Here is a 271,677-nt window from a genome sequence, read left to right on the forward strand (position 1 = left end):
CAGACATCAATTAGGCCCAATTCTGTACATATGTGATTCATGAATTTTGTTACATGTTTTTTGTTTCTTTTATGGCTTGTAGTATCCAGGTCATGATTAAGCACTATGTTTAGGTCCCCTCCACATATACCAACCCCCTCCATCTCCTCCGCCACAATATCAAAAAGTACTTTGAAATATTGTTTATTGCTTTCCGGTGGGGCATAAACATTTATCAAAGTTACCATGGTATTATTAATTGTTCCTTTAACAATAACATATCTCCCTTCTTTATCCTTTACTTCTTTGTGACAATCAAAGTTAACACCTTTTGGAATTAAGATAATGACCCCTCTCTTACGATGGTTTGGACATGAACTATAAAATATATTTTTAAAACCCATTTTTTTCAGTTTTTCATGTTCCTCATTCGATAAATGTGTTCCTTGGAGAAAATAAATATGTTTCTTTTCCTTTTTCAATTTGGCTATAACTTTAGCTCTTTTGACTGGGTTCCCTAGTCCATTAACATTCAAAGACATTATCTCAATGTCTCTCTCCTGCATTCAACTATCTCTATAACAATCACTGTATAATGATAACCCCACTGGCAAACATTTGAACAAATACAAACTACTAAACAACTTTTACATAAACCAAAACATTAGATTAACTGAAAAGATATCAACTGACCTCCAGATGGGTATGTTTACCCATAACTTAGGGTTTTGAGTCACTGTCTCCATAGAGAGGGAAAGCCTCGGCTGAACTGAGGGCCCCCTTCTAGATATGAGATGCAGTCTGTAAGATGTTTTTGCACCCATACTAGATATATTTTCTTCATTGTCCATGTCTCCCCTAAGTCAATGCATGTTCACAAACGCCTCTCACTGTATTATTGAATTGTTCTAAATTACGGTCATCGCGCAACATTATTTCCCATTAACCCCTTATGTATTAGTCCCTTGTTCACGTCGTCATATAGAGGGTTTCTTACTAATTCACCGTGTTTGTTCGCCGAAAATCCTCCAGCCGTTTCCGTGCTCTTCTGCTTGTCTCCGCTCTCCGTTCTCTGCCGACCCGTTGCCATGCTAAACTTTTCCGTGCCTCGAGTCGTTCCAGTAACGTTATTGGCCCGGCTGCATCTTCGGAATCCGTCACTTTATATCCTCTATCACGCAAGTCTTTCTCCACTTCTCCCGCTTCATTGTATGTTTTTACTCCATTATCCCAATGAACTCTCATCTTTGTAAATGGAGTCTGAAATCGAATCCCCTCTTCTTTCAAGATTTTCTTGGCTTTAACATACGACTTGCGTTGCTGCACCACAGCCGAGGGGTAATCATGGTCGAAGAAAATCCTCCGCTCTCCAAGTGTGATTATTTTCTTTTCCCATGCTCTTCTCAGGACTTTCTCCTTCGTATTATACTGTAGGAAATTCACCACGATGGCCCTCGGTGGTTGATCTGTTTTAGGTTTCGGCGCCAGAGCCCTGTGCGCGCACTGAATTTGACAGTCGTTTTCAATGTCAAGTTTACTCCGGATAATTTCTTCGACGAACTGAGTAACAGACCCTTTCTCGGCCTCTTCTGGCACTCCGAAAATCCGCAGGTTATTTCTTCTGGACCGCGACTCGAGGTCCGTACATTTTTCCATCATCTTTTTGTGTTCTTGTATGAAGTCGTGTAGTAGACCATCAGTCTCGGTGCTCCAGCACTCCATTTCTTCAACCCGCGACAAGGTGGCCTCAGCTTTTGCATTTTGTTCCTTTATTTCTTCTGTTGTTGCCACGATTTTTTTATTTATGTCCTCTTTAAACTCATCTAGCTCGCGTTTCATCTGGGTTTTGAGTTCATCTTTAAATGACCCAAGCTCCGCTTTCAGCTCGCTGCGAAATTCCTGTATCTGCTTACTAATAGCATTTAAGCCCGCGCGCAGAGCGTCTGAAGTTTCTCGGTCGCCATTTTCTCCTTTTTCTTGCATGCTGTCTGTCTCTGTTCGTTTGGGGTCTTTACCTTGCTTTTCGAGGTTTCTTTTAGCTTTAGATTTGTTGCCTCCGCTCATCTCTCAGCACACGAAGATTCTCAACAAATATATATCGAGTTTAGCGGAGTTTTTAAACTGACTTAAGGGAGCTCACAGCTTAACCTGCCATCGTGCTTCACTGCCCAACCGGAAGTATCTGTGTGTTATTTTTAAATTATCTGTTTTATGTGGTGGACAATATTGGAACGTGACATTGGAAATATTTATTTTATTTTTACTATTTAATTTATTTTAGTATTTATTTTGTTTGGCTTTTATTTATTTCATGCAGTTGCACTTATTTAATTTATATTAATTTATAGTATGAGTCCCTGATTATATGTTGCATGTTCTCTTGTTGTTGTTTTTTTAGACAAAAAAATTATGGATTTATAGCGTTTTGAAAAAAAAAATACAATTAACTTTGAATTTATCATCAACAATATTGTTGTTTGATTTAATAATAATTTTTCATGATGGTGATGGTCTCGATCTCCAGAGAAGTGTCTCCTCTTTGCCGTCTTCCGTGTGTCCATGACGTAAATGAGGGTGTGGGGGAAGCGGATACTTGAATATATAGGGGCGTGTTATTCTAATGACGATCATTTTCAGACGCGGCATTTATCAAGGGCAGGTATTGCGTACACCTGGATTTCAAAGGTACGCACAGCTTCATAAATCAGGTGGTGAGAGGAGTGTAAGCATAATCTTACGCCAACATATACGTCCGTTTCTACGCAAGAATGATAAATGAGGGCCAGTGACATCATGCAAGGCCAAAGGTTGGAGCTTGCAAAATTCCCTCCATCATACATTTTTTTAAAACTTCATAGGAAGAGTGCAGCGAGAGGCGGAGTACAAGAACACAGGTATTTGCTTCTGGGAAGATCCTGTCGCCCTCATGAAGGAACTGAATTTGTGGACGGTGTGGAAATCCCATTGGAGGCACTGTTGAGGCTCCAGATGTAAACTCCAGTACTTTCTCTAGGGTGACTGGACTGCATTCTCCTTCTGCAACAAGAAAGTGTTGAGAAACAGTAATTTGGACCCCTTAAAACGCGTTCATTTTATTTTTAGGCCATGTCGCCCAGCCCTAATCTTTTGTAGGTATACTTGGAGCAATTTGGAAGTTGCATACTGACATCAAGGACTTTTTGTGGTAAATATTAGGGCTGGGTATTGTTAGGAATTTCATAATTCGATTCGATTTCGATTCTTGAGGCTTCGATTCGATTCGACATTGATTTATTAGCTTCAATATCGATTCAAAAATTAGAAAATACACAAGTAATTAAGGCTACCTGAGTATATTTTTACATAATCTGTGCAGTATTACCAATGTTTAAGAACAAATTAACTCCAGCATGTTTCATAGGATTTGATGAATCGATATTGAATTGAGAAACAAATAATTGCAATACATTGATGAATCGATATTTTTACCCAGCCCTAGTAAATATCAACCACAAAAGCCTCAGTCAAGCACTATTTTGGTAAACTATTACAACAACATGAACAAGTTTAAGGGAGCTACCAATGTTCACACAACCAGACTTCAACTATGGCATTATTAGCATTTATTTTTCTGCCAACCAGGACAACAAAATGACCACTAATAGTTGTGCTACATAACTTGTACAATTACTAGTATACCTTCAATATCAATTAACCAGTCACGCCAAAAGCATACTGTCATGTTTTCACGGTCTCTCCTGTTGCTGCCCTGCACAGAGAAGTCTACGTCAAATAAAGTGCTTAGGTCCTTCGCCTGTAGTGGAATCTCCTCACTGACAAACATGTTGTAGAACACTGCCGGATTCTTCCTCAGCTCCTCTAGTAAACCAAGGGGTTTTAACCCCTCAGCAAACCTATAAAAACATGTGACAATGTGTGAATCGTCCTGTCCAATGACGGTTTCATTTTTTGGACAAATAAGACAGGTGAGGCACTTACTGGTCCAAGGCAGTCGCCAATCTTCCATTGACGAAGAAGTCTGCAGCTGACTGGACAAGGGAGTCCTTCTCCTCCAGACTGGACACATGTCTCAAGGCACCTATGATGCTGAGACTATCTGCTGCCTCTGCAATTACACTGTTCGCCTCTCAGACTGTTGCTGCTTCCTGTATCTAAAAGGAAAGAAAGAAAGAAAGAAAGACAAAGATAGTGAGTGAGTCAGGGAGCGAGTGCAAAATTGGCTTGTAAGGATACCTTCCCTATATAAATTAGATGTTTAATCAATATAGCGCTCGTGTTTATGAGGATGCTCGTGGATATCCTCACAGCTGTGGTTCGTCCGCAGCCACAAGGCAGAAGGCTGAGTGACGCAGGTAACCTGCTTTTATACAGCACTTCCACTTGCATCTGAACACGTTTGAAGCGACTCATAAATAGAAAGTTAATAGAAAATAGGGCTGTCACAGTACTGTACATTCAAAGTATAACGCCTTTCACCTGCTTACTTTTATTAACTGTTCCCTGAAAGCATGGTCACCAACTTCATCCACCGTGGCCGGGGGTGTTGGTATCCCACAGATTTGATGGAAAAGTCTTCCAGAAAAGAAGTGTGGACCAACTCCTCCATGGACTACACACACAGCAATCATTTTTGCCACCCACGTGTAAAGTTTAGTCTGCAAAGCTAAAATTAAAAACGTAACAGTAAGGTATTAAGAAGCATTACATTAAGAAGCATTACAGCAGAGCAATATTTTAAAGCTATGATTAATATTAGTGCTACTACAAATAATAACTTTATTGCACCTTTCAAAACATGTAAAAAGTTGTTTCAGTACATTAAAAGACAAAGAATCATGGAAGAATCCCAACCAAGAATTAACAAATCAAGGCAAAATTATTAAACAAATAAAAGACGATAGACAGACAATAACACAGGATGACACCTGCCAACATATAAAAACCAAACAGAATAAACAATAAATCAGACTGGAGAAATAAGGAGGCAAGCATTTTTAAACGGGTTATACATTTCTAGAAAAAATCTGCCAGTTGAATGACGACAGTCCTAAGAATTTGGGCTTCCCTACCTTGAGTATCAAGAGACAACTGCCGGTCTTTCTCATGTCCCTCAAAGATATTTGACTGGTGGACAGCCCTCATCAACAGCCTTAGGTATTCTCTTGTCGGGCCGCCTTCGTCAACTGCCCCTTCACCATTGTTATCTTCATCCACAAACACAACATCCAATTTTGCTTCAGGGTTGAAGAACCTACGCTTGAACGCCCGCAGGCTACACAGTAAAACATTATCCCTGCACACATTTATTTGGTTGCTTGTTTGACAGAAGCTTCCATCAACTTTGCTGACCATTTTTTTCAATATGGTCAAGTCAAGTCAAGTCAAATATATTTATATAGCGCTTTTCACAATACAGATTGTATCAAAGCTGCTTCACAGTATCAATCAAAACAACTTAATGTTTGTTTATTACTGGAAAAAAGACATCCAAGTTTGGTAGAGCTGATCAATGGTATGATTGGTTAATTAATTTGAATATGGTCTGTAGATCAATCCTGCAACCAAAGAAGTTCATGCATTTTATTTTAACCACCTGATTAAATGTAACAGGATAAAGAAATAGAAAAATCTACATGCACAGAAAAAAAAAAGGCAAGTTAATGAGAAAAACATACTCATCCACAGGTCCTCCGAGGTGATGTGTTGATACAGGAGACTGATTTTGTGAAACAGTCTCATCTTGTTCATCAAGAATAATGATTGGTTCCTGGGCAGATGAAGGAGGGAGTGAAGGTTCATCATGAAGAGTCAGGATTTCTTGTGGTTGTGAGAACAGATTGAGCAGTGAGCGGGTGGAGGGCTCAGACAGCAGTGAGCGGGTGGAGGGCACAAAGAGACTTGGCTGGGTGGAGGGCTCAGACAGCAGTGAGCGGGGGGAGGGCTCAGACAGCAGTGAGCGGGTGGAGGGCTCGGACAGCAGTGAACGGGTGGAGGGCTCAGATAGCAGTGAGCGGGGGGAGGGCTCAGACAGCAGTGAGCGGGGGGAGGGCTCAGACAGCAGTGAACGGGTGGAGGGCTCGGACAGCAGTGAACGGGTGGAGGGCTCGGACAGCAGTGAACGGGTGGAGGGCTCGGACAGCAGTGAACGGGTGGAGGGCTCGGACAGCAGTGAACGGGTGGAGGGCTCGGACAGCAGTGAACGGGTGGAGGGCTCGGACAGCAGTGAACGGGTGGAGGGCTCAGACAGCATTGAACGGGTGGAGGGCTCGGACAGCAGTGAACGGGTGGAGGGCTCGGACAGCAGTGAACGGGTGGAGGGCTCGGACAGCAGTGAACGGGTGGAGGGTTCAGACAGCAGTGAGCGGGTGGAGGGCTCAGACAGCAGTGAGCGGGGGGAGGGCTCAGACAGCAGTGAACGGGTGGAGGGCTCAGACAGCAGTGAGCGGGGGGAGGCCTCAGACAGCAGTGAGCGGGTGGAGGGATCGGACAGCAGTGAGCGGAGGGAGGGCTCGGGCAGCAGTGAACGGGTGGAGGGCTCAGACAGCAGTGAGCGGGGGGAGGGCTCAGACAGCAGTGAGCGGGGGGAGGGCTCAGACAGCAGTGAGCGGGGGGGGCTCGGACAGCAGTGAACGGGTGGAGGGCTCGGACAGCAGGGCTCGGACAGCAGTGAACGGGTGGAGGGCTCGGACAGCAGGGCTCAGACAGCAGTGAGCGGGGGGAGGGCTCAGACAGCAGTGAACGGGTGGAGGGCTCAGACAGCAGTGAGCAGGTGGAGGGCTCAGACAGCAGTGAGCGGGTGGAGGGCTCAGACAGCAGTGAGCGGGTGGAGGGCTCAGACAGCAGTGAGCGGGGGGAGGGCTCGGACAGCAGTGAGCGGGTGGAGGGCTCGGACAGCAGTGAACGGGTGGAGGGCTCGGACAGCAGTGAACGGGTGGAGGGCTCGGACAGCAGTGAACGGGTGGAGGGCTCAGACAGCAGTGAGCGGGGGGAGGGCTCAGACAGCAGTGAGCGGGGGGAGGGCTCGGACAGCAGTGAACGGGTGGAGGGCTCGGACAGCAGTGAACGGGTGGAGGGCTCGGACAGCAGTGAACGGGTGGAGGGCTCAGACATCAGGGAACGGGTGGAGGGCTCGGACAGCAGTGAACGGGTGGAGGGCTCGGACAGCAGTGAACGGGTGGAGGGCTCTGACAGCAGTGAACGGGTGGAGGGCTCAGACAGCAGTGAACGGGTGGAGGGCTCAGACAGCAGTGAACGGGTGGAGGGCTCGGACAGCAGTGAACGGGTGGAGGGCTCAGACAGCAGTGAACGGGTGGAGGGCTCAGACAGCAGTGAACGGGTGGAGGGCTGGGTGGAGGTCTCGGACAGTGATGACTGACCATAAGATGTATGGTGTAGGGCATAAGCTCCATTTTGTTGATCTGAGAGAATTTCCTGAAGACAAACATGCACAATACATGTGCTTCCACAAACAAAACGCACTCCGTTTTCATTTGAGACTGGAAATAAATGTAACACATTTACCTGTACATGCTGTTTTGAAAACCAAAGCACATATAGAGTTGAGGATGCTTTTATGCCATGATCCATCATTGACCCGGAAGAACTGCTCTCAACTGATCTTGATGATATGGCTTCTTGCACCACAAAGATTTCACTGGCAATATCATCTTGCCCCACAAAGTCAAACAAGATCTAAAAAGGATGAGAAATAGTGTTACACCAGTCAAGTTTTACAACTCACTGAACCACTGAGAAGACACTTGATATTTTCTTAAGCTGAACACACATCACCTGGATTGGCTCCGACAAGCTGAATTTCCTCATATTGATGTTTCCATTTGGGTATTTAAATTTGATCAACACCCCATCTGATGGTTCCTCACATGCAGACATTCGCTGACGTCTTGCCTCAATAGCCTGAAATGGGATCTCTCATTAAAAAAAAAAAAAAAACTTCAGCTAGTTTATCAAACTAATATACCATAAACACAAACCTTTTGACGTCTTTCCTCACAGGCCTGATTTCAGGCCCGTTTCTTCCTCTCCTATTAAAAGACCACATTAAAAGTATGTATGCATTCTGTAAAAGAATGTAAATCGTACATAAATCGAACTTGAAAGTATTACCTTCTCCTGATCCACCAACAAACTTGTATTATACTCATGGTCTTGCTGGGCACGTATTGCTCGCCATTCTTGAAGAGCCTAAGCATTAATAAAAAATAAATTAAAAAAGCCATTTCTCACAAATCACCATAAAAATAGTACACACATAAAATGCATAAATGCTTTAAAAAAATAGATCCTATACAGTGTCAGAATTGGTTACCTGATTTGCAGCCACACTTTGAGAGTGGTGGGAATGAATTCATGGATATGGCAGAGGATGTGGATGCCACCTGGTAGTACACAGAAAATCCAAATGATTTCTCCTTCAGCAAGTGAACACACTCGTAGTGGAAACAATACATTTGAAAAATGACAAAAACTTATCGTAGGGAATGTAACTGCTCAGACATCACACAGAATAAATAGATGCATCTTAATATGGGGTGAGAATTGTTCCATTATTCCAAATAAATAGATTATGATCCACAAATAAATGTAAAGAAATTCACAAAAATATATCAAATTCACAAATAAATAAAATGAGATTTGCAAATAAAAAAAATATATATATACACAAATGTGTTTTATGCCACAAACACAACTCTGCCTGGCATTTATCTGTGAAACGCTTTCTGTGCATTTGTAAATTTTGAAACACTTCTAGTGTCTACGTGCAGACAAATCCACAAATAAGTGGACTCCACCCACCGTTTACCTAAGCCAATCAGATAACGGCCACATTGAGCTGATCAATTGTAGCACGTTCTCACTACAACCAATCATGTTATGCTTTACACTCAGGGCGAGAACTGGATCTGATTAATTTTGCAGATATTTGCACCCCTGAAAGCAGCTGTAATGGCAGCTTCATTCAAATTAGCTGTTTGTGTGGTTAAAACACCCCGTTTCCAAAAGATTGTTGGAGTTTAAGGCTTGTTTATATTTATTATTCTTTATTAGTAACTCAGGATTACACACAAATTATGATCACAGATCCCGAGCCTCATAACACCCTTTCCACCGGACTCAAGCGGTGCGTCAAAAGCAAATAGCCCATTATCTTCCCTGCTGCCGTAGCAGTTTTAAATCATGTAAAACTAACATGTTTGCAATGTTAACAATTTTGCCCATGACGTCTGTTTTCTTCCCTGAAGATATATGACGTATAATCTTCTTTATGCTGGCTATATGAAAATTCATAATTCGTGATAGTGTCTCCTGGATGCGGCGCGTGTTTCAAAATCCACAAATTCGTGAGGGGATTTACAAATGCACAGAAAGCGGTTCACAAATAAATGCCAGGCAGAGTTGTGTTAGTGGCATGAAACGCATTTGTAAATATATATTTTTATTTGCAAATCTCATTTTATTTATTTGTGAGTTTTAAAATTTGTGAAACTCTTTACATTTATTTGTGGATCTTAATCTATTCATTTGGAATAATGGAACAATTATCACCCCATATCATAATACATATTAGAAAAAGACAATAAAAACAGAGTTTACATTTGTATTTTCCTCATCACTACAAAGTGCATAATGGACATTAAAATTATGGACCTGATCTAAAACCACTTGTGAGGTCTCATCTACTGAATTCTGGGACATGGCAGAGGGTGGTGATGTTACCTGATGGTAGAGAGGGTAACTTCAGTTATAGGCATAGACATTACAGAGAACACATTTATATGATTGTAGTATGATACAAATCCCTGTGTATAATTTCAAACCTGCAAGACAGTGGCTCATGGCACGATGTAAAGTCTGCTTTTGCCAACAACTGCTTTTAGTTCCTACACAGAACTAACTTGTAATTTCTGGATCTTGCGTCCTTTGCCTGTCCTTGCCAATTCAAAGCCAACCAAATTTAAACTGATGAGAGGGTAGCTTTGGCAAACAAAGTTGTTCAATTCAGATAAACTCCAGTTTAATTCAATCTTTGAGTTTGTGCGTCCGGCCTCCGTTGACTCATGCACAGGTTTTCCTAAAAATGGAAATGTAAACATCAGTATAATCGGTTCCTAGGGGCAAAGTAAGGGTGTACTCACACTAGGCACGGTTGCCATGAACCGGGCCCGAGTACGATTGTCCCCCCTCCCCCCTCCCCCCTCCCCCTCTGGCCTGCACTCACATAGGGTTTCAGCATTCGTGCCGGAGCACGCTTACGTCATTATGGTGCGACGGTTTCGGGATAAACAAGAATAGCGGCGCTCTCTGAACACAATGGAGTCCATCGCTCTGTTTTCTTTGTGGATAATTTTGTGTCGTTTGGTCCACGGTGGTCCACAGCCCTCTCACAGCCTGTTGTTAAACAGATGTGTCGCCTTAGTGGCGCGAAAATTTTCACGTAATCGGGCTGCTCGTATAAGGAGGTTTGCAAGGTACCAGCTGAAGTGCAGCAAGGACTTTGCAGCTTTGATTACGGACTACAGTTCCCGTACATCGACAAGGTAAGAATAATATACTGAAATGTCATTAAATACAATTGAAAAGTGTATTGTGAAATTTGAAATACAATATGTGTATAATGTTTTTTTTTGTAATTATGACAGTAGCGTTCTAAAGCTAATAATCATGTAACTTAATATCATTTGCTGGTTAATATTAGCTACATTCTTGTATTAAGACACCTGTATTCAACGGGACACATAACTGTTATGTATGCACTGGAGTAGTAGTTTGTTGTTTATTAATTACACTTCAAAGTGCTGTAAGGTAATTGTGTATGCATAAACTATATACAGTTAACAATATTTCTCCATTCTGCTGCAGGACCATATGGATTCGGCAGAGATCTGGTGTGTGGTGGCAGCATGTTCTCAGCAGCTGGACAGACTGTGAGTGGAAGGCTAATTTCAGAATGAGAAGGGCATCATTCTTGCTGTTGTGCAACAGCCTGCAGCCGCACCTTCAAAGACGGACCACTTCATTCAGAAAACCAGTGCCCGTGGACCAACGTGTTGCAATATGCATATGGAGACTGGCCACAAATGTAGAGTTCAGAACCATCTCCCATTTATTTGGGATTGGTCAATCAACTGCTGTTAGCATTACCAACCATGTAGCCTCTGCAATTGTGAAAAATTTGCTTTCCCTTTTCATCAGAACACCATCTGAACAGGAATTTGAAAGCATAATTCAGGGATTCAGAGACAGGTGGGGCTTCCCACAATGTGGAGGAGCTATTGATGGCACTCACATTGGGATTTTGGCTCCACCTGTTAGCTCTGCAGACTACTACAACCGGAAAGGTTTTTACTCTGTTATTCTGCAAGGTGTGGTTGACAACCGACTTATGTTCTGGGACATTAATGTGGGATGGCCGGGCAAGGTTCATGATGCAAGAGTTTTTGCCAATTCATCCTTGTTTGAGAGGGGTCAGAGTAATACACTGTTCCCTCGGATAACAGAGAGGTTTGAAGGAGTAGATGTGCCAGTGGTGATTTTGGGGGATGCTGCATATCCATTACTGCCATGGTTGATGAAACCATATCCAGAAAATCAACAAACAACCCCTGCACAGGCCACCTTCAACAACCGCCTCAGCAAGGCACGGATGACTGTGGAAAGGGCATTTGGCCTCCTGAAAGGAAGGTGGAGATGCTTAATGAAGAGGTGTGATTGCCGCATAGACAACATAAACACTATTATCAGCGCATGTTGCGTTCTGCACAATTTTTGTCAAGTAAATGGTGAGGAATGTGAGGAGATTGCCACAGAAGAGGAAAATGTGAACAGTCAATGGAATCCTCATAATACAGCCACTAGTTCAAATGCCACCAGAGATGCATTGTGTTCATATTTCTCAAATTTGTAGAGAGATAGTGTATATTTCAGGAGGATGGTTTTCATTACATACTTCTGTGTCATGCCGCTACTACATTCAGTGCATGTATATTTATTATACTTATTGGTTTACTATGACTTATTTTTGTGCTGTTGTCAATAAAGTCATATTGTTCATTTCAAGAACAGTGCAGGAGTCATTTGCGAATAACACACAAAACATAAGATGATGCCGAAAAAAGTTAATCATAAACTCAGGAGCATTTCTCACAGGAAAAAAAAAAAAACAGTACTTCACAGAACACGACCATGTGCAGTGGTGAAACAAAATAGGCTACCTAGTGTGTGTGGTGTATAATTTATGGAAGTGTGTGGTATATATTGTAGAGGTTCGAGGTAGAATTATAAAGTGTAGAGGTTTGAGGTAGTGCATAGTGTTAGGTTAAAGTGCATAGTAAATATATGCTACAGGAAATTAAACGACTTTTGGTCATATTTACCTATTACAAACATGTTATTAATTAGAAAAACAAGATAAAACTTAAATAACCCTTATAATGAAAGGCAACGTCCAAATACAATAACAACATAAAAACATGGACGTAAACATCTGTGCCTTTACAGGCTGCGATAAACATGTGTAGAGTTATCAAGCTCAGAGTAGGATGATGATGTCTCAGCATGGTAGGGATACTGCAGATGAGGAGGAAGAGTAGGAGGAGGAGTAGCAGCAGGAGGAGGTGTAGGAGGAGGAGCATGAGGAGAGGGATGGTGAGGAGAGTGTGAGGGAATCATGGCATCAAACAGTCTGTTCATGGTTTGCAGGAACATCATGTTGGTTTCTTGGCGTTCCTCCCTCTGCTGTTGCAGTCGACGCTCCTCCATCTGTACTTGAGCCTTCATCCAGTTATCAAGCATTTCTTTTTCTTGCTGGTAACGCAAGTGCTCCCCTTGCATGAATTCTTCATGCTGTTTTTTCTGCATATCTAGAAAGGCAGTCATCGTGTCACTCACTTCTACCTTTCTCTTTCTCTTTTTGCCTTGTTCTGAAGGTATTGTCTCAGTGTTATCTGATGTGTCCTGTGTCTCATCACCAGTGTTTGAAGCGATTGTTGAGTCTGAATTGACCGATGTAACTACAGAAATAAAAGCAAAATAAACAAAAAAGGTAATCGTTTTAATAATAACATTAAACAAATTTTGTAGTAAAACCCAGTTTTAACAGCATACCCATGGTAAGTTTGTGTAAACCAAGATTTTACTACAGTAACCATGGTTTCTTGGTTGGATTCGTAGTAAAACCTTGCGTAATTTACTTTAGGGACATGCACATACTGATTTAACAGAATAGCTATCAAATGGAACTGGTATGTATGTTAACGTTACTCACAGCTCTGTGATCTCTCCAGTCCTGTGTTCTCCGTATCAGATGACATAGAATCCAGCGATCTTCGTGGATGGGACTCCAGCACATTCGGTTGGCTAGAAGGTTTGCTGCCAATTATACTGTCGACAGCGTCATACCAATGAAAAATTTCCTTTTCTTCTGCAGAGCTGCCCGATTTACGGAGTGCATCCTGTACCCTTAAATACTGTGCCCGCAGTTTTTTTACCTTGTCTCTACACTGCTCGGTAGTTCTTTGATATCCATGACGAAGAAGATAGTCACGGATTTTCTAAATATATCTGAGTTTTTATGCGTTTTGTCCAGCTGTTCTTGTATGCTCTCATCTGCCCAAATTTCCAACAAGCATTGCACCTCTGCCGTAGACCAAAGCGACCCTTTCCCCGCCATGTTGGTTTTGGAGCGTCGCAAAACCATGACGTCACGCATCCTGTTCCGTGCTCCAGCACGGTTAGCGCTCACACTGCATGCGAGCCGCGCCCGAGTCCAACTGAACCTCTTCCAAGCGGGCCAGGGCCGGCTAATCGAGCCGCGCCCGGGCACGGTTCGGAGCACTCCACTAGTCAAACGAACCGCGCTTTGGTGGTCAAACGCACTCGGGCACGGTTCAAACTGGCTAGTGTGAGTACACCCTAACGCATTCATTAGTTAAAAAAATAAATAAAAAGTAAGGTAGGTAATATAAAAGGTATATAAATATAAAAGGTAATATAATTTATATTAATAAACATTAACTTGTACAAAAATGGCATTATATGACCCCAAAAGACCTGTTTAATATAACAAGTGCAGTGTCCATTCTCGGAGCATAAGCCCTGCTCGCGTGATGCGCACCGCTTTCTTTATTTAAATCTACCCTACTTTGTCAGTAATTTGTTAGTGAGAAGACTGACTGTTTCCATCGACTGTAGCAGGTCTTAAACACCGACTGAACGCGCGTTTGGGCATGATCAGTCATAACATAATTATCAATTTACATTCATAACTGGCCTTAGTAAGCGTGTCCCGCCTTTATGCAGTTATGAGAGAGAGAGAGAGAGAGAGAGAGAGAGAGAGAGAGAGAGGTTGCAATAATGAGACAGAAAAGCATGCACATCAATATTATTATAGGCTATTTATTAATTAAATAATTAAATTCGTTTTAATTAATTTGTTCTTGTTTTCTATAATTGACAGTAGATAACCTAATAAATTAAACACTAAGCCCTTTAATAACTAGGCCTATCAATAATTATTTATTTGTTATATTATCCGGAATAATTACGAAAACCCGTGCAGCAGGACTATCAATTTATTTTATATATTCAGTTTAATTTTCTATATACTTTTTTAAAATTGAACTCTGTGTCTTTTGATTGTGAAGTTAGACATCGAAAATTGCAGATCAAGCGAATGGGGCTGCATGTTTTTTCTTGCTATGAATTGGATCCTATTTTCCGTTATTACAGTCAACTATGCGCAGTGATATGGAGCTGTAATGCGGTCAAACCTGCCTGAAACTACTTTAGCCGTGTGTTTCCCTGAAAATAATTGCACACCTTAGAATGTTCTCAACCAATCAGAATCAAGCATTCAACAGCCCTGTAGAATAACTTCAGATAGCTGATGCAAAAGGATTCATTGGGAGGTATTCCTGGACACTTTCAAAGTGATGCCTTGGCATGATAAAGTGTTGCATAGGTGTAACTATTAAAAATGGCTACATGGAAACTGTTATGGAAAAGCATCGGAGTAAACTTTTATAGTATTTCTTTAAAACAAATGTTAAATGTATTTTAACAGTCAAATTTTTACCAATATAACAACAGTATAACAAATGGTACCATACAGTCTCAAGCTAACATCAAATTCAAAGCAGCTCATTTCATAGCTTTCTGTGCAAGAAGGTTAGATAAAAAGGTGTAAAAGTAAGTAACACTCAATTCTTATGTGCTTTAATCTCATATTTACCTAATCCATGTTTAGCCAGTTCCTCAAGTTCTATTGTGGGGGCAGAAAACCATTATCTGGCCCTGGAAGGAGGAAAAGTTTTGCTTGCCAAATAGGGTTTTCCCTTCGGCCACCAGATCCTCCTGTAAACACAAATGCATAACTGTGTCAGCAGTAATTCTTGGCTAAAATGTTCCCATGTTTCCAGCATGACACAAATATAGCGACCCTAGCGAACCCATTAAAAAAGGCATTTGACCCTAAGAGTACATTCACAAAATGACCCTAATGCATTTTGACTAATGCATTCTGGCACCCGTTTTGCTTTAAGTTTGAATATATTTAAACAGCTAATGTTACTCCCAGGGTTTCTGCACACTTTTTAAAGTCAAATTTAAGGCTTTAAGACCTTTAAAGGCCCGAAGAAATAAAAATGAATACCTTACATTAGGGGTGCGCAATATTGACAAAATATGTCTCGATATTTTCAAAGTTTTGTTGATAATTATGATATTTCACTGATTGTGTTTGTGTACTGGTAGGTGGCTGGTTGAGGCCTGTTGTTTTAGATATTCATATTTTTCATATTCTATGCAGTGGTCAGTTCACAGCAGTTACAGAAATAAACTTTTTAATTAACAGGCAATATTTGCAACCTTAAATTGATTCGCAGGGTCATTTTCACCTAAATATGAAGATTTTTTTTGGTATGCATCACATTTGTCAAATTCTAACATTCAAATTAAATTATATTAGAATAATAACAATAATACCACTGTTACTTTAAATGTGAAACTAAAACTGCCAGTAGGTGGCGGCAAGTCACTGTCTTAGCCGTATGAACAAATCGGTTGAATGAATGACTCCCTGATTCATTCGGGAAAACAAGTGATTGTTCATTGAATCGTTAGAATGATTCGATCAAAACAGATTTCAGGCACACACACAGAAAAATCACTGTCTGTTGCATTGAGACTGCTACGGTTTCATTTTAAAATTCTCGTCGGCAAAATACAGGGAAAACAAACAATATTGAAAATATAGTTTATAAAATGTAACTGACGATGTTTATTGTTCGTTTAACTTAACTGTTATATAAAATAAATCACATTTTGCTATTGTGCACGGGAAAATGGCCCTCTAGCTGATGTGATATTGTATGAGAACAACATAATATGGTATAAATATAAGACAGAAACTAATTTAGGGCCCAAACCTATAACTGCACTGACACATCACGCAGTGAAAGCAAGCATGAGAGACAAATGCGATGTCAGCTCGCAGTGCCTCGTACATAGTTAAAAGTAAAACAATGATTACCATATCATAATAGACAATGCACATCGCACACCACTACGCACATAAAGAATGAACTTGCAAATGAACTGACATTTACGAACTTTCTTCTTCTCTCCTGCTGTTCCGCGTGCAGGAGACAGACGTAACTTAATGCTGCCGCGAATGTGATGCGAATTGTCACGTGAACAACCAAATCCACAAAGAAAGAATAAATTAAAAAGTATGCTAATTAGATCGTTTTAATTCGGAAAACATTTAGATGTCTCAAGGTGACGATATACACAAGGCAACTTTTTGAGCAATCTTGCCGAGCGATTGTTGCTTGGGCACTTCATTTCTATCTGGTCGGTCGGGCCCTGTGCCTCAGCTGGTTGACCGTTGATGGCAACATACATTGCCATCGAAAATGTAAGACCGTTCAGAAGTAAAAATAAGACTTTTCATGGCCTTAAATTTTAATCTAATCTAATTATCTAATTTAAGACTTTTTAAGGATCCGCAGAAACCCTGTAACGTTACTACGAACTTCTGCTAACGTTAGCACATAAAGCAATTCTGATGTTTAAAAAAGAAAACTTACCCCGAACTCGATTAACTTGTCGGCGAAATAGTCGTCTTGTTGTGGAAAGTAACACTGCACCATCATTTCTCACTGCCAGCTCCTGTCTTGCACGGGCTGCAGCATTAAAAAGACGATTAAAAACTCCTTCTGGCTGCTCTGACATAGTGCTAATCAGTGCTGCTAATTGCAAGTTAACGGTTAACAGGTGCTATGCGATTTGAACAACAACACGCTCTGCTCCCGCCTAAAGTGTGATGTGGGTCTAATTTGCATACAGATATCTGCAACGTCATTTCGCCTAGGCCACCGGTAAAATCAAATAAATTACTCACAGTGAATGTAATTTGGACAATGGCTGAGACATCTGGTGGATCTTTTGTATCGTTAAACCTAGATAACATGCTTGATGAAGGTGAAATGTTTTGGGATGAGGTTGTTAATGGCAACAAGCAGAAGGTACGACAAAGGTCAGAGAGTGAAGCGGATTCCATAGAATCAGTAGTTATGGCGAAAAAGACCAAAACAGATGGTAACAGGTCCTTGAGGCCTCAGGTTGATTTTTGGAAAGTTATTTTGGTATTTGATCAAAAGGGAGGACCAGATTTACATCCAATACATATCACGAAAGCAATAGAGAAGGAAATAGGCAAGATTAATCACGCACGTTTCATGGGTAATGGGAGAATGCTGATCTTAGCAAATTCTAAGGAACAACAAAGTAATATTCTCAAGAAAACCACACTCAACAAACTCAAAGTAACGTCACATATTCCGGGTGCAACATCTAAGGTCAGAGGAGTAATATCTGGAATCCCAACTTCAGTTTCAATAGAGGAGATCATGGAAAGTTTAAAAGATTATGATTTAATTGAAGCTAAGCGGTTGACAAAAGGTAAAGATAAAATAGAAAGCATGTCTATTTTATTAGGCTTCAAGAAAGAACTACCTAGCAGGGTTCAAATGGGATACATGTCATACTCAGTGAGAGAATATATCCCGCCGCCGTTAAGATGTTTTAATTGCCAACGGTATGGTCATGCTGCTAGCCAATGTCGAGGAAAAATTAGATGTGCGAAATGTGGAGGAGAACACGAGTATGGTGAATGTGAGCAAGATGCTGTATTAAAATGTTGTAATTGTGGTGGCAATCATAGTGCAGCTTATGGAGGTTGTGAGAAGCACAAAGAGGCAAAAGAAGTCCAGAAATGCAAAATGATTCATAAAGTTTCCTATGCTGAGGCGGTTAAGAAAATTGAAATGGAAAAGAAAGGTGCTAGCTTAATTGTTCCCCAGTATACACCAGAGCAAGCTCGGGAAACAAATGCTAGCAACCCAATAAGCAGAGTAAACCACAGGAGCCATCATAATGAGAGAGTCCAACAGGTCAGTAGGCCTAAATATAACTCTCAACAGTCAGAATACTGTGAATTCAAAAAGAAAATGTCAGAAGAAATAATGTTGGTCAAGAAAAATGACTTCCTTGCCTTCATTTGCGCAGTGATCAGTAAAGCAACTGAACCTCATCAGGGAAGTAATAAGGTAAAATCAATTGTGGATATTGCAAATGACTTTTTAGGATTTAGCTCACAAGCTAGTAAAATTCAAGAGATACTGAATTGTAAATATGAGGGTCAAAATAGTGATTAAAAGCCTTATGGTATTTTTCATTCTTCAATGGAATAACAGAAGTCTAATAACAAATGGTCAAGAATTTAAGAGATATATACACAATTTGAAAGAAAAACCTGAGGTCATATGCATTCAAGAAACATGGTTAAAACCACACCTTGATTTTGTATTGAAAGGATATAATGGGATTAGATGTGATAGAGAAAAAGGCAGAGGAGGAGGGTGTATGACATTTGTTAAATTAGGAATACCATATAGGTGTATTAATTCCAAGGCCCACGAATGTGTGGTAACTGAAATATTTAACAAAGGTAGTGGTAATTTTACTATCATTAATTATTATAATCCATGTGAAGCATTAAATAGTGAGTTATTGAAAAGTATTGTTAAGAGAAGTCACAGAGAGATTTGGTTTGGGGACTTCAATGCTCACAACAGTTTATGGGGCAGTAAACAGACAAATCTGAATGGTGAGGCAGTGGAAGAAATGATGAATGATAGAATGTTAGTGTGTTTAAATAATGGTTATGGTACTAGAATTAATGTTTATAAAAATGAAACTTCTTGTATAGATTTAACTATAGTTGATAGGAAAATTGCCAGTAGATGTGAATGGGAAATAGATCAAAGCACAAGCATGGGTAGTGATCACTTCCCAATTACATGTGCAGTTGATATTGAATTTATGATTGAACAGAGTTATGTGCCCAAAGATGGAATTTTAAAAAAGCAGATTGGGAGAAATTTGTAGAAAGCTGTGGGAATGGGGAAAGTATATTAATTAATAATGATCAGACAGTTGATGAAATGAATAGTATTGTCAGTTCTTTTATATTGGTTGCTGCCAGCCAAAGTGTTCCTGTTAGTCAAAATCAAAAGAAGCAAATCAATGTTCCATGGTGGAATGACAAGTGTTCAGAGGCTATCAAGGACAGGAATAGAGCGTTTAAGAACTTGCGTAGAACATTAACAATGGACAATCTTATTAACTACCAAAGGAAGAAGGCATTAGCCAGGAAGGTTATTAAAGAGGCTAAGAGAGATTCATGGAGACAGTTTTGCTCAACAATAGGAAGAGAGACCACGTTAAATAAAGTATGGATGATGATTAAGAAGATGATAGGCAAATTTAAGCCTCCTCAGGTTGCTGTTTTAATTAAAGATGGGACCCATGCAATCTCAGATTTGGAAAAAGCCAATATGCTTGCTAGAGCTTTTGCAGACATACACAAGGGTAGCCACCTGGAGGAGCGGTATATGAAAAGGAAAGAAGAGGTATTGGAAATAAATAGGAATATCTTAAATACCAAAGAGTCAAATATGTCTATTATGGATGCTGAAATTAATATGTCAGAACTTAAAAGGGCATTGAGTAATTCTGCATACTCTGCACCAGGGACGGACAACCTGTGTTATGCTATGTTTAGAAAACTACCTGATAATATATTGGAGAAAGTTCTTAAGCTGTTTAACAAAGTATGGAATGAAGGTAAATTACCAAGCATGTGGAAAGTGGCAAGAATTCTTCCATTTCCTAAACCAGGTAAAGACTCAAGTGATCCAGGAAACTATAGGCCTATTGCACTCACTTCACACTTTGGAAAATTAATGGAAAAAATTATAGTTGGACGTTTAAATTATTTTCTAGAATACATAAATCCAATTAAAGGGTATCAAACTGGATTTAGGTGGGGTAAGTCAACAACTGATGCTCTGGTAAAAGTATGCAATGAAATTGAAAATACTTTAATAATGAAAGAAGTAATGGCGGCAGTTTTTCTGGATATTGAGAAAGCCTATGATACTATGGGGAGAGAAGGTTTGTTGATTAAATTAGGAAAATTGGGAATTAATGGGAAAATGTATAATTATATACTTGATTTTCTTTCTAAACGTTCCATTAGGGTCAAAGTGGGAGATGCAGTGTCTGATGAGTTTATTGTTGAAAATGGAATTCCTCAGGGGAGTGTTATCAGTCCTATATTGTTCAACATAATGATTAATGACATATATGAAAAACTGGGAGATAGTAACGAAGGTCTATTATATGCAGATGATGCTGTCATTTGGAGAAGAGAACGTAACATTGCATATGTTAATGGTAAGATTCAAAAGGACATTCATGTACTTGAACAGTGGGGAGTTGATTGGGGTTTTAAATTTTCTATCTCAAAGTCACAGGTTGTTTATTTTACTAGGGAAAAAGTCCCTGAAACTTATAAAATTATGCTTTATAATCAGCAACTTGAAAGAAGTGAAAAATATAAGTACCTAGGAATATGGTTGGATGCCAAACTTACATGGAAATTTCACATAAAATATGTTGAAACAAAGTGTAAAAAGGTAATTAACCTTATGAGAATGGTCACTGGGCATAATTGGGGAGCTGACAGGCTGTCTCTGATGAACATATATAAAGCATTGATAAGATCAAATATTGATTATGGCTGTATAATGTATAGCTCAGCTTGTAAGACATCCCTCAAGAAAATTGAAAGAATGCAATTTAAGGCTTTGAGGATTGCCCTTGGTGTTTATAAAACAACTCATACAAGTGCTTTATTAGTTGAATCTAAGGAAACCCCTATTAATTTAAGGTATGAGAAATTATCACTAACTTATTGGGTAAGGTTAAAAGGAAGTTTCAACAACCCAGCTCTGTCAGTACTTAGTGATTGTTGGGAATATTGTAAAAAGTCCAATGGGTTTGGTTGGAATATTGGCAATTTAGTAAACCATTATGGATTAAAAGAGTTGAAGTATGGCCCAGCATTAGCGTTAAGTTGTGTTCCTACATGGCTGCTTCCTGTACCAGAGGTAAATATTAATTTATTAGCGGGAAAAGGTGAGCATCACACTAAGCAAAGTTTTACTGAAGCCTGCTTAAGTTATTTAAAAACGTCATATTATGGATATTTGGAAATATTTACAGATGGCTCTAAAGAATCCAAGGGTCATTGTGGTATTGGAATTTACATTCCAGAATTTGGAAAAAGATATGGGTATAGAGTGAGTGACCATTTATCAGTATATTCAATAGAGATGACTGCAATAATTACTGCCCTTAGGTGGGTTGAAGAGACTAAACCTCTGAGATCTGTTATATGTACTGACTCTATGGCAGTATTACAAAGTTTTATAACAGATAATGCAATACGTGAAGATTTAGTATTAGAAGTAAAGCATCTTCTTTTAAATCTTATAAGCCTTGGGTTAGTGGTACAGTTCTGTTGGATTCCAGGACATTATGGAATTGATGGCAATGAAATTGCTGATAAGTTAGCTAAAAAAGCTCTGGAATTAGACCAAGTACAAATTCACATTCCATTGGGTAAAGGAGATGCTAAAGCTTTGATTAAATCACAGATTACACTAAAGTGGCAAGATGAATGGGAGTTAGAGAAGAATGCCAGACATTATCATAGGAACCAGAACTGTGTTGGAGGGAAAAGAATCACCTCATTGGGTCTTAATAGGCATGAAGAAGGTATGATGACCAGATTGAGGTTGGGTCACACAGGCCTTAATTCCACTTTATCCTTAATAGGTAAAAGTAATGGCATATGCTCTGAATGTAAAGTATTGGAGGATGTCACCCATGTTTTATTTAAATGTAAGAAATTTGACAAATTTAGACAGAAATGGAAAGACGCTGATGCAGAAAATGATATTCATAATATTTTACAGGAACAAGGAATGCAGGGACAAAGAAGCAAATATTTAATTATATATCTTAATGATACTGGTTTAAGTAGAAGAATTTAGTGGGTTTTTTTTATTTATTTTTTATGATTTGATGTATCATTTGCCAACGTCCTTTTTACACACTCCTGTGTAGTAGTCCAGTAGGTGGCGGTATATATCGTAAAGATATGATCCGCCATTAATCAGAAGAAGAAGAAGAAGAAGTCATTTCGCCTAGTCAAAACTCTAATTCAAGATATCTGTAATTACATTTTGACTAAGCAGAATGAAAGTTACAGATATCTCAAATTTCAGATATCTCCAATCAAAATTCATTTCAAGATATCTATAAATTGATAATAGATATCTACAATTAAATTATGACTATCCCTAACTCCAGTTTGAGATATCTACAACGTTATTTTGACTAGTCATAATTCCAGTTACAGATATCTATAACATAATTTCGCCTAGTCAAAACTTAATTTAAGATATCTGAAAAGGAAAATGTAGATATCTTGAATTGAGGTGAATTAAAGATATCTTGAACTGGAGTTATGACTAGTCAGAATCAAATTGTAGATATCTCAAACTGGAATTACAGATATCTACAATTCAGTTGCAGATATCCGTAAGTCACATAGTGGATATCTGCAACTGAATTGTAGATATCTGTAACGATAAACCCCATACAAATGAATGGTAAAAGTGACGTCATTTGTCCTAGGAAGAATGTCTTTGTGGATATCTGAAATGACAATTATGGATAGGAAGAATGTAGTTGGGGATATCTGAAATGTTCTTTTTGACTAGGCAAAACTGAATTACAGATATCTGCAACACATATCCAGTCTAGCTGTTAAATGTTAAAATGGCTTGCCATAGGGAACCACATGTTAATTTTCACGTATTTGAGGCGTGGTTTACGAATCCCCAGAGCCGTTTATTGGGTGCTACGAATATCTATCAAATGCGTCTGTACGTAGCTCATAGCCAATCGTTTCAATTATACCAGATGACGTATGTAGAGCGACAGAAATTATCCGACGAAGAAGACGATGGATCAGAGATTTAACTAAACTTCTTAGTACAATATCTAAGGCTGCATCGAAAGGTAACCTTGCGTCTGCTGCCATGCTGGATCCATAGGTATGAACAAACTGCTTCGGTGTGTCGCATAGACGTCGTCATCATCTTGCTGCTCCCTCCCCGTTCTGTGATTGGTCCTCTCGCTGAGGCGAAAATCTGGTCCATGGAATCCAGACTGCCTAGCAGCGTGAATTAAATCGCGTTGCGCGTAAGGCAGCATGGGGAAACCCAGGCTAGGTGTCATCTGCATAAAAGTGAAAACTGAGACCACCACCGCTGCACTCGTGCTGTTGAAACACCAGCACCAGAAGACACTTCCAGAAGAAGCACAGAGACACTCGCTCGATGAAAACACTCAACACTCTTCTGAGACATCGACATCGATCAGCTCCGAAGTATTCAGTATTTATAACCGCGCTGCGGGGTGGAGCGCGAGATGCAAATGTTGCACATCAATGTGCATTGGCTCATTTTATCAATACTAGAAGATGAATCCAATCAGTACAGTACATCCGACTCGTGTCCGAACTGAAAGGGAACCGAATCTTTCCACACTGCTTTTTCTGAGTTTAACTCACATTCACTGAGTGAGCAATAGTTAAAATCACTTGTTAGCCAAACATTTTATTAATACAGAGGTCACTGTATTCCTAATATCAAAGACCATATCGGGGTTACGTAATCAGATTACTTATTTTCAAGTAACACATAACTTTTAATTAATTTACAACAAAATATACGAGTTACTTTTTCAAATAAGTAACACAAGTTACTTTGTTTTCCCATGTTGACTGACAGCTCTCCCGTCCCCACGTTGAGAGAATCGTAAATGCAGAGATGTATTAAATACTTTATGTATTTAATCTCTCTGTATTAACCAATGTCTTTGCTGCTGACCTTCGAAGATCCAAATCAACCATACTAATAAGCAAAAATGACTTTAGATAAACATCACATTTGAGTAATAGTTTTTATTGTTATTATTGCTAAAGTAAGAGTGTTAAACTTTCTTCTCCTGCGTCCTGTTCTTCTGAGGTCCAGAATGGCAGAACCGCTGAGATGTTTGTTTGAGCGGCAGGGCTGTGCAGCTGTGAATTTGCGTTTCCTTCATTCTGAGGCTTATTCACTTCCCCATTTGCTGCCAAAAAATATAACTTTCTTTCTTATTAAAAAACAAACAAGCCAAAAAAAAAAAGTAATGCAAAAGTAACAGTGCATTACTTTCCATAAAGAGCAACAAACAAAAAAATAACTAAAACTTTTAGGAAGTAACACAGTATTCAGGAATTCATTACTTATAAAAAGTAACTTTCCCTAACACTGACCATTATCAAATATATAACCTCAAGAGAGATCTACTAATTCAGAAAAAAATTAAGAGAACTGAAAAAAGCATGTATTTAAAACTGGTGAGGAAAATGTACACAAGCCGATTCCAGACCCAACATTCTGATCTAAACACAAGAAATGGTTTTCCAGCAGGTTACGATCAGGGTTGAAATATATTTGGTATACTGGGAATCAGTGACCCAGGAAAATGTGCATTTCATTCTGATAAAGAAAAAGTAGCCAACAAATGGACTAGAAACAATGCATCAAACAATGAACAGCTAGACCAAATAAATAAATAATCCTCTACGTTTAAACTTGAATAGAATCAAAGTATAGCATGATGATGTGAAGGTAAGAGACTGTATTTCATGAATCAAACAATCAAACCAATGTGGAATCTGAATAATTATAAAAAAGGTTAAAAGCATTCTACTGAAATAATTCAAATGACAAAATAAAAATCAGTCTTGTAGAATGTAGTGTTTCCGCTTTCTTCATGCCTTTCCAGCATTTCCATTTTGTTTATTAACTTTGATAAAAAGAAAGAAATTGGTTCAAGACAAAACAATTTTGAAATAAGCAGCTAAAACTAAAGAAATATGATCAGCACAGTTGCATTCAGCGATAGTCATAGTTTTTCATCCCGATATGTTTGTAATAAAGGGAGAAAGCCAGACAAGGCGACGGAATGGCCATTAGTTTTAGGGTGTATGTCCAATATGTGCATCTCCTCTCTCCTCATCTCCTGAAGGATCTTCTGCATCCCTCCTTTGATTGGCTGCTCTGTAAGAGGAAGGAAGTCTCATGAATTATACATTTACATTCAAACATTGACAAAATACAGAAACCGGCACAGGAATATAAAACTTGGAGGTCACAAAATCCCAATTAAATATACAGAAGTAATAGTGACACAGGGCACTGTTTTAAATGTGGTACATCTACGCTTTACCAGATGCACACTTTTATCAGATTTTATAATCTAGATGTTGATTTGTGGGTGCCACATCCCCGCATGAAGCCGGTATTATACAAGTCATGGATTCATGTGGAGAACCAGGACAGACTTATCGGATTGTCAATCCTGTGGACTCTGATGAGATAATAGTATGCAGTCTTATACACTGCCTGTGTCTCCTCTGTTGCCAAGCCGTTCTGGCTCCCAGCCAAAATCCTCTTCTCTGGAGTGGGAAGTATCTCTGGTGTTCCCCAGGATCTGGAGGGGAAGTTCTGAGTACATCATTTGAGAGACTAAAATTTGGGACCTCAGTATTTCTAAAAGCCTGCATCCGGCCCCGGCCAAGGCCACATCCACTGTAACTGTTGTCAATCCCTCCACAGTTAGTATGCAACCAAATAATGTTCAGCTATTGGTATATTGTCAACAAACCACGGCTATTTACAATCAGCATTAAGGACCCGTTTATTATTTAAAATAGTAATTTATAACAGTACCTGGCAGTTACTGAAATAACACATCATTTCAAATCCCTTACCTTAGTCTCAAATCAGGAATCTGAAAAACAGAGCGGAGAAAAGAAGTTATTCATTTTAAATCACTGTTCTTTTGCTATATCATACACCTGCGTGTCACGACTGTCAGTGGCTGTGAGACTAGGAGAGCTGTCTTTCCCTGCCTTCAATAATCAAAATGTATATGTCAGTTCTGCAATCATGATGATGTGTTGACAGTTTCGAAAGTATGTCATAATATAGTAATGTGTTATAGTTGCCATAAAGTATATCTCCATACAGAAGCTTTAGGTCATGCCCATCCTGTGATAGAACATGTCAGCCCTTATCTAAAACTTTGCTTTCCCAAGGGCGTCTTGATTTCAACCAGTGGTTTCTGATGAGATTGTTACCGTTGGTTGCTTGCTACACAGGGGTGTGAAGTAACGAATTACAAATACTCACGTTACTGTAATTAAGTAGTTTTTTTCAGAAATTGTACTTTTTTGAGTAGTTTAAAAATTTTGTAATTTTACTTTTACTTGAGTACATTTTAAGTGATGTATCGGTACTTTTTCTCCGCTATTTTCCTTCTGTTTGTGGTCGTTACTCGTTACATATGCTTGTTTTAGCCTAATTTCATTTTATTTTTATCCATCAACGTGATTGGATTGAGTAAGCGGTCTCGTGACTGTCATCAAATCAGATTAAGCATAGAACAACTTTAACCGCCTATTCCTGCTGTTACTCGTGACTGCTGTGGAAGTGCATTCTTCACGCATCAATTCAATCCAGATATCAGCGCCTTCCTCTAATATGCTAAGGTACATTTCACATTTCTGCTTAATATGATATTTATTTAGGCTGGCCTGTCTAAATGGACTAACATTTGGTCTGAGGTTGGGGGTATTGCGTGACGAGTTCATAATGCGGTGAATTCCCGCTCCAGTTTACTTCACAATCACATTATACAGAGACGCGCGTCACGATCTGTGCACTGCCGCGTCTCGCGCTCGCCATGCCGCCAGATTCAGAATCAGTGCACTCTATCAACCATGGCGTTAACTTGAACTGCATTTATTCTGTCAGTCTGTGACTAACGTTACAGCTCGTTAATAAACAACGTTTTTTGATTGATCCATTATACAATCCGTCTTCATTTGGCAAGTGCACTCGCGCAAAAACATTTTTCATGTTGAACTTTTGTTTTTTTGTGTGTGGATGCTGCTGATAAAACAGCTTCGCCGAGACTACAAAGAGACATGCGTGTGTGTGTGTTTGTTTGTTTCTTTTGTAAAAGTTTCCTGGATATAACTTCCCTATTTAATGCACAATTTTCCTTACAAATTATATTATCAGCATTACAATGTGAGTAAATGTAGCCGTGTAAAATGTAAGGGATGATGCCACCCTTCTAGAACAATGTGCTTTTACGTTTAAATTCTAACATATTTAATAGCATGGAATTAAAGTGTGTAATTAGTGTTAGCTCACTATCTTAGCCTTTTTCAGTGCATTAGGTGAGGTAATCTGATAATATTACTGATTCTCATTTATCAAAACACTAACATTATACCGTTTTGGAGAGAAATTGGGTATTTTTTAATCTCTCTATTTAACCCATCTCATGGTGTGTGATGCTGAACTATCATATGAGTTTCTAAAGGTTTTTGAATTCTTTGCACAGTTATGAATATTTATATTTTATGTGCAACAATAGCATGCTCAGGCCCAGTTTTTTTCGCCTAATTTTAAATGCTTTTTCCCCCCAAATAATATGATTTAAATGGTGATGAGTGTACTGATTTGATGCATTTTAAAAAGATGGATGATATATATTCTTCAATCCTTCTGACAAAGAAGAAAATATAATGTGAATTACAGTATGTGCAATTTTTTTTTATTTATAAATTGTAGTGCACAGTGTTTATTATAAGGGGTAGAATCCGCAGCTCAGTACTCACTACTCACTACTCATGAGTACTTTTAAATAAGCTACTTTTTTACTCTTACTCAAGTAGTTTTTTGGACAAGTACTTTTTACTCTACTCACACTACATTTTTTGGAATGTAATGGTACTTTTACTTGAGTATGTTTTTTCAGTACTCTTTCCACCACTGTTGCTACACTTACATTTGTCCATTCAGCAGATGCTTTTATGAAAACTGACTTACAAACACAGGCAGATGTGTTTGATTAAACACTGCAGGTCAGTGAATCTCCAGGACCAGAGTTGCACCTCTCTCTTTTGAGCCAACATTATTTCTTAGTCCCACAATGCCAGGTTTCAGGAGTAACTAGTTGTGCAGGATAATCTGCCACTGACTTAAATATTTGTCAGGAAGCGCAGAAGGATGGATAACTGTAGATGAACAGGTGAGAAACAACAGCAGTCAGTAGCCAAATTTCCACCGGAATTACCAGGAACAATTTGTCCCAGGAACTTTTCCCCCCAAGACCTGTTGCTTTCTGCGTTTCTACCACAGTCTAAAGTACCGTGAAAATGTAGGACTGCATGCACCGCAACAGATTTTTAAAAATGGTGGTTGAAATAAAATGCTGCGTGGTGTCAACGAATCAAAATGCGGCATGAACTCCACCAATCAGCATGTTCAGTGCCCAAGTCCCACCCCCGAAAGTTCCTGAACTTTGGTTATCGCAAGCAGGGACTTTCTGAGGGGGAAATATTTACCCAGAACTTCATTTAGACCCTGGATCCTGTGGTCGAAACACACCGAGTACCACCCCAAAGTCCCTAGTTCCTGGGGGAAGTTCATGCGGTGGAAACGGGCTAATGAATGAATCCAGCAATGGATGGTATTACCAGAAAGCTGAAATCGTCTATGCCTTCACCTAGTCCTCGATCTTAAGGACTTAGTGACTAAAACAACCACCACTTAGACTGCAAAGCAAATCTCTTTGACCACCTGCTTTCACAGTTTGATCAATGTCCTTTAACATTACAACACATTGACTGTCAAATATGTCTGCTACAATTCCATATCTGAAATGTGATTTGTTCTTGCATTCCTGTAGCTTATACATTGAATGCAATGTAAGTTGCTTTGGATAAAAGCATATGCCACATGTGTAAAAGTATTATAAATATACTTATCTTAGTTAACTAGCCCAAACCTCTTCATGCATTATTACTGTTTTTTTTTCTTTCAGTAAGGCTTCATTGAAATAATGTGTGATGTGAGAAGCTTGACTCACCAGTGGTCTGGGCTCCAGCAGAGCTCCAGGTGCCGGTGCTGGTCCGCTGGCCAACAGCGGGGCGAGGGACATTGGCGCGACCCCGTCCTGCTCCATCTGATCCAGGTCGCTCAGCTGCTGTGTGATGGAGTCCATTTCCTCCTGAAGCTTCTCCGTGTGGACACTGATCTCAGAGATCTTCTCGGCGGCCTGGGCAGTGAGGAAAGCCTCCTTCAGATCCACCAGGTGTAGGACACGCCACTCCTCCAGCCGAACCAGCCGGTGCAGCTCGTCAAACTGATCGTTCACAAACCGCTCCAGCTCTTCCACACCCATCTACGAACAGCCAAGCAGTAGAGGTTTGCTATAGAGTTTATTGATTTATGCGAGTAAACGGTTCAATTTTGTTCAATTTATGATAATTTGGTGTAGTAACAAGTCTAATTACTATTGTGCAAAGACAACTACAGGATTGATGCTTTCTCCCATGGAATATTGTTCAGCTATGAAACTGTCTGTTCCTGATTCAGACAAGCTTGTTCATGCATTCATAACCACAAGACTAGATCATTATATTTACAACTGGATGGATGTAGTCTCCATAAACACACTGCAGTTTGTTTAAAACACAGCAGCTGAGGTACGGAGATTTAGAGGTAAAGTCTTTTCCTAAATGACTCCTAAATATCTCTGTCCATATCATTTGCTTTCCCTCCTTCTACCACCAGTAGCAGCAGTTGGTTGTATTGCATTCACCTGCCATATTTTTCAATTATGAAACATGCTTTCTGTTCCTGATATAAAAAATGCTAGGACATATATTGACCTCAAGACTATTACTATAACCGTCCTATTGTTTGGTTACAAATCCAGCAGCTAGTGTCTTTACCTGATCCAGAAGATTTGATTTGTTATTGACACATTGGCTACATGTTATTCTTCGATTATGAAATACTGCTACTTTCTCCATTCACACTGACCCCTTATTTGCACTGCACACGTCTGCGGTTAATCTGTGCTCCACACGGTGCCAACACACACCAGGAGCGTTTCAGAAGCGAAGCGACTGGATGCGCAAGACCACATGATTTGCATGTCCTATGTAGTTTTTCTTCATTTTTCGAGTTTTTTTCTTGATTTTTGGGGTTTTACCATGGGTAAGTTATTATCAATTAAATGCAATTATAATTGTAATTATAAGCCCTTATCTTGTATCTATATTTCACATACAGTGCCTGTGAGCAGGAGGAGAACACTGGCTTTTGGACGTGGTATAGACTAGGCGCTAGAGGTTGCACACGACGGCAGTCCAGAGGCATCCGATTCAGAGTCTCTGAAATGCTCTTTTAATGATGGAATTCATCTGGACTAAAGAGATGCATAAATAAGTCGCATTTCATGACACATCTATATTTTTTTTGCTCAATACTTCCTTGTGTGCAAGCATGTGAGGAAGTTTAAGGCAATAATGTGATGAGCGTGACTCACGTCTGGGCTGATCCACTTGTTCTTGATCCTCTCTGATATTTCCTGCGTGCGCTCCAGCAGATCGATGCCTTCTCTGCTCTGAAACACACACAAACCATGAACATGTCGACACTGCTGTCCACTATCTCTCTGATGACGTCACACACAAACCATGAACATGTCGACACTGCTGTCCACTGTCTCTCTGATGACGTCACAAACAAACCATGAACATGTCAACACTGCTGTCCACTGTCTCTCTGAAACACACACAAACCATGAACATGTCAACACTGCTGTCCACTGTCTCTCTGAAACACACACAAACCATGAACATGTCAACACTGCTGTCCACTCTCTCTCTGAAACACACACAAACCATGAACATGTCAACACTGCTGTCCACTGTCTCTCTGAAACACACACAAACCATGAACATGTCAACACTGTTGTCCACTGTCTCTCTGAAACACACACAAACCATGAACATGTCAACACTGCTGTCCACTGTCTCTCTGAAACACACACAAACCATGAACATGTCAACACTGCTGTCCACTCTCTCTCTGAAACACACACAAACCATGAACATGTCAACACTGTTGTCCACTGTCTCTCTGAAACACACACAAACCATGAACATGTCAACACTGCTGTCCACTGTCTCTCTGAAACACACACAAACCATGAACATGTCAACACTGCTGTCCACTGTCTCTCTGAAACACACAAACCATGAACATGTCAACACTGCTGTCCAATGTCTCTCTGAAACACACACAAACCATGAACATGTCAATACTGCTGTCCACTGTCTCTCTGAAACACACACAAACCATGAACATGTCAATACTGCTGTCCAATGTCTCTCTGAAACACACACAAACCATGAACATGTCAATACTGCTGTCCAATGTCTCTCTGAAACACAAACAAACCATGAACATGTCAATACTGCTGTCCACTGTCTCTCTGAAACACAAACAAACCATGAACATGTCAATACTGCTGTCCACTGTCTCTCTGAAACACACAAACCATGAACATGTCAATACTGCTGTCCACTGTCTCTCTGAAACACAAACAAACCATGAACATGTCAATACTGCTGTCCAATGTCTCTCTGAAACACACACAAACCATGAACATGTCAATACTGCTGTCCAATGTCTCTCTGAAACACAAACAAACCATGAACATGTCAATACTGCTGTCCAATGTCTCTCTGAAACACACAAACCATGAACATGTCAACACTGCTGTCCACTGTCTCTCTGAAACACACACAAACCATGAACATGTCAACACTGCTGTCCACTGTCTCTCTGATGGCGTCACAAACAAACCATGAACATGTCAACACTGTTGTCCACTCTCTCTCTGATGACGTCACACACAAACCATGAACATGTCAACACTGTTGTCCACTCTCTCTCTGATGACGTCACACACAAACCATGAACATGTCAACACTGTTGTCCACTCTCTCTCTGATGACGTCACACACAAACCATGAACATGTCAACACTGTTGTCCACTGTCTCTCTGATGACGTCACACACAAACCATGAACATGTCAACACTGTTGTCCACTCTCTCTCTGATGACGTCACACACAAACCATGAACATGTCAACACTGTTGTCCACTGTCTCTCTGATGACGTCACACACAAACCATGAACATGTCAACACTGTTGTCCACTGTCTCTCTGATGACGTCACACACAAACCATGAACAAGTCAACACTGCTGTCCACTGTCTCTCTGATGGCGTCACAAACAAACCATGAACATGTCAACACTGTTGTCCACTCTCTCTCTGATGACGTCACACACAAACCATGAACATGTCAACACTGTTGTCCACTCTCTCTCTGATGACGTCACACACAAACCATGAACATGTCAACACTGTTGTCCACTCTCTCTCTGATGACGTCACACACAAACCATGAACATGTCAACACTGTTGTCCACTGTCTCTCTGATGACGTCACACACAAACCATGAACATGTCAACACTGTTGTCCACTCTCTCTCTGATGACGTCACACACAAACCATGAACATGTCAACACTGTTGTCCACTGTCTCTCTGATGACGTCACACACAAACCATGAACATGTCAACACTGTTGTCCACTGTCTCTCTGATGACGTCACACACAAACCATGAACATGTCAACACTGTTGTCCACTCTCTCTCTGATGACGTCACACACAAACCATGAACATGTCAACACTGTTGTCCACTGTCTCTCTGATGACGTCACACACAAACCATGAACATGTCAACACTGTTGTCCACTGTCTCTCTGATGACGTCACAAACAAACCATGAACATGTCAACACTGCTGTCCACTGTCTCTCTGAAACACACACAAACCATGAACATGTCAACACTGTTGTCCACTGTCTCTCTGAAACACACACAAACCATGAACATGTCAACACTGTTGTCCACTGTCTCTCTGAAACACAAACAAACCATGAACATGTCAACACTGTTGTCCACTGTCTCTCTGAAACACACACAAACCATGAACATGTCAACACTGCTGTCCACTGTCTCTCTGAAACACACAAACCATGAACATGTCAACACTGCTGTCCAATGTCTCTCTGAAACACACACAAACCATGAACATGTCAATACTGCTGTCCACTGTCTCTCTGAAACACACACAAACCATGAACATGTCAACACTGCTGTCCACTGTCTCTCTGAAACACACACAAACCATGAACATGTCAACACTGTTGTCCACTGTCTCTCTGAAACACACACAAACCATGAACAAGTCAACACTGCTGTCCACTGTCTCTCTGATGGCGTCACAAACAAACCATGAACATGTCAACACTGTTGTCCACTGTCTCTCTGAAACACACACAAACCATGAACATGTCAACACTGTTGTCCACTGTCTCTCTGAAACACACACAAACCATGAACATGTCAACACTGTTGTCCACTGTCTCTCTGATGACGTCACAAACAAACCATGAACATGTCAACACTGTTGTCCACTCTCTCTCTGATGACGTCACACACAAACCATGAACATGTCAACACTGTTGTCCACTGTCTCTCTGATGACGTCACACACAAACCATGAACATGTCAACACTGTTGTCCACTGTCTCTCTGATGACGTCACAAACAAACCATGAACATGTCAACACTGCTGTCCACTGTCTCTCTGAAACACACACAAACCATGAACATGTCAACACTGTTGTCCACTGTCTCTCTGAAACACACACAAACCATGAACATGTCAACACTGTTGTCCACTGTCTCTCTGATGGCGTCACAAACAAACCATGAACAAGTCAAGATCAGTTTCACCAAAGACGAACTACTGGACATTAGGAAACACACACCAGAAACCTTTTCTACAGTTTTTGATTATTCGGCCGTTTTGCAGGACATTCTCGTCGGAGGGGCAGCGGTGTTGTTCAAACGCGCGGTCAGACGCAAACGCAGGAAGCGCGCCGGCGCGCTGGTTAAACTCCGTGAGCGCGGCCTGCGCACTGCACTCCCCAGTATTCATCTCGCGAATCTCAGATCCCTTCCTAACAAAACGGATGAACTTCTTCTCCTCACCCGCACTAACAAGGACTTTTTAAACTCTGCTGCTTTGTGCTTCACTGAAACCTGGCTGAGTGAAGCCATACCGGACAACGCAATACATCTGCCGGGCTTCCAGCTGTTCCGAGCGGATCGCATCGCGGAGCTAACGGGGAAAACAAGAGGTGGTGGATTGTGTTTCTACATTAACGAAAGTTGGTGTTCAGATGTAACATCACTGAAGAAGATGTGCTCTCCTAATTTAGAGGCACATTTCATAAACTGTAAACCCTTCTACTCGCCTCGGGAGTTTTCCTCTTTCATTCTCGTGAATGTTTACATCCCTCCAGACGCGTGTGTGAGCGCGGCGCTACAACAGCTGGCTGAACAAATATCTGAAACAGAACAAAGGTATCCTGACTCTCTTTTAATCATTCTTGGGGATTTTAATAAAGCAAATCTTTCCCGTGAACTACCAAAATACAGACAGCACGTTACATGTCCCACAAGAGACAGTAATATACTGGACCACTGTTACACCACAATAAAAAATGCGTATCACTCCGTCCCACGGGCAGTTTTGGGGCTATCTGATCACTGTTTGGTTCATCTCATACCGACCTACAGGCAGAAACTGAAATCAGCTAAACCTGGAATACGGACTGTAAAAAGATGGACTAATGAAGCAGAGCAGAATCTACAGGCCTGCTTTGATTTCACTGATTGGACTGTTTTTGAAGCTGCTACCAACGATCTGGATGAGCTCACAGATACTGTAATATCATATATAAGTTTCTGTGAGGATACATGCATTCCTACCAAGACATTCTTATCATTTACTAATGATAAACCATGGGAGTTACTGGGAAACTCAAACATCTTCGTCATGCCAAAGAGGATGCCTACAGAAGTGGGGATAAAATCTTGTATAACCAGGCCAGAAACAGACTGACAAAGGAGATCAGAGTTGCTAAAAGAAGCTACTCTGATAAACTGAAAAAACAGTTTTCTGCCAACGACCCATCATCAGTCTGGAATGGCCTGAGGAACATCACCAACTACAAGTCACCATCCCCTCGATCTGTGGACAATCAACACCTGGCTGACGATTTAAATTCATTTTACTGCAGGTTTGAAAAGCCCTCATTCACACCACACACCGGCTCTAACCTGCACTTCACACATTCACCATCACCTCCTGCACTCCCACTCCCCCCTCCTGCCATCCAACCTGAGCTTAAGGTCTGTGTGGAGGACGTGAGCAGAGTCTTCAAAAAACAGAAGACTAGGAAAGCCTCAGGCCCAGACGGCATCTCATCTGCTTGTTTAAAAGCCTGCGCTGACCAACTGGCCCCGGTCTTCACGCAGATCTTCAATAGATCATTGGAGCAGTGTGAAGTTCCCTGCTGCTTCAAACGCTCCACTATCATTCCGGTCCCCAAAAAACCCAACATCACTGGACTTAATGACTACAGACCTGTAAGGTGCGTTCTCTCCCCACTGCTCTTCTCCCTGTACACTAATGACTGCACTTCTAAAGACCCCACTGTCAAGCTCCTGAAATTTGCAGACGACACCACTCTCATCGGTCTCATCCAAAACGGTGACGAGTCTGCTTACAGACTGGAGGTTGAACAGCTGGCTGTCTGGTGCAGTTATAACAACCTTGAGCTGAACACGCTCAAAACAGTGGAGATGATCGTGGACTTCAGGAGGAACAGCTCAGCACTCCTCCCACTCACCATCATGAACAGCACTGTGGAAGCAGTGGAGTCATTCAGGTTCCTGGGCACTATCATCTCTCAGGACCTGAAGTGGGATAATCACATTGACTCCGTTGTGAAAAAAGCCCAGCAGAGACTGTACTTCCTTCGCCAGCTGAGGAAGTTCAACTTGCCACAGGATCTGCTGATTCAGTTCTACTCAGCCGTCATTGAGTCTGTCTTGTGCACTTCCATCACTGTCTGGTTTGGTTCAGCTACCAAATCAGACATCAGGAGACTACAACGGACAGTCCGGACTGTGTAGAGGATTACTGGTGCCCCCCTGCCGAGCCTCCAGGACCTGTACTCTTCCAGAGTGAGGAAGAGAGCAGGTAAAATCATTACAGACTCCGCTCACCCTGGACACCACCTATTTGAACTGTTACCATCAAGACGGCGACTCAGATCACTGGCCACAAGAACATCTCGGCACAGGAACAGTTTCTTCCCACAGGCCATTTCCCTCCTGAACAGTTAACACTCCTCCCAAGGCATATGCTTTAAGTGCAATACTCCCACTGTTTAGTGCAATACCCTACAACTCAGGTGATACTTATATGTAGATTTATTTATTTATAATATTCAAAACACTGTAAATATGTTCATAATCTGTAAATCTGCAAATGTCGACTATTCTGACTAAACCCAACTGTGATACTTTTATTCTCATATATTTCTATTTCTATTTTTTATTCTTATAATTTGTAGTATTATGTTTCATGTTGTATCTGTATATGTCCACTGGAAGCCTCAGTACCAAAACAAATTCCTTGTGTGTGCAAGCACACTTGGCAATAAAGCTCTTTCTGATTCTGATTCTGATTCTGATGATGTCACAAACAAACCATGAACATGTCAACACTGCTGTCCACTGTCTCTCTGATGACGTCACACACAAACCATGAACATGTCAACACTGCTGTCCACTGTCTCTCTGATGGCTTCCGGCTCCCTCTGCTGGTCTGTCCTCAACACTGACTCATTCCCTGCACACTTGTGTTCGGCTTCTTCAATAAACAAACCAGTCTACAATTTGAGGATTTTTTAAAATTTTTTGTTTGTTTTTGTTTTGCATGAATACATTAATTTAAGCACAAAAGTCAGATTTGGACACTGACAGTCTGAACGTAGCCAGAATTTTGGAACTAACTTTTGGTGATCTAACCCGATGTGTCCTAAATGACAGCATTATAACCAGTGCTGTGTGTGTGTGTGCGTGTGTGTGTGTGTGTGATTTATGAGGACAGAAATTTGTATAATGACACTCTGGAATGGCTTTAAAAACATTCTAAAAAGTGTTTTATTAAAATGTAAAAATGCATAAAGTTTTCTGTGATGGGTAGGTTTAGTGTGTGTGTGTGTGTGTGATGGGCAAGGTTAATTTAGGGGGATAGAATATACAGTTTGTACATCATAAAAACCATTACGCCTATGGAATGTCCTCACGAGTTTGTGTGTGTGTGTGTGTGTGTTCACTGACCTTCTGCCACAGGTAGGCCTCTCTGAGAGTGATAATCTCATGTTCTCTGTGATCTCCCTGCACGGCACACACAACACAGATGACCCGCTGGTCTTGTTTACAGTAGAGCGAACCCTCCTGATCATGTTCTTTACATTTCAGCCTCTCCACTGTCACAGTTTCTCTTTTCCCTGCTCCGGTGTGGGTCTGAAGCTCACGCGGTGCGGCGGCTCCCTGTGCTGCGCTGTCGGCCGGCGGGCACACACACTCCGGCTGCGGCTCGGGTGTGCGGTACGCCTGCAGCGGGTGAGCAGTACTCAGGGAGTGCTGGTCTGCATGGCTGCTGCAGAAGGCGAAGCGACAGCGAGTGCAAACCCACACCGCCGGCTGAGGCTCGTCCGGCTCGCACGCATCGCATGTGCCGTCCATCTGCGGCAGGTCCTCCTCCTTCAGACAGCTCCGGATTCCTCCTGAGGCATCCATGACCGTCAGGGGGGGGCGCTAACACGATGATGACAGGGAGTTTCTGGGTGGAAGCCTAAAAGTTTGAAAAGGACAATTGCATTTAAATGATTGGCATTAATGCCAAGTTTACACTGCACGATTTTCAAACTCGTCAGGTCACTGTTCCTTCCACAGTGCACGACTATCTGGGGTAGCATTCAGTCGCTGCTGTGTTCACACTGAACGAGAGATCGGCGACAGGAGGTTTCACACTGCATGACTTTACAGTAGGAAGAATCGCCAACAACTCTGTCTGGTCCGCAAACTACGTTTCAACAACCAAACACACACGAGAAGTGATACGGATATAAGCAAGATCAAGTGTGTGTGAGACTAGAATTGTTATTAAAAATGATAGCCTGCAAGAAGCTTGCGATCCAAATTGTCTGTGCTCTGAAAACGACAAAAAGAAAAGAGATTATGCAGGAGGAAATGCTTGGGGAGACGTGGGGAGAAAGCATTGTGTTCTGCAAAGACAGTTGGGGGTAAATAAATAATGTTGCTACTGGTCAAACAAATGTTTGTGCTTTGTTTCTGTTTGATATAATTGTACAAAATACTGCTATTCTGGTCTATAACTCCTCCCTGAACATCCCGCTGCCCTGTTTCTTGCTCTTTCATTGACTTTAGGTCATCGCAGATGTAGTTTTCAGTCAGAAAACTTTCACACAGCAGGATTGTGAATCGCCGACAGGTCCAGATATTTAGCATGCCAAACATCTCACAGGCGTCGGCAATTCTCCCAGATCGCGTCTTTTAACACCGATTTGCCTCCGATTTTGGGCATTTGTCTGCGATTGAAAATCGGACCGAAAATCATGCAGTGTGAACACGGCATAACAGTAATGTGTGTATGGTTCAGTCACCTAAAAGTGTATAGCAATAATGCATTGTAATTAGTTTGCTAATATAAAATTTTGGGCCATTTGCCATCAATCTTCTTCTTGCAGCTGTTTTATATGGAGGTTTTCCACTTGTACCCATGAGTGGGTTTTCGCAGGTTTCCGTGAGCTCACAAAGTTATGTACAGTACAGAGTAATATATGTTTATTGTAAGCAAGATCATCCAGTCATTGTCCCGTCTCGGAAAACAAACATTTACCTTTCATTTCTCTTTAAAGGGGATGAAAAAAGACTCAAAAAAGACTGGCTATTGGGCCTGGAGCGTCAACAGTTTGGAGTTTATGTCATTAGCCATTTTGCATTGTAAAATCTTGAAAGGAACCAGGCTGATTTTAGTGGGCAGTATTACAGATTTAGTTCAGTGCTTACTGCACTTTTCCGTACAATCCTGACACTGTAACCTTACAGGTCAATCACTTTAGTAACATATCTAATTCATTCTCTGGGTTTTGTTAGTTTTCTCCATTATCATTAAAAGGAGTTTTTTTTTGTGTCCCGCCTCTGTCACCTTTGCACGTACTTTTGGGTATGTGACAAAAAACTGACCTTTTTATGCAAATTAAGATCTGTCTACAAACCCTTAATAAATCCTCATTCGTTTTTATTAATATCAAAATATGAATGACTAATTTTTAATTAATTATATTTGTGTATTTCTAATTATATTAATTATAATAAATATACTGTATAAAAATATATAAAATAAGCTTACAGATTATCATTATGTTGTTAGAATAAAATAATATTATGTTATCATAAAAGCCTTTAAAATTACAAAATATGTGTTGTTGTGGACCTAGCCTATACAAATGACAAACTATTCCAGTTCACTTGCATTGACTCTTGCAGAGATGTGAATATCTCATATTCACAAGTTTGGCTGTCGCTGTAAACATCACACTTTCATGTGCACATGTTGTTTCTAAAGCAATCATAACCTCAGGACAAAACCTTGAGTTGCTTGAGATGGTTCATGGCAAGTGTTGAGAGAATGTTGAATTGCAAGTGCTTGGATCTGTTTGGTTTTGTCAGCTCAGAACTAACCCTGTCAGACAGACTTCAGAAAACAACAACACTGCAGGTTAGCCATGTAGCATACACTACTGCTCAAACATCTGTGGTCAGCAAGCCTTTTTTATAAACAAACTACTGCTTTTATTCAGCACAATAGCTGTTAGGACGTTGTATTTTGTTAGGCAAGGTAATAAAGTCCAAGTCCTAGCTGTAGTCATTTAGCAGATGCTATTATCCAAAGCAATTTCTACCTGAGGACAGTAGAGTCTTGCTGAAACACACAATGAGGAAGTTCAGGAGTTACAACCAGCAAACAACCTTCCTGATCCTCACACAGAGAATTACACAAAAGGCTTCCCGCTCCTAACATGTAGCTTCAGCGAGTCTTCTGTCCAGCTCACAGCATGAGAAGGAAAGCTATTGTCTTGTGTTTTCTTCATGTATCCTCAGTCTTACCTCTGTCTTTCTGAAGTGGACACTTTCTTTGTCTCTGTGCTGCAGACGTATGACTCGCTGTGATGCTGCTGATGATTCTTTCTCTTCCCCCCTTTTTGTTAATTTTACTTGTATTCTTTCTGACTGCCCTGTTTTCACAGAGCTGTAACACAATACATGATGATCTCAGACTTCTGCTGCTACTCACACTGCCTGCACTTCCTTGTTTTGGTTTGGGGGTGTTTTTTCACTACTTCCTGTTTCTGCAAAACCAGCTGAAAGACAGTGACCAGCAACAGCAGACGGAGGAGGAGGACAAAAACATGGAAGGATACTCGGCTCTCTAAATATTTGTTGTTATTTAGTTGATTTAATGTTGGATTAATGTTGTTTAAATTACAAAATGGTTGCTTGGTTCTCTCTCTCTCTCTCTCTCTCTCTCTCTCTCTCTCTCTCTCTCTCTCTCTCTCTGTGACTGCTGGGAGTAGGCGGGGCATTGTGAGTGTGAGCCGTCAGTTGCTTCACTTGTACAACATGCTGTTGTGCTTTCAAGTCACCATGACATCAAAATGGTGAATTCTAGTTTTTTCGTTTTTTTTTTTTTTTTTTTCATGGAATATTGCAGTATTTCTTATAAATGATTTAAATTCATGTTTCTGGTTATCTTGAATCAGAATAAACTTCCCCTCCCCCAGAAGTGTTCCACTCATTTATAAGGCACAACAGGGAAGACATTTATTTTCACTCTTAAGCTAACCACTCTTGGTGGAATCAACATTAGTACAACACTTTGTTCCAATCATTCATTTCAGTTCAAGTTCTCATGGTTTTGATGTCTTCAGAATTAAAATTGATGGTTAAATTAAATGTTAGCAATCAAATAGAATGTCTAATTAATTGAAATAATGAAACTTATGCAATTCAACTTCAATTTATTAAAATCCTGTTTTATTTTCACAAATTCATTTTTTTTTTTACGGGCCCTATGGAATATTTACAAATGTGATATGTCACAAACACAACTGGCAGCCGTTTGAGAATCGCTTTCTGTGCATTTGTTGATCTTCGGACGCATGTGTATGTTTTGAAACACTTCTAGTGTCAGGAAGTGCTGACAAATTTACAAATAAGTGGACTGAAACCGTAGCACAATCATAGCTCGCTACAACCTCGCTACAACATGTTTGGCTTTACACTTGGGGCGGGAGCAGATTCATTTTGTATGGAAAGCCAGGAAGCTCAAAATCTCAAAAAAGCTCAAAAAGTGACTTTTAACACGTAAACAACATGTGAACAATGCGTCAACTATGTGTTGTCTGCGCGACAATGCGTGATCGCATGCGTCAATTCGCATACTTTTGATCCATCTGGCCACTTCAGTTGGAATGGGTGAGTGTGATGAGTTCCCGTTGGCTGCTGAGCACTAGGGTTAAACTATTTGTGAGCTTACAGGGGTTGCCTGACTCTATATTAGGATTGCAGTTTTCTGATTAACAGATAAAACACCCTTAATTTAAAACAAATTAATAAATATTTAAAAATAAATTAAATATGTGATAGGTGAAAAATTGGAAATCAGTGCAAAAATAGATAGAAATACAGCTGGAACCGCTTGTCTGATCATCATATTAGCTATGCTTCCATCCAAATATTTTTATGTGCATTTTGGGATATCGCATAAAAAAATGCTGGAATGAAACGCCAAGATAAAATCTAAAATAAAATCATAAAATCCAAAAATGTGCATAAAAAAACATGCGCTCAACTGAGTCGGATACATTTTTTATCCGATAAGAAAACATGTGCATAAACTACGAAACGTGCGAAACACATTTACAGAATAAATTCCACGAAGCACATCAAAAAAGACCTGAGACTTTGCTATGGGACGGCACAGTGGACCGATTTCTTTGCACCGCATCTGATATGCCGCTTAGGTTGTTCTTAAACACCTCAGCAAATCTGTCAACAAAGTGGTTCAGTATAATTACCTGAGAACTGTCTTACACGACTGCGTTCCCAAACAGCATCTGCCTCCGAAATCAAGATAACACGAAAACACGTTCATTGTGTTTTGTCTGCATGCTTTGAGACGCAAGTAATTTATAATATACGAAAACTATTATATACAGTGGCATCTCTTACTTTTCTCAGTATTATTTATCACAAGTTTATCAGGAAGTGACGATTTTGTTCTTTTAGACTCACTGGATAAAAACGATGCTTTATTCGAAAATGGTTTATGCAATATTCAAATTTTGTGTAGAAGTTATGTTCGCAACTTTTGGATGGAAACTAGCTATTGATGGCCTGTGAGATGAAGGGAGGGGACAGGGGCGATTCTAGGATTACAATATTAGGGTCTAATGAGGGTATGATTTAATAAACTTAATATATTGTTTGTATACCAGGGTAGCCCAGGTGAAAAAGACGTACTGTTAAATGTATTAAAAATGCATTAAAGTATATTTGTATTGTACTAAAAACATAATCAAGTACATTTTTAATACATTTAATAGTACGTCTTTTTTCCTGGGAGGCATTAACAATACAGTAGGTTCTAAACAACCCATCAAGTCAGTCCCTAAAAATTTAATTAATGTCTAATCATTTTAAATAACCAGCTAATATGTATTAATTACATTAATAATATAGACAAACCCCATATCACTGTAAATGTCTAGATTGGCAATATGTGGTTAAAATATTTTTGGGAACTACATTTGAGCAGTAAAATTAACTTTAAACAGGGTATCTGCACACTTTTTAAAGTTAAATTTAAGGTGTTTTAAGACCCTTTTAAGACCCGAAGAAATCAAAATTAATACCTTACATTAGGGGTCCGCAATATTGACAGAAATATGTCTCAATATTTTCAAAGTTTTGTTGATGATAATTAGATGATATTTTACTGATTGTGTTTGTGTACTGGTACCATGGCTGGTTTAGGCCTATTGTTGAATGATGAGCTGACTCACAAAGATATTCATATTTTTCATATTCTATGCAGTGGTCAGTTCACAGCAGTGACAGAAATTATTATTTTTTTATTGATAAGCAATATTTGCAAGCTTAAATTTATTTCCAGGGACATTAATCTTTTTTTTTTTTTTTACATAGAGATATACATAACCTTTTATGTCAAACTCTAACATTCAAATTAAATTATATTAGAATAATAACAATACCACTGTTACCAGTTAAGTTAAATCATTACATCAAAATCCATCTTTGCAGTGCAGAAATGACAAAGAAGTGGCATCAGAACTGGCATTAATATATTTACAATTGCATAAATAAAGCTATGAGACAGTTTTTTTTAATTCAATATTTAAATATGAACTGATTTCTAATTGTAACATTTTAATTAAAGGGTGCTTTAAATGTGAAACTAAACCCGCCAGTAGGCGGCGGCAAGTCACGGTCTTAGTGAGTCATTCATTCAACCGATTTGTTCAAATGGTTCATTCAAGAAAAATTGTTCATTGAATCGTTAAAACGATTTTTAAACGATTAAATAATTAAAACGATTCGTTCAAAACGCATATTTCAGTAAAAAAAATAATCGCTGTCTGTTGCATTGAGACTCTGCTACGAGTTCATTTTTAAATTCTCGTCTGTGAAATACATGGAAAACAAACAATATTGTTTTATGCAACTCACAATGTTCATTTATTGTTCATGATTTAACTGTTATATAAAATAAATATCACATTTGCTATTGTTCACGGGAAAACGGCCCTCTTGCTGATGTGATATTGTATGATAACAACATAATATGATATAAATATGAGACAAAAACTCATTTAGGGACAAACCTATAGCCTAAAGGCCCGTACACACCGGGACGAATATCGGCGCGCATTATTCGCACGCGTTTTTCAATGCGTTTTTTGTGTTCATACCCAAGCGATTTTCGCTGACGATGAGCCGAGTTTACATGCAAATTCATTCCCTGACATTAGATGGCGCTTAATGTAAAACAGAAATACCCCAGAAATAACAGAAAATGTTGGAAAAAGTTACAAGCCTATGTACATGAAAGACAATTAAACTCACCATCAAGGCCCATTTGCTCTGCAATACCACTCCATAACAGTTCTCTTTTATCAATATTTGTGTAGTCGCTGTCGCGTTTGTCATACAGTTCCTTTTGTTCCGACACCAACGAGACCAGCAGCTCTACATTTATCTCGGCTTGCATCTTCCTCGTCTTCTTCCCGCCGGCAGTGTGTAGACGCCATAGATGTCTATGGTAGACGCCACTTGGCGTATATCTTCTTCGCCGTTATGTATGTGTTCTCGGCAAGACCGTTTTGTGTTTGAGCGTCCCCAAGTTGTGTTTACTGTAACTTCAGAAGCTCCAGACACGTGAGCAAAAGCGCCGATCTCATTGGTCGGATAGTTTTTGACGGGGCGCGTCAAACCAAAAAAACAACCCCGAGGCGTTTTTTAAAAAATTACGCTTTTACACGTGGCGTTTTTCGCGTCGGTGTGCACACTCACATTGGCGCCCTTTGTTTAATCACGCGGCGTTATTCGCGCGCGAAAGTCGTCCCAGTGTGAACAGGCCTTAACTGCACACATCACGCAGTGAAAGCAAGCATGAGAGACAAATGCGACGTCACCTCGCAGTGCCAATGATCACAGTATCATAATAGACAATACACATCGCACACCACTACGCACATAAAAAAAATGAACTTACAATTGAACTGAAATTAACCAGCTTTCTTCTCCTCTCCTCCTGCTGTTCGCGTGTAGGAGACAGACGTAGTGCTGGCGCGAATGTGACGAGAAATGTCACGTGAACAAGCAAATCCACAAAGAACAAAAAATAAATAAAAAAGTACGCTAATTAGATAGTTTTAATTTGGAAAAAATTTCAAATTACCATCGAAAATTTAACATTTCATTAGTAAAAATAAGACTTTTTATGGCCTTAAATTTAAAAAATCTAATTTAAGACTTTTAAGACTTTTTAAGGATCCGCTGGGAACCTGTTAAAGAAGATCTAGCCTAAATTTCTCATTACATTCATGGAGATAACACAGGAAATGTGCCATGCTTTAGTCGAGGATTTCTGTCCCCTTGTGGAAAACAAACTCTTCTAACGTGAAAATGGCATGACATTAATCACTATAGCCAGTAGATGGCAGCAGTGGACCACTCATTAGCTCATTTGCCATTACCACTTCCTTTTATAGTGCTTTTTGCATGTTTTGCTTTTGGATTTATTATAAAATGGATATTATAGTTCTAATATAACACATTTGGGCAATTTTATTGCACTGAATTAAGAATTCAGTTTTATTGCACTGAATGAAGTATTATTGCACTGTGTAAAAGTTCTTTAAAATTATATTTGCCTTGCACACCTAGGGCCTCATTAATAGAATTTTGCATATAAACTGTCCTACATTTGATCCAAGATCATTTCTCAAATGTGTGTCATTAGTTGCATAGAAATTCCCGTCGAAAGTTTGTTTACCATCAGCCTGGCCACTCTGACCAATGTGGCACGTCTGCCGCGTCAACAGTGTTGCTCTTGGTGTTGGAAACATTGGAAACACAAGGCAAGGCAAGTTTATTTATATAGCGCATTTCATACACTATGGCAATTCAAAGTGATTTACATAGAAATTAATAAAAATAAAAGCAAAATAAAGCAAGGAAAATGAAAACAGTTATTCAAAATACTTTACGTAGAAAGGAATGGCAATTCAAAGTGCTTTGCATAGAAAATAAATACAAAATAAAAGCATCAGAATTTAAAACAGTTATAAAAGGAATTAAAAGAGATAAATGATACAGTTATAAAATTAATTGGAGTAAAATTAAAGTAGTAAAAAGATGATACATAGAATCCACTTCTCATCTGGTAAAACACCGGTGTATCTTATTTTGCATATAGTTTTACTCCTACACTGTGTATGTGGTGTTTATTCGACGCGCCTAAGAATTGAATAGAATAGAACTGTTTAGTACACAGTCCCTCACAAATAAATCTTCCTTCATACAAGACCACATCATCGACAATGAATTAGACTTGTGCATAAAAGAAACATGGCACCAGCCAGAGGTCTACTCAGCACTAGAAGTCTGTCTCCCCGGTTACAGCCAGGCTTGGGAGGGTGACTTTAAAAATGTATTCCATTACAGTTACAAATTACTTCATAAAAAAAGTATTCAGTAACGTAATCCAAGTACCACAATATGAAAGTAATGTAACTGATTACTTTTGGATTACTTCAAGGACAGATATTATTTAAAAAAAAACAACTTTTAATTTATTACGAATGTCACAGCCCTGAATAAATATTTATGTAAAGGACTATACAGACATTTAGTGGCTACAGTATGGTATTACAGTTTATTTTGTTTTATTTTTAACTTGACATGTACAAGGAAAAAATAAAATGGAAATGTTTCGTCAACAGGAAAATAGAGAATATATATTAATTTAAAGGGCTATACAGACATCTAGTGGCTACAGTACATATTACAGATTATTTTGTTGTATTTTTAACTAACATGTCGGCTACAAGGAAATAATAAAAACACAACATTTAAAACTTCTACACAATCTACATATTAGTTTATTTTAAAATAGGCCTACATGATGACTAAAGCCGTGATCTTTCTTAATTTGCCTGACTGAACTTGGGCCGTTGGCAGTGGGAGTTCCCCTACGTTACCTAGCAGCGAACATCGCGTTAAGTGAGACTGAGAAGAGATTATGAAAGGACATTTTAGGTACTAAAAAAGCTACTCCTAATTTCCAAGAAATGAAAGCATTTTTACCCGTGGGCAGCATCGTTTCTAGCAGCAGTGATTCAATCTGTGTCTGAGGAGATTGTTGTAGAGAGCTGTTATTTTGCGCATGCACCAGCGGGTGGCACACGTGACTCGTGTCGTGGGTCATTAATCAAGCAATGCTTAATATAGTGTTATTATGCCAAAATATAGATTTATTTAGTTTCAAATGAAACCATTGTAATCCTGAAAGTTTCCCCTTTTTTCAAAGGTAACTATAATCTGATTACTATGTTTTTTGACGTAACTGTAACAAATTACAGTTACTGGATTTTTGTATCCTGATTACATAACACTGTTACATGTATTCCGTTACTCCCCAACCTGGTTACAGCTATGTGGAGAAAGCACAACAATACTCCTCATCTATCGGCCCCCCAGACCAAACTCAGAGATGCATGACCTTCTTACAACACTCTGAACCACCTCTGCCAACATTATAATACTGTAGATTCTAATATTCATGTAGACACCCTAGTTTCTGCAACTACTGGACTCCCTCAACCTCCAACAACATGTTGATGTCCCCACACACTCCAGGGGGCACACACTGGACCTGGTCATCTCAAACTCCGCCCCCATTTGCAACATTTTTGTGAATGATCTGGGTGTCTGACACAAGGTCATCTCGAAGGAGTTGCCACTCCCCTTTTCCCACACCAGAACGGTCACCTTCTCCTGCACAGCCCTGTGGTACACTTGCAAACTGTGGAAGATGAAGACAGCTGGGTGAGTCCTTGAGTGGCGCCTCGGGGTCTCAGGACTGACTGTTCACAGGCAAGCCTACAGAGAGCATCCGAAGGCCTATGCAAGGTCCTTGTGGGACGCACGGTCACAGTTCTACTCCAATATCATCAACAATAGCCCTGGCAACTTTAAGAAACTTTTCTCTACTATAAATCACATCCACAAACCGCAAACTCACTCTCATTCAGAAGCCACAGAGAAGAGGTGCAACAACTTTCTCACTTTTTTCAGGAAAAAAGTAGACACTATCCGCTCCCTCCTATCCAGCTTCTCCACCGTGCCTGTCCAGACTGTCGACCCACAGCCTGGGACTTCCCAACCTCTCTGCTGTTTCTCTGACATCTCACAACAAGAGGTTGAGGACATCATCAGAAAGATGAAACTCTAACTCTACCTCAGGACCAACTCAACCCCCTCTGCTGCTGCCATCATCTACTTTGACCACCTGCCTGGAGAAGATAAAGGTGTGTTTGAAGCAACACTTCTAACAAAGCTAAAGAGCTCCAAGACTGAAGCCATCCTACTTGGCACCCCACACCAGGTCCGGACATCTGTCATTACCAGCATTACCTTCTATGGCCAGGATATTCCACTTTCAACATAAGCCACCAACCTGGGTGTTAGAATGGATTCTAATCTGACCTTTGAGGCTCACATCAAACATTTGTCCACGGGCTTTCTGTCTCACTCAGGATTGAGTACAGGGTCTCCCTCCTCACCCGCCAGTGCATCCATGGTGATAGCACTTCATTACATTTTACATTTACATTTATTCATTTAGCAGACGCTTTTATCCAAAGCGACTTACAAATGAGAACAATAGAAGCAGTTAAACTAACAGTAGGACAACAATACTCAAGTGCTATAACCCCTCTCAGTTTAACTTTAGTGCAATATTTTTTTAGTTTTTTTTTTTTAATAGAATAGAAGAGAAGAGAAAGTGTTAGTACTACTGAATCAAGTGCTGCCGAAAAAGATACGTCTTCAGCAGTTTCTTGAAAGTGGCGACTGACTCAGAAGCTCTGGTTGGGTTTGGCAGATCATTCCACCAACAGGGAACAGTCATGGTAAAGGTCCGAGAAAGAGATTTTGTGCCTCTTTGAGATGGTACCACAAGACGACGTCCGCTTGCAGAGCGCAAGTTTCTGGATGGCACATAAGTCTGAAGTAATGAGTTTACGTAAGAGGGAGCAGTGCCAGTGGATGTTCTGTAGGCAAACGTCAGTGCCTTGAATTTAATGCGAGCGGCCAGTGCAATTTAGTGAGGAGAGGAGTGACGTGGGCTTTCTTCGGCTCATTAAAGAACACTCTGGCTGCAGCATTCTGGATCAATTGTAGAGGTTTGACAGAGCAAGCTGGAAGACCAGCCAGGAGAGCATAGTCTTCAAAGTCTATGTATTTAAAGTCAAAGTATGGTAATGCCCCACGGAAGAGAGCTAGAGCATAAAAGAGCAACAGTTACAATGATCTTTTATCCCTTCCTTGACCATGCGACCGAAACCCAAATGTGAGACGTTCTCAAATGCGAAAGTTCCCCCATTGTACTAAAGGTGTGACAATTCATAGACCCCCGAAATACACACATCTTGGCCTACAGGCCTTGATCGCTATCAGCACCTCTGTGCCTTTAGGAGCTCCAGATGTTCCTTGGGGTAAGAGATAGGGGGGTTGAAAACAGTAAAGCAAATGTCTTTGTTCATTTTCACATTAATTTTTTTTTTTAAAACAATAGCATTTATATTTCTGTTTTTTTATTTTTATTTTTATTTTATTTTTTATGTTAGTAAGTCGTGTTAAAAAAATTCTCTGTGCATGATAAGCATTATGGTGTGATGGGCTGCTTCTTTTTAGTCCTGGTCAAATGAAAGCGCACAGACCAACTGCAGGTTGTTAAATCTGACACAGAGACACTGAGGGATCATAAACCCTAAATCCAGCATAGAGGGGTTCAGTGAAAGTGGTGTTGAATGTGTCTATGTGTGTGAGTGTGTTTGTGTCAGAGATGCTGTAGAAGGACAGAGTGCCGGATGGCCAGTCCAGATACACTCCAACTCTGTTAGACGACGATGAGGGTGAAGAAATGTTATTGCTCATATTATTTTGCCAGACAGTAAATCCATTTGTAGTGTAGTACAGACTCCAGGATTTGTCACTGTATCCAAACCAACAGTCATTCCCTCCTTTCCTGCTAATTCCTTTATATGCCACGGCTATACCAGCCCCCTTCCCGCTCCATTCAGCCTCCCAGTAACAGCGTTTAGTCAAACTCTCCCCACACAGAACCTGCTCATAATTTTCAAATCTCTCTGGATGATTGGGATATGACTCTGGGTCTTTGATGTATGTCACCTTTTTCTTCTCCTCAGATAGAGAGAGTTTAACATGTGCTGTGTTTGGATCCAGTATGAGATCACAAGCATCTGAACACAAGAAACACAAGAAGAAGATTAGAAGTTGTGTGAAGTTGATAGTTTTAGAGCAGTGTGTGTGTGTGTGTGTGTGTGTGTGTGTGTGTGTGTGTGTGTGTGTGTGTGTGTGTGTGTGTGTGTGTGTGTGTGTGTGTGCTCAACAAAAAAGAAAAAGAAAAGACAAACTAAACAAGTTTCATAAACATATGATGAACAGAAATGGAATAATAGGACCCTGATCGTGGGGAGGATATATCAAAAGTAGCACTCAGTATCCATTATATAACAAACTCGTACTTTTATGAGAATAAGTTTACTATAAATCTGAAAGTCTTTTGGGGAGGGGTCTACATACCAACTTATCACATTCATTAAACTGGTTGAGGTCAAGAAAACAATAGAACAGAAAACTGATTTTCTTAGCAGAGATATATTATGGGGTATAAGATATATTATATATTATATTATATATTATTTAATTACACTATTAAAAAACAACAATAGTGAAGTGCACAATAATAAACCCTAGCAAATTAGCATACCATAAACCAATAGTACAAAAGAGTCCAAAAAATATATATAAATACAAAATGAATAGTCATAATATGAGCGTGTAATGTCAGACACAATGAATGTGGTGATACATATATGCCACAGTCCATAGGTGAAAGAAGAACCCTTCTAGACAATGTAGATGTACATAGTTTTTCAACCTTGGTAACAATCCAGAACAAATTCAATACTCCACACCGTAATTCCAGACACAAGCAGAAAACAGTTCTTATCCTCTTGATTAACATCCCGTTTCGATGACCCAAGGCATTGTGATATGAGATATAATGCAGGTACATTAGTCCTTTCTATTCCTAACATGTACCATGCAGTAGCAACTGCACCATTGGTACAACTAAAGAGGGTAGGTAAAAGGAGTCCTTGAACAAACAAGGAATTAAACATTAGTATAAACCTCAACAACAGTGGAATACAGTTTATACAGCCATCACTGAATATGAAAAAAAGAACTTTACTTTAATTGAACATAAAACGATAAGTTTCCCAATCAGGACATCAGTAAAGGTAAGGTTACCAGAGAGAAGCCATGCTTTCCTCTTACCAAACCGCTCTGTTTGTAACTGTAACAGTTAAATGTTACTTATGGTGCTATTCTACTGCCCACTATTAGGGGACACTGTTGTTTCTTTATGCTAAGTTTAAATACAGGTAGGGAGTAGAAAAAGAGAGAACTGTTTGGTAAGAGGAAGGGTTATTCTTTCACCTTTGGACTGTGGCATATAAGTATCACCACATTCATTGCATCCGACATTACACGCTCAGTCACTACATGGAGCTGCTGTGTTTAACATACCAGTTTACCATTTAAAAGTGGCTATTGGCAAATGGAGATGGAAGCAGATAGTATCCAGAAAACAGAATTTGTGAGGTCCTCAGGGCTATTTGAATTCTTAAGCCTTCCTTTTGGATTGAAAAACTCTGCTGCTTCATTCCAAAGACTGATGGAACACGTACTCAGAGATTTAAGAGGAAAATGTTGTCTGGTATACATAGACGTGGTGGTGTATTCTTGGAACGAAATGGAGCATCTTCAACATTTACTCAATCTTACTCACTCTCAATCTAAACAAATGCAACTTAGTTGCTAGTGAGATTGGATTGGGGGCTTTATTAACCCAGGAAACAGAAGGAGAGGAACATGTGGTAGCCTATGCTTCTAGGCTATTAAGAGGAGCAGAAAAAGCTTATTCGGTTTCAGATAAAGAGTGTTTGGCTGTCGTTTGGGCTGTTGAGAAATGGAGACAATACTTGGAGGGGCAACCTTTTGAAGTCGTCACAGATCATGCAGCTCTCACATGGGTTTTTCAGCATCCTAAACCAAACTCTCGTCTCACACGTGGACTATACGTCTGCAAGGCTTTCAATTCACAGTTAAATACAGAAAAGATATAGGTAATGTTGTAGCCGATGTGTTGTCCAGAAACCAAGAACACCCAGGATCATTAGAGCTGCTGGCAGTAGTCAAAGCTACCAAGTCGACTGCTTTTCAAACAAATTTACCTGTAGATCTTAATCAAATCACTACAGTACAACAAAATGATTTGGAAATCCAGGAGCTATGTAAAAAGGCTGGCTCATAAACTTTTCAGGACCTTTCAAGAGTACTTTACTTACTTGAGAATGTAGTACTGTTTCACAGCTTACCTGATGGAAATAAGGGACTGAAACTACAGCTTGTCATTCCAATGTGTTTTCGTAAAGAGTTCTTGCAATATGTACATGATAACCCATTGAGCGGTCATCTTGGAATATTAAAAACCCTTCTTCGACTTCTGGACATAGCCTATTGGCCAAATGTGAGAACTGATGTGTGGAAGTATTGTAAAGATTGTCAAACATGTCAAAAGTATAAGCTTGTGTTAACCAAGTTGTCTGGATATCTACAGCCTACACCAGTGGTCGAACCCGGTTACATGCTTGAGGTTGATCTGATGGGTTCCTTCACATCCTATCACCCCCAAACAAATATGAAAGAACGGATCAATTGCAACCTAAAGACAATGATTGCTTCGTACGTGGGAGATCAACATTGCCAATGGGATCAATGGTTGCCCGAATTTAGGTTTGCAATCAATACTACTTTCCAAGAGAGCACAGGATTCACGCCAGCCAAAGTAGCTCTGGGACAGAAATTAAAGGGACTGTTAGAGAGGGCCTTACATTGACCTCCAGCTACTTGTAGTCCTGCCTATAGTGTGTTGGAAAGACAAGAACACTTCATTGACATTGTGAAGAAAAATGTGGAACGAGCTCAACATTGACAAAAATACAACTATGACCTGCGGCACAAGTACAGTCAATTTCAGGTGGGAGTTGTAGTCTGGGTCCAGTCTCACCCTTTTTCCAGAGCTGAAGAAGGCTTTATCTCTAAATTAGCCGCAAAGAGGAAAGGTCGGGCTAAGATTGTCAATTGATTTGGTCCTGTCAACTATTCTGTTTCTTTCCTTAATTATCCTGAAAATGTTGAGACTTCTTATGTGCAGAATTTGAAAACTTGTTATGGTGATGACATGTCTCTTTCTGATCAGGGGTTATGTAACAGTTAAATGTTACTTATGGTGCTATTCTACTACCCACCATTAGGGGACACTATTTTTCCTTTATGCTAAGCTTAAATACCGGTAGGGAGTAGAAGAAGAGAGAGCTGCTTGGGCTGCGTTCCAGTCCACTTTTAGACACGCACTTGCAAACTTCCCTAAGCACTTCCCCTCAGGGGAATCCCTGCCGCCATTTTGAAGTGCGTTCCACTTCGTGAAGTGGACGAGGGAAGTTTATATGGACAGACCCTCGTTCCCTCGATTTTGACAGAGCGAGTCTACTTCAGATGTACACTTCAGGCAGTTTCATATTCCACAATGCAACACGATTGTGACGTCACCGCAGATCTCGTCTAATCACCACCACTACAAACAACTCTATGATATATTAATTATAATTTTTTAAAATTTAAAACAACCCAAACACACCTATATACATTTGAATGCTGCATTAAACTTAAAAAAGGGAAAAAAAATATCAACTCCATAGCTGATTCCAAGTGATCAAGGGCTTAGGACTTTCCAGTTCCGCCCATTGCAGTTTCCACCAGTAGTGGGCACTCGTGCAACGTGAGCAATGACGCACATCCGAGTGAACGAGACGGAGGGAAGTTAGCGAGTGAAGGGCATGTCAATTTTGGACTTTTGGACTGAAAGCATGTCTTCTCTCTGGTAACCTTACCTTTACTGATGTCCTGATTGGGAAACATATCTTTTATGCTCAATCAAAGTAAGTTTCTTTTTTTTAATATTCAATGATGGCTGTATAAATTATATTCCACTGTTGTTGAGGTTTATACTAATGTTTAATATTTTGTTTGTATAAGGACTCCTTTTACCTACTCTCTTTAGTTGTACCAATGGTGCAGTTGCTACTGCATGGTACATGTTAGGAATAGAAAGGACTAATGTACCTGCATTATATCTCATATCACATTGCCTTGGGTCATCGAAACGGGATATTAATCAATAGGATAAGAACTGTTTTCTGCTTGTGTCTGGAATTACGGTGTGGAGTATTGAATTTGTTCTGGATTGTTACCAAGGTTGAAGAACTATGTAAATCTACATTGTCTAGAAGGGTTCTTCTTTCACCTATGGACTGTGGCATATAGTATCACCACATTTATTGCATCAGACATTGCACGCTCATATTATGACTATTCATTTTGTATTTATATATATATATATATATATATATATATATATATATATATATATATATATATATATATATATATATATATATGGAGTCATTTACACTATCGGTTTATGGTATGTTAATTTGCTTGGGTTTATTATTGTGCACTTAACTATTGTTGTTTTTTCACCATAATATATCTCTGCTAAGAAAATCGGTTTTCTGTTCTATTGTTTTCTTGACCTAAACCAGTTTAATGAATGTGATAAATTGGTATGTAGATCCCTCCCCAAAAGACTTTCAGATTTATAGTAAACTTTTAATCATAGAAGTACGAGTTTGTAATATCCAGTAGCTGCTTTAAGCCCTACAGAGCATAATGGACTGCAGCAAATTGGCCAGTTCCATTGACCATGGGCATCTTTCTTTTGATGTTTTTCAGAGTAAGGGGAAAGGTTTCTTTAAAGTGACTGGAACTGTGACAATTTTTGGTCCCACTTTATATTAAGTGCCTTTAACTACTATGTACTTACATCGAAAAATAAGTACAATGTACTTATTGTCTTCATGTTGTATTGTAAAACACTTTTGCTGCTATTGAGGTGTAATACGGGTAAGGTTAGGGTCAGGTGTGTGTGGTATGGATAGGTTTAAGGGTGGGTTAAGGTGTAAGGGAAGGGTCAACAGTGTAATTACAAATGTAATTACATACATTAATTACAGCTGTAATTACATGCAGGTATTTTTAAATTACAAGTACAATGTAAAAACATGTATATACACAATAAGTCCATTGTATCAAATTATTAATTTCAATGTTAGTACATAGTAGTTAAAGCCACTTAATATAAAGTGGGACCCAATTTTTTTCTGCCTGTAAACCATTAGTGTTTTGAAGTTTTGTGCGATAATTGTTTATGTTTAATTGAAAAAGCATGAAAAACATTGTTTAAATCCTTTCCAATAAAGATCTGAAGGCTTATTTGGATTTTACTAAATTATCTTTAAAACAAAGTTTTTTGTTGTTGTTTTATATATACCTTTATAATATATTATATGTATGTTCATCTTTTCTATTTAAAGAGCTTTACAAAGGTTTCTGCAAGGGTTATGTTTAGAGGTAGGGGTTGAAAAAACGATAGAAGTTAAACAATTGAAATGAGATGTCTTCAATAATATAATCATTAACACGTGTGTGTGTGTGTGTGTGTGTGTGTGTGTGTGTGTGTGTGTGTGTGTGTGTGTGTGTGTGTGTGTGTGTGTGTGTGTGTGTGTGTGTGTGTGTGTGTGTGTGTGTGTGAAAGTGAAAAAAGTCCTGCTTTTCTCAGTCCTTGTTGAATTCTGAAATGTTCTCCATGATCCAAACTAGAAAGAGACATCAAATGTTAGTGAGAACTTCAAATAAATAAGTATTTCTCAAAATAAGGCATTCAAAAATGGAGCCAAATACAGAATTATTTTGGACACAGTCCACTGAACTTAGCAATCTAATAGTTACAGATCATCTTACAAAACCAACAGCATCCATAATGCAGTGACAATGAATTCAAGACCAAGTGACTAAACACACAGCTAAATAAATTTTGAATACAGAAAATCACTCACACTGTACAAACAGAACCCAAACGCTGAGTGGAATTAAATTGTTTATTTAGTCCACAGTGAAAACAATCACAACAGTACTGGAAGATGAAAATAAATAAATACAAAATAAATAAATACAAATCACTGTTGATGAGGCCAGCTAGAGTTAGATAATGAACTGGAACAGGAATAAATCAGTTGGACAGTCCAATCTGTATAATCCAGGCTGGTTTGTGATCGACAGGGAACACAATGTGGCATGAGATCGAAGCACAAAGAGACAGGGGACAAAAACAATAAACTCTAGTGTCACACGGGTGGTTGTATCAACAGACACAAAGATGAAGACAAAGGCAAATAGGTAATATTTAATAAACCCAACAAGTAATACAACTCAAACAGAGCCACATACAACATAACCATAAACTGACAACAATGAACTGAAACAGAACCAAACTATAAACTGGTGATAATGATGATGATAATGAGTGAACAGCTGAATATAATTAGTGTCCGTGACCATGACAACAAATGAGTGACGAAGGCAGACGATGACGAAACACAAAGAGTCCAAAGGCTAGTTCGACTTGACTTGAGCAGACGGCTCTCTAATCGACTTTGATGTCCTAAACCGATCGGCCTGTGCAGCGCCGTGTGGGACTGAGTGTCCCTAGTTGTACTTCTTTTTACAATTGAAGAACTGAATAAATTCAGGACCACCATGTATTTGTCTGGATGTGCCCCTTTAAGGCTGTTGGATGTTGATTGCTAGTCGTTGTTTTCTTGTGTTGTTTTTTGGTTTGTTTTTTATGTTTTGTTTTTTTTGTTTGTTTAAAGTGAAATTGTCTGCTCCCTGACTTTTTTGGTAAATTAATTTCCTAGCCAGTTCTGTGTGTGGTTTTTCTTTGTTTAATGGTTTTGTTTAATGTATTGGTTGGTTTGTGGCTGGCTAGTGGAATTGTTTATTTATTTGTTTTAGTTTTCTTTTTTTCTTTAAATGGTGTATTTAATTTAAGGGGCTTTTCACCCTTGTTTAAGCAGCTGGGGTAGTTTTGTGGTCAGTGGAGAACTGGGAGTAGAATTTAATAGAGCCCTTACAGGTTTTGTGGGTTGATTTCTGTGGTCGCTAATTGTGAATGTGTATCACATAATCCTGTCTGTATTGAAGGGCTTGTAGGGGTTTGCTGTGGTTTCACAGAATGCCGTGAAGTGTCCCCTGTATAGGTAGGTTAGTTTCTTTGTTCCCAGTTGGACAATCTGAGAAATTGCTGCCCCTGTCAGCTTACTTGGCTCAGGGTTAATGTCCTGAATAATTGTATGGTCCTTTTCAATAAAGACTTACGTATCTTTCTACAACTTATTGACTTATGTGACAGATTCGTTTCTTTTCCCTTTTTTGGGCCCTATCGGGTGTCACACAAACAGACTTGTGATTGTGATCATGCAGGTGCTCAGCCTGAGAAGTGTCTGTCTGGCCATTATCCAGGTGCGTTGACACCTTTGGACAAATGCGTGAAAAGAGGGGGCCACAGCCTTGATTTCCAGTCATGAAAATAATGATGGTTGGAACCCTAAACTGCACTCAAATGGTGATAGAATTATAGACGACACTGGCAATGATTTATGCACGTTCCCTTGAGAGCTGCTGACTCCAGAAGCGGGTTCTGTGAAGCAAGACACTGCAATGTGCGCTCCAAGACTTGGTTGGCCCGCTCTGTTGGACCATTGTTCTGTGGATGGAAACCAGAGGAAAGACTAACAGTTGCCCCTAGCAACCAACAAAACTCCTTCCAAAATTAGAAATAAATTGGGGTCCCTTTTCAGAGACCACGTGGTCATGTGGCCACAGGAGGCCATGAATGCGAAAGACATGATCAATAAACTCGGTCCTAATGACAGGCATCGTATTTACTGGACACGAAGATACTAAGTGTCCCTAAGCACTGCAGTAGAGTCCTCATTCTAGTTGCAGTCAGCTGCCAGAGTTACTGAACACTCACCTTGACGAAAATGTGACAGAATGCGAGCTGCTTCTCGGTCGTAACCAGTGTGGTCAAACATCCTTTTCATCTCCTCAGAATCTTTCTGATATGATTCACAGCGTGGTTGTCCTCGCTCCTACTCAGCAGTACTCCACTGGCCCACTCGACCAGCAGAGTGATAACCAAAGCTACTTTACTGGATTCCAAAGGACATTTTGATAAAAAGGTTCTACCGAGATTCAGCTCACCCAAATCTGTTGCTGGAGGAGGAAAGCGAGGCTTGAACTGATGATTAACGACTGCCTCATTAGAGGGCTGGACTGGTGGACTAAAGGCCACCGGAGAAGATGGAGAGGTAAAATCAGATCTGAAATGTTGAAACTGTGTGGTGAGCACCGATACGTCAGTGACCAATGCCTGAACAGCTCGTTCAACTGTGAGAATTTGCCCTTCCTGATGAGCCATTCGGGCTGTGCTGCTGGTAACAAACTTGCTGAATTCTGTGCTCGCTGGGTTTATCTATGGTCAGTTTGTTCTGTCATACTGTAAACAGAGTTTATTTAGTCCACAGTGAAAACAATCACAACAGTCCTGAAGGATGATATATAAAAAGAAATCACAGAAAACCACAGGCTGATCGATAGATAATCCAACGTGGAATGAAATTGAAGCACAAAGAGACAGGGGAAACAACAGTAAACTCTAGATGAGACAACAACTAATGAAAATAATAGATATTACAGTTACAGACCTGAACCAGAAAATTTCACAAGTACACATTAGCTTCTACGGACTTCTTCTTGTCTTGTTCCAAATTAGTCTGCTCTCTCTGGTGCCCCTTGCTTTAAGCCTGAAGCAGCTTATGACACAATAGCCCTGTTCAGACATAATTCTCTATTTAGTAATTGTTTCTCATAAAGACATAAGGTATTACACGCATTGATGTAAATTAGAGCTTGCGCGACTAATCATTTAACTAGTTGACCAAGTAGCTGGGACAAGTGTTATCTTATATGAAGGAGCTAGTCACCGCGAGAAAACAATCACCATCTGATTTGGGCAATAAGATAATTAAAATAATTATTAAAAGTCCTATCTCAACTAATTCAAGTTTTTTAAAGGAAAATGTATTTACATAAAAGAAAAAAATAATTATAAAAAAAGTCAAAATCCAACATAAATATAATTTACTAATCATTTTATATCTATAGAAAGAGTTAGTTCTTAAATTGAACAAAATTATAAACGCAACACTTTTCTTTTTGCCACCATTTTTTATGAGCTGAACTCAAAGATCAAAGACTTTTTCTATGTACACAAAGGCCTATTTCTCTCATATATTGTTCACAAATCTGTCTAAATCTGTGTTAGTGCGCACTTTTATGCGCACTTTTATGTGCAGTGTGATAAAATGTGCAGTTTTATCACACAGCACAATGCCACAGAAGTCGCAAGTTTTGAGGGAGCGTGCGATTGGCATGCTGACTGCAGGAATGTCCACCAGAGCTGTTGCCGTGAATTGAATGTTCATTTCTCTACCATAAGCCGTTTCCAAAGGCGTTTCAAAGAATTTGGCAGTACATCAAACCGGCCTCACAACCACAGACCACGTGTAACCACACCAGCCCAGGACCTCCACATCCAGCATCTTCTAGATCATCTGAGACCAGCCACCCAGACAGCTGCTGCACCAATCGGTTTGCATAACCAAAGAATTTCTGCACAAACTGTCAGAAACCGTCTCAGGGAAGCTCGTCTGCATGTTTGTCATCCTCATCGGGGTCTCGACCTGACTGCAGTTCGTCTTGAGTGGGCAAATGCTCACATTCTATGGCGTCTGGCACTTTGGAGAGGTGTTCTCTTCATGGATGAATCCCGGTTTTCGCTGTACAGGACAGATGGCAGACAGCGTGTATGGCGTCGTGTGGGTGAGCGGTTTGCTGATGTCAACGTTGTGGATCGAGTGGGCCATGGTGGCGGTGAGGTTATGGTATGGGATGGCGTATGTTATGGATAACGAACACAGGTGCATTTTATTGATGGCATTTTGAATGCACAGAGATACCGTGACGAGATCCTGAGGCCCATCGTTGTGCCATTCATCCACGACCATCACCTCATGTTGCAGCATGATAATGCACGGTTGGAGGATCAGTACACAATTCCTGGAAGCTGAAAACATCAGTAGCACCTCATTGCAGTACACGAGATCCGGGGGGCGGAGTTGGATCCAGATCTAAGGGGTGGAGATGGGTAGGATTAGGGGTGGGTTTAGGGATCAGGGGGTGGAGATGGGTAGGATTAGGGGTGGGTTTAGGGATCAGGGGGTGGAGATGGGTAGGTTTAGGTATATATAAGGTGAGAGGAGTTGGATCTTGATCCAACTCCTCCCCCTGGATTTCGTGTTCTGCAGTGAAGACCATCTCGAAAACATCCCAGTTCTTGCATGGCCAGCATACTCACCGGACTTGTCACTCATCGAGCATATTTGGGAAGCTCTGGATCAGGTCTTTAGGACAGTGTGTTCCAGGTCCTGCCAATATCCAGCAACTTCACACAGAGGAGTGGATCAACATTCCACAGGCCACAATCAACAACCTGATCAACTCTATGCGAAGGAGAGGTGCAATGCGTGAGGCAAATGGTGGTCACATCAGATACTGACTGGTTTTCGGACCACCCCCGGACCCCCCAATACAGTAAAACTGCACATTTTAGAGTGGCCTTTTATTTTGGCCAACCTATGGCACACATGTGCAATAATCATGCTGTCTAATCTGCATCTTGATATGCCACACCTGTGAGGTGGATGGATTATCTCGGCAAAGGAGAAGGTATCACTGACACAGATTTAGACAGATTTGTGAACAATATTTGAGAGAAATAGGCCTTTTGTGTACATAGAAAAAGTCTTATATCTTTGAGTTCAGCTCATGAAAAATGGGGGCGAAAACAAAAGTGTTGCGTTTATAATTTTGTTCAGTGTATTTAGGTATATGGCTTGAGGAAAAAAAAAGGCTTTAAATCTACATATTGATAACCAATTCTTTTTTATTTATTTTTTCTCATAAAAATATTTCCGTTCACTTTCAGAAAAAAAAGGTACAAAAGCTGTCACTGTGGGGCGGTACCCTTTCAAAAGGTACCCTTTTGTACCTAAAGAATGCATACAAGTACCTCAAATATGCATATCGGTACCAATAAATGGTACAAATTAGAACCTTTTTGAAAGGGTACCACCTCAGTGACCACCTCTTTTGTACTATTTTGTCTGAGTGTTATGGGGCTAGAATGTAAAATAGTAGAGAGTATCTTTCTATCTATAATTGTTTATGGTGATATATGTATATATGCATTCAGTTGCATTTTTCTTAAATGTGTTTATTAATTGTCAAGCATTACAAACATAACCTAAAATCGAACATGAGAACAACACAGAGAAATACAAATAAAAAATATTATGGCTCACCACTCCAGTAAATCAATCATATTTACACTTGAAAATACCTTACATTTTAACCTCATTAAACAAACCCTCTAGTAAGAATAGAGGATACATTTAAATCCATATATATCAAGACTGGATCCCACCTCCTGTGAAATATGACATCTTTGCAATAAGAAGCACAGGCAAAGTAATCTAAAGATACATATTCAAGTATACAGTAACCTTGTGTCATAGTGCCATCGAAGGGGCGTTATCCAACAACCAGTACAGAAGAATACATTTTCTTGCGCAGAATATTAGAAACTTGCAACGTGTCTTTTTTGTTTTTCTGCAATAATGCCATCATATATCCATCATATATTTTGGATCACATCACAGCCAATGTTAATAGACAGAATAACATTAAGTTCTTGTAACCCAAAAGTTCTTAATATCCCTACAAAACCAAAACATGGATAAGATCTTCCTCACCTGTTTTACATTTTGGGCACATTGGGGAGCAGTCATCTTTAAACTTGTGCCTACCCGAGGGAGAAATGTGAGCTCTGTGCAATATTTTAAACTACATTGCTTTTACTTTATTACATATACTTAAGGTCTCTGCATTCTTCCATCCTTCCTCCCATTTGTCATCTGTGATTTGTATATTAAGTATCCTTTCCCATGTCTCTTTGAGGAAGTTTGTATTTGAAGAGCCACAATCCTTAAGTTCCTTGTAAAAATAACTTGTAGCATTGTTCATATGTGAGAAAAGTTGTCTCTCAACAGCTGAAATATCTTGATTTGTGAGCAAAGTAGTGTCTTTTTTCACAAAGTCTCCTAGTTGTAAATAACGAAACAAATCCTGTCATAGGATACTGTACTCGTCTACTGTCAAATAGTTGGTCAAATGACATTAAAATGTGCCCATCAAATACATCGTGCAATGTGATGAGACCTTTGTATGGCAAGTCTCGAAAGCTTAGGTCTACAGTCCCCGACAGGAAGTCATAATTATCACAAATAGGAGTAAATCTTAAGGCGAGTTAGGCTCTACCCTCCAAACGTCTAATAAACTGCCATGTCTTCATTGTACAAATTGTGATAGGGTTACTACAAGCAAATTTCAAGCATTTAAACCTCTTAAGAAAAAGCAAATTTACTAAAGGAAGTTTACTGAGTGAACTTTCAATATCAAACCACACTGTTCTGGACCCTTTATGTATCCAATCAGAGATGAGACGTAAATGAACACTTAACTGATATCTCTGAATATCTGGAAGGTCAAGACCTCCCACTGAAGATGAAAGCATTAAGCCTGGCTCACACTACAGGAGTTTTAGGCCGATTTATGCCCGATTTCCCCCTCCCTAGAATCAGAGAAAATATCTTGTCGAGGACCTCAATCGGTTCCGATGTTCGGCGCAGATTATCAGGTAATGTGAGGCGTTCACAGATCGAATCTTGCACCTCCCGATCTGCTCTCACACAAATCGGGCTCGCCCCGATCATATCAAAAATGTTTGATATTTATCTGGACTAGCAAGATTGTGATTACGTCAGTACTGTCACAATAGCCAATAAGAAACAAGTAGGGCTGTGGTGAAGGAATTTCCATTGAGGTAATTTTGAGTGACTCAACAGCGTGATATGCGGTATTATCTTTATTTATTGCTAAATAAATAAGTGTTATGCTGTTGTCAGCAGGCACGAAGACTAGTACATGTTCAGTAATGAAACCGAAGATGTCAAAATAAGGGTCCACATAATATAATAACAGAACATAAACCTGACAATAAGCTTGTTAGATCAAGTTCCGATCCTTGAATCTCACCTAACGAGAGGCTTTCTGCTGATATTTCACCAGTATCATAGCTCGTCTCTGCGTGTTATAGACTCAGTCCAGTTACACTGTTACGACACTAGGTAGCGGCAAGGCACTGCCTTTGAGTGAGTCATTAAACTGTTCATTCTGTAATGTGGAGAGAAGGATGACCCAAGAGCGAGATGCAGCAATACAATCTTTAATTAACAGATAAAGTACTGTACGAACAGAATACGAACAGAAATCCTCAGCAGATGGTGTAGGACTGGTAGTGGACGGGTACTCTGTAACAAGCACAACTTAGTCTCAAATGCAGAGAGGTAAAATAATCACCAGAGATGCACAGGACATGACAAGACAATATAAGACAGGAACGAGAGGTCAGTACTCTGTAGTCTGATACGCATTACACTTGAAATAATCTGGCAACGAGATAGGGAAAAACAGGGCTACAAGAAGCAGAAATAATTAGAGAAAGAGGTGAGGAAAGGGTGACTAGGTAACGAGTAGAGAGTTGAAAGAGCTGGGGGTGATGAGAGAGATGTGTGTGTGTAATGAATGAGAGAGATGTGGCAATCAGCGAGTGTGTATGTGTATGTGCGTGTCCAAAAGGGGGAGACAGAGTAAAAGGAGAAAGACATTTACATTTACATTTAGTCATTTAGCAGACGCTTTTATCCAAAGCGACTTACATTTGAGGATTAAACCAAGCGAGTCATCGTGGAGAGGCAAAAACAATGCAAGAAGTGCTCAGAATACAAAGTTCAAACATTGCTCAGAGTAGCATAAACCAGACAAGCGAAGATTTCAAGAAAAAGGTTTTTTTTTTTTTTTTTTTTTTTCTATGTTAAGTGCTCACGGAAGAGATGAGTTTTCAGTTGTCTTTTGAATGCTGTCAGGGATTCTGCATTACGGACGAGGGTGGGTAGGTCGTTCCACCAGCATGGAACCGTGAATGAGAATGTTCTGGACAGTGATTTTGTGCCTCGCTGTGAAGGCACCACGAGCCGTCGCTCCTTGGCCGATCGTAGGCTTCTGGTAGGGATGTAGACCCGTAGGAGCGAGTGAAAGTAGGAGGGAGCTGAGCCGGTGGACAATCTGTAAGAAAGTGTCAGCGCCTTGAACTTGATTCGAGCAGCGAGTGGTAGCCAATGCAGGGAGAGGAACAGCGGAGTGACGTGGGCCCTTTTGGGCTCGTTGAAGACAAGACGAGCAGCAGCATTCTGGATCAATTGTAAGGGTTTAGTTGCACATGATGGAAGACCAGCTAGAAGAGCATTGCAGTAATCAAGCCTAGAAATAACCAGGGCCTGGACAAGAAGTTGTGTTGCATGCTCAGTTAGGAAAGGCCTGATCTTCCTGATGTTGTGCATTGCAAACCTGCATGATCGAGCTGTCTTTGAAATGTGGTCTGTGAAGGTTAGCTGGTCATCAAAGATTACTCCAAGATTTCTGACTGACCTTGATGGGGTGATTGAGGATGAGTCTAACTGGATAGTGAAGTCGTGCTGTAGAGACGGATTGGCAGGGAGAACGAGAAGCTCAGTCTTTGCCAGATTGAGCTGCAGGTGATGTTCCTTCATCCATGCCGAGATGTCCGCCAGACAGCTAGAGATACGTGCAGCTACTGTGTGATCGTCTGGTTGAAATGAGAGGTAGAGCTGGGTGTCATCAGCATAGCAATGGTAAGAGAAACCATGTGCCTGTATGATGGGTGCCAGTGATGTGGTGTAAATGGAGAAGAGGAGGGGTCCAAGGACTGACCCCTGGGGAACCCCTGTGGTCAGTCGATGTGCTTTGGATACCTCGCCTCTCCATGCGACCCTGAATGACCTACCTGTGAGATAGGACTCAAACCAGTGGAGGGAAGATCCAGTGATGCCCAGTGATGAGAGGGTGGACAGAAGGATCTGATGATTCACAGTGTCGAAGGCAGCAGACAGGTCTAGGAGAATGAGAACTGATGATTTGGAAGCAGCTTTGGCGATCCGCAGGGCTTCTGTGACTGAAAGTAATGCGGTCTCGGTCGAATGCCCTTTCTTGAAGCCAGATTGGTTAACATCCAGCTGGTTATTCAGAGACAGGAAAGATGATACTTGGTTGAAAGCAACTCGTTCAAGTGTTTTTGCAATGAAAGGTAGGAGGGAGACAGGTCTGTAATTCTCTAGAAGTGATGAGTTTAAAGTTGTTTTTTTTAAGCAGTGGGGTTACCCGAGCCTGCTTAAATGCTGTAGGAAAAATGCCAGTATGGAGGGATGAGTTGATGATGTGTGTGAGTGCTGGTAGAAGTGTGGGAGAGATGGCTTGAAGAAGGTGTGAGGGGATGGGGTATAGAGGGCAGGTGGTAGGATGACTGGAGAGGAGAAGTTTAGATACTTCTTCCTCGGTTAGAGGAGAGAAGGAGGAGAGAAGGTTATTGGCTGTGGGAGAGGTTGGACTAGGTTCCTAGAGCCAGAGAGCCAGAATCATGACACATTCAACGGAAATGAATAAAAATTCGGATTCATTCTAAGATGTAATGAAACAAGCTGTTAATTATTTTAATATTTAATTTTAACTTTGAGCTCCACTTTATAAGGCTCAGCTGAGCAGAAATCCTGCGCATGGGTAACGCTGAAGCTGATGCGTCACTTCATATAGATCAATGGCATTGATTCATTGTATTGACCAGAGCTGACCCCATTCATTAGAAATATCCTTAAATGTTAAAAGGATGATTTTTTTAAAAAGATTTTGCTTTCCTTGGTCAAGGCAACATTTTCACGAATATGACTTGACATGAAGGACATATATTTAGTTTACATCCACTTTTCCGCTTCTGATCTGTTGCGTGGTGGGAATCATATCAAGGTGCATCCTCTGGCACGATAATTTTAATAACATTGTGTAGTGTGTGATGCGCCGCGATTTTCAAATCTTGTAGTGTGAGCATGTTTAAGATTTGAGGGAACAAAATCTGCAAAGATTCTCCTTTAGTGTGTGCTGCAACCAGATTTCAAAATCGGTTAGGATTTTAAAACTCCTGTACTGTGAGCCAGGCATTAGAGTTGAAATTTGAATACATGCTTTTTTTAGCCCATAAAACGGATCTAAACCAACGATTCAATTTCCTGATGGTTTTGTGTGTGAAATTTATTGGAATTATTTGAATGGGGCAAAGAATATTCATCTTCAGAAGGGAGATCCGACCCAGCCAAGAAATAGGAAGGACATTCCACCTTTGCAAAACCATCCAAATGTGGCCACCAGGGGTCTTTTAGCGCTTCCTTCAAACTACTACAATATAGATCAAAAACTCATAATTGAGAAATAGTCAGTTCAAAAGAACTACCTGGTTTCACGCAAGCCACCCTTATTAAAGGACGCAGATGGAAGCTGGTGTGTCAAAAAATATACATTTATTTCACAGTAATTCAATAATAAACAATTTTTAAAAAAGAGGACAAATGTATTCTCATGAAACTTCCCTCAATTAAAAACACAGAAGGGTTCAGAGCATGTGCTAAGTTTCCCTCCAGAGATGTGCCAGTGTTTAAATCACACCACACGTCACTCTTAATAAATAAAGTTTAAGAAGAATACAACTGGTAAATATAATCCAGTTAAATCTAGTACACGTGATTCACAGCAATATTCCCCCTCCACTCTACACAGGCGTTTGTCTCTTTGGGAAACTATACGTTACCCAATAAGTGTTTCAATGAAAAGAACCCCACAGAGTGTACATAAGGTTATCAAGAGGACTCAAAACAAAACAAAACAAAAATACAATATAAAACAAACAAACCCCTCTCTCTCTCTTTTCACATGCCCACAGGGCATTCGGTAAACATAACGCTAAAAATTATGGTAGGCAGATTGTATATCTAAAATTACTAGGAAAAACAGTGACTGGACATGTTCCCTATAACAATAACAAAATGTCATGAGATATTTCTTTCATACTAGCATAGTAGCATACAGTCAATATTCATAGACATATTCATACTTGAATAGCGAACAAAATGTTTACACGATGTATCCTCAAAACTCAAAGCATCTCAAACTGTGTTACTGTGACAAAAAATAGAGAATCAGTATACCAAGCCTTTACGGTCATTTAAAACATACTTAACATTTCATAATCTAACTTGGTACTTGCAACAGTTTGCCTAGAACAATCGACTTGTCCACTGGCCAATCTCCAGCCTCAAGAAACAACAGCACTGGTTTGAACCCACGATCCTGGTTCTTTCCCCACGATCCTGGTTCTTTCATCCCCCACGCTATACAGACACACTGTGCTGCAACGCTAGCTTTACTTGTCGCGTTGCAACTACGTCACACTAAATAGCCAGCTGAGCAATGAAGCGCTTGAAGGTGGCGTCTACTGGGTCCTAGTGTCCTACCTGTTACATTCACCCCCTCGTAAAATGTCACCGTCCCGGTGACAGAAACAAAATAAGGTCAACACCAGGGTCTAAACACAACATGTAATGAATTGACTGTAGGGTGAGTTGTAACCTCCTCCCCACTATCCCCATTTCTTACGGCCGCACAAGGGAGATGGAACCGATTAGAGTGCTGGCCTGCTGTTAGCCGTGCGGTCCGTCGCATTATTTGAATTGATGCTTGTTCTTCTTCCTCCGATCTACCACGCTCAAGGTCTTGACTCATTTCCATGGAATTGGAAATTGGACTAGCCGGTTGTTCATATAGCTGCCTGGATACCAACGGGGCTGCACCACATTTTTGTCTTTCTGAATCATGTGGATTAGACAGTACACACACCCCCAAGTCAAATTCCTCGTCTGTACTAGGGTCAGGACTGAGTGCCACGTCACATCTCTAGATAACTCCACATCAATCGCACATGGGTGAGGGGAGCCTAAATCCATTGGCAATGGGCGCAATTCTTGTCGATGGATATTCCGCTCTGGGCCCGACTGACCCTTCGGCTTGATCTTGTATAATACCCAACCTCATCCAGGCATCGTACTACTTCATATACAACAGACTCCCACTGGTCTTGGATTTTATGGCGACCAGGGGGATGACTTCGCCTGTACACACATGAACCAATAGGCAAAATTGGCAAAGGGACAGAGCGATGTTGTGCTCGAGAAGCGGCTGCAGCTTCCAATTGAGTTTGTGCTTTAAGATATGTTGAGGTTAAATGCGTCTGATGTTCTCAAACCCAATCTTCTGCTGTCCCCCCGTTGTCATCTCCTCAGTTAGTCCCAGAAGTGAATCTATAGGAAGAAGAGGCTTTCTCCCAGACATCAACTCATAAGGAGAAAATCCTGTAGAGCTATGCACTGAGGTGTTATAAGCAAACAATAACTGCGGCAAATGTTGAGGCCATCTCTTTTTCTGTTCTGGGGGTAAAGTGCGCAACAAATCGTGCAATGTCCGGTTGAAGCGTTAACATTGCCCATTACCTTCTGGGTGGTAAGGGTTAGTACGTGACTTCGCAATTCCATACAACTGGCAAAGGCGTTTCAGTAGCTCTCCCTCAAAGTTTCGTCCTTGATCTGAATGGTTCCGATTTGGGACACCATAGGTATAAAACCATCGTTCCGTAAGAATTCGAACGACCGTCCCAGCTCTCTGGTCTGATGTAGGATATGCCTGTGCAAACTTAGAAAACACGTCCGTCACAACGAGGTTCTCTCTACCATCACTAGCTCGTTCCAGCGTGGTAAAGTTAATGGCCACAATCTCTAGGGGTCTAGAAGCAAGCAGACTGCCCATAAAAGTTCTCAACTTTGGCTGTACAGCTTTGGCTGCCAGGCATCTAGTACACTATTGACACCAACGTTCAATATCTTGACGCATAAAGGGCCAGTAACAGCGTTGACGTACAAGGGTGGTAGTACGTTCCACCCCTTGATGACCGTGATGGTCATGGAGATTAGTAAGCACTTCACTTCTCAGCCTCTGTGGTAACAGCAGCTGTAACACTTCCTCGCTACCCCCAGGGACATGACTCCGCCGATACAAGACTCCCTGCTGTTCTTGGATTCTATTCCACTGGCGAACCATTTCCAAGACTGCTGGAGATTCCTTTGTCCGCTCCAAAGCTGAGGGGACCCCACCACGTTTCCAATACACCAGGAAAACCTGTATCTCTAGATCTTCTGCCTGTAACACTTGTAGGTCAGGTTTACCTCTTGCTGGAGCTGCCTCAATAATGGATGTAACAGCGGACAACTGCTGATGGTTTTTAGTGCAAGCTCGTTCCACATCTTTGGGAACCGTGATACCAGGAGCAACTTCTCCCATAGAACTAGGCAGCGGGGAAGGAGGCAGACGAGAGAGTGCATCTGCATTTTTATTAGATGTCCCAGGTCTGTACATCAGGTTAAAATCAAAGAGTGCCAAATGCGATGCCCAACGTTGTTCTACGGCACCCAATTTAGCAGTACGGAGGTAACAAAGAGGGTTGTTGTCTGTGAAGACTGTAAATTTAAAGCCAAGAAGATAATCTCTAAATTTTTCTGTTACCACCCATTTGAGTGCAAGCAATTCCAGTTTCATAAATGAATAATTTGTCATATTCCTCTCGGTAGGTCTGAGCCCACGACTTGCATATGCAAGTGGCCGACGCTGCCCTCCTTCCTGTTCCTGGAACAGGACTGCACCCAGCCTCAGATTACTGGCATCCACCTCTAGGACAAACGGTCTAGTACAATCTGCATACCCCAATACTGGGGCCCCAATCAGCTTCTCCTTAAGAGTATGGAATGCCTGATCGCAACTCCAGTCCCAGTGATCACCCCAGGAACTGTTTGATCTGGGCCTAGCTCTTTTACTGGAAGGCTGTAACTTTGCTACTAGTTTGTGGAGAGGGGCGGCATACTTTGCAAAATCTTCCACAAACCTCCTGTAGTAAGAGGCAAAACCCAAGAAGGACCGTAGTTCTACGACAGTAGATGGAGTCTTCCACTCTTTAACAGCACTGATCTTTTCGGGGTCAGTGGCGACACCAGATGCGGAGATGACATGCCCAAGGTACTTTACCTCTGGCTGGAAGGTACTTTACCTTCTAAGCTTAAGTTTCAAGCCATTCTGTTGCAACCGGTGTAATACTAGCTCCAACTGCTCCAGATGATTCTGAAAGGATGATGAAAAAACAACCACATCATCCAAATATAGGAGGAGTGAGTGAAATCGTTCATCTCCAAAGATGTACTCCATCAATCTCTGGAATGTCTCTGGTGCGTTACAAAGGCCAAAAGGCATCCGCTGGAATTCAAACAGACCAAACGGTGTACAGAATGCAGTCTTGGCTTGATCCTTCTCAGCTACGGGGACCTGGTTGTAACCACTCGCCAAATCCAGTGTAGAAAACATGCAAGCACCAGTCAAGGCATCCACAGACTCCTCAATGCGAGGAAAGGGGAACGCATCCTTCCTAGTTTTTGCATTTAATTGGCGATAATCAACACACAGGCGAATTGACCCGTCCTTCTTCTTGAGAAGTCGTTCAAAAAAGTACAAAAAAGTATGGGGTCTTAACCACCTGTCCTGAGTACCTATATTAACCAAGGGTACATAGACAGTTCCCTCACCAATAGTTACCAGGGAGCATGGAATCAGGAGGTCTACAGGTAGTTGCCGGTCACCTATACCTGGGGGTTCTAAAAATACAGCAGGAATAAGTGAACCAACTCCCTGTCTGCACAAGGCTGGGCTTAAATGACCCAGAGGAAACACAGATGGAGGGACCTGGGGGAGTAGAGACACAACCAATAAATTCAGAATCAGTTAAACGTTCAAAAATCTGACATTCAGACATAGCGTTCTTCAGCACATCAGGTAAAGCTACAGCTGGTGGGGAATGAAATAATGCGGTGCCATGCTGACTTAACAGCTCTTGGTTACAACTTTGCAGAATATTCATTCCTAACAGGCCGGGAACATTACGTTTTCTTGTCTGTGTCTGTACATCAGGGGGATCTCGCAAAACCAAAATACCCATTCGAGACAAAGTTCTACCGAGTACTTCCACATCCAACTCTAAATATCCTTTATACGGGATATCTAGTCCATTGGCAGCCTTCAACTGTAGCCAGCCACATGACTGCAAAATACCCTGAACCTGGGGTTGGAAATGTTCTGTAAAGAAGCCCTTCGTGTACCTCTTACACGAAGGCGTTCGAAAAGTGAGAAAAAGTGTCACCGAGCCACGGAAATTTACCTTGTGAAGAGCAGGGTAGATTTGCCTGTATTCCACACAGAGGGATTTTAGGCGTTTCTTGACTTCGTCAAACATCTTACGCTTGTGAAGAATGGAAGCAGCATTTAACACCCATTGTTTGTCTGAAGTTATGAAATCTCACCAAAATAGGTTGCGGCCGCGGCCCTTGCGTAGAGGAGGGTTTAGGAGCGAGTGAGTGGTGCGCTCTCTCTAGCTTTATACGGTCCACTTTCAAAGCAATGCAAAGAGTCTTAGGAAGCCATGACTCGAAGAACCATGTAGGGTTCACACCCTCAGGTACGAGGCAGATTTTCTTCATTCTCCTTGTTTTCTCGGATCCATCTTTTCGTCAATGAACTTAGAGATATTGACTGTAATCTCTGCAACCGTGTCAGACAGGGGTAAATTACCTTCTTATATTTCTTATCATTTAAGCTCTTTAACCACTTTTAAATATATTTTACAAAATGATTTAAATGAGACATTTAATTAGTTTTTATTGATTTGACTTTATATGTGTATTTGTAGTACTGTTATCTTATGATCTTTTTGTGAAACTTTATGTGCTGCCAATATTTTTTAAACAGACATAAATTATTATTATTTGGTCATCCTCATCCTCATTTATATAGCGCTTTTAACAATGTAGATTGTTTCAAAGCAGCTTTACAGAGATAAACATATAATTTAAGGTAACAGAGATTGGTTTGGTTTTATAGTGGTTTTTTCCAGCTAAAGTTAGTTTTGATTAATTCACTTCCGTCTAATTGATTATTTGTTATTGAATTAGGGGCCGCTAAGACGACACCGTTCTCTCTAAACAGACTTTAAACGTGAACCTGTGATAGACGCTGATGGCGTTCACATGCGCATTAAGAATTGATTCTATAGTTATGTGCGTTTGAATATATGTGCGCAGGTTTGTAATTCCTTAAAACCATGCCAAAACAAACTACTTGTCTTGTCTATAAATTTTGATGCAGAATTTTTATTTTATCTTATCACTTTGGGTAGGTACGCAAACCGAAAAATTCCACAACGCTTTATCTGTAGAGTGGTATAGGGATCCTCCATAGGGAGAGGCTAGTTGGCACTTCAGCACTGCATTGTCATCAGGTCCAGGCGAAAGTCCTTCGTCAGATCTGGAAACGGCCTGGATCCAGCAGGATGCGGGAAAACCTCGGGATAAACAAAGACACTAAAATTAGCGTAGATGCCATTCGGTCAATTTGTTTTTGTGATTTGTGTGTGTGTGTGTGTGTGTGTGTGTGTGTGTGTGTGTGTGTGTGTGTGTTTGTGTGTGTGTGTGTGTGTGTGCGTGCGTGCGTGCGTGCGTGCGTGTGTGTGTGTGTGTGTGTGTGTGTGTTTGTGTGTGTGTGTGCGTGCTCATGTGGCACATACTGAAAGCATAATTTGTAAATTAAATTTACAGGAATGGTAAATCCTACCATTGTACAGTATAAAAATCATTACGTCTATAGAAAGTCCCCCATAAAACATGACAACGCAACATGTGTGTGTGTATACAATAAAAAGCCGTAAGCACAATTAAATGCTTCACAAAATAAAGTTTTTACATTATATATTTTAATACTTATTTTAAGTAATCTTTTGTTTGAGTATGCCAGTAGGAAATATCAGTTTAGATTTCCAAACATTTTATTTAGGTATATTGTAATAATCCAGAGAAATTTTTGTATGAACAAGTTTGACAACTGTATGGTCTGGTCCACACAGAGATCTGATCTCACCATTATTGAATCAGATTGGTTTGATTACTTGAAGAGAGAAAAACAATAGAGACAAAAAATAAATCCATAAGAACTGTGGCAACTTATCCAAGATGCTTAAACAACCTTGAAAACTGTGTACCTGGGAGAACTTGTGCTGTTTTAAATAGAAAGGATGGTCAAACCAAATATTGATTTGATTTGATTTGATCTAATGTTAAATAATAAATATTTAATGTCTTCACAGAAACTTGTGCTCACTTTTGCTCATTGCAGCTCAGATCCAGCTCTCTCAGGTGTGAGGGGTTTGAACTCAGAGCTGAAGACACATAACCACAGCCTTCCTCTGTCATCATACACCCAGACAACCTACAGACAACACAAGTCAGATAATCTTAAACAGAATTGAAGTGAAGACTCAAAAGCAATACATAGACTTGATTGGACCTGGCTTGACATACTGATATTTTATTTAGAAAAGCTGGCAAAACTTGAGGAGTGCGGGTCTGCTGTGTGTAGACGTGCTGCCATCTTACATCACTGTCATACCATGTCATAAGTGTATGGCATGTCGACACTGCGAGGGACACTGTGAGGGATAACTGTCGAAGGTTATCCCTCACAAACTGCTTCAAAAACTCAGCAACCTGGACTTAGGCACTTCACTGTGCGCATGGATTTTAGTTTTCCTGAGCAACAGATCCCAAAACGTCAGGAAGGGAGATTACACATCATCACCTGATGACTGGCACAACACAGGGTTGTGTCCGCTTCTCTACTCCTTCATTACCCATGACTGCTCCCCTGTTTATCCTACCAACACAATCATCAAATTTGCTGATGATAAGATTTGGCACAACTTTATTGTCAGACAAAATCCGAAATTTTTCATTTATTACAATAAGTTCATTCACACTTACAAAACCATATCACATAGACAAGACCTTTACAATCACACAAAAAATAGCCCAGGTATAGGTTTAATTTTCATGTAGCTTGTCCAACTCTAATACAGCTTTATAATTCGATTATATATCGGGACCTTGTACCGCTGATTGGATGGTAAAAGTACAAATTCATTAGACAACACGTTTTAGTTTTGGACAACACGTTTTGGATTGCTCTTGTTCGATTGCTCCTGTCTGCCTTGCTGCCGGTTTGAGTCTGTAGCTTCGTATATCTTTCTGTTTTTAATCATTATTTACTACATTTCCCTGTTGTTTATACTGTTAAATACAACTCACTCAACATCACATATTAACCTGACATCGCTAGCTTCAATCTTAATCGTTGCCAGCACAACAAGTTACTAATTCGCTAGCCTGTTAGCGTGCCATCCGTGCGCTCTTTATTTATTTATTTAGCTCGCGCCTTTCACAAATCCATCAAAGCTGTGGTAAGTAGAATCAGTCAACAAACACGGTGAGTCATGTCATCTTCTCCTCTTATTGTCACTTGCACTTCATGTAACATGCATAGTATAGCCTTCTCCGTCTGCATAGGATTTACATGTGATAAATGCAGGGAGATAGTCAGGCTGACGGAGAAGATATCAGAACTAGATACACGCATCCAAACTTTAATTGAGGTTAATAGTAAGAGTGCAAGGGCTTTAGATACTACTTTGGATGCGATTAGCTTAGAGAACACTGTACATTGTTCTGTTCCGGCTGTAGTAGAGCCCGTGCATCAGGGCAATTGGGTGACTGTGAGGCACTGTAGTCGCAGGACAAAACACCGCTCTTCCGTTCTGATTTCAACATCAAACAGATTCTCCCAATGTGGCCTAGTTATTGGCGATTCTATTACACGGAACGTGAAAATAGAGACACCAGCCAACATAGTCACATGTTTGCCGGGAGCCAGAGTGCCTGACATCAAACAAATTTAAAAGTGCTGGCTAATGCTAATCGTAAATTCTCTAAGATTATTATTCACGTCGGCACAAATGATGTTCGACTTCGCCAGTCGGAGATCACTAAAATTAATGTTAAAGAGGTGTGTGAACTCGCAAGTACGATGTCAGGCACTGTAATTTGCTCTGGCCCCCTTCCTGTTCGCAGGAGTGATGAGATAGTTAGCAGATTGTCATCACTCAATGGCTGGTTGTCTAAGTGGTGTCCGCAAAATGATATAGAATTCATAGACAATTGGAAAAAATTTTGGGGCAAACCTGACCTGTTGAAAATAGATGGTATTCATCCCTCCTGGGATGGTGCTGGTCTTCTCTCTAGTAATATGGCACATACTCTTAGAGCTGAAACATGACAATCTGGGGCTCAGGTCAGGAAGCAGACAAACTGGCTAAACCAAACGTCTGCTAGCTGTCTCACGTCACCAAGGTCAGATAAATCCCATCACATAGAGCCTCTTTCACCTAGATATCATCATATAGAGACTGTGTCTGTTCCCCAAATTAGGAAATACAAAAAACTTCCAAACCCATCGAAGGGTAAACATTTAATTGATGTTCAACAAATAAAAAACAGAAATAATACAAATGAACAAATGATAAAGCTTGTGTTGCTGAATAATCAATCCCTTACTTCAAAAGCACTTATTGTTAATGATATGATTACAGACTACAACCTAGATGTGCTGTGTATGACAGAAACCTGGCTAAAACCAAACAATTACATTATTTTAAATGAGTCCACCCCGCAAGATTACTGTTATAAACATGAACCTCGTCCGAAAGGCAAAGGGGAGGTGTTGCTGTAATTTATAGTTATATTTTCAAAATTACTAAGAAGTCTAGTTTCAAATATAATTCTTTTGAAGTGTTGGTGCTTAATGTAACAATAGTGCAAATGATAAATCACGTTTACGATTTGTGCTGGCTACTGTTTACAGGCCACCAGGGAACCATACAGACTTTATCAAAGAATTTGCTGACTTTCTATCAGAGTTAGTACTGGCTGCAAATAAAGTCCTAATTGTTGGTGATTTTAATATACATGTAGATAATGAAAAGGATGTATTGGGATTGGCATTTAAAGACATTCTTAAATCCAACACCCTGATGAAGGCCAGTGGGCCGATACGCGTTGGTGTTTTTTAATGGTTTAGCCCTCGATCTAACAATAATAAAGGCTTTTTTACTTTTGTAACCTACTGAGTGCCTGGACTTGGATTTTTTTTCCAATTTTTATGAACATTCTTAACTCTATTGGAGTTATACAACACATGTCAGTACCTACTCATTGTCGTAATCATACTCTAGATCTAATATTATCACATGGAATCAATGTCGATGCTGTTGAAATTCTGCAGCAGAGCGACGACATCTCAGATCATTATCTAGTCTCATGTAAACTTCATTTAGCCAAGTCTGCAAAGCCGACTCCGTGTTACAAATATGTTAGACCTATCACTTATGCCACAAAAGAATGCTTTATTAATAATCTTCCTGATCAGTGTCATCATCTCAGCATCCCAGATAGCGTAGAAGAACTCGATATTGTGACAGAAACTTTTAACTCTCTCTTTTCTAGCACTAGACACAGTTGCTCCGTTGCGCTTAAAGAAGATAAAAGAAAATAGTCCAACGCCGTGGTACAACGAGCACACTCAGGCCCTAAAGAGAGCAGCCAGGAAAATGGAGCGAAACTGGAAGAAAACAAAACTAGAGGTATTTCGCATTTCATGGAAGGAGAGCTCGATTGCATACAGAGAGGCCTTAAAAACGGCTAGATCTGCTTATTTTTCAACCCTATTGGAAGAAAATAAACAAAACCTACTCGGTTACTAACGTAACCTCGGTTCTCTCTAGAGAGGGAACGAGTACTGCATAATATCTTACGCTATGGGGAAAACCTCTTTTCCACGAGATATTGAAGCCAAAAATTATCCTTAATTTTGAATTAATGTAAAACGCTCTTTATAAATAAATAAAGAGCACACGGATGGCACGCTAACATGCTAGCGAATTAGTAACTTGTTGTGCTAGCAACGATTAAGATTGAAGCTAGCGATGTCGGCTTAATATGTGATGTTGAGTAAGTTGTATTTAACAGTATAAAAAACAGGGAAGTAAGCATCATTCTCCAAAAATAGCATCCTACAGGAGCTAATCATGTTAATAGTGTACCACGCAGTCACGGTGAACAGCGTTCAGCCTGAACTGGGTAGCAGTACGGGTCTTTCAACACCTATGGAGCTGTTCTATCGATCAGTGAACGATGCACAAGCAAAATTCAGCCTTCTGAGCCGGAGCAAGGGGGCAGACAGAGCTTATTACTAGACCGACAGAAGCTTAGCCTGTAAGGCGGGAACCTCCAGGTTATAAAACCTTATAAATCTAGACGGCGAGGCCCAGCCTGCCGCCGTACAAATATCCTGCAAGGTAATCTCGCTAGACCACGCCCACGATGAGGCCACGCCTCTCGTGTAAGCTCTGACACCCAAAGGACACTGCAGGCCCTTAGAAGTGTAAGCCAGCGCTATGGCCTCGACTATCCGTCTGGATAGGCTCTGTTTTGACGCGGCTAGTCCCTTAGAACGCCGGCTAAACAAAACAGAGCTGCTCAGTCTGTCTGAAAGCAGACGAGCGGGACACATAAGTTCTCAGTGCCTTGACAAGGCATAGGAGACTCGTATCCTCCTCCTCATCATGAAACGGAAGGTTGGACAGGGAAATCACCTGGGCCCTGAACAGTGTGTTGAGGGATTTGGGCACGTACCCGTGCCTCGGTTTGAGTATGACTTTCGAGTCATTAGGCCCGGATTCCATACATGTCGTGCTCACCGAGAGCGCTTGTAAATCCCCAATGCGCTTCACCGAAGCGAGAGCCACAAGAAACACTGTTTTGAAAGACAAATGTTTCATGTCTGACAAATGGATTGGCTCGAATGGGGCACCTTTCATGGCTTCCAAAACCGTAGAAAGGTCCCACACAGGGACTGAAGGAGGTCTGGGAGGGTTCAGCCTCCTAGATCCTTTGAGGAATCGTACGACCAGGTCGTTCCTCACCAGTGACTGGCCAGACGCCGGTTTAGTAAACGCTGCTATGGCCGCCACATAAACTTTGAGTGTGGATGGGGTTCTGCCCTTATCCAGTAGCTCTTGAAGGAAGGAGAGAACTTCCGTAACCCCGCAGTCAAGGGGTGAAAAGCCCTGACCTTGACACCAGCCAGAGAACACAGACCATTTTGAGAAATAGAGCTGTCTAGTAGACGGGGCTCTAGCCTGTGTGATCGTGTTTTTACACTCCCTCCAGGAGGTTAGCGGGTACCCGTTGATGGCCCATGCATGCAGGGAGCATAGCAGGGACGTGCAGAGAGTTCCTCAGGGGCAGGGTCTCAAATGTAAAAAAAAAGGGCATATGGCATCACATAAATAAATAAATTATATCAAATAGTATATTAAAATAAAAATACATTTTTTTAATAAATTTTTTACATTTTTTAATACATTTTTTTCTATATTTTTTATCAAATAAATGCAGGCTTGATGCACACAAGGGACTTAAAAAAAAAAAAGTAATGTGTGTGCAAATGTTTGACCAGTAGTACTGTACTATTATACTATTGCTGCAAAATTATCAAAAATGTTAAAATAATAAAGTCACCATTTTGCGTGTTGTTGTCAGCCTACACTTCACATAATAGGCCTGTACGCCTGGGCTTCATTTAACAAACTATGATAGTTTCATCAAATGGTAAACGATGTATCAATATAGACTAAATACAAGTGACTTGAATACTATACTTACCATTAATACTACTTTTAGTGCTGGTTTTGTGCAGTGATTTGTAGTGAATTAACACCCATTAGTTCAACGACAAAGATTCAGATCGCTTCATAAACATAAATTCGTCTGTCCATGTAATTTTAAAACGATTTATTTATAAATGACCAGAAAATTACGCTCCACTTCACATTGTCCGATGAAATTTGAACTTGTTGTGACAGATGATGATTGGTCGGTGTATTATACATGACAAACAGGCTTCAACTAATTATGTAATATTTTAAAATATGGGATTTGGATTTTTAATTGAATCGACACAAAACCTTTTATTATTGTGAAGAAAAAAAAGTTGAAAAATTGTTTGGTTTATTTTGTTTCCTGCCGTCGAGCCATATTTGGCTCTAGAGTATCTGTTCTCGAGCATACTGCGTTTTAAAAACGCATAGCTTTTGCTAAGGTTATGCCTGCCGTCCACACACACATTACTCCGGGGTTTCAGACCCTCGAAAACGGAGACTGACCCCGTCAGTCAAGACCTTATTTTTTTACAGTCTATGTTCATGTCAAGACCGAAGCATGAAGACACGCGCAAGGCGCAACTTGACGCAAGTGACGCAACCCATAGCAACGCGTTATAGCAACGACAACTCAGACTGACAGAAACGTCAAATAAACGTGAATTTAGGCTACTTTCGTTTCTTGCACATTGTCATGTTAATTATAATCAAATGCATTTTGTTTTATTGACCAAAACAATATCATTGATATTTGTTTGAGAAGGGCACTTTTGATTAATTTTGAAATAGGGCAGGGGCTCGAGCACCCAAAGACCTGCGCTCTGCCGAATGTCTCCCACAGCAGTCTGATCCTCAGCGGGTGCAGCGACCATTCTCCTGCTGGAACATTGTTTCTGGACAGTCGGTCTGGTCCCAGATTCAGGTGACCAGGCACATGTTCTGCTTTCAACGAAAGCTGGTTGTGCTGAGCCCAGACCAGGAGGCGTTCCTTCAGCCTGTAAAGGTTTCGGGACCTGATGCCGCCCTGTTGATTTATATAGGCCACTACTGACATGTTGTCCGATCGGACCAGGACGTGGTGACCTTTTATTTGGGGACAAAAACGCCTCAGCGTGTTGTCGACTGCTATCATTTCCAGACAGTTTATGTGTAGAAGCTTTTCCCGTTCTGACCACTGGCCAAAGAACGGTCTGCCCTCGAGCAGCGCTCCCCATCCCGAGGTGGATGGGTCCGTGGACACCACCTTCACACTCGAGAGAGTCCCCAGATTCACGCCTGACTGATACCAGTCGATCGCCTTCCAAGGTTCCAGAGCTGAGACGCATTTCAGATCGACCTTGAGGCGAAACAGGATGCCCATGCCCGAAGTGGAACTCGCGCTTTCAGCCATGACTGCAGTGGGCACATGCGAAGCAGACCCAGCTGGAGTACCGAAGATGCTGAGGCCATAAGGCCAAGCATTTTCTGAAACCTTTTGAGCGGGACTATAGTGCCGCGGCGGAAGGATTTTGCGGCGCGCTGTACGTTCAGTCCACGCTCCGGCGACAGGCGCGCTTGTCATAGACAGCGAGTCCAGTACTGTGCCCAGAAAATAAATTTTCTGACTGGGAGACAGCGAACTTTTTGCCCAATTCAATTCAATTCAATTCAAATTTATTTGTATAGCGCTTTTCACAATACACATTGTCTCAAAGCAGCTTTACAGAAAGTGCATTTCGGAAATGTACATAGAAAAATACAGTTAGTTAATCATGTATTCATTTATGGCATAACATATCGCCGGCTTTGAGTCGTCTCTTCACAGGCGTTGGGGCATCTGAATTCTCCGTGAGAGGCTGGATACAAACTGGAGCTGACGAACGCTATTTACCTCGGGACTAGCGTCCCAGATAACAGCAGAAAGGCAGATGGGAAATAAATAGCATAGCTGATGTTCATAATGTTAATGCATTCGAACTGATTCAGCAGTAGTATTAAAGGTTAAGCATTAAGTGAATGCTTTGTTAAAGAGATGCGTCTTTAATCTAGTTTTAAACTGGGACAGCGAGTCTGAGTCTCGAACAATATCAGGAAGGCTATTCCAGAGTTTAGGAGCTAAATGCGAGAACGCCCTCCCTCCTTTAGTGGACTTAGATATCCTAGGAATGACCAGAAGCCTCGAATTTAGTGATCTTAAAGAGCGCGATGGATTGTATGGCGATAGAAGGTCTGTTAAATACACAGGAGCTAAACCATTTAGGGCTTTATAGGTCAGTAGGAATACTTTGTAATTGATACGTAACTTAATAGGTAACCAGTGTAGAGATGATAAAATAGGTGTTATATGATCATATTTTCTTGATCTAGTAAGAACTCTAGCGGCTGCATTTTGCACTAACTGTAGCTTGTTTATTGAGGATGCAGGACAACCAGCTAATAAAGCATTACAGTAATCTAGTCTCGAGGTCATGAATGCCTGAACTAACTTTTCTGCATCAGAAACAGATGTTACGTAGCTTAGCAATGTTTCTAAGGTGGAAAAAGGCTGTTCTTGTAATATATGAAATATGATTGTAGTAGATGAAATGTTCAGACAAAGGGAAGGAAGAGGACAGGGTCGGCTTCAGATGACTGTGGGTCTTTTATTTAAATCAAAATTCGCAAACAGAAACGAAAGATGCGCACCACGCGCTGGACAAAACAGACGCTACTCAGGGTTTCAAAGTCACCCGCTCTCAGCGTTCTCCTCTCACTCTCTCTCCGTCTCAGTCCAGTACACCCACGAGTCCTTGCCGGTCTCTCTCTCCCATTCTCTTGTTTCCTCATGGCTTTTATCCGTCTCCTCACGCCAATTACCGAAACAAGACACAGGTGTTTGTCATTCACACTTAACCCACTTACGCCGCACCTGTCTCCCGATCCTCTCTCCCGTCACAGACTTCGCTGAACCACGCCCCCCCCGCCACATACCCCCACCGCCCGACTCAGGCCGGGGAGCCGTCCGGCCTGCAGCCTCCCTCCTCCAGGAGCTTGTAGTAGCGGCCCCCAACATAGAGCAGCCTTTACCTGGGTGAAAGCCTGCTGGCACTGCTCCGTCCACTGAATCGGATCTGGTGACTCCTTTTTAGTGAGATCAGTCAGCGGGCTGGCAAGGTCCGAATAATTAGGCACAAACCTTCTATAATATCCCGCCAGCCCCAGGAACTGTCTCACCTCCTTTTTGGTCTTGGGTCTCGTGCATGTTGCAACGGCTGCTGTCTTATCAATTTGGGGACGCACTTGCCCGTGACCCAAGTGGAATCCCAGATACCTAACCTCTACCCGCCCAACCGCACACTTCTTTGGGTTGGCCGTTAGCCCAGCCAGTCTCAGCGCTCCCAGAACCGCGCGCACATGCTCCATATGGCGCTGCCAGTCATTACTATAAATGATGATATCATCCAGATAGGCAGCGGCATATGCAGCATGTGGCCGGAGTATCCTGTCCATGAGACGCTGGAAGGTGGCTGGAGCCCCGAACAACCCAAACGGAAGCGTAACGAATTGGTGTAATCCGAACGGCGTCGTAAAGGCTGGTTTTTTTTTTAGATATAGGCGATAAGGGGATCTGCCAATATCCTTTAGTTAAATCCAGCGTCGAATAAAAACGAGCAGTGCCGAGCCGATCAAGCAGTTCGTCAATTCCGGGGCATTGGATAAGCATCGAATTTCGATACGGCATTAACCCTGCGGTAATCCACGCAAAACCGAACTGAGCCGTCCGTTTTAGGTACTAAAACTATCGGGCTCGCCCAATTACTGTGGGATTCTTCTATTACCCCCATCTCGAGCATCGCCTCTAATTCAGACTGAACCACCTTTTTCTTGTGTTCAGGTAATCGATATGGCCGGGTGCGCACCACCACGCCCGGCTCGGTCTCAATATGGTGCTGAATGAGGTTGGTTCGACCGGGTAGGAACGAGAACACGTCGGTAAATTCTGCTTGCAACCTGGCAACGTCAGTAAGCTGGGACGGCGAAAGATGATCTCCGCCTGGAGCCAGTGCGAGAGATGGAGATTTGATATTCGCTTCAGGCCCGAGATCCTCTTCCGCCCCAATCACCGTCGCCAGCATTACTGACTCCGCCTCGCTCCATTTTTTTAGGAGGTTGAGGTGGTAAATTTGACGTGCCCCATTCCTATCCGTTCGAAGAACCTCATAATTGAGATCCCCGACTCGCTGTGTGACCTCAAAGGGTCCTTGCCACTTCGCGAGTAATTTGGAACTCGAGGTGGGAAGCAATTGAAGGACTTTATCTCCCGGTGAAAATTCTCTTAGTTTCGTTCCCCTATTGTATAACTGGGTCTGTCTGTCCTGAGCCTGTAACAAATTCTCCATTGAGAGCCGCCCCAAAGTGTGGAGTTTTGTTCTCAGGTCCAGGACATACTGAATTTCATTTCGACTCTCCGAGGGTCTCTCCTCCCAAGTCTCCTTCAGCACGTCTAGCACCCCGCGGGGCTGACGACCATAAAGGAGCTCGAAGGGGGAAAACCCCGTGGAGGCTTGCGGGACCTCGCGCACAGCGAACAATAGGGGTTCTAACCATTTATCCCAATTTTTGGCGTCTTCGTGAACGAATTTACGAATCATTGTCTTTAATGTGCGATTAAATCGTTCCACCAAGCCGTCCGTTTGTGGGTGAAAGACGCTGGTGCGAATCGATTTAATGCCCAATAACTCGTAAAGTTCGCGTAACGTACGTGACATAAACGCCGTGCCCTGATCAGTGAGGATCTCTTTCGGGATCCCCACTCGGGAGATTAGACGAAACAGGGCATCCGCTACACTTTTAGCGGAGATGTTGCGGAGTGCCACTGCCTCAGGATATCGCGTTGCATAGTCCACTATGACTAATGCAAAGCGATGTCCCCGTGCTGACCGTTCTAATGGCCCGATGAGGTCCATCGCAATTCGTTGGAAGGGGACCTCGATCAACGGAAGGGGGCGCAATGGCGCTTTCGGGGCGGCCGGCGGATTTACCAGCTGACATTCACGACAAGCCGCGTACCACCTACGCACATTCTCGTGAATGCCCGGCCAAAAGAATCGGGCCATGAGACGGTTAAGTGTTGTTATTTGCTCTAAGTGTCAAGCCATGGGATTTGAATGAGCCGCCTGGAAAAGCATTTCCCGACGGCACTTTGGTACCAACAACTGGGTTGTAGTTTCTTTTGTTTGAGTGTCTTGTATCACTCTATACAACCGGTCTTTCAGAATTGCAAAATATGGATAAGTGAGCGGTCGAGCGGGCTGGAGAGGCTGACCGTCGATGGTACGGACCTGCTCAAAAGCATGTTTTAATGACTCATCCTGAGACTGCTCCAGGGGAAAATCATCACGCTCTGGGAGAATCTGTCTCACAATTACGCTCAGATCCCCTGGATCCAGTCCCGGAGGTCCCAGTTCAGCCTCTCCCAACCGCACGACCGCTCCCCTCTCCTGCTTCCTTTTTCCACAAGAGACATCCGCACACAACAACCCCAATAATTCCGTAAAAGCCGGCCAATTAGTTCCCAAAATCAGCGGATGCCTGAGGTGCGGGTTAACTGCGACCTCCACACTATGGTTTTGCCCCCTAAATTTGATCAGAGCAGACATGAGAGGATACTTCACCACATCCCCGTGCACACACCTTACCCGAACCATGCGGCTCATATCCAATGCCTCAGGTTGAATCAGGCTTTGGTGGATCGAGGTTTGGTTACATCCTGAATCCACCAGAGCCTGATAGGTACCCCCCTTTATACTCACAGGTATTTGGTACCGGCCAGCCTGATCGTGGGCAGCCTGCGGGGCATCCGGGACCCGGATCATTGTCCCCACTTCCATCACCGGACACCTGTCTATGAAATGGTCCGGGTCCCCGCAACGTCCGGGAGGACGGGACCTGGGAAGGGGAACAGGTCTAGGGGAAGAGGTAGGAGAGGGGGAAGGAGAAGAAAAAGAAGATGAGAGAGAGACTGTTGGAAGGCTTTCGCCGACCCTGGAGCTCGCCACGAGCTGGTCCTCCGCCAACTGAATGGCCAAGTCCAGCGACACCGGTCGGTGGCACTGGACCCACTCCGCGGTCTTCCGCGGCAAACGGCTGATGAATTGCTCCAGCACCACACGGTCGATGATCTCCCGGACGTCGCTTCCCTCAGCCAACAGCCACTTGCGGCAGGAGTCCCGGAACTGTTGAGCCAACACGAAGGGCCGGCCGCTCTCGCCCAGATCCAGGGAACGGAACCGCTGGCGATGTTGCTCTGGACTCCGGCCGACCCGCTGTAAGATGGCTCTTTTCAGGTCGTTGAAAACCAGGAGATTCTGGACGGGTAGCTGTTGGGCCGCCGCTTGCGCCTCTCCGGTCAGCAAAGGGATGAGGCGCACCGGCCATTGCTCTCTTGGCCACCCACCTGCCTCCGCTGATCTCTCGAAGAGGTCCAGGAATGCCTCAGGGTCGTCCTGCGGACCCATTTTATTCAGGGGCAGGTGGGGGCGCTCGACCGGTGGCGGCGTTGAACCCGGCCGAACCTCCTGGTCCATCCAGCTCCGGAACCTCTGACGATCCTCTTGTTGGCCTTGGATGAGGAACTGGAACCGCCCTTCCAGATCGGTCCTCATCTCTAACAGGGCCCGATGTTGCTCTTGGTGGAGGACCGCGAGGGAAGCAACCACGTCCGCAAGTGGCGATGCGGGCGGTGACTGCATGCTGGCGGCGGCTTCCGTCTTCCTTCCCGGGTTTCGGCACCAGTGTAGTAGATGAAATGTTCAGACAAAGGGAAGGAAGAGGACAGGGTCGGCTTCAGATGACTGTGGGTCTTTTATTTAAATCAAAACTCGCAAACAGAAACAAAAGATGCGCACCACGCGCTGGACAAAACAGACGCTACTCAGGGTTTCAAAGTCACTCGCTCTCAGCGTTCTCCTCTCACTCTCTCTCCGTCTCAGTCCAGTACACCCACCAGTCCTTGCCGGTCTCTCTCTCCCATTCTCTTGTTTCCTCATGGCTTTTATCCGTCTCCTCACGCCAATTACTGAAACAAGACACAGGTGTTTGTCATTCACACTTAACCCACTTACGCCGCACCTGTCTCCCGATCCTCTCTCCCGTCACAGACTTCGCTGAACCACGCCCCCCTTGCCACAATGATTTTCGAAGGTCAAGTTGCGGTCTAGTATAACACCCAGGTATTTTACTGTAGTGGATAAAGTAACAGGACATCCTTCTAAATTAAAGTTGTATTGTAAGGGATTTTGTGGGTAGTTTTTTTGACCAATAAGTAGTACCTCCGTTTTATCTGAATTTAATAGCAGGAAATTACACGTCATCCAGCATTTTATATCATTTAGACACTCTGTCAATTTAGATAAGTTAGTGTTTTCATCTGGTCGTGATGAGATATATAATTGAGTGTCATCAGCATAACAGTGGAAATTAATTCCATGTTTTCTTATAATATTACCAAGTGGCAGCATGTATATTGAGAATAGCAGAGGGCCTAACACCGATCCTTGCGGCACTCCATAGTCTACTGGCGTTATCTTTGATTTTTTCCCCATTTAAACAGACAAAATGGTAACGGTCTGATAAGTACGATCTAAACCAGCTTAATGCCTGTCCCTGAACACCAGTGTAGTTTTGTAGTCGATCCAAGAGTATTTTATGATCGATAGTGTCGAACGCAGCGCTAAGATCGAGTAGAACTAGTATTGAGATACAGCCTTGGTCAGAGGCTAAAAGTAAATCATTTGTAATTTTAACTAGCGCAGTTTCTGTCCAACTTTGCGGTCTGAATCCCGACTGGAATTTTTCAAAGATATCATTTTCTTGCAAGAAAGAGCACAATTGAGCGGACACAACCTTTTCTAGTATTTTAGACATAAATGGAAGATTTGAGATGGGTCTGTAATTTGCTAAGTTATTTGGATCTAATTGCGGTTTCTTAATGAGAGGTTGAATTACTGCCAGCTTGAATATTTTTGGAACATGACCTAAAGATAAAGACGAGTTAATAATATTAAGAAGAGGCTCTTCCACTACAGGTAACACTTCTTTCAGTAGTTTAGTGGGTATTGGATCTAATAAACATGTTGTTGGTTTAGATGCAATGATAAGTTTATTTAGCTCTTCCTGTCCTATAGTTGTAAAGCGTACACCGCTTGTAAAGCGGTGTAGTTGTTCTAGAGGGGCCATAATTGAGGCTGAATCATAAGACATTATAGAGGATTGTATATTTAAAAAACCTTGGATTATTTTGGTTATTTTCTATTAGTTTGCGGAGATGCTCAGTCCTGGCTGCTTTTAGAGGCTTTTTATAACGTGACATACTGTCTTTCCACGCGATTCTAAAGACCTCTAAATTAGTTTGTTTCCATTTACGCTCTAAGTTACGGGTTTCTCTCTTGATTGCATGCGTAGCACTGTTGTACCATGGTGCTTTAGTTTTCTCTCTAACCTTTTTTAATCTAATTGGTGCAACAATATCTAGTGTACTAGAGAACATGGTGCTCAAACTGCTAGTCATTTCCTCTAGTTCATCTGTTTGTTTGGGTGCACTGAGCAACATGACGCAACATGACAAATTTCAGCAGTACGTATTACGCAAGATACCATGTAATGATCAGTGAGATCATCACTTTGCGGTATAATATTTATATCAGCTGGATTGGTTCCATATGATATAATTAAATCTAGTGTATGATTTAGACGATGAGTGGGACCACTGACGTTTTGTGTGACCCCAAAGGAGTTTAATAAATCTGTAAACGCAGTCCCTAACGCATCATTTGTATTGTCTACGTGTATGTTAAAGTCTCCAACAATTATTGCTTTATCGACATTGACCAATAGATCTGAGAGAAAGTATGCAAACTCTTTTAGGAAGTCAGCATAGGGCCCTGGAGGTCTATATAGGGTAGCCAAGGCTAGAGATAATATGGATTTGTTTCTTAAATCTAAGAGCGTAACATTAAGCACAAGTACTTCAAACGAATTAAACCTGTGACCTGTTTTCTGAGTAACATTAAGAATATCTCTATAGATTGTTGCAACACCGCCGCCACGACCGATCAGACGGGGCTCATGCTTATAACAGTATCCTGGTGGAGTAGACTCATTTAGACCGAAATAATCATTTGGTTTAAGCCAGGTTTCAGTAAGGCAAAGTACATCGAAACTATTATCTGTGACCATTTCATTTACAATAACCGCCTTAGATGTGAGCGATCTAATGTTTAGAAGACCTAGCTTTAGAAATTGTTTTTGTTCACTGATATTTAGATTTTCTGGTTTAATTACAATAAGATTTTTGCTAGATCCTACACTAGATTTATTGTTTGGCCTCACTAAGCGAGGAATAGACACAGTTTCTATATAATGTTCTACACTACTTATATCAATTAAGTTGGGACAGCAAAGACTGTGATTTGGACTTTGACTTACTAGTCATATGGTGTGTAACGTCTTGGAGATGTTGTCCGACAGAACAGCCGCTCCGATTCTGCTGGGGTGCAGGCCATCAGCGCGGTAGAGCCTAGGTCGCTCCCAGAACAGATTCCAATTATTTACAAAGAGCAGTTTCTGTTCATTACACCATGACATTAACCATTCATTTAGAGCAAATAATCTACTGAACCTTTCTTGTCCTAGTCGGTACGTGGGAAGCGGTCCAGACACGATGATCGTTGCTTCAGGCGATGTGCTGCGAACCGTCTCGATCAGGCTTCTGTAGTCCTTCTTCAGAACCTCCGTCTGCCGCAGCCTGATGTCGTCGTTCAATTGACTGTGAGACCCAGGTTCTCGAGATGCTCGAGTAATATGTTTCTGTGTTCTATGAGCTCTGAGCGTGATCGAGCTAGAATCAGCCAATCGTCCAAGTAGTTCAAAACTCGCATGCCCCGAAGTCTCAGGGGTGCGAGAGCCGCGTCCATGCACTTCGTAAATGTACGTGTTGCCAGGGACAGGCCGAACGGCAGGACTGTGTATTGCTATGCCTGGCCCTCGAAGACGAATCTTAAGAAACGCCTGTGACGTGAGGCTATTTGTATTTGGAAATAAGCGTCTTTCAGATCTATTGACATAAACCAGTCGTCCTGGCGAACTTGCGCGAGGATTTTCCTGGTTGTAAGCATTCTGAACTGGCGCTTCAGAAGCACTCTGTTCAGTTGCCGCAGATCTAGAATGGGTCTGAGACTCCCGTCTTTTTGGTACCATAAAATATCTGCTGTATACACCCCCTTCGCTCTGAACCTGAGATAAAGGTTATATGGCCCCTTTGCTCAGTAGTTTCGCTATTTCGGCTCGAAGTAGATGAGCTACTTTGTTTTTTAACGTAGTTTCGACACGCGACTCCTGGATGGAGAAGGCTCGGGGACCCGTTGAGTGTGGCGCTTTATATGGCGCGGCACTATAGCGGGTGGAAGTGCAGACTCGGAGAGAAAAATGCCAGGCGAGTCCTCAGAGTCGCCATGGCAATAGCTCGCAATGATGGCAGCCGCCGTCAGCGAGCGCGAGAGCTGCATGATCCTCACCCAGGCAGGAAACGCAGATGACATGGTGGTCCCCGTCACTGAGTGCGGCGCGGCACGAGCTACAGGAATGAGGCATCTTTAAAAATACGCTTGCTCTTTTAGATAAGAGAGAGAGAGTGTGAGTCGCGGCGGCGAACACACACTCGGCAGAGTAAAAGGATATATACGCCGGAAAGCGTAGCAGGTACGGCGACTGAAGGCGGCTTGATGAAGGCCAGCGGCTTCAGATGCAAAAGCTCGTCCTGCATAAGGCTCTTTCTCAGACGGCGCGGCTTCTCACTCTGGATACAGCGATGCGTGAGCTTCGCTGAAGAGATGAAAAATCAGTTTGTATAAGCCTGTCAAGCTATATTTATAGGTCAAGGCCACGCCTATTTCGGCGGGACGTGATGTAGTGGCGCGAAGCGCCCCCATCGGATATGGCATCACGCAGGGCCTCTCTCGATAGGCTGCTGCTGAGCCTGCAGGTCAGTCAATAGGCACGCAAGCCGTCTTGCCTATGTCTGCATGCTGCTGCAACGCGTTTTACATTAATTCAAAATTAAGGATAATTTTTGGCTTCAATATTTTGTGTAAAAGAGGTTTTCCCCATAGCGTAAGATATTACGTAGTACGAGAGAAACTCTCGTAAGAGAACCCAAGGCACTTATTCGAAACAGTTGCTAAACTGACAAAAAATAAAGTTTCAAGACCAGAAATTTGCAAGCAGCACAACAGTAACGACTTTATGACCTTCTTCATTTATAAGATTGATAATATCAGGGAGAAAATTATAACTATGCAACCGTCTACTACAGTATTGCATCAAACAGTGCAGTGTAGTCTCACTGACGAAAAATTCGATTCATTTATTGCTATAGGAGAGGAAGAATTTTCTAAACTTGTTAAATCATCTAAATCGACAACATGTATGTTAGACCCTATACCGACTAAACTATTGAAAGAGATGCTTCCAGAGGTCATAGATCCTCTTCTTAATATCATTAATTAATCTTTGTCATTAGGATACGTACCAAAAACTTTTAAGCTGGCTATGATTAAACCGCTTGTTAAAAGAACGCAACTTGATCCCACAGAATTAGTCAATTACAGGCCAATCTCGAATCTACCTTTTCTTTCAAACATACTAGAAAGGGCAGTATCCTCACAACTGTTCCTTTTTAGAAAGAAATGGTATCAGCGAGGATTTCCAGTCAGGATTTAGACCGTATCATAGTACTGAGACAGCTCTCATTAGAGTCACAAATGATTTGCTCTTATCATCCGATCGTGGTTGTATCTCTCTATTAGTGCTACTCGATCTTAGTGCTGCATTTGACACTATCGACCACAACATTCTTTTAAATAGACTCGAAAATTATGTTGGCATTAGTGGAATTGCACTAGCATGGTTTTAATCATACTTATCTGACCGTCATCAGTTTGTAGTAGTAAATGAACAGATGTCTTATCGGTCAAAAGTTCGGTATGGTGTACCACAAGGCTCAGTACTAGGACCGTTGCTGTTCACTCTGTACATGCTACCCTTAGGAGATATTATTAGGAAGCATGGAATTAGTTTTCACTGTTATGCTGATGATACTCAGCTCTATATTTCTTCACGCCCTGACGAAACTTACCAATCCACAAAATTAACGGAATGCATAGCTGATATAAAAAACTGGATGACCTACTACTAAATTCAGAAAAAACAGAGATTCTAATTATCGGACAAAAAACTTCCTCACGTAATAACCCAGAATACTGTCTAACACTTGATGGCTGCTCTGTCAAGTCCTCGTCATCGGTTAGGAACCTGGGTGTGCTCTTTGATACCAATCTTTCATTTGAAAGTCACGTGTCTAGTATCTGTAAAACTGCATTTTTCATCTTAAAAATATCTAAATTACGTCATATGCTCTCAATGAAAAATGCGGAACATCTGGTTCATGTGTTCATGACATCAAGGCTATATTATTGTAATGCTCTACTGGGTGGTTGCCCTGCACGTTTAATACATAAACTACAGTTGGTCCAAAATGCAGCTGCTAGAGTTCTTACCAGAACCAGGAAGTATGACCATATTAGCCCGGTTCTGTCAACACTGCAGTGGCTCCCTATTAAACATCGTATAAATTTTAAATTATTGCTGATTACTTACAAAGCACTAAATGGTTTAGCTCCCCAGTACTTGAGTGAGCTCTTAACGCATTATAGTCCTTCACGTCTATTGCAATCTCAAAATTCTAGCCAGTTGATAATACCTAGAATATCTAAATCGACTGCTGGTGGTAGATCCTTTTCCTATTTAGCACCAAAACTTTGGAACAATCTTCCTAGCATTGTCCGGGAAGCAGACACAGTCTGCCAGTTCAAATCTAGACTAAAAACACATCTCTTTGGCTTAGCATACACATAACACATTATAGACTTCTATAATTCAATTTTAGGCTGCATAGTTTAGATCAGCCGGAACCGGGAACACTTCCCATAAATCCTGATGTACTTTGTACATCAAAAGAAGGATGGCGTCTACGCTAATATTAGTCTCTCTGTTTACCCCGAGGTCTACCGCAAACAAATACCGCAAACTGAAGTGCCAGCCTCATCAACCCTGTGACGGCCTCATGGATACCTCAACAAACTCGTCTCCATACCGGCGTGATGACTCCAACCCCAACCAGATGAACTGGATAAATATTGTGAAAGTTCTGATCTCATCTGACTTCTGACCTGATTATGCCTGAATCATAATCATACACTGTTCGTTCATTGGCCAAAGGAGGACTGGCCCCCTGACTGAGCCTGGGTTCTCCCAAGGTTTTATTCTCCATTCTGTCACTGATGGAGTTTTGGTTCCTTGCCACTGTTGCATTATCGCCTTTCTTCGCCTTTGTTGCCATTGGCTTTCGGCTTGCTTAGTTGGGGACATATCATTTTGTATTTAACAATACTATTACAACATTATGTTCCTGTTATCTCTGTAAAGCTGCTTTGAAACAATCTGTATTGTAAAAGCGCTATATAAATAAAGGTGACTTGACTTGACTTGGTTCCGAGCCAATATTATTGTCCAACCTTACTATGTTTTTATAACACAACACATACTTTCAGTAGCTGACCCACAATCTTATAACACATTTTAATTGCTTTAACAACCACCATGGTAGGACTGATATCGGACAACAAGACAGCCTACAGGGAGGATATTCAGCATCTGATTTAATGGTATTCTGTCAATAACTTGGACTTAAACATTACAAAATGATAGTAGACCTTCAGAAAATCCAAGCGCCCTGAGCACTCTGCCCTCTGCATACACAGGGAAGAGATAGGGAGGATAGAGAGCTAACCTCACTTGGACTGTACACATCTCTCATCAGGTGGGGAAGATCCAACAGAAACTTTACTTCCTCACAAAGTTAAATCACGATCATCCCTTACTTACTTTCCTGACAAGCATGACTGACGGACTGCAAGCAGAGAATTTACAGTATACCTAATTTTTGCTCGCCTTGAGCAGAAATAGACTCTCACTTTTTTAGAACATTTGCAGTACATTCACAGCAAATAGACGCAAGTGACATTATGTGCTGACACTTTGGAAACAAAACCAAAGGTTAAAAAAACGAAATATTAAAATGAGAGGAGCAATGGTATGAACTTCAGCGTCATCATTACCAAACAAAAGGAGTAAAGAGATAGAAACAATAGATTGTGAACACAATCCAGTGGGGTCAGGGGGAGCAATCAAACTCAGGTTCAGACCAGGCAATTGATCAAGTGAGAAAGCACCTTTAAACACTACAAAATCTTTAGACTCATGTTAGCTTCCATTGTAGCTAATGTTCTTCCTTATTAAAGAAATCTTTATATCTGTCTATCAACTGGACATTGATTTATCTATTAATCTTAGATCATGGATAGGCAACTCCAGTCTTTGAGGGTCACTGTCCTGCAAAGTTTAACACAAACCCTAATAAAACACTCCTGAATCAATTAATCAGAGTATTACTTGAAAGCTACAGACAGGTGATCAGTTTTTATCCGGGTTAGAGCTAAACTCTGTAGGACAGTGCCCCTCAAGGACTGAAACTGCCCATTCCAGGGTTAGATACTGGAGTTAGTTCTGGAGGGTGGTGGAGCGGAGGTGGTCCTGGGGGAGGGACGGAGGGCCAGGTGGACCTGGGCCTCGGAACGTGGACTGAGCAGGACCATGGGATGTGGGCAGGACAGGCGACCAGGGCGGAGCAGGCGACCAGGGTGTACTAGGTAGTTCAGGCGGCCACGGCGGAGAAGACCCTTCGGGCGGCCACTGCGGAGAAGACCCCTCGGGCAGCCACGGCGGAGAAGACCCCTCGGGCGGCCATGGCGGTGAGGACCCTTTGGGTGGCCATGGAGGTGGCCTACTGCCCCCCCCCCCCCCCCCCCCCCAAAAAAAATACTTGGGGAGAGTGACTGGGTCAGGACAGTGTTCTGGACTGGACGGAAACAGCGGTGAGGGAGTCTCTGGGCTTGACGGGACCAGCGGTGAGGGAGTCTCTGGGCTGGACGGGACCAGCGGCGAAGGCACTGTGCTGGACGGGACCAGCGGCGAAAGCACTGTGCTGGACGGGACCAGCGGCGGAGTCTCTGGGCTGGACGGGACCAGCGGTGAGGGAGTCTCTGGGCTGGACGGAACCAGCGGCTAAGGCACTGTGCTGGACGGGACCAGCGGCGAAGGCACTGTGATGGACGGGACCAGCGGTGAAGGCAGTGTGCTGGACGGGACCAACGGCGAAGGCACTTTGCTGGACGGGACCAGCGGCGAAGGCTCTGGGCTAGATGGGAGCAGCGGCGAAGGGACTGGGCTGGACGGGACCAGCTACTGCTGTGGAAGCTCTAGTGGAAGCTCTAGGTCGGACAAGACCAGCGATGAGGGCTCTGGGGGTACTGTGGGCTTGTGGGGTGTCTCTGCAGCCAAGCTCACAGTAAATGATGAACCGCTCCAGAAGAGGGCCAGGTTGACATATCTCTCTAGGGTTCAGCCGGTACAGTCATCCGGCATCAACTGGGAAACGTCCTCGTCCAACCCGCTCCAAAACAAGTCCATGAGCTCGAGGTCATCTAAAGCCCCCAGTCGACAGCACGACATAAAGTCCCTCACGTACCTCTCAATGGATTGGCCCTCCTGAAATATCGAGGCAAGGAAACTTCTGAGGTCCTGGTTGCTGACAACTGCTGGATCCATTTTTGGGGAGTTCTTCTGTAATGATGGTGGTTGAAGCAAGGAAGAAGCAGGGTCCACTTGCAGCACACACTTTATTTAACAGTCTAAACTTGACGAGGACTCAGACAGGGAACAGGACTCAGGAACAGATCAACCAACATCAATGCTACAACATCACGCATTCACATACATTCAAGAACTCACAAAACTGGACTGAAACACAGGGCTTAAATACAAGGGCAAATGAGCTGAACAAGATAACAAGGGGGTTAATCAGGGACACCTGGGAAGACTAATAGTGATAATGGGGAACTACTAAACAAGAAACGAGAGTTTAGAGTCACTGAACTCGCCTGAGACCAGGTGGTTAAACAGAAAGTCATGTGAGAAATAACCATAGAATACATAAACATCTTAGCTGCTTCTAATGACATGTTATCTCTAGTAAGCTTAAAATTAAAGAGATTATACTTAACCTGCTTACAAACCTTTTTTACGTGAGCTTTAAATGTATGTTATTTAATAACATGCTTTTATTCCAAACTCACTTCATCACGACACTTGAGCCTCCTTCAGTCAGATGATGTGGCTTCTTACACAGAATAAGGCAGTCGTGTGTTTATTAGTCATGTTTAATCAAAGCGTTTCAATCTTCTGTTTATTCAGCAACAGCAATGATGCCAATAGGAATGATGTGTGTTATCGTTCTTCAGCAGAGGGGTATATTTGGCATATCTGCATGAGACGACCTCTGGTGTTCAGATGGAGCATTTACTACTGATCAGCCGCACTGCACTGACAAGCTGTGCATAAAATAATCACAGCCTTTGCCAAATCATGTGCAGTTTCATTGCAATTATTCATGCAGCCCTAATTCACTGTATAGCTGGAATGCACTGTAGATTTAAATTGATTAAATTACAAATAAGTAATACAACAATGAATCAATGACATGAAGGGTCTGTTTCACAGACAGTACTTAGACAAAGACAGGATTAGGCCTTAGCTCAATTAGTGCAGTGGTTCTCAATCATATAATGAATCGTACACTTATTCTACTACTTGATATGATTATTTAAATGTTTTAAACCTCATTGGATATGATGCAGGAATGAATGGATTAAGTATGACAGCATGATCGCAAATCAAACAGTGCATTGCCATCTCTGCGTGTCTCAATGTCTCTCAGAAACCAAACCTGCTCTAGTAGCCTATAATCAACTAAGATGCATATACAATTTCTACTACTTGATATGTCTATTTAAATGTTTTCAACTTTGTATGATATTATAAGCTACAATATATTTTGTCGCACTCTCTCTCGGCATTTATGCAGGTATATTCTTTTAGAATTTGTTCAGCTTTGCATTTTTTAATTTAATTTATCATTTAGTATTATTGTTTTAATTTGATCTTATTTAAGGTAATTAAATTCTCAAACTCGAACTAATGTTGCCCGAAGCATAACCGCATACTACACCTCAATTTCACTGCATTGCACTGCCTATTCGAGGCTAAGGTTAGAAGATTTTTAAATTCTTTTTTCAATCGTAATACAAATATTTTATCAGTTATACAAAGCATATTTGTTCAGTGATAACAACAAAGAAAACAGATAGGCTGTAAAACCATAGACATAACGGTCTTCTCAATAATTGTACAAGCTTCCGGGTGAAGCCCCGCCTACTTCTGTTTTTATCCGAATACAGATACGAATAATTTTGCGATTTGTTACAGATACAGATATTTTCTGTATACAGCCCTAAGCTCAAACATGCATTTTAGTCTGGGACTATCTTAAACCTTGTCTGTGAAACCTGGGGGAAAAGTCATATAAGAAATGTTATAAGAATAGAGAATAGTTGTGAGATGAAAAGAAAAAAGTGAAACATACACACAGTTGATAGGTGATTAGTTTACATAAATCTTGCAGAATCTGCAAAATGTTAATGTTTAACCCCTTAAAAGATCACAGACGGCCCCAGATTATTGTTGTTCAACATTCACTACCCGTTAAAACATCACACTCTTACTTGATCTGGACAAATTGAGCATCATTAGGAAGATTTAAGACTCTGTTTGTGATAAAACTGGTTTACAGTGACATTAATTTCTTAATTTATGTCAGGAGTGCAAAATAATTAATCTATAACGTTCGTTATTTTGAATAGAATATCACAGTACATTAAAGAGAAGATCAAAGATGGGTATGGACTCCCCACTGAAAGATCCATCAATCTGTTCCTCTGTCTGCTGGAAATGATAGATCAGACTCTGTTCAGAGAGATTCAGGAGTTTATGAAATCAGACAAACACTCAGAGAATAAACTCTCTCCTGCTCACTGCTCAACAATCGCCTACATGCTTCAGATGTCATAGGATGTGCTGGATGAGCTGAACCTCAAGAAATACAACACATCAGATGAGGGAAGAAGAAGGCTGATACATTTTTTTAGGTCCAAAAAGAGGACATGTCCGGGAAAAAGAGGACCCAAGTTCAGGTGAGGGACTAGGACAGCCATGGCAGTAGCTTTTTTTTGTGCTCAGCGACACATTTTTGAGTTGATTTTGATGTTTGAATTTTCTCTGGGCTCGCTCAGAGAATATGCCTGCACATAAAACGTGTTCATCTGATAATTAACACATTGTCTCGTGCAATCACGCCAGTGATTAACTTAAGTACGTAGCGAGATCAACTGCTAAATTCAAAGCTGAACAAAGATTTGGGGGGGAATCTAAGTTAAGGGGGCAAAATGCCCCAGTAAAATTATGTTAAATCTATTATGGCTGTCACGAATGAAGTGATGTGAAATTAATGAAAAGTGCAATAGAGCATCTGCAATAGAGTTTAGCTTCAACCCTAATCAAACACACCTGAAACACACCTGAAGCTAATCAAGGTCTTCAGGATTACAAAAGTTACAGGCAGGTGAGTGTTTTTTTTTTCATGGTTAGGCCTAAACTCTGCAGGACAATGGCCCTCCAGGATCAATGTTCACCACTGCTGCTTTAACTGAACAGCGATGCATTTCCGAAAAGCATTGTTAGCCAATTACGGTTGCAAGTTTTGTTGATTTGTTGGCTGCGGAAAATGCACCCCAGTTTGTTGTTAGTCGCCACCTGTTCAGGATGTTTCCCTGTCTTCAGTATTGGGATATGTGTGTGTTTTCAGCACTTCCATTACTATGTATAGTATAAGCAGTATGGAAGATGGAATGGATGGATTGATGTTTATTAAAGACAAAATCTGCCATCAAGTTTAATAATTACTAATTTGTAATTTGTTTTTCAGATGACAGTACTTCTGGTGTGGGTACTCTCCCCATGACTCCAAAGACCTTCCTTCGGTGGGTGACAGGACTGGGACACATTCCTATTCTGTCTCAAGAAAAGACGCATTTCAAAATCACAGTGCAATTCAACCATAACTGTGAAGCAAAATATAATGAGCATAGTATATTTTATCCAACTGTGGCAGCATGCAGCAATACAATTATGCTACCTGTTAAACACTTGTTAAACTATGAAGACTTCAAAACTGTGTTGATGGAGGGTTTCTTTCTTGGCCAGGAATTTATGAAGGTTTAGCTGTACAAGCTTTTCAATTTAACATGGAAATTTATTAAGTTTAGAAACGATGGACACAATTTCTTTGCCAGTAATTTATTGCTTGTATGACATTACAATTTCAAGTTGATAAATGTTAGTATAAAGAGTTTAAGCTGTCATACGGTAAGCATTCCACAAACACTGTTCAGCACCACATAATTCTTTGTGACAATCACTACAGTTTTAATTTAGGGTGACACCCTAAAAGAGAGTGATATTGAATCTTACAATAAGTTCACTCTATTTGAATATTTTTTTTGATGTTCAATAAAGTGTAATTGGAAAATACATGTTTCCATCTCAAGTAGATTTGAACAAGCAAAGGACAATAGATTAAGCGTATTCACAATTTGTCAGTGAAAAATATCAAAGCACTGAATATAGATGTCTCTACCATTCGAGTGTGATGTCACTGTAGGCTCAACAGCAGCTTGGAGGCTTCTCATTTCTTGTTCATTTAGAGGGTGGAGGAGTTCTGGAACCACAACTCCAAATACGGTTAATGGTTCCTCATGGAAAATGGCACTTTCACAGTCTATGTCACAGTTCTCTACATCCTAGGGAAATGTAATCATTAAAATTCTTAGTCAAATAAGCAACCTCTAAGAAACATTTATTTGTGTTAGAGAAATAAAACTCATTCATCCCTCTAAATTTTCAATCTCACTGATGCTATTCTGCATAAGTCCCACCTCCCACAACATGTGGGGTCAATATGTGGGGTCATATTTCCCTCGGTGCGGAGAGGGTGATGGTTCCAGCCCTCAGCAAATGCCTGCAAGTCTTTGCGGAGACGGGGAAGAAACACAAAAGTGGGCAAGGAAAATGTGTAGTGTGTTTGAGATGTCCAGCAAGCCATCTTCTTCAAGACCATGGAGGTTATTGTAATATGTGGTGGTCACAGAGCCGCTCGATTCTGTAACAGGAAGAATTATTACTATCTGATACTTAAGAACACAAATGGAGCTAAATATTATGTAAAATAGCTTGACAAGTCTAATCATGACTATAATTTAAAAAAAAAGTATATTCTACATTTAAATATGGCATGGCTACAGAAAATTAAACAAATTTAATCGAACATCTTATCCTACAACCTGCGTTTTCTTACTTTACCTTTGGTTATGTACGCTTTTCCCAGAAATGAAACTTGCTCTGTCTGTTCCCCTTACAGTGAACATGAAGAGTGCAATGTTGAGGTTCCCAACTCCTTGATCACCCCTAACCCTTTGCATGAATGTTAAAGATTAGTCAATCGGTTTAACAGTTTAGCCAATAAGTTAATTTTTCATTTGTATTGTTCCAAACCTGCATGACTTACTTTCTTCTATGTAACACATAAGGACATGTTAGTCTCAGTATTGTGTTAGTCTCTCAGTATGATAGCCCAGGTGAAACAAGTGCATTTCTATAATGTACTTAAAGTGCTCTATTTACTAAAAATGCTTCTTTAGTACTTCTTAAGATAATTTTAAGAACATCTAAGTGTACTCAACTGTGCTATTTTGAGACACCATTAAATATGAACTAAAATGTGCTTTTAAAATGCGCCTGTGGCGAACAGGACGGCCGAGGGACGTGAGAGATGCGAGACCGGTGTGCTCACAGGTGTTGCTCATTATCAATCGCACCACCGGCCTCGCGCCATTCTCTCACGTCCCTCGGCCGTCCTGTTCGCCACAGCGCCCTTTTCCCAGACATTTCTATCATATTCACTGGACATATTTAACAGTTTTGTCAAAGACTCTATGCAAGAAATAGTCTATGGAGACATGTCAGAAACTGCCCTCAGAAGTCTGTTGAGGTGGAGACTAAAGCTGGGCGAAAACGGATCCACATTGACCTACCAAAAGGTGATACAGTTCATGAAGCTGTTCGGAAGATTGTTTGTGAAATGAATCACAATGACATTTCTTTAATTGTAAGGAGTGAAAGAGACATCCTTAGTCTTGGCGAGTCAATGTACAATGGCAGGAAACCAAATGAGAAAAAAAATGATTACATACGTCAAAAAATGAGGGAGATGGCAAGACTCTTGATAACTGCAAGAGCTACAACAACTTTGAAGAGCACTGAAGACCTTGTTATGCCCAGTCATTTTCCCCACGTGATACAAGCAGTGAGATCTGTTGCTGGTTATGACTTGGATAGCAACTCATATAAAATCCCATCATTGGCTTTAAAATTGAGTCACAGTTTGGCAAAGGTTGCAGGCATTGTTCAATGCAATGCCATCATTGCAAAACGCAATGCTGTCGCAGAGTCTGTCAAGCAATTCGCCACTGTGTTTGAGAAAAGATGGGTGGAATCCATTTCAGGTGCTGCACTGGGTACACTTCAACAAGCCAAATGGAATAAACCACATGTTTTGCCCTTTACACAGGATGTGTCCCTGCTGCACAAGTTTCTTGCTACTGAGTGTGCTAGGTGCATGAAGGACCTTGAGGAAGAACCCAACATCAAAAGCTTTGGGAATCTTGCACAAGTGACTTTGACGCAGGTGGTACTATTTCACAGAAGAAGGCAAGGAGAAGTTTCAAAAATCGAACTCCAGGCTTTCACATCCAGAAATCATACACAGTTGAATCCTGACATTATGATGGGCCTTACTGAGTTTGAGAGGAAGGTTGTAAAGTACTTTGACTTAGTTGAGATTCGAGGTAAAAGGTCACGAATGGTGCCCGTGCTTCTCACACCTGACATGATCACTACAATGGACCTCCCCATTAAAAACAGGAATGAGTGTCAAGTCCACACAGAGAATGTGTGCTTGTTTGCATGCCCATGTGTGCTTTCCCATTACAGAGGCTCTGACTGCTTCAAGTATTCAACACGATGTGGTGCAAAAAACCCAGAGTCACTCACCTCAACAAGATTGAGGAAACAAGTTGCCATTTTGTCAACAGTACTAACCTTAAAAGAAAATGGAATGGATCAACTTGCTACCTTTCTAGGACATGATATACGGGTCCCCAGGGAATTCTATCGGCTTCCAGAGAGTACCCTGCAGCTTGCAAAAGTCAGTCCCTCCAGAAAAACGCGATTATGCGATCGCATGATTCAATGCATAATCAGCCAAAGTCATTTTTATTTAACAAGTTAAAGTTCATTTTTACAGAAGTTGTAGCATATTCCTGTTGTAAAGCTACAGAACTTGTTTGACTCATCAATGTTTTGTAAGTTTGAGCCATGTGTTTATTAAGGTCTGAAATAAAACAAGATGAGAACTTAAATATTCCAGCACTTTCTGTGATGCGTTATGCTTGCTTATCATAGGAAGTAATAAGAAATGACTCTTTACATCAAGGTAGTAGCCTAGTGAGAACAGGGTGTTGGGGGAATCATTTTTTTTTTCTTTTTCATCAAACCGCAGTTTTTGCAAGTTCCCGCAATTTCATAGCATAAAATTGCATAAATATCCCACATATTCCATCGCATTTTTTAAGAAAACGTGCCTAATAATCACAAAAAAGCTCTGCATTTTTCTGGAAGGACTGAAAAGTTAGCAAACCATTGATAGCAATGTAAAAAGGAAGACTGTCTGACCTGCAAGGCATGGAGGATCAACATGAGATGACTTTGAGATCAATCCTGAAGGTGAAATTCAGTTTTAAATCTAGTTTATAAATACTTCTTATATCACATTTATATCATTTATAGTATTTAGTCTTTGATTTAAATACTTGGTCCAAACTGTTTTTTTTTTTACCCAACCAGATGAAGTAGGCATGATGATGATGATTCCAATGAAGAAACCATTGCTGACCTACATCAACATGAAGGTATACTCAGGGGTGTGATTCTTCCAGATAAATCCGGAAATCCGGCTTTTCCCACCTGAAAATGATGCTCTCGTAAATCATGTAAATCAAGCACTCTAGAATATTTGGTTCTTACCATGATTTTTATTTCTATGAGAAAATAACATGGGATGCAGCGTTTTTCCTGCATTGAAATTTTTTGGCGGCCGCCAAAGCAAGTTTTTATCCTGCCAAAGCCTTGATCGGAGAGTGATGACTGCTGCACTTGTGACAGGGCGCATGTTACTGAAAGATCGAGCAGAGAGAGAGAGAGAGACCCTCCTCCGGCCGCACTCGCTCTCACCGTCTCCAAACTGTCTTGCTCTCCCTCCCTCTTGCATATTAATCAAAATCAATTGAGTATTAACACGATGGTAAAAGGTCGGAAGGCCGAAGTTTCACGTAGTACCGCTGGTTGTGAATTGTACTAAATAACGTTGCCTTATCTTAAGCGTTCCGCATATTCAGTAAACCACACTTTCAATAACCAAAAAAACCTATCCAGTGAAGAAATGTTTTCTGTGTTGACACAAATGTTGTGAGATGTCCTAAAGTGCCGGGATAATAATCACACAATGCGTACACATCCTCTAATAACACGTCCGATTTGAGAACTAATGACTCGTTTGAACCGATCATATATACCGCTGTATATTTTCCTGCTTTTTTGTCCTTTGCCAAACACACCTATTATACTGACTGATGTGACAATATATTTAGGTTATGACCAGGGAGACAGACCTGGCAACTAAGAAAGCAATAGTTACAGTACATGATAAAGGTAATTCATGTTTTGCAAAAAGTCTGGTTAGCAGTACAGAAGGAGTAAGTTCGGGCAGCCTTTTATTGGGATGTTAAGTCAAAAGGAAAAATTTAACTTTGAACATTTAAAGTAAGAGGTAGAGAAATAGTTAGCTTAAAAGGTAGCGTCCTAAAAGGCCTTCCTCTTGATATCCCACATGAGGAGAGATACAGTATACTTGTTGATATGAGTGGGCCTTTTCAAGCCAGCAGGTTCAGACTTCCACTAAGCTCTTTTGTTGTCTGACACTGAGGTTGATTTCATAGAATAATACAATCAAGCAAACTCATTGTCATTAATGCTCATATTTCATTTTTACTTTTCAAAGGCTCAAGAACTGAGACTTCTGGGGATCGGACACTTCTGAGGCACTCGCATGCTTCAACCACCCTGGATAATTTGGAGGGCACTTCTGCCTCAACCGTCTTGGACAACATAAACATCAGCAACACTTAACCAAGACATGGTAAAATATAAAAGGCGCCGAAATACAAAATTTACACACCAAAAAGTGAATGCGTTCATAATGAAAACAATGATATATTCTTGCCTTCACAGAGACGGCAGTATGTGAAGTTGTGCTTTTATGTGAAATATACTTAAATTCATCGTTTTCAGATTCCCAGCTGAACACAGCACTTCAAGTGGTTACATCCCAAACTTCTTCAACGGGCTCCACTGCAAAGCAAGGTAAATACTGAAAAAAATACATAACTTAGAGAATGGATGTAACAAAATATATATATATTTTTTTATCAAATCCTCAATGTTTCACTTTAGCAGAGCCATCGTTTCATCTTTAATACATTTCTTTTGTTTACATGCGACAGCTGGGAAGGTGAGGAGCAAGTGAACAGGAAATGAAGTGAAGGCTGTGGAGCGGCGCATGATTTATTTCAGAACCAGCTGCAAGGTGCCAGGTAAAAGTGCTGTGACTCCTGTCTCACGGCAGAACCAGTGGCTCTGAAAGACCGAGACTGGGCTGCAAATACTACATTCACAACAGAACCATATCAATGAAAAGGAAGATGAATAGATAGAAATAGAACAGTGGTTCCCAGGCCTGTTACTTTTAACAGGCCTCGTGTGTTAAATTCCATTAACGTAATTGGGATGTACATTCTGACATTATTTAGACTGGTTAGCTGAACACACTGTAATGTTTCAGGTTGAAGCTTTAGTATAGTAGGGTTAGTATATGAATATTGTATTCATAATCTTCTTTATAGAATGACGCTAAAGAGAGCAGTTCTTTAATTTCAAATAAGCTATGTCTGCTTTTGTACTGCCTCATCCTGTATTGTGGTTGGTTGTTCAATGCTTTAAAAACATTTGATGATGGCTGCCATTTCTTAATTTAGTTAAGCCCTAGTTATAATAAGTCCATCCATATGCAGCATTAGTTAATTATTATGTCCTTATGGATAACTGTATGAATATTCATGAGGCCAGCCCATGAAGGTCAATAATTTTCATACTTGTACCTATTTTAGTTAAGCTATTAATACAATTAAGAAAGACATGAAGTGTTACCTCTTTCTTTCACATAACATCTACTACGAAATTCATTAATAGACAATGAGACATTTGAAGACCTTAAAGGTGCACTATGAGTTCCTGCATGGTTTCAGCGCAATTTCATTTTTGTCTCAAATCGTAGACATCTCTCCTTGATCCGCTCGCTGCCTGCCCCCTGAATACTCTGTGGAAAAAGCCCAGTCTCGGGAGACAACACAGGAATCGCTATGTCAAAAAAACACTAGGTGCACAGGTTCAGCCCCAAAATACAACAAACCACATTCCAGCCAATCACCGACAAGATGGCTGTCATTTTGTATCGTAGAAAGGACGAATTCTACAAGAAGTGTTTCTTTTGCATAAGCTCATAAGAATTTTCAATATATCAGCTGTAATATCGAAAAAATATTGTAAAAACATGCTCTGTTTTGTTTAGTATTTACTTGGAATTTCAACAGAAGTGTCACCATGCAGGAACTCAAAGTGCACCGTTCATGAGCTACAACCCCTTTTAATTTAGCTTAGCTAAATATCTCTAAGCCACTCAGTTTTACTAGATTTTATCAACCTGTAAATGTGAAAAAGGTTTACTGAATATTGAGCATGACTATATTGTACACCGCTGCTTCTAATGTAGAAAGAAATTTCAAACATTTAAACAGCAGACAAGCTGCAAATATGCACCGTATTTTATTCATTACTGAGTCTTTAAAAGTCATTTAAATCTGAAAATTGAATGAGTATCTATGGGCTTGACAAATCAGTTAAACATGAAATGACAGTGTTTGTTGCTATGAGCTCATAAGTCACAAAAACGTCTCAGGTTACGACTGTAACCTATGTTCCCTGAGAACAGGTAACGAGACACTGCGTCAAAGCGCTAAGGGAAAGCAACTAAAGCAATAGGGAAATCGCTAGCAACTATGGCTACAAGCAAAAACTCATTAACTCAAAGTTAAAGCCCCTTACTGCTTACACGTCAGGCTGACGGTAGCACTACTCCCTACGGCCACTGCCCAAGCTTTATGCTAAGCGAGGAAGTAACACGAAGGACTTGACCCGGAGCAAACTCAAGGGCATAGACACCACAGCCCGACTTTAGAGGGGGGATCCTTTAGGGGAGTATGGCCCAGAGCTTAAGGGCCCTAGCCTGACACATGCTAGAGGCCAGCTAGCTCATCAACACAGTGCTCAGGGAGCGAGGGGCCTAACTGCTCTCGTTTTTAGGGAGAGAGACCGCTCCTCTATCTCTACCCGACTGGCTACATGCCTGGAGGCCTCAGCAGGGTGACTCTAAGAGCAGAGGAGGCCTGCCACACTTTATAGAGTGAATAAAGTTCATGATGGAGAACTCAGGCAGTGAAGGGCCAAAAACAGCTCTCCGTTAGTGAGAGGGCCGGAGGCCTCAGCAGGATTGCTCTCCAAGAGAGGAGGCCTGACACATGCTAGAGGACAGCTAGCTCATCTAACGCAGTGCTCAGGGAGCGAGGGGGCCTAACTGCTCTCCTTTTTGGGGAGAGGGACTGCTCCTCCATCTCTACCTGACAGGCTGCTCGCCTGGAGGCCTCAGCATGATGACTCTGAAAGTAGAGGGGGCCTGCCAGACTTACTCAAGCCGTAAAAGGCCTAAAAATGACTCTCTGTTAGTGAGAGGGCCGTTTTTACTACTAGCTACATGCAATTTGCATGGAGGCTTCAGCAGGATTACTCTCAAAAGAGAGGAGGCCTGAAAAATGCTAGCTAGACTCACACCAGAGATTTATTGGACCGTAGGTTCCCAAAAACATTATCACAGAGCTCAGGGAGCGACGGGTCTAGGAGCTACTCAAGACATGAGAAAGAACCCCTTTCGCGCTCTACCCACTAAGCTGTATGCATGGAGGCCTCAGCATGATGACTCTCGAAGGAGAGGAGGCCCTTACACATATAGTTAGGACAGCTAGCTCGGTTATCACTAGAGCTCAGAGAGTGAGAGGCCTGAAAACCACTTCCTCATGGAGGGAGAGGCCACTTCTCGAGCTCTACCTGGAAGGCTGTTTGCGTGAAGGCCTCAGTAGGATGACTCTCAAAGGAGAGGAGATCTGACACATATTTAGGAGAACTAGTTTAACGATCATCAGAGCTAAAAGCAACTCCTCAGAGAGAGAGGGGCCACATCTCAAGCTCCACTTGCAATGCTGTTTGCATGGAAGCCTTAGCAGGATGATTCTCGGAGGGGAGAAGGCCTGACACATGCTATAGAACAGATCAACACAGTCTAACTGCATATATGGAGGCCTCAGCAGGATGACTGAGCGACAGGTCTAATAACTACTCAAGAAATGAAGAAGAACCCCTTCCATGCTCTACCGAGCTGTATGCATGGAGGCCTCAGCAGGATGACTCTCGAAGGAGAGGAGGCCTGACCCATATAGTTAGGCTAGCTCGACTAAGCACTCTATAGAAACACCCTGCTAACTAGGGGAATACTACGTCATCGGGCGACTTGACCACTGTCTCAAATTCAGAGACGCATACAAGTGAAATTTCACTCGTACAAGTGAATTTCAAATTTCAAATTTCACTTACAAGTGAAATTTCTCACTTGTGAGACAAATAAAGGCATTATACTCACACCCAAGTGGTCTTAAACTAGTCTTTATATTAGTGGAAACAACTGTATTAAATAAATCCAGCTCATCACCTTTTTTTTTTTTTTTGAGCGCTTCCCCTCTGATGCACTGCCATGTCATTACTCAACCCTGGCGAGCACAATCAATAGAGCACTGTCTGTTGGACCAGAGGATGTGTCAGAGTGCGCATCCCCGCCCAACAGTTCGTTCTCGTCACCCGCCGACGAGTTTGAGAGATTCACTCCTTTCTCGAACTCGTCAGCGAGCTCCCTCTGAGATCCCCGCGATCTGAGTCTCCTCTAAGCCTTGGCACGAGCGGGACCCGAACCTTGGGGCAAAGATGACTGTCCGACCTCCCTAGAGAAGAAAGACAAACGAGAACAGAGCGTTCTAATTGAGAAACTCTCACAGTCCGCATACTCTGTCCTCTCGAGAACAGAGCGCGCGTGCAAAGCCCACAAAGGAAGTGAGTGCCATCAAGTGTGAGAAACCTCTCACACGGGTCGGCACATTTCCCTTGTTTGCCATAGTTTCGTTTTACTCACAATGTCAGTGGAAACAGTCTCTGAAGACGAAATGAGGATGACATGTTCTCTAGGCACCCTTGTATACTTCCTCGTCACGTTAGAGGCTGGCTGATGCCGGCCAATACGATTGTCGTGATTATACAGTGTTTCAGTCATCAGTCACGCTGAGGCGTTCCCCTAGTGCTTTGACGCTGTGCGAGCTCCCTTTCGAAAGGGAACCCAAACATGTTCTCACAAGTAGCATAAAAATCAAGTCTGCCCAAAATATAGCCTTAGACAAAATGTCAACAGATGGATCTATTGCTTGAAGCATTGGTAGGAAATTATTTGATAACCAGGTCTGTTGGACCTTGGAAAAGGCATCTCCTAATATTTCACATATTTTTCCCGATAAGTCCCGATATATCATGAAAACAAGTGTGTGTGTGTGTGTGTGTGTGTGTGTGTGTGTGTGTGTGTGTGTGTGTGTGTGTGTGTGTGTGTGTGTGTGTGTGTGTGTGTGTGCGTGTGTGTGTGTGCGCGCATGTGCATTAGTTTAATTAGTGTTCTCTAGAAATTAAGAAGAAATTCTTCAATAAAGTCCTTATTTTTGTTTGTTTTTTGCTCACAAAAAGTATTCTCGTCACTTCATAACATTAAGGTTGAACCACTGGAGTCACATGGACTATTTTAACGATGTCTTTACTTCCTTTCTGGGCCTTGAAAGTGGTCGTTGCATTGTTGTCTATTGAGTGTCAGACAGCTCTTGGATTTCATCAAAAATATCTTCATTTGTGTTCCGTAGATGAACGAAGGTCTTATGGGTTTGGAACAACATGAGGGTGAGTAATTAATGACATAATTAAAATTTTGGGGTGAACTAAGCCCTCTAATGTCAGTTTATTGTACAATAATAGCCATTATAAAAGTATAAGTAAAAGCTTACAGCTACTAGCATATTGGCTGTTTATTAGTACATATAAAACACATATTTCCTTGCTCTACATGACCATATTCTACATCCCAATCCTACCCAAAACCTAAACTTAACAACTACCTTACTAACTATTAAATAGCAGTAATTAGGAGTTTATTGAGGTAAAAGTCATAGTTAATAGTTAGTTAATAGTGAAAATTGGACTAATCTACAGTGTGACCATATAAAGTATAAGAAGCTTGTTCAATAAGAAATAAAGCCAAGCAAACAATTTAGTCTGACGTACAAAGTCAGCACTCTAGTTCAACTGTATTTATAAGAATATAAAGTTATGAAACTTTGCCCTCAGCCAAAACGATATGCCCAGGGAACAAATTTTAGATCCATGAGACCAAAGACTGCCCATTAAATATACACAAGACAAATTATATCTCATATAAACCATTATAGAGACATCAGATCCAGCGGCAAATGTCAGAAGGACTAGCCAAGGTAAGGCTCTTCTCGGCAGGGTACAACACCGAAATGATTGAACAAAAACACAGGCAAATACTATGACAAAGAAAACCATGACTACAAACTAAACAGAACCAGATAATGAAACTGAACAAAACCTAGACGTGAGAGCATCCTTATACAGTAGGTGGAGATTTGTTACCGTATTGTCTATATTCAATTATTCATTAGGCCTATATAGATATTTATAAAAAAAAAAAAATTAAATCTACTTTTTTCATACAACTTATTGATAAGAAAAATAAAGAACTCAATATTGAATAACATAGCAAAAACAGGAATTTTCACAATGGTTTGATGATTCGTATATTTTTCATGATTAGTGTGTTTTACTTTTTCTTTTTCATGGACTCTTAGTTTGTTTCTCTGTTACCCGTTTCATTTGTTTCATTTTTCAGCTCTTTGTTAGTTACTTTGGCTATTGATTAGTAAGCACACCTGTCCATATTTGAGTTCATTATTCTTGAGTACTTAAGTCCCTCAGTTTATTCAGTTCATTGTCCAGTATTGTTTGTGCCATGAGCAGTGTTTCGTTGTGTTTAAAAACTTTTGGAGATCTGCTGTTTTACTAAGCTGATATTTTGAACTACTTTGCCTATCTTCATCCTCATTTAACTTAAAACTTTACAGAAAACTGGACTTAAAATATTCTGGATATCGCTTCCTTTAACGTTGCCCCAATGCAGAGCTTTCACGGGCCCAAAGGGGCTGTTATTTTTTGTTTCAGGGTGGACTTAACCTGGAGGATTATGTGGAGGAGTTCGTAAGCGTTAGCCATCACGCCAACTGCGATGACCTGACACTCATGGAGGGGTTCAGGAGCGGACTTGACGATGAGATTCAGATGGTAATGTTTAAGATGGATTCCTGTTGGACCCTGGTGGAATATATCAACTTCGCCCTGTGGGATGATGGATCCTCTTTTACAGTGGGCAACGTTGAAGAGGATTAACATCAATCAGCACTCCAGATCCAGAGGCTATGCCCACCGCGGATAAGAAACCAGAGCCCACCTCAGACTGAGAGACCCAGCTTATGCCCACCACGGACATCATGCAAGAGCCAAGGCCTGGCTCGTCCCTCCGTATCCTCAGCTCCACCTTGGCCCGTTGACCAGTCCGCTTTGCCATGGATCCTCACCCAACGGCTCTACCTAGGACCATTGTCCTTCCGGGTCCACTGGGCTCCCTCGTCCCACTTGCTCCTTCTCGGTCAGTCATCACTCTATCGTCGCCACAGACTTCCGGACCTTCGGCTGCGTCTCATTCCTCCACACCTATAGCTCCGTCAGGCTCCTCTTCACACACAGCATCGTCGCCTCAGTCCCCCGGCACCACTGGCTCCTCCTCAGCCGCTCGTCACCATGGTTCCACCTTGGTCTCCTGGTCCATTGGTGTCAACTGGTCTCTCGTTCCATCAGATTCCACGTGGGCCACTACATCTCCCGGCGTCACCTCTGTCGGTTAGTCCCAAAACTCTACCAGGATTTTTTAGACCACGACGCCCAGGTCAGCTGAGAGTTTGTGGTGAGGAAATAAGGTAATATTAAATGCATGAAATAGTTTTTACACATATATACACACACTACTCCAAAATGTATATAGGACTTATTGAATACATCACAGAGGAAGTCATGCAGCCTTCAGATAATTTGTGTAAAGATTTCCAATTTCAAACCAAAAGGGAAATTCGAAATAGACATCAAGCATGACCCCTCAGTCTCCATGGAGAAGCAAAACAAACTCTAGTGGGTGAAACATCTGTTTATTCCATTTTCCTCTGGCTGTGCACAGTATGTTTGAGTGTCTGTTAGAATTAGGAATGTGTGTGTATTTTGTGGACAGCAGGCAGAAAATATCCTGTTCTCTGGGCTTTTTTTCCATTATTTCACAGACATTTCCAAAACACTTTCCTCTACAGCATGCCATAACACTTAAGAAGGGTAGCAGTCCAACATTTCTTAAAGGCAAAGCACTTGAAGACAAACAAATAAATAAATGGTAACACTTTACAATAAGGTTTCATTAGTTAACTACATTAGTTAACATGAACTAATAATGAACTGCACTTCAACAGCATTTATTCATCTTTGTTAATGTTAATTTCAACATGTACTAATACATTATTAAAATCAAATGTTGTAGTTGTTAATATTAGTTAATGCAGTGTGAACTAACATGAACAAACAATGAAACACTGTATTTTGTATTAACTAATGTTAACAAAGATTAACAAATACAATAAATATATTGCTCATGGTTAGTTAATACATTAACTTATGATAACAAAAGGAAAAATGTAGGAATGGGGCCCTATACAATTGCACTTATTTGCTTGGATCATCCTTGAGGTTCCTTTCTCTCTTGTTGATGCTTGCTGTTGCATGGTGAAATGACACATAGAACAGTTTGAGTGCTGTGGTGTGGCTCACTTGCCATATCATAATTTTCACCCCTGTGCAGTTACGGTACTCACGTTTAAATGGGTTACAGCAGTATTAGCATAGGTTGGACACTAGGTGGTGCTTTGGGGTCATTTTCACTGCACAAATGCCTACACAATAAGGCAAGGCTGCAATTCAACATTTTAAAAAGGTTTATTTGTATCTATTTTAACTTCAAATTTAATTTAAAATGAAATTCTATATTTGCACACTAAGCTAACTGATTATTTCAACGAAAAGTGCATAATGGGCAGCGCGTTCAATGGGGTCCTTTACAGAAACGAGTGAGTGGCATTTAAAACTATAAAAATATAATACGCACTGTTGGTTAGTATTTAGTTAATGATTCAGAAGCATGATAATTTTCATTTGCTACAAGCAGGATACACAAGAAGTGTGTTCAAAGCGGATGTGCAGACGGTTGTCGTGGTAACAAACACCACCGCAATTCAATTCACATGTACAGCGCTTTTCACAATACATATTGTTTCAAAGCAGCTTTAAAGAAAATGCTTGCTAGATTACAATTTAGAGTGATTTGTTATCAGAGGTGACTGTCTGAGTTATGTATTTCAGAAATGTACATATTTGTATATATACAAATCAAACAGTTAGCTAAAATGTATTGATTTAAATAATGTATTAATTTAAGGCAGAAACAATACGCTGATTGAAGTAATGAATACATGTTTGTTAACAAATGATTAGGATATATAGAAAAATGTAGCATTGGTGCATGTTGATTCAGAGTTTGCTTCATCAGAAGTCCTCGCCGGAGTATACGCTGTCTCCTCAAAGGTGTCTCTTCACAGGTGTTGGGTCATCTCTTCACAGGTGTTGGGTCGTCTCCTCAAAGGTGTTGGGCATCTGAAGTCTTCATAAGAGGCTTGATCCAAACTGGAGCTGACAAACTCTTTAGTTACCTCAGGATGGGCATCCCAAGATAAAACAGAAAAGCAAATGCTAAATAATTAGCGTAGATTTTGTTCATAACATTAAGCAAAGGCAATCATTTGCATTTGATCTGATATAACTGGAGCATAAGGTTATGAGATGCAATATGTGAATGCTTGGCTAAAGAGATCCTTCTTTAATCTAGTTTTAAACTGGGAAAGTGAGTCTAAGCCCCGACCATTATCAGGAAGGCTAATCCAGAGTTTAGGAGCCAAATGTGAAAACGCCCTCCCTCCTATAGTGGACTTAGATATCTTAGGTACTATCAGAAGCCCAGGGCTTTGTAATAGTAAAGGTGGGGTATGTGATTTGCAAAACGGCCGGCAGATTTTGAAAATACACAACTCATAAGGTCCTACCTACTTCTCCTCCAACGCTGGCTCTGACTCCACCCATTCGAAAAACATGGAAACGCAATCAAGCACGAGCAAAAAACTCAGATGCCCATACATAAATACAATCGCTCGCATCAGCTTCCTCCCCAAACAGCTTGTTTAGCTAGCTAGTTCTACATGTGGCTGGGCTATAACGTTAGAACAGCTACAATTCTCGTGCGCATATCGTCAGTAAAGACAGTTCCCCGATTAGTAGTAAATACTACAAGTTAATCGGCTCCTCACCTGTCAAGCAGAAACAATGCCACAGCCGCATCTGTTGGTAGTCCTTCCTGGTCCTTCAGTTGCCGCCAACGTTGAAAAGCATCGCCTAGAATGAGCCTTGTTTTAGACCTTTCTCTTTCGGACGTTTGGTTCGCAATTGCTCTCTCGAAAATAGATTTCCTTTTCTGTGATGGTGTCTTGCCTGACATTCTCCAAACGGAAGCAACTATACCTTACTCTATACCAGAACTGGGCCCTCATTAAATTATGGAATAATTGTTAAAAAATAAATACAATAGGCATATTTGTGGAAAAAATATATAAAATTTGAGTTACATAAAAGCTTTTTATTTGTTTTCTTTCTAATTGTCCTTGAAATAGTGGTCAAGAACCCCCCCCCCCCCCCCCCACCCCCACCCCCAAAACAAAAATGGTTTTGCCACTGATCAAAATTTGATGTTGTCATTTGATTTGAAGTTCAATAAGATAATGTTACGCTCAAAATGTCCGGTCAGCACAAGTCCGGTGCTCAGAAAAGAAAAGAAAGGAGAAGAAGAGAAGAAGAAAATAGAGGCCTTCGAGATGTCCTAAACAAATATTTTAAAAAAGGTGGTAACGGTGAAACTGGAACTAACGTTAGTAAAGTCAACGTAGAGCAAGGTAAGAAACAGCGCAGCCAACGTTTTTGAGTGTTGTCGAAGACCCGGTACTTCGGTACCAAGTCGGTACTATTTTTTTTTTAAACGTCACGCCAAAGTACCAGGCTTTCTCAAACCCGGTACTTGATGCACGTGCATGCCCGAAGCGCGTCCAGTTGCGTCCTCTTCATAAAAGTGCTGAGACATTGCTACCGGCGGTGCTGCTGATGTGGTAGCTGTAAATCCACTTGCTGATAAGAAAGGAGGAAAGAGCCACATATGGAAATATTTTGGATATTAGCTCATAATAGCGACGCGGCGCGCTCGTTTTTACAGGCGCGCCTAAGTTCATTGTTGCATAGCAACGACAGACGCCACGGGAGAGCACGCGCTCGTGGAAAGGAGAAAGTATTAGCAAAGAATTCATTGATTTCTAGCATTAGCTTTACTACTAGATATATTTATTGAGATGAGAAATAAAAAGCCGGCTGAAATGCGTCACTGTCATCATCTGTGAACAGATAATGGGCCAGATCCGAGTCTATTTTTGCTGCGCTGCTCATGCTTAATTAAAAGTGAAAGCACACTTTTGATGGACAAAAAATAAATATGATTTCACACAAAAAGTGCCCAAAATGCACAGATTTTGCATGTCTGTGTTTTAACAAGAACTGTAGTAGGCTATGTCAGAAAAGAAAATGAAGTTATTTATAGAAAATGTACCCATTTAAACGTGTTTTTATTATTCAGTTTGGGTAAAAGTATATGGTGTTTTATAAAAATAAAAAATATCGTGGGGGGTGGGGGCCCATCTAAGATTATCTTGTCCCGGGCCCATGCAAGACTGTCAGCTGGCCTGCATTACAGTAATCTAGTCCAGAGGTCATGAATTCATTAACTAACTTTTCTGCATCAGAAACAGACAGCATGTTACGTAGCTTAGCAATGTTTCTGAGGTGGAAGAAGACTGTTTTTGTAACATATGAAATACGATTTTCGAAAGACAAGTTGCTGTCTAATATAACTCCCAGGTCTTTAACTGAAGATGATGAAGTTACAGTACATTCTTCTAAATTCAAATTATATCTAAGAGATTCTGTGTACAAGTTTTTGGTCCAATGCGTAATACCTCAGTCTTATATGATTTTAGATAATGATGATTTTAGACAACTTAGATAATTTTGAGATTTCAACTGGTCGTGATGAAATTCTTATAATATTACCAAGTGGCCAGAGGGCCTAACAGATCCTTCCAGCACTCCATAATTTACTGACGTTATCTTAGATTTTTTCCCATTTAAATAGACAAAATGGCAACGGTCTGATAAGTATGATCTAAACCAGCTTAATGCCTGTCCCTGAAAACCAGTGTAATTTTGTAGTCGATCTAAGAGTATTTTATGATGTATAATGTTGAACACAGCACTAAGATCAAGTAAAACTAGTATTGATATAGAGCCTTGGTCAAAATCTAGAAGTAAGTAATTTGTAATTTTAACGAACACGGTTTCTGTGCTATAGTTGTAAAGCACTACAATTGTTCTTGAGGGGCGATAATTAAGGCTGAATCATAAAACGCTGTCAAAGGTTGTACATTTACAATTGTATTTCTGATGCTTTTGATTTTCTTAGAGAAGAAATTCATAAAGTCATCACTACTCAACTGTGATGGAATATTTTGTTCAGGTGATGTCTGTTTATTTGTTAATCTAGCCACTGGACTAAATACAATTATTTTCTATTAGTTTGCAGAGATGCTCAGCCCTGGCTGCTTTTAGAGCCTTTTTCTAATGGGAAGTGCTATCTTTCCATGTGATTCTAAATACCTCTAAATGAGTTTGTTTCCATTTACGCTCTAGATTACAAGTTTCTCTCTTGATAGCATGTGTAGCACTGTTGTACCATGGTGCATTACCTTTGACTCTATCCTTTTTTAATCTGACTTTTGGGGTTTTGGGGCCCAAGGCGATCGCCTACCTTTGCCTAATGTTAAGTCCGCCTCGGGTCTGCTCACTACCACATTATTTGTGACAGAAGAACTGACCAAAGCCAAAGTCCCTTTTAAGGAAAGTTGATTGCCATGGTGGCCAGATTTGCAACACCTACGGGCAGCTATTTCGGGCATCCAAGACCAAGTCCTATGCATTTCAATATGGGATCCCTGAAATATCAAAAGCTGCTTGCCAGACTCACAATTATTTCAAATCAGCAACAAGATCTGACATGAACTATACCATACAGGTGATTTCTTATGCTCGAATGGCATTAAAAGGGCTTAATTTTCAGGCTAAACCAGCCAATGCACATGAGAAGTCCTAAGCATGTGTCTCAGGTTTCTATGGGAACCGGAGCTTCTAATGGCAGCTGCAGTGATGCAATGACTTTACAAATCAGCGATTGGCTCTTTTACTTAGAAGGCGGGACGTATTCCGTCATATTGCGAGTCAAAGTTTCTCACATTCATAAGTAGTAGGAGTGAACCGTCCTTCTATATCTATAGTGTTTGCCAAAACCAAAACGGAGAAGGACTGTTTTCTCCAAAATGGCTGGATGCTGAAGGAATATATGGAGGGCTTTCTTAGAGCTCTACAACGAGGCATGCTGGGATGATGAAAAGCTCAACCATCTCTTCTGGCGAGGGATATCCTTGGTGCTGTTGGGGAAGGATCACTGTCCTTTCACCGAGTTCACTGACTACACATTGCAATCCTCCCTCACAATAGTTGTTGAGGACAGCAACAACATTTCCAACTCCACAGCACGTTCCTTTGATAGAAGTAATCTTTCTGCCTTCTCCAGACAGGACTCCTCATCCCAGCCCCGCAGACCTGACCTCAACACCTGAGCCCGCCACGGATATTGAGCCCAAGCCAGCTCCTGGCTTGGACCAAGTGCGAGAGCTGCCTCCCACAATGGAGCCAGAACCTGCCAACGCATCCGTTCAGGAGCTAAACGGAAGCCACCTCTTTGGCCTGAACCAGCCATCTCGATGAAGCCAGCTCCCAACCTTGTTCCCACCACTGTTAGCACTTCTGGTACCTGTTGGATTATCCTCTCTAATCCTGTCACATGTCCACTCTGTTGTCTCCATCATGTTGGCTTTGCGTAGTCCCTTGAATTTTCTGGATGATCCACTCCCACCCTGTCACCTGTCCAACCCATTGTCTTCTTCAACAATGGCTCCGTCCAGTCCCCAGGGCTGTGCCCCCACTGCAGGCTCCCACCAGCTCTCCGGCACCATCTCAGGTCTCTTCTCAAATAGCCAAGCTCCTCTGACATCACCTCAGACTTCCAGGCCCATGACTTCACCTCAGCCTGTCAGACTGTTGGCTCCACCTTCATTCTGAGCTCCCTCAGTTCTGTCGTGGTTCGACATTACTCTGGCTCCCCTAGGCTCCCTCATCCCTCCAGCCCCACCTTGGTCACTCTTAATCCTGGTTCCCCAGCTGATATCCCAGCCTCCTGCTGAGCCTCAGCCCTTCACCCCTTCAGCTCCACCAGGTTCCTCCTTCCAGTCTTACCCTGCTCTGCCAGGCAACTATCTTCTCCTCAGTCGCACAACCCGGTGGTGTTCCTTCTGGCCCGTGACTTTGAGATGGGCAGTCACCCCCATGCATTTGCAGGGTCTCCACTGTCATTTGCTCTGTCTCCGTTGGTTGGCCCCAGGCTCCGGTCAAGAGACCAATCAGGGCTCCACCTTGGCCTCCATCAGTGCCGCTATGGTGTTCCCATTGACTAACTCCTCCTGTTTCGTGTCCAACGCTTGCCCCTCACCCTCCTCCGAAATCCGAAAAGGGAGAACTGTTAGGGTTCTGTCTTGTTTCGTTGTGTTATTGTTCATGTGTCTTGGTTTAATGTAACCCTTTCAGTTTAGTCTTCATTGTGCATTAGTTTACTTTCTGATTACGTTTACCTGTTTCTCATTTGGCTCCTTTGTTTACTTGTGTATACATACTCCCTGTTCTGTTCAGTCCTTTGTCGGTTCTCATTTTTGATAAATGAGGTTAGTGTATGTCTACTCTGTGTATATTCCTGATTCTACTCTCTGAGTTCATTAACATTTGAGTTTTCCTGCAACATGCGTTTTCTCACTACCACAATGTACGGCCCGTACAGAGAATGCTCTAGAGCTACAATAATATGAGATTATTTGTATATCTACTTTGACTTTACTTAAACTTCAAAGCAGCACTTTAACTTAGATGCAACACCCTCAAACATGCACTGTCTATCTTGCGGAGTGCACTGAATAGTATTTCTGCAATCAGGCTTTATGAGTGTGACCGTTTATGCCTAGAATACAATAGACTAGACTAGACTAGAATAGAACAGAATAATATAAAATACAAGGCAAAAAATGTATTTCCTTAATCAGTTATTTTTGTTTTATTTTTTATTGTAATATCTGAACATCGAGCACGACGACAGCCTCTCTATCGCTGCATCTGAGGAGGACTGGCCGTTCTCTCTAGACTCCGTCACTGCTTCCCAGTCTGAGGCCAGCGCGCCAGCTACCAGGACCTACTCCAATGCGGAAATGCTTCGGATCCTGACGCAGGCCGTTGCGGACCCCGAGCTTGAGTGTTCCTCGCCCGAGGAATCTCCTTAAAGCCGGCTGGATGGCTGTTTTCTGTCGGGGCGCCAGCAGACCCCTCGTCACAGGCCTGTGCCGTGCACGAGGAGCTGACTAAGGCATGGCGCGCTCCTTATTCAGCGCGTGTGGAATCGTCAGATTCTGCAACGCTCTCCTCCGTGGACGGCACGGCGGAAAAGGGCTAAGAGTCATTGCCGCCCCTCGAAGAGCCCGTGGCCGCTCATCTTTGCCCGAACACAGCTGCTAGCTGGCGTGCTAGAGCTGTTCACCCCAACAAACCCTGCCAAAACACTTCAGCCCTCGCTGGCTGCGCTTATTCCACCTCCGGTGAGGCTGCTTCGGCCCTGCACACGATGGCCGTGCTGCAGGTCTACCAGGCCAAACTCCTCCAATCCATTGACGAGGCTAGCCCGGACCTCCGAAGCGCCATGGACCTAGCCTAGCGTGCTACCAAGGCTACAGCACAGGCCATCGGGAGGAACATGGCGAGCTTGGTCGTGCTCAAGCCCCACCTCTGGCTCAATCTCACCGAGATTAAAGACGCGAAACAGAACGAGGTTCCTCGACGCCCCTGTATCCAGCTCCGGCCTCTTCGTCCCGGCGCCGAAGGGGTTCTCTGAGAGATACACGGAGGCACAGAAGGCGTCCCAAGCTATGCGACACTTCTTGCCGAAGCGCTCGAGCTCCGCGTCGAGCAAACCGAAACCAGCATCGTGCTCGATGCTGTGCCGCCGAAGTCATCCTAGCACCACAGTTAAAGAGAGAGGGCTCGTGTCTCGCACTAGCTGGACCACCCTCGAAAAAACCTGCAAAACTTCCCACAGCTCCCTATTCAGTTCAGACGGCTGGGGATTTTATTATTGTAAACAGGCCCGCAGCAGTGACCGCGTCTTTACAAACAACCGCCGTTTTCACAACGACCCAAATAAAGCACAAAAAGAGCATGTTTCGCAATCACAACACACGGGTTCATGGTCCCCCTTCCCTGTTGTAACACTGACTTCCCCCCAGGTAAAAGCTTGTACAGTCAGTCCAACACTCAGTATGTGCACAAATCACAATGTAAGGGTTTCAGGTCCCCCTGTATTAGGCGACCCATCCCAATCAGTGTGCCAATCCCTAGCCACACGGGTTCTGGGCTGGCAAGCCATCTCCGGTGTGTCGAGTTGGGTCATAAACATTATAAAGCGAGGCTACTTGCTCCAATTCGCTCACAGACCCCCAAAGTTTCAAGCGGTTATCGAGACTTCAGTGAGAAGCAACGTGGGTCATGTGCTTCGCGCCGAAGGGCAGAATTTTAGAGCTAGTCCCCCCTGCGTTAAAACATTCGGGTTTCTACAGCCGCTATTTTCTAATCCCAAAAAAAGTCGGCGGTCTCCGACCCAAACTAGATTTGAGACATTTGAACAAGGCTCTCATGAGAAGGCCTTTCAGAATGTTAACTATCAAACACGTCCTCGTGCAAGTTCGCCCGGGGGATTGGTTTGTTACAATGGATCTGAATGATGCATACTTTCATATTCAGATAAACCCTCGTCACAGGCCATTCTTGAGATTCGCCTTCGAGGGTCAGGCTTATCAATACACCGCCCTGCCGTTCGGTCTGTCATTGGTACCCCGTACATTGACGAAGTGTATGGATGCAGCGCTCTCTCCCCTAAGACTTCAGGGAGTGTGCGTGCTGAATTATCTCGATGACTGGCTGGTGCTGGCACAATCGAGAGCCGAGCTACTGGCTCACAGGGTTTTGATTCTCGGCCATTTCGATTTCCTGGGTCTCACAATCAATGTTTCAAAGAGCAAACTGACCCCCAGCCAGAGCGTGGTCTTTCTGGGCGCAGTTTTAGACTCTGTGACGATGACGGCGCGGCTCACACGAGAGTGCGCGCTCTCGGTGCAGACGCTTGCAGCCTTGTTCAATGCGCGCGCCCCTGAAGAAATTTCAGAAACTTCTCTGTCTCATGGCAGCAGCATCATCAGTACTTCAGATTACTGCACATGCGGCCGCTGCAGCACTGGCTGAAATGCCGTGTGCCAACCCATGCGTGGCAGTCGGGCAGCCTGCGCATCATGGTGAATCACGGTTGTTTAAGGACCCTGATTCCCTGGCGGGCTCAGGACTGGTATCACAAGGGTGTGACCATGGGAACAGTTTTCGGGAGGAAAGTGGTTTTTACAGATGCATCCATCCTGGGTTGGGGAGCGCTGCACGAGGGCAAGCCTGCCTCCGGCTTCTGGTCGAGCACGGAGCAGAGCCTACATATCAACTGTCTGAAAATGAAAGCAGTTGGTTTGACCCTAAAAGCATTTCTGTCAAACCTCAGAGGTCACCACGTCTTAGTCCGCACGGACAACATGTCAGTGGTGGCCTACCTAAATCGCCAGGGTGGCATCAGGTCAGGCAACCTGCATGCTATAGCGAGAGACCTCCTCTTATGGGCACAGGCCAATCTGAGCTCTCTGGGAGCAGCGCATATCCCTGGCGTCCAGAATTCGGGTGCGGATATGCTCTCACGGGGCAACACTCCCCTAGGCGAGTGGTCCGTGAACTCACAGATGGTCAGTCTGATTTGGAGTGTGTTCAGCGAGGCCAAAGTCGACCTTTTCACCTCAAGAACCAACACCCATTGCGAAGTGTTCTTCTCGAAGAGCAGAGACGCGCTGGCCCATCTCTGGCCCAACCACCCTCTTTACGCCTTTCCCCCCGTCTCGATGATTCCACAAGTCATCAAGCGGGTCAGGGAGAGCGGATGCCCAGTCCTTCTGGTGGCCCCCCTTTGGAAATCCAGACCGTGGTTTCCGGAGTTGGTTCAGTTATCGGACACAATCCCCTGGCCTGTTCCAATGAGAAAAGACCTCCTCACACAGGCCAACGGGACAATATGGCATCCTCGACCCGATTTATGGGCTCTTCATGTATGGCCCCTAAACGGGTACCCGGGGACCTTCTTGAGAAGGTCTTAAGCACTATCTCTGAAGCTAGGGCCCCGTCTACTCGGCGCCGTTATGTTTTGAAATGGTCGGGTTTTTAAAGCTGGTGCTCGAAAAATCGTGTGGACCCAGAGACACTGCAGGAGCTGTTGGACGCAGGCCGCTCCCCGTCCACGCTCAAAGTGTATGTGGCATCATGCTCTGGTGGCTGGCCAAACACTAGGAAGAAACGATCTGGTGGTACGTTTTCTAAAAGGTGCTAGGAGGATGAACCCATCCAGACCTCCTTCTGTGCCGCCTTGGGACCTCTCCATGGTCCTTGGGGCTCTGAAGGGTCCGCGTTTTGAACCGCTCCAGTCGGTTGGTCTGAAACCTCTCTCACTAAAGCGAGTGGGAGATCTTCAGGCTCTCCCCGTGAGCCCTTCATGTTTGGAATTTGGTCCAGATGACTCCAGGGTCATTCTCAAACCCAGGCACGCTTATGTACCCAAAGTGCTCTCTACTAGAGGCTGACACTTTATCGGGAATCCCACGGGTCACGGGATTCCCGTGGGATTCCTGCAGGATGGGAGTCATCTTTGCTATCAATCACGGGATTTGGACGGTACAGGATAAATCGTTAACGGGAGCAGACGGGAGCGGGAATCAACCAATAGCAAAGACGACAAAAAAAGAAAAAAGTAAATGCACCATTTTGTAGTTTCCTTTTAATATTCCTACAATGTAACGCAATTAAAAAATAACTACACGACCCAGCCGTCCCAGAAGCCATCAGTGCTTTTTGTCACGGCTTACCGCCGGAGAGCAGTGATGGAGGGAGCTAACAGCCGCGGAGAAGTCGATGTGGCAAAAAATGATTTACAGCGCAAAGCCAGAAGTAATGACATGTCTATTAAGTTCACAGAACTGGTCGGAAAGTCTGAAATATTAATTAAGTTTATGAGAGTAGAATGTGACGGTGATAGCACAATGTACGCTGCTTGTAAGACATGCTTAGTCTTAGTCAAGTACACAAGTGATTCAGGGACGAGCGGTCTGAAGAAGCACACTTGCAAGGCAAATTCGGGAAAGAATCAGCCAAGCATCGCTTCGTTCATCAAGCGAAAATTGCCGTATATGGGAGCGGTACAGGAGCGGGAGTCAGTTTAAACAGGAGCGGGATGGGAGTGGGAGTCAATTTACCAGGAGCGGGATGGGATGGGATTATTTTTTAAACTTTGGTCTGGGAGTGGGACGGGACAAGATTTCTTTCTATGGGAGTGGGACGGGACAGGAGTGAAAATCCACTCCTGTGTCATCCTCTACACTCTACGTCATTCAGAGCACAGGTTATTACATTATTAGCCCTTCCCCCTTCTGCCGAGGATGGGAAGGTTAATCTTCTCTGCCCTGTCAGAGCGCTGAGAATCTATCTGGAGCGTTCTGTGTCTTTTAGGCAAGAGCTGTCAGCTTTTTGTCTGCATGGGTGGCCGATCTAAGGGTGATCCAGTCACTAAGTAAAGACTGTCTAGATGGATAGTGGATGCCATTTCTATGGCATGTATCTCAGTGGGTCAGGATTGCCCTATTGGTATCAAGGCCCACTCGACTAGGGGCATGGCCTCGTCATGGGCTTGGTCATCTGGCTTTCCCATTCAAGATATTTGTGATGCGGCTGGCTGGTCCTCACCTTCCACATTTATGAAGTTTTAAAATATGGAGGTGCCTTCCCTGCAGGCGAAGGTACTTTCAATATGATAAAGACCCGACAGTGTCTGGTCTTGTCTAAAAAATATTACTGTGCACCATCACATACAAATATATATATATATATAAAACGCGCTTTGGCCGGTTGTAATTTCTTATACTAATAGTCCCGACGGTGTCTGGTTTTATTAGTATATTATGTTGGTTTGTTACTAACACAACAGACGGTGTCCGGTCTGTTATATATACTTGGTTTTCTGGCTTGTTCTGTGAGCTCAGCGGTCCTGAGTTGCAGTGGCAACCAGTTACTTATAGTGCAGCATTTTGCATGGCGTCCCTACTGTGTATAGCTACGCAATACGAAGTGACCGTTCGAAAGGGAACTACTCGGTTACTGTCGTAACCTCAGTTCCCTGAGATAAGGAACGAGTATTGCGTAGCCGGCCGCACTATAGTAACCTGGAGAGTTGTCTCTTCAGTCGTTAAAACCTGCTATAATGGCGAATTCGGGGGAATATTATAGACTAGGGCCACGCCCCCTTGACAGTCTCTGACAAGTAATGATGTAGGGCTATGTAGGGTCTGGACCAATCAGACACACACTAATTATTCATATTCACTATATTTAATGAATATAAAGGTCTATGAAACTCTCCCCCAAAACTAACCTCACAAATGAAGTTACTTTGTCAGCCGGGTGTCCGGTTACAGAACACTTTAAGACTGATAACAGACTTTACGACCTTAAAGGAATGTGGCCACATGCGCCACATGCTTAAGAGAGAGAGACCATCTTTAATTAAATAAACTTTGCGGTGTTACTCTGATCTATGAAGGAACATGCCTCACAGAAACTGTGATGATTTACTGTCTCGTGTACTATTAGGTATAACAACATGGTATGTTTGATTGGGGTGTATGTGGTTGAACAACCACCCAACGGTCAATATAACCTCACCTGTATCATGCTTCCTAGCAAATTAATCCTCATTTAATGACACACACTTTGATGTACATCACCTTCTCTTAGAATGCAATGTGAATTTGTTATGTCTATTTGAGCTTGAATGAACAGTCTAAGCATGCTGGGGACAAAGACCATAAATCAACTAAGAGCCGCTTCCCCTCTCGGACATGTCACCTTACTCATAGGTCCATTCAAACCTTAGGGGTTGGTTCTTTCTCAGGGTATACCAGAGGCAGGCAACAGTGACCGCCCTCTCTTAGTTTTTTCATCCAGCCGCAACACTGTTCTGGTGAGACTGGGGAGCCCCCTCCCCCTCCACGGGGGCCCCAGGGCCCAGCAGGCCTCGATTCCAACCAGATCCGGCCTCATGGAATAGAGAGAAGACTCTCTCACAAAGAACCAAGGACAATCTCAGGAGTTTTGGAACAAAGACTCCAACCAACAAAGACTCCAACCAACAACGACTCCAATCACCCATCCTTCCGACTTCCTCACTTCTCCTGGGTGCTCAGCGTGGCCTCAACAGAGTCCCAGGCCTTCACCAAACCAGTCATGCGTTCCTGGAGAAAGAGAACGCTCAACCAACTTCCACTTGACACTGCCGGAACCATCAACGACTCCAATTTTCAACAACTTCAAGAATTGTTCCCATTACAAATGCAAGTATTCAATTCAATGAAATGTGAAAATGAAATTCTGATGGTTCTTCTCATAGACCCTCTTCCGGTTTCCAATTTCATCCTATCACTAACCTATTTATGTATTCATGTGTGTATGTTGTTTAGTTTATTTATATTCATATAAATATCTATATTTAGTTAATAAAACTTGTACATAATATGTATTTGGTTCTGTTTTGTTTGCAATACAAGTCACTTTACGATCACGGTTTTTGCTACTGGCTCAAAGTACTGTACAGGCGATGAAATAATTATTCTTCGGTGGCCATGGAAGATACCCTTTATTAGAATAAATTAATAATCAAAATAGTTCGTTGGAAGAACTGATTAATTGATTGTAATATTAATTCAGCCACATCAAGTTAATCCAATTAACTGACCCAAATATTTATAATTAATAATAACAAGATATTATTGATTATTAATATTTCCAAAAAGCTGAGTTCCTTACAGCTAGCTCATTGGTCGCACGTCAGAGGCGCCCGTGCCATTGGATGTGCAGTTGCCGCAGCACAGCCTATGAGCGAGCCAGACGCTCAATTTGCTAGCTGTGCTTATACTTTTACACATAAGGTTCAGTAAATCGGGGAAAAAGAGTTTCCCCACTGCGTATAGCTACGCAATACTCGTTCCCTATCTCAGGGAACTGAGGTTACGATAGTAACCAAGTAGTTTATTTGTCTTATAATTTTTCTTATTTTTCTTAAACATTCCTAATTCATTTTTTTTAGCATAGAATATAATAGAAATGTGTGTGTGTGTGTGTGTGTGTGTGTGTGTGTGTGTGTGTGTGTGTGTGTGTGTGTGTGTGTGTGTGTGTGTGTGTGTGTGTGTGTGTGGTTCAGGTGACATGTTACGTTACAAAAATGTCCCCACAAAGATGGCAAATATCCAAAATCCTTTTCCTTGTGGGAACATTTTATGAGGAAAACATTTTATAAATCATACTAACTGATGTTTTTTAAAACATGAAAACCCAACGCGTGTGTGTGTGTGTGTGTGTGTGTGTGTGTGTGTGTGTGTGTGTGTGTGTGTGTGTGTGTGTGTGTGTGTGTACTTTTCTTCTGTAACAGTGAGTTTGTTCTAACAGCAGAGCTGATGATTAGTCAAGACTCTTACAAAGCTGGACTCTGAAACCTGAAACCAAGGGAGGGGAGAGAAACAGAGAAGGAAAAATCACAGAAAGAGAGAGACAGAGATAGGAACTTTCACTTTTGAGTATAGCCGGTTTAAAGAGACAAGGAAGATGTGCTGAATGTGTAAAGAATGCAAGAGGTTTGGGACCGAGAGAAACTGGGGGAGTATGCAGGGAGAGAGAGAGAGAGAGAGAGAGAGAGAGAGAGAGAGAGAGAGAGAGAGAGAGAGAGAGAGAGAGAGAGAGAGAGAGAGAGAGAGAGAGAGAGAGAGAGAAACAGAGTGGGAAAATGTGAGTCAAGAGGGAGGGCAGTACAGAGTAGAGGTGATGTCAAAGCAGCTGAGCTCAAAGAGTAAACAGAGCTTCAGACTGCAGCATGTGTTTATCTGCACCGCTGCAGGGCCGCAGCCAGCGGAACCAGCACAATCTTCTCTCTCTGCCAGGCTTCACCATACTCATCATCTTCCTCCTGGTGGCCCAGGGGATGGCCTGGCCATATGGTAAGTCTCATTTAATTGCTTTTAAAAAGTCATGGAGAGTCACACTCTTTTGTTGTCTGAGAGTCAATGTCATGAACTGTTCCTCTTTATTTGTGTGTCTCTTTCTCTCTCTTTTTTATGAGGTATAGAAACTGTTCTAGCCTGTCATTGTGATTGAAAACCCTGTTATATGTTACAGTTATTTGTTGTTTTGCATTACCTTAATGAATTATATTCTCTTTTGTGATGCTTTAAAAAAAATCTCCCATCTGATTTAATGTAATGTGAAATTTGAAAAAACGTATTGTCATATTCCAAAAGTGGGCTAAAGGCACATGTTTAAACGTGATTTGTCTACTCATATTAATGAAACCTTTAGATAGAATAGACAGACTTTAATGGTGTTGCTCTGTATCTGGCTTCAAATCTAGGAATCTAATGAAAATCTGTGTAAAAGACAAGATTGAACTGAGGCCATGAACTTCATGATTCCCATTCAAGGGATTTTCCTGGATTGATCTTACAGACCCCAAGATGCTATTCATGCTGTGACTGTTTTTGGCTCAGATAAAGAGACAGATCATTGGCTTTGTATTCCTATGCTCATCACCCTTTGGAACAGATCAGGCAAATAGATAAAAAAAGTACATTTTCAATAGAACTCTTCGCATTCATATTCTCAACTCACATTTTGAAAACAAGTAGTTCAATTAAAGGTTATGCCTTACCTCAAGAATACACTGGGAAATTTATAGAGTGCTACATATGCACAAAACATTCCCCAGCAGAGGCTAGTTAGGCAACAAAGACATTCATATTGCACTGTGGTTTCCTCTATGCGTGGGTGAAAGTATATAGAGGTTAGTGGTGGTTATTCGGAGTGAGAGTTTTTTGTTCCATGGCTGCTAATCCGTTCAGGCCTGTGGAATATCCAACTGCTTTCCTAAAATGTGAACACTAACATATCAAGTAACATTGATAGCAACAGATGCTGGGGTCACACTGCATTACACTCAATCAGGGATAATTCATTTTGAATTATTACGTTTGCTAAAAGCACAGTTTGTTTGTGCATATTATCTCTAATTCCATACATTGTGTAGATCAGGGCATAGATCTTAAGGAAAGGGTTTTCTCAGTCAAGTCAAGTCACCTTCATTTATAAAACGCTTACAAACAGGATTGTTTCAAAGCAGCTTTACAGTGATAATAGAAATTACCATAACAGATTGTTTAGGCTTTACCACAGCTCTAGGACAAAGTTATTGTCCAGCTAAATATAGTCTTGATTGATTCACTTCTGTTGCGAAGATCATTAGTTATTAACTTAGGGGCCGCTAACACAACACCGTTCTAACAGAAAACCCTTAACGCTCTCCGGCCGCCCATCCGCACAAAACAGTGCTGATGTCTCGAGAACACACTCCTTGAAATAGGTTTGAAGGTGAAAATGATTATCCGTTTCTCTGCGCAAACCTCAGAAACGCAAACGCAGAAAACGCAGACGGCGCGCACATGCGCATCTCGTGTTCAGTCGATAGGTATGCGCGTTTGAATATATATGTGCACAGGTGTGTAGTCCTTCTTCACAAATCAACCCTCAACAAACTACTTGTCTGGTCATACATTTTTGTCTAGCCACACAGCCCTGTTCCTTGAGTCCCAGTATTGCACATTTTGTATGTTTCCCTAATCAAACACACCTGAGTCAGGTCATTAGGTCATTGGTAAAGATCTTAAATGGGTTTAACAGAAAAAATTAGACATTCAGAATGCTCCAGGAACAGGGTTGAGAACCAGTGCTTTAGGAAAACCTTGGCAAAATGGAAAGGCCAACTTCTGGGTCATATTCAGAAAGTTGCTTGTTTTCTGCAAGTACTACCCCAGAACTGCCAAAAACAATGCAATTATATATATATATTTTTAATCATGGAAATATGGAGTAATGAAGAAAATGTTTTTTGCAGTGAGGGAACTGAACCTATTATTTTGAAGGTATGCCTAGATGTCGTTTTGTAACATTGTAGCTTTAAATCTTAACTAGAAATCGGACAAGACCTACTTCGGCTAGACTGTCGGCATTACAATTCAATATATAAATACTTTGAAATTTATAACTATAATAAGAACATTACATTTAATTCTCTCCATGAGATAAACTGTATATCCTAAGCTCTGAAACTACTGTGGTCTTTTGCTAACACACTGCAACAGTTACAGACACACCTCCCACACTACTGTTCCCTGTTTTTCTGAAGTAAGCAAACACACACAAACATGAGGTCATCGGGCGATTAGATCCCAGCACTGGAATATTTTCTCTCTTCCATGTCCAATGTGTATAAAAGTGTATTTTGAATTTACTCAACCATGCAGGCTAAACTAATCATGGACGTTTTGTTGTTGTTGTTTTTCCCGTGTCTGTGTGGGTGTTAGGCTACAGTTTGTCGTGTAAACCCACAAAAATGTTGTTGTTCAGATAGTTTTTTGGGGGAGTTGGGGGTTGTGAAAGACTATAGTCAGCTGAGCAATGTTTTCATCCAGCTTGAGGAACATATAACTTGATTTATTGGTAAAGAAATGATTGGAAATAATTTCAAAACTAAAGCATCTCAAGATGTCTTTAACTACCTTTAGTCTTAAAACTACCTTTAAAGACTAAACAGCAACTGTTAATTTCATTATGTTCGCCAAAAGAATTCCAATGAATTCCTGAGACATCCCTCTGGAAATACCAAAGCAAAGCTGGCAAAGTTGTCTCAAAGCAACACTCAGGCTTTTCACTAAAGGCTTCACTTTACTGGTTCTCAAGAGGAGAATGAATCCACCGTAACACAACAAACAGCTGTTACCATGGAAAAATACCACAGTGTCTACAAGAGACAAAGCTCACAACTACATCATCTGACATCATACAGTATATAGCAGGAGTGGCCAGCCTGGAGGTTTCTCTCTGTCCCAAAACTTTCTGCAAAACTTCGGTTCCGACCCTGCTCCAACATTACCTTCCACATAATCCAGAATGCCTCGATTGACTGATTAAATTGTTGACTGTTTTATTAGGCTTGGAGGTGAACTCTGCAGGATGGTGGCCCTCCAGTAGCAGGGTTGATAGAAAGAAAGATCCTGATATAAAGCAAATACTGTAAAGGCAAATGCTGTAAATACTATAAAGTTATCTAAAATATGGTAAACAACAAGGACATTTAGTCTTGTTGTAAATTGTTGCCATTTAATTTACCTTACAAACACCTTTATGGATGCTTTGTGATTTGCTGAACTAACGTGTGCTTCTGAATAGTTGGCACCTATATTTTCCACTGACAGAAGTGGCAGCTTTTGCACGTAAGACATTCTGAACACCAACTGGGACTGAGTGGGTCGGCACTAGCAATAGGCAGAGTTGGCAGTTTCCCTAAGGCAGGGTGTCAAGATCAGTTCCTGGAGGGCCACAGACCTGCACAGTTTAGTTCCTACCCTAGTAGTTAGTAGTTTTCAAATAAGCCAAATCTCTTTTGTTGCTTCTGGTTCCGCTTAGCCCCAGGTCTCCTTGGTCACTGCTGGTTCCGCCCAGTCTCCCGATCCCTCCTCCTCTGACTACCCCTTCAAGCTCCTTGGCCCTGCCTTCGCTGGTCCCATCAAGCAGTCCTCCTCTGGTTCTGCCCAGCTCTGCCTCCTTCCCTCCAGCTCCACCATTGTCCTCACTTCCACTGGTTTCACCCCGATCCCATTAACCAGGGGTTCTGTTTGGCCCTCCAGTCCAGCGGTGTCATCCTGGGTCTTTGTCTCCTTGGTTCTGGCTCGGTTTCCACCTCTCCCACCTCAGCTTCAGTCGGTTGGGCTCCTGACTCCTCTCTCCGTCTGTTCCGCCATGGGTCTTCGTCATAATGACTCTGCTCTGGGTCTCCTCCCTTCCTCCACTCCCTCGTTGGCTGTTCTGCCAAAAGGGAATAATAAACACTTAATAAAAAGAATGTTAGTAAAAAGCCCACAAACATTAGAAACACATTAAGTGAAGTTCAAATGGTTTCCACTTTAAGTTCATAGAATTCTTTATTGCTTTCAGTTACCTTTAAAAAAGTGCTGCTCATTGTCTATAAGTGTTGTTAATTGTTAGTTCATGGTAACTAATGCATTAACAGATGATAAAAATTAAAGATATTAATATTTAGTAATGCATTAGTATATGTGCTATAAGTGTCATGGTTAGTTCAGATGAAGATGATGAAAAAGGTGAAAACAGGTTTCTATGAACAAAATGTACTTTAATAAAACAAACTCAGGTAATCCAAATGCGAGAATGCAGCGTAACAGTGTTTCTACATACAAACAGTACCAGACACTGAAGTGATCAAAAAGAGGATGTAGCAATGTTCCGGGAAGAAGGAGGCGGGAACCGGCGAACAATCAATATATACTTTATTTCAAATAAAATAAACAAACTAAAATACCGCCAGCAGCCCCTCGCGGACGACTGCTGGCTAAAATAAAACACAAAAACCTAACACAACTAAAACACAGGCCTGTTCCTCTCTCGATCATTAATGTCGTCGCTCCCCCTTTATGCTTCCGCTCCTCCGTGAGAGATGCGAGACCGGTGTGCTAAACAGGTGTTGCTCATTAGCAATCGCACCACCGGCCTCGCACCGTTCTCTCACGTCCCTCGGCCGTCCCTAACCACAGAGGAACTTAGGCCTAGTCCACACGGACACGGGTATTTTTTAACCGGAGTTTTTCCTCCTGCATTTAAAAAAAAAATCCCGTTCACACATGCTCAGTTTCAAAAAAATCTCTGTCTACATGAACACGCTATCAAGCGCTGTCAAGATGAACACATCGGCGCACAATCTGACGTCAAACACAGTGGATAACAGCGCACACTTTGATGTCGCAAGGCAAAACCCCCGGTTTTACTGTCTACACAACAACACTGCAACCGGCGTTTCTGAATATCCTCACCCTGGCAGGGAATTTCAAAAATGTTCGCTTTCAGTGACCTGATACTGCGTTTCCGTGTGGACGAACGGCCGAACCGTGTAAAAAAAAAAAGAAAAGAAGTACTGTTATAAAAATAACCGTGTCCGTGTGGACAAGGCCTCAAATACACAGTGATGATGAGACAATGACAAACAGCTGTGATGATTAATGAGTGTCCATGACAACTAACGATTAGCAGGAATCTAGCAACAATGGAAACATAGGAAACAGTAGAACTAACGAATGCAAACTAAAAGTCCATGAACAAAACTAAGCACACAGAACGTGACAGAAAGTTAACATTAACAAAGATTAACTAATGCTGTATACTGATCTTGTTCCTTGTTAAAGTTTTTGTTAATTAATGCAACAATTACCATTAACAAATAGAACTTTATTGTAAAGTTAAAAGGGCATATTTATTTTGATTATAATGTGCATTACTGTCCTTTGATAAACACATTGTGTGTCATCAGTATGTTCTGGCTATGATATTGTACTTTGCTTGTTAGATTACAGGTTCCTGTACAGCTACTGTCCAGGGCCCGAGTGGAGTGTGATGTGCAGGGGATGCTGTGAATATGATGTCATCCACTGTAAATGTCCTCTTCAGGGGTATCCTGTAGGGTACGCAGTGCCATGCTGTCGTAATGCTGTAAATGAATGTGATCCCTGCATCATACATCCAGGTGAGCAGATAACACACAAACACGTTTGCAGATATTTCTCAATTTTCTCTTCTTGTGATGCATGTCTTGGTTTTTCACTCCTAATCGCTTCAGTTGATCCTATATTTTTAATAATTCTGCAGCTCAAAAGCAATCAAACACCTGGCAGAAATATACATCGTATATATGTTTTTCGGTCCATCTTGGTTTATGATGTGTTGATTTTGCTAACATTTTTCTCTGGAACCTTGTAAATAAGGAAAAGAGTCAGTGCATTCCTTCCATTTGGATTTAATGGTTAAAGGATTTTTTTTCCCCCTGAGCAATAATGTTTGTCACATTCTTGACTGTGCGATGTCTATAAAGGATTTTACAGCAACAGGAAAATCAATGGTCTGGTGTTAAAAAATGTCTGTACATGCGAGCAGCCATATGTTTGTAATCTAAAAAAAAAATGCCTGAGCTGCTGTTTACAGTCAAAAATGTGGATTCAGGCTCTGTCTCAGAATTTACCCAGACTGTATCAGGAGGTATCATAGGCACTCCTAAGTGTCAGATTTTGCTGTATTCTGAAATGTATTGGCCAAAATGTGAGGCAGCAGTACATGTTGTAACGGGGTGGTTCAGGGAAGACAGAAGCTGAAGATATAATCCAAAACGTACTTTAATCCAAAGACAGGGAGACAGGCAAACAGGTGCGACAGCGTGAGTGTATCACACAAACATGAAGCGTTTACCACAAACAATACCGGACACTGAACTGAAGACAGACAGGAACTAAATACACAGAGATGATTGATACGAATGACAGGCAGCTGTGAGGGAGCTAATCAGTGTCCAAGGTAACAGATTGTGGCGGGAAACAGACAGGGAATCACACGTGAAAACTCAAAACAAACTGAAAGTCAAAAGAGTCTAATGGTGACATGTATCATTCATACAAGACATCTCATAATTTATTATGACGAGTTTTGCAGTTTGCTTTGCAGTTTTGCTGATAATGCCAATTTGAAGAATAATTCCAGTTCATTACAGCCTAATAAGACTAGATACAACGTCAGTACTATAACCCTACGATTCCACCATGGAGTGTATTAAAGGTCACACCACATGTAGAACACATCATTCTGTGTGTTCTGTTAATATTACTGGCCATCTCCCAAATGACGAACGGTGGTTGCATCTTTGTGTTATAGAAAACAAACAAGCTCTTTGCATCTTCTTTGCTAGTTCATTTGAACTCAATCCCAATCTTCAATGCCTCATTCTAAATCTAGGGCTTTTGCCTTTTCCATTTCAGGCTGCAGCATATTTGAGAACTGCAAGCGCTGTAACAACGGCACATGGGGCCCAAGGGACGATTTCTTTGTAAAAGGGCAGTACTGTGCAGAGTGTCGCCCAGGTTGGTCCGGTGGGGATTGTTTAAGTAAGTTCTTTACAATCTACAGTGTTCATGCATTCAGAGTAATGACAGATTTAAAATTCATCTGGGAATTTCTTTCTCTGGAACATGACTGTGAAATACTCAGTCTTAGCTTGCTTGTTTAAAGAGGACTTGTGAAATGCTTATATTTTAATTCAGATTTTCCTGTATCAGTAATCAGCCAGCTTACCCAGATAAGTAAGGCATAATGTACATCCAGCCTGTTGCTATCTCAGAATAAACCCCCGACAGGGTAATCAGGATCAGGTCTTCCATCAGCCTGAAGGGGGTTTATTCTGAGATAACAACAGGTTGGATGTACATTATCCCTAGTGTTGTTTTTGGTGGCCTGTTTTAATTTTAGTGTAATCTTTGTGTCAAGCTGTCATTTTAGTTTTTATTAGTTTTAGTCATGTTCATACTCTTTTTAGTCTAGGCAAGGTTCAATTGACTAAAAGTCTAACCATTTTAGTCTTATTTTGGTCAGAATTATCCATGACTATTTTCGTCTACTTTTAGTCAACGAAAACTGTTGACATTTAGTCTAGTTTTAGTCAATGAAAATTTTAATTTAATCTCTTTTTAGGAATGCAATTCTATTTAACCAAGTCAATGTAGTATAAGTACCTAGTAGTATAGACAAAACCCAAATTTTCTTTTAGCCAAACCCTCTTCAGACAAGGTTATCTTGTTATATTATGTTACCTTACAGACTCAAGAATACATCCATTCCAGACACGGAAGATGCTCTGATTTGAATTTACAACATATTTATTTTACCAACCAAACATGTTAGAAGTACACACATGATGAAATTAAAGTTTTCCCAAATGTCATTTCTTCTTTTTCTCCCAAAGACTAAGCCCGGCTGGTCAGCCATCTGTCCCTTTCTCTGTGTCAGACTTAACTTTGTTTTTTGTCGTTTACGTGTGTATGTGGTGCGTATTTTTCCCCGTACCCATGTTAACAGGTTCGAGCGTTCACACTGCACGCGGATGCGGTCCGGCAATGTGTTCCAGGAGTGGTGTGTGTACAGCAGTGAAGAGATCGTTTCCGCATCGAGCCTATTTCTGCTGCGCTGCACGCGCTGAATTAAAGTGACAGCGCATGGTTCGTGGTCAGAATGAAAACGGATTTTGGCATGAAAATATAGTATTCTCACCATAAATCAATCCTTTCCAGAAAAACGCTGAGTTTTTTTGTAAATTGTTGCAGGCAAAAATCCTTGATTATGCGGCCCATTTTCTTAAAAAATGCGATGGAATATGCGGGATATTTATGCAATTTTATGCGATCAAATTGCTGGAACTTGCACAAATTGCGGGAACTTGCAAAAACTGCGGTTTGATGAAAAAGAGAAAAAAAAGTGATTCCCCAACACCTTGTTCTCACTAGGCTTCTACCTTAATGTAAAGACTCATTTCTTATTACTTACTATGATAAGCAAGCAGACTACATCACAGAAAGTGCTGGCATATTTAAGTTCTCATCTTGTTTTATTTCAGACCTTAATAAACACATCAAACTTACAAAACATTGAGGAGTCAAGTTCTGTAGCTTTACAAAAGGAATATGCTACAACTTCTGTAAAAATTAATAAACAAAATATAAAAAATGAACTTTGCTCCTGTTTTACAGCTTTTCGATGATGTTCGTGTCGCGTAATTACGTCACTTCATAACGTTCACATGGCAACATGGGGAAATGGCTGTTCTTGTGTGAAGTAAACGCAAAATTTTTCAACTTTCTGCTAAGATATATGTGACTTTTTTTGCAACGAAAATGCAAGGATTATGAAATCATGCAAGCCCGCATATTTTGCATGGAAATCGTCAATTTTTTGCGGCGAAAGTGCAGCGTATATGATAAATATGCGGACTTTGGCTGATTATGCACTAAATCAGGTGATCGCATAATCGCGTTTTTCTGGAAGGACTGATAAATGCAATTAATATTAATTATACTATTATTTTTCACAGTCATTTTCTTTTTAACTTTAAGCCCGTGGTAATTAAATCAAGGAAAACTACACAGTACCTCAACAACGCGTCATAATGGATGTAGTACTCCTCTCTTCGTGGAGGTGGAAAACAAGTTATTTGTGACCCACAATATTTCTTGTAAAAAATCATTTCTTGCTGTTTTTGTCAATTGAATGTTTTAGTTTAAAATGTATGCAATTTTAACATAAGTAGGCCAACATGTTTAAATGTTTTGCCACTTGCTTAAGTAACTTATAATAGAAATCTATATAGATTTAATAATTGTATATATAATCTATATACAAATAGAATCGCAATGCTGAAACATTTTTGTATTATTTTATAAAAGCTGATCGCTGATAATAAAAATATTGATTTGAAATAAAAAATAGAGAATAAATGTTGTGTTTGTAGTACAGCCGTAGCAGGGGCACCGTTGGAAATGTTGGGTCCTATGAAAGAATATGAGGTTGGGCCCCCTACTGCACCTATTCCATTAATAAAATCGATCTCTGGAGGCCCCAAAATTGTGTGGGCCCTTAGAATCGTCCTAACTTTTCCCCCCTTAGCGGCGCCCCTGAGCCGTAGATCAGTTGCGCACTGCAAACGCAGCATATGTGAAAGCACAATAGAGCGCGCTGCTCCTGCGTTACTTACACACCGCAACACGCACCGCATACGCACTACACACGGAGTGTGTGTGAAACAGGCGTAACTCACACAGATGCATCTTCTAAATAACGCTGCGAGTGTGGCTTGAGGAAGTGATGTTGTCTGATGCAGCCCCTGAAGTGAGACACAGTTAACAGAAATACTGCAAAATAATAACGCGACTAAACGAGACGAAATAACGTTATAACATTTTGTCTCGTCTTGTTTCGGTCAACGAAAATGAAGAAACATTTTAGCATACTTTTTATTCTGTAAACCACATTTAGTCTCGTTTTTATTCGTCAACAATATTGCATTATACATTTAATTATATTCATCGTCACATGACCAGCATTTACATTGCGTCTCGTTTTCGTCACGTGATAAAGGTTCGTTGACGACGATATTTAGTCTTGATTTTCGTTGACGAAAGCAACACTAATTATCGCGCTTATAACACAAATACTTGCCACTTAAGCAGAGCCGGTCCAAGCCTTTTGGGGGCCCTAAGCAGAATTTGATCTTGGGGCCCCTCCCACTACGCAAAGTCACCTGAGCTTGACGATTATTGACACAGATGTCGCGCAATAATGATACATTATAAATGAATACATTGAGGTTATGTATTAATACAAAATAAATACTTAATAAAAAATAGATGCCTACTTAAATAAAAAAGTTGTAACTTTTACTTTACTCTTTTACTAACTCTTTGAAACTTCTTAAAACAAACTGTCTCAAAACATATAAAATAAATTATTTGCTAAAATAATGACAAAACTGAGAAATCAGAAACATAATAAGAGCAAGGGTTCAACAATGAAAATTATTGTTGAAAACTGTAAAAATATTATTATTTCTCAACTGTCTCAATACAGTGTAACTGTCCTCAAAATCTTTTTTATTATTACTATTATTGTAACAGACTTTGTTGGATTGTACATGACAGAATCCAACAAAGTCTGTTAACGTTACTATAATACCGGTAATGATGTCCTGGCGCTCGTTGTATGCAATCTATTTTTCCCCTCTGGGCTTGCCGTAGATAGGAATGGGTCGCGCGCACTTGGTACTGGAGTGTCGCGGGTTTTTGAAGTTAGTGATCTGTGCTGCGTCCCAATTCGCCTACTTATACTACGCCCTAAAAGTATGTACTCTTTTTGTGAAGAAAAAGTACATACTTTTGAGTATGTAGCAAAAGAGTATGCAAGCTTTGGGACATACTACTTTGTCATCTTTAACGGACAGCTCTGTCGCGTGCATCTCCATAAACTGCCCTGTCAATCATCTCGTCACAGTTAAAATCCTCCATTCAATCTAATATAATTTCTTACCGTTTCGGAGAGAAATGTAGTAGCTCGTTCATCTGCCAGTCGTGTGTCTTTCATGCGGAGACTCTCACTCTCCTCATGTGTTTGCAATTTGAATGTAAAGATGCATTTAAAATTTAATGGCTAAACGTATCTTTACAAAACTTCACAATGCTGCTGCAGATGCAATACAACGTAGCCAACATTGAATAAATAAATTTTCGTCAGGTTAGATACTGATAATTAATCACTTAAACCCCTTTATCTAAACCTCTCTACACAACCGCCAGACTCGCGCGCTGTGCCATGTCTGTAGTTTTTTAACACTTTTCACTCGTGTTTGTAGTTCTAACCGAATCCTCGTCCAACGCGCGATGGGTTGTGGGCAATATCAGCCGTTAGCGTGTTCACGGATCTGCACTTCGGATTCTGACCGGATACAGTAGACCATCCGGGTATCTTTGAAACACTCATTTCAACATACTACGATTTGGGACGAACTAGTTCTATTTTCGAATACTATTAAGGACGGATAGTATGCGAATTGGGACGCAGCACTGATGTGTGGTATAATAAAGTGGAGAAGAGTTCAAACTGCTATGTTTATTATTTATTCAAACTGCTACCCTTACACCTAGAAGGTTAAGTTCCCCCGCGGCTATTTTCTCCAACTTAAACCGATACCGTGACTATGCGCAGTTGCGCACGACTTGTCTATGCACTCGCGAGGTGTCTAGATTATGCGCATGACTTAAACGCTGGCAGACACAGCAGCAGTTGTTGGCAGGTATATTGATCATGAAATCAGAATTGTCTTGTATTGAATTATTCATTCATTTATTCATATTCATTCATTCATTTTTGTCACTTGTTTAAGTCATCGAAATAATTATTTTTTTTAAACTCGATTGGGGGCCAGGGGGCCCCAAGCAACCGCTTAGTTCGCTTATGCCTCGGGCCGGCCCTGCACGTAAGTTAACAATTAGACATGAAATATTGATCTGAGTTGAGATATTTTATTAGGTCTTTAAACTCAAAGCTTCACGGAGAGAGCATTTTCAGCGCCGCAAGTAAAAACTAGACGAATATTTAAGAGAGATGTTATACAGTCATACCACTTATTACACAGCATTTTGCCACATAAATAATTATCCAGATAAGAGATATAGATTTCAGATTAAGCTGTTTTAAAATAGTACCTGTTTTCATCTTATAATCCAACAGTGTACAAAACAATACTCACAAAATGGCAGCAGCTGTGTTTGTATAAGACAAGAGAGAGCGAGTCCACGATACTGGATGGCATAATTAAATAACTACATGCAAAATATTGATTTGACTGAGTTTTAATATTTTATTATTTCACCAAATGCAAAACTTCCACAAAGAAAAATAGGAATATATTTTCCAAGCACTAGGAATAACTTATGAATATAATAGCTGCTACCTTCAGGAACCCACTTGACCCTGCGTTTCTGTTTTCAGTGGTTGTTATCTGGGAGTAGCATACCGCTGGATAGCACTATTGACCAATCAGAATCAAGTATTCCAAAGAGCCGTGAAATAAACTACATTATTCTTAATCTCTTGGCTCATATTCACACTCACCGGCTGAGATGTAAAAACATTCAAATCTTCCATATGGAGCAGCTTTAAGGCTGATTCACACGCACCAATGCTGCCAATCACCAGATTAGTATGTCACTTCTCAGACATTCCACAACCTAACAAACACAGACTAAACATGTTCAGCTGGCGAAAAACAAGCGCCGAGCAATGCGGACAGGAGCAACACATTGATTTGACAAAACTTGACAAACGTCCCCTCCAAAGGGAGTCAATCTCTCCAAACAGAAAACACCTTGTTTGTAGTCCTGCCATTATTTCTGTAACATGGGCTAGCTATTCACCACATTTACATAATGTCATCTGCTGGCTACTTTGCCTCGCCATCAAACAAAGGTAGTTATATATCTGGGAAGAGTTTATCACTATGTCAGGTAAACGCTGTTTTGTTTTTCACTGTCAGGGAAAAACATTATTTCATGGGTATGAGGAGTTGAAGAATCAGTGGTTAATTTATGTTTAACACTATTCTTCAGCACTACAACCTTTTTTTGTGTTCTCATAAATTTTCTAACTACTTAACTACTGCTTTCTGAACCCTGCAGTTCGATGCAGGGCACTCTGTTGATCAACATACAGTTTTTACAGTGATGTAGAGAAAGGACACGGTTATAAGGGGGTGGTGATGGCGCAGTGGATAAGACACATACCTTTGGTGTGAGAGACCCGGGTTCGAATCCACTGTGAGACACCAATGTGTCCCTGAGCAAGACACTTAACCCCTAGTTGCTCCAGAGGCGTGCGACCTCTGAAATATAGCAATTGTAAGTCGCTTTGGATAAAAGCGTCAGCTAAATGATGTTTAGCTGTAAATGATGTAATGATGTAAATGTTATAACATCACTTCTGAAATGTAAGAGAGGTAGAAAATAATAAATTAGCACTGTGAAAAGTCCTGTACAAGGTGGTTTGAGTCGATCAGCTTGTCCTTCTTGACTGTCGTTATCGGACTCAAACTGATACAGCAAAACTGACGTCATAGTTAGCTTAGTTACAGTAGTGTTTACAATGCCTCCGGATACTCGCTGGTGAGGGGTGTTATGTTTCCGACACCCGCATTAAGCAGTAGACCAATCGCAACAGAATGGGGGCAGCTGACCAATCAGAGCAGAGTTTTAAACGTGTAATGTTTTTGTACCTGGACAGTTCATAAAGTTGGGTATTTTGCTTTCAATGTGCACATTTGACATCAATTTGACTGACTATGTCTCCTTTTTGAGCATGTGGAGGGATGATTCATAAGAGGCAGGGTCACCTGGTGCTGGAGAGTTACCCAAACAATGCTCGCTGTGAGTGGACACTAAAAGTGGACCGGCCTTATACCATTGATCTGAGGTGAGAGGAGAACTAATATTACACACACACACTGTTTTTCCATGTTTTATGGGACTTTCCATAGACATAATGATTTTTATACTGTACAAACTATTCCTCTGGTACTCTTCGGTCATTTGACCAAAAGATTTTACATTTGTTTTTTGTTTAGAATTTTTTTCTTCATTGGAATGGTATGAAACTTGGTAGAGGTTTTGGCACTTGCTATGTGAAAAAATAAATAATCATGAACATGATTCAAACAGGTTAAATGGTCACACTTGTTCTCTTCGCAGTCAAAAATGACCGCATAGGAAATTAATGGGAGAAGAATTTCACCTAGTGAAAACCTTTGGTACTGCGGCCAAATAAAATATTACTTAAAGCTAATTCTTTGATATATCAGGCTCAAATTTTGAACACAACTTGTTTAGATTTATGTCTTTGATTTTCTCACAGTTTTAGAGTAAAACATGTTTTTGGAAATATATATCTAAAATATTTTTCATAATAATAAACGTTAAATTCGGTAACTTTTTTACATTCACTTTAAAAAACTTTTTTCACTTCAGCAATAATTTTCCAAGGGTCATCTTTGAAAAGAGATCAAACTTAGAGATCAAAGTCTGTGCTCTAAGTAATTCAAGATTTACGACAGATTCAGTTGGAAATTAAATTTTTGGGTCTTTGCTCAAAAAGTGAATAAATGGATTAGAAATACAGCGGAAATATAATTTAGTACCACAAAATCCACTAAAAACACAAAATATTTAATAAAAAACATTATCAAACTAGGATATAGTACATTAATTTCATTGAAATAAAATAAAAAAAACTGTAATTTTTGACCGCCTCGCGAAGAGGACCAGAGGGCTATATATATTTTAACCCTAAACCTACCCATCATAGAATACTTGTTGGGACATTTTTTCCACAACTTACATTAAAAAACACCTGACCAATTTACTTGGTCTTACTCCTATCTGTCACGGTGGGTTGCAGGAAGGCAGACGGAGACGAGGATATATTTCCTAAACGAAGGTTTAATTGTAATTAAACACAGGACGGCAGAACAGGTAGCAACACTTACACTAAATAAGACGGAGATCGGACAAACACTGATTGAACAGATGGAACTTAAATACAAACACAGATGACACTGATTAATAGAACACAGGTGATACAGATGACGATGATGACTAAACAGGTGACACACTGAACTGATAATGACTGTAACCATGGATACAAAGGAGTGGTGGGAAAAGAACAAAGGAGAACAGGAACCAAACAAAATACAAACTGAAAGTCCAAACAAACACTGACACGTGACACTATCTTTCTAGTGAGCTGTTTTGGTTACACTTTGTTTTATGGTGACGTAGTTACATTGTACTTAATCAGATAAGTACAGAGTAATATTAATTAACTACATGTATTTACTATAGAGTTAGGGTTTGATTTAAGGTTAGTTACTTGTAATTGTGCATAATTTACTGTTATTACTATAATAAGTACATGTAGTAACCTGTAACTACGTAACTTTAAATTAAAGTGTTATCACAGTTTTTTTTTTTAATTAAACAAAATAACTATCTTTAAGCTCAAAACATTATACCATAAATGAATTCTCTTTGACAGACTTATGGAACACAGCAGCCTCTGACATGCTCAAACAAGACTTCGCAACCTTATGTTTTTAGTGCAAATGACAGTTTACAATCCTAATGATTATCTCGGATTCTGCACTGGGAGCCTATAGCTCTTACTGAACCAAACCAGCATCTGTGTATAATGCAAATGAACAAAGAATGTACAAAAACGTACATATTTGTAAGTTTAGAAAGATGTAGAAATGTACAATATGGACTTATTGACAGCATCGAAAAACATAAACAGTTTGATGTGTTTACAGCTGTAAAAGTGAAAAAAATTACAAATGCTGCTAATAACTTTAAATACAACACACCTGTATATAGATATTTTTGAGCCCCTTATCCCTCCCCTATCTCTAAACCCAATCCTAACCATATTATTTTTTACAATATGAAAGTCTTATCCTGATCCACTGATATCTCTTTGAGCATATATCACCCGAAATATGATATGTCACAGTTTCTCGTAAGTCTCCACGCAGAGGAGAATGGCAAGCTACACAACTTATCGTTCCTTACTCATGAAAACAAAGTTACATACAAAAAATTTTCTGAAGACACTCGAGCCAAAGCCTTAGAGAAACCTCAAAGTGCACCTCATAGACCTTTGAAATAGCATCTTTTACCCAATGTAATATTCTTTGCTTGACACAAAACCTTTGCTACGACCACCAAAACAAAGAAACAATTAGCAAAACTTATGAAATCTTTCATTCTTCTGTGACAAAGGTTGGAGGAGAAGAACTGCAGTGTGGTTTTTCAACAACTTGAGCAACCTTGACTACATTGGGAGCAAAATCCATACAGGAGGAGCTCACGGATAAAGCATGTAAATCTCTAATTTTCTAAACCGGGCTTGGCAACTCTGGCCCTCGAGACCCATATCTGTGCCTCTACTGGAAGCTGACCATCTGGAACGGAGCCCTGAAATGACACAACAGTAGGGGATATCCGACATATGGTCTGGTCTAACACAAGGGGCCCGATGTGAGCAACAGGAGCCCCACCTGTCATAATTACAGGGCCATAAACACCCAAGTTATGGCCTGACTCTCATACTCTGAAGGTAAAGTTACATGAAATGTGAACTACTCAAGTTAAGACTTTTAAGCATCCTGATCACAATGTACTGAAAGAGAGCAAAGGATTGCTGTCGGTCCCATGTTTTACTACATTTCCAACTAACTTTGGATACAATTAACATCAGATATCCAACTGTTACAGTGGTGAAGTTAGAGGCAGCCAGGAGAGATTGGAAGAGAGCAAGATAAATCTGTTGGCTTGCTTATCATAGCTTCATGTTCCAACATCGGATCCCCAAAATCCAAACCCATGTGGTGTCTCGACAGCTGTTCTTTCATCCTGAAATTCTCAGACGGTATGATAGCCTACACTATTAAGAGTGGCCTGAGCATGTTGAACACCCAAGTTCTTATCACACTTATCATGTGTGTCTTCAGTCATAATAAAGTGATGACAAGAAACCACAAACGTACAGAATTGCATCGGGTTCAGGCTGAAGAGTAATAATCCACTTGATGTGGGTCGCTTAAAATACTGAATCCGGAGAATAAGAAAATAGAAAATAAACATATAGCAGATTGATCGCCTTCCTGAGAAGATTAATCTGAAGAAAATCTGAGTGGAGATGGCTGTCACGGGTTGCTTTTGTAGAGAATTCAATGGTAGATGCGTGATGCAGATTGATTGTATGAATGATATAGACTTAAAACACACAAAGAGAAAACACAAGCAATACACAAATCTATGTAACATTAACACAAGACAATGAACAGAAGGGGCAGAGGGCTTAAATATGCAAGGCTAGGTGATTAACAAGACGAACAATAGGTGTGGTGGGGTGTGCTACCTGTGGAGGCAAGGTGGAGCCAGAGCAACTGCAGTCCATGGTGGATCGAAGGGCCGAGGCGGAGTCTGGGGATTGGAGGGTTGAGGTGGAGCCCGATCGACTGCAGTCCGTGGTGGATCGAAGGGCCGAGGAGGAGTCTGGGGATTGGAGGGTTGAGCTGGAGCCAGAGCGACTGCAGTCCATGGTGGATTGAAGGGGCGAGGAGGAGTCTGGGGATTGGAGGGTTGAGGTGGAGCCAGAGCGACTGCAGTCCGTGGTGGATCGAACGGCCGAGGGGGAGTCTGGGGATTGGAGGGTTGAGCTGGAGCCAGATCGACTGCAGTCCGTGGTGGATCGAAGGGCCGAGGAGGAGTCTGGGGATTGGAGGGTTGAGGTGGAGCCAGAGCGACTGCAGTCCATGGTGGATTGAAGGGGCGAGGAGGAGTCTGGGGATTGGAGGGTTGAGGTGGAGCCAGAGCGACTGCAGTCCATGGTGGATCGAAGGGCCGAGGAGGAGTCTGGGGACTGGAGGGTTGAGGTGGAGCCAGAGCGACTGCAGTCCGTGGTGGATCGAAGGGCCGAGGAGGAGTCTGGGGACTGGAGGGTTGAGGTAGAGCCAGAGCGACTGCAGTCCATGGTGGATCGAAGGGCCGAGGAGGAGTCTGGGGACTGGAGGGTTGAGGTAGAGCCAGAGCGACTGCAGTCCTTGGTGGATCGAAGGGTCGAGGAGGAGTCTGGGGACTGGAGGGTTGAGGTCGAGCCAGAGCGACTGCAGTCCGTGGTGGATCAAAAGGGCCGAGGAGGATTCTGGGGATTGGAGGGTTGAAGTGGAGCCAGAGCGACTGCAGTCCGTGGTGGATCGAAGGGCCGAGGAGGAATCTGGGGAGTGGAGGGTTGAGGTGGAGCCAAAGCGACTGCAGTCCATGGTGGATCGAAGGGCCGAGGAGGAGTCTGGGCATTGGAGATTTGAGGTGGAGCCAGAGCGACTGCAGTCCATGGTGGATCGAAGGGCCGAGGAGGAGTCTGGGGATTGGAGGGTTGAGGTGGAGCCAGAGCGACTGCAGTCCGTGGTGGGTAGAAGGGCCGAGGAGGAGTCTGGGAATTGGAGGGTTGAGGTGGAACCAGATCGACTGCAGTCCGTGGTGGATCGAAGGGCCGAGGAGGAGTCTGGGGACTGGAGGGTTGAGGTGAAGCCAGAGCGACTGCAGTCCATGGTGGATTGAAGGGGCGAGGAGGAGTCTGGGGATTGGAGGGTTGAGGTGGAGCCAGAGCGACTCCAGTCCGTGGTGGATCGAAGGGCGAGGAGGAGTCTGGGGACTGGAGGGTTGAGGTGGAGCCAAAGCGACTGCAGTCCATGGTGGATCGAAGGGCCGAGGAGGAGTCTGGGTATTGGAGGGTTGAGGTGAAGCCAGAGCGACTGCAGTCCATGGTGGATTGAAGGGGCGAGGAGGAGTCTGGGGCTTGGAGGGTTGAGATGGAGCCAGAGCGACTGCAGTCCGTGGTGGATCGAAGGGCCGAGGAGGAGTCTGGGGACTGGAGGGTTGAGGTGGAGCCACAGCGACTGCAGTCCATGGTGGATCGAAGGGCCGAGGAGGAGTCTGGGGATTGGAGGGTTGAGGTGGAGCCAGAGCGACTGCAGTCCGTGGTGGATCGAAGGGCCGAGGAGGAGACTGGGGACTGGAGGGTTGAGGTGGAGCCAAAGCGACTGCAGTCCATGGTGGATCGAAGGGCCGGGGAGGAGTCTGGGGATTGGAGGTTTGAGGTGGAGCCAGAGCGACTGCAGTCCATGGTGGATCGAAGGGCCGAGGAGGAGTCTGGGTATTGGAGGGTTGAGGTGGAGCCAGAGCGACTGCAGTCCATGGTGGATCGAAGGGCCGAGGAGGAGTCTGGGGATTGGAGGGTTGAAGTGGAGCCAGAGCGACTGCAGTCCGTGGTGGATCGAAGGGCCGAGGAGGAATCTGGGGAGTGGAAGGTTGAGGTGGAGCCAAAGCGACTGCAGTCCATGGTGGATCGAAGGGCCGAGGAGGAGTCTGGGCATTGGAGATTTGAGGTGGAGCCAGAGCGACTGCAGTCCATGGTGGATCGAAGGGCCGAGGAGGAGTCTGGGGATTGGAGGGTTGAGGTGGAGCCAGAGCGACTGCAGTCCGTGGTGGGTAGAAGGGCCGAGGAGGAGTCTGGGAATTGGAGGGTTGAGGTGGAACCAGATCGACTGCAGTCCGTGGTGGATCGAAGGGCCGAGGAGGAGTCTGGGGACTGGAGGGTTGAGGTGAAGCCAGAGCGACTGCAGTCCATGGTGGATTGAAGGGGCGAGGAGGAGTCTGGGGATTGGAGGGTTGAGGTGGAGCCAGAGCGACTCCAGTCCGTGGTGGATCGAAGGGCGAGGAGGAGTCTGGGGACTGGAGGGTTGAGGTGGAGCCAAAGCGACTGCAGTCCATGGTGGATCGAAGGGCCGAGGAGGAGTCTGGGTATTGGAGGGTTGAGGTGAAGCCAGAGCGACTGCAGTCCATGGTGGATTGAAGGGGCGAGGAGGAGTCTGGGGCTTGGAGGGTTGAGATGGAGCCAGAGCGACTGCAGTCCGTGGTGGATCGAAGGGCCGAGGAGGAGTCTGGGGACTGGAGGGTTGAGGTGGAGCCACAGCGACTGCAGTCCATGGTGGATCGAAGGGCCGAGGAGGAGTCTGGGGATTGGAGGGTTGAGGTGGAGCCAGAGCGACTGCAGTCCGTGGTGGATCGAAGGGCCGAGGAGGAGTCTGGGGACTGGAGGGTTGAGGTGGAGCCAAAGCGACTGCAGTCCATGGTGGATCGAAGGGCCGGGGAGGAGTCTGGGGATTGGAGGTTTGAGGTGGAGCCAGAGCGACTGCAGTCCATGGTGGATCGAAGGGCCGAGGAGGAGTCTGGGTATTGGAGGGTTGAGGTGGAGCCAGAGCGACTGCAGTCCATGGTGGATCGAAGGGCCGAGGAGGAGTCTGGGGATTGGAGGGTTGAGGTGGAGCCAGAGCGACTGCAGTCCGTGGTGGGTAGAAGGGCCGAGGAGGAGTCTGGGAATTGGAGGGTTGAGGTGGAACCAGATCGACTGCAGTCCGTGGTGGATCGAAGGGCCGAGAAGGAGTCTGGGGATTGGAGGGTTGAGGTGAAGCCAGAGCGACTGCAGTCCATGGTGGATTGAAGGGGCGAGGAGGAGTCTGGGGATTGGAGGGTTGAGGTGGAGCTGTGGGATCCACTAGCCAAGGCAGAGGTGATGACTGTAGCCGTTCGTCAAATGTCTGTAAAATGTATTCAGTTTATGTCTCAGTTGTTAAAGTCTTTTTATAATAATAATAATGCATTTTATTTAATGGCACCTTTCATAACACCCAAGGTCACCTCACAAGCAATATACAGGTCAATGCATAAGACAAAACGCACAACAAGTCGTACAGAATAAGTGCAGTAAAGTCTCAATAAAACGTTATAAAAAAGCCTGTTTAAAAAGATGTCTTAAGACACCTTTTTAAAGTCAACAAGCACTCGCTATTGCGAACATCAGTGGGAAGAGAGTTCCATAGGCATAGGTTTTATGTTTATACAAACATTTGAAGATGCTAAGAGTTTTGCTGAAAAAAAAAACATTTGAAAATGACAAGACGATTCTTCTTCTAGTTATGTTTAATCCGTCATGTAAACAATACAGAACTTGTCTAAAATATGTGAGCAGTATGCCCATACAGGTTATTCTGAACAAATGCAAGTGCATAAATCACACCATATAAAGACTCTTAGAGGTCTTTATAAATTAAAATAATCTATTTGAGGCAGCCGGTAGAGCCCTTAGAGCCCTCCCCAGCTCTGCAGCGCCCCATAAATTTCCAATGTAAATCTGTGGTGAAAAACGGAACTGCAGCGCACTCTCATAAAGAGTCATTGGGGCAGATTTCTGGCTGCCCCACTTCTTTTCACGTGACCTTACGTAAACCTTGTTTATCAGTCCACTTCAGATATGTGTCTCGATCAGGTCAGTTACTACTGTAGTTGTCATGTCAGCTCTTCCTATGTGGAGTTGCGTATCAAATTAATGAAAGTATAAACCCTTTAGTTTAAACATGCTCATGTGAATAGCTTTGATATACAGTAGTTGTGTTTGTTTTATGTATGTTCTGAGAATAGACATGACTTTATTTTCTTTACTGGAATTCCTACATAACTTGCAACATTCTTAAACAACGGATGCAATAAATACGAAGTAATAGAAATTCTAAGATGGCATTCTATGCTTTTGTCGTGTAAAGTATGTCAAAGCGTCAATCATCATTAGAGCGCCACCATCAGGATGAATAACGCAAGGACATTAGAATTCTGCCAAAATTTTGTCTGATGTTTTGAGTGATTAGGATATAAGTCTGATAAAATGTTTATTATAAACTAGTGCTAAAAAACAGAATCTGCCCTACCTAAATTTATGGCCAGGAGTCGCTCCTGGCGAATTCCAAACTGAGTCCAAATAGTCTTGGTTATTGGACCCGCAGTCTGCCAGTGCCAATTGATTCCCGACCTGCACCCGCACCGCAAATGTTAATATTATTCCACTTGTTAAATCATATATTAGTGGTTCATCCACAGGATTTTGGACTCTGCCTCCCCTGACAGAACCATCTTGTGCCTGGATTATCCCAAAAGTCCTCTGCTGCTGTTGTCTAGATATCAACACTTTTGATCTCCAACACAGTTCTTATGGAGTTGAGTGCAACAATCAGATAAATCTGACACATTCAAGAAGTCTGGCAAGAGTTAATTACTCGCCTGCTGCAAGGAAAAAAAAGTAATGTCAGTGTTCCAGTGTTTGAGAGCCAGGAAAATATTACCTCTCCTTTCTAGAGAAAAACAGGACAGCTTTTGTCTCGAAACTTGAATTTGGATGTTCATTTCTCTACCATAAGCCGTTTCCAAAGGCGTTTCAAAGAATTTGGCAGTACATAAAACCAGCCTCACAAACGCAGACCACGTGTAACCACACCAGCCCAAGACCTCCACATCCAGCATCTTCACCTCCAATATCGTCTGAGACCAGCCATCCGGACAGCTGCTGTAACAATCGGTTTGCATAACCAAAGAATTTCTGCACAAACTGTCAGAAACCGGGAAGCTCAGCTGCATGCTCGTCATCCTCATCGGGGTCTCGACCTGACTGCAGTTTCGTCGTCATAACCGACTTGAGTGGGCAAATGCTCACATTCGATGGCGTCTGGCACTTTGGAGAGGTGTTCTCTTCACGGATGAATCCTGGTTTTCACTGTACAGGGCAGATGGCAGACAGCGTGTATGGCATACGTGTGGGTGAGCGGTTTTCTGAAGTCAACGCTGTGGATCGAGTGGCCCATGGTGGTGGTGAGGTTATGGTATGGGCAGGCGTATGTTATGGACGATGAACACAGTTGCATTTTATTGATGGCATTTTGAATGCAGAGAGATACCGTGATGAGATCCTGAGGCCCATTGTTGTGCTATTCATCCATGACCATCTCCTCATGTTGCAGCATGATAATACACGGCCCCATGTTGGAGGATATGTACACAATTCCTGGAAGCTGAAAACATCCCAGTTCTTGCATGGCCAGCATACTCAACGGACATGTCACCCATTGAGCAGGTTTGGGATGCTCTTGATCGGCGTATACGACAGCGTGTTCCAGGTCCTGCCAATATCCAGCAACTTCACACGGCCATTGAAGAGGAGTGGATCAACATTCCACAGGGCACAATCAACAACCTTATCAACTCTATGTGAAGGAGAGGTGTTCCACTGCGTGAGGCAAATGGTGGTCACACCAGATACTGACTGGTTTTTGGACCCCCTTTGTTTTTGTAAGAATGTGGTAGCTTGATAAAAAGTGAGCTCATTCATCTGGGTAAGGCAGCAACAAACTGTGAGATTGTGTAGCTTGTTATTGTGTTGGTATAATATCATTATGTTTGATGCGTAGGCGTATGTATTGCAGTCCAGTTGGTTGGGAGCGTGGCAGCTCGTTGAAATGGTAAGAAGCTTGTTTTACTTTGGTAATTGTTTGTTCCTTTTGTTTGTTCATTTGGCGTGGTGATATACAGTAAGGCAAGGCAAGGCAAGGCAAGGCAAGGCAAGTTTATTTATATAGCACATTTCATACACAATGGTAATTCAAAGTGCTTTACATAGAAGAAATTAAAATAATCAAAAGAAATCAGAATAATTAAAACAGTTTAGAATAAAAGATAAAATACAGAAATCAGAATAATTAAAACATAAAATAAAATACAGTGCAAACAGTCGGACGAACAGTGGCACAGTGCTCATTCAGTAAATGCACAGCTAAACAGATGTGTTTTGAGTCTGGATTTGAATGTGACTACTGTAGGAGCACATCTGATCTCTTCTGGAAGCTGGTTCCAGCTGCGGCTGGCATAGTAGCTAAAAGCAGACTCGCCATGCTTAGAGTGAACCCTTGGTATTTCTAGCCGATGTGATCCTAATGATCTGAGTGATCTGTTGGGTTTATATTCAGTGAGCATATCTGCAATGTATTGAAGTCCTAGGCCATTGAATGATTTATATACCAGTAATAATACTTTAAAATCAATCCTAAATGTAACTGGCAGCCAGTGTAAAGACCTGAGGACTGGTGTGATGTGTTCATATTTTCTGGTTCTGCTCAGAATCCTAGCAGCAGCGTTCTGTATGAGCTGCAACTGTCTTATGGTCTTTTTGGGAAGGCCAGTGAGAAGTCCATTACAATAATCCACCCTACTGGTGATGAAAGCATGCACAAGTTTTTCTAAGTCTTGACTGGAAACAAAGCATCTAATTCTTGCAATATTTTTCAGGTGATAATATGCTGATTTAGTTATTGCTTTGACATGACTACTGAAACTAAGGTCTGACTCTAGAGTAGGTTGTTTGGTTGAGCAGGGTAAGTGAAGGTTTGTTTATTGTTATTTGAAAAAAATTTGTAGGTGACTTGTTTACTTGCAAATTATTTATTGTTGTTCTGCAGTTAACAGATAATCCAGGTGACTGTTGTGGGTCCTTGTATGCGTATTGCTGATAAAAGTGGTTGGAGTCTTCTCTTGCAGGCTGTAGCGACGGTCCACTTTTGGGCTTTTTGAGCGGATCCTTGGTAGTGTTATGGTGAACGTGGGTGAAGCTTTTAGCTTGGGAGCATGTCCGTGGGTTTGGGAGGGTCTTCTTTTGCTAGTTGCTCTTCCAGGCCAGCGGTCATTAGAGCATAAATACCCACAACAAGTAACTGCATAAAGACTAGGGATAAGTTAGTTAGTTGGGTTGATTAAGATAGCGGGAAAATTTAGATTTAGATATCTTAGTACACATGAGGAAGCTGCACTGTTTTTCTGGGTCTGTTACTGTGGTTTTGATGTGCAAATTGTAATTAGTTGTAATGGCAGATTGTGATGAGTTTATTTTAGCTCCGTCTGAAGAGGCGTTGGAGCGTTGTACTAGGGAGCAGCTACTGAAGATTGCAGAGCACTTATCTGTAGTGGTAGGTGACAAACGCCTTAAAGAGAACATTAGGGTAGCTTTGAAGTCTGAGTTGAGGGAGAAAGGCGTGTTGGCTGTAGACGTGAAAGATGATTCTCCAGTTTCCGCTGGTGCACTTATTCAGACTCAGGGCTTAACGTTTGACCAACAAAAGTAACTATTGTTGATTCAGCTTGAGCATGACAAACGTAAACATGAGTTACAAATTAAAAAGCATATTGAGGTGGAGAGGATTTGGCAAGAGGATTGGGTAGAGGAGGCCAAATTAGATCTGGAAGGGCACCGCTTATCTTAGGCAAATGATAGTAAGGGGTCCAGTGAAGACAGAGCTGGCAGTTCTCTAGAGCTGTATGTTCCTTTGATATTAATAATTTAAGATTACTGCCACAGTTTAATGAAAAGGACCCGGATACTTTTTTTGTATTATTTGAGCGTGTTGCTAGTGCTAGAGGTTGGCCTGATGCAGATTGTGCTTTGATGCTTCAGTGTGTGCTGACAGGACGAGCGTAGGAAGCTTATTCATCCTTGAGCGCAGAAGACAGCTCTAGCTTTGTGAAAATCAAGTCTGCTGTGTTAAAAGCGTATGAGCTGGTGCCAGAAGCATATCGCCAACGTTATAGGTCCTGGGAGAGACGCACTGGTCAAACTTATATGGAGTTTGCTCGGGACGTAACTGGTCATTTTAAACGTTGGTTGGCTGCGATGGAGGTCACTACTTTTGAGGATCTGTGCGACCTTGTTGTTTTGGAGCAGTTCAAAGATATGCTTCCTAGCTACATTGCAACATATGTTAGTGAGAGAAAATGTGTCACGGCGGCAAGTGCGGCTGCATCAGTGGATGAATATTTGTTGCTCCATAAAGGAAGTATTAGAGAGCGTACTATAACACGTGAGCGTTTTTGGAGAGCTGGTGCACCAAAGTTAGAAGCAGTATCGGTAATGTAGGTAGGTAATGTTGATAACACTAACTGTAACTGCTGTCATGAAGAGGGTCATGAGTGGTCGCTGCTGCATTTGAGAAACAAAACTGTAATATCTGAAGCTAAGCCTGTGGCAGCAGCTGTGCCGTTGTTACGGATTGTGTATCTGAGTTACTTACAGCGGAGCTTCAACCGAATATCTTGGCAGCTTATGCCCCTTTTATTAGAGATGGGTTCGTGACACTGGTATGAAGTGAGGCTAGGGTTCCAAAAAAATTCTGAGGGACACAGGGGCCTTTGACTCTTATATTCTGGGATCTGTGTTGCCACTGTCAGAAGAAACTGATACGGGTGGCTGCATACTAAGTCGTGGCATGGTTTTAACTGTTTTGCCCATACCGTTACATAAGTTGGTCCTGGACTGTGAACTTGTAAAATGAGAGGTAGATGTAGGTGTGCATCCAGCGTTGCCCATTGAGGGGATTCATTTCATTCTGGGTAACGGGCTGGCTGGTAGATGTGTTTTGGCTAACATTACTCCCTTGCCAGTTGTTACATCGTGTCCAGTTAAATCTGTTGTTGACCATATTGCTGCTGATTTACCTCAAGTTTTCTCAGCCTGTGTAAATACACAAGCTATGAGTAAAGCTGAGTCTGAGAGGGAATCCTATGGGAGTGAAGTCGAGTTTGTAGCTCCATCATTGTCGGACTTTCCACTATCTGTGTCAAAAATCTCTGTGTTACAGGAACAGCAAAGTGACTCTTCCCTTAAAGAAATTTTTGATTGTGTTGTATCTGCTAAGGAGATCAACAGTGTAGCAAGTGGGTATTTTATACAAAATGTCTTGTTGCTTAGGAAATGGTTGATTCTAGGCACTGACTTTTTTGGGAATGCTGTCGTTCAGTTGGTGGTACCGACTAAATTTTGTCCTCTAGTCTTAAAAGTGGCTCATGATGAGAGTTGGGACTTTGGGGTGAAAAAGACGTATCTTGTTTTGAAGCATTTCTTTTGGCAATGGGTGAAGAGAGATCTTGCGGCATACATTTAGACATGTCATGTGTGTCAGTTAACGGGAAAGCCCAATCAGTCTGTTAAACCTGCTCTATTACAACCCATTTTGGTTGTGAATGAACCATTTGAGCACCTGATTGTGGACTGTGTGGGTCCGTTACCATTCTCTAAGCGTGGCAGTAAATACCTATTGTCTGTGATGTGTCAAAGAACTCGATATCCTGCTGCGTATCCATTGAGTGCTATTGCCACTAAGGCAGTAGTGAAAGCTCTAAGTAAGTTAATTTTGGTCTTCGGCATTCCGAAGGTCATCCAGAGCGATCACGGGGTCCAGTTTTTCTTCGCACATGTTTGGTCAAGTCTTGAAGTTGTTGCGTGTCCATCATAATCTGTCATCAGCCTATCATGCACAGAGTCAGGGAGCCTTGGAAAGGTTTAATCAGTCTTTAAAGTCTCTCCTGCGTGCATATTGCATAGGGCTCGATAGAGAGGGTGTGGATGACGGCCCGTGTGTGATTGTTTTTCATCTTTTTTCTGTTGAGATGATTGCTGATAGGGTGCACCTGGACCCTGTGAGCCAGGGGAGGTAAAGCTCCATTTGGTCAAACTATACTCTCTCGCGCCCTTCTCTACAATCCAGATGTCAACCATGGCCTGATCACTCCGACTGCTATATGTTGTTTTGGGTTTATTTATGTTATAGAGATCTACTTTCCACATTTAAATAGTAATGTTTAGTTACTATTTTGTTAAATAAATCATTTTTGACCATTTATGCTGCCTTGTTCCCTCTTTTGTCATGACCCTTGAGCCAGGTTGTGACAATATCTATATAAATTTATATTTTTTTTACTTTGCACCTGGATATTGTAACTGTTATTGACTGGATAACTTTTCTATTTGTTTCAATTGTCTTTGTGTTTTTGTTTTGCTTAATTTGGATTTTGAGTTAGTTTTGCACCATTCTCAGTTCAGTTTCCTGTTTTGTCAATGCTTACCATGTGTCTCACCTGTGTCTTGTCAATTACCTCATTTAGTCCTTTGTGTTTTTCTCTCTCTATATATAGCGTTCATTGTCAATTATTCTTTGTCAGATATCATCTTTTAAAAAAGTGGTTGTTCTGTTTCCTGTGTTTATTTTTCCAGATAACCAGGAGAAGTGTAATTTAAAGTTGTTGTTGTTTTATTAAAAAGAACTACATGCAATTAGAACCTTCCTTTATTTTCCATTTTATTGCAACCCCCTGCTGACAATACGATTCAGTTTACAAACCCAAACCCAAAAAGTTGGGACATTTTGTAAAATGCAATAAAATCAAGAATCTGTTGTTTTAAAATTCTCTTCAACCTTTATTTAACTGAGAAAAGTACAAAGAAAATATTTTTAAAGTTTTCACTGTCCAATCTGAGTGTATTTTGTAAATATAAACAAGTTTTGATTTTGATGGCTGAAAACCCCCAAAAACTCCAAACAAGTTGAGACAGAGGCAAAATAAACAATAACAAAATAGAGAAACACAAGCAAATAATAATAAAAAAAACAATAGGCAATCAACACTATACAAGACAGACCCAAAATACCGTACACTAGGAATGTTAAAAGCCGGGGAGATATGTTATTAGCAGGCCCGCACGGAATACACGCCCGCAGACTTCCTCAGAAACCTCCGCCGATTTCCGCAGATTGTAGTGCCCGACCGTCATTGACAAGCATAGATATAAACACTAGATGTCGCCTTTGGGTTCTAAACATGCGTCAAAACCGCCGCCATCTTGGAACAGTGGTCTTGTCATAGGAAGTAGCTAGGTAACGCTGAATTCATGGATGATGCCGGACTTTTGTGCTGCGTATGGATGCTTACACGAATGAAATCTAAAAAACAGACAGCAAGGGATTACATTTCACAAGTTTGTGAAATTTTGTAAATTTTTTTAAATTTCTCTGGACTCTATAAAAAAACTCATGTCTGACCATTGGAACGAACCAAAACAACGAGAAAATCGCATTCATGACGATTTATGGTGGTTTTATTTCCGTTCGACCTTTTCCTACATTGACGCTGATGAGGGGTTCCCCTGTTTCAAGATGGCGGCTCTATTGACGCATTCGTTCCAATGAACTGCCATAGCCAAGGCGACATCTAGTGTTTATATCTATGACTGACAAGTACAACCTGCGCATGCGCGATTGTGTGGGGTAGGAGGCAGCGCTGATGGATGTTACGTTTTTTTAATGAGAAAGTGAATGTTGAAAATGTCTAAAATAAAACGTGGAGGAATTAAGGAAACGTCACTTGTCTGCAAAAATCACTGCACAGGACAGAGAAAAAGAATTTGCGAACGATTTTTATGAGGATAGGGGAATTATGTTTTGTAAAGACTGTCAACACTATGTTGATTACCTGACAGACGGCACTGGACCATCTCAGATCAGCTCGCCACAACAACAGAAAGGGAAAATGAGTGCCGCAGGTTCGTGTACTACACATACTCAAGTACGCGCTCATCTCCAGCATTTCATTGTAAGATACACTCAGAAACCCGTCAAAATAGAATTTATATTTTCATTTGTATTGTGAACCTCAAATAAAAGTTTAAGAAGTGAATATTTTGTAATGTTTTTATTTCTAATACTGTAAGATCTTTTTGACACATTTAAAATAATTCCAAAATAAAAAAGAATTGTATTATTGTTATAAACAATAATATATGTTATTGTATACATATATATACATGTATATACAATAAAATATATTATTGTTTATAACAATAATTGTTTTATTATAAGATATGGAGCACCACAACCAAGGGGTACGTTGCAAGATGAGTGATGCCCCAGACGAAGAGTAAACCACCTATTTGAAAAAATAAGAGCCAGTCCCACAGAAGTCTCTAAGCATCATAGGAGTATGCAGTAGTCAACCAATCAAATGCAACACTTGATCTAAAAGGACTAGAAACTTTTATTTCCTTGAATCAGTCGTGAGAAAGATGTCAGTTGAGACTCTTAATAGATTCGATGCTGTGTAAAGCATTAAAACCTGATTGAAAAACTTAATTTATCGAATTGTCTGACAATAAAAATTGTAATTGAGACAGTACAACTTTCTCCATGACCTTTGAAATAAAAAGGCAGGTTTAAAAAAGGCTGAAAATTTGAAAAATATGAAGTATAAAGATTCAGTTTTAAGACATGTTGCATATAAGCATTTATTGATTACTGATAACACCCAGGACAATCCGCATCCATAATTTATTTGAGGAAACGCTCATTCCCGCTAAGGGAGCTAGAAATATATATGTTTTTGCACCTGATTTATTGATGGAAATTTTCAAAAAATTGCAAACCTTCCCACAAAATCTGTGTTACTGAACTTGACGGTCATTCTGAAAGCTAAGTTGTAGAGAATGCAGCAGACTTCTCCAGTCTGCAATACGTTACTATACCTGTACATAGTCACACAATCACTGTGTATCCAGGCACCTGAATCATGTCCTAATCACCTGAACATTTGATTCTCTGTATCTCAGGTTCATGATGCTCAGCTTGGAGTTTGAGCACAGCTGTCAGTATGACTATGTTGAAGTGAGGGATGGAGACAGCTTGAACTCTCGTGTGATTGGTCGTTATTGTGGAAATGAACGACCTCCTCCAATCAAAAGCACTGGCAGTTCCCTGCACATTCTTTTCATCTCAGATGGTTACAAAACCTTTGATGGTTTTTTTGCCACCTACCAGGAGAGCTCAGGTAAGACAGATTAAAGACAATATTATCAGTGCGCTTTTTAAAAATATAGTTTATTACATTTACATTCAATCATTTAGCAGATGCTTTTATCTGAACTGATTTACAATTGAAGAATACAATAAGCGATTCATCTGAAAGAGGAAATTAACACAAGAAATACTATTCTGAACAATGTTTGAAACTTTGTATTGACAGTATAAACTGGAACAGGGAGGGATTAAGGAATAGTGTGACTGTCAGGTCCGGGGGACATAACTCAAACGCAGACCAGAATTTCAGTTCAATTATGGTGAATTTATTAAACAAATAAATTTAAGTGCAAAACAAAGAAGTTTAACTGAGAGATAATGTTCTGGTAGGGAAGATGGTTTGTGGTCCGGGTTCCAGTGCTCTGTGGTGCTGGTGAAAGATCTGAGTCCAAGGTTCAGGCTGGAACTTCTGTGATCAAGACGGAAAAAATTAGTTAACTCTCAATTCCTCAAAAAAACAAACAAGTTCAGATAGTTCAGAACAAAGGAAGGCTGGCATGTACTCGTACTGTGTGATACAACGATCCGGCAGGGACTGGAAAGTTGATCTGGCTTTTATAAGAGTGTAGATTGCCAGATGAGGAACAGGTGTACTTGATTAACGTGATGAGCCTCAGGTGAGGCATCCAGAACCTGCTGTCGGGGAACCCAGCTCCTCTCCTCTGGTCCATAACCCTCCCAGTCGATACTGCACGCCACAGCCCCGGCGGCGAGAGTCCAAAATCCAGGGAACCATGAAGGCCGGATGGCCATCAATGAGCCGGGGGGGGGGGGGGGGGGGGGGGGGGGTGGTGGAGGGGCCGGGAGAGGAGGGAGTAGTGGACTGATGAGAACAGGCTTAAGCAGAGATACATGGAAGGCAGGGTGGACCTTGAGTGTGGGAGGCAGTCGGAGACGGACTGTCACGGGGGTGATGACCTTCTCGATTACCAAGGGACCAATGTATTTAGGTGACAATTTCTTAGTCCGTCTTTAATGGGAGGTCTCGGGTGGAGAGCCATACCTTGTCCCCCACGGAATAGGAGGGTGCTGCAGTCCGACGACGGTTGGCGTGGCGCTCATACTGGGCAGAGGTCTTCAGAAGGGTAGCCCGGGCTCGATGCCAGGTGCGATGACATCTGCGGATGTATGCTTGGACGGAGGGAACAGCCAACTCTCTCTCCTGAGAGGGAAACAAAGGGGGTTGAAAACCATAGACACATTGAAAGGGTGACAGACCTGTGGCAGATGTGGGAAGCGTGTTGTGGGCGTACTCCACCCATGGAAGCTGAGATGTCCAGGAAGTGGGGTTGGAAGAAGCCAAACAACGCAGGGTGGTCTCTAGTTTTTGGTTGGCTCTTTCCGCTTGGCCGTTAGCTTGAGGGCTGAACCCAGAGGTCAGGCTAACGGTAGCCCCGATGGGACGGCAGAATGACTTCCAGACGGCTGAGGTGAATTGTGGACCTCTGTCCGAGACGATGTCCAAGGGCAAGCCGTGGACCGTGAACACCACAGAGACTAGGACTTCGGCAGTCTCCTTAGCTGTGGGCAGTTTAGGCAGAGGCAGATAACGAGCGAACTTGCTAAAACGATCCACCACAGTGAGAACCACAGTCATGCCTTTCGAGGGTGGTAGCCCGGATACAAAATCCAGCGACAGGTGAGACCAAGGACGACGAGGTATGGGAAGTGGCTGCAGGTACCCTGGGGGGGGGGGGGGGGGGGGTCGGTTGGAACCCTTGTTCTGTGCACAGATGGGACAGGCAGAGACAAAGGTCTGGACATCGGTCCTCATCTCTGGCCACCAGAATCGTCTGCGCAGAAAGACCAACGATCGGGCCACGCCAGGATGGCATGAGAGTCTGGAGGAGTGACCCAACTGTAATACAGATGGACGAACAGAGAGAGGCACAAACAAACGGCCTGGGGGGCCATTACCTGGGTCAGGCTGATGCTGCAGAGCCGTTCTCACCTCTCCCTCAATCTCCCAAATGGCTGTCCCAATGATACAGGTTCTGGGTATTATGGTGTCAGGTTCTGCAGTAGTCTCCTCCTTTTCGAACAGCCGAGACAATGCGTCCGGCTTCACATTACTGGATCCGGGCCTGTAGGTAAGGGCAAAGTTGAAACGACCAAAGCAAAGAGCCCAACTGGCTTGATGAGGATTTCGGCGCTTCGCCGAACGGATGTACTCCAGGTTTTTATGGTCAGTCCAAACCACGAACGGTTGATCTACACCCTCTAGCCACCCTCTACACCCTCTCTTCGAGAGCCATCTTCACGGCCAGCAGTTCCCGGTTCCCGACATCGTAATTTCTCTCTGTGGGAGATAAACGATGGGAAAGATAGGCACAAGGGTGAAGTTTGTTATCCTCGGGTGACCGCTGGGACAGGACTGCCCCCACTCCCACATCCGAGGCGTCCACCTCCACAACAAACTGGCGGGAAGAGTCAGGGTTGATGAGAATGGGAGCTGACGTAAACCTTTTCTTGAGATCCAAAAAGGCTCCTTCTACCTCAGCGGACCAATGAAACGGCCTAGCTGGGGAGGTAAGTGCAGTTAATGGTGCAGCATTGCGGCTGTAATTTCTGATAAACCGTCTATAGAAGTTGGCGAACCCCAAGAATCGCTGTAGCTGTTTCCTTGTAGCTGGTCGGGGCCAATCTAATGGCGCTTTTCCATTACCAGTACCAGCTCGACTCGACTCGACTCGCCTTGGCTCGCCTTGACTCGGCTCGCTTTTCGTTCCGTTTTCCATTGCAGAAAGTATCGCCACAAATAGTACCCGGTCGTCATAGCGACGCCTTTCGTTCCGTTGCCCCATCAAGCTCTCGCTGGATCCTCTCTTCGGCAACCAAATAAAGGAATGTCTGCACCTCCTCGTTTGACCACGGCGTATTCTTCCGAGTTGCCATAATAATAGTAGTAAGTTTAGTAACTATCTCTGGCTAAACTCTTTTAAAAAGGCGGGGTTATTCTGAATACTCAATCTGGCGCGTGCAATGATGACGCAGTGAATAGTGACGATTCTCTCTGACCAATCAGCAGTCGGCATTGTTTTCACGTCACATTTTAGTATCGCCTTAGCTCGCCTCAGCTCGCTTAGAACCTCGCCGGAGGTGGTACGAAAAAAAGTACCCGAAAGCAGATACAGGTACAACTTTTACACAGTGGAAAACCAAACAAAGGCGAGTCGAGTCGAGTCGAGCCGAGCCGAGGCGAGCTGGTACTGTGTAGTGGAAAAGCGCCATAAGACTGCTCTCACCTTCTCCGGATCCATCCTCACCTGACCTCTGGCAATAATGTGGCCGAGGAAGGTGACAGTGGAGGCGTGAAACTCGCACTTCTCTGCTTTGACAAACAGGCGGTTCTCCAGGAGCCGATGGAGGACCTGTCGGACATGCTGGACGTGTTCTGCTTGACTCTGGGAAAAGATGAGGATATCATCGAGGTACACAAACACATATCTCCCCAACATATCTCTAAGGACGTCATTGATAAGACACTGAAAGACGGCAGGTGCATTAGTCAGGCCAAAAGGCATAACCAGGTACTCAAAGTGGCCCAGGGGGGTGTTGAAGGCCGTCTTCCATTCGTCCCCCTCACGAATTCGGACCAAGTGGTAAGCACTGCGAATATCTAGCTTAGAAAACACTGTAGCTCCCTGGAGAAAGTCAAAGGCTGAGTTCATGAGTGGTAGTGGATACTTGTTCTTAACCGTGATTTCATTCAAACCTCTGAAGTCGATACATGGACGGAGGGTCCCGTCTTTCTTACCCACAAAGAAAAACCCAGCTCCTAGAGGTGATGAAGAAGGGCGGATTATCCCAGCCGCCAGTGAATTATTAATGTACTCCTCCATTGCCACCCGCTCCGGCCTGGAGATGTTATACAGACGGCTCCGTGGAAACGTAGATCGAGGCAACAGGTCAATGGTGCAGTCATATGGTCGGTGCGGGGGAAGTGAGAGAGCCTGTTGTTTAAAGAACACCTCCGATATCTCGTGGTACACAGCGGGAATAGATGACAGGTCCGGACGGTCTGGTTCGGGTTTCTGGCGGGTTACAGAAGAAGGCAGAGCAGACCGCAAACAACTAGATAGACAAAAAGACGGCAGGTGCATTAGTCAGGCCAAAAGGCATAACCAGGTACTCAAAGTGGCCCAGGGGGGTGTTGAAGGCCGTCTTCCATTCGTCCCCCTCACGAATTCGGACCAAGTGGTAAGCACTGCGAAGATCTAGCTTAGAAAACACTGTAGCTCCCTGGAGAAAGTCAAAGGCTGAGTTCATGAGTGGTAGTGGATACTTGTTCTTAACCGTGATTTCATTCAAACCTCTGAAGTCGATACATGGACGGAGGGTCCCGTCTTTCTTACCCACAAAGAAAAACCCAGCTCCTAGAGGTGATGAAGAAGGGCGGATTATCCCAGCCGCCAGTGAATTATTAATGTACCCCTCCATTGCCACCCGCTCCGGCCTGGAGATGGAAACCTTAGCAGATGTCCAGTCTATGTGAGGATTATGTTTGGCTAACCAGGAGTGCCCCAAAACCAACGGAACAAATGGTGAGTTAATAACAAAAAAAGAGATTTCTTCAAAATGATTACCTGAAAGCTGGAGCTGGACAGGGCAGGTGCGGGTTGTTATACGAGCAAGCAGCCTCCTGTCAAGAGTACTAGCCTCCAGTGGCTCCATAAGCAGCTCCGTGGTTAAACCCAGCTGGTTTACTAATGCGGTGTCCAAAAAACTCTCGTTCACTCCAGAGTCAATGAGTGCCTGGAGCTCCAGAGTCTGATTCCTCCAGCAGATTGTGGCATGTAACTGGGTTCGTCGACGGGAAGACAGAGGTAGGATGGCTTGGTTCACTAGGACGCCTCCCCCGGCTAGCGAGCCCTCCGGTTTAACGGTCGGTTAGGACAATTGGCGATGTAATGACCTGATTGTCCACAGTACAGGCAGGTGTTGTTTCCTCTACGCCGTTCCTGTTCCTCGGCACTGAGACGGTTCCGGCCCAGCGGCATGGGTTCATCCTCCGGGAGATCCTCTCGCCGCACGGACTCTAGCGGAAGTACAGGACGAGGTAAAGGTCTGGATCTTACTGAGGCTGGAGAGTGATCTCTTCGGCGAAAACTGACATCACTGCCGGGGCTGCGTTGTTTCTGTCGTCGCCTCTCCCGACAGCAATTGTCTATACGGATTGTCAAGGCAATGAGATCCTCCAGGTTCACAGGCTCAGGGTGTGTCACCAGTTCATCCTTTAATCTTTCACATAAACCATTAATAAACACAGCCAGCAGGGATGCATCATTCCACCCACTTCAAACGGCCAATGTCCGGAACTCAATGGCGTATTCAGCCACGCTCCTGAATCTTTGGTGGAGAGAAAAAAGTCTCATGGAAGCGCCATTACCTTTAACCGGGTGGTCAAAAACCTTGGTCATCTCCGTGGTAAATGCAACATAGGTGGTAGTAACCTGGTCCTGTCTATTCCAGTGAACTGAAGCCCACTCCAACGCCACTCCTCGCAGCAACCCGATGAGGTATGCAATCTTGGATTTCTCTGTGGCATAGGTGAGGGGTTGGAGAGCAAATACTAGACCACATTGCATGAGGAATGTTTTACACTGACCTAGGTTGCCATCATATCTCTCTGGTGGGGAAACCCACGGCTCTCTGGCGGGGTTAGCTGCGGCTGGTGCGACCCGTCCGGGGGTTGGAAGTGGATTTTGCAGGGAATCCTGGAGGGTTCCCATGCGGAGGGACAGGTCCTGAAGTTCTCCCATGATTTCCTGTAGCGCTGTGCTGTGCTGATCCAGGATTGCTCCCTGAGTGGAGACAGCGTGGCGAACTGGCTCTAGGTCTGCTGAGTCCATTATGGCCGGATCGTTCTGTCAGGTCCGGGGGACAGAACTCAAACGCAGACCAGAATTTCAGTTCAATTATGGTGAATTTATTAAACAAATAATTTAAGTGCAAAACAAAGAAGTTTAACTGAGAGATAATGTTCTGGTAGGGAAGATGGTTTGTGGTCCGGGTTCCAGTGCTCCGTGCTCTGTGGTGCTGGTGAAAGATCTGAGTCCAAGGTTCAGGCTGGAACTTCTGTGATCAAGACGGAAAAAATGAGTTAACTCTCAATTCTTCAAAAAAACAAACAAAGTTCAGATAGTTCAGAACAAAGGAAGGCTGACATGTACTCGTACTGTGTGATACAACGATCCGGCAGGGACTGGAAAGTTGATTTGGCTTTTATAAGAGTGTAGATTGCCCGATGAGGAACAGGTGTACTTGATTAACGTGATGAGCCTCAGGTGAGTAGGCAAGAGCACTGGTGACCACGCCCACCAGCAATCTCAGAGCAGCAAGAAAGCCAGGATCACACCAGGGGTTTCGTGACAGAGACTATATAAGATTTCAGCAGGATGCTGTTAAATGTTTGTGGAAGGGATGAGTTTTGAGTTTTCAGCTGTTTCTTGTATATTGCCAGGGATTCTGTCCGAATAGGGTTGAACAGATTATTCCACCAGCAAAGAAGATTGATCGAGAACGCTCCTTAAAGTGATTTTGATTTCATAATGGTGAGCGGAGGTAGGAGTGTGTGGAGCTCATGGCTATCCTGTAGCGAAGCATCAATGTCTTGAGATTGATGCGAGCGACAGTGTTTGATGTGCTCTCTAGGGCCCGCTGGAAACCAGACATGCTGGTGCGTCCTGATATGCATATACATGGATGGAGTCATCTCATAGTTTGTTTGTTTTTTCACTACGAAGCATGTGTCGTTGCATTACAACTAACCAACTAAACTAAACTAAACAACTAAACAACTAAAACTGAGTGGTTTCTAGACACTCTGCACCATAGAAGGGCAGTGCCGGCCTGTGTACTGCAGTCCAGATATGTCTCTTATGGAAAATGTATGACCCATCATGAAAAGGAGAATCAGGCAATGATGACCACAGACTGTTGAGCGGCTGTCTCGTATCAGACAAGATTGGGCAAATATTCCACTAGCAAAATTCCAACAATTAGTGTCCTCAACTCTCAAATTATTAAAAAGTGTAATTAAAAGGAAAGGTGAAGTGACACAGTGGTAAACATGTCTCTGTCCCAACTTTTTTGGGGTGTGTTGCAGCCATCAAAATCAAAATTTGTTCATATTTACAAAATACAATTATGTTGGTCAGTGAAAACATCGGAAAACATTTTTTTGTACTTTTGTCAGTTAATAAGAGGTTAAATAGAGTTAACAAATCACAGATTCTTGATTTTTCTGCATTTTACAAAATGTCCCAACTTTTTCTGATTTGGGGTTGTATAATTGCCATTATGAAATGTAAATCCTAAACATTTAAAACGTTTAATAACATTTTAGAGAACGTCTCGGTTACGTATGTAACCCTAGTTCCCTGATAGGGAACGAGACGCTGCGTCAAACGCTGCGGGAACGCCCCTGCGTTGTGCGTCATGAAGCACGTATGGAATCAGCCCAATGGAGAGATGAAACGTCATAGGCGGGTGACGTCATCGACCAGGAAACTATAAAGCACCCCAAAAACACAAGCGCATTAGCTTCTGATAGGCTTGAAGGAAGCGCTAACGGGAGTGCCGGGAGTATGGCGGAGCGACGCAGCGTCTCGTTCCCTATCAGGGAACTAGGGTTACATACGTAACCGAGACGTTCCCTTTCAAGGGAACTTCGAGCTGCGTCAAACGCTGCGGGAACGCGAATACCCACGTCGCCATAGGACCAAATGACCGTCATGTGAGACTAGCGCACAGAGGACGAGAGCACCTGTGCCCCAGGGGTAGAGCTTAAGTCTAGGTCATAGAACTTAATAAAAGTATGCGGTGAAGACCATCCAGCCGCATCACAAACATCACTCAGGGAAACCCCCGACAAAAGAGCTTTAGAAGCAGCCATACTCCTGGTAGAGTGAGCTCGGACAACCAAAGGTGAAGGCTGGCCAGCCGACTCATAAGCAAGTGAGATAGCCTCAACCACCCACTTGCTCATTCTCTGTTTAGACGCCGGACACCCTTTCCTGGGTGGCCCGAAACATACAAAAAGTTGTTCTGATTTCCTCCACAGGGCAGCTCTGTGGACATAAGCGTCTAATGCCCTAACAGGGCAGAGTGAATTAAGTTTCTCCTGGTCCGATGACATAAATGGAGGAGGACAGAAAGCCTGCAGAACCGTAGGTCTAACAATATTAGTAGGAACCTTAGGAACGTAACCTGGTCTAGGATGCAGAAAAGCTTTAACCATGCCAGGTGCAAATTCCAGGCACGAGGGTGAAACCGACAGAGCCTGCAAATCTCCGATTCTTTTTAGTGAAGAGATAGCAAGCAAAAAGATAGTCTTAAAAGTGAGAAACTTCTCGGGAACTTCTTCGATAGGTTCAAAAGGAGCTAGGGAAAGACCTTCTAATACAATGGCCAGATCCCAAGTCGGCACCCTCGTACGAACTGCTGGCCTCAGCCTCAAAGTGCCACGGAGGAAACGAGTTATAAGCGGGTGTCTCCCAAGAGAAACTCCACTGAAAGGGACGTGGTAAGCAGCTAGTGCCGCCACATACACCTTTAGTGTGGAGGGGGATAACCCTGTGGAGAAGCGCTCCTGCAGGAATTCCAGCACTGCACCCACTGGGCAGTTAACTGGGTCCTGCAGGTGTTCTCCACACCAAGAAGTGAAAAGTTTCCACTTCAAGGCATAAAGCTTCCTCGTGGATGGAGCTCTGGAGTTAAGAATGGTCTCAACAACCTCGGTTGAGAGACCGGAGTCTATGAGCTGGGCCCCCTCAGAGGCCAAGCCCACAGTTTCCACAATTCTGGGCGGGGGTGAAGTATCGTGCCCCCCGCCTGGGAGAGTAGATCCCTCCTGACCGGGAGCTCCAAAGGAGAACCGTCCAGGAGAGAAATCAGGTCCGCAAACCATACTCGGGCCGGCCAGAACGGGGCTACTAGTAGTAGACTGACCCCGTCCCGGCGGACCCTCTCCAGAACTCCTGGTAACAGAGCAATCGGGGGAAAGGCGTACAGACGTGACCTCGGCCACGGCTGCACCATAGCATCCAACCCCAGGGGGGCTGGAAGAGTGATGGAGAACCACCGATGACAATGAGTGGTCTCCTTGGAAGCGAATAGGTCCACCTCGGCGCGACCGAAACTCAACCAAAGGAGCTCCACCACCTCGGGGTGGAGTCTCCATTCCCCTGGCCTCGGCCCCTGCCTCGACAGGGAGTCTGCTACCACATTCAAATACCCAGGGAGATACATTGCTCTCAGAGATAGTAGCTTCCCTTGGGACCACAGGAGGATCTGACGGGCCAACTTGTAAAGCCGGCGAGACCGCAGGCCCCCCTGATGATTTATATAAGAGACCACCGACGTGTTGTCTGATTGAACTAACACATGATGGCCTCTCAGGTCTGTTAGGAAGTGTTTCAGAGCCTGAAACACAGCCAACATCTCTAGACAATTTATGTGCCACGAAAGATGATGATCCTGCCACAGACCTTGGGCTGGGCGACCACTCATGACCGCCCCCCACCCTGTGAGGGAAGCATCCGTCGTTAGCGTTATGCGACGACAAAGAGCCCCCAGCACAGGACCTTTGGATAGGAACCAAGTTTCTCTCCACATGACCAGAGCACGAAGGCAGCGCCGCGTGACTTTGAACGTGCGGAGCGGATTTCCCCTCGGGGAGAATCCCTTGGTCCTGAGCCACCACTGTAGCGGTCTCATGTACAACAGGCCGCAAGGTATAACGTTGGACGCTGCTGCCATCAGACCCAACAGTCTCTGAAACTGCTTGACAGTGAGTAGCTGGCCTAGCTTCACTTGTTTCACAGCTGAGAGAATCGAAGCGATGCGGGTCGGAGAGAGTCGCGCCCGCATCGATACCGAATCCCAAACGACACCCAGAAAAGTGGTCTTCTGGGAAGGAGATAATACACTTTTCTTTGCGTTCAGCCTCAACCCCAACTTTCTGATATGAGCGAGGACGACATCTCGATGCCGAACCGCCATCTGCTCGGTCTGAGCTAAAATCAACCAATCGTCGATGTAATTGAGAATACGAATGCCCTGAAGCCTCAGAGGCACTAGTGCTGCATCCATGCATTTCGTGAAAGTGCGGGGAGATAAAGCTAGGCCAAACGGAAGAACCCTGTACTGGTACGCCTCGCCCCCGAAGGCGAACCTCAGGAACTTCCTGTGTTGTGGAAGGATGGACACATGGAAGTATGCGTCCTTCAGATCTATCGTGACAAACCAGTCCTCGGACCTGATTTGAGACACGATCTGCTTGATAGTGAGCATCTTGAATTTTAGCTTCCCTACCGAGCGATTCAATATGCGCAGGTCTAAAATTGGACGCAACCCCCCATCCTTCTTTGGAACGATGAAATATCGGCTGTAATAACCTGACTCCAAACTGGGAGGAGGAACCCGTTCTATAGCCTCTTTTTGAAGGAGCGTTTTCACCTCTTGTTCCAATACCAGAGCCTGCTCGGGGCCCACCACTGTGTGCAGAACCCCTCTGAATTTTGGTGGACGACACCTGAACTGGATAGCATAACCCTTTTCTACTGTCTGCAGGACCCAATGAGATATTTTTGGAAGGCTTTTCCACTCTGCCAGAAATTCTACTAAGGGTACCAGCCTCTCGAGACTGGCCTCTGGTGTAACTTGAGCAGCAGACGCAGCGCCCTGTAACGGCGCACCGGCAGGGAACAACTGGTCTGACCGCTCTGAGACCCTCCTCAGAGGGAGCGAGCGTCCCTCGGGAAAGCGCTCGCTGGGATCGTCTGTGCCCCGGCATAAAGGCGGGGTTGGCAGAACGAGCCCCTGAGGGCACCGAGGAGGAATGGGCACCGTAAAAAGAGGTGAACACCTTTCCGCCTCGGTGGGGACCACCCTCAGCATCCTGAACGGCTTGGCGTCAGGACTTCTTCTTAGCCGAAGCCTTCTTAGCCAATATAACTGTCCTCAGATCAGTTCTACTGGGAGAAGGCTTCGGCTGAGAGTGTCGCGGCTGAGCCCACTGTCCAGCAGGGGGAGCACGAGACGCGACACTCTGCCTCTGCTGCGCTCTATGTGATGAGCTCGAAGACGGCCGGGGCTGCTCCCGCCCAGCAGCCCCAGGGACATGAACTTTAAGGGGAAGAAACTTTTTAAAAGCTGCAGTTTGTTTCTTTTCTTCTTGGAATTTATCGATAACTGAATTCACAGCATCACCAAACAACCCCATGGGAGAAAGAGGAGCATCTAAAAGAAAAGCTTTTTCTCTCTCTTTAATATTAGTCTGATTTAACCACAAATGTCTTTCTGCGGCCACCAGAGCTGCCATAGAACGACCCATTAATTTGGCCGATTCTCTGGTGGCACGCAGGGATAAATCAGCAGCCTGACGCAGTTCACGAACTACGTCAGTACTGACCTCCTCACTCTCACTCATGTCCCTTAGCAGATCAGCCTGGTATGCCTGCAAGATTGACATAGTATGCAGACATGACGCAGCCTGACCTGCTGCCGAATATGCTTTACCCACTAAAGCCGAAGTGTTTCTTAAAGGCTTGGTGGGTAATGCCGGTGCCTTAAAAGATGATGCTGCTTCGGGGGAGAGATGGCTCGCAAGCGTCTCTTCCACACGAGGCAAAGCACCATAACCATGAGCCTTGGCTCCCATAATATTAGCGTATGTTGAAGTCTGGGGACTAAACACTCTATATGACACCGGTTTTCTCCATGATTTCGACACCTCGGTGTGGAGATCATGGAAAAACGGCAGGCACCGGCGTGGAGGCTGCACACGTGACGGCAAAAATCTCTCATCCAACTTTGATTTAGAAACAGACTCCTGTCTAGTCACTGGCCATTCAATATTAAGTTTTTCAACAGCTCTTGTTAACACCTCCATAAGCTCATCACTCTTAGGAGTGTGGGGTGGCGAATCCTCCACATCTCCCTCAACACTAACAACATCAAGTTCCTCAGAACTGGATAGCTGCAGCATTGGTGCCTCAGCCCGAGCGGAAGAAACCGCAGCGCGTGCTTCCGAACCCGGGACTGAGGCACTGGATCTCACAGGTGAAGGGAGAGATAAGGCAGAGCCCGTCTCAAACCCCGCTGTGAGATCCATCTGCGATCCCCACGATAAGCGCCGCCGCTCTGCCTCGGCAGAAGCGGGACCCGAACCGCGGGGAGCGCGCACCGAACCGCTCTCCTCAAAGAGCGACCGGCGGGAGCGGAGCGTCCTTAACGGCAAACGCTCGCAATGCTCACAGTCTGCTCCCTCGAGAGCAAACTGGGCATGCTGAACTCCCAAACAAACAACACAAAGATCATGTGTATCCCCGCTCGTTAAATAACGCGAGCAGGGAGGAACACACTTTCTAAACTGCTGTTCGTCCGCCATAATCTCTCAATATATATATATATAGGGATAAATTGTTTGTGTGGTGCAGGGTATGTAAGACAGACAATATCACACAGGGACAGATTCACATGTAGCGCGACTGAAAGCACAGAAGCTAATGCGCTTGTGTTTTTGGGGTGCTTTATAGTTTCCTGGTCGATGACGTCACCCGCCTATGACGTTTCATCTCTCCATTGGGCTGATTCCATACGTGCTTCATGACGCACAACGCAGGGGCGTTCCCGCAGCGTTTGACGCAGCTCGAAGTTCCCTTGAAAGGGAACAAAAAACATCCCTAATTAAACATAAAACTTTCAGCTTCAAAATTAAAAAAATTGCTTCACGTGGCATAAACAAGTTGTTTTCAATAGACCAAAACTCTTGAGTTTTCTACTAAGTGTCTTCAAATCTTCAAACCAAAATTAGTTTATGCCAAAAAAAGTCACTTCTGCAATGCAATGAAAAAACAAAAAAACAAAAAACAACAAGCGTGTGTGTGTGTGTGTGTGTGTGTGTTAGAGAATTCTTATCTTAATACTAAGAGTTCACTATTTAATCTGGGTTTTACTTTCAAAGTAACGATTGAAGCGCAGCAGGAGAAGTCTCTCAAAATGCTGGTCTGTTTCTTACTGTCGGTGTATGAATGAGTGAGTGAATGGGTGAATGTGAGGCAATATGTAAAGCGCTTTGGTGGCCATTGGGTCTGTTAAAGCGCCATATAAATGCAGTCCATTTACCATTTACCATTTACTGGGTTGAGGATGAGATTTCCAATACTAAACAGCCTCTCAGCCAGCAAACTGGAAGGTGTTGCTGTCTTGGCCTTTAAGAAGATCTTCAAAATGAAAATCATGCAAATTTCCCATATCAGCTGATTTCAGGTATTCATATATCTCCATGTCCACAGTAAAAAACATTCCTTTCGCTGGTCTCATAGTCATCCCGTAAAACTTATTGGAAGTCCGTAAAGATGACCTCGTCTTCATTATTCTCTACTTCATTATCATCAGCAGCTTGAAACATTCTGAATACTTTTACAAAATTTGCGCCATTGTCCGTGACAGTGGCAGTTATCTTACCACAGAGAGCAAATGAGCTGTGAATTTGCTCTAACTCCGCTGCGATGGCATCGTACGAATGTCTCCCACAAAATCGCCTGCAGGCGATTGCAGCTTTTTGGTGATGAAGAGTAGCATGATCGATCCAGTGTACAGTAATTCCCAGAAAACTTTTATTCTGAGCAGTCCATAGATCTGCAGTGGTTGAAACATATTCCAGGTCGGCAAAAGTTTTCTTCAGGTCTGTCTCCATTTCCATATATGCATTGTCCAAAAAGCTTGAAAAGGTTTTGCGATCGGGCAGCATGCCACCTGTCATTTTGCCTGTTACTGAGATTTTGCTGATGATATTACGAAGTGTAGGCACCTCCAAAGTGGACAGTGGCTGCATCTCCTAAACAATAAACGCAGCAACCAATTTGTTGAGTTCAGTCAAACTAATTGTTTTACCTGGTTCACGTGAACTGAAATCAAGCCTTTGTTGTTTAGCTTGAGGCGGGGGCAGGTATCATTCGGCTCCTTCTCATCCAACTCTATAGTGTTGTGTTTTCCATGCAGATTTTTTTTAAATTTGAAGTGGTGTTTTTTGCAGTTTACAAGAGTTTTTTTTACCTATAAATAATCTACACTTAACAACAATTTCCTTCTCCTTTTCTTCAATGATTTCAAAATAATGAGAATACTTCCATTGCAGAAATGGCCTGCCATCTCCGTTTCTGACTAGCATCTGTTCCCGCTCACCCATTGCGTGCGTGATTCTATGTGACTACATTCATTTGAATGCAGTAATTTATTTATTTTTATTCAAATGAAATAAACTGAAAATTAACTCGCATATTAATGTGTATATTTATAAAGTAATGCCTTACTTGACTCGTTACTTCAGAAAAGTACCCCCAACACTGCAACTAACAATGTGCCACTCGGCAAATAAAAGTTGTATAAGTTGCTTGTTTGTGCAGTCGTGGTTGCAGCTGTGCACTGAATGAATTTCAAGAAAGCTAAATTCTCTCAGTAACGGTCCAGCGTGTCACCATGTCACCAAGACAACAACTATAACACAGGTGTTAATAAATTAGCAGACTGAACCGTAGCCCTAATGCTGCAATACAATAGGGAAGTTGATTGAAAGTAACAGAATGAGGAAATTTTTAGACCGCTGGATAAATCAATATTAAATGAGTCTAGAGAAATTAGAGGAACTGGATAGATTGAGCCAGCAACTGGAAGGCAAGCACAGTATGTGAGAGGTCAGGATATAATACATTTGATATAGGGTGATGTAATGAGGGTAATTTCTGGCAGGTTTGGTTGATGGTGGAGTGTGTGCAGGTGGTGAGCAGGGAGTATTCTGGGCATGGTGAATGAAGCTGGTGAGAGTACTCCCCCTCCCGGAAGGTGCGATCTCGTGCAAAAAAATGGATTCCAGCCAGGGTGGTAGGGTATGTGTCCTGGAGGTCTGTCAGGTGATAGGCAGGTGACTTTGGATACCTCCAGGACAGCACCGGCAACCCAGGGAGGTGCCAATAGCTCAGGAAGCCATGGCGGAACAGGTAGCTCAGGGGCCCATGGCGATGCAGGTAGCTCAGAAAGCCATGGCGGTACAAGTAGCTCAGGGGCCCTTGGCGATGCAGATAGCTCAGAAAGCTAAGGTGGCGCAGGCAGCTCAAGGGACCATGGTAGTGCAGACAGCTCAGTGGGCCACGGCAGTTTAACCTCCGTGGCCTTGACTCCTGGCTCGGCCACGATGGCTGGAAACATATCTGGAGCCTTCAGGGCTAGAGCCTTCACAGGGCTCTGGACAGGGTCTGGAGCCTTCACTGGAGTCTGGGAAGGGGCTTGAGCCTTCAGTGGACAGGGGCTAGAGCCTTCACAGGGCTCTGGACATGGTCTGGAGCCTTCACTGGACTCTGGAAAGGGGCTGGAGCCTTAACTGGACTCTGGTCAGGGCCTGGGGCCTTTACTGGACTCTGGTCAGGGCCTGGAGCCTTTACTGAACAGGGACTGGACCCTTCACTGGGCTTTAGACAGGGACTGGAGCCTTCACTGGGCTCTGGAAAGGGGCTTGCGCCTTCAATGGACTCTGGGAAGGGGCTGGAACCTTCACTGGATTTTGGAAAGGGGCTGGAGCCTTCACTGGACTCTGTGAAGGGGCTGGAGCCTTCACTGGGCTCTGAACAGGGGCTGGAGCCTACACTGGACTCTGGAAACAGGGCTGGAGTCTTCGCTGGGCTCTGGAAACAGGACTGGACCCTTCGCTGGGCTCTGGAAACGGGGCTGGAGCCTTCACTGGGCCCTGAAAACGGGGCTGGAGCCTTCACTAGGCTCTGGAAACGGGGCTGAAGCCTTCACTGGGCTTTGGGCTGAAGACTCAGGAGTGGTGGCCATCTTGGTTTTAGTCTAAGGAACAGACTGGTGAATTTCTCCCACAGGGACGGAGTGAGGAACTGCTCTCACAGGAACACACTGGTACATTTATCTCATGGGAACAGACTGGTGAACATCTCACAGGAACAGACTGGGAAATCACAGGAATAATGAGTGGTGTTTCGTGACAAGCTCGGCTGAGTAGAGGGGTGTAGAGAATATATTGTTCCAATGTGCACCGATTTCACACCTGTATATACGGTTGAAGCCAGCTCCTGGATTTCTTCAGTGTATTCCTCAATATTGCAGTCCCAGGGGAACCGGAGGATGGACACTGATGAATGAAGACTGAAGAATGAAGACTGAAGATGGCGATCATGGGTAAGTAGTACAGGTAGTGATGGGACAGGACTGATACTCGACGCAGTTTTCAAAGCACTATTGTATCACACACTGTACCGATGCTTGTATCGAAATGACAATACCACGTGATTAATGATGTTTGAAGCTTCATACGTCATGCAGTATCCGAAGGTCGGAACAGCTGTTTAAAAAAATTTACACTTCGTGACCCCACCTGATGCATAAAAGGGAAATGACTATCAAGGAAGCATTATTTATTTAAATAATTTAACACTATAATTCCCTATAAAAAAAACAGAACACCCAAAATAGTTTTTCAACTATTTTCAATTATCAATTATGATCACATACTTGTATATTTTATATTATTGATCAATATGTGAATACGTTGACCAGGCTACACGACACGAGTTGTGGTCTTGTAAGCCCGGCTCAATCGGCCCAATGAAGGTCTTCCGATCAGCCGGTGAAGATCTTTGCGCGTTACTGTTTGATTTGATTAAATGAAATTTTGATTAAATGAAATACATTTTCTCATATGTATTAACTCATGGATGGACCTGAACTTTTTTCCCTGGGAGGTAAGCTGGCCCCTAAATCAAGCTGGCCCCTAAATCAAGATATATGCCCTGATCAACATACTTGTCAAGCGGGATCCAGGGGTGTGCTCCCCTGGGAGAACATTTTGATAAATAGTCCCTTAAATTATAGATTCTGGTGACTTTTGTGGATATAAATGGACATTCAGACATGAGATGAACAAAACCAATACAAGCCTAGACTCACCTAAAGGATTATTAGGAACACCTGTTAAATTTCTCATTAATGCAATTATCTAATCAACCATTTAGGGGTGTGGTCCTGGTCAAGACAATCTCCTGAACTCCAAACTGAATGTCAGAATGGGAAAGAAAGGTGATTCAAGCAATTTTGATCGTGGCATGGTTGTTGGTGCCAGACGGGCCAATCTGAGTATTTCACAATCTGCTCAGTAACTGGGATTTTCATGCACAACCATTTCTAGGGTTTACAAAGAATGGTGTGAAAAGGGAAAAACATCCATTATGCGGCAGTCCTGTGGGCGAAAATGCCTCGTTGATGCTAGAGGTCAGAGGAGAATGGGCCGACTGATTCAAGCTGATAGAAGAGCAACTTTGACTGAAATAACCACTCGTTACAACCAAGGTATGCAGCAAAGCATTTGTGAAGCCACAACACGCACATCCTTATGGGCGGATGGGCTACAACAGCAGAAGACCCCACCGGGTACCACTCATCTCCACTACAAATAGGAAAAAGAGGCTACAATTTGCAAGAGCTCACCAAAATTGGACAGTTTAAGGTTGGAAAAATTTTGCCTGGTCTGATGAGTCTCGATTTCTGTTGAGACATTCAGATGGTAGAGTCAGAATTTGGCGTAAACAGAATGAGAACATGGATCCATCATGCCTTGTTACCACTGTGCAGGCTGGTGGTGGTGGTGGTGTAATGGTGTGGGGGATGTTTTCTTGGCACACTTTAGTGCCCTTAGTGCCAATTGGGCATCGTTTAAATGCCACGGCCTACCTGAGCATTGTTTCTGACCATGTCCATCCCTTTATGGCCACCATGTACCCATCCTCTAATGGCTACTTCCAGCAGGATAATGCACCATGTCACAAAGCTCAAATCATTTCAAATTGGTTTCTTGAACATGACAATGAGTTCACTGTACTAAAATGGCCCCCACAGTCACCAGGGGCCTCATTTATAAAACTCTGCGCAGGATCCTTACTAAAAGTGTACGTGCACCCGAAAGCCAAAAATGTTGTACGCAAAAAAATATTCAGACTTATAAAACCATGTGTACACCAGAATCTGCGTAGAATTTACTTTATAAATGCCAGTTAGTGGAAGATTGTGCGCACATGCGTCTCCTCCCCGGAACAACCATAAATGGAGCTTACAACGCCTAGTTTTATAGAACAAAAATGGCATAATCAATGGCGGCGGGTGTGGTCGAGTAGTTGCACCTCCCTGAATCTCATTTCCACGACTTTTGTGTTTTGTTGTTTGATTCGATTGGCTGATTTCATTATGGCTGCCAAAGGTACAAGACTAAATCTGAAGAATCAAAATGCAGGTTTGGCTGTTGCGGATGAAGTTACTAGTGAGCTAAATGTGGCGACTCTTTCTAGTCTCCTGGAAGATCTCAGGAAATCGATTGCTGTGGATTTTAAAACATCTTTTTCTTCGCTTGAATTGAAGCTTGATTGTATGCACCAGACTTTGACTGATCATGCTTTCAAAATCTCAGCACTCGAGACCAATGTCAATCTCCAAGTGCTTCATTGTCGGCAAGTAATGCTAAACTGCTGGCTAAAGTGGCTGATTTGGAATCACGCAGCCGGCGCAATAATATTAGGCTTCTCGGTTTACCTGAGTCTATTGAAGGCGGTCAACCCAGAGTCTCCCTTCGGGACGGAGGTTAAAAGTCCCTGTTTGTAGAACCACTCGTTTTAAAAACAGTTTTGTACCAGCAGCAATCACTCAGTTAAATAAAATATGTTAAATAATATTATTGCCTGTTTTTATATGTTTTAATGTTTTGTGTGCTATATGTTATGTTGTGGTCAACAATGTTCTAAGGATGTCCTGCCTCTTAGACTGTAAAACCAGTTTTGTTTTAATACCTACGGGTATTAATAAAGTAACCAAACCAAACCAAAAAACCACTTCCTTCTTCTCCGTGCTTCTGATGGAGGTATTCGGTGAAGGTTTTCTTGGCTCCCTGCCGGATTGTGACATGGCTCATCGTGCTTTCTCTTCTAAACCAAGCCCAGGTCAACGACCTAGGCCAGTTATTATACGTCTTTTAAGGTACCAGCAGAAAGTGACTATCATACGCGAAGCCAGAGCTAGAAGAGGAAACCTTCAGTACCGTGGGTCACCTATCGCGATCTATAAGGACTTCAATCCTGAAGTAATGGAACAGCGATCAAAGTATCGTGAAGTTATGTCGGACTTCTATAAACTTGGACTTCAGCCCGCGCTACTGTTACCTGCAAGACTTTCCATCAATGCGAAGGAGGGAGGAAGGAAAACGTTCTTCTTAGCTGATGAAGCCAGAGACTTTGCCGCACTTCTTTCTGCTAAGTAGAGTTCTTTGGTGTTTTTGCTATTGTGGTTTGCAGCTTTGGCTTTGCAGCTTCGATTTAATTTGGCTTTTTTAATGGCATAAACATGCTATACTGTTTCTTTTTGTGAAGGCTTAATGGAGGTTGTTCTAGTCTGATGCCCCTATCTGGTTTGTTTTTGTGTTCTACTTAGCTATCGTGAGTCTCTATGCATCAAGCTACTGATCATTTGTAATTGTATTAATTTATTTAAAGCCTCTATTATAGTCTTGGCCTATTATAAATTGATTAAGGATTAATTAAAGTAAAAAGCTTATCCATTTTTAGTTATGTGGGTTTTGAGATTTCCTGAGTTATCTTTTATAGTTAACTTGGCCACCGAGCAATTGTGCTCTGTTGAAATTTTGTTGGTTTGTTGTATGTTTAATTGTTTGTTTTGTTTTTGTTACTGTGTTTTTGTACACCTTCCCTTTATATACATTTGACCATGGCACCATGACATGCTCTTCTCTTCTCATTATCAATGGAATCCATTAAAGGTCTAAAGGTTGTTCATATTAATATCAGGAGCCTTACTTCAAAAATGTATTATCTTAGAACCTGGGTTGTTCAGAACAAGCCTAGTATTATTACCATCTCAGAAACCTGGCTAAATAATTATACTTCTGATAGTGATATTGAAATCAATGATTATGTATTGTACAGAGCTGATAGGTCGTCCAGAGGAGGTGGGGTGGCCACATATGTTGATGCAAATCTTAGCTCTGAACGTATTACCCCTGAAATTGATCCAGTTAACTTTGAAAGTATTTTTATAAATATTATTTTTCATGCTAATAAACACTTAATTATTGGCAATATTTATAGACCTCCGTCTGCCCCATCTGATTCCACAAAGTGCATTTTGTCTACTATTATTTCATTAGGGGGGCATACAGAATCTATTATTCTTGGTGATTTTAATTGCAATTGGCTGAATCGTTCCTCTGCTGGGGATAAAGATTTATTTAGTAGTATTAATCTCTCACAGTTTATTAGGGAACCCACTAGAGTCGATAGTCGGTCCTCCTCTTTGCTTGATTTGATATTGGTCTCTAATCCGGAAAGGATAGTTAAATCTGGTGTCTTATCAGATTGTTTTAGTGATCATTCTGTTATTTACTGTGTCTGGAAGATTAAACTGCCTCACTTCCCTCTGAAATATATTAAAATACGTCAAAGAAAAAAATAAAACAATGTTGATTGCTTTATACAGGACTTGACTTTTATTAATTGGGATAGGTTTCAGCTAATTCCTTATGTGGATGATGCATGGACTTTTTTACACTCTGAAATCATTATTGTAATTGATAAGCATTTTCCGTTTAGAACTATCAGAGTTAAAGGAAGCATTTACCCTGGATCAGTTCTCATTTAATCAATCTTTTTAAGCAAAGGGATAAGGCATGGGCCAAATATCGCCTAACAAAATCTGCCCTCGACTGGGATAATTATAGATCTCTTAGGAATCACTGCATGACTCACACAGTAACTGGAAATGCTAAATTCAGTTACTATAGTGACTGTTTTCTTAATGATTTAAAAAACCCTAGACAGTTCTGGGATCATTTGAATCGAGTTCTCAATAGGAATATTAAAACTCCTGCTAACCAATTGAAAATTAATAATGTTACAATTACTCATCCTAACCTTATTGCTAATGCTTTCAATCAGCATTGTACTACAATTGGTGATTCCAATCATGTTTATTCTCAAACCAATGATCATGTTCCGACCTCTTCTTTTGCATCTGGCTCATTTAAATTTAACAAAATTATGCCCATTGATGTCTATAATGCTATAGCTGATTTGAAGGAATATAGCAGTGCTGGTCCGGATGGGCTTGAGGCTATGTATATCAAACTTGCTGCCCATGTACTGATCTTTCCACTCGCTGAACTATTTAATCTGTCTTTGAATACTTTTCCTGTTCCCGCTACATGGAAATGTGCGAAAGTTACCCCTTTATTAAAAACTGGTGATGCTTCTATTATGAATAATTACCGTCCCATTTCTATTATATATTCCATTGCCAAATTATTTGAAAAAAAATATTTTTAATCAATTATCAAAATTCATTATTCAGAATTATATGTGACCAGTCACGGAAACTAGGGACACAAGTCGGTTCTGGGGCATTTTGAGTTATTCATAGATTCTGAGAGTGTAATATCCAAGCTTTCCAACGATGTGTAACATGTGGAAATCTGATAATATTTGGAGAAGTTGTGGCCATTTTAAAGTAGGCACTTAAAAAAGCTCAAAGAGGAGAAAACGAGCTAAAGATTGTGCAGTTCTCACCTGTCTCTGCTGCTGGGGGTGACAATAGGGCTCATTTACATCTCATTTAGATAAGCCATACCCCCTGTAAAGCTCCTCCATGTGCTTTACAGCTTTTTTTACACTTCGAATGAGTGCACTTCTGCCGCACTAGGCGAAAAACAATTGTGCTGCCCCTCTATTTGCAACGTACCAGCAACAACACACAAAGACCAATAATGCCATATAGCCTGCATATAACGCGAAACCAGCAACATCACATAAAGACCAATATGCCATATACATATAACGCAAAACCAGCAACAACACACAAAGACCAATATGCCATATAGCCTGCATATAACGCAAAACCAGCAACAACACACAAAGGCCAATATGCCATATACATACAGTATAACGCAAAACCAGCAACAACACACAAAGACCAATATGCCATATACATATAACGCAAAACCAACAACAACAAACAAAGACCAATAAGCCATAGGCCTACATATCTATAGCGCAAATAGTACGCAACGCTCGTGTGCCCAAAATGTCAACAATATTAAAGTTTATGTAGGAGGCAAATGCCTGCTGGCATTTTTCTTTAAGCAGTCATTTCTGCAATTTTCCAAATAATCACATTTCACCTCCTCAAATTACTGTTGCAAATCTCTTTACACCACTTTCTTATGTGCGTATACACACACAAATGAAATGTCCGCAAGCACATTATATCATCAGCAGGTTCAGCATCTTAAATAACGACTAAAGAGCAAATGAAGCTTAACTTACATTTCAGAAACACGCACGGCAGGCCTTCATCGCAGCAGCAAAGGTCTTAACTGCATCCTCTATTTCGATTCTCCGTCACATATGAAACAGCCAGCCACCGCTGTCAGCGAGCCGAGCCGCCGTATTGAAGCACTGAGGGCGAGCGCGCTGCGCCCATACCTCCGGTTCAGTTTCCCGAGCCCACGAAGTGCGGCGAAAACATTTTCGGTGTAACTGCCAGACGGTTCATCTCGTCTGCGACAATCTTTGCGGCATCCATCTTCATTGAATTTTGATATCAGAGAGAGCTGGCCAGAGCACAGCATAATAAGTAGCCATGTGGTTGACTTGGAGGGCGGGGGCAAAAGCGCCGGGTTATTCAGTATGGAAATACACACAGACAATGACACGCCACGCCCCTACTGCATGCGAGAATCTCCGAAAACAAGCCGATTTCAACCTCAAAATGTAAGCTTTTAAATATACCAATACTGCTATCTCAAACATGGAGAGGCTTCTTCGTGATTTCAATTAACAGATTCTCCAAAAAAGTGAAAATCACCAATTTTGAAAAAAAACTCTTCTTTCTCATTTTGCTCAAAAGTTGTGCTGCCGACTTGTGTCCCTGGTTTCTGTGACGGGTCACATATCTTATCAGCATTTCAATCTGGCTTTAGGCCTAATTTTTCTACCACCACAGCTTTATTAAAGTTCACCAATGATATTTTTTCTGCTTGTGATATGGGACAGCTAACTGGTGCAATTTTTATTGATCATTCAAAGGCCTTTGTTATGGTGGATCATTACATTCTTCTTGACAAGCTTTATGCAATAGGTCTGAATCAAAGTGCTTTATTGTGGTTTAACTCTTATCTTCATAATAGAAGGCAGTGTGATGCTATTAAAGGTTCATTGTCTGATTATTTATTGGTTGATAAGGGTGTTCCTCAAGGTTCCACTCTAGGACCCCTTTTGTTCTCGATCTTTATCAATGATTTATCACACCTGCTCCATGAGTAAGATTCATCTTTATGCTGATGATACAGTGATCTATACTGCTGACTCTGATATTCACCAGATTCAGAATAGGTTACAAGATGACTTTATTATGATTCAAAAATGGCTTCACAGGAACAATCTAGTGTTGAATATGGACAAGTCCTATGTTGTTTGGGACGAGGCATAAAAGTCCATGTGCACTTAACTTAAAACTGTATTTTGCTAATGGGTCTTCTATGGTGAAATCTGAAATTTCAATTCAATTCAATTCAAATTTATTTGTATAGCGCTTTTCACAATACACATTGTCTCAAAGCAGCTTTACAGAAAGTGCATTTCGGAAATGTATATAGAAAAATACAGTCAGTTAATCATGTATTAATTTATGGCATAACATATTGCCGGCTTTGAGTCGTCTCTTCACAGGGGTCGAGTCGTCTCTTCACAGGCGTTGGGGTATCTGAAGTCTCCGTGAGAGGCTGGATACAAACTGGAGCTGACGAACGCTATTTACCTCGGGACTTGCGTCCCGAGATAACAACAAAAAGGCAGATGGGAAATAATTAGCATAGCTGATGTTCATAATGTTAATGCATTCGAACTGATTCAGCAGTAGTATTAATATTTAAGTATCTTGGGTTGTGGATGGATTCCGAGCTTACTTTCAAACCTCACATTGATTATATCACAAAGAGAATATATGGTTGTCTCAGTACACTTTATAGATCTATTAACTGCTTTACATTTGAAGTTAGGAAAAAGTTAATTTCCCAGTTGTTATTGCCCATTATTGACTACGCTGATATTATCTACATGAACACTAGTTATGCTGCTCTTAAGCCATTTAATGTTGTTTTGAACTCTTTATGTAGATTTGTTCTGAGGTGTCCTTTTAAAACACATCATTGTTCAATGTATACATCATTGAATTGGCTTCAGCTGAAATCAAGAAGAGACTTTCATTGGTTTATTTTTATTTTTAAATGTGCCTACTTCGAATGTCCTCCATATCTGAGAGAACTCTTGGTTCCACATAGTTCTTTGTATCCTCTTAGAGATATGCAATCTCTTGACTTTACCGTACCAGGTAATCTTTCTTCAGGTAACCGTAATCTTTTCAGTGACTGGTCGAAAATCTTTTCATTACAAAGCTACTAGTGATTGGAATAATCGTCCTCTTTTCTTGAGGTCCATCTTATCTTTTCGTAGATTCAAACTAACTTTATTTCAATATCTAAATACTATGTGTGCATGCTACTGATGTTGGTCTGAATATGAATGCTTGCAATTTGCTTTTGTTTCATTGAATTGTCTAATTGATTTATCTCCTGTTGATACAACCTCGGTTCTTCTTATGTGGCAACTTTTTGTTTGTGCTTTTGAGACAGCTATGTCAGAGCTTTGATGTGTCTTAGTTTTATGGTAATGGTGTGAGCTGCTTAGTACCTCAATGATTTTGAGCCTTTTTATTTTTTTACTGTTGTTGGTGTTGTTTTATGTCTATATGTATTGGACCCTCTTGCAAATGAGATGTTGCATCTCAAGGGGCTATTGTTTAATACATTGAAATTGAAATTTTACTATGCATATCCTCATCTGCATATCATTTGCATATGATTATTCATCCACGTGATGACATGAGCGATTTTAAACGACAGGTCAAACTCGGCAATGAAAGAGCACAGGCAAAGAGCAAATTTTTAAATCAGCCACACGATCGGTCATTGAGGATCGGATATCTGCTGTGGCTGTTGCCCACGGCAAATGTGAGGTGTGTTGAATTGCTCGGACAGCTGCTTGATGACTAGGGTCTAACTCGTGCCGTGGCAGCACTTTTTTCCCGCTAGATCCATATAATAATTTCCTTGCGCACAAAGTGCAGAAACATGCTGCTGGTTGGTGGAGTTTTTGACATCAGCTTCCAAAGGGCTTTTCGTCTCTACCCACCTCCTCTATCCAAGACCAGCGCCATTTATTCTTTATGCCTTTATCGACAAGTTTGGTGTCCTCCCCTGGCTTCATAAAGTTGCACTCCATGACTCTAGCTACGTTTCGTGCTGCCAGTGTGGGAAACACATTCGTAGTGTATGGGAAACACAAAACAAATTTGTACGTGGAGTGACTGCTGAATCAATCTGATTGGCCAAAACCCAAGACCAGCCCCTACCCTATTACCGATTGGCTGAAGTAGGCTTACTGGTGTGGTTCAGTGAAAGCTCCTCTCAGATCTTGGGAATTGTCAGATCACGCGAACGCAAACCTGATTATTTTTTATTTTTTTTTGCAGACACGTCTGTACGTCGTGAAGCCGGAGCGCTATCACGCCTGTAAATGAAAAAGGTTTTAATGATATGTGGGCATCATTAAGTGAGAGCGAATGTTTGACTACTCTTTTTAACTCTTTACTGAAAATAATGTCATAGTCGATTAGAATAAAATCAAATGTTTACAATTTATTATGTCAGGTAAATGTATCACGCCAATTGCATAATCAGTTCAAAGATAATAGATACAAACATCAAATGTTCTGGAATAAAGACAGAATATGCAAGATTATAAAATACATGATGCAAAGTGTTTTCCTTTCACTTCGCATCACGGGCTAGTCTGGGTTACAGAATCGCCCAGAGTGTCTCGTTGGATTTCATTATATAGACAGACCAATGCAGAAACCTCTTTTCAAATGTAAACATGAGTTCACTTTGGGAATTTACATTAATCACCATCCCAGACTTACTGGGGGCAGAAGTTTATTTACATGGAACCATTTGCTAACAATGGGAATGTGGTTTGAGTTTACACCTTCTGAGAGCAGGAGACCATTTGCCTACTTTGTGTGTGAATTATCTCTAAACTCTTAAAGACCTTATTAATTTGGTTTACTTCTTTGGGAATGAGACCTTTGTACCAGTCGCACTGAGACATTTCAAATGATATCAAACATGTGTAATACTGTATGATAACTATTCACATTAAACTATATAGATTCTTGGGTGAATTTCAGATGATCTCAGCATGAGAGAGGGACAACATGGGGGAGGTGACTGACTCGGGGATGCAAATGTGATTTTATTTGTTCTCTTAGAGAGTTGCGCTCTCTTCCAGTTTTCCAGTCTTACAGCTTTCCCTCCTTGATATCGTGGGTCAAATTCAGATGAACGCTTATGGGGTGACAGTAAGATGTTTGTTGTAATCCTTGTGATGTAACTCAAAAATTGTCCTTAAAATGTTAGCATCTGTAGAAGCTTTCAGAGAGCTGTGTTCACCTGCAGAACGCCTGGTCTCACCAGGTGTATGTAACTTGAGTTCAGCAGGTGGATGAATGCACTCAGGTTTTCTTCCTGTGGTTCAGCTTAGAATGTGAGCAAAATTCATAGTCAATCTGGACCTTTGTGACTTGTTCTGTCGACATGTCATTCCTTCATGGAGAAACTTCTGCTTTCCTGGCTCCTTCCCCATGATGATAATCTGTCCCCTCTTGACCAATCCTGTCACCTTCAGCGGTGCGGTTGTCTGGGCAGACCTCGATGGATGAAGGGGTTCTCCTTGGTTCCACACTGCTTTGTGTGAGACACCTGAAAAGCATCTTAAATGTCCATTAAATGATTGAACACTGGTGAACTTAAATCCATAAGGAAATGCATAGGAACACATAATGCAACAAAACAATAACAAAAAAACAATAAATTGGGTTCATGTCAGCAAGTGCGATTGGTACATCTGGTCTCAAGTGTTTCTCGAGGTCATGGATGGTAGGGTGGTCCCATTTTAAACACCAATTTCTTTATTACCACTGTGATGAAGTTAACCTGATAACCGTTGCCAGAGCGCCGGCGCACTGAAGCGGTTTTTTGTTTAAATAGTTCAAAGTTACTATCAGATTTAAAGTTATTACCTCGACAAACTATAAAAGACTCAAGTTTCAGTATTTGACCACTATTGTATTCTGATAAACTTATAGTGACAGTTATGTTTTAATTTGTGTCAGGAGTTATGCAATAAAAAAATGAGTCAATACCTTTAATAATAATTATGAGCCTCAGCCGCTCTCATTCAGAAAAAAACTCCTGTGAGGTCGTCATGACAGCTCTTGACAAAACAAGGTCCCTCAGGGCTTTTAGTTCAAAAATGTGCAGATTTGGATAAATATTGATAGATTCTCATATGTTTACATCAGATTTATATAGACAGGAATAATATTTTTGAATTTATACCCAAATGGGTCGATGTAATCATTATGAGCGGTGGATACTCCGATGTACTGTGTTTTCAATCCATACTGGCAGCCTGAGGGCGCCCTGTGTACATGCAGTCCATATATGGAACACATGAAGAAGTGCCATAATCATGTGACATTCAGGAAGTCCCGACACAAACAAAGCTTCCAGAGATCACTGTAACATGCAGATAAAGAGTTTTTGAAGACAATAAACATGATTGCAATGATATTTGATTTACCTGTGTTATTCGAGCCATGTCAGGTATTTTCATAATAATAGATTATATTTATAATGTAATGCTAATCTGTATAGACTTTATCAGTGTGCAGAATACTATAAAATATATTTTCTGTCTGATTTTTTTTTATCTGAAGCCAAATCAGATCACAGAAGGTTATTTAAAACTCTCGATTTGCCCTATAAAGTAAGTTTGGAGAACAAACATGGTTTTAATCTCATAAATTGTCGTGTATTGATGGTGTGCTAAGCTAACATGCTAACTAGCCCTCAGATGCACCTGCCACCTAGCTGTTATTTTTATGAAATTTTCTAAATAGGAATGCTTACTGAAATGTTTCTTTTTTCAAGAAGGTCATTTGATACAGTTTCAAATGTGAAGTGAGAACTTTGACAAAAGAAATTAGGGATTGAAACAGTGTGAATAGGCAGTCGTTAGTAATTATAATGAAGAGAAAAGAAAAACATATTTAGAGCCATAACCAGGCCGGAGAGGTGTGAATGTGTGCAGGGGAGACTGAGACTGAATGTGGCTCGTTTGCACCACAAAACAATAGAGACAATAGACTGAATAGATGCTTAGAAGATGATAATAAACATCAGTTTGCATTTTAGAGTCTAATCAAAATAAAGTCATATGACATGATCTTGAAAAACATTTAACTAAATACAGAGTTTTAGACTTGTCATCTTCAGATTTTAAATATAACATGGTCAGACATGTGGCTTTAGCTGCAGTGCATTCATAGATTGATACAACTTCAATATTATTTTTATGAATTTCTAATAACTTTACAAAACTTTGAAGCTATTTGAAACTATTTTTTCATTATGACAATAATTAATTCTATATTTACAATAAACTGCCAGGTGTCAGCTTTCAAATGAGATCATACTTGTGCTTTTAGTACAAAGGGTTCATGAACTGTATGTGTTTAGTTTGGGTATGCCATTTCTGGGGATTTTTCAAAAGTGGGGTTGCAGCTTAAAAGATTAAATGGTAGTGGAATTTAAATATTCTTGGTCTGAATTACTCAAACGAAATGCAGCAAGAGGTCAGTGTAATCTATATATATATATATATATATATGTGACTGTGTGTGTTTGTGTGGATGGAATCACACTGAGAGCAGGTGGATGGTCACTCAAGAATATTCTTTACTGAGCCTGGGACAGACAGAACTGGGACAAACACGACCAAAAGCTGGTTAGTGGGCAGTGCATTAACGCATCAATGTTGCTCATAGATCAACAGGAGAGATGTGAAACTCTGCTCGATATACATTTTTACAAAGTGATCGTGAACATATAGTGGAATAAAACTCAAAATAAAACATACATTAAAGAAAATATAAATCACTGTCTCTGTTCTCATTTCTCTTATCACTTCACATAAATACAGAGAAACTATAAACTTAAGTAACCATCATTTTACATATTTTTGTATAAATGAAATACTGAAAGTGAAGAACGCAGACCTAAAATGGCGCAGTAAACAGTTCAGCACGTGCGAGCACATAGCACGTGTGTGCACATAGCACGTGTGTTAATGCTAACACTCAATTTAGCATACCTGGGACAAACACGACCAAAAGCTGGTTAGTGGGCAGTGCATTCACGCATCAATGTTGCTCATAGATCTTAAATGGAATCAACAGAGAATCGGAGTTCACAAGCAGATTAACATACACAGTCATCACATTTCACCATCGCAAATAACACATTTGACTCGACTGACAGAGCTAGGGACTGACAGATACATGAAGTAAACTTGTGTGCAGTATTAAAGTCCATCCTTGCACTTTAAAACATAAACTCCGTTTTTAATGACGCAGCGCTTTTTGATGCGACTTACCAGCAGGAGAGATGTGAAACTCTGCTGGTGGTGACGTAACTCCGCCCGCAATATCACGCACACAAATGCGAGTGACGCAACAGCCAATTGCAAGTTTGCCCATTTAAAGCATGAATTTATAAACATTATTTTAAACTCCGTTACATATATATATAATCACTGTGTTTGTTCAGGAATCTTCCAAATGCAAGCCACCATGCAAATATAAGTGCATTGGAACATGGTTATTCATACAAGAATGGAGATTGTTCATTCCTTGGAACAGTGTGTGTGTGTGTGTGTGTGTGTGTGTGTGTGTGTGTGTGTGTGTGTGTGTGTGTGTGTGTGTGTGTGTGTGTGTGTGTGTGTGTGTGTGTGTGTGTGTGTGTTTGCTGGCTAAGTCACAGTTGATGACAGGGTTAAATTGTAAATTTTGTAATTGATTGAAGCGCTCACACTTCAGATCTATCCGTTTTTTATGATGTTTCTGTTATTAGTGGTATGTTGAGAAATCAGGGGCCCTCCGGTTTTCCAACCACACTAACAACAATCAGAAAGTTTGAACATTTTTTAATTAAATAACAGCTCTGTCTCTGCTTTATAATTTGCATCATCGATTTGTGACTGTAGCCATTCATGTCTAAATACAGTGTTTTTCCATGAGTTGGCAGAGTGTTGTGAATAGCGTATGCTATGTGCGTCGTGTTAGACTGTCTTCATTGGATCAGCTTTACCATCCTATGTGTGTTGAGCTATCCGGATCTGTTAGTGTGAAGATGGACAATAGATCTTTAGTGAAGTGACACTTTCGGACTCTATGTCATCTTAATCTTCTTATGATGTGCAGTGTACAGCCTGGATAGACTTGTTTTATTCTAGGTGATGATGAGGTGAGTGTGTAGTGATGGAGGAGTGTGTTCAGTGTTCATGTCTAGGAGATGGGTGGAATCTAATCTATAACAATTGTGTTGCAAATTCAGTTCCAGTTCTATACTGGGAGGCCATGCTTATATAGTGATGTGCTATTGTGAGATGTTAATGGCCTCTTGAAGTGTCTTTTCACCCATCTCCCGAGTCTCAGGTTATGTTCCAACAATCCCGCTGTCCTGGCTCTGATCCAGGTTGGGTCCGGAATTTGCAGAAGTAAACCTGAGACAGAAACAAATGCAGAGAGAATCACAGTTAATTCTGTTTTCAACAACTTCAAATTCCTACATTTGGAATTATTCTACTTGTTCCATTCTCATGTCCATTACAATTTTAATTCCAGTTGTCACATGAAACCGAGTTTCATTGATCAGATCTGAATTATTGCTGTTGTTTCAGTGCAGTGTGTGACACCTAAAGCTTCTCTTGCAGTGGAGCCTTCACAGTCTGCTGTGTCATGCTCTCTTTACAGTCAGATCTGTGGGCAGAGATTAGTTCACCTGTTTCGGTGTTGCCTGCTTAGCATTTGCTGTTTTGTGGTGTCATTCACACGTGTGCAGATCTCTTGTGACCTGCAAAAGCCTGTGGTACTTCTGGTCACACCCTCCTTGTAAATTTATTTTTCTTATCAGATTAAATTTTAGTTGGTGCGTCCCAGTCAAGGATGGTTTGGTTTGCTATTACCTGCCACACTTCTCGCAGTGTTTTTGTAAAGGCAAAAAATAAAAGCACATCCCCTCCCCTTTTGGCACTGGGTAGCAGGCCAATGAAATCGAATTGTAAGGATTAATGTCACTTTCTCCAATTAATGCCCTGCTTGGCGATTACAATACAATGTATATTATAATTTGAGTTAAAATACAATTATATTATCTTAAAAAGAATATAAATTAAATAATATTACTTCTGGTCTCTGGAACAACTTAGTTGTCAAAGTGTTCGTTTTGCTTTTGATTTGGCCCGCAGTTGCAGCCGTACTGGCACGTGCACTGTATGTACAACAGCGGTGAAAGCCAATGAGGAACTCCGCTGTTGTGAACACCCAATGAAGCGCAAGCACACGCTAAACGCACAGCCAAATCTTTGCTCGTTTTTATGTCAATACATTTAAATATGAAAAGTTTTTTGGTTTACTAATCCTAATCCTGATGGTGAAAATCAGGTGATTTTAGGTTAATGTGTTGGCTGGAAGTCAATGATGCCGTGATATCTTTCCTAAAAATAAATATAAAATTAAAAGAGAGAGAAAAAATTGTGTCAATCCACATTTCCATGATATATTCCTGGGGGGAAAAAGAAAGAAAAAAAGTTAAGCTTTAATTGTCTTAAACTTCTATAGAGTCTTTAAAGGGATAATTCCATGCTTTAACCACTAGATGGAAGTAAGGTTTAAGTGTACATTTTAAACAGGTACAAATCTTAAACTTGGTTTCTTTGAATTGCATCAGTAGACATTCAAAATGTCACTGTTTTGGAGCAATTTTATTTTAGATTGTGTTATTGATTTTTTATTATTATTTTCTTCTGCTCAACCTTATCTATAGCCTGGTCCCACCAGACTCTAGTACATTTCATTTCATTTGTACATAGAGTCTGGCACCGCTCCATTGACAAGCGTTAACTTCCTTGAAGGCGGGTACTCTATTGAAGTCTAGAACTATTGGATCTGCCCAGAGTCACTCTGGATCTGCCATAACCAATCGCTAACGTTTGGTCGTGACGTATGCCTAGCGTTCGCCTTAGCCAACTCATTCACCACTAACGGAGCGAGCTGGAAAATCGAAGTTTTCCCGAACCCCGTGGGGAGGTTCTTGCTCCGGCTTTAACTTCTTGATATTCTGCAGTGTTGCCACAACGGACCGAATGGCTTCGCTCGCATCTTTCTCCGCTGCCATTACTGAACTACAACTCAAAATAACGCACAACATCAACGTCGTCGTTCTCAGCCACTCCCTCTGTTCGCTAACTGGCCCGGTAAAAAAATTGATCGGAGAAAACCAGCACAATCCCAGACCTAGTACTGAAGGAAAATGAAAATTGAGCGGAAGTACGTAGGAGGGCAGAGCCAGGCTACCTTATCTAACCTTCACCAGTGTAAATGCTCTTGTCCCCTCTTGCATTTAGGAAACTGGTATTCTGAACAACATGCCTATAATACTACTCCGCTGTCTAGATCTGTTAAACAATGTAGGCTACACACTTTTGCTCAGTTTTGTACTTTCGCTGAAAGCAATTTTGCCAGTGTGCTATTGTCTTTCAACAGTTTATCGTAAAACGCAGAGCAGTCCAGTCCAAAATGAATCTCCACGGCTAGAGATAAGACTCCAAAGGAGCACAAAGGAAATCACCAGCTCACATGCCACCAGCTTCAGCGACGGTGTTCAACTGATGTTTAATGTCAGAGGGAATAAATGATTCATCCAGCCTGGCCTGCAAGATTTTTTTCAGGTCATCAATGTGCAAAGCCTCTTCTGTGGCAGATATATAGTCTTGCTGTACTGTCTCCAGAGTGAAGTGAAAAGTTCCTGTTTGCTTAAGTGCAAATCAAGGGTTGCTGGAAGTGTCTCTTAGAAACTTTGGGTATTTTCTTGAGAAAGAAAGAATGCAAGCAGACCATCAAAAAGGTGCAGAATTAATTCAAGAGAGAAGAAAGGCTTGTTACCGTGCTGCAGTGATAGTCCAGCTGTACGAAGTCACGAAAGCCTTTGAGCTCCTGTACACACACTATGTAGATATGAAAGTATTGTGGATGATTACAGCCAATGCCCAAAATCTCCCTTCCTAGGTTCAGCTGCAGATTTCTCCAGGTCTTGCCTTTACAAGCTCTCCTAACACCGCCAATGGTTTTGTTAGTGTTATCAGCACAGAGAGCAGCTACTTTTTGATCAAGGCCATTTTTTCAATGACGTGGGAAATATACTTGTATGTCTCACCTGGCAGAGATAAGAATTAAATTATCTTGACTTTTACACCCTCTAGTGGAAGTATCGCACAAGCACGGGTAAGAATTGAATGTCTTCGTGTTTGGACACATCCACAGTTAATGTGAGAAAGGAGCACTTGTCCAAATCACGCTGAACTTCAGATTCGCAAGTTTGCTTCTCAAAAAAAAAAAAAAAAAATCACTGACACTTAGATTAGAACACTTTAAGCAGCGTCCACATGCTTTTTTGTGTACATATGCTGCATAATGTTGCCTCGGTGAGCAACAGAAAAACGAGCTCAAAAGGCTCATTTGTGTGACCACAAATGTCACATCTTAATTTACTTGGCTCTGACAGTGACTCACTTTTTAGTAACTTATACTCTTTTTGAAGGTCATCATTGTTTGTTTGTTTGTTTGTTTGTTTGTTTGTTTAAAAGGGACCATGTGCAAATAATAACATAAATGTAAACATTTGATGCATTACACCAGAGTTAGCCTTAGGCTAATTTACATCTGCAGTCCCCAGGTAAAAATAAATACAAATACATACAATACAGATTAAAATATCAACATTATTCAAAAATATATTAAATGTACACACACGCTTCTTTGACATTTTCAAGCCTGACTCGATCTCCTCTGCACTCACCAATCACTGACACTGGTGCCAATTCATTAATTGTGATTGGATGGTAATTCTGCCCTCCAAAATATACTATGACATAATTCTCTACCTTTGATAGGCTATTCTCACGTGACAGAAGTATACTACTACTCGCTCTATCACTCAGCAATAAAGACATCTTAGCAAACCTGAAAACATTTTTTCATAATTAGTCTAAAAATAGAGCTGAAATATGGGACTGTCCTAGTAAAAATGAGATGTCTGGTCACCCTAGGCAGGCGGAGCGTCACATGATGATGGCTGGCACTAGAAAAGCAGATACATCTCTGAGTTATCCCCAATCTGAAGCCCCCATTCATAAATGTCCTGGGAATGTGACTCAAAGGGATGGTGCTCTTGCCAAGAGTATCATTAGAGCCAAGTTTACGTTGCATTTTTATTTTGTAAACCACATTTAGTCTCGTTTTTATTCGTCTACAGTATTGCATTATTCATTTAATTATAATCACCGTCACATGACCAGTATTTACGTTGCGTCTCGCCTCGTTTTCGTCACGTGATAAAGGTTCATTGACTACGATATTTATTCATAATTCTCGTTGACGAAAGCAACACTATTTAGCGGTGACTGTACAACAGTAGAGTCGTCACCCGAACACAAGCCTTGAATCTAAAGATCATAGCCACTCGTTGTAAGCTCTGTTGTCAAGAACCTGCATGATGAGTTGTAAGCAGTAGTTGCAGGTTTGAACTTCATTAAGCCTTCCTTAATTCACGTCTCATAGCAAAACAGTCCATCGGGAACTGTTCCATTGTCATGCATTTTTACTGGAGCAGCTCATAAACCTGGAACTGACCTGGAACTGTTCTTTTCCGACTAACAGTGGAAACTGGCAAATACTGGCCTATTTACAGGCACTTTTAGTAGTCTCAGTGGACTAAGTCTGTATTCAGCAGTCTTATTTTCCAAAATTGGAGGAAAGTGACAAAATAAATGCATTCAGGAGTTTCCAAATCCATCATCATTTTTGGACACAAACGTAATGCGAGTGGACTTCATGCTCGACACCATTAACACTCACCTCACACAATTAACATTTCAGTCACTACTTCACAGGCAATGACATGGAGAAATATGACTGGATTTGAGATTATTTTCTTGTGATGTCGTTTAATCAATTAAAGACTAGACAGTAACTTTCTTCTAGAGCTGCTGTTCAGCCAAAACAAACTTTGTTACATTAACCCCTGAAGACCTGAGGGCATTTTTAGAGTCACACAAAACTAAAGACTCATAACTCAAACTATAGCAAGGAGAGTCAAAAGGTAGGTATCGTTTGATAGAACTCTTTTCAGATTTTTAGAAAATGTAAATTACATTACATTTGGACATTCTCATGCCGAGAAACTGCTGATAAAAGACAACATATATATAATTTTTTTTGCATATCTTTCTTATTTGATATGGAATAATTTAGAAAGGAAATAAGTTATTATGTTCATTTTGGGATCATTTTAATTGTCATACTATGCTGTGTAAAATGATGTCATTTTCAACAATCTGTGAATGTTTCATGAGCTGTATGATGTTTTTGTGACATTGCATTACATTGTACAAAAAAGTATTTTATAGATTATTAAAAAAAAGAAATTCTATTTATCAGCAAATAACTCAAGTTAATCAAATTGGGTACATTCGTTGTAAAGTTCAGACTCTAAGCTTTCAAATGACACCTATTTTGTGTTAATCAAGGCAGCTGTTTTAAAAAATATGATAATGAATGTTTTCGCAGCTAGGTGGCGTCCGCGGGCGGTACACTCCGGTTTAGATGGATTACTCGGCAATCGCTAGGAGTTGATCAAAGTGGTTAGATGCAGTAAGGCTATCTTGCATCCCAGGCCGGGCTATGTGCCTAAAGTGGCATCTAATGTGGCACGGCCTACGGTTCTGCAGGCTTTTAATCCTCCAGCTCACGCGACGGCGGATGAAGAGAGAGTTAATTTGCTCTGCCCTGTCAGAGCTCTCAAGATTTATATTCAGAGGTCTTCCTCATGGTGGAAGTCAGATCAGTTGCTGGTGTGTTTCGGGTCACCCAAGAAGGGGCTTCCCGCATCTAAACAGACCATCAACAACAGGATCGTTCAGGCTATCTCTATGGCTTATCAGGTGCACAGTTTGCCCTTTACCTTTGGCGTGAGGGCTCATTTAACCAGAGGGATTGTGTCATCTTGAGCCATCCTTTCAGGGTCCCCGATCCAGGAAGTGTGCGATGCAGCGGGATGGGCCACCCCTCACACTTTCATTAGATTTTACAATCCGGACATCCCTTCTACGCCAGGCACTCTAGTGCTTTCGTCCTAAGTGTGCCTGTGTGCAGCTTCACACTGGGACAGGCAGGGCTCGATGTGGCAAAGTGGGTACATGTTCCCCAAAGTGTCGTAATGTCCCTCCCCCAAAGTCCCTCGAAAGGAAACGTCTCGGGTTATGACTCTAACCCATGTTTCCTGAGAAGGGAATGAGACACTGCGTCCCTTTGCCAAGCCTGCCCTGCCTGCAAGCTTCATCACAGAACATGACGCTGTTGTACCCTTTGTAGGTTCCATGTATGCCGTCACACGTTACTTCATGTCGCAACACCAATCAAGATTGGCTTAGTTTCATTCATGTTTCAGAGGCGCTGCGCTGGGGGACGTTCCCCAAAGTGTCGTCATCGAAGCAGTGTCTCGTTCCCTTCTCAGGGAACAGGGCTCACAGACATTTATCATAAAAGGGTGCTAGAATAAAAAAAACTCTAATCCTTCAACAGAGATTGTAGTTTTATCAGTGGGGTTAAACAACTGGAAGCAGCAGCAACAGCTTCTGAAAAGTTGCTTTTCCCAAGTTCATTTTCCCAATACACACATTTTTGTCCACCTAATCAACTTTTTGAATGGAGTAGATACAAATATACTGCAGTTGATAAAAAATAAAAAAAAACATTAAAAAAGTCAAAATTACAAAATAAATTGTTGTGTCGTACAGAACCACATGGCCCAGTTTGTCAGGAATTTGGGTTGAATGAAGAGCGAGGACTCAAGGATGCGGAGTAATGGGCTTTATTAAATAGCAAGATAAACAAAATAATAACATAAACCAGCCTATAGCAAAAAAATGTGGCAGCTGGAATAGACAAGACTAAGCAGGATACAACAGGGAGCATGTAAACACAGAAAATAGGGAAGTAAATCAGTAGGGGAGAGCAGGTGGGTAAAATAAAGCAATAGTAACAAGAAAGGCGTGTTTAAGATAATAAACAGTGGAGCACGTGGCTTTGATTTGTTTGTTTCTTAATGACACACAAAACAACACGAACACGCAGCCAATGAGAGCTCTCACCGACTAGAAGTCCACACTAAACACGACAACATGTAAGCAAACGGCCCGATGAAAAACCCAACCTTTGTGCTACACAGCACAAGACAACAAGAAAGCATGCAGCCGATCATAAACAGGAAAGCATGGTGCTTGTTGGGACCCTCATATTTCAGACGACTACGTAACATCTGAATAGCACTTTTCTTGCTAATGATCATTGCAATTTTGTCTTTCAAGAAAATGTATTTTGATAATTAATGTATATACTGTTGTGTATGTTTAGGTGTGTCTACAGTATACAGTGTATTAATGATGGAACAGAATGACTGACATGTAACTGTATCTATTTGTGTAGAATGCTCTTCCTCTCCATGTATGCATGATGGCACCTGCATCTTACACTCCTCTCATTCCTTCCACTGTGCCTGTCTGGCTGGATATACTGGGACGAGATGTGAACATGGTGAGAACAATCTTTTCAAAAGAGAAATGTAACATTTAAGAGGATGCTTATTCATATGTAACAGGGTTTAGGATTAGACTCAGATTGCAGCTGATTTGTTGTTGTTGTTTTGTTTAAAATGTATTAACTCTCTATGTTAATTTGTTCAACCCCTACCCTTACAGGACAGATTCATACCATGTATTTTAACATGTAACGTGATCTCTCAGTGCTTGAATGCAGAAGGCCTTTGATTCCAGCCCACGGGACTGCAGTGCATCTGGATGTAAGGGTTGGAGGACATGTTCTGTTCCAGTGTGACCCTGGATACACATTAAATGGTTTCCACATGACCGCCTGTCTGCTGGATGGGTCATGGAGTACACCAACTCCACAGTGTGGTGAGCAACTGAAAACGCATTATAAGGTATAGATCGGGCTGCACGGCAATAATAATAATAATAATGATGATAATTCAGTATAAATATGTTTTAATCAGTTTTTCTTAAAAAGTGTCATCATATGCAGCCTCTAATCAATATGTTTAAAAATGTGTTTGCTAATAGTTGAAGCATGACTATCTCTTCACCAGTGCCTGACCACAACTGCGGCATTCCTCCAAAGCCAGAGCTCGGTGATCACTTCCTTGTTTACGGACCAAATGATGTACTTATTGCTATACAGTATTTTTGCTTTAAGCAATACAAACTGAATGGAGCCCCTCAGAGAACCTGCCTGGGCAACAACACTTGGAGTGGGACGGCACCAACCTGTGTCAAAGGTACCTGGACTCAGAATTTAGCTTGAAATGTATTTATTGTATGTTAATTAATATTAATATCAATTAAGTTGTTATTGCTGTTGTTTCTTCAGTAGCTCTAGGCCCTGAGATGTTCAAAGACAAAAAGAAGTTCTTTAAAGTCTTCTTCTGGCATCACTGAACTACTAAATCATGATTTAATTTATCTTTTTGACTAAAATTAAAACCATTTCTTTGGACATTTTTTGGCAAATCCGTGGGTGACTAGATGGCCATTAGTCACTGCTTATTACCTGCTTATTACCACTACTTATGCTCTCAAGGATACAAGATCTTCAATAACTATGTTTCCATCCACCTACTTTTATGCATTGGGATATGCAAAAAAGCACTGGATGTAAATTCGAAAAAAAGCACATTAAAAAACTTTGCACTCAATTGAGGAAGATATATATATATATATTTTTTTTATCTGATAAGAAAGCATGTCCATAAACTATGATGGAAACACATTCACCTAATAAATTCCTTGATGCGTATCAAAAAAGAGTTTGCGCGATGGGATGACATAACTGGACTAACCAGCGGACCGATCTCGTTGCACCGCATCTGAAATGCTGTTTTGGTCGTTCTGAAATGTCTGAGCAAAGTCTTTCATCAAAGTGATTTGGTACAATGATCTTCCAGAACTGACTCGCACGACTGCGTTCCCAAACATCAGGCATCTGAAAGCAAGATAACATGACGAGTTTATTCCATTTCATCTGCGTAATCTGAGACTCAAGTCATTCATTATATATGAAAAAAGACTTACAGTGCTTCTCCTACTGCAGCAAATTAACATTTTCTTCATGATATTTGGAGCCAGTTTATTGGGAAGTGGCGATTTTCTTCCTTTCATATCGCTGGATGGAAATAATATGCAAATTTGGATGGAAACATATGTAGCTAGTGTATTTTACATAAAATCATTATTGCTATTTATCATTGGCGTGTATGTTAGGTGTGGTTGCTATTTTATTTATTTATTTTCATGTGCACTTTTTGTTGGTAGTGCAGTGCTTTAATTAAACCTTTGAATTTCTTCTACTTACAGAGCTGGACATCGTTTCTGGAGCAGATAATGGACAAAACAAAGGCAAACACAAACATACTGGACAAGATGAAGTGGGCCATTTCAAGAACAAAACTTCAGAAGAAGAAGAAAATGAGTCAAAACCAGACAAAGATAGACCAAAAAAACCTACCGCTGGAAATTATGATGGGGGACTAGATTTAGAGCTGGGAAAAGATATAGGCAAAGATATTGGGAGTAATTTTGTACAAGAAAAGCCTAAAGTTGAAAATAAGGATACTGAGAGCAGCATTAACACAATTGGAAAGAAAGAAACTGGAGGGGATAAGGATAATCTTAAACTCTTTGACAAAGATAGACATCTAGATATTAGAGAAAAAGATGGAAGTCCAACAAAAGATTTGGGCATGGATTTCATAGATATTGTGTTAATAGACACTAATCAGACAGCAAAGGACAAAACCAAAGATGGCAGCATGGACAAAGGACAAAAAATAACCGATGGACCCCAGTACACCATATTAAGCCTGACCGAGGATGAGAAAGAAAACATTCTTTATGAAATAGATATCATACACAGAGGGAATAACACTGAATTTTTAAATAGGAATGACATAGAAGACAATTTGGGGACCCTGCCTCAAAACGAAACAGAAGAACTCCCAACAGCTACCACTGGCAATAACAGCACAGCGATCATACCAACAGTGAGCACAGCAAACGAAAGAGTGACAACGAGGGTTAAACCTGTGGAAAAGGTCAAAGTGGATACAGTAAATGAAAAGACTGAAGAGCAAGTTTTGCAACAAGAAACAAATAGAGAATCTCAATCAAACCTAGAGAATGAAGGTGAATATCCACAAGCATCTTACTGAAACTCTATGAACATCTCTACAATGATACACATTCATTAGACTGTTTCTTTGGGTTAGAATGAAAACAAACACTATTTATACAGAGAAATGTAGGCTATTCAATTAATTATATTTAATAGTGAAGTGCTGGTTGAACATGTTTGAGAATCTAGCTGCATTCTCCTCAAGTGTTGTTCAGAACTTCACTCTTCCTTTAGTCTTCAGCTTGTCAAATGATAGTCTATAATGGCGCCGTCCTAAATTTGACAATTGGTGTGGACTTGGATGCCCTATTTTATGTTTCAGAACTCTTTTGGCTAATGTCTACCTTTTTAAGAAGCTGTAATAATGCAGACTTCACAACTACCCAACATTATATGGGGTATTATGTCACCAAAGTATAGAGAATCTTCAGAGGATGACCGTGGGAGCTGTGTGTAGCATGGAGGACAGGGCTGATGTGACATCTGATACAGAGATTTAGCTCCTAGATGTGGCAGTCAACTTTAAATGTGCAGAAGATGATCTGGCAAATGCTAACTATAGCCTGCTAGCATTGATCCCACCCACCATTCAAATCGCCGCATAGTCAAAAGCCACGTCTCCTCCAAAACACATGAATGCACACAGATCAGAAGCGAGACTACCACAGACAATGTTATTGGATTAAATTGTGTGTTATTTGCCAGTGAGAAATCCTTACAGTAAAGTGAGTAACGGTACTACAACAATCAATGTAAACAACTCTTTGCCTGCCATTCTCGCTCTGTCTGCACAGCGTACATGAACGCGCAGATGACGTATGATACCTACGCAGTGATATCCAAACACAGGCTGACTGACAGAGAACACGTTATCATTTAATTCGGACTGAATGCAATGATTGAACAAATATTTTATGGTCCTACATGCACAGATATATATATTTGATAGGGGTGCGACGAGATTTCTCGTCGAGTGAAAACTGTCTCACGATATCGCCATGACGGAGCATGAGGGTGAAATTAGCATAGAAAATATACCACCGCCTACACTGTCGTTTTGCTGTTTTTATAAAAATAAAAACCATTGTAAACTATTGTAAACGTATACTCTGCTCATCCAGCATGAGTTGCAGTCGCACACAGTGCAGTAGGAATCACAGTTCACTGATCGCATGACGATGGCGGAGGAATCGTTGCTCAACAGAGCCTCAACATCTGATGAATGCCTTATCTTGTAGAACGCGCACTCAGCACGGCTGCTCCTAGATACATGGAGTACGTGCAATCGTGAATCCCAAAGTGAAAGTGAAACGAGAGCTCACTGATGCGCATATGGCAGCTTTAACGGGAGGTGCACTAAAAGGTTTAGTAAATTCTTCTTAACCTACACATTAGCATGGATAAACAGACCACAAAATAAGGTGGGCGACTACACCACCCCGGGGCCTATTTCCAGGAAAATGCCCTTCACATTAGAGCAAGGCTCACAGGTTCATTACAGCTGAGACAAGTTTCAGACATGGGTTGAGTATAAAAATAAAATACTTTATTTCCAATCACTAAAAATACCCAATTTTATTTAACACACAAAAACACCAACAAATCAAAGAAATCAAATCCACACAAATGACACGGACATTACCACTTCAGAATTAGGTACTGGCCCTCCTTGATAGAAAGGACACCGCAATCATACGTGCACACTCACAGCACACTCACTATGAGCACAGCATTCAGGCGAAGAACCAAGCACCACAACACAGGGAGACGCTTATCCTCTGCAGCTGGCCACCCACAATTCTGAAGGAAAAGTAAGACAGAATGACCCAAAACAAGTTTTACAACACAGTTTTAAAAGAGTTCACCGGGTCAGTTCGGCCCATCTGTTCGAGGTGCACGTCCGGCCACCACGACAAACAAAACGGACGGAAACAGGCAGAAGCAGCCAACAATGTTACAAAGAGACACATTCAATAGATCAACCTTAAGTCGACCACAAATAAAATAAAAAAATTAACTAACTTATTCACAAATAAGATGTATAAATGAATACAATACCCAGCACAAAGTCAAATCAGAAATAAGAAAAATATGAACCAAAACAACAATCAACTCACTTGAAAATCAAATAATATTAAATAAAGAAAACAACTCGCAGGAATGACTGGTGACAGCTAGGTTTGCTGGTCTAGTATTGCACACCGCTTAAGGCTTTGACTTAAATTGGTTACTCACAGAACATAATCAATGGTGAAGGCACCACGCCACAGGCTCAAATATACGGTCCAGCTGATCTTCCGTGTTAAACACTGCGAACGTAAACAGTTAGGAAGTGAACAGGCACTGTGTGCCTACACACGAGCTGAAACAAACAGGTTAATATGGCCTGTCTGCCGGTCCAATCGAACAGCGAAATCGTGCAGTCCTGTCTCCCTCAGATCCCAGGCACAGGCACCGTATACCGTCACGGTAGCAAGTCCGATGATATCGAAGCAGACGAAATAAACGAAGCAGACAGCAAAACGAGCATCCAAACTGAAGTTTAGATGAGACCCAATGCCCACTGGAACGTCTCTTGCACGTTGGTCTGCACCTGTAATGCAACTCACATGGCACCGAAACTGTTGCATATTAAACGGATATCCATGGAAACGGATATAATTGAAGGCATCCCGCAAAGCTCCTCAGTCCACTCTTGCAAACATTCACAAGTCCCGCAGAGAGGACACACACACATAGCGACACACTTATATACTACCAAATGAACGCAATTAAAGGGCACTCCCTCTCTTATTAGTTCATTACGACTGAGGTAGACAGCAAATTAGGCTGCATATAATAGCATGTCTCCCAATATCAAACCTATCTCTGGACTGTGTAGTTGTGGCTCTGGTCTCTGTTCTGGTCTCTGTTTGCACTTTGAATATTGAGAGAGTACTTTGATTATAGTTTGCACTTAATAAGACTAAGAAAAAACTGTCATTTATTTTTTGTTTTTTACACTGTTTTTATTTCTTTGTTCAATTTGTGAAAAGGAGTTCAATTAGGAGGTTCAACACAGTCTCAATCAGAAGTTCTGGAAGCTCAGAATACATGAACAGTAAGGTCTGAAGAGACTCATGTGAAATCATGCTTGAGAGAAGCCAGTTAGTTGAGTTTGAGGCAGAACCTTTTACAGTGCTTGTATATTGTTGTCTTTCAATACATTTGATAATTCATACTTATAAAGTAGAACTGAAATTGCATTAATTACAAGATTATTTGCTAAAACATTTTAAACATTCAAACATTCAACATTCCAAATGCACCTGCAGACTATTTGTTCCTGTCATGATTTTTGTCATTGAAGATTTTTTTATAAAATATTGTGCAAAAATCTCGTTCTCGTGAACCCAATCTCGTGTCTCATCTTGTGAGATAACTGTCTCGTCACACCCCTAATATTTAATTTATATATATTATTTTTTTATATAAAAATACATTTAGACCGATCAACATAGTGATTGCTATCAGGATATGAGGAGACTTTCAACCAGCATAACAAAAAAGGTTTCTGTAGAGAATCACATATTGCACCTTTAATTAGCAGTAATTCAAAATAACAAACACTCAGCATATCAGGAGAGAAATAACCACTAATCAAAGACGTAGTGATAGATGTAAAAATATACTAAACAGGGAGTATAAACAGTATGTATGTGAGGGGCAAGCGGACACAATAGGCACAAACTAGGAAACTTGGTTGACTAAGGAAGAAGGGGAAATAAACACAGGAGCTGGGAACATATAAAACTAAACCGTTTTGTCCGATTCCCACATTAAATTAAATTATCCCAAAAGCATTGTAAGCCTAAGTTGGTCGTAGAGACCATTGGTGGCAATCTTTCCTCTAAATTGTCAAAAGTCTTTTTACACAGTTTTTTTTTTTTTTTTTTTTTTTTGCCCCAAGCAGTTGTAATTACGTGGATGAAAATGTTGGGCGTTATTCAAGGGGATTTTGTTTAAAACTCTTGACTGGACAAGTCGTAGCCTCTGAACGGTCTTGTTTATGGGACTAATAATGTGCATAGGCCACTCATAAGTAATACACCTGCTTTGAGCACTGTTACTGTACTCAGATAGGGTGCAATCATAACCATTGAAACTATTGCAATGTTTACATTGAAGTTTTCTTTCTTTCTTTCACTCTCTCACACTTTCTCTTCTCTGTCTCAGAGGGTGAAGGGAGACTGTGTCCTCGACTGGCACCATTGTATCATGGTTACTATGAGTCAGTACCTGGCCTTATTCCTGAAACAGTGGAGTTCTTCTGTAACCAGTCGTATGCTCTGAGTGGCAGCTATCGCAGGACGTGTCAGACTAATGGCACCTGGTCTGGCACCCAGCCCGTCTGCATTAGAGGTCAGTGCAGTCTTAGAATTTATCTCTTACAAATATATAAAAGGGGGAAATTCACTAAGAATGATTAAGATTGAGAATAGCTTAATTTAAAAACACATTATTTTAGAGCCATTATGTTTTATTGAATGTTTGTTGGGATTCAATTGTTTGACACTGTGTTCTACTTAGTATATACTGTAAATTAATAAGTATAAATGCTAAATGAAATCACAATAGCCTTGTTGCAACCCCACCAGCGAATGGACATTCTCAAAACATTCCTAGTCCTGAAATTGACACACGAGCTGGTGTTGGGATGTGCTTATTGAAACACTCTAGGCCTAAGGACATGCCACTGGGCTTACTGTATGCACCAATAGAAGCTCGTGGCTTGGGAATTCCAAATTTGGGGACCTCAATCCCATTTCTACAGAAACTTGATTTGGCAAACTACTCTCGAGTAATAATTCCATCGAAAGAGCCCTGACTGGACAACCATCTTTTAAGACAATTCTGCGCAAGATTAATTTTGGTTGGTTGGTAAAGAAACTGCAGAGGAAACAAAGACAGAGTGGACAAAACAGCAGCAAGCCTCTGTGGACGGGAAAACTGTGAATAAAGATGTGGATAGGATAAGTTATCACTGGCTCGAAAAACTTAGCAATGTCTTCTACCGTCTTCATTTACAGAGCATTTAACTCCGCGGGGTGTCCTGAATTTAAAAGTAAGGGCTGCCAGAGGGAGGAATAAGATGTTGGAAGATACAAGATGTCGAGGGGCCTGTCACACAAAGGAGACATTAAATCACATTCTCCAGGTGTGTGAAGTAACCCATGATTTAGGATGGACCCGACATAAACGGGTAGCAAAACAAACGGAGAAAATTCTAAGAAAAAGTGCAGTCCAGATGTGGGTAGAACCTATAATAACTATGAAAACGAGCTTCATAAAACCTGACATAATGGTAGATGACGGCTGTAACATTACCACCCTTGATGTATCCATAGTAGCAGGTTTTCGTATGGAAAAGAGTTATAAGTAGCCTTGCAAGCCAGACCCACATCAAGATGTTAGGTCTGGGAACTCACCATTGGCATGCCTGACCCGAGGGGCGGGATAAACGGTTGTCTTTCAAATTCTCTCTGCACGCAATAGGATAGCGCTACAACCAACCAGAGCAACGAATGGCTGTGGCTGAGTGAGTCCCATGCGTTTTCCCACAAGCGGAGCTAGTTGATATATTAAACTTTTTTTTCCGTATCCGGTCGGCAAAACTCTGAACACTTCTTCCTTTTTTAAGAACGACTTAAGTGCCATTCTTTGTTCTTTTCTCAAAGAAAAGCTTAACTCCAGGTCCTCCGGAGTCGCGGCCAAAGCCGATTCGAAAGACCGCTGTTCGCCAGCAGCATCTTCTTGGTTTTCAAGTAGCAGATCACCTATGGAAATCACGTGGAACCATCACAACTCTGCCGTCATTATGTTAAGCCCGCCCACCAACTCTATACACGATGTGATTGGCCTGACTAGAGTTTGGTTTTTCCAGCTCGAAAGCCAACGGAGAGTTGCTAGACTACACTGGCTGCAAAATAAATGTTGCTGCCGCTAAGGTGTGTCTAGATTTCTAGGCTAAGTTATAAGTCGAGGATTGGAAAATACGGCTCCCCAGATAATGTCACTGCAATTAAGTCATGGACTGGAAACACCGCCCTGATCAAACACCACCCAGTGATCATGTCAAGTAGGAGTCTGATGTATGGCCCTTCAGGGAGGGTCCATACATCAGACTCCTACTTGATATGATCAGAGGTCAGACAGATATGATCAGAGGTACAGAGGTCAGACAGATCTCACTTGGAAATGCTATGATCTATATACATGAGGAACTTGAATACTTACGGAAAGTAGCTTGCCATTCTAGATAACCTGCAATAGCATCGACGACCTCGCCACAGCTCACTATTAGAGACTCTTTAGGAGCTTGGAATTCCATTTCCACCACTAATGATGATGACTTCATAACTTGATGTCAATTGCCAGAGAGTAAGAGGAGTCATGTGTATGGAACAACAATTTTTGACCATGTGCTTGAGGGAATTACTATGTGTTTGTGTATTGGAACTGTGAGTTTGAAATGACATCTTTGAGCTTTGTTATAAATAAATTTGATAAACTCAGTACTGGACTGAAAGTGTGTCTTGTTCAATCTCACACATCAGAAACAACCCTTCAACACCTCTAATGCCTGCTATAGACTGTGCTATTTCGGCAATCATATAAGATCATTACAAATATCCCTGCAAGACATGTATTTAATAAACGTTTTAATAGACATATGTAGACTGTACGATGATGACACATGAATCAAGATGAATCGCACTCCGGCAATTCTGGTTTTTATTTGCGCTGAAAAAAAGAGGAGAAAGAAAAAAATTAGAATATGGATTAGGGAAAAGAGGCAAAGTTACCTCAAGCTCCATTTGCAAAATTGGCATGCTAAGTTTTTTTTTAGCGCCATATCGCGTTGATTGATACTCCATTTCATGCTGCATTTTGATTGGCTGGTCAGTAAACGTAGCTCGTAACAGCAGGTGATCATGCTGAATTGCTAACACTGTCAGAAAATTATTGCAGGCTATATTTGGTCGCAAGAACCTCACTCACTGTACGACGTAGCACACAATGATTGCTCATCTTTCATCTAGGACAGCCAAAATCATACAATGTTTTCCGGGCATCATGGTCTGTTGTCGCTTCACATGGTGCTGCTCTGTACCAAATACTTTAGTATCTGGTTAAAGGATTAGTTCACTTTTTAAAAAACTTTTGCTGATAATTTACTCACCCCCAAAAATCACATTTTTGTCAAAGACTACGCCTTGATGATCAGATTCAGAACTATGATCAAAACACAGATGGAGTAGATCGAGTCCAACACCCCCAAAGCTTCACAGTCATTTTCTCTTCATGTGTAACGCTTCATTTCATTTGGAAACATTAAGCAGTTTTGATTTACACGTTGTTTAATGTTTGATGATCACGTTATTTTACATTTGAATGAGCAACCACTTGTTTCAGCTATTTCTTCTCCTGTTTTGATCCGGAGATTCTGTACTAGAAGATGTGTCATAGCGCCCCCTACCGTATAACAGTAAAAACATGGATAGCTGGAAAATACAGTCAATGGTGAGGAAAGAGTAAAGTAGAATTAAAGTAAATTCCTATGTACACTACCAGTGGACTAGCCTACACAAAAATTCAGATACGCAGAATTAGAAACATATCTGTTTTATATCAATATTCTAATCAATATTTTCAAACAATGTAAGTTCTGTAAGACTGTATGAAAAACTATGTAAAAAAAGTATATTTAATAGGCTACTCGATCAAAAGAGTTAACACAACTACAAGCCAAGTATACTTTGAATACTTAATTATACTTTTAAGTATATCTCGATTGAAAGATTGACTACAAGTACATGCCAAATATTCTTGGACTTAAGTACACTTAAGTGTAATTTTAAGTATATTTCTGAGAAGAACATAAAATATGTTTTTGAGAAGTAAATAAAATGTAGACTGAAAGTATACTTTCTTATTTTTAGTTTAAAAGAAGTATACTAATAGAACACTTGAATAAACTTATTTTTCGTAAGGGAGATGATGCTTTTTTGCAGTATAGTGTACAGTGTTACTATACTGAGGCATGAGGACATAGAGGGTGACGCCTCCTGTTGGCCTCACTAGCACATTAGTTTTCCCTGGCAGTTTCCAATCCAGATACTGACCAGGCTCAACCATGCTTCGCTTCGATGGGAAACAAGCGAGAGTTACAGAGCTGATGGCAAATGTTACTGCATTAACAACACACATTTTAGACACCCAAGATATTTAGAATATTAAAACTCAAAGTGTTTTCATAAATACTGTGCTGACATCAGTATTTATGAAAACTAAGCTGTGTTTTGTTTATATTCTTATTCGTAGCCTGTCGAGAGCCCAAAGTGTCTGTGCTGGTCAAACAGAGAGTTCTTCCTCCCCACATCCCTTCCAGGTACTATTTCACTCCACACTGCAAAACCGGTTACATCAACAAATTTAGTTTTCCTCGTTTTCCATTCAATATTGTGATATAATTTTCCCATTCCTTCCAAAGTAAAATTTTTAAGTAACACAGTTTATGTAATATCTGAACTTTAAACTGTATTTCATTTATTCTGTATGCTTTTCTTCAGGAAAACACCTGTGCATAAATTTTATTCTTCTTCTGGGGCAACCAATTTCTTAAGGGAAGTGTGGCCCACCCAGACCCCTTTCAGCCTCCCCCCGCTCCCACAGGGCTTTCACCATCTCTACACACACATTGAGTACGAGTGTATGTCCCCGTACTACCAGCACTCTGGTAGTGCACGCAGAACCTGTCTGAAGATGGGGAAGTGGAGTGGACGTCATGTCTCTTGTTCACCAGGTGAGGGCACACATGACCCATAACAAACAGCACTGCTGGAGGTGTAGCGGGCTTCGTTAAAAGAATAACTCATTCAAAAAATCTTTATTCATTTAATCACCCTCACGTCCTTCCAATCCTGTGTGACTTAGAGCAGCCTAAAAGCACCATAAAAGTAGTCCAGATATAACTTGTGCATTATATTCCAAGTCTTGCTTCATGATTGCACATATTCAAAGTCTTAATGCACAAGGTCTCCTGCAACAGGTTTACATGCATCAAAGGTTAAAAAACACTTTCATGCTCTCATAATATACATTTGCACATCACCACATTTTTCAATGATTCTCAAACGACTCATTGGATGAATCAGTCTCTCTAAATTCCCTTCTTTCCTCAAGCCTGCTCTGATTGGCCAGATGGCCCAGTCTGTTGTGATTGGTCTGCTCTGCTCTGATTGGCCAGATCAACAAAGTCACACGGATTTAAATGGATATTCAAGTTATTTTGTAATCTGCTGATATTTTAAGGTGAGCCTCTGGAAATAGACCTAGATGCTCTTGTCAAGTGCAAAAGTGACAGAATGAAAGTATCACATCCACATCTCGGATTTTTGTGCTTTATGAGGACTCTCTATAGATATAATTATTGTTATACTGTACAAACTTTACATTCTATCCCTTAACCCCTAAATCAACCCTTACAGAAAACATAATTTAGTATGATATATAAGCTGTTTTCCACATGGGGACTGAAATTTTGTCCCCACAACATTGAACATTTCTAGTATTACTATCCTTGTGGGAACAGTTGGTCCACAATGCAGGGAATGCATGGACCAAACACACACACACACACACACACACACACACACACTCTCTCTCTCTCTCACACACACACGCATACACACACACACACACACACACACACACACACACACACACACACACACACACACACAGAATACACACACCTATCAGAGTGTCAACACAGGAAAATGCATGAGGTGGTTAGGAAGTAATACAAGACTAAATTGAGCTCTCCGTGTTATCCATAACAATCCAAATCCTCTAAGTGCTCTTTTATTGTTAAATTCCATAATCTGTCAAGTACTCCTTGCTTTTGTTTGTTCTCTTAGTTTCTTTTTTCTCTCTCTATGCCAGTGTGTGGGAAGCTGACGAACTTTGACCCTCAGAAGCCAGCAGAAAGTAAATGGCCCTGGCTGGCTGCCATCTATCGTTTGCCTGTTGCAAGTAAACTAGGGAAGTTAAGTGTGACGAGGACAATGGGGAAAAGCATTGATCCGATGGAAGAAGAGAGTGACATGGATGGTTGGCAGCTTGTTTGCAGCGGAGCCCTGGTGAACCAGCGCAGTGTGGTTGTAGCTGCCCACTGTGTCACAGAGCTGGGGAAATTATATCCACTCGACACGGCCAAAATCAGAGTAATGCTTGGCAAACAGTATCGCAGTGATCTGAGAGAGACCAAGGGACTGCAGCGACTACGGGTCAGTTTGTAAGAACACCAACAGCTAGAAGTTTGGACACACCTACTCATTGTTTATTATTACTACATTCCACATTTTATACATAATAAAAATTTTATTAAAATTTAATGTATTATTTATAAATAATAATATATTAAATACATCATATACATTAAAAATAATAATTATAAAATCATATTCACAATTTAAACTATGAAATATCCAAAACACTGCTGGGGGCCTCTAGGATACTCTGTGTAATTATCATATGCTGCCAAATATTTGTGTATATTCTGTTATTCACTCCACGTCTCATCTCTGATTGTCCAGGTTTCCTCCATCGCTCTCCATCCAAACTATGATCCCCTGGTGCTGGACTCAGATGTGGCCGTACTGAAGCTCTTGGACAAGGCTCGTATTGGAGAACATGTGAAACCGATCTGCCTTCCAAACGCTCAGGATACAGTAGAAGACTCCAGGCAAGGGCTGGTGACAGGCTGGTCCCTCTTACCAGACCAAGAGGCTGGAAATGTTGAGAAAGCACGCGTGGGCCGTGTGATTCTGGGGGATATTGTTCACTGTGAGCAGCAATATGCCAATTATGGTGTTCCTATTAGTGTGTCTGAGAACATGCTGTGTGGGCGACAGGGAGCGGGCGCTGATCAGTCCAACATCTGCCCTGCCGACACCGGAGGTGTTCTCATCTTCCCAGCGGTCTCCTCCGTCTCCAGTCTCACACCTCCACATGGACAGGCTTCACAAGAGTGGAAACTTTTAGGATTGGTCAGTTTCGGATATGATTCTTCAAACTGCAACCCAGAGCTTTACACCGTGTACACTAATGTTGCTAATTTTGTCAACTTTATAGAGGGAAATATGACATAGGCTGACATGCAATATTACATCTTGTCTCTGCCTCATTTATATTATGTAATGCATTTCCTTCTATCCCTTACAATATTGCATTATGGGGTAATGTAAACACTGGACGATGCAGGGCACAGATGTATAGGACAAGGACTTATACTTTAAACATTAAGTCCGAACACAACATTAACATGTACCAGCACTTCCTACAGACAGTATATGCTGGCCCTCCACTTCTCAGGTGATGTAAAATGAGTCACATCTAGCAATAATTGGTTTGCCTATAAATCTTTAAATTGTACATAAATTGTAATATTGTATTTACCATTGTAAGCATTATTGAAAGGTGTACATATTTACATATAATAACATATATTGTCATTGGTCAGACCATAACTCATAGTAATATGGACTGCAGTGACATGTTCTCGAGGAGGCAAGTGAAAAATAAAAGGGAAAATAATTAACAAAACAAAATGAAAATTAATAAAATATTACACATAACAAATTTTTCTAAAATGACAGTCCATCAGCTACACCGGTGAATACAATTTTAGAGCTTATTGTCTTCTCAGAAGTCGTTAAAGTGTGATTTGAATATGAGGGGAAAAAGAGAAGCCACTGGAGAGGAAGCAACGCCTTTACTGTGCTGTGATTGGCCTCTTGTCCAAATCAAAATAAACTGGGAACACAAAATGTGTGAACACGTTTTAGCAACCATTCATCTCAGTTCAATGAATTGATATACTTCATTGCCTGTGATTACTTCTTTTTGAAACATTAGACAATAAATCCTCTTTAAACATCAGAAGATTGTCAAATAACAGTGCATTAGTTCACACTCTAATACGTTACTGAGGTCCATCAAATCATTCTTATCTAATCAAGTTGACTATCAACTTGACATGACTAATCAAATTGGGACTTTTTTTTGGCCAATTTTTCTTTTCAAAGCTAAAGAAATATTTAGAAGCTGCAGCCATCTGTTCAGTACATAAATGTGATGCATATTTGAAGTGAATAAAACTGAGCTAGTATTAAGGTGATGGAGGCATGGTGAGATAAGCAGCTGTTTAAAATCCCTTGTGATGTGATGAGATGTGATGCTTTTCCAGAACATTTAAATCTTCAGTAAATAGAAAATAGACATACAACTATAGTTACTGTATTACTATAGTTATTACTTTTAAATAAATGTAAAAACTTTATAATACTAAGCAATATAAAATTGGTTGCTTGTTGGTAGTGTAAGGTAAACGTTGCTTCGTTTACCCAGAAACGGTGTAAGTAACATCATCATGTTCTTTATAGACAGGTTACAGTCAAATTATGGCCAGATCTCTGCATATGCATTAGAGCAGATCCATGCAAATGTCAACCTTAGCATGAAAAAATAAAGTTTTTACCAAGCAAAACCCTTTTTAAACCCGCGTTTCTCCGTCTCTCTTTTTTTAAGCCTACCTTTCACTTTATCAGTGACTCCTTGCCAATTTTTCTGTATGTTCATTTCATTTCTCAAATACACTCCTAAGTACTTAAACCTCCCCCTTTTCCAGACTAAACCATCAGGAGGGCTCACCGCAGATAGGTCTCAAACTGTTGAATTGGTCATGTGGCTAGGGAGGAAGAAAGACCAAGAGAAAGATACATTAATAGATATTCATTGTGTTCATACTAAAGGGTTACTTGGTTAAATAAGTTCCCCTTCAGGGACTACCGCTGCGTGAAATCGCAGTGGGAACGCCCTCAGCGTGACGCGTCTGAAGCATGAATGAAATCAGTCAATGGAGAGAATGAGCGTACGGCGAGTGACGTCATCGACCAGGAAGCTATAAATATCCCCTGAGTACACAATACGCCAGCTTTTAGTTACTTCAGCAGCTCTGTGTGTGTCTGAATCTGTCGATTGTGTTTGTCTGTTTTGTCAGGAGTTTTCACTATATATATTTTATATAAAAAAACCAATATGAGCGAGCAGTATAAGAAGTGTGTTCCCCCCTGTACTCGGTACATCACGGGTGGGGATTCACACGAGCTAAGTGTGGCTTGTTTGGGAGTGCAGCAATGCCCAGTCGGCTCTCGAGGGAGTCGATTGTCAGCATTGCGAGCGTTTTCCCCGAGGCTCGGGTCCCGCTTCTGTTGAGGCAGAGCGGCGGCGCTTGTCTTGGGGCTCGCAGATGGATCTCGCTGGCGACGTTGAGACGGGCTCCGCCCTATCTCAGCTATCTCCGACGAGATCTAGTGCCTCTCACCCGGCTCTGGAAGCACGCGCTGCGGCGGTTACTTCTGCCCGGGTGGAGGCACATGATGATGTTGAATTGAGATTTTCCAGTTCTGAGGAGCTGGATGTCGAAAGTTTATTATCAGAGAAAACTAGTTTATCACATTATACTGCAAATGAAGAAGGTTTGATGGATGTATTATCTCGGGCTGTTGAAAAGCTAAAAAAAAAATAAAAAAATAACAGTATCGAGTGGCCAGCTGATAGACAGGTTTCTAGAATTAAAAGCAATCTAGATGATAGATTTCTGTCTGCACGACCTCAACCTTCTAGCCGGTGCTTACCGTTCTTCCCAGATCTTCATGCTGAGGTTTCAAAGACCTGGGTTAGACCGGTTTCAAGCAGAATTTACACAAATCAGTCCAATGCTTATGGTAACATTGTTGGTGCTAAATCTGCTGGTTATGTGACGATACTGTAGGCGGAGAAGACGCTTGCGAGCTATCTCTCTCCTGCTTCATCGTCTTCACTTAAAGCACCGGCTCTTCCACCAAAAAATAAATAAATAAATATATATACCTCTGTGCTGGTGGGGAAGGCTTACTCGGTGGCTCGGCAGGCGGCTGCATGTTTGCATACGATGACTTTTATGCAGGCTTTTCAGGCCGACCTGCTCAAAGGAAATCTGAGGGGGGTCCCCGCCGAGAGAGACTTGCGTTCACCTCCCTTAAGGGTGCCCTGTCTCTCCCGGCGCCCTCAGGGGCCCGTCCTACTAACCCTGCCGAAACAGGGCGTAGAAGGGTCTGGCGAGTGCTTTCCCGAGGGACGCTTGCCGCCTCTAAGGAGGGTTCTAGTGTGTTCAGACCAGTCGTTCCCTGCCGGTGCGCCGTTACAGGGCACTGTGTCTGTCACGCAGAACGTTCAACCAGAGCAAAGTCTTTCGTCGAGTTCGTCTTCAAAAAGAGCACAGCAGAAGCGGAGTGTCACGTCTCGTGCCCCCCTGCAGAGAAACTGGAGGGATGAGGCGGGGTGCTCTCCGGCGCGGCCTTCTCGGGGCAGGACTGATCTGAGGACAGTCATTGTCGCCAGAAAGGCCGCGTCGAAAAAGTCCTGACGGGCTGAACGTCAGGACTCTGAGGGTGGTCCCCATCGGGAAAAACTTGAGTTCACCGCACAAAAACACGGTGCCCTGTCTTTCTCGATGCTCTCAGGGGTCTGTTCTACTAACCCTGCCTATACAGGGCGTAGAGAGACTCGGCGAGCGATTTCCCGAGGGACGCTCGCCCCCTCCAAGGAGGGTTGTGGAGTGCTCAGACCAGCTGTTTCCTGCCAGTATGTTACAGGGCGCTGTGTCTGTCACTCGGGATGTTCATCCGGAGGCCAGCCTCGAGAGGCTGGTTCCCTTAGTAGAGTTCCTGGCGGAATGGGTCCCCCACCCAGCAGGGAGTTAGGATACTACTTCATCGAAAAAAAAAAAAATCCTGACGTGCTGAACGTCAGGGTTCTGAGGGTGGTCCCTATCGTGAAAGACCTGAGTTCACTGCACAAGAACACGGTGCCCTGTCTTTTCCGATGCCCTCAGTGGTCTGCTCTACTAACCTTGCCTTCACAGGGCGTAGAGAGACTCGGCGAGCGATTTCCCGAGGGACGCTCGCCCCCTCCGAGGAGGGTTGTGGAGTGCCCAGACCAGCTGTTCCCTGCCAGTACGTTACAGGGCGCTGTGTCTGTCACTGGGGATGTTCAAATCAGATCCGAGGACTGGTTTGTCATGATAGATCTAAAGGACGTTTACTTCCATGTATCTATCCTCCCTCAACACAGGAAGTTCCTGAGGTTCGCTTTCGGGGGCGAAGCGTACCAATATCGGGTTCTTCCGTTCGGCCTAGCACTGTCACCCCGAACATTCACGAAGTGTACGGATGCTGCTATAGCCCCGCTGAGGTTACAGGGCATCCGCTTTCTGTACTATATAGACGATTGCTTGATTCTAGCTCAATCGGAACAACAGGCGGTTCGGCACCGAGATGTCGTTCTTGCTCATATCAAGTGACTGGGGACAGAGAACCACTTTTCTAGGTGTAGTGTGGGATTCAACGACGATGCAGGCACGATTGTCACCTGCTCGTATTGCTTTGATTCTCGCTGCAGTAGATCAGGTCAAGCTAGGCCAGTCATCCACTGTAAAACAGTTCCAGAGACTGCTAGGTCTCATGGTAGCTGCGTCCAACGTGATACCTCTTGGCCTCTTGCACATGAGACTGTTACAGTGGTGGGCTCAGGACCAAGGGATTCTCCCCGAGGGGAAATCCGCTTCGCATGATCGTGAGTTTGCGACGGTGTCATCACGCCCTGATCATGTGGAAAGATCCTTGGTTTCTTTCCCAAGGCCCTGTGTTAGGAGCTCCTTGTCGTCGCGTTATGCTAATGACAGATGCCTCTCTCACGGGTGGGCTCAGGGTCTGTGGGAGGACCATCATCGTCTGTGGCACTTAAACTGCCTAGAGATGTTGGCGATGTTTCAGGCTCTGAAACACTTCCTCCCAGACCTAAGGGGCCACCATGTTCTTGTCCAGACAGACAACACATCGGTGGTTTCTTATATCAACCATCAGGGGGGTTTGCGTTCTCGCCCGCTTTACAAACTGGCACGTCAGATCCTTCTATGGTCCCAGGGGAAAATTCTTTCTCTGAGAGCTTTTATCTCCCGGGGTATTTAAATCAGGGGGCAGACATCCTGTTAAGACAGGGGCCGAGGCCCGGGGAATGGAGTCTTCACCCCGAGGTGGTGGAACTCCTATGGAAACATTTCGGTCTTGCCGAGGTAGACCTATTTGCTTCTCGAGAAACATCACACTGCTCGCTGTGGTTCTCTCTCAGCCATCCAGCCCCGCTGGGGTTGGATGCGATGGTACATCCGTGGCCGAGGTCACGCTTGTACGCTTTTCCCCCGATCGCTCTGCTCCCAGGAGTTCTGGAGAGGGTTCGCCGGGACGGGCTCAGTCTCCTGCTAATAGCCCCGTTCTGGTCGGCCCGGGTATGGTTTGCGGACCTAGTGTCTCTCCTCAACGGCTCTCCCCTAGAGATACCGATCAGGAGAGATCTGCTCTCTCAGGCGAGTGGGTCGATCCTTCACCCCCGTCTAGAGCTATGGAGGCTGTGGGCTTGGCCTCTGAGGGGGCCCAGCTCATAGATTCTGGTCTCTCGGCTGAGGTCGTTGAGACCATCCTCCGATCCAGAGCTCCCTCCACGAGGAAGTTATATGCCGCGAGGTGGAAACTTTTCACCTCTTGGTGTTGAGAGCGCCAGCAGGACCCAGTTAACTGCCCGGTTGGTACAGTCCTGGATTTCCTGCAGGACCGTCTCTCCACAGGGTTATCCCACTCCACACTGAAGGTGTATGTGGCGGCCTTAGCTGCTTACCACACCTCTTCAAGTGGAGGTTCCCTCGGGAAACACCCGCTTATGTCTCGCTTCCTTCGTGTCACCTTGAGGCTGAGGCCTGCAGTTGGCACAAGGGTACCAGCTTGGGATCTGGCCGTCATCTTAGAAGGTCTCTCCCTTGCTCCTTTCGAGCCCATCGAGGAAGTTTCGGAAAAGTTTCTTACTCTAAAGACTATCCTTCTTCTCGCTATCTCATCTCTAAAAAGAATTGGAGATATTCAAGCACTTTCGGTGGCTCCCTCGTGCCTGGAATTTGCTCCTGGTTGGTTAAGGCCTTTCTCTTTCCGAGACCAGGTTATGTTCATAAGGTTCCAACTGTTTCAGTTAGACCTATAGTTCTGCAGGTTTTCTGTCCTCCGCCTTTTCTGACGTCAGACCAGGAGAAAATTAATTTGCTGTGCCCAGTTTGGGTTTTGATGCTTACGTCCACAGAGCTGCCCTGTGGAGGAGATCGGAACAACTGTTCGTCTGTTTGGGTCACCTAAGAAAGGGTGTCCTGCATCTAGAAAAAGGATGAGCAAGTGGGTGGTCGAGGCCATCCCACTTGCTTATGGTTCGGCCCATCAGCCTTCACCTTTGGCTGTAAGGGCTCATTCCACCCGGAGTATGGCTGCTTCTACAGCTCTTCTTTCAGGAGCTTCTCTTCAGGACGTTTGTGATGCGGCAGGCTGGTCCTCACCGCACACTTTCGTTAGATTTTATTCCCTCGATCTTAGCTCCACTCCCGGGGCTCAGGTTCTCTCGTCGGTTTGTGTCTCCTAATGACACACGACGGGGATTTGGTCGTATGGGGATGTGGGTATTGCGTTCCCACTGCGATTTCACGCAGCGGTAGTCCCTGAAGGGGAACGTCCCGGGTTACGTATGTAACCCTAGTTCCCCGAAGGGACGGACGCTGCGTGTCCTGCCATACTCTCGGCATCCCCTTGGGTCGCTGCTTCAGTAACTTTTAAGCTGGCGTATTGTGTACTCAGGGGATATTTATAGCTTCCTGGTCGATGACGTCACTCGCCGTACGCTCATTCTCTCCATTGACTGATTTCATTCATGCTTCAGACGCGTCACGCTGAGGGCGTTCCAACTGCGATTTCACGCAGCGTCCGTCCCTTCGGGGAACTAGGGTTACATACGTAACCCGGGACGTTCACACACTGATATCTGTTTTTTTTTCCAGCTGTTTGATCTCCAATGTAATAGTAATAATTTGGAGCCTCCTCAGCTCAAGGTCCAGCTCCTGTAGTGAACAGTCCAGTTCTAGGCCCTGACTGAGTCTGTTTCCACCTGAAACAAGTCCACCACAAACAATCAGAACAAGTTTTCTGCAGGTTAATCAAATCACAAAAAGTGGCATGACTTTCTACATACATAGGTCTGACTGTAATTGATGTCAAGGGTTTAAAGCATTGCCTTGTTCACATTCCTTATGTAGTCCATTGAGGCAGAGGCTTCAGTTTCGGGGGCAGGTTGTGAAAAATCCTACAATAAAATAGATGTGTAATGGCCAGTCACTTAATTGTGACATTCAAATGTGTGCCATAAGAGATGGAGGGTCTCATAAGGGCAGATGGAGAGATGGAGGGTCTCATAAGGGCCGGTGGAGTGATGGAGGGTCTCATAAGGGCCGGTGGAGAGATGGAGGGTCTCATAAGGGCCGGTGGAGAGATGGAGGGTCTCATAAGGGCAGATGGAGAGATGGAGGGTCTCATAAGGGCAGATGGAGGGTCTCATAAGGGCCGCTGGAGAGATGGAGGGTCTCACAAGGGCAGATGGAGAGATGGAGGGACTCATAAGGGCAGATGGAGAGATGGAGGGTCTCATAAGGGCAGATGGAGAGATGGAGGGACTCATAAGGGCAGATGGAGAGATGGAGGGTCTCATAAGGGCAGATGGAGAGATGGAGGGTCTCATAAGGGCAGATGGAGAGATGGAGGGTCTCATAAGGGCAGATGGAGAGATGGAGGGTCTCATAAGGGCAGATGGAGAGATGGAGGGTCTCATAAGGGCAGATGGAAAGATGGAGGGTCTCATAAGGGCAGATGGAAAGATGGAGGGTCTCATAAGGGCAGATGGAGCGATAGAGGGTCTCATAAGGGCAGATGGAAAGATGGAGGGTCTCATAAGGGCAGATGGAAAGATGGAGGGTCTCATAAGGGCAGATGGAAAGATAGAGGGTCTCGTAAGGGCAGATGGAGAGATGGAGGGTCTCATAAGGGCAGATGGAGAGATGGAGGGTCTCATAAGGGCAGATGGAGAGATGGAGGGACTAATAAGGGCAGATGGAGAGATGGAGGGTCTCATAAGGGCAGATGGAGAGATGGAGGGTCTCATAAGGGCAGATGGAGAGATGGAGGGTCTCATAAGGGCAGATGGAGAGATGAAGGGTCTCATAAGGGCAGATGGAAAGATGGAGGGTCTCATAAGGGCAGATGGAGTGATGGAGGGTCTCATAAGGGCAGATGGAGAGATGGAGGGTCTCATAAGGGCAGATGGAGAGATGGAGGGTCTCATAAGGGCAGATGGAGAGATGGAGGGTCTCATAAGGGCGGATGGAAAGATGGAGGGTCTCATAAGGGCAGATGGAGTGATGGAGGGTCTCATAAGGGCAGATGGAGAGATGGAGGGTATCATAAGGGCAGATGGAGTGATGGAGGGTCTCATAAGGGCAGATGGAGAAGTGGAGGGGCTCATAAGGGCAGATGGAGAGATGGAGGGTCTCATCCATGGCACCATTTCCAGGATTCATCTCTGGGCTCCTCATACTCGGTGCTCACACCAGCCTGCAGAGATTTCAGATCCTACAAAAATACACAAACAGTATACAAAAGCAGTCGTTTTAACAGCACAATGTAATTTGATTTCTGTATTAAAAGTAACAAAAATTACTTTATATTTTAGTATATCCCTAAAACATATTTTCCCCCACAAATGCTGCTATCATCTTTCCTTGCCCGTCCTGCTCCACCACAAAATAACTGCAGCACTTGCACAGATATCAAGAATCAGAAAAGTGTTGAAATATCTCTGTTTGAAATTACAATAATTAAAATAAACTACCACTTAATATTTAATAGATTTTGTTATCCATTTCTGTAGTATACTCACTCATAGCCTTTGATGGCAGCTTTCAGCTTCATGAGCCCCTCTCCACTGGATACACACACATCTGTTCATCTGTCCCTGTAACATCCAGAAAAGATCACATTACCTCTGTGATTTATGAGCTCAATACTACATTTACATATTGAGGTTGTTGCTGATGTGTTAACTCACTTTTTATCCAACTTAAATGTTCCTCGATTTATCAACAGTACTAAGGGACAAATAATATATATATATATATATATATATATATATATATCTAACTTATGTTTAGTTACTTTATAGATTTGTTTATTTAACTTAGCTTATTTACAGCACATTTGTCAAATGTAAACAGTGTTGACAACAGTGAGTTATCCTAAATAATAGCACACATTCATCGCTCAGATGTCTTTTTCATGTTGTGATGTGCTCATCTGCAATAGGTTATTCATAGAATATTTTCCTTTCAGATGTAAATATATATTTTTAATAAGTGTCTTTAAGATGTATATGGTTATGTAAATCCACTTTAGAGACGTAACGTTATGTGTGCTTACTGGAGCTCCCCTGTTCGCTAGCTATACATAATAAAACATGTTTTTACAGCTAAATCCAAACTATACTATACTGTCAAACTCCTTTACACCTTCAACAGTTAAAAGGTTTACTCTACAGTAGTTCAACACATACGATTTTAACACAAGGAACCATGTTTACTCACACTTGAAATCACCCGCGTCGCTGATCTCCGTGATGTTTGATAATGACGTATCCTCTCCCGTGGCCTCCTGGGATAGAAGAGTATCCATCCACGAGCTCTTCAGAGCCTGGGCTGAAGCAATAGGTCATCCGGGAACTTCTCGCCTACTCTTTTATGAATACTGATGTTTCGAACGTACTACTTCTTTCACGTACTGTTTTCTCCTACTATATAGTAGGAAAGTAGGGATATTCTAATGCACTTTTAGTATACGCAGGTCCGAATCTCGCGAGAATTAGTACGTCATCCAGGTAATTCTCGCCTACTCTTTTATGAATACTAATGATTTGTACATACTCTTTCGCTCGCCTACTGCTTTTCCCCTACTATATAGTAGGGAAGTATGCGGTTTCGAACGCAGCCTAAGACTCACTGTTAGATCAATGTTACTGTCTTCACCCATGTGTTCTGTTCCCTGCTCAAGCCCCTGCCCCTTTTGTCTCAAAATGTATTGTGCCCCTCTTTGGTAATTGTAAATAATAATAATAATAATTATTATTATTTGTGGCGAGGGGGTCGTGGTCACGCGAAGTCTGTAGCGAGAGACGAGTCAGCGAGCTGTGCGGTGAGTAAGTAGGTCAAGTGCAGATGATGAACACCTGTGTCTGATTGCAGTGATTGGTGTGGAGACCGCATATTAGTACGTAAGCTGCCAGGAATGAGAGAGCGAAAAGAGAGAAGGACTGGGGACTCGTACCAAACACTCACAACCTGCTGGCTGACAATGGACTGAGTTACACATCGGAAAGAGTTTTTATAAATGGACTGAGTTACACATCGGGAAGAGTGGTCGTTTGAGTGAACCTTGAGAGCTGGAGACATACAGCGAGAGCTGGTACAGCGGGCAGAGTGTTTCTTATTTATGTGCTGTAGTGGAACACTACGGTGAAGGCGCACGAGCGCACATTTTGTTTGTTCTTTTTTTTCTGAATAAAGTACGAGTCCCAAGTTCGCCGACCTGTATTCTTCTTCCTTCACCCACACACACGCTAAGATTGACTACACTGGTGCCGAAACCCGGGAAGGAGAAGACTGCCGCCGCCATGCAGAACCCGCCAGGAACGCCATTTGCGGACCTCATTCAAACGCTCGCGGGTCTACACCGGGAACAACACCACGTCCTGCTGGCCGTAAAGGAGGAGAAGATCACCAGTTCCAGCTGCTTCTCCAAGGCCAGCAAGAAGTCTGCAAGCTGTTCAGGAACTGGCTCGACCTGGAGATTCGGGCTGTCCCCGATCCAGCTACAGCCTCGCCCCCGCCCCTGCCTCTCAATAAGATGGGGCCCCAGGATGATCCGGAGGCATTCCTGGACCTTTTTGAGAGGTCGGCCGAGGCCCAGGGATGGCCCCGAGTGGACTGGTCTATGCGGCTCATCCCTCTACTATCCGGCGAGTCGCAGATAGCCGCCCACCAACTGCCAGCCCAGAATCTCCTGGTCTATGAAGATCTGAGGAGCGCCATTCTTCAGCGGGTTGGCCGGACCCTGGAACAACACCGCCAGCGGTTCAGGTCTCTGAGCCTGGACGAGTCCGGCCGGCTCTTCGTTATGGCGCAGCAGCTCCTGGACTCCTGCCGCAGATGGCTGATGCCCGACGGAGGCGACGTCGAGGATGTTATCAGCAAGGTGGTACTGGAACAGTTCATCGCTAATCTGCCCAAGAAGACCGCGCAGTGGGTCCAGTGCCACCGCCCGACATCGCTGAACCAGGCCATCCACCTGGTGGAGGATCACTTGGTGGCGTGCCCAGGGGTCGGCGAGCCCCTCCCATCTGTCTCTCTCTCTCCCTCTCTCTCTCTCTCGTCCCCTTCTCTCCCCAAACCTGTTCCCCTTCCCAGGTCTCGCAGGGGGCTGATGCCCCGGGCAGCGCCGAGGTGGAGAACGGGGCCTCCGGCGGAACCTGTCCCGGCAGCCAGGGGCCCACCCAAGGGGCCCGCAATGGTCGACCACTCTGCCCCGGTTCCTGCAGCCCTGCGCTCTCCACACCAATCCCTTGACCTGCTTCCCGCCACTAGGGCGGCGGGAGGCCTGGGCCGGCCTGTTGGGGCTGCGGGGACCCAGGACACTTTATCGACCGGTGTCCGGTGATGGAGGTGGGGACACTGATCCCTGACGCGCCACAGGCTGCCCCCGATCAAGCTGGCCTGTACCAGATACCAGTGAGTATCAAGGGGGGTAATTATGAGGCTTTGGTTGATTCAGGCTGCAACCAAACCTCCATTCATCAAAGCCTGATTCAACCCTGATAACAGCCGCATGGTTAAGGTGCGGTGTGTGAACGGGGTGGTGGTGAGTTATCCTTTAATGCCTGTGCTAATTCAATTTAGGGGACAAAAGCATAGCGTAGAGGTAGCAGTTAACCCGCACCTCCGGCATCCGCTAATTCTGGGGACGAATTGGCCTGCTTTTGGGAAATTATTGGGGTCTTTATGTCCGGATGCCTCTTGGAAAAAGAAAAACAAGGGAAAGACAGCGGTTGTTCAGGTGGGAGATGCTGAGCCGGGACCTCTGGCTTCTGCTGCAGGGGAACGGAGTGCCCTGGAGAGAACTATCCTCACCGAGCGCGATGATTTTCCCCATGGAGCAGTCCCAGGACGAGACGTTAAAACGTGCGTTTGACCAGGTCCGTTCTATCGACGGCCAGCTACTCCACCCAGACCAACCGCTCTCTTATCCCTATTTTGCTATTTTGAAGATTTGAAAGCCGCCAAGCAGCTGACACGCAAAATAAGCGCCACGCTCACGTCACGCAGCCAGTGTGTCACCGCCCTAATACACCAAAAAACAAACTAGGCTACCAGTTAAGGTACGGGGCGTGACGTTTCCGGAGAATGTGCACTAGGCGGTTAGCGAATCACAACACACTGGGCCAGCTAACCAATCTGAGCCCATTGCGTAGTTTTGTGGGACTGGCTTCATAGAACCAGGAAACCATCAGACCGTTTTTACAAGGAGGGGCAGAGTAGTGTAGAATAAAGCTGAAATATATGAAAAATAATGCAATTTTTAAAAAACAAAGCATGAACACATGCTACAGTGCACCCCACAAACACAATCAAGCCTTCGAAAAAATGCGTTTTACCACCCCTTTAATAAATGCTGTAGAAGTGCAGTTCATTATTAGTTCATTTTAACAAATTGAACTAATGAAACTTTATTGTAAAGTGGTACTGATTTCATGATAGCAAACACTATATGAATATAATAGTATTCATATAGTAATCACGCTCTTGAAAACATTTTTAACTTTAACTTTCAGGGAAAATGTTTTTAAACAAAGACTGAGGGGCCGTTTACATGACACCGTTTTAAACTAAAACATTTTGGCCGTTCATTTACATGACAATTGCATTTGGGGCCCTGAAAATGCAAACTTTTGAAAACGTTTTTCAAAGTTCAAGATTTCGGAAACTGTGACGTTATGTTCAGGCGTATTACGTGTTCAGTCTAGCGTTTTTTGTCGTTATCGCAAATCCTTGGAAAATGAAAGGGGATTTTTTTATGTTGTTGTCTGTTTGCGAAAACTTCTGATTTTAGTACATCGTTGTCATGTAAACGTACCCTGAAAGAGTTGTCGGAAGCTTAGTGATGGTGACGTTGAAGTCATGCAACCGTGGGGTTGTTCATACGCTTTAAAACTCATAAAAGTTGTGTTCTAAATAATATTTAGTAATATTATAATAATTTCCCTATTTTCATTTGATGTGTTATGCATTCTAATTGTATCAACATCTTTTCATAGAATGCCAAGGGAATAAAGATAAAAAAAAAAAACAAGGAACTCTTTTCTTTTTTTCTTTTTGCCCTTTTTGGTCCTTCCGCCCCTGTCCCAGAGGAGGTCTGTGCACGCCACTGCTCCACACACCCGCTTTATGATTCTTTTCTACTTCCATCAGGTTGCCGGTTCAGAACTCCCTTAGTTAGGAAGAAGGCTTGTAGGAATTGTTTTGTGCCCAATGCAGTGACTATTTTAAACAAGTTCAAGTGAGTGTGTGTGGGTTGTAGGATTGTGCACAATTGTAGTCTTCATTTAAATCATTTAAATGTTTTAAGATGTCTGTTTTAATAATGCATTTTATGTTTATGTTGATTGTATGTGTTGTTGATTTTGTATTGAAAAAGAGCTTTTTGACCTAAGAAAAAGTTCTATCAGCAGTGATAGACAAAGTTTTTTCTAAATTCTGAATTCCACATACCTCCTCAAGTCTCCCAACAGCAAGCAACTCGAAAGAGGAAAAATTGTAAGGTAGCTATTGCCATTGAGGATGCCCCAGCAAAAGTATGGGTTTGTCCTCTTTTGCCAACCTTGTCTCACCTGCCACTTGTTCCTTTTCCTCGGTCATGACCTGCCTAAAATAGCCAGAGAATGGTGAGCTGACTTAGATGCACGTTGCACGTCTTCACTTTCCCACATTTCCCAGTCTTCAGATTGGATAGTTTCTTCCAGGGTATCTTGGTTGGATCTTGAAATTACACTCTTCAGAATATTCAGACTTTCTTTGACACTTTTTGTTTTTTGTGGGGTTGTCAGCAGAGTACATAATGCACTGAACACTGAGTTCTTGATTCAGTCATGGAGCTGGCCTTTTGGAGTCTTGCAAAAGCAAACGTGGCAAAGTCTCTCAGTCCTTTGTCATCTGTTTGCCTAGAGACTAACAGTCAGACAGCTCTCAAAAAGTGCAGGACAGTATATAACTTGATGTCACCCCATGATTTCTTACATGCAGAACTCTTTGTTAAATGCAAGCATCAGACTTTGGATTAAAACCCATGGATGGATTATTTTTTCATCATTTCAGAGCCTATTACCTTCAACACATTTTTTATTGAAATCACTGCCCATTGTTGCATTTTTTTTTTACATTTTGAAAGCATATTCGGCTGTGCAAGAGGGGGGATTTCAGACAGCTGAAATGCATAAATATGCAACATTTCTTTTTTTGCTCTGAGGAGCCTTGATATGTTTGTGTAGCATGGATTTTTTATTTTTCTTTAAAGCTGTTGTACAGACAGTCTTAGTCCACCTTTTTCTCTCCATGGTGAAATAAAATAAAATAAAATAGTCTTCTCACCTTTAGACATTGTCTCAAAACATTTAGTCCAGGCTGTTCAGTCTTCTGTACCTTCATGGCCTCAGTTCTACTCTTCAGACCTACCTTCACTTATTAAAGTCCAATGTTGATAAAAGAGTCCAAAATGATTCAAATAACAAAAGGTATGCTGCGAGAATCCACTGTGATTCTATAAAACAATCCACAGAAAAGAGGCAACGTAACACAAACAATACCAGACACTGAAATTAAGAAACTGAAGGGGTTAAATACACATGGTGATATGCTGAAATACAGACAGGTGTGATTGTTAAATGAACGGCGACCATGGCAACTAATGACTAGCGGGAAACTCGAACAAAGGTGATGAGAAAACGTCTTGGTTACGGATGTAGTAACCTGAGTAGGGAACGGAGACATTACGTCGGATGACGACGAATGGGGGTTTCGCTTAGAAAGCCTATCGACTTCAAGTATTACAAAACGAGCCAATGGCAAAGAAATGCAAGAAATTTGTATGGGGCAACTCCGCCCAACCTCGTGGGTATAAAAGGAGGACGCCGGCAACATGCAGATATGTTTCTTCGCTGAGGAGCCAAGACTGAGCTCAGGCGATCCCCACGGTACAGCGGATGTGGCAGGAAGACGTAACGTCCCGTTCCCTACCCAGGGAACGAGGGTTACATCCGTAACCGAGACGTTCCCTTTCGTTGTCACTCAGAGTTACGTCGGATGACCACGAACGAGGTTACCAGTCTAATCACGCCACCTTCACAGCTGTCTTCCAGTGCCCTGCGTAAATCTGAGATCCCTGTCGTGAGACTAGCACGGATGAAGGACTCCTATTTAGCACAGGAATACCATGGTAGACTGGGGAGCATATCCCATATCTTGGAGGAAATATGCAATTAATGCCAGCCCATAGGGGGGGATACATATATGACCCGAAGGAACCATATGGAGAACACTGGGGTGTCCAGCCACAGGTGGAATATTTCAACCCCAGGGGTGGCAAGGTGGCTTACCAAGGTAAAGACACATGCTCAGAAAGGCTTACAGTGGAAATACACATGTGGGGGTCGTTCAAGGTAGGGACCATGCACACGGAGTGCACCTAGCCAACCCGCAGGCAATAGACACTGGCGCCGACGTGAGCAGTGCTGGAGGAACTCAGGGATTTCGGGGAAGCTCACCTGAGGGGAACATCGCACATATCCAGTCCGTGGAGTGGAATGGCGAGCAAGCGAAGACACCTGAGCGGGTCCAGTACTAGCTGGTTGAAGCGAGTACATGAGAGGACAATGGCTTCACTCAGAGATTGTAGAATCTGGCGAATCTGTTCGGTGTCGCCCAGCCTGCAGCTCTGTAGATGTCTGTTAGCGAGACGCCATGCGCTAGAGCCCAAGAGGACGCCACAATCCGGGTGGAGTGGGCAGTCACACCAAGGGGGCACGGTCGACCTTGCTGCTAGTATGCCAAAGCAATGGCGTCCACTATCTAGTGAGACAACTTTTGCTTGGAGAGAGCCTTTCCCTTCAGCTTCCCACCATAACAGACAAAGAGCTGGTCTGAGGTCCTGAAACACTGCTTTCTGTCTACATAGGTGCGGAGAGCATGTACTGGACAGAGCAGTGCCATGGCTGGGTCTGCCTCCTCCAGGGGCAGCGCTTGCAGGTTCACCACCTGGTCCCGAAAGGGAGCGGTAGGAACCTTGGGCACATATCCAGGCCGGGGTCTCAGGATCACGTGAGAGTAAGCCGGCCTAAATTCCAGGCACGCTTCGTCAACAGAGAATGCGTGCAGGACCCCTACCCTCATGATGGAGGCCAATGCAACCAGGAGTGCTGTCTTCATTGACAGGAACTTAAGCTCCACTGATTGCAAAGGCTCAAAGGGAGCACTCTGCAGGGCAGTAAGAACCACTGCGAGGTCCCAAGAGGGACGAGAGGAGGGCGAGGAGGATTCAGTCTCCTCGCTCCTCTCAGGAACCTGACGATCAGGTCGTGCCTTACCAAGGACTTACCTTCAACAAAGTCGTGCTGTGCGGCAATGGCGGCGACATAGACTTTTATGGTGGAGAGAGACAGCCTTCGCTCCAACCCATTTTGTAGGAAGAAAAGCACGACACTGATTGAACATCTCCGGGGGTCTTCTCGGTGAGAAGAGCCCCAGTTGACGAAGAGGTTCCACTTCAACGCATAGGCATGTCTCGTGGACAATGCTCTAGCGGAAGTGATGGTAGCCACCACCGGTGGTGGTAGGGTACTCAAACCTGCCTCGACCCGTCCAGGAGCCACACGTGGAGGTTCCAAAGATCGGGACGAGGGTGCCATAGGGTGCCCCGTCCCTGAGAAAGGAGGTCCTTTCTCAGAGGGATCGGCCAGGGAGGTGCTGTCGCGAGGAATACTAGTTCGGAGAACTAGGTCTGGGTGGGCCAATGTGGCGCAACCAGAACGACCTGCTCCTTGTCCTCCCTGACCTTGCGCAAGGTCTGCGCAAGAAGGCTCACTGGGGGAAACGCATATTTGTGGCCCCGCGGCCAGCTGTGTGCCTGAGCATCCGTGCCCTCGGTCAGGGAATAATACTGGGCGCAATGGGTCGATTTGTGAGAGGCAAACAGATCCATCTGTGCATCCCCGAACTGGTCCCAAATCAGCTGAACCGACTGGGGATGGAGTCAGCATTCTCCCGGGAGGGGCTGAAGCCGCGAGAGCTCGTCGGCTGCACAGTTCAGGACTCCGGGGATATAGATGGCCCGAAGCGACCTCAGATGCTTCTGACTCCATAAGATGAGGTGGCGGGTGAGTTACGACATACGGCGGGAGCGCAGACCACCTTGACGGTTGATGTACGCTACAGTGGCGGTATTATCTGATCGGACTAGTACGTGTTGGCCCTTGAGCACGGCCCGGAAGTGGCATAGAGCAAAACGTACAGCCAGCACCTCGAGGCAATTGACATGCCATAGACGCTGGGGTCCTGTACAGGAGCCCGCGGCAGCCCGTCCATTGCACATGGCGCCCCAGCACGTGGTGGAGGCATCTAGCTCATTCCAGGGGCACTCCGGCCCGTAGAACTGAGGTTCAACCACGAGGTGAAGGTCTGAAGGCAGGTCGGAGTAACTTGTACTCGGAGGGTGCCTCGGGACTCGGTCACGAAGCCAAAGCTGAAGCGGTCTCATATGAAGCAATTCGAGCGGCGTTGCCGCGGCTGCAGATGCCATATGCCCCAGAAGCCTCTGAAATAGTTTCAGTGGAACCGCACTCTTGCCCTCGAATTGTCTCAGGCAAGTCAGCAGTGACTGCGCGCCCTCGCTCGTAAGCTGCGCGGACATGACGACCGAATCAATTTCCATATCGAGAAAAGAGATCCTCTGCACGGGGCAAAGTTTGCTCTTCTCCCAGTTGACCCGAAGGCCCAGACGGGCTAGGTGCCGGAGCACTAGGTCCCTGTGTTCGCAGTCCTGGTCTTGAGAGTGAGCTAGGATCAGCCAGTCGTCGAGATAGTTCAGGATGCGAACCCCGTGTTCCTTTAAGGGAACAAGGGCTGCCTCGACGACCTTCGTCAAGACGCGAGGAGACAGGGCTAACCCGAATGGGAGAACCGCGTACTGATATGTCTGCCCCTTGAAAGCAAACCGTAGGAACGGTCTGTGTCGAGGGAGAATGGAGAGATGAAAGTAGGCGTCCTTCAGGTCAATTGCTGCAAACCAATCCTGGGCCGTACACATATGAAAATGCGCTTGGCAGTGAGTATCTTGGACTGCAGCCTGTGAAGGGAGCGGTTCAGCACGCGCAGGTCCAGGATTGGCCGTAACCCACCGGTTTCCTTTGGAACAATGAAGTAAGGGCTGTAGAAGCCGGACCTTATTTCAACTGGAGGGACAGTCTCGATCGCACCCTTCGCCAGCAGGGTAGCAACCTCCGCTCTCATGATAGGGGCATTCCCACCGACCATAGTGGAGCGGAATCCCCTGAAGCGGGGAGGAGACCACGCGAACTGAATCGCGTAGCCGAGCCTGATCATTTGTGCGACTCAGCGGGACAGGTTGGGAAGCTCTAGCCAGGCTCCCAAGAACTGTACCAGCGGGGTCATGCGAATGACAGACTTCCCGTCAGTGGGGCAGTGAGGCGGAATGACTGTCCCGGACGTGGACGGCATAGCGGCCCAATGTCGGGGCATTGTCATTGACCGCGTCCTGACAGAGGAGACAAAGGAAGAACGAACGTTCCACGGGGGTCTGCTTTGCCCGGGGGTCTGGCAACAGAGGAGGATGAGAGCGGCACGGTCCGGGGACGGCACGTGATGTCATCCAGCTCTGGGACAGAGGGGGACGAGGGGTGCACGGCTCGGGGGGTGGTGCTCCGTGTCGTCCGAGAACTCTGTGTGCTCAGGGGATGAACATGTCACTTCTTTCTTCAACCACTTTAGGGTGCTGCCCAGCCGGGGGTGAGCAGCGGGGGGTGGAGAACAAAAGATTCTCCCCCGGCCCTCCACCAGGGGAAGGAGTGGTCCTGCTACCATCTCCTGAAAAGTGACCATCATCCCTGAGCAGCCCGTCTCAGGAGCGCCGCTTGGCCAGGCATTTAGAAGGGGGCGGGGCGCCTTCTTACAGCTTCATCCGCGACCGGGCCCGGGTGGAGGCTGCTGCTTGGGCCGGGCGGGAGGGGCGGGAACCGTAGGAGGGCGCCCTCAGCGTATTCTGCCATGTCGGCTGGGTGGAGGCAGCAGTGGGCTGTCGGGGCAGAATCTGCTTGATAGCCTCAGTCTGTTTCTGAGCAGTCGAGAACTGTTGGGCAAAATCCTCGACTGCACCGCCGAAAAGGCCGGCCTGGGACATGGGGGTGTCAAGCAGCTGGGACTGCTCGGCATCCCGCTTGTCAGCCAGGTTCAGCCAAAATTTCTCTCCTGGACCACGGCTGTGGACATCTCCAAACCCAGGGAGCGCGTGGTCACCTTCGTCGCTCGGAGAGCAAGGTCAGTGGCTGCGTGCAGCTCATTGAAGAGGCCTGGGTATGTCCTGCCCCTGTCATGTCCCTGAGCATCTGGGCCTGTTATACCTGCAGAATGGCCATGGCATGCAAAGAAGTGGCTGCCTGTCCCGCCGCTCTGTAAGACTTCGCCACTAGCGTAGACGAATATCTACAGGCTTTGGATGGGTGCTTAGGCTCGCCACAAGAATAAGCACTCTGAGGACACAGTTGCATCGCAACAGAGCGTTCAACCGGGGGGAGCCCAGTGTACCCACAGGCAGCCGCTTCATCGAGGGGAGGAAAGGTGGATAAAATCAGCGAGCGGTCACGGGAAGACATGGGGGTCTTCCAGGACTTCGAGATCTCATCATGCACATCCGGGAAGAAGGGAATTGGGGTTTGACGCGGCCTTACCCAAAAACCAACTGTCCGGCCGCGAGCGCTCTTGACAGGATGGAGAGGACCACTCTAAACCGATGCTCGCGGCTGCGCAGGAAAGCATGGCCTTGATCTCTGGATCACACTCGGGCACAGCCGTATGCACACTGGAAGGTGGCAGCTGTGACGAGTCGTCACTTCCAGAAGAATCAGACCCACCTTGTGATGCTGCAATAGACATCGCGTCCTCCACTGGAGCGCCAAAGGAAATCCGCTGGGCATCCGAAGATGGTCCCGCGGAAATCACATGAACACTTGCGGGTTGCAACACTGGAGAGGGTGCGGCTGGGCACGGACGGATAGTCGGCGCTTTGTTCCAAACCGTCACCCTAAGATCACCCTGGCCACCAGACGAAGTAGAGCCTCTCGAGGAGACGCTAGATTGGGGTGTGGATCAGGGGACTCTCACTTTTGCGAGATCACTGAGTCTCGATCGTAGTGTTGCGATGGTCATGTTCCCACAGAGAGAACATGAGTCATCCACGAGCACTGCTCTAGCGTGATCAATGCCCAAACACACTATGCAATGCTCGTGCCCATCAGAGTCAGCAACGAGTCTACCCCAACCAGAATTGCACTGGCGATCCATCTTTAAAAAGACTCGCCACGTGCAAGCTCTTTTGTGAGAGAAAAGAAACTCTGAGAGTGTTGAAGCGCCCCGGGAGAAACACACTCACTGGCAAAGATGGCTTGTGGAGTGAAGAATTAACTTGGCTCCGAAGCGAAAACATATCTGCATGTTGCCGGCGTCCTCATTTTATGCCCATGAGGTGGTGCGGAGTTGCGCCATGCAAATTCCGTAGGCCGATGGCATTTCTTTGCCATTGGCTCATTTTGTAATACTCGAAGTCGATAGGCGTTCTAAGCGAAACCCCCATTCGTCGTCATCCTACGTAACTCGAAGTGACAAAGAAAGGGAACTAAAAGTCAATGAAAATGAAACTAACCCTGCGTCCCAATGTCCATACTGTCCATCCTATATAGTATGTACCCCACAAAAGAGCTTGTGGGGTGGTGATGGCGCAGTGGATAAGACACATGCCTTTGGTGTGAGAGACCTGGGTTTGAATCCACTGTGACACACCTATGTGTCCCTGAGCAAGACACTTAACCCCTAGTTGCTCCAGAGGCGTGCGACCTCTGACATATATAGCAATTGTAAGTTGCTTTGGATAAAAGCGTCAGCTAAATAAATAAATGTAAATGTAAATGTATGTGAGATTAGAATAAGTGTGTCCCAAAGCATAGTAAGTTGAAAAAAGTATGCCAGAAATCCCCGGATGGTCTACTATGTCCGGTAGATTTTCGAAGTGTGAATTTGTGCTCACTATAAAGGCTTTTATTTCCCTCAACCCATTGTGCTTTGGAGGAGGAACTACAAACACGAGTAAAATGTGTTAAATAAATATATAAAACGTGATAGGTATGCGCGATCGATGGTGAGAGGTGTAGATAAAGGTTTAAGTGACTAATCAAAGTTTAACCTGGTAAAAAAAAAAAAAAAAATGTAATGTTATCTGTGTTATATTTCATCTGCATTAACTATGTGGACTTTCATAAAGATCCGTTTGGCCATTAACTTTTAAATGCATCATTATTCATTAATATGAGTAGAGTCTCCACATGAAAGACTGCAGATTAATGTGCTACTGATAGGGTAGGAAATTAAATGAAATGAAATGTGGAGGATGTTAGCTGTGACAAGAGAATTGAAGGGCCTGTTTACTGTGACAGGATGCGACAGAGAACAACTGTTAAAGACACAATTGTATGACATGATAGTATGTCCCAAAGCTTGTCTACTCTTTTGCTACACACTCAAAAGTATGTATTTTTCTTCACAAAAAGTGAACATACTTTTAGGGCGTGGTATACATAGGCAAATTGGGATGCAACATAAGACAAACTAAACTGACTCTAATTGTGATACTGACCTGTCTGGCTACAGTATATACTGTATATATATATATAGCCATTGTCATCTTCATAGTCATCATTATCATCTTGAATAAATTTCTTACATTTAGCCAAAGCACACAGTACTGCACTGATGTGCAAACGCGGATGTTTTACAAAATATAAAGTGAATAAACTAGTCTTTATCAACTTTTTACAGAAACCAGGATCCAGCTCATGAAGCATAAAATATAACGTGCAAACACAATAGTAAATAGTACAATTAATTTACATGTTTTATTTGTTATTAAATAAACTTACATTTCACCAAATTCGCCCCCTTTTCAAGTTCTCGGTTCCCCTGTGCTCATAGTATCAGCACAGCATCAGTTATCCGGAAGAAACAGTTCTCGGTTTTGCACCGGTGATTCGAGAACTGTTAACTCGAGAACCGCTGTTCGGTAGTACACGCATGCTCAGTAACAGCTGCTCGTGCTCATCAGTTCCCTTTCGAGGGAAGTCACACTGCGTTGATGACGACACTATTGGGAACGCCTCTTAGCGTAGCGCATATGAAGTATGAATTAAACTAATCCAAACCTATTGGTGTTGTGGATGACGTAGCGTGTGACGGCATACACGGAAACTACAAAGGGACGCCGGCACACAACAGTGTTAGCTTTCATTATTCAGCAAGCGCTTTCTGTTGTGAATCTGTCTATTTGGTGCTGTGTGTCTGAAAAAAAAAAAAATATATATATATATATATATATATATATATATATATATATATATATATAAAATGGCAAGTGTGTGCATCCCTGCCCTTGATTTATTACGGGTGGGGACACACACGAGTTGGGAGCGCAGCACACGCAGGCAGCCCTCAAAGGGGCTGCTTGGGGCCACTGTGAATCACTCTCTATCCGAGTACTGTGCTCCCACCTGGCTATATTCAATGAAGCCGGTCAGGCTCGTGTTCATTGTGGTTCGGGTCCCGCATCCGCTGAGGCAGCGCGTCGACTCAGATCGTGGGGCTCACAGATGGAGCTGGCAGAGGGGATTGAGACTGCTTCAGCACTTTCTCAGTTCTCGTCTGCTAGCTACGATCCCCTCACTCCCCGTGCAGAAGCCTGCCACGCGGCTTCTTCTGCTCGGGTCGAGAGTCCGGTGCTGCAGCTATCCGATTCTGATGTGGATGTGCTCAGCATCGCGCACCCATGTACGAGGAGCTCGTGGAGGTTGTGACTCGTGCGGTGGCCAAATTAAATATTAGTTGGCCACATGAAAGGCAGGAACAAGCTTCACATCAAGAGCAAAAAAAAAGAAAAAAAAAAGAAGGTAAAACCAAAAAGTCAAAAATATCCAGATTATTTACAGAGGTCTTGAAAATACTTAGAAAGTAAAGATATAAAAAAAGAAAGAGAGGGAAATCTTTGAAGTACTTCCCCTGAATACCCATTTGGCTCTACTTTGGGAGAGTTAATCTATGTCGCCGCACTTTGAGGGTGGCAAACCTGTCAATGACCCTTTGGAGTTCAATTTTTTTAGTCAGCCACAACTGAAAATTAACAGATATAAATCTAGGAATGGATAACAATTCATTTAAAAAGCCACAGTGAGTGTTTTCACACATACTGGTGGTATACAGTGATTTGTCGTTTGTTTTTTACTCTGGTCCAAACGCCAGGGCTTCATGTTTCCATGACGACTGACCAGAAAAGACGCACGTGACGTCATGTTTACATGACTCCCGATTGTTAATTGAGTATCAAATTAACAATAAACTTTAACAACAGAGACACACGTACGCACTACACAGGTACACAGTTTATTTGTCGCGCTGCCGTTTTTGTTTCACACTCTAGCAGTTAATAAACAGAACTGCATGCATCTTGCGGAAGAACATTGTAACCGGTGCTACTTCTCTCCGTTTATCACTATGGACGAGTCACCCAGGTCCTTCGGACTAAAATAGTCCGAAAATAAACACTTATTTTAGGTGTACCATGGTGATTCAGGATACTGACTCCAGTACTCACCGATATGGTTTCGGAATCGGAACAACTCTAGGTAACGTTAAAAGGATAGAAGTGTGAGACACAGCTTTGGACCAACTTAGTTGATTCACAACACTTAGTGACTCCAGTACTCACCGATATGGTTTTGGAATCGGAACAACTCAAGGTAAAAGGAAAGAAGTGTGAGACACAGCATTGGAGCAACTTAGTTGATTCACATTTCACAACACTACATAACGGGTTCTCACTCTGCGTGTGTTTCGCGCTGGATGACGGTCGTGCTGAGCGGTGCAGGTAAAGAGAAGTAGAAGAAGAGAAGTGGATGACACCATTTGCTAAGCGGGGCCCGGGATGTTTTCATTTTCATCCTTAACACATACATTTTTAACCACAAACTACAGAGAATGTTTTGGACATTATTTAACCTTGTCGCCCATAGCTAGAAGTAAGCTTGGTGAGCACACAGATCAGATCACAGCCTTCACGTCAGAGTCTGCCGTTCTTTCACAAGTTGTGTAAGTCATGGAACAGGACTTTTTCATCTCGCCTGTCTAATCCCCCGGAGTTGGACTAAAGCAACATCGTGGGGGTTAGAGAGAAGTTATGGGATGATGCCACGGTTGGAAGAGGCTTTTGCCAGCTACCTCTCCCCTGACGTTGTGCCATCCCTTAAAGCCCCGGCGCTGCCCAGCAAACCCTGCCGAACTACATCTGCTTTGGTGGGCAGAGCCTGCATACCATGGCCATCTTGTTAGGCCGACCTGTTAAAAGACATTGATCAAGGCGAGTGTCCCACCGTTTACGATATTGCTGAGCTGCGTAAAGCCACAGATCTGTCTCTCCGGGTTACCAAGGAAATGGCCCATGCCATCGGCCGCTCCATGGCACCGCTGGTAACTATGGAGAGGCACCTGTGGCTTAATCTGTCGGTCATCAAGGAGAAGGACAGGGCCTTAACTTTTGATGCCCCTGTCTCGCCTACTGGCCTATTCGGCGATGCCGTTAATGCGGTCGTTGATAGGTTCCAGGAGACAAAGAAGCAGTCAGCAGCATTTAGCCAATATCTCCCTCGCCGTTTAAGGTCTGAAAAGGCTGCCGCCAGGGGGCTCTTCGTACCGGCAGGGTCAGAAGGAGATTGTCACCTCTAGAGCTCCCCCTCAGAGAGCCTGGGACTCTAGGTGGCGCTCTCGTCCACAGCCTCCTGAGAAGGCGGATCTGAGGACCGTCCTTCAGGCCAGGAAGGCATCGGGAAAGAGGTCCTAACTCATGAGGGACCTTTGAGGGCCCGAGGTGGAACCCATTCTGCATGATAAGAGTTATGCGCAGATGCATTCGTTCCCTATCAATGTGGAAGAAACCTTGGTTTCTGTCCCAAGGCCCAGTGCTAGAAGTGCTGGGAGCGCCATGTCACTGGAAAACCCTTTAGACAGGCGCATCCCTCACAGGCTGGGGCGTGGTCATGGAAGGCCGTTTTACAAAAGGTCTGTGGCTTGGCACACAAATTGGCTAGAAATGTTGGCGGTCTTCCGGGCTCTTAGGAGCTTCCTCCCAGACGTCAAAGGCCACCACGTTCTTGTGAAGAAAGACAATACATCAGTGGTCTCCTATTTAAACCACCAGGGGGGTCTGAGGTTGCGCCCTTTCTCTAGAGCAGGGGAGCAGAATGAGCAGGGGAGTGATATTTATTTACAGAAGATAGTAGAAGATAGGGTGAGGCAGGAACAGTCCAAACAGAAGGGTCGACGGGAAACAATGACAGGACAGCTGTGGGTGACTGCTGGAACCAACTCCACAGGACAACAGGTCGAAAGAACTGATAAGGACGTGACCAGGCCAGGCAGATGGTTCTGGTGAAGACAGGGCCAGGTACAATGAAGCAGAGATCTGATATTTGCTGCACACAGCCAGTCTAACAGCCAAGCAGAAGAAACCAGCAGGTGGGGAATCTCAGGGAGCAGGCAGGATCCAACCTGAGACAACAAGAGATAAATAATAAAAATAACAAAATAAGAATCTAAATATAACTTGTAGGGATGTCCCGATCCGATCCACAGCATCGGTATCGTGCCGATACTGGCCCAGAACGCTAGATCGGAGATCGAAGGGTGGAAAAAATATGACCCGATACCTCTCCAAGAATGCTTGAATATAGCATTTTCCTTGCTGTGACATCCAATTAAGCGGCGCATATTGGGCGGTTTTGCAATCTATTTTGCGGGCAAAAAAATGGGTTCGGGCGGGTGGATAAAAATTGGGCTGGTTTCGGATCAGTTCGGCGGGTTTTTGTAGCCGAAACACCGGCACTTCAGATCCTTCTTCCGGCGACCCTCTGTTCAGCAGGCAGGAGTTGTAGAAGATTTTATTATTTAGAAAACAAGTAATTTTGCTATATATTTGGACACAATTATTTCTTCTGTCTGTGACTTTGGATTTCCTCTGTGTATGTGAAAGACCTTGAATGGAATGTTGTTTGCTGCAGAAAATTCTATTCTGAGAAGTCACATGGTAAAAGACCTTTACCCAAAACTATCTATAGGGTGTGTTACCTTCTTTGGAAGAAGAAGTATGTATATAACTCTGAACCAAAATGTACTCGGGAGCGCACTGGAAGGCCAGAGGGCCAGTGGGCCGGGGGCCAGAGCGTTAGAGCGTCGTTCTATGGAACGGGACGGCGTTCGAAAATAAAGTCTAATTATTTCTGGCATCAAAGATCTCTGCGAAGTTATTTTTCAGAAAGATTGAAAACCACAACATTTGGCACCCAACGTGGGGCTTGGGTTTTGAAGCAGAAGGAACCACGAAAGGCGACTCTGGTGACCGACACAGACAACAGTGGCCACTGTAATTTGAGGTGAGCAGATTTTTGCTTTTGAAAAAGTATGTGTTGTCACCAGTGAGCCAGAGTGGTAAGACCCTTTAAAATGCTTCTCCAAGTTTAAAGAACTAAAAAATTGAAAAGAGGATCTTTGATTCTAGAAATAAGTGTCTATTGTTGTTGATGATGTCAAGTACTGTGTTATAGCGCGGCGGAGCTCCCGTTAGTGTTTGCCAGTGTTTATATAATCTGATGCAGTTTGTATGAATATTGGTACTGCTGACGTGCCGCTAAAGGTTTTGTCGTACGTATGTAAGAATCTGTGTTTGCTAAATCAAGAGGGCCTGGATGGATGATTGGCAAGAGTTTGAGTTTATTGGTAAAGGTTACCAATTTATTGTAGATTGTGATGATATTGGGTATCATTAAGTATACTGGTAAAGGTTACCAACTTATTGTAGATTTTAATGGTATTGGGTATCATTAAGTATACTGGTAAAGGTTACCAGAACTCTGTGTTACTTATGAAGAGGGCCTTGAGGATAATAAGTTAATTGCATGTGCACAGATTAAGTTTGGTTTATTGTTACCGCCTTGTTATAGGTTAACAAGGGACTGGGTACGTTTTATGTGGATTTCGCCAAGAGGGCTTCGAAGGATGGCGAATATTGCACAGATAAGTTTAGCTTTTGGTTACCGCCTTGTTATAGGTTAACAAGGGACTGTACGGAAAAGCTATGTAGTATATGATTCTGTTGTGTCGGAGGAAGTGAATCGCAGAGGTCTTATAGTTTAAAGTTATTGTATTGTCAATGTGTTGTCAGTGGCGCCTCCAGAAATTTTTCATAGGGGTGGCCAGATGGGGCCACTTAAAATCTTGGGGTGGCACACCAAAACTATAAACCATAATTTCAGAATTTTATTCTACTGTTGTAGTAAACCGGCCTGTAGAAAACTATCAGAAAGACTTAAGGAAACTCGTTTATTGTGTTATATTTAATGTTACTAATGATATTAGTAGGGCCCTACTAATATATATTATATTATATATAATGATATATATTATATAGATATGATATATATAAGGGCCCTCGCCCCATGGCAAATTTCCAGATACTTACATAATTGTGATGAATTTAATCCTTTTTAAGTTATTATTTTGCAGCGTAATATTACAGTTAACACCTTTAAATATTACATAAATGTATTATGAATTTTTAATAAACTTAATGAGTGTATAAATTAGCAGCAAAAAGTAATTCTTGAAAAAATCTGCACAGTGATTTTATAAAATCTAAATATGTTAATAAAAACAAATTACTATTAGTTATCTTATAAAATTCAATCAGGCAATCATACATTTCACAATTTTATATTTATATGGGCTATTAATGTCAAGAATTCAGAAGTGCATATATACCCTACACTACAAAGAAATAATATACAATTAAATTATGCTTATTTTAAATGTATTGAGCAGGCTAGGTATAACGAAATATATTGGCTTTTAATAATATTCCAGTGCGCAAACCCATGATAAAATGAAAAACAGAGCGCACACAGCGTGTATGCGCATCGCGGGATTTGCGGGTGCAGAAATGATGGGTAACACTTTACGATAATAGTAGGCTACATTACTTCAGCGCTGCGCTGGGTAAGTGCGCATTTAAAAGTTCACGTCACAAAGCGAAGAAATGTCGAGCGCACAAATCCTAGTGCGATTTGTTCCTTTGTTTCAAAGTTTTAAATTCCAGTTATTGTGCGTTTGATGCCAATTCATAGTCCAACAAGCACACGGTAGTGAGTCGTTTAAAAACAGCAGCAACAAACTCCACCAAAATAAAGTAATTTTATGCAAATCTACAGCCTTTTATCTACAGATCATGCATTATAATGTGAATATATCATATTGGAGAGAGTTTTACCGTGCATCCGAGAGGCGCACGCGCTGTTTGAATATGAATGGAGAATGACTGACAGCCGCAGAGGAGGGAAAACGAGTTTCCGTATACTTTAATGATGTAAATAGACTTCTGTCCCTCACATTAATCTGTGGAATGACTTCAGATGACTTTGTCACCCAAACTGACGTGAAAAAAGCGGGAGGCGCCGAAAACCGCGCTGTTTGCATCCCTGCTTGTCAAAACGTGGCAAAGACACATCAAAAAGCTGCTGTAGCAGTATACTGTAACCATTTGGCACTTAAAAAGCACGTCACGACACATAATTCCCCGTCTTCTTTTACTAAAGAATATTTTTGACTTATTTATGAAATGCATAACTGATGCTACTAAAATTTATACTGGTCATTGGGGTGGCCAGTGGGGTGGCCAGGAGTCGGCCAGGGGTGGCCACGGCCACCCCTGGCCACCCCCTGGTGGCGCCACTGTGTGTTGTGTGAGTAGAGTGAATGTAGGATCCTGTCCTGTGTGTCTGCTTGACTGTGACTGTGGTTAAAAATAGGTGACAAGGAATGTGTGAATGTGCTTGAGAGACAAGTAATGTATAAATGAGTATTAAAAGTAAAGGAAATAGTAAAAGAAAACAATTGTTTCAAGATATTAGTCTTGCAGATTATTGTAGTATAAATAAGTTAAAGTATAAAAATATATATTAATAAATGGACTGATATATATTAATGGATAAATAAATAAGAATGCACGTGCTTAGTATATTATATCTTATATCTGAAGACGTCTAAAATTTGTATCTCATTATCCCTGAAGACAAAGTGAGAAAAATGATTCCATTGTAGATAATTAAGTTTGTGCTAAGGAAAAAATAATTTGTGCAGTGTGCTAAAAGTGAACAAGATTGAGTGACAAACAGTCATAAATAATTTACAGCAATCTTAGAATTGTAGTAAATGGGAATTGTTTCAAATGGCTGAGGAAAAGTTTATTCACCATGTTAGATTATTTTGAGCACAGCATGCAAATATAGGAGAAAGATTGAAGTCTGATTTTATGATAGGGAAAATTATTTAATTGTATTATACTCAGATAGTCAAAAGTTAGATTATTGCTGAAATTGCAATGAAGAAATAGCTTGCTTTTTCCTGCAACGAAGAACTTGCTTTACTAAAAACAGAATGGGAGAACTGCTGTTGTCAACCAGTGATTATTATATAGTAAAAAAGAACTAGGAAAAAGATGGTTAAAAAGTGGAATTTAGAAGAAAAAGCTAATAGCTCAGGAACAAATATTTATAAAGATTAATTTGATCTATGCAACTCTCTGAGTGTTCAAGTTTCAGATGGCTTCAGTGTAGAATGGAAGAGGTGAAAGGTCAAAGACACGACTGCAGAGAGAAGAAGAGAGGGTGAGGGGCTTTCAGCTCCCCTTCTGAAGATGACCACTCTCTGGACAACTCAGCATGGAAAAAGACTGATTTAATGCTGGAAAAGGTGAAACGTTCACTATTTCACTGGAGACTTTTTCCTGAGGACAAGAGGAAAATCCTGAGATGCAAAGCTGTGGCAAAATCTATCAAAAGCCCAAACTCAGCAGAGGCAGAGAAACAACAGAGCCAATATTCCAGTTTACACCAAGCCTTGAGTGACAGCTAGGCTGACGACACATCCAGAGCGACAGCCATGAAGCTTCAACAGACTGATAATCTAAAAACAGAAGAACTGACCGACATCCTTCCCTTACGGGCAACACAGGTGTGGCAACTTCAATGATCACTCTAGAGACTGCTTCAAATTTAGTTATTATATTAACTTTATTCATTCTGATTATTCACTGGTCTCATAAGCAATTCTTTATATTCTCTGCTAAACTAACCCTCTTTGCTTTTCCAGTAGGTTCAAGTCCAGCCATATAAAAAAGAAAGAGAATACACTGAAAGAGACAAGTGGGTGCTCAACTCACCAAATAGTTCAAACTGAGGCTGGATTTGTTATAGTGAGGGCTATTACATTAAACAATTATAGGGCTTAAAAGCATGAGAAAAATTATTCTGTAGAAAAGAAAAAGATAGACGCAAAATGTCAAATAATATTATTGTTTACAAAACAATGATACTGGTCACTCCATTTTGTTTTGATAAGTTTTTAGAGATATAGATTGGAGAAAAATTACTCCAAAAGTCCAAAATTATGAAATCGCAAAAAATGCTGTCAGAACTGGGATAATGACATGGAAATGTTGTTGGCCATGGATCCAAGATTATGCAGAGATCTCCAATTTCTTAAAGCAGCTCATGAGCAAAAAACAAAAAAGAATAGGAAAAATCAGAAAAACAAATGACAAAATGTATTTGAAAAATTACAATGGAAGGCCTATTATACTAAAATACTTAGTCTATTAGATTTTGTAAAAAGAAAAAAAGGATTATAACGGATGGTGTTAAACTAAACCTTATGATCATTGACACTTCTCAGTAGTGTTTGACATAGCTGTGTTGACCTGATCAACCCTTGGCTAAAATTATAGGATGCCACATTTAGAGCACAACCTGCAAGAGTGTATGCTGGCCAGTGTGTGTGAGAGACACTGAGTGTGAATGAGTGAGAGATGGTGTTTGAAGAAACATCTAAGGCAAATCAATTATTTTGCCAATACAGCTGTATTTAAAATTTAACATGTGGGCCCACAGGGCAAATTCTGCCCAGTAAAATAATGACCATGGATGGATTTGGTTAAATTTCCTGGCCAGGAACTGAAGTAACAATATGAAAAAACAAAGAATGAAAAGAGAAAAATAAAAAGAGAAAAAACAGTGCCACATCTGCGCAGCGCTTAACATATCTGACTTTCTTTGCAGCATATCATGATGGAGCTGATCTTTGTCAAAAGTATGAAATATTGTCTTGTAACTTTTGTCAAAGTGGGTTGAGTATTGTCCAAGATGCCTAATAAATAATGTGCTTATAGTGGAACTCAAGACAAAGAGAAAACTGAGTTGAATTGACTAATTTTAAGAGTACATTGAAATTTATTGTGAGAAAAATGCAAAAAGTTGCAAATAATGATCAAAAGTCAAATTTATGAAAAACAAATGAGAATATATGGATTAAAGTCCTGCTGTTAATGAAGGCAGAAAGGACACCACTCAGCCCACATGACCTTTCTACAGGTAACATCGAGAAGGACAATGGGACAGATGAGCAGATGATTGAAATCACATGTTGTTTTCACTAACAAAAATAATTAAGCTTTAATTTACAGATAGCAGCAGCTCGATTCCAGGAAGGATTCTGGGACAAGTCTAACAAAAAGAACCAGTAACTGTGCTTTGTAATTTCAGAGGAAGTGATCAACAGTGACATTTGAGTTCATGTCTCTCAACTTAAAATAAACTGACTTCAGCAACCCCCCACAACTGAACTGAGGGATCAAGGACATGCTGACAATGAGAGAAAAGAGTCCATTGCAACAAACTACTCAAGAGTCACCCTGGTGAAGACTAACAGAATGATCAAATTATGAATGGAAAAAGAAGACAAACTTGACCAGAAACACAGAAATGAGAGGAACTGTGCAAAGAAAAGAGAATCAACAGAGATGAGTACAAGCTCAAACAATAGTCAACATCAACCAACTTTCCTATGATTGGATGTTCAGCCCTTGAATAGATTCAGTAGCAACTTAATAATAACCCCACCATAACAAAAATGATTGAAGCGAAAAATATATTACGCAACATAGAAAACAATGATAATGACTAATTAAGAAAAGAAACTAAAATAATGTTAACAATTAATTTAAGAAATTGATATAGCATAATGGGAATTAAGACAATTCATGAAGGAAAAAATTAGAACTAAAAATAACTTTAAAATAAATCTTAAAGGGTACTCAGATGTAACTTGTCAATACAAGGGTATACTTAGTTAATTTAAGGCTACAGTTGAAATTAAAGCAAGTATTAACACTGGGTATTAACAAATATTCAATGTCAAAATTGAATTTATAAGATTTGATTCAATATGCAATTGACTAATATTAAGTAGTACTTATAGAAAGTTTATAGACTTACAAGAAGTTATTGAAATCCAATAACAAACAGGCCCTTATGAACAATCTAAACGGCACCAGAGGGGGGTCAAAAATAGATATTTGGCGATCACATGAAGGACATATTGTTGAACCAATGAATACTTTTCAATATTCTCAGTCCGGGGGGAGTAAGATAAGGAAATTAAAAATTAAAATGAATATAAAATTATAGGCATTTTAAATTAAAAGGCATTTTTGCAAAGTTTTGTGAAATTTGTGGCAAAAACAAAGTTAAGAAAAGAACAGCGACAAAAATAGGCCATATATCAGTATACCAGAAGAACTATTAAAACACTTGGTAATGGATTATTTGGACATGATATAGATGGGTAAAAGCAATGAAACCAGCAGAGGAGGGGCAGGAGTAAAAATGTAATCTCTGACAGAGAAGTAATCATTAGATTTGAAGTCTATCAGAAATAAGGTCAGATAATGGGTCAACTAAACAGAAGTATTGAAGATTGAAAATAAGTTGCATACGAACACAAGGAAGTTTTAATAATAATTAAGATATAATGCTAATGGTTTAAAAGGTTGATAGAAAAACGTTTAGATTGTTAGATATAAAGAAAAAGAAATGTACATATAAGGAATATGTAAGAGTGCAAAAAGTTATTTCCTAGAGTTATTTTTCTAATTGTCTAATGAGTTTATTGAATGACTTTTATGAGATAAATGTAACATTGCTCTGAAGCTTTCTTAGTTAGAGTGATTACATGAGACATAATTAGTTTATTCATGATAGTTTATTTAGAAATTAGTAGAAAAGAAGAAAATTTATTCAGTTTAGTCTTGAACTGAGGAGCTACAATGAGAATGAGAAGCAATACGCGAGATTAAAAAGGTCAAAATGGAATTTATTGTTTAAATTTGGTAATAAAATAGACAGTAAGCGAAATGTATTGCAATTTATTAGATAGGTGTAAAGTGTTCTGTTCACTAAAATTGACTGACTAAAAGATGGATTCTTCGAATTTAAGAATTGATATTCTCTCATAATGTTGTAATGTCTGTCTGTGTTCCCCCGGTCTTTGTGCTTTTGGTTCAGTCCTGTTCAGTTTTCCCGCTCCTCGTTTGTGTTCATGTATACCACGCCCCCTTGTTATCTTGTTTAGCTTGTTTGGCCTTGTATTTAAGCCCTGTGTTTCAGTCCAGTCTTTGTGAGTTCTTGTTGTTGTTGTATCTTGATGTTGGTGGTTCTGTTCCTGAGTCTTGTGCCCTAGCCAGAGTCTTTATGTAGTTTGAGTTTATTAAATAAAGTGTGCTGCAATTGGATCCTGCTTCCTCCTTGCTTCCACCTCATCATAACAGAAGAACTCACCAAACTATGGATCCAGCAGTTGTCCACAACCAGGTACTAAGAAGATTTCTAGCCTCTATGTTTCAGGATGGCCAGCTGATCGAGAAGTATGTGAGGGACTTGAACTGCTGCCATCTGGGATCGCTTAATGACTTTGAGCTCATGGACCTGTTCTGGAGCGGGCTGGATGCGGATATCGCGCAACTGATGCCGGATGATTATACCGGTTGGACCCTAGAGGGATATATTGACCTGGCCCTTTACTTGGGGGGTTCGGCATCTACGGTGGGCTTGGCTGATGAAGCACCCTGCCAGTTCACAGTATCCCTGGAGCCTATCCACGTCCCGCCTGTCCAGCCAGAGACCGTCCAGCCAGAGACCGTCCAGCCAGAGACCGTCCAGCCAGAGACCGTCCAGCCAGAGACCGTCCAGCCAGAGACTGTTCTCGTCACGTCTTCCCAGTCAGAGACTGATCACGCCACGCATGCGCCGCCTGAGCCCTCAGTGACCGCAACACTGGCCATTATGGCCACAGCCATGTGGTGTGTGTGGGCTACGCACACACTTGAGCCGGTGTCCGCTGATCCTGCGCCAGAGCCCGCTGATCCTGCGCCAGAGCCCGCTGATCCTGCGCCAGAGCCCGCTGATCCTGCGCCAGAGCCCGCTGATCCTGCGCCAGAGCCCGCTGATCCTGCGCCAGAGCCCGCTGATCCTGCGCCAGAGCCCGCTGATCCTGCGCCAGAGCCCGCTGATCCTGCGCCAGAGCCCGCTGATCCTGCGCCAGTCCTGTTCAGCCCAGAGTTTCCTTCACCGCTGGTCCTGCCCAGCCTAAAGCCCTCTTCACCGCTGGTTCTGCCTTTTTCTCCTGGGCCGGTGCCTTCTCCAGGCTACGACCCCGTAGCTACCCCCAAGAATTTTTTGGGGGGGGGGCAGTAGGCCACCACCATGGCCACCCGAAGGGTCCTCTCCAGCACGGCCGCCCGAAGGGTCTTCACCGCCGTGGCCGCCCGAAGGGTCTTCACCGCCCTGGACGCCCGAGGGTCCGACAGCTCCGCGCTGGACGCCCGAGGGTCCGACAGCTCCGCCCTGGACGCCCGAAGGGTCTGCTCCGTCCTGGACGCCCGAGGGTCCGACAGCTCCGCCCTGGACGCCCGAGGGTCCGACAGCTCCGCCCTGGACGCCCGAGGGTCCGACAGCTCCGCGCTGGACGCCGGAGGGTCCGACAGCTCCGCCCTGGACGCCCGAGGGTCCGACAGCTCCGCCCTGGACGCCCGAGGGTCCGACAGCTCCGCGCTGGACGCCGGAGGGTCCCACAGCTCCGCCCTGGACGCCCGAGGGTCCGACAGCTCCGCCCTGGACGCCCGAGGGTCCGACAGCTCCGCCCTGGACGCCCGAGGGTCCGACAGCTCCGCCCTGGACGCCCGAGGGTCCGACAGCTCCGCCCTGGACGCCCGAGGGTCCGACAGCTTCGCCCTGGATGCCCGAGGGTCCACAGCCTGCTCCGCCCTGGTCACGCCCTCAGCCTGCTCCGCCGTGGCCTCGTCCTCAGCCTGCTCCGTCGTGGACATGCCCACAGCCTGCTCCGCCCTGGCAGTCTGTTCGTCCAGCTCTGCCCATGTTCCATGGCCCGCCATCCCTCCCCCGGGACCGCCTCCGCTCCACCACCCTCCCGAACTATGTCTCTAGTTTTGATGGGCGTCGGGAGCCGCCCATAGAGGGGGGGCTATGTTGTAATGTCTGTCTGTGTTCCCCCGGTCTTTGTGCTTTTGGTTCAGTCCTGTTCAGTTTTCCCGCTCCTCGTTTGTGTTCATGTATACCACGCCCCCTTGTTATCTTGTTTAGCTTGTTTGGCCTTGTATTTAAGCCCTGTGTTTCAGTCCAGTCTTTGTGAGTCTTGTTGTTGTTGTACCTTGATGTTGGTGGTTCTGTTCCTGAGTCTTGTGCCCTAGCCAGAGTCTTTATGTAGTTTGAGTTTATTAAATAAAGTGTGCTGCAATTGGATCCTGCTTCCTCCTTGCTTCCACCTCATCATAACACATAAGAAGTGATAAAAATGAGAGAGTTATGTTTACCCAGCCATATTTTGAATTAATAGTCATATGGATCAAGTAGAACAAAAATGCATAATAAATCAATTAGACTACTATAATAAGCAGATATTTATTATAATGCTTTGTCTGCATTAGGAGAAAAACAATTATGTGAAAAAAGTAAACTGACTTATGTTTGGTGATCAGTGTTGCACTTTCACTAAATAATATTGCGCAGGGAGGAAAATTTAGCGATTACGATCATGTTAAAAAACCTTAAGAGCAGAAGTTAAGGAAAACTTAATGTAAAGTCTGGAAAATTATGATTTGCTCAATTAGGGATGTTTTTTCGAGATGCAGTATTGAAAGTGGGTTATTATTCTGTTGTGTACTTTGTATATTAAGATCCCTAGTTGGAAAACCACGGTTAAACGAATGGAAATGCGGAAAAAAGATAATGAAAACTAAATTGAGAGGGCAACCAAATTGATATTTACAAACCCTGGATGTTGATTCCATTAAATGAGGAATTGAGGACGAAGAAGATGATTGATGAGCCAGACCCGAGAGGATATCTACACCGCAAGAAAACTTTCAATAGTATAAGAGACTTTTTATGTTTGACATACTCTACATAACTGTGTCAATAACAGGCAATGCTGAACCAAATGTATACACACACTTATAACACTGTCTTATTCTTTGGTTTAATTTTGATTAGGGAGAATTCGAGTTTTTTACTCTTTCCATTGAAAGAAAAAGAAAAAACAACTGAAAGAAAATGGAAAGAGATGTTTGGCTCGAATGCTACTCCGGAGTGTGGTTGCTTAATCCAGTAATTGGAAAGGAGAATGAGTGACTCAAATTGAGTCACTAGGTAGCATAACTGAGGGAGCTGGATTTTGAAACTACACTCTGGAAAAAACTAGTGAAAGTGAGGCTTAGATAAGCCTCAGAGGAGGGAATGTAGAAGATTTTATTATTTAGAAAACAAGTAATTTTGCTATATATTTGGACACAATTATTTCTTTGGATTTCCTCTGTGTATGTGAAAGACCTTGAATGGAATGTTGTTTGCTGCAGAAAATTCTATTCTGAGAAGTCACATGGTAAAAGACCTTTACCCAAAACTATCTATAGGGTGTGTTACCTTCTTTGGAAGAAGAAGTATGTATATAACTCTGAACCAAAATGTACTCGGGAGCGCACTGGAAGGCCAGAGGGCCAGTGGGCCGCGGGCCAGAGCGTTAGAGCGTCGTTCTATGGAACGGGACGGCGTTCGAAAATAAAGTCTAATTATTTCTGGCATCAAAGATCTCTGCAAAGTTATTTTTCAGAAAGATTGAAAACCACAACAGAGTCTGTCTCACTCACGCACACACACACACACACACACACACACACACACACACACACACACACACACACACACACACACACACACACACACACACACACACACACACACACACACACACATCTCTGGCTGACGTGCCCCCTAAACTCACAACAGACACTACCTTCGGTGTACTATAAACAAGGTTTTGCAATCCGTCTCCTCAGTTTATAAACCGTAGGCTGTAAAGGTTAGGCTACACAGGATTTTGACGCATATCCAAGCAAGGGTTTGTGCAGAGTGTGGAGCGCCTACTGCATGGCACGGAGTGCGGGCGCGAACACTTCCATTTTCCTTTCAACAGTGGAAACAACTTAAAATACTAATTTCTGGTCATACAGAAAATAACGCACACAGAGCTGCATCCATACTTTTCGTGAAAGTTCGGGGAGACAGTGCTAGGCCGAATGGAAGAACCCAATACTGGTACGCTTCGCCCCCGAAAGTGAACCTCAGGAACTCCCTGTGTTTTGGAAGGATGGAAATGTGGAAGTATGCGTCCTTTAGATCTATCGTGACAAACCAGTCCTCGGACCTGATCTGTGACACGATCTGCTTGAGAGTCAGCATCTTGAACTTGAGCTTCCCTACTGAGCGATTTAATAGGCGCAGATCTAAAATTGGACGCAACCCCCCATCCTTTTTCGGAACGATGAAATATCGGCTGTAATAACCCAACTCTCTGCTGGGAGGAAGAACTCGTTCTATAGCCCCCTTCAGCAGCAGAGTTTTAACCTCCTGTTCCATAACCAGAGCCTGCTCGGGGTCCACCACTGTGGGAAGAACCCCTCTGAAGCGTGGCGGGCGTGATCTGAACTGAATCGCGTACCCGTGCTTGACAGTCTGCAGGACCCAATGAGATACATTTGGAAGGCTTTTCCACTCTGCCAAAAATTCTACTAAGGGTACCAGTCTCTCGAGACTGGCCTCTGGAATATTTTGAGTGGCAGACACAATGCCCTGTAACGGCGCACAGGCAGGGAACAACTGGTCTAACCGCACCACACCGCTCCTCGGAGCGAGCGAGCGTCCCTCGGGAAAGCGCTCGCTGGGACCGTCTACGCCCCAGCACGCAGGCGGGGTTGGCAGAACGGGCCCCTGAGGGTACCGAGAGAGAACGGGTGCCGTGCACTGCGGCGAACACCTTTCTCTCTTGGTGGGGACCACCCTCAGTACCCTGACGTTTGTGGTTCAGGGCTTCTTCGACGAAGCCTTCCTGGCGACAATAACCGTCCTCAAATCGGTTTTGCCCCTAAAAAGGCCTCGACTGAGAGCGCCGCGCCTCGGCCCAGTCTTGCTGGGGAGGAGCACGAGACGCGACGCTCCTTTTTTGTTGCGCCCTGTGCGAGGAGCTACTCGACGGCCGAGGCTGTTCCCGCCCAGCAGCCCCGGGGACATGCACCCTGAGGGGGAGGAACTTCTGGAGCACCGCCGCCTGCTTCTTCTCTTCTTGAAACCTCTCGATGACCGTATTTACAGAGTCACCAAAGAGGCCAGCGGTCGACAGCGGGGCGTCCAGAAGGAAGGATTTCTCTTTCTCCTTCATGTTGGAAAGATTTAGCCATAAGTGCCTCTCCGTTGCCACCAGGGCTGCCATAGAAAGGCCTACTGATCTGGCCGTCTCCTTGGTGGCACGGAGAGAGAGATCGGCTGCCTGACGTAACTCTCTCAATACATCAGCACTCAATTCCTGCCCCTCACTAATATCTTTCAACAGGTCAGCTTGATAGGCTTGAAGAATCGACATAGTGTGTAAACAGGATGCTGCCTGTCCAGCCGCCGAGTAAGCTTTGCCCACCAGAGCCGAAGTGTTTCTTAGTGGTCTGGTGGGCAACGCCGGTGTCTTGAAGGACGATGCCGTGTCAGGAGAAAGGTGGCTCGCCAACACTTCCTCAGCCTTAGGCATTGCCCCATAGCCATAAGATTTCGCCTCAGAAATATTAGAATATAACAATGTTTGTTGTGTGAATATTCTGGATGAAACCGGTCTTTTCCACGATCTCCAAACCTCAGTGTGGAGATCAGGAAAGAATGGCAGACACCGGTGTAGAGGTGCAGCGCGAGATGGCAAAAATCTCTCATCCAGCTTGCTCTTAGATCTAGACTCCTGTCTATCAGCTGGCCACTCAATGCTTAATTTTTCAACTGCACGAGTTAACACCTCTATAAGCTCCTCCCTAGAAGGAGACTGAAGTGACGAGTCCCCAGTCTCTGCAGTATCCACTCTTTCAACGTCCAGTTCCTCCGAACTGGATAGCTGAAGTGATGGTGCCTCAGCCCGGGCGGAAGAAACCGCAGCGCGTGCTTCCAAACCCAGATCTGAGGCGCTGGATCTACCAGGTAAGGGCAGAGTTGGGCAGAGCCTGTCTCCATCCCCGCTGATAGATCCATCTGCGAGCCCCACGATTGAAGCCTCCGCTGTGCCTCGGCAGCAGCGGGACCCGAACCGCGGGGAGAGCGCACCGAACCACTCTTCTCGAAGAGGGCTCGGCGGGAGCGGAGCGTTTTCATGGACAAACGCTCGCAATGCACACAATCAGCTCCCTCGAGAGCTGACTGGGCATGCTGCACTCCCATACAAACAACACACAGATCGTGAGTGTCCCCACCTGTGATATAGCGTGGGCAGGGATGAACACACTTTCTGAACTGCTGTTCGCTCGCCATTATATATATATATATATATATATATATATATATATATATGTGTATATCGTCTTTTTATATAGTTTTTTTAAATGTGAAAAACTCCTGCCTAGCAACTTCTAGGGACAGACAAAAAGACTTGAGAGACAGACTGATATCATTTCACACACAGAGCGCTTGCTGAAGACTCAGAAGCTGACGCGCTTGTGTTTTGGGGTGCTTATATAGTTTCCTGGTCGATGACGTCACCCGCCTATGACGTTCCGTCTCGCCATTGGACTGATTTCATACGTGCTTCATGACGCACTCACGCAGGGGCGTTCCCAAAGCGTTGTCACGCAGCTCGAGTTCCCTGATAGGGAACTTATTTGTATATAACTTACGTCAATATTTATTGGTGTGCATACAGTTCAAATTAAAATGTTGGTGTTCAACTTTGCGTTTTAAAAATACAACAACCGTTAATATTTCGTTTTACGGGTTAAAAAGGGAAAACTAATGGACGCAAAAGTACACGGATCAATGGGTAATTTTAAAGCTTTTTAATTTTAAATTATTAACTTGAAACCTGTTGTTAGCTTTAAGTAGCCTACTGAAGTAGCCTGCCTGCCTGTATTTGTTTTAGTTTTTTTTGTAGTGTTTGAATAAAGGGTGGCTTTCATAATTAACTGTTGTTGTGGACTATATACTGGAGAAGTATTTGTTCTCCATTTAAGTGAGATGTTTTTAGGTTGATAATTGAGCAAAGTGCTTCCATATATTTTATTAGGCCCAGTATTATTTCAAGAATAAAATAGAATAAAATAAAAATATCGTATTAATTTCGGTATCGCAAATAGCCAAAGCTGCGGCATCGGTATCGGTATCGGAAGTGAAAAAGTGGTATCGGGACATCCCTAATAACTGGAGCTATCCACCTGTTTCCGGGGTGTGCTACAGAGCTGTTGAGAGAGTCTGTTATTGTCGTGTTCAAGTTGCGTAATGTTGGTATGCCATGCCTTTGTTTTCAAAAGTCCATGTTTTGGTCAGTCTACAATGAAATGCAACCCCGGAGTTTTTAAACTAAAACGGGATCTGCAGTGTTTACAAAAGTATCTGTTTGCCCTTATCGAGGGTCGAAAATGCCAGAGTAGTGTAGATGACAGGTGTAATAGCAGCAAAAGTTCGACATTTGAAAAAGAAAATGCACTACTGTAAACAGGGCCTTAGTATGCCTAGAGTTTAACTAGTGACTTTGCAATGTGTTCCTGGGCTGGTATACTCTTAAAGGGATAGTTTACCCAAAAATGAAAATTCAGTCAGTAATTACTCACCCTCATGTTGTTCCAACCCTGTAAGACCTTCATTCATCTTCGGAACACAAATTAAGATATTTTTGATTAAATCTGAGAGCTGGATCACTCCTCTAGTCAGTTGACGTAGTTTGATATTGTAGTGTTTCTGTGTTGTACGTCACATGTAGGCTCACTATTGCCCAGCACTGGTCATGTGTGTGATGCGTGTGATGTACAACACAGAAGCACTACGCTGTTACACTAGTGAACTCACTCGAGGCTCACAGAGAAGGAAATTAATAGTTGAAATAAAGTCGTTATTTTTGGGGGGTTTTTGCGCACAAAAAGTATTCTCGTCGCTTGATAAACTTAAAGGAACACGCCGACTTTTTTGGACTTTAGCTTATTCACCGTATCCCCCAGAGTTAGATAAGTCCATACATACCTTTTTCATCTCCGTGAGTGCTGTAACTCTGTTTGACACACCCACCGCTAGCCTAGCTTAGCACAAAGACTGGATGTAAATGGCTACAGCTAGCATACTAATCCCAATAATTGACAAAATAACGCAAACATTTTCCTATGTACATGTTGTGATTTGTTTAGTCACAGTGTGTACAAATAACAAGGTCATATGAGACACAGACATCTTTTAACCGTATAAATATTGGGAACTATATTCTCAGAAGGCGAAGCACTGCTACTTGGGCGGAGTGATAACCGCAGCACCTGAGACGCACCGTGCTGAGGAGCAGAGAGTTCGCTCAGAGTTGGAGTAATAGAGTCAGAAATTACTAGATAGTAAAAGCATAGTTTACAATCATGGGTGTTCACTGTATTGTAAAGAGCTGCGACAATAAACAGGAGAGACCAGGTAATACCATGATGTTTCATAGAATTCCAATCAAAAACGCTGATCTGATGAATCAATGGTTACTTGCTCTGGATATCGATCCAAACACACCTAAAGAGATCATCAAGGACCATCGTGTTTGCTCAGTACATTTCACTGAGGACGACTATTTTGAAAAAACGGAATTTGCCACACAGACCATGAAACGTGTGCTGAAGGATACAGCCATCCCATCGATAGCACAGACGGGACAAAGTGGATCACCTGTGGCTGCGGTACGTGTTCCGTTATGTTTTTAGATGACTAGCCTACTGTAACAGTGCCACTAGCTAGATCTAATGTAACGTTAGTGACACTATTATATGAATAGGGTGGTAACTACTATTGCAGTTATTCCCGGGCTCCATGTATCCCCTGTAATGTTAGTATTGTGTTGTCACGAACGTGCTCTATCGCCTGCTTGTCTTTACTTTCGTTTTGTTGTTGTCAAATGTTTATTATATGGCTTGCGGCGCAGTAGTTATATATAAAATAGTTATATTGTTTAGTGCACAAACAAATGGTACCGGTTTGGAGCAATTCGAACAACATGGGGTTGAGAGTGCAGTCACACAACCAAAAAAAATAATGTTCAAAATCTCAAACATCAAACCAGCACAAACGTTAGATTTTGGGAATTATTTCATTCTATGGGGTGCCAACTTCATGGATGTCACCTGCTCTCCTGCTTCCTATGCTGAGGATCAGTATGCAAAACATACCATATGTTGTTGTGATTTTCTTGAACCCTGTCAGTTTTACTAAATAGTTTTACCACCTTCAGTGTATATTCCATGTTCAGTGCACACAAAATTAAGCATCGCCAAGATCAAAATGAGAGCATGTTTAAACCAGAGTTAATAGTAAGAATAGAGTAATGAGAATGAAAATGATGACAGTGTAATTGATACTCTGGAGTGTGCTATGCAGGAGATACTTCCAGATGAATTGGATTGTTTTGGATGATTGAATGATTTTAATGCAAAAGCAAGTAAAACACAATCTCACGATTTAAGAGAACAGTTAAAAACAGAAATTAGCAACTCTTTAAAAAAAAAATGCAAACCATCCTTCACAAACCAGAAATCTCTGTTCAGGAAGTAATTCAACAGCTCTGCAAAGTAGTTCAGTTGTCCCAGCAAGAATGAGTAAGATGTTCTTCAGAAACATTTTGGACATGTAGACGAGTCAATTGTGAAAGCGGTAGATGAGACTGGCAGAGAGCAACATATTGTTCAAATCTTGTGGGAAAAAAATTGATGTCTTGCAACCAGTAAAAGGAGAGCATCATATGCAATCCGTAACTTTTCTCTGGTAATGCATAGATAAAAAAAAGGGGGAAAAAAACAGTAGCATATGTTCCCCTCTTACAGATACTACAGAAACTATTGAACAAGAAATACATTTTGGATAAGGCTACCTTGCTCTTTGTGTAAGCAGACAACCTCGGTGCCCACACTCTTTTACAGGATTTTATGAAAGCTTAACTGTGAATAAGTTTTGCAGACAGATGCACAACACCAAGAGGTAAGATCTGGTTCATTTCAACAGAGAGAGAGATAAGCACAACAGACAGGTGCAAGAATCTTACAGGATCCAAATTCTGGTAGAAACACAGGGGTTAGAGGACAATGCCCACTCACAGCTAATTTGGAGCGTTTTCATGTAATTGGTGGTAATGCCCCTGACATATTGCCTGATGTCTAAACTAACATATCATTTCCTTATAAATTCACTGGAAAAACCAATCAGCATCAGGTGATTTTAAATGGCTTCTCTATCTAGGGCACAATTGAAGGGAATTGGCCCTTAGAACTGGTGTCTAATTAGGCTTCTTCCTCTGCTTTTTACCCATAACAGTCCTATGGGTGACAACACATGGGAAATACAAATGCACTTCAAGGACATTGTTGCACATCAGTTTACTGCAGAGTCATAATACAGCCTTGAACACAATGTTGCAGAGCATAGGGACCATTTTCAGTCAACCTTCCCTGACTTTAGACAATGATCACAAAGGTTATACATGATGCCCAGAAATTCAAGAATGTTGCCATAACTCTTGTACTGAAACACCAGAGGGCTCTTAGTGATCAGTTAGACTGCAGTTCTCTTTTCAAGCTGGATGTGGAAATGGCTAAGGTTACAACAGTGTTAGTTACCAACTTCCCAGAGAACATTGAGATAACACTTGGTCAAAACCTTCCTCAAACAGAGGCACTTCTTGTTGCCCCATCGGTCTTCATTAATAGGCAAGGCTTTAAGTTTATTTATATAGCACATTTCATACACAGTGGTAATTCAAAGTGTTTTACATACAATAAATTAAAATAATCAAAAGAAATCAGAAATATTTAAAACAGTTTTGAATAAAAAATAAAATAAATACAGTTCAAATAGTCGGACGAACAGTGGCACAGTGCTCATTCAGTAAATGCACAGCTAAACAGAAGTGTTTTGAGTCTGGATTTGAATGTGACTGTAGGAGCACATCATATCTCTTCTGGGAGCTGTTCCTGCATAGTATCTAATGACGGACTCGCCATGCTTAGAGTGAACCCTTGGTATTCCAAGCTGATGTGATCCTAATGATCGTGATCTGTTGGGTTTATATTCAGTGAGCATATCTGCAATCTATTGAGGTCCAAGGCCATTGAGTGATGTATATACTGTACCAGTAATAATACTTTAAAATCAATCCTATATGTAACTGGCAGCCAGTGTAAAGACCTGAGGTCTGGTGTGATATGTTCATATGTTCTGGTTCTGCTAGGAATCCTGGCAGCAGCGTTCTGTATGAGCTGCAACTGTCTTATGGTCTTTTTGGGAAGGCCAGTGAGGAGTCCATTACAATAATCCACCCTGCTGTTGATGAAAGCATGCACAAGTTTCTCTAAATCTTGACTGGAAACAAAGCATCTAATTCTTGCAATATTTTTCAGGTGATTTCCATTACACGAGAGTAGATGTTAAAACTTCATGCTGATTTGTACTCGGCTTTCGCCAAGATAATCACCAACTAAGACGTAGCTTTACAGTAACCTATGCTTCTCCATCCATTCTTTCCATCTGGTGACGTGAATTTTCTGTCTGGTGTTAATACAGTGTATTGCGCGTCAGCACACACAACGGCTGCAACCACAGTGCGGTCCCCCCATAACAACCCTCTGGATTGAGCGGAGTAGGGAACATCTCTAGGGTCTTCAAGTGGGCACCTTCCGTCCTCAGTGTTTCGTCGACTAGCCCACGACACCTCAAGAGGGCTCGACAGTGACTCTGGCGTCCCAGAGTCACCCCCTCCGTCCCCCACTCAACTCAGCCCAGCTTACTGACCTCTACTTCGCTCTTGCTGCTGAGACCTAACCACAATCTCACAATCTCTCCGCAACCCAACCATACGCGCCAACCCGTTTGACTAAGGCTGTCGAGCCCCACTGGTGCGTTAATATGCAGTTTCAGTGGCAACGGTTCCGTATGGCATACCACCTACCACAAAACACAATATCTGCCCAACCACCCGTCATCCACGCAATATACACAGGAACGTAATGACTGTGAATACTATACAACCTATACAAATAAACCAACAGTTGCTGCTGAGACCTAACCACAATCTCACCGCAACCCAACCATACGCGCCAACCCGTTTGACTAAGGCTGTCGAGCCCCACTGGTACGTTAATATGCAGTTTCAGTGGCAACGGTTCCGTATGGCATACCACCTACCACAAAACACAATATCTGCCCAACCACCCGTCATTCACGCAATATATACAGGAACGTAATGACTGTAAATACTATACAACCTATACAAATAAACCAACAGTTGCTGCTGAGACCTAACCACAATCTCACAATCTCTCCGCAACCCAACCATACGCGCCAACCCGTTTGACTAAGGCTGTCGAGCCCCACTGGTGCGTTAATATGCAGTTTCAGTGGCAACGGTTCCGTATGGCATACCACCTACCGCAAAACACAATATCTGCCCAACCACCCGTCATTCACGCAATATACACAGGAACGTAATGACTGTAAATACTATACAACCTATACAAATAAACCAACAGACCTGTCAAGTTTTCAAGAATTCTACGAAACCGTAGCATGGCGGCCTGTACACAGCCAGCTAGAATCTTTCCGTCTCAACCACAGCCAGTTGCTGCTCCTTTCTGCTGCTTCAGATAAGTTCTTTACTGTACGACGCAACTCTTGGCCACTGAATCCGACGTCTCTGAGGAACCGGGTTTGTAGAGTGTGCCACAAAACCACGACAACCCACTTCCACTGGATAAACCTGGACTCTCCATCCTCGCTGTTCTGCTTCAGTGGCCAGTTGAGCATACCGCAGTTTCTTCCTCTCATATGCCTCATCTACCGCATCCTCCCATGGCACTGTTAACTCTATCAGTTGAACATTGCGTGCTGATCCAGACCACAAAACAATATCTGGTCGTAGGTTAGTGGTGGCAATCTCGGGGTGGAAAAATAAGCCGTTGATCAAGATCAACCAGCATCTTCCAGTCCCTAGCAGCTTCCAGTTGTCCTGGGCGAGAATTGGTGTTAGCACCTTTTCTTGGTGGTTGCTCGCCTGGGCGGAGGAATATTGTCTTCTGCGTGTAATGTTTTGCTAGAACAGGCGGCAATTTATTGGTCATACTACGCTTGCCTTCCAATGCTAAAGCCAAACATCGCAATACTTGGTCATGGCGCCAAGTAAACCGACCCTGGCTAAGAGCCACCTTACATCCTGTCAAAATGTGCCTTAATGTGGCAGGTGATGAACACAAAGGACAAGATGGATCCTCTCCTACCCAGAGGTTTAGGTTCTGCGGTGATGGGAGAACATCATATGTTGACCTAATAAGGAAACTGATCCTACTCTCTTCCATTGACCAAAGGTCTTGCCAGCCCATTTTGCGTTGTTCCACACTCTCCCATCTCATCCACTCTCCCTGCTTGGCCTGGGAAATGGCCTTTATACATCTCATCCTCTCCTCCTGCTTTCGCACCTCGTTGACTACCAGCTTCCTCCTTTGGGCTGGGCCTGCCTTGTGCCATTTAGGAGGAGCTAAACTGAGCCCAAAACCCCCTCTTCCATGCTGTACCTGTCCCACGATATCCCCAATTTGAAGGTCAGCCTTTGCCTCTACTACAGATTTCTTTGCTGACCACTTTCTACCAGTTTTTACCACAGGGGCTGTCTCCCTTACACATTTGTCGCGTGACTCTGCTAAAGTCATTTCCAGTCTGACCTTGGCACACTTAAACTCCTCGGTTAAAGCAGAGACTGGCAGCTGCAATACTCCTTTACTATAAAGTCCCACTCTGCTGAGGCAGCGTGGAACTCCCAACCATTTCCTGATGTATGAACTTATTAACGCTTCCAGCTTATCCACTGTTGTCAAAGAAACCTCATACACAGTCAGTGGCCACAGCAACCTTGGCAGTAGACCAAACTGAAAGCACCAGAGTTTCAGTTTGCCTGGTAGAGCACAGCTGTTTATGCTCTTCAACCCTTCCACTGCTTGTCGTCTAACTTCTCCCACTCGAACTGTGTCCTTTAGATCCCCATCGTACCATCTCCCTAGACTCTTCACTGGCTTCTGAGAAACTGTTGGTATTGCCTCACCATTAATGAAGAATGTTTTATCTACTACCTTGCCTTTAATTATGGAGATGCTCCTTGATTTAGAGGGCTTAAATTGCATTCGTGCCCATTCAATATTATCTGTTAACTTCCCCAATAACCGATTAGTGCAGGCTACCGTTGTAGTCATGGTTGTCATGTCATCCATGTATGCTCTGATTGGTGGTAGTCGCTTCCCAGAAGCCAAGCGCTCTCCACCTACTACCCATTTTGATGCCCTAATGATTACTTCCATTGCCATGGTAAAAGCCAGTGGAGAAATGGTGCATCCTGCCATTATTCCAACCTCTAAGCATTGCCATGTAGTGCTGAATTCTGGAGTTGAGAAACTAAATTGCAAATCTCCAAAATAGGCTTTCACTAAATTTGTTATCGACATCGGTACCCTGAAAAAATCAAATGATGCTGGGAATGATTCACTGGGACTGATTCAGAAATGATTCACTGGGAATCTGGCTTGGGGGGTTTGTCAGTCTCTCTACAGTAGCAAAAAGAGTGCATGTGTTGTTTAAGTTGCCGTTTATAATATTTGAGAAGAACGTCTGTCTAGCTTTGCCTAGTTCTGTTATGTGGATAGCAGATGAACCCAAGCGCAGACAGGATGCAGTGACACAAAGTTTATTATCGTTTATTAAGTTTATTTATTATTTGATCTTATCGTCTGAGTGGACGCTGGCACGTTTTGCAGCCGCTGCTCTCCGATAACTATTTTAGCTATTTTAAGCTATTTTAACGTTCTTACGGATTACTGGGCCGTGTATTTACACTCTAGTGAGAGCCAAAGCCTTCGCCTTGGCTTGGAACGTTTTGGTGTCTGAGTGTGGTAAACTAACCTCATTCTCCACCTCATTCTCCACTTGTCTTCTCGACTCCACGCGGCTGCTGCTGCTGCTGGCTAGCTGCCTGCTGCCGTTCATAATGTGGGCTTGCAAGTTCTACATGTGGTTTATCCTCCTCTGGACTGTCCTTTCAATTTTACATCGTCCTGGGGCTGGTCTGACCCAGTATACAGCGGCTGATCTCCTCCTGCTCCGCGGGCTTCTGTCTGTGCCTACCCCGCCAGTTCTACAGCTACATCCAGAGATTGCGCTCCTTCTCCGCCGGAGATACATCCATCGCGGATCTCGCCGGAATTTCCACCTCGACGACTCCACTCCAATAACATCATTCTGGTCCATTTCTCGCCGTCCACACCGATGCTCATGTCGGGCCGCTGATTCCGGATCGCTTGCTAACCTGGTTAGGGCAGCAAGCTCTGCCCCTGGCTACAATAACTCTACTGTCAACTTTGGTCTCCTGAATGTTCGCTCTCTCACTAACAAGGGTCAGCTTATCCAGGATCTCCTCGTTGACCGTAAGATGGACTTCCTCTGTCTCACGGAGACCTGGCAAGAACCTAGTGACTTCTCCCAGCTCAACGCCTCCACTCCATCTGGGTTTGTTTACCACTCTCTTCCTCGTGGCTCTGGCCACGGGGGAGGTCTCGCGCTGCTCTATCGCGAGGAGTGGAAGATGTTGCCAGTTGCCACTCCGGTTTTCTGTACTATGGAATGCTCTGTATTTAAATTGCCTGGTCCAACTCCCACAGTTATTGCCTCAGTCTACCGTACCCCCAAACCACACAGCGACTTTTTAAACGAATTTTCCATTCTACTCACCCACCTCTCTACTCTTTCTCCTAATGTCATTCTCCTTGGTGATTTTAATATTCATATGGACAATATAAACCTCCCACTCACCAGAGACTTTTCCTCCTGCCTTGACAGTTTTGGATTCTATCAGTATGTTGATTTTCCCACCCACATAAAAGGTCATTCACTTGATTTGATTTGCTGTTCTGGCTTAATCCCCTTCAACTGCTCTGCTGATGATGTTCACATTTCTGATCATTTTCTTTTGTCATTCAATATCTCCCTGTCTCTCGCTGTAAACAAGCCTGTCCGCCAGATTTCCTTTCGTAATATTAACAACATAAATACAGACATCCTATCGTCCTACATTGACAATTTACCTTTCCCTGACCTTTCTTCTCCGGATCACCTTGTCGCCCATTATAACTCTGGACTTTGCAATATTCTCAACTCCCTTGCCCCTCTCAAAACTCGATCTGTGTCTTTTTCACGTTCTGCCCCATGGTTCTCACCAGAGCTTCGCCTCATGAAAGCCAAAGGTCGCCAGCTCGAACGCCTCCATAAAAAAAACTGGTCTTTCCATTCATAAAGAAATGCACAAAACTCATCTTCTTCACTACTCAAACTCAATAGCCGTAACTAAGTCAAACTACTACTCTGATCTCATCTGCTCTAACGAAGGAAACTCCAGGTCTCTCTTCTCAATAATGCATAAAATTTTTAACCCCCCTGATTCCCTACCCTCTCACATGTATTCAAGTGAGACTTGTAATTCATTACTTATCTTCTTTAATAAGAAAATCGACTCTATTCACCAGCAATTACATCCGACCCCCTTGCCTCCCCCTCCCCCTTTGCCCCTCCCCAATAGTCAGTCTTTTTGCTGCTTTCTACTGCCCACCTCCTCCGAAATCTCTGATCTCATCCGTAAATCAAAGTCTTCAACCTGTTTTCTTGACCCCCTCCCCACAGCTCTGGTCAAAACCTGCCTCACTTCCCTCCTCCCTTTCATAACTTCCATTATTCATTCCTCTCTTTCCTCTGGTATTGTCCCCTCATCTTTCAAAACTGCATCTGTTTCCCCGATTCTAAAAAAACCTGGCTTAGATCCCACTAACTATAAAAATCTTCGTCCCATCTCAAATCTTCCCTTTATCTCTAAAATACTTGAAAAAATAGTGTCTGCTCAACTCCACGCCTTTCTTACCCTCAACAGTCTTTATGAACCTTTCCAGTCTGGTTTTCGCCCCTCCCATAGTACTGAAACTGCCCTAATAAAAATCACCAATGATTTACTCATTGCAGCTGATTCTGGACTCATCACTATCCTCATCCTCCTTGATCTTAATGCGGCCTTTGATACCATTTCTCACTCCATTCTTCTGAATAGACTATCCTCTCTTGGCATCTCACACACCCCTCTTGATTGGTTCCGCTCATATCTCTCTGACCGCACTCAGTTTATTCAACTCAAATCTTTCACATCCCACCCTTCCCCAGTCACTACTGGTGTCCCTCAAGGTTCAGTTCTTGGCCCCCTCCTCTTCATCACTTACCTACTGCCCCTTGGCAATATTTTCCGCAAATTCAATATTCATTTTCATTGTTACGCTGATGACACCCAGCTCTATTTATCTAGCAAACCCACTTCCTCGCTCCCCCCTCTGTCCCTTACCAACTGCTTATTTGAAATTAAAGACTGGTTCACCTCAAACTTCCTTAAACTTAACAGTGATAAATCTGAGCTGCTCCTCGTAGCCACCAAATCCACCCTTTCCAAAATCAATAGTTTCACACTACCCATTGATAATTCCTTGGTCTCCCCCTCCCCTCAGGTCAAGAGTCTGGGTGTAATCCTCGATTCCTCCCTATCCTTTCAGTCACACATAAATAATGTTACCCGGTCTACATACTTCCACCTACGCAACATTAACCGCCTCCGACCCTCCCTTACCACTCACACTACCTCCATCCTTATTAACAGCCTCATCACCTCCCGCCTTGATTATTGCAACTCCCTTCTTTTTGGCCTCCCACAGAAATCTCTCCATAAACTCCAACTTCTTCAGAATTCAGCAGCTCGTGTCATTACCAGAACCCCCTCTTTTCATCACATAACCCCTGTCCTTCAGCAGCTCCATTGGCTCCCGGTTCAATTCAGAATACAATTTAAAATCCTTCTGTATACTTTCAAAGCTATCCACAACCTTGCTCCTCCATATCTATCTGCCCTCCTTCACATCCCCACCTCCTCCCGTTTCCTTAGATCCTCCTCCTCTATTCACCTCACTGTACCCCCTGCTCGACTTGTCACTATGGGGAGCAGAGCCTTTAGCCGCTCTGCTCCCCGGCTCTGGAACTCACTTCCACCTGACCTCCGCAGTATTGATTCTCTCCCTCTGTTCAAAACCAGACTCAAAACCCACCTGTTCCAGCTTGCTTATTTGTAAATGCACTGTTCTTGTCCTTTTTCATAATTGTTTGTTTATACTTTGCTGTTCCCTGTACCTGTTTTTATTATTTGTAAAGCGACCTTGAGTGCTTAGAAAGGCGCTGTTACATAAAATGTATTATTATTATTATTATGAACAGAAAACAGAAAACAAAACCCACGAGGGGGCAAACAACACTGGTAGGGAAAATAAAGACTAACAACACTAGACTAAAGCCTGTTTTATGCTTCTGCGTCGAATCGACGGCGTACCCCCGCAGACCCCTCTGCATCGCTGCGAACCCCTCCGCCGTAGCTCGACGTGCACCTCCAAAAAATTGTAACTACGCGTCGAGAAGACGCAGACCACAAGGGCTATGATTGGTCAGATGCAACGCGATGAAACTCAACCTGACGCAGAACCATAAAACGGCAACGACGCCGTAGGAGTGACGGCGTTGCTACGCCGTGGAGTTGACGCAGAAGCATAATGAGGCCTTAAGACTGAACAGTAAACTCACAGCAGATACAAGACTAAACCACTCTTAGACAAAACTCTTACAGGATACTCACAAGGGTGATTCCAAAGTATGAAACAACATCAAACAATGAACCGGCACAAGACAGCAAACACAAGGGGATTAAATAGGGAACACTAATGACGAAGACAGGTGAAAGTGACTAGACAATAATGACAAGACGAGGGTAACAAGGGGGCGGAGTTACAAAACGAGACAACACAAGCACATGGCCCAAACAAAAGGCCATGTGCTTGTACCCAAAACATGGGTCTGTCATGAACCTGCCACAAGATTAGGAAAAATCAAAGACATGATGGCAGAACCATGACAGATCCCCCACCTTAAGGAGCGGCTTCCAGACGCTCCTCAAGGAGACATCAAACACAGGACAAGACTGACTGAGACATAGACATGAACCAACAAAACATGACAATAACAACAAGGGCATACAATAATACACTATGACAGGGTTAGGGTGAAACATCAGAAATAATAAACAAGGAAGGGGAGGCGGCGGAAACACAGAGTTCATGGGGGATAGTCCAGGGTGGATAGGTGGGCTGGGGGTCTTGGATCTCTGGGACGAGGGCTGAGGACGAGGAATCCGGGCAGACTTGGACACACGATGAGAGGTCTTGGGGGAAACAGTCTGGGGCTTAGTCATGACAGGGGAGACAGGGGAAACAAACTGAAGTCCGGGGACAGTGGGGACTGCAGCAGCAGGCAATGGAACGGAGACAAAGGGATTGACAGGCGAAAAGGAAGTGGGAACAGGAACAGAGTTCTTAGAGGCTGTATCCGAGCCAAGGCTACCCCAAGAAGAAGCGACACTCCTCACCTCAGACTCTGGAGAGGCGTTGAATGTTGCAGGCTCGGGTGCAGCGCTCTCGGCGGCTGGCGTGGGTGCTGCGCTCTCGGCGGCTGGCGTGGGTGCTGCGCTCTCGGCGGCTGGCGTGGGTGGTGCGCTCTCGGCGGCTGGCGTGAGATCGGTGCAGACATGGGATCGGTGCTTACGGTAACTGGACTGGGAACGGTGCTCTCTGGATCATTTGGAACAGGGACTGGGGACAAGGCAGGACTGACTGGGACATCTAGAATTCTGACAAGACGGGAAAGATATTCGGACAGGGTTCTGGCAGCGATGACGACTGACATTTCCTGATGGGCTGATACAGACTGTATCAAAGCCTTCGCAGCGGAATCGGCTGCTGCTTTCTCTTCAGCAGACACGCAGACTGGGTAAAACGCGCTTTCAACAGCAGGTTGTAGAACTGTGTCTCCTGTTGCAAATACCGGAACTGCGCTTACAGCAGCGGGGGCAGCGCTTAGTCTAGATACAAGACTAAACAGCTATTAGACAAAACTCTTACAGGATACTCACAAGGGTGATTACAAAGTATGAAACAACATCAAACAATGAACCGGCACAAGACAGCAAACACAAGGGGATTAAATAGGGAACACTAATGATGAAGACAGGTGAAACTGACTAGACAATAATGACAAGACGAGGGTAACAAGGGGGCAGAGTTACATAACGAGACAACACAAGCACATGGCCCAAACAAAAGGCCATGTGCTTGAACACAAAACATGGGTCTGTCATGATCCTGCCACAAGATTAGGAAAAATCAAGGATATGATGGCAGAACCATGACAAGTTCCTTATTGAAAGCATGGATGCTGTCTTTTTAGATGTTAGGCTATAATGGACTACAAGTTTTGTCTTCCGCCACGTGCGCTCTGCTTTTCTGCATTGTCTTTTCATATTTTGCACTGCTGTTGAATTTCTCCGAGGTGCTTTTTGTCTGCCACACTTCTTCCTGACTTTCACAGGAGCAATATCATTAATTACACTTTTTACTTTTGAGTTAAAAGAATCACAGAGAAAATCAACAGAGTCATTAAATAGTGCACTAGTGTTTTCATTTAAGCATCTCTTCTTGACAGACACAGATCTAGCTTCACGGGTAGGAGAGATCAATATATCAAAGAAAATACAGAAATGATCAGACAGTGCTACATCCTTAATAACAATCGATGAAATGTAAATAATATAATAAGTAAATCTAGAGTGTGTCCACGATTATGTGTGGGAACATGTACATGCTGAGTCAGATCAAAAGTTTTTGAAACAGTTTTGATTTCTTTTGCCATATTGGTTTCTGCATTATCTATGTGAATGTTAAAATCTCTGGCAAAACATTCAAACTCAGAGGAAGTTGTTCATAACAGTTCTGTAAAGTCATCCGCAAAGGCTGGGGAGTATTTTGGAGGCCTGTAAATAATTATGAGTAGAATGCGTGGAGCAACTTTTAACAATCTTTTAGCAAATTTTGTACAATCGGTAAACCCAGGCCGATCTGCCGGCGATTTGAAAGCCTTGAGGCTTTCATTCATGATGCCAGGCAAACGAGTCAAAGCTTAAATACATTGCAATTTGTCACCTTAACGCCATCTTGTGGTGGACCACAATTATTTCAGACACTGAAATTGGTGACTGCAGAAGCACTAGTAGAACAGATAAACAAATAATCAAACGAAATATGTTGTTTTGTGTCTATTTTTTCTATTTCTGATATTCATGATTCCGTTTTTAAAAAGCTGTATTGGTTATACGCTGGGATAGGCTCCAGCATCCTTATGACCCTGTGATGGATGGATATTAATTTGATTATTACACCACATTGTTACCTGAAACGTCACCCTTTAAAAACGATTCCCCATGTTTTGACCAAAAAACACAAAATTAACCCATTCATGCAACAATTATGACAACCTCAGTTTGGGCATGAAAACCAAGATTTAAAAATGTTTTAACACATATTTTTTAAAGAGATTTTCAGATGTCTACTTGAGTGGACGATATGAGTTTTTGTTTTTAACTGAAGAGATACTGTATTAAACAGAATACAGTAAAAAAAAACAGTAAAAAAAACTATATAAATCATGTGAAAACTATAAAATATATACAAAAAATATAATTGAGCTTCAATTATTGAAAATGCTATTGAATTTGTTCGTGTTCAACCAGCAGACAGAGAACTTCATACAAGTTCGCATTGATTGATTGATATCTTTATTTTGAACATGTAAATACAGAAAGAAAAAGAGAAAATAATAATGGTAAAAAAATAAAAAATAAAAATAAAAACAGATGAACAACAAAATAAAACTCCATGCATGTCTTTGATATCAGTATATGAGGTCATGATTCCATCAAAGATCTGATGGAGGTACAACTCAGACTATATAGAAAATGCTCACACTCCCTCCAGTCTACCAGGGTATGTTGATTTACCCTTATTAGCTGATAATTCTGATTATGTTCAAAATTGATTTTTTTTGCTCTCCTCTCTTAGAAAATATCAGACTGAAATCTACATTGATCTATTGATGTTTTCAGACTGTGGAAAAACTTACGATCAGGTGTTTTCAATCTCATCTGAAATGAGCCGTGTTGGAGGCAACGCATTACAAGTAACATGCATAGCGTTATCAGATTACTTTTTGATGTACGAGTAAAGTAACGCATTATAAGTAACATGCATTATGTTATGAGATTACTTTTTATTGTAACGAGTAAAGTACCGCACATTTTTATGAGATTACTTTTTGATGTAACGCGTAGCTAAAGTAACACACTGTCAGAGACGACGAAAGCGGGATGGTGGGTATAACACAGGTTTATTTTTGCAGCGTGGCAGAAACGGGACAGGCAGGTAAAAAAACAATATATGTCAGATGAGTCTTTTTCTGTGTTACATGTGATGTTGGAGCTCGTGGATAGTTGACATGTGATGGTGAAGAGCACACACTTCCAGGGACCGTCCAAAACTGGTAAGGATACAGGAAAGGCAAGTGGCTTCCTGGCAGAGAAATGAAACCTTGGAGAAACACATAATTGCATAATCAGATTACTTTATGATGTAACTGCAAATTACATTCTAATAACTCAAATATATTTATTTACAGCCAAAAACTTTTTTCAAAAGTATTTTCAAGAACAACAGTCACAGTAATATTATGAATTGTAGCGGAAAAAAGCTAGTGATGCATGATAAGCACAATTTCCTTCTAATCTTAAATCAATACTTGGAAGATTTAACAATGATATGACACTTTAGGTGATACTTGATGCAACAACATTTTTTTTTTACCTGCAAAAGTCTCCTTGGATAGAAGGAATGATTAGATATTCTGGAGCAATTAGGCATTTCTCTTTCTTGGTTTGGAGAAGCAGAAGTCCACATACAAAGGCTTGCCACTGGGTGGCAGTGAACAGGATGATCCACTAGGGTCCACTATAGGGGTTGATGTACAATTATGCCATCAAAATCCATGCATACACAAGGAATTCTGGCATTTTGAATAGCTGTCCACTGTAGTGACCTATATGCGTGAAAGGGTTAAATTATTCAAGTGCAAAGGATTATGGGTATTCTCACCAGCCAAAATGCTTCTCCAATGAACATGCTTAGTAATACTGTAAATGCAACAATGTGAGGTTTAAAGTGCTTAGCCTTTATAGCTTTACAAAAGCAAACTCAAACTGTCCACTTTACAGAAGTCTGGCAGAAGAGATAAAAGCGCCTTTACGTGTGGTACTTAAAGTGTGTAGTGGCCGCCCTGAGTGAGCTGGACACAGTCCGCCACTGTTTCGACGCTGGACAGCTGTAGACGAGGATGTCTCCTAAGCAATTGAGGTGTTTTGTTGTTGGATGTAAGAATGAACCTAGCAGTCTTCATGTACTCCCGACTTCTGAGCCGAAGACGCAGTGGATTAGTTTTGTTTTTGAAGGGAATGCGACCTAAATGCGTTTATGTTTGCGGAATTCATTTTACACCAGACTACTTTGTTAAAGAGGGTCAGTACAAAGCAGGCTTTGCTAAAATTAGTTCCTTTTCTTGAAAGGGGGCCAGGAACAGCAGCTCATTTGCATATAAAGGGATACACACACAAACAGCACATTTTTGAACAGCCCCCAAAAGTGGCAATTTTAACATGCTGTTGGGTATTTTGAGCTAAAACTTCAGATACACACTCAGGGGACATCAGAAACGTATTTTACATCTTTTAAACTAGAAGATATGTTACAGCAATATATGAAATGTAATATATACAAATAGAAATATAGAAACTGACACCAAAAGTCATTTAATTGAGAAAACATATTGTTTTTGTACTTCTTTTTTTTTGTGAAGTATGAAATGTCCCCCCTAATAATAGACTGATCCGCTCAGCCTCCCGTCCTCCTCACCGTGTGTCTGATGGGCGTCACGTGTTGGACTCGCATGTTGGACGCTCACGCACGGCGAGATCTGCTCTGCTGTCAGTAACAATTACATGCAGGTGTGAATATGAAAAAAACGGATTCCAAATGTTTTAATTAGTTATTTTTACTAATTATTCATTGTAAGAATGATTGCGCAAAATTAGCTTTAAAGTGAAGAAGAAATGAACTGACAGCACTTTCAAACAGAGTATTGACAAAAGCATCACCAAACACACTATATAAAAGGCACAGTGTCACGATTCTTTAACAGGGAGTCCACAACAGTGGTTACAGGGAAACAATACTTGACAAAGACACATGGCAAACATGAGGGCTTAAATACACAACACTATTGACTAGACAAGGGAGACCTGTGAACAATGAAACAATGAACCAATGACAACATGACAACACAGAACACATGGCAAGATCACATGACAGACATGAAACAAGAATATGAAACAAAACCAACATGTGACCGATTCCTGTCTCGTGGTCATTTGTTGTATTTATGGACTCTTATTTTGAAGTGTATTTTCTGTTCACTTAGTTGCAATGCTTCCCCTTCCCTAGTTGCCTTTGGTAATTTCTCAATATGTGTTCTTGTCTGTACTTGTGTCTTGTGAAATGTCATCAGTCACTGCCCAAGTCCAGTTCAAATCCCCGGATGTGTTCTTGATCCGCACCTTTTACCCAGGATGCATCGAGAGGTGACTTGTGCGGACTTGAGACAGCCAGGTATCCCGGAATGCAACTCGCACCAACCAGCAAGCGTCTGTTATCGTGTCACGAAATGTAGTTTTAAGAGTTTTTCAGGCGAGAATGTAGTTGTGTAAAGCTCAAATCTGTGGTTTATTTATATAGATATCGCCTTTTTTATTTTATTTTTTATTCAACAACTGCACCCTGGAACCTATTTCAAGGTTTGCGTTCTCGAGCCCCAGGCACTGTTGTTGTGCAAGAAAGCGGCCGGAGAGCGTTAAGGGTTTTCTGTTAGACCGGTGTCGTGTTAGCAGCCCCTAAGTTAATAACTAATGATCTTTGCAACGGAGGTGAATCAATCAAAACGAACTTTAGCAGGATAACATTATTCTAGAGCTGCTGTAAAGCCCAAACATTCTGTGTTACTGTAATCTCCTATTATCACTGTAAAGCTGCTTTGAAACAATTTGCTTTAAGCGCTCAGAGCTCATGTACCCCGTCGAGATCAGCCTTTCCTCGGCTAGTGCTTCTTAAACATGCTGGTTAAACATGAGATATGACTCGTCATGTGTATATCTGGCAGATCGTTTTGCTTGAGGGCAAAGTGAAGTTTCACAACTTATTTAGGCTATTTAACTTTAATGGTGTAGCCTACTAGAGAGAATCGTTTGCTTTTTGTCTTATTGTATAGCTTCTTATACCTTTCAGGCTATACTTTTATAAAGGCTATTATTGATCATTAAAACTCTTTTTGTTAAAAGTCAGTTTTAATGATCCATATTATAATGTTTAATATTTTTAAAAAGAAAACAAAAAGAGGCAGGGTTGTGTTTTATATTTCATGTTGTCATAAACATAGATACAGTGAAGATAATCAATGTACGCTAAGTTATGAGATAAGTTATGAGTAGCAAGAGCGAGCTGAGTGACGCGATCAAGAACGCCGCTGTTCCCTTTGCAGGATTACTGGACTCGCGTCCTCTCGTCCTCTCGTCCTCTCTTCCTCTCGTCCTCTCGTCCTCTCGTCCTCTCTTCCTCTCGTCCTCTCGTCCTCGCGTCCTCTCGTCCTCTCTTCCTCTCGTCCTCTCGTCCTCGCGTCCTCGCGTCCTCTCGTCCTCTCTTCCTCTCGTCCTCTCTTCCTCTCGTCCTCTTGTCCTCGCGTCCTCTCGTCCTCTCGTCCTCTCTTCCTCTCGTCTTCTCGTCCTCGCGTCCTCTCGTCCTCTCTTCCTCTCGTCCTCTCTTCCTCTCGTCCTCTCTTCCTCTCGTCCTCTCTTCCTCTCGTCCTCTCGTCCTCGCGTCCTCGCATCCTCTCTTCCTCTCTTCCTCGCGTCCTCTCGTCCTCTCGTCCTCTCTTCCTCTCGTCCTCTCTTCCTCTCGTCCTCGCGTCCTCTCTTCCTCTCGTCCTCTCGTCCTCGCGTCCTCTCGTCCTCTCGTCCTCTCATCCTCTCAACCTCGCGTCCTCTCGTCCTCTCTTCCTCTCGTCCTCTCTTCCTCTCGTCCTCTCGTCCTCTCGTCCTCGCGTCCTCTCTTCCTCTCTTCCTCTCTTCCTCGCGTCCTCTCGTCCTCTCTTCCTCTCTTCCTCTCGTCCTCTCTTCCTCTCTTCCTCGCGTCCTCTCATCCTCTCTTCCTCTCGTCCTCTCTTCCTCTCGTCCTCTCTTCCTCTCGTCCTCTCTTCCTCTCGTCCTCTCGTCCTCTCGTCCTCTCTTCCTCTCGTCCTCTCGTCCTCTCGTCCTCTCTTCCTCTCGTCCTCTCGTCCTCTCGTCCTCTCTTCCTCTCGTCCTCTCGTCCTCTCTTCATCTCGTCCTCTGAAGTTCGTTCTTCTGAGTCGAACTTGGCAAGTGTGAACTACCAAGGATACAAGTCTGAAGTTTGCGTCCTCGGTATTGAGAAACGGCCCTAGTCTCTGCAGATACCCTGTGTTTTTCTTAGTGAGTAATCAGTTTCAGGTGTTCCTTGTTAAGTCTTCAGTCCCATCAGCTCAGCCTGTCCCTCCTCTGCCCAATCTGTCTCTTTCTCCAGTCTTGCCTCCATTATATGGTCTGGCCCTCCATCCCTTCATCCCTCCATCCCTTTATCCCTCTATTCCTCCATCCCTGCATCCCTCCATCCCTTTATCCCTCTATTCCTCCATGCCTTCATCTCTCCATCCCTTTATCCCTCTATTCCTCCATCCCTGCATCCCTCCGTCCCTTTATCCCTCTATTCCTCCATCCCTCCACCCCTTCATCTCTCCATCCCTTCATCCCTCCATCCCTTTATCCCTCTATTCCTCCATCCCTGCATCCCTCCATCCCTTTATCCCTCTATTCCTCCATCCCTTTATCCCTCTATTCCTCCATCCCTTCATCCCTCCATCCCTTCATCTCTCCATCCCTTCATCCCTTCATCCCTCTATTCCTCATCCCTGCATCCCTCCATCCCTTTATCCCTCTATTCCTCCATCCCTTCATCCCTCCATCCCTTCATCTCTCCATCCCTCCATCCCTTTATCCCTCTATTCCTCCATCCCTTCATCCCTCCATCCCTTTATCATTCTATTCCTCCATCCCTTCATCCCTCCATCCCTTCATTCCTCTATTCCTCCATCCCTTCATCCCTCCATCTCTCCATCCCTCCATCCCTTCATTCCTCCATCCCTACATCCCTCCATCCCTTCATCCCTACATCCCTACATCCCTTCATCCCTCCATCCCTACATCCATCCATCCCTCTATCCCCCCATCCCTCCATTCCTCCATCCCTTCATCCCTCCATCCCTCCATTCCTACAGTCCTCCATCCCTACATCCATCCATCCCTTCATCCCTCCATTCCTCCATCCTTACAGTCCTCCATCCCTACATCCATCCATCCCTCCATTCCTCCATCCCTCCATCCCTTCATCCCTCCATTCCTCCATCCCTACAGTCCTCCATCCCTACATTCATCCATCCCTACATCCATCCATCCCTCCATTCCTCCATCTCTACATCCCTCCATTCCTCCATCCCTACAACCCTCCATTCCTCCATCCCTTCATCCCTCCATTCCTCCATCCCTCCATCCCTACATCCCTCCATTCCTCCATCCCTACATCCATCCATCCCTCCATTCCTACATCCATCCATCCCTCCATTCCTACATCCATCCATCCCTACATCCCTCCATCCCTTCATCCTCCCCTGTTAGGCCTCTGCTTTGAAATGCGGTTCCAATCAGCTTTTTTTTACTCAATTCAGATTTCAAATAGTCATTTGTGTCACACTCTTAGCACAACACAACCATAACATCAAACCAGGGACGGAAATAAAAGAAATGTTCATACATTTATACATATATTGTCGCTGAGTTTTTCATGTGCGACGGAGGAGTTTTGCACTGTGACTCGACAGAGAATGAGATAAGGCACCTCCATCTTTCCTGCATCTGTTTTAAAAGCCTCGGCACATACGTGTGTAATGACGTTGTTACCAAGGCAACCCATGCAGATAGATTGATTATTTCTGGACACACAAATCTAATTTCATCACTTGCAATTAATAAAGCGGGGGGAAAAATCTGATTTGCCTGCAGTCTGAAAATAGCCTTAGACCTATTATAATGGGTTTATGTGAGTTGTTATGCGAAGTTCATTTCAATTAAAAGATAAACACATCAGTATTGATGTATTAGTATCAGTGATACTTTCTCAGGCTAATCCTTTAAAAAGATGCCATTAAACAAATATTTTAAATACTGTCTTTATGTTGTTTCCACATTAATTTGGAGATTTGATGTGAAAATATATTTTGGATTACAAATCATAATAAATTATAGAAATCTTTCTATTTTATTTATTTATTTTAAGGTTTAATTTATTTGCAGATCCTGCCCTTGCCCTTGGGAGACCATTACAGCTTTATTGGGCTTTAATGCATCTTTAACATCAATCACTAGTCATGTCGGCACTCGGAGGCTCGAGCTCTTCACACACAGCTGTCAATGAGCAATATATGATGAAAGAGCCCTGACTCCAATCCCCCCATCCCCCACCCCCCTCCTCCTCCTCCTCCCTCTCTCTCTCTCTCTCTCTCTCTCTCGCTCTCTCTCTCAGCCAAAACATACGCCTAAAAAATGTAAAAAAAATTATATGTTCATAAATGGGAGATTTTATGTGGGAGTGCTTAATATAATCTCTAAGCTTAAAGTTATCATTACTATCCTCTTTTCTTATAGTAAAGCTTTATCCTGCAGCAATAAATAGACCTCATAACCTGAAAATGAATGGAGGATGGATGATGTATATGTTTTTGTTCATGCCACATATGAATACAATTATTCAAAACAAATGCAATATGCAGATAAAGCCGACTGCTTCTGAATCAGATCATAATTGTGCTGCTGATTTAGTTGGACGTTGGATATCAAATCTCTTAAAGAGATTTGAAAACTGCAGTCT

General features: G+C 42.7%; 3 protein-coding genes and 4 long non-coding RNA genes across 7 annotated transcripts; 2 read left to right on the forward strand and 5 right to left on the reverse strand.

Annotated features, from left to right (window-relative positions):
* Positions 1-4,091: 4,091 nt before the first annotated feature.
* LOC143752268 (uncharacterized) lies at positions 4,092-5,134 on the reverse strand. The gene is made up of 3 exons (XR_013207361.1): positions 5,049-5,134; positions 4,464-4,642; positions 4,092-4,130 (listed from the first exon to the last, which is right to left on the reverse strand). It is a non-coding gene; the product is annotated as an uncharacterized LOC143752268 (long non-coding RNA).
* A 3,192-nt stretch (positions 5,135-8,326) lies between these two features.
* LOC143752673 (uncharacterized) lies at positions 8,327-17,158 on the reverse strand. The gene is made up of 5 exons (XR_013207402.1): positions 17,088-17,158; positions 15,230-15,351; positions 9,819-10,072; positions 9,649-9,717; positions 8,327-8,378 (listed from the first exon to the last, which is right to left on the reverse strand). It is a non-coding gene; the product is annotated as an uncharacterized LOC143752673 (long non-coding RNA).
* Positions 17,159-24,427: 7,269 nt separating this feature from the next.
* Positions 24,428-41,035, reverse strand: trim44 (tripartite motif containing 44). The gene is made up of 6 exons (XM_077245531.1): positions 40,593-41,035; positions 37,737-38,253; positions 30,940-31,017; positions 29,473-29,787; positions 26,300-26,319; positions 24,428-25,586 (listed from the first exon to the last, which is right to left on the reverse strand). Exons 2-6 carry the CDS (start codon positions 38,196-38,198, stop codon positions 25,505-25,507), a joined length of 957 nt encoding a protein of 318 aa, XP_077101646.1. The 5' UTR covers positions 38,199-38,253; positions 40,593-41,035; the 3' UTR covers positions 24,428-25,504.
* An 8,984-nt stretch (positions 41,036-50,019) lies between these two features.
* LOC143752369 (stonustoxin subunit beta-like) lies at positions 50,020-58,438 on the reverse strand. The gene is made up of 2 exons (XM_077245520.1): positions 58,378-58,438; positions 50,020-50,554 (listed from the first exon to the last, which is right to left on the reverse strand). Exons 1-2 carry the CDS (start codon positions 58,436-58,438, stop codon positions 50,025-50,027), a joined length of 591 nt encoding a protein of 196 aa, XP_077101635.1. The 3' UTR covers positions 50,020-50,024.
* An 8,403-nt stretch (positions 58,439-66,841) lies between these two features.
* LOC143752684 (uncharacterized) lies at positions 66,842-67,845 on the reverse strand. The gene is made up of 2 exons (XR_013207403.1): positions 67,600-67,845; positions 66,842-67,515 (listed from the first exon to the last, which is right to left on the reverse strand). It is a non-coding gene; the product is annotated as an uncharacterized LOC143752684 (long non-coding RNA).
* Positions 67,846-97,914: 30,069 nt separating this feature from the next.
* LOC143752273 (uncharacterized) lies at positions 97,915-98,848 on the forward strand. The gene is made up of 2 exons (XR_013207362.1): positions 97,915-98,111; positions 98,246-98,848. It is a non-coding gene; the product is annotated as an uncharacterized LOC143752273 (long non-coding RNA).
* A 27,014-nt stretch (positions 98,849-125,862) lies between these two features.
* Positions 125,863-209,289, forward strand: pamr1b (peptidase domain containing associated with muscle regeneration 1b). The gene is made up of 14 exons (XM_077245535.1): positions 125,863-126,380; positions 131,849-132,025; positions 133,305-133,430; positions 140,217-140,331; positions 156,778-156,995; positions 194,876-194,983; positions 195,193-195,363; positions 195,555-195,743; positions 196,819-197,646; positions 201,851-202,036; positions 206,000-206,066; positions 206,248-206,480; positions 207,623-207,966; positions 208,276-209,289. The coding sequence occupies exons 1-14, from the start codon at positions 126,257-126,259 to the stop codon at positions 208,828-208,830; spliced, it is 3,441 nt and encodes a 1,146-aa protein (XP_077101650.1). The 5' UTR covers positions 125,863-126,256; the 3' UTR covers positions 208,831-209,289.
* The last annotated feature ends 62,388 nt before the right edge of the window (positions 209,290-271,677 follow it).

The sequence above is a fragment of the Siphateles boraxobius genome, unplaced genomic scaffold (genome assembly GCF_051911475.1).
Source record: "Siphateles boraxobius isolate OS27281-9 unplaced genomic scaffold, OSU_SipBor_1 102, whole genome shotgun sequence".
NCBI classification, from domain to species: Eukaryota; Metazoa; Chordata; class Actinopteri; order Cypriniformes; family Leuciscidae; genus Siphateles; species Siphateles boraxobius.

Coding starts and splice junctions, on each gene's coding strand:
- trim44 (XM_077245531.1), bottom strand. CDS start 38,198: ATGGATGCCTCAGGAGGAATCCGGAGCTGTCTGAAGGAGGAGGACCTG. Junction 31,018..37,736: donor AGGCCTACCTGTGGCAGAAG/GTCAGTGAACAC, acceptor TGTGTGTTTCAG/AGCAGAGAAGGCATCGATCT. Junction 29,788..30,939: donor ACAAGTGGATCAGCCCAGAC/GTGAGTCACGCT, acceptor GGCTGTTCGTAG/ATGGGTGTGGAAGAGCTGGA.
- LOC143752369 (XM_077245520.1), bottom strand. CDS start 58,438: ATGTTTGACCACACTGGTTACGACCGAGAAGCAGCTCGCATTCTGTCA. Junction 50,555..58,377: donor TCTGTCACATTTTCGTCAAG/GTGAGTGTTCAG, acceptor TCTTGTGTTCAG/ATGCTTGTGATCTCATACTG.
- pamr1b (XM_077245535.1), top strand. CDS start 126,257: ATGTGTTTATCTGCACCGCTGCAGGGCCGCAGCCAGCGGAACCAGCAC. Junction 195,744..196,818: donor GGCACCAACCTGTGTCAAAG/GTACCTGGACTC, acceptor TTCTACTTACAG/AGCTGGACATCGTTTCTGGA. Junction 202,037..205,999: donor CCAGCCCGTCTGCATTAGAG/GTCAGTGCAGTC, acceptor TCTTATTCGTAG/CCTGTCGAGAGCCCAAAGTG.